We start from the raw sequence: 288,358 nt of genomic DNA, 5'->3' as shown, positions 1-288,358 counted from the left end.
AGTCGTAGGCTTTCCTTTGACCTTCCTTTATGCTGGTGAAACCTATGTTCAACTGTCAGTAATTGTAGCAAAATTCAATTGTGAATGGTGTTCTTACAGATATATAAACTTCTTTTGAAAATAGCATTAGGTGTATGTATTGTATTGTAAGCCATGAATAAATAAATAAATTCGTCACCATGTTTCTTCTGGGTACCAAAAATTGTGTGAGCCAGAGTGCGATTCATGATTGGATGTACTAAGTTTCCTGGTGTGCATTGCAGTTAAAGGAGGTTGTGGTTTCTGTCATATGAACAGTCCTTACTTTGGCCTTTGACAGTGTAAATGTGAAGTAAACAAGAACAGCTGCTATAAAGTAGTAATTGCTATCTTAATCCATTTTCTTGACTTTTTGTGCTGAGGAAGGTTATCTGTGCATGTCTGCTTGTGATCGTTATTTCCTGCTCTCCACTTATGCATCATTCTGGTTACTTCTTACAATGCTGCCCACTGAGCTACTATATGATCTACTGCTCATATTAAATAAGTGCACTAATGTACAGTGAAATAAATTAGTGTTATAGGTTCGGACAAATGTCAGTCCTTTTAAACAACAGCTGCTTCCTAAGACTATATGGCTGAGTTATCATATCAAAACTTAACATGTCAATCATGACATGCATTTGAGTTTGGTTCTCTTTCCAAAGACATTCAAATACTATTTTGGTTTTCTTTGTTATTGCTGATTTTAATATCTGAAATGAAACAACTGTAATGTTGAAAAGATGTCTTATACCAGGTACTAATTCCCTAAATGTTTAGTGTTTGGATCCCAAATTGTACTGTTAGTCACTTTTTCCTTCACACTACAATTCTTTCCTGCACTTGTCAGTTTAATTCTGTTTCTCTTCTTCAGCATGTGAAATGAATGTGTCATGGATAAAATGAATTGTTTAGATTGAAGTGGATAAAGTGAGTTATATAAGCAAAGTATCATTCTCATTGTAGCTGTATAAACGTTTGTGATGTCACAATCCTACATACACCACAGTGAGTTTGATCACAAGGGTAAAACAGACCATTTTAAGGAGTAAGTTCACTTAAACAATCTCTTCAAGGATTGCTTAAATATTGAAATTTGTGGAAAGGAGAAGAGGGAATGAAATGTTAGAAACTGAAGGTAAGTTCTGTGGGTACAATTTGAGGCAGGAGATGTGGTGGCAAAAGACATGGAAAAGGCCCAGGTACTCAGTGCATTCTTCATCTTGGTTTTTATTGGTAAGATCTGGGCTCAGGAGTCCCAGATTCCTGGGACCAGTTAGGAAGCCTGTAGCAAGGAAGACTTGCCCTTGGTGGAAGAGGATCAGGTTATGTGTGTTTCATGCTGGCTCATAGGAAGAGTGTGCTGATGCTGCAATAAGGCAATTCAGAACCATCAAAAGAGACTGTCCCTCAAAGCAATGTTAAAAGGATTAGGAGCACAGATCATGTTCTCCTCTATCTTTGTGGTCAGAGGAAGGGGTTCAGGAAGGAGGAGATAAACTGAACAAGTGAACGCACGGCCAGTGCCATAGTTAAGGTTTTGACTTCTATGATGGATCTGCTTTTTGGAGAGCTACGTCTGTTGGGAGCTGATGGGATTCACCTGACCAAGTGGGTCAAGTACATCTTTGCCAAATAGCTGGCCAGAATGTAATGTATTTTTTTTGCCTCAGTTTTTAATATTAACGATGGATCTTGGGCTGCCTAGTCCTCAGAGTTGGAGGAACAGTGAGCAGTGACTTGCCATTTGTGATTTGCCACCTAAATTGCAAGGAATGAGTTGTATCAGGTGAATGTTCATAAATCCATTGGGCCTGACAGGATTCACCCCAGAGTACTGAAGGAGTTAGAAGAGGTTATAGCTGGACCCCTCTCCAGTAATTACCAAAGGTCTTGGGAATCTGGGGAGGTCCCTGCTGACTGGAAGCTAGCCAGAGTTGTTATTATTTACAAGAAGGGCGTGAGAGGAGACCCAGGAAACTACAGATGTGTTAGTCAAACCTCAGTACCTGCAAAGCCATATAAAGTACAAAGCTATTGTCAGGCACAGTCAACGTGGGTTCATGAAGGGAAAGTCCTCCCTTAGTAGTTTGATCTCATTCTGTGATAAGTGCACCCGCTTAGTGCATGAAGGGAAGGTGGTGGATGTAATCTTTCTGGATGTTAGTAAGGCCATTGATACTGTCGCGCACAGTATTCTTCTGGACAAATATTCCAACTGTGAGATGAACAGGTTCATATTATGCTGGGTGGTGAACTTGCTTGAAGGTAGAGCTGAAGGTTGTAGTGAATGGGGCTACATCTTGCTGGTGGCTGGTCGCCAATGGTGTTGCCCAGGGCACAGTCCTAGGGCCAGTCGTGTTTCTCTCAATGATCTGGATGCTGGAATTGAATGTCTCCTTAGCAAGTTTGTTGATGATACTAACTTGGTACGTGCTGCTGACTCCCTGTAGGGATGAGATGCCTTGCAGAGAGAGATCAAGATAGACTGGAGCACTGGACAATCATCAGTGGCATGAAATTCAACCAGGGTAAATGCCAGATTCTGCACCTGGGATGCAGTAATGCTGGACACATGGAGATGAGTGGCTGGGTAGCAGGTCAGCAGAAAGGGATCTGGGGGTGCTGGTTGACACCAGGCTCAACATTGTGCCGTGGAAGCCAAGAGGGCAAAACACATTTTGGGGTGCATTAAACACAGCATAGCCAGCTGGTCAAAAGAGGTGATTCTCCTGCTATATTTAGCACTGGTTCAGCTTCACCTTGAATATTATGTGCAGTTCCAGGATCAACATTTACAAAAAGGATATTGAGATACACAAACATGTTCAGAGGAGAGCAACAAAGCTGTCAAAAGGACTGGAAGGCATGTCCTATAAGAGAGGCTGAGGACACTTGGGTTATCTAGTCTGAAGGCTAGTGAGGCCAGGAAGTGGCCTCACTGCTCTCTGGAAATTCCTGAGAAGGGGAAGTGGTGCCAGCCTCTGCTCCCTGGTCGCTGATGACAGGATGTGTGTGAATAGCATAGAGCTGCACCAGGGAGGTTCAGACCGGACATTAGGAAAAAAAATATTTACTATGAGGGTGTTCAAACACTGAAACAGGCTTCTTAGCGAGGTGTTTGATGCCCCATGCCTGTCAGTGTTCAATGCCCTCAATAATACACTTTAACTTTTGGTTAGCCCTGAAGTGATCAGACCAGTTGGACTAGATGATTTTTGTAGGTCTTTCCGTTCTCCGTTCCCTTCTCCTCTCCACAATTTTTCTTATTTCAAAATGGTCTTCATAATCTTGAAAACTTAAATATATTTTTTATAAATTGAAACTACTGCTTTGGAGCATACTCTCCAAAACTCCTGCCTAAGTGGTTGATTTTATGTTTATAAAATCCAATAACTGCAGTTGGTGTAACATACTAACTTACGGTTTATTCTGTACCTTCAGATTGATCAGTTCATAAAACATGCAGTGTGCGGATGGGAATATGTATTTTATATTTTAACTGTGCTTTTGATTAATGCCGTTGTTTGTATAGACTTATCACAGAAGCATAATGGCTTTTTGTATATTCTCATTAAAAAGAAATAGATATCTATCTATAGTGTTCACTTTTGCTTAGGATCAGGTTTACTGTTCTGGCACAATACTGGCTAAAGAGAGAGACGTACTGGTAATCTTGACTTTTTCTGTATTTTTTTTTCCTCAGGCTGTTACAACATTCACTTATTCAACTATTCACTTATCAAAGTTTCAGAAAATTGAGGTTTGTTCTGAATGTAACATGATACGATTTAGTCAGTGTTTTCAAAGCTGTTTTGCTATTTGGTTTCAGTTTATTAAAACTGTTCCGTAACAGTTTATCCACTGCTAATAAAAGACAAATATAAGCAAGTAAACAAAGCTATAGCATTCTCTGTAATAGGTTGGTTTTCATGAACCTTAGTCAGTTAAATAATTTTAATCAGTTTTAAAACCTATTGAGCTAAGTCTGATTAAATGCCAGAGTCAGAGGAGAGCACAGTGGTTGCCTGTATAGAAGTTGTGTAGAACAATTCCTTGCTTTTCATTTGCACTCTTTTGATGGGAAAAAAATCACTGAACTTTTCAACATACTTGAGGCTTTGTCACTAGATGTCTTACTGAGTGATCTGCTGCTCAGCACTGAGCTTATTCCTCTTGCCAATTTGATTTAAAATGGGTATCTAAGTGTTACAGATTATATAATTGCTATCAGTGTCTTGTATCCATCTGGGGCTATTTGAGTTTAAATGACAAGATACTTGGGAATTGATTTATCAGTCCTGAACATTAGCCAGAGCATATTTCAATAGGAAGTATCTGTCAAGACTCAATTGTACCAATCAGTAGTGCCAGTCCTAGAAATCTGAGAATAGTCTACTTCATGTGCTGTATGCTGTTTTTTTTTTTGTTTTGTTTTGTTTGTTTTTACTATAGGATCTCAGTATATCAGAGATTTCAGTGTATTTCTTCAGACTTGTGTGTGAGAGAAGTACAGCTGTCTCCATTTCAGAGAAGATTGAAACTCAGGCAGGCTAAGTGACATACTCAAGGTCATGAAAAGAAAGAATGTGGGAAGGATGAATATGGAATTTAAAGATCCCAACTCTTCAGCAAGGATTGTTACTGAATGAACCAGTGCTCTCCTGAACTTTCTAGCCCAAAAGCAAAATAGGAAATGGAATATGTTTACTGGATAAATTTATAATTCCCTTTCTATCCTTAAGCTAGTGAAATACATAAACTTATATGTTCCATTAGATATCTATTATTATTGTGTATATTATTGGAGTCTAGAGCTGAAAAGAAGAGAGACTCTTCTGATGTTAGTTTAGAATTCAGCACTTGGAGATGAATATCATCTCTTCTGTATTACCTACTAGAGGGTTGAGTTCTAAACTCTCTGGAACGTGAATTTCCACAAAGATATGAGAAAAGCAAGTGGGTTAATACACTAGTTGCATTCTAGGTAAAATGGTTAAAATAATCAAAATCTTTGTTACTGAGTTAGGTCTTTATTTTTATTATGCTGCATGCTGCATTCCTTCTGTAATGATCTTGCAGTTTTCTAAATCAGCAGTTCAATTGGAACAAGAAGTGAGCAACCACAGCTGGTCCTAAAATGAAGTCAGCAAGAATAGATGACGTGGTTTCCATTGACTAGAACTTCCAGGATTATCTACAGTTTAGCTACATTGGTAGTGTATTTAGGTCTCTAAAATCATGTGCTCATACATAAATTTCAAAATCTAATATTATTAAAGAGATCTTTGAAATTTATCTCTGTCCTTGATCCTAATGTAGTGTAGGAAGAGCTAAATTTATTCCTTGTCTTCAGTGATACTATTGCTGGAATTGACTTAGCAACATCTTCGTTAGTTGAATTGTCAGAAATAAGTTTCAAATGCATCACCACTGTGGTGGAACATGCAGTGTAGTTTTTCTTGATGTCTAGATAACCAACTTAACAGTGTGATCAAAAGCATTTGAAATATGTGGATATGAACAAGCATGACAGTATTTTTTTTAATTAATCTTCAAACGTATTTCAGTAAGATCAGGTATATCGTGTTTTTAAGTAATTTCTGCATGCTGCCACAAAATAGAATTAAAATAAAACAGACGATCCAAATTAAATAAGCATTTGTCATGTGGCTTCAAGTTATGTTTTGGTAATGTTCTGTCCGTATCAGTATTCATTAGAAGGTGAGAAAGGAATGAGATATTCAGTAGATTTCATACAGACTGCACTTGAAATTATAGACTGCTACATATATGAAGTATTCATAACAGATGGTAGTAATAGAAGAAGCAAGGAGTTTCTAACTTCTTACAACCACATGAGTATAGGGGAGCCTATTCCCAAGTGAAATCTCTCCGTTAGCCTCTTATATTTTTCTGCAGTTGATTTTTGTGGTTTGAGGGAGCATAAGGACTTTTGAGCTTTTATACCATGATAGTTTAGGGATTATTGTCTGAGTAACTGCTTTGCTTCCTATGTGCTACTTATATACTTACATCACTGAGATACTATGAGGGTGGTGATGACGTGCGATTGATATAGTTAGGAAATGTTAAGTTTTATGTTAACATTTTTTTTTTTTCTGCTTTGCTTGAAAACAATTAGACCGCAGTCCTGATTATCTTTTTGGGCTGAACTGGAAAAGTACTATGCCAATGCTAGAACTAGAAGTAAAACTAAAACTATATAACATTCACTGTTTTGTAATGAAAATTTATCAGAAACCCTAGAATTTATGAGTGAGTGCTTTTACTGTAAAGGTAATACAGAGTGCCCTTCTGAAAACTGCTGTACTTACTAAACAAGATGTCTAGATGTCTACACTATGTAGGAAGAATTCTTAAATTGTGTGGTTACTGCATTACAATATACAACCTAACTGCTTTTTCTCACATGGATAAATTGGTACTTCCCTCATTTTTTATCCCTAACCATCTTTTTTGTCAGGCTACTAGATAAAGTGTTACTAAAACTAGATATTTTTTCTGCAAGTATCATTCATGATTTATTTAAAAAAAAAAAAACAAAAAACTTTTTTTGTCTCTTTTCTGCCACCCTGTGGACCTGTTTATTTTATTTCTAGAATGAGTTCTTCCTCTGTTTTTTGAAAAAGAATAGTTATGGGGTTTTTTTTGTTTGTTTGTTTTTCTTACATGGATTGTTCTGCAATTATTTTCTACTTCTTGTTTTTTAAAACTGAAATACAACAAACCTCCTAGCATTTTAAATCTTGGTTAAGCTTTTATGGAAGGCTGGTCAGTCTAACTTCTGTTACTGACCTCATCTCCTATAGTCTTTGGTTTCTGAATTTCTATAAGCAGATCACCAAGAGGAAAAGATGCAATCTGTAATTACCGTTCTTATAATATACACATCAAGATAGCGGAGTATATGTAGTTCAGTTCATTTGGCCAGTTGCTACAAGGACATTGAAGCCCTGGAGCGTGTCCAGAAAAGGGCTACAAAGCTGGCGAAGGGCCTGGAACACAAGTCCTATGAGGAGCAGCTGAGGGAACTGGGGTTGTTTAGTCTGGAGAAGAGGAGGCTCAGCAGAGACGTTATTGCTCTCTACAACTACCTGAAAGGAAGGTGTGGGGAGCTGTGGGTTGGCCTCTTCTTGCAGATGAGTAGCGATAAGACTAGAGGGAATGGCCTCAAGTTGTGCCAGGGGAGGTTTAGGTTGGAAATGAGGAGGCATTCCTTCTCAGAAAGAGTAGTCTGGCACTGGAACGGGTTGCCCTGGGAGGTTATGGAGTCACCATCCCTTGGGGTTTTTAAGGAAAGGTTGTATGTAGCAAGCACTTAGGGACATGGTTTGGTGCGTAATATTGGTAGCAGGGGGATGGTTGGACCAGATGATCTTGGAGGTCTTTTCCAACCTTGATGATTCTATGATTTATAATACTAACCTTTAAAATGTTACTTTAACTTCTTTTAGAACAAACCAAGCAGAAATCTTTGAAAGAGATATGTCTAGATTTTATTTTGGTAAAATTTATGTAACATAGAAATGAATTTGAATGTCTAACTGGAAGTATTCTGTAGTCATAAAATTCTTGGATAAGAAAGAACACTTAAAATTTGCTTGTACTATTTGCCTTCATTTCACCCACTGTGGAATTAAACATTTTAGTCTGTATTCCTCTTACTGAGTGTTTCAGCAAGAATTAATCCAGTCAGTTTGAAATATGTATGTAAATTTAGAAGGCAAAAAAGCTGGAAAAAGTATTTCTTGTTCTGGAATCGAGATGTTGTCCTGCAAAAGCACTGAAGTTTCATTTCACTGTATGATCTAGAGAGACTTTAGACTCTTACATTTGTGTTTGATACAAGGTAACCTGCTCACTATATACAAATGTAGACTAATCTAAATTATATTTAAAAATAATATAATTGTTAATTTTAAATCTTCCTGATATTCTTTTTCCTTTGGACACATCAAGATTTTGATTAACTTTCTCCATTTATGGTGTAAGATTCTTCACATATATGAAGTTTAAAAGCTTTGAATTTGATGTCTAAATATGCATGCCAGTAGAATGATAGTTCACTGTAATCCGTGAGGTTTCTAGACAGTGTTGCTGATGAGCAGGCTGAAAAAACATGTAGAAGTAAATGATGAATTTTGGCAAATCTGTGTCAAGCAAAATACCTTTAGCCAACGTTCCTTGTAATGAGTGCCAGAAAGATTCACTTTATAAATGGAAATCGGGAACTTTCCTGTAATTTTCATTTCTCTGTGCGATGTAAATCTTCATCTGAAGTGAAGGTATCGATGGAAATTGAAAGAATTAAAAAAAAAAAAAAAAAAAAAAACCTTCAGCTAATTTCATAGGAAATACCATCAAATTAAGAAAGTTTAAAAATGGCAGATTGATAGACAAATTGGTCCATTCATTTGCAGTACTGTATTCAGATAATATCCTATATTGACAATTGACTGAATATGACAGGGTCTTGAAAAAGGAAGATTCTTGTTGGGGAAGAAGGGTAATCAATGACTGATTGTGGAAGCATACACAAGGGAAGTTGAAGACAGTTGGGCAGACTTGAAATACAGCATAGAGAATTGAGAAGGAATATTTTGATAAATTATGTGCTATAGATGACAGTGGGAAAGAAATGGGGAACAGTATCAAAACATTCCAGGTAGGAATAGTGGAATAGAATTTCAATACTGTTATATCTTAGATAGATTCTTATAAAATAGAGTCATGTTCAGTTTTTGACAAAAACGTAGGGAAAATAAATAAGGTTTCCCTAAAGCTCTAGATATGGCAGTTTCTGTAGTTCAGCTAGTTAGAAAAATAAGAACAGAATGTACGCTTTTATCATCCATCCATTTCCTCGTCCCCCCTGTCCATTTTTTTCTTATACTTGCCTGAAGAGAAGAGATTGTGATAGAAGGAGACAGTAAAGAACCAAGTCTTAAAAGGTCACATCTTGGGTGAGTGACTTAAAACTTTATAAAAGAAACATTCTACATATAATTCATAGTTCTACAAGACTTCAGGATTCTCTTTGAAGTTTGAATTTAAATATAAATGTTAATATTTACATTTTTGTGAGATTCACAGCCTTTTAAAAATATTGAGCAGTGCGACATGAAGTATAATTTTGCAACAACAATTTTTTGTGACTTTAGATTATGTTCTTGTATACATAGAGTTTCTTTACAACTGTCAAAATTCTACATAAAATAGTGAAATAATGAGTAATTCTCATTGAATGTCACATACATCTTTAAAATAATATAGGGAATGTTTTTTGAAAAATTAAATCCTTAGAGTTTTTATGTCTCGTGCTTTTGTTCACTTTTCTATGTACAGTTATTGTTTTATAATAAAATCTTGCTTTTCAGGAAGGGGAAAAAATGGAATTTAAATGTGACAAATATTTTAGCTTGTCCAAGGCTAATGTTGATTTAAATAGGTCTAGGTCTTCATGGCTGACAGCTGCAGGTAATTAGCTTTTTCTTCCTTAACAAAGAAAGCAAATGGAGCTGCAAGACATTCATTGCCTTTTCTGTCATCATAATAATAATGTATGTATTTAAATTCTGCAGTTTCTTAAATTGATTTAGTGCTAAGCTGCCTACATTACATGTAATGGGAGTGACAAGTAAAAGCTGCAAAGCATATTTGTATTGCAAGAGAAGGAATGATTGACAGTCACATTCCTCTTTACAAGAAAAAGCCATGTTGCAGAACCTAAAAAATTGTCCTAAATGTATAATCCTTAACACTTCAGAACTTAATTTTGAAATGTGATTACCACTTCAGTTGCTTTTAGTATGGATACAACAATGACTAAAATATTTTTTTCAAAAAGGAGTTCTTGTTCAAAATTTGTTGGCATCACCAGCAATGGAAATTAAAGAGAAGAGGTTCTGTATTTTACATTCTGAAATACATTTTAACCCAATTTGAAATAAACCAATTAACTTCACAACTAATCCAAATATGTAATCTGGAAGGCAATGGGATATAAAGTGGTATATCAACGACATACCATTTTGATAGGAAATAATTCAAGATATGTAGTTTTATTTTGTGAAAGATGGTTCTGATTTATATTAACATGTTTTTATAAATTGTATGCTTATCTCTAATGTGTGTCACTTCTATTTGATGAGGAAAGAAGATCCAGAAATGAGCATGTTAATCTAGAGACTTAGTCTGTTCTCTGTTTTGTCCAGAACAAGCTATTTATGCCTAAGTACCCAAAGCCATTTGGGACCGTACTTACTCTTAGCTAATCCTTAGTTAGATCTTTCAAGTATTAGTTTAATTGTTTTTCTCAAAAGTATGTTTTTTTTTTAAAGTTTGTCAATACACTCAACATAAATTCATACTGTGATTTAGCCTCTCACTTAAGTTATTGAATTTGAAACAAAATTACTAGTATTTAAGAGACACGAGTCTTGTCTCACCATCTTTTCTTCCTTCAATGCTTATTCCATGGTTGTTTTTTTTCCCCCTATTTATATTGAGGAAACGATACACAAAATTGACAATAGCTTAGTCAACAAGGAATAAACAAGACTGAATTGAGGGCTAAAATTGTTTATCGTAGATCAGTCAACAAGAATTGTTTTGGAACTCGACTATCAGTGTCTTTCTTAATCTATCCATTTATTTCCCAAATGTTAATCCTTATCATTGTTAGACAATGCAAGAAAGCAAAGCTTAAAACTTATTCAAAAAGCAGATCAAACTTTTAAAACTTTTTTTTTTTTTTTTTCTGTAATGATGGTTATGTTTCTGTGTTCCTGATTACATGATGATAATTTCAGGTGTTGCACCAAAGTAGTTCTATTTCCTTTTGGGGTGGGAAGAGAGGGAAAGGTCCTAAGTCTTCTGATTTTTTTTTGTTGTTGTTGCATGAGATTTACATTATCCAAAAGAATTTCCTAATGAGATTAGATGCAATCCTTTCATTAACTTTCACTTTCCTTGTTTATGTTCTCATTAGTAGTAGTAGTTTCCTTTCTGCCATTTTTTGTTTTATTTATTTATTAGCTATTTTTCTTCTTATTGAATTAAAAATCAGGTGTGGAGATTACTTAAATCTTTCCCAGCATTATTCTTTGTTGTTTTGAAGCTCTCACTATATCATGTTAGAGTGAATTGCAAACTCGGGTGGAGTCTAAGCTTTGAGAAGACTGCGGTCTCCATGAATTACTAGTAGTGAGTGAACATGTTTGAAACTCAATGGTTCAATCAAACCATCTTTTAAGCTATTTTATATTTTATTGTGCTTTTGTTCTTCTTCTCCTAGCTGGAAGAATCTCAATAAAATTAACTTCATGTTGTCTAGTGTAAAAGGCATACTATAGATGATACAGTTGTTCCTTGCCTGTTTCACTAGGTTTGGATCTGCAGCCATCTTTGAATTGAAGGATTATGCATTCGTTAGTAGTTGCCTCGTCCTCCCATTTTCTGGGTCGGCTTTCTGGCTCTGCTAATGTAATGCTCCAAATAATGTACGGCTAATCTTAAACTAATGCACAAAAAAGTTTTTAGTCACTTCATTATCGTAATGATACAGTAATCTTCATGTAAAAGTTAGACTATAATTCTCAGTAACTGTTATGATAAACTGTTAATACACTGTGACTTTGTTGTATATTAACTCCTGAATGAATTTTTCTTTGACATTTATTACAGGATGTGTGATAACAGTAACTATTTAATTTATGATGGCTAGCTAAAGGAAGTATACCTCTATTTACTTGAGGTCAGATTCTGCATCTGCATTTTGTATACTGCTTGTGTACTTCCTGTTCAAGTCACTCATCTTATTTATTAGTTTTTATTTATTTTCTTGCTTAGAAAAACTTAGAAACTTGAGTCTTGCTAAAACAGAAAACAATAAAAACAGTATGACTGTTTTGTAACCTGTGCAATTAATTTAATAGTAATCTGTTGCAAGTCAATGGAAATGTGTTTTTTTTTTTTTTAAAGTGATTGTCATTTAAAAGCAATTTTTTCAGTATCAAGTGACCATAGGAAGTTCTTTGGAAAAGACAGACTGAAATTCTTATCAAACATTAATATGCTGCCTAAAAATTTTCATAATGGTTTATCTCACCCTGCTTTGTTGCCTCTCGTAGCCACCGTTTTGTCATTGCTGACTCGCCAACTTGGTACAGAGCATCCAGGGACCATCTGGAGCTCTTGCAGCTCTTCATGCTTTACCCAAAGCAGAGCAGAACAGGACAAGCTGTACCGCTAGCACCATGCACCATTCTGAAAACCGATAAAAGGACAAGGCCACCGGCGAGGTGGGGAGCAGCACAAGGCCAGGGCTCAACCTGTGCTGGGCGTGGGAGCACCCTGGTCCCATCTGCACAGACTCCGCTTGCCCGAAAGTCCCTCACTCTGGGCTCACACCAACCATTTCCCACCCCTCGTTGCCCCGTGGAGTCACCATTCTGTCAGTGCTGGATCCTCAAAGCAGAGCGGAGCAGGAGGCCCTTCCCCACCACAGGTGCGGGGCCTTGCTACGCTTCGCTCTGTCCACCATTTCATGGCAGGAGGTCGTCGTGTCTGGCAACCTCATAATGCGCATGCTTTCATCCTGCCCTGCAGCTGGCTGCCAGTGCTGATGTCATCAAAGCCGTGTGACCTCAGAGCATTCTCTGGTTGGCTGCCAGTTTCTGTTGGGCCAGAAAGTTGCCACCTGCATAAATGTATATGGGCACTCATACGTATGTATGTTCGTATTAAAACTAGTTATAGAGCACTTCACACATCTGTAGAAATATGTCTGCTTATATTTTGATATACCTCGTATACATATATAGCTTTATAGAAGTATTGTTTATTGCATTACACTATATATATAGTGTAAAGATACATAAAATTAATCTCTCTCCTTAAAAATGCACATAGAAAATGTGCAACACTGTTCATTATAAGGACTAATGAAATTAATTAAACTTTAAAGGTGAATATTAAATTCACTTAAATATATAAATTAAATTCTGAGATAAAGTATGGCTGGGGGCCCCATTCCACAAGTCAAATGAGGAAGTTCTGGCATGTCTGGGGTGGTGGGAGGGACAAGAGGACACAGAGGGTTGTGGTGAGGTTGGAGGGGCACAACCAAGTGAGAGCATCCACAGGGCCGATGGACCTGTCCTAGGAGTCGGTCCATCGGGGGCCCCCATGCATCCTGGGCCATGTGCAAAGAAGAGCCCAGTCCTGGACTAAGAAGCCCTGCTGCTGGCACCAAACTGCCTGCCAGGATGGCCATGCACTACTGCTGATGCAGCTGTGGGGCTTTGCACTGTGCTACGAGACACAGGCATTGCTGTCTGCAGAAGTGGAAATCCAGAACAAAATGCCAACTTTACAAGAATGTGTTGAGGGATGGGGAGGGAGAAGGGGGACGGTAAGGAGAAGCCCCAGTGGGAATCCCTAAAAGGACTGTGCAAAGCAGAAGAACCATCTGATGGGCTCATGAATCAGGAACTCTTCTTCCAGGTAAGTTTCAGAGGAAAGAGTAAGTCCTGATGGGAGCTCCCTTTGCCCAATGCTTAGGGGGAATCTTACAGCTCCTTCTTATACCATGATGTGGTACAGGCTTGTGTTATATGTGTTTCCTTATCCGTAGGTCGATGTCCTTATAGAACGTTCTAAAAAGCTCCAGCTGGCCATCTGAGGAGGCAGAAGAAAGAAGTGTTCCTACCCAGGCCTACAGCAGTGGTAGAACAGAGAGTGGACAGTGGCTTTCAAGGAAATGGAAAAATAACCTGGAACAATTTGACCAGTGACTCACATGCATCATAACCTGTTAATAAAGTCTCTCTGTTCATGAATTAAACCATGGCCAAGTGTTCAATTTCTTATATGTTTGTAGTAATGGCAGGTCAGCAGAAATGTCAGTACTACCTTATCTTTTCAAACTCTTTTACTATGCTGCTGGAGAGGTGGAAAGCTTTGGGGACATAAATCCTGTTTTATCCAGCTGTTGATATGAAGTGAAACCAAGTGGCTATTCGGCTTGTTAACCAAAATGCCTGCAGCTTACACAAGTTTCCATGAAAACACTTTAAAAGAAACAAGGTGATTGTGATATAGAGGAGGTGCGTGCTCAATATCAACAGACTTGGTGGATGTACTGTAGCTTTTGAAACAAGACAGTGGTGTTTATTACAGCTTAAGTACCATGATAGACATATTATCCAAGCATGTCTTTGCTACTGGTTTAAAGGGCAAAATAGGTTCTGATATAACCAGGGCTTTTAAAGCAATTTTTATCAGGTGTTGCGCATGCCAGTAACTACAGACTGATGAGGGAAAGGATTTTTACAGCAGCCTTTAAAGAAGCTGTTACAGCAGTGTAATACTCACCATCTGCTTACAGTAATGAATTAAAAGTCTTCACTACAGAGTATTTTAATGGGATGCTTAAAACTGAGAAGTGGAGATATTTTGGTGTGCAACACTTTTAATTCCATTGATGCATTATCAGTTTATAAGGGGCTATAACCATAGTGTCTACAGACCTATTAGTGCCAGGCCTGTGGATGTGATCCCTTTAAACTCTGTGAGGGTTTGGAAAATCAAATCCTGGGACTCACTTAAAGAATATGCACCTTTGCTTGAAAAGGGAGAGCATATCACAGTGTTTATAACAAAAGCGTTTTGAGAAAGGTTACCAGTAGATTTTCATGAATGGAATTTTCATAGTAGCTGAAACTGGGGGAGCAAGTACCTACCCACCTGTGCAGCTTAATAAGCTATGGTCATAAAACCAGTGAGGGAACATTTTATCCTGAAGAACTTTAAAAGTGAATCTCAGTGAGGACAACATCTATGAAATCATTGCTGTGAAAGTGAAAAGAAAGAAACAGCAGCCCAAGTCCAGGACACGTAGTGATTGGAGTTCAAACTGAGGGAAAATACGGATGGCAGATGTCAGGTTCCACCTTGTGCTACCCAGATTTTTCCCACAAAATATCAGCTGGAACTTCACTATAGACTAGGTGAGCATCGTAGAGCTATCTGTTAAGTAGCAGGTGAGTCTGACAAATACAATAACTGCACAGTAAGAATGACATCAGTGAAGGCATAACCTTTTGAAATTGCCAGGTAAGAAATGGCAGGGTAACAGAAGGCTGTATGTTTTGCAGAAAACCTCTTACTATGATTCTTCCACTAGATCTTCAGGCATGAACTCTCCAGCTATAGTCCTGGCCTATGATCCTGTTGTAAGGAAAACAAAGTGTAAAATTACCTTTATTTATTGTAATGATTTTCATAAATGTATTGTGTAAATAAAGCTGAGAATCCACCTGTAAGGTTGTGTGTGTGTTCTTTAACTATCCCACCACATATTTATTTTTAAATGTAGACAGCAAAGTTTAAAATTTCATGATAACTGATGTATGACAGTAAATATTATAGGGTGAGTTGCTGGGGTTTTAGGTAGCTTTCTCCTAACATTGGTTTGTGTGTTGCTTCTCAGTTCTCATCATTCAACTTTAGTTGTTCCAAGAGAGCCTGGTCTACTGCATTACCCAGGACAAACGATGGGACGTTCACCACAGCCATAGCTTCAGGAAAAACATTCCAGTCTTTAGGTATTTTCCATCTTAAAGAGGCATGCATCTTAAGGGCATCTCAGACTAAACTGGCCACGCTGTCCCCTTGATGAAATCCTTGTATACAAGTCTTCCCTGTTTTCTCAGGAAGAAACATGTCTGTGTTCCTTAGCTTTTGTAGGAGTGCTTGTACATTCCTATACTATAGATGCATATTATCCAACGCTTCCTGAATAATAGGGTCAGGGGCCTCAGGAGTTTCAGGTGGCTTTTCCACTTCTGTCTTGTTGTGTTCTAGAAAAGTGAGTTATTTTCCCCCTTTTCTGATTTCTCTGTTCTGTATTCTCCAAGTGTTTTTGCAGAGCAGCTGTATACACTTTAGCTTTTTTGTATGATGCTGAGTCTGTGTTTTTGAGAATGTCATTTCATCATCCACTGCCTTCCCCAGATACTGGCGGCACTCTACCTTTACTAGATACATCTTAATTTGATCAGAACAAGTAGCCCATCATAGTGTTGGCATTCTCAGAAATAACTTCAGTCTGTCCAACTGAGGACTGGTTTGTTGCTGAAGGTACAGAGGCTAGTAAAATCATAGTAGTATACCTTTCTTGAGGTCTGCTTTGTAATGAAGACAAATAGCATTTGTCTTGCTGCAAGAAGTGCATCTCTGATTATCAGCAGGATCTTCAGTGTGGTTCTGGCTAAGAACTCTGTGAGCATCCCATCTGATTTCATCATAGCAGTCCACTCATGCTCCCACATAGATCTGATGTTAATGTCTATACTCTTCAGGTGGTCCATCTTTTGCTGTGACATGCAATAAAAATGCCCAAAGGTGATCCCTGTCAGAGGGTTCTGGTCATTTTCATAGAAGCACTTGATACAGCCATGAAAAAAAAGAGAAAAAAAAGAAAAAAAAAAAAAAGCTATTCAAAGCTGTTGGCACCCTGTCAATGACTGCATAACAATACAAGTAGACACCTACTTTGTATTCACTGCTTTGCAGTATGTGATTGATTTGAATGTTTTCCTTTTCAGCCATGTAAATAAGACATTGATTTTAGGGAGCTGCATATCTTTTTCCAGCAATTATAGCCTTCTGGAGGGAGAAATGCTACCATGCTATGTTTAAGAAACATAAACTAGTAAGGAGAGGTGAATATAGTATGCCGAGAGGAGTCTATGTAGAGGTGAACATTAATCTCTTCACCTTCCGTTTTCTCATAGAATGCACATATTGCTTGAAGTCATCACCACAGTTTCATTGTTGTGTATTCTACAAGCATACCTTTGCATCCTGTTGGCTACAGTAATAGCATCCTTTTTGCAAGTCAGAAATCTTTTGATTAGCTGTGTACCATGCCAAGAATTGCTATTTCTCCTCAAAACATCATGCTGTCAACCCATAATATTCAAGTTGGAAGAGGGGCTATGTAATTTTGGTTTTAAGCACTGCTGGAAAAAAGGAGGAAATAACATTTGCAGCACTTAATTTCCAAAGCATGGGGAATGCTACTGAGTTTAACAGGCAAAAATTTAGAGAGTCTATGAACTGTATATATTCAAGCTGTTTATCTCTATGCAAGTTTACCACTTTGGGGGATCATTTGTCAGTTTTTTTCTTCATAAGCTGGCTAACAATTAAGTAGCCATCATAGCCTTTGGCATTAGGTGCTAGCAAAATGTACTCCTTAAACTTTATGTCCATAAACAACAAAGTAAATACCACAAAACATATTTCCCCTTCAATCTCCTATTCTCCCTCAGTTTGCTTTTCTGTCCCTTCCTCTTTGTCCCAGGGTGCATCTGGTGCTAACTTCAGAGTCAAAATGTAATCTGGGACATGTGTCCTGGTTTCCTGCATGTATTTCTTATCACAAAAAATTACAGCCCTGTAGTTCTGGATCATGAGCATGAAGTGCTGAATAGCTCTTCATAGCATATTCTAGACTTTAAGGCCTGTGGTTACACTTACGATGCTTCCCATAGAAAAATCAATTTGCTTTTTAATAGCTGGGGCCTTGTACTTCTGTAAACATTCCCCAGTCCTGCGAGGCATTTGTCAGCACAGTTAGGTTATCCTCATACCTGTATTAACTGCACAGTCATCTATAATACTTACAAGTGTGGATGGGATTATAAAGTATAGAATAATGGTCACAAAAGTTTCTTACCCCAAATAGCTTCTTGATGTCCCTTACACCATAATTATATTCATCATTTAAAAACAGAAAACAGATGTATGGAAATCTGAGGCTGTTGTTTGGCCTTTAAATTGTACAACCTTTTCTCTTCTCAAATAGGAGAATAATGCAATATATGTATATTAATATGTAACAGATCCTCAAACAAGAGGATCTTAGCATCATCTTCACGTGCACAGACCACTCTGTTTGTTCTGTAGCTCCTGCAGCACTTGACACTTTTGCAAGTCAAACCAGTAAGTGCTTTGAGACTTCCAGCAAAAAAGATTAATGTCACCATTACTCAGATTGGTTAAACAGTGCAGTTGTTTGCCTGTAATTTTAGAATGGGGGATTGTACTGTGTACCCCGCCCCCAACGGCTTTTATAATAATGATAGCCAAGTAGAAAGTCTCATAGAAACACAGCTTTTACTATTTGAGTGCTAACACAGTCTAAAATTCTTTGTGCATTTATATTGCTTAAATTAATAGTGTGAAAATAAAGGCTTCAGCTTGCTGACAGCATGAAGACAGCTCTGAGCATAATCACAATGTTCAAACGAATAACATAAATGGTCAGAAATTTGCTCTGGACCCCAAACAAATGTTTCATAAATACCTGATCTCATATAACAGTTCTTTATTCTTCTGCAAATCTCCAAGCCCCAAATCTCTAGATCAGTGATGCTCACTGCTGCATGTGGCTTCCATGAATCACTCTGCCACCCTGTCCTCCTCCTGTGCTACATCTGAGGGTGAGGGGAAAGCTGGACTTCTAGACATCCTGTTGAGGCTTGAGAGAGCAACTTGAGTGATGCTCTTCCTGCAGACATCCTCACTCATACTCACTCAACTTTTGTGGGCACAAACTCTTACTCTGCAGTGGGCTGCAGTAATCAGTAAGTCCTTTGCAGGGTACAACCCTGTGACCTAGCATGAGATATTCTCCTACTGCATCAGTAAGTTCAGAAATGTAGTTTGCATGTATAGGACATTTTAGTTTCCATAGCTCATTGCTGATAAACACTTAAGAGTGCTGCAAAATTAATTCAGTTTTCCTAATCAATAGTCTCCTTCTAACAGACCAGCTCATATGTTTACCCTTCTTGCCTATCACTCTACTGCACCTGAAAGTAGGCTTTGTTGTTAGGCTCTGCAACACCCCCTTGCACTTTCTTAAGTAGCTGTTGTTTCTCAAGAGCATGGTTCTGCAGGCTGCATTTAAAATGTAATAGAATATGTGTCCTGTATTCACAGTAACTGTGGTCTAAAAAGAAAGCCATTATCTTCGTATATGCAATTAAGGATAAGGAAACATAGAGCGCCTCATCATGGTATAAGAAGGAGCTGTAAGATTCCCCCTAAGCATTGGGCAAAGGGAGCTCCCATCAGGACTTACTCTTTCTCTCTGAAACTTACCTGGAAGAAGAGTTCCTGATTCATGAGCCCATCAGATGGTTCTTCTGCTTTGCACAGTCCTTTTAGGGATTCCCACTGGGGCTTCTCCTTACCGTCCCCCTTCTCCCTCCCCATCCCTCAACACATTCTTGTAAAGTTGGCATTTTGTTCTGGATTTCCACTTCTGCAGACAGCAATGCCTGTGTCTCGTAGCACAGTGCAAAGCCCCACAGCTGCATCAGCAGTAGTGCATGGCCATCCTGGCAGGCAGTTTGGTGCCAGCAGCAGGGCTTCTTAGTCCAGGACTGGGCTCTTCTTTGCACATGGCCCAGGATGCATGGGGGCCCCCGATGGACCGACTCCTAGGACAGGTCCATCGGCCCTGTGGATGCTCTCACTTGGTTGTGCCCCTCCAACCTCACCACAACCCTCTGTGTCCTCTTGTCCCTCCCACCACCCCAGACATGCCTGTCCTACCATGTTTTGGAGTTGTGCTTCGGCACTGATCGCAGACCCCCAAAGGGGAGTTCGATGGCTGGCTTTTCCTGCCCATGTGAACCCTGCATGTGGTAGTCTGCCTGAAGGTGCAGCATGTATGCTTTTTCAAAGGTAGTTCTTTGCACACTTTGCCACTATGAGCCAAATGGCTGTCATTACAAGAAGTAATTTCACTCATAAAATGTGTATATTTGTAAACCTAGTTGGATTTTCTTATCTTTCTTGTATATTTCTCATTCCGAAATGAGAAATAAAAGTGATACAGTGTGTGAAGTTTGCAAAGTGTACTGGACCTCAACAGGTTGCTGTGCTACAAATGTGAGCATTGTTGCATGTGTTGAATTTCTTCTTTACAACTCAATATAAAAGGTGCAGAGTTAGATTGTATAGGGTGATTTTAGATGGTCACTCTCTCCTGGCATAGTAAACAGTAGCTTTTATGGAATAGGTTATGTTGTGCAGATCTAACTATTCTCTTCTGAGCATGGAATAAAATTATACACACGCACACACACACTCATACCCGTCTAGTTTAGTGTGTTACTTACAGAGCACCAAGTGTGAGACACGTTACTTCTGTCCACACGTAGGATACCAAGTGTGAGGCAAATAATGCTTCTATAAGTGTGTTATACTAGCTTTCATTAAGTTACTATCAATTTCCACATACACTCAGTTCAGAATAGCTAGCATAGTGTCTGTATCATCCTAATATTGAAGCTGCTTCCACATCATTATTAATATTCTGGAGAATGCAGAATAGGAATCTATGTCATATGGTCCTTTTGGTATTGTAAGGTTTGCCACTTACATTTTTTACTAATAACTTTTTACAACATACTTGCTGAATAAAATTTCATGGCTACAGTTGATGGAACTTCATTGTCTATACCCGCTGAATTTTCTTCATTCTCTTTTTGATATTTTTTTTTCTGATCAAAACACCCAGCTTATTGAAACTGCATTTTTCCCTAGATAGTCTTTATTTCAAGATAGCTGATACTGGAAATATTTCTTAAATACAGGAGGGATTCTGTGGTACATACACATTTGCATGTCAGCGGTTTAAATGTGGAAGTGTTCCCATAGCACAGTAATAGCCATGTGGAGGCTGTATCGATGTTCAGTTTAATTCAGTGTTCTGTAGGTAGAAAGGGTTCAGTTCAGAGTATCTGCATTATTTTAGTATTTGTTTAAAGTCAGTAGAAGGCAACTTACAAAATAACTTCATAAATTTGTTTTAGCTTACACTGTGGCACCTCAATACATGTATAACTGTTCCTGTTTATTTTTCCTGTCCAGTAGTTCAGGAACATATTTTTAATATTTCATTATGTATTTTAATACATATAACTTTGTATTGTTTGTTAGCATTTTCACATTCTTTGTAACAGCTGATGTTATTAACAATACACAGAATCACAGAGTGGCTTAGGCTGGAAGGGACCTTAAAGGTCATTTAGCTCCACCCCCACGCCATAGGCAGGGATGCCACCCTCTAGATCAGGTTGGCCAAGGCTCCATCCAGTCTGGCCTTAAACGTTTCCAGGGATGGGGCATGGGTTTATATTTTAAAGTAAAATTTTGGCAAAGCCTAAGAAAAAGACCTTAACTTTGCTATATAAACCTTGGCCTGAAGACTGCAGGCACCTTGTTTCATCTTAATGTCCTGTGTCTGCTTAGGTGATAATTACATTATAATTTCTTTGCATGCACCATCTGTAAATGTAGACCATGTAAATACTGATTTTTTTCGTGTTGTGGCTCAGAAGTAGCCATGTTTCTGATACCAAGAGGGAAAATATAAAATGAATATATATATTTTTTTGCCACAATGCAAAACTACTCTATTTTTAAGGTTTGAGTTAGGTAGGAGTAATGTGCAAGTAGTGTTCCCTAGGGTAGAGAACTTTTCTCCAGGAACTTGATACTTTTGGGAAGGTGGAGAGAAAGGTGGGACAGGAAGGAAGAAAAAAGCACTGATTCTGCTAAACATCACAAAACTATAATAAGGATGTTCCTATGACTTCATTGTTTCTAGAAAATGCATAGCATCTGTCTTTGTAAATAGTTTAAAAGTTAGGAAGAAAATTTCATTGTTTTTTGATAGTCTTTTCTTGTAGTGTGTAATAAAGCATGCAGCTCATCCTAGTGTTCTTGATTTGTGTAATTTGCACTTCAGAAAGAAATTTTGTTTTGCCTGAAGTGTTTAAATACAGTAATTGAAAAAGTAGCAAATATGACTGGCTTCTGTACTGGTTAATAAGCAGCCCTGACATTTCAAATGTGAATAAACCGTTTAGACTTGGCTTATTTGTAAACATATTCATTACGGATCTACAATGGGTACAACAGTAATCAGAGCATGAATCTGTCCATTTTTTAAACTCCCCCAAGTATGGTCACTGTGCTTAAGTAATATATATGGCATCAATTGAACTACTTTTCTTTCTCCTGCCTTTCCAAAACAATTGATGTAATTGTGTCATTTTCCTGATTCACCAAAAATGAAGAATCGCTTGGGAACACACCAGTCTTTAATTGTGGTGGCAGAGTTCAGGGGTTTTGTTTGTTGCTTTGTTTCTTCGTTATTTCTTGGAATTAAAAAGGGAATTCTGTTTGCTTGATATTATTGTAATACAGGGAACTGTTTAGTTTCCCACTTGGAAAATGACAACTAAGGAAATATGGAGCAGAAAACTATTAAGGATTTGGTATGTGGAGAGTATTGTATACTTTGGAATAACACAATGGAACATGGCAAATCAATGTTGAAAACAACAAAAACAAACGCTTAAGCCAAAAATAAATATTGCAATCACTTGGTATTTTGTTCTAGTCTGTATTAGAAACTTAAATTATAATCTAGAGAAATAAAAGAGAGGAAAATCATTGCTTTTCACCAAAAAATTTTAAACAAACAAACAAACAAAACAGTATTCTTCTGGGCATGATCTTGTCACTGTTCTATTTATCAGTTGATCTCAGATACAAAAATGTAAATATAATAGCTGAATTGGTCTATACACTGTGAGAAGTAACACTTCAGCAAACTTGTTTAAAACACATACCTGATTATGTAGTGTCTGTCATTTAGGTGAGTATTCCTTTGCAGTCAAGAAATTCCCCGTACAATGGTAGAGATTTTGCATGCTTTTGTTGAACCTTGGCAGAAGCGCCTGTAATATTTATCTGTATATCCTAAATAAGTGAGTAGCTGTGAGCATTTGTGGCTTTCAGCTAAGTTCTGTTGATTTGCTGGTTACAATTGTCCTCCTAAAGTTACGAAATAAACTACATATTGATTTGTGTTGCAGATAATGTAAGACCTACTTTCTGTTTCTAGGAAGTGAAAGTAGCTTGCTCCCTGAAATAAGGGCAGAATTGGAGATTTGGTGTATTAACTCTATAGGAATAAAACTGATTTTTGTACTGAAAGTCTGTACATGCTGTTTTATACAGTGCAAGTTCCAAATGTCATCAGTGTGTTTGCTCTTTCTATAGGAAAAGAATCAGCATAGTATAACTAGTGTAATTTTTCGAATGTAAAGAAGACTCAAGGGATGAAGCCTTATAGAACAAAAGCTGTGAGAAAAAATGCAGTAGGAATCAGACAGGTGTTGTTTTCACCAAGGACAGCAGGCCTGCTACTGTAATGCTGCAAGGTTTTTAGCAGTGAGTGCACAAATAATTCCCTGTTTCTGTTAGCTGGAGGCAGGAAGATACCATGATATATTCCAAACAAGATGAATGAACAATGTAGTAGTGAACTTCATTATTAATGAGGCAAAGTTGCATGAAGCATACTGAGGGAAGCATACTGTGGAGAAATTTGAGATATCTTTCTGTTTTCCTCTAAGAGCTTTCTTTTCATCTTTTATTTGTGAAGGTGATGTACAGATCCAAACTGTCTTTCTCTCTTCTTCTAACTAGCAAGTATATATTGGAAGTATTCTTACCTTAAAACTAAACTTCTAAACTTTGGTTCAAACTTAAGCTTCCAGTCTACTCATATTAGTTTTATATCCCATTATTCTTTTGGGTATCACACACCACAGTGCAGCAAATGCAGAGAAACTGTTTTCACTCTTACAGTCCAGTAGAATCTGGAGCCAAACTGTCAGTAACCTCTCGTAGTTTGAGTTTGAGTACGTTCTCTCCATAACTGAATGTGCCAGCTGCTGCAGCCAGTTAGTATGGTTTTTCACTTTCTGCATACGGACTTCTTAAATGTAAGTGAAGCTATCTAGGGGAAACTTAAATGTTCCAGATTTTCTGACCGATTATCTCCATTTTGATGCCTAGAAAATAGCAAAATAGCAGTAACTAGACATCGTAATAGCTGGTTAAACTGAATATAGGTTAATGTAACTACTGATCACTACCAATTTTCTGATTTTTACCCCCTCAGTGTTAGATGAGTCAAGAACAGATAAATGAGACATAGAAAGAATGTTGTTAGGATTTTTTAGGTTGGCATGCCTTTTTCAGAGAAAGTATAAGTTGTTTTAGACTTACATTATTAGATCACTGATGTATTTGAGAACTAGTCACTCCAGCATAAACGTCATCTTTAGCATTTAGAAGACGTCCCATTAAAAAACAACCAAAAAAACACAGTACAATACCAAAATGAAGGTCTCCTCCTTGTAGTTTTATTAATTAGTAACTTTGAATTATGGCTCCCTGGCTATCTGTGAAAATTGCTAATACAGTTTTTAGTCTGTGTTAGAGTAACACTTCCTATTCTATCATATCAAGAAATCCTTGAGGGACACTTGAAGAAATAAGGAATATTTTTATGCAATTCATTTTCTTTGGAGTGGACTATACATGTTGAAAATTCCTACTGGGATTTCTTTTTCCTTGGAATCCTAATATTATAAGACTTTTGGAAGGAGGGAAAATTGACTGGAGTGCCATGTAACTTTAAAAAGTCTTGCTTTTTGTCAGTTCTGAAAGGGTAGGAAACAAGGACATGCAAGCATTTCTCCAGTGAGTACTGTTTGCTACAATGACATCAGGAAATTGCTACTTTTTATGACTGAGTGTGTGGGGAGCCTGTCTCAGAGAAACTCTGGTAACCAGAAAATAATCTTGTTTATCACTAAAAATACTTTGGTGTACCTTTTCTGAAGTTATAAAGGTATGTCATGACATTTAGGAGGGAAATAATTTACCTGTGCATCTTTTCTTCAGGAGATTGTGTATTTAGTTCAGAGATGGACAGTTAACCAGAGAAATTGAAGGAAAAAGTATAACCCTAGAATGACTAACAGTACTGGTTAGTAAAGGCTGAGATGGTCTAAGTGCTCTTTGAGCAGACTAATTCTGTAAGCTGGCACATCTCCAACCTGATGTGATTGTTTTTTGTTGTGTTTTTTGTTTTGTTTTGATGTGATTATTTTATGTTACTCAACATCACTGTTTATTTCAAAATTAAATGCAATAAAAATGTATTTTATCGCTTTTTCTCTTATTTCTACTACTAGACGATAGTCCTTGTTTACGTGATAGAAATTTCAGTCACAGAATCACAGCATAATACGGGCTGGATGGGACCTCTGGAGTTTATCTAATCTATCCCATGCTCAAAACCAGGCTAAGTAGACCAGGTTGCTCAGTGCGTGTCCAGTTCAGTTTTGAATACTTCCAAGAATGGGGATTCCGCACTTATATCACCTTTTCCATTATTTGACTACTCTTGTAGTAAAATTGTTTTTTCCTTGTATCTATTTAAAATTTTCTGTATTCCAACTTGTGTTTGTTCCCTCTCATCCTGTCCCTGTGCATCTCTGGTAGTTTTCGAGCTCTGTTACCTCCATACACTCCCATTAGGAAGGAGATGGATAGTGATAAGATTTCTCTGTAGACGTCTCAAGTCTGAATAAATCCTGTTTGGTCAACCTTTCCTCCCACATCAGATTCCCCTGCCCTCTGCCCATCCTTGTGACCCTCAGCTGGAATTAATTGCATCATTTTTCTTTTTGTAGTAGGGAGTCCAAAACTGGACAGACCTTTCCAGAAGTGGTCTCAAGTGTGGAACAGATGCATCTGATGGCTACACCCTTCCTAATACAGTCAAGGTTGCTGTTGGTCTTCTTTGCTTTCCATTTTCTTTATGGAGTAATGATTGTGTCTGAAAATGTAGCAGTATGAAAACTGAAGAGAAAGAGCTTAATCAGAAAAACTTCCATGTATCAATGTTTCACTTAGGCAAGTTAATATCATGCGTAATTACAATTAGCACCACAAATAAAAGATATGAGAAACGTTTTTATGATCTAATCTGAATAACTAGCACATAAAGTGCTGAGGTTTGTACCTTTTAAATTTCTCAGAAATAAATAAGTAGATGTTCCACTGTCAGTCCATTAAACCATTCAGTCCTTACAAATCCTCTTTGAAACATAAAACAGAACTTCCTAAGTATCTGCAGAGACATATGTGCTACTATAGCAAATGCTGTCAAGCCAGGAATAATCATAAGTGGAAGGGAGAAGGATGCTCTCTGCGGATCCATAAAATATATCAGATTATAGCATAAAAACATACAAACCTCCTGGTAAGTAAGATGTCCTAAAACATCAATCTGTGTTGGTTTAAGACACAGAGTTATTCAAAATACTACTTTTTAAAAATTCCTCGAGGATAGGTTTCATCTTTTGGGATTCCAGTCTTTGCGAGTTATTTGGTCAACTGCTTACACCAGAAAGTTGTGGTTTCCTTGAAGTAGTTAAAAATGCATTTCAGTTGTGGCAATTCAAAGGACACATCTACATGATGTACTTCGGACAGCAACGAGCAAGCTATGTAGGTGTTCTGAGCTGACTGCAGCTCCATGGCGAGTTAATTACTCTGCTGTCAAGGAAGAGTTCACATGCCCTGCCAGACTGTTCCAGGTAATTCATGTCTGAGTGTGATCAGTAAAGGAGCTTTGCACTGAAGTAATTCAGTTCACAAAAGTTTGGCTTATTCTGTACCTCACTGAAGATTGTTCAAGTCATAGGTGTACAGTCCCATAAGCATAATGGTTATTGTTGGCTCTGATATCCGCAGTCATTCGTAGGTTTTAGTCTCTGAGGTCAAGAAGGCCAAGCTTCTGGACTCTTGGACAAGGAAACCTAGAGCAAAAGTGAGACTTTTTTCTCTTCTCCAGCTTTCATGAGATGTCACTGGCACTTGAACACCTCTTTGAGGGTCAAGACCAGTCTGGCCCAAAGGCACTATTTACCTTAAGGTGTCACTACATAGATATTGGTCTATTCTGTCTTCTTCAGAAGGACGTTACATGTTTACAAACTGCTTTCCAGTCTTGTTTCCTGTCAGATAGTTGCAGACTATTCCAAGAAAGCAAATAAGACAAAATACTACACTTCCTATTCTAAATCAAATAGTCTAGTCAGGAGTCTGGGTGTAAGTCAGACAAGATATTTTCATTTTTCTGTTTTAAAGGCAACAGTTTTGTGATATGTGTGTGGGCAAGAATAAAACTATGTGTTTCATAAGTGGGCCTCCACACTACAGGAGAAGAAAGCACCAGTGAAAGATAGATCTAGTCCCTTCGTTTTTAACAGGAGAAGGTAATCACTAAATCATCTGCTGTTCTGCAAGACATACATCCTTCTCTCACAAAATGGGAGAAACTGGTGAGATTTTATCCAGTCCATTCAACCTGGAATAGTTTAAATGATTACATAGAATTATCACTGTAGCAAGCCTACAAATATTCCAATATAGAGAGGATTTGGGTTAATTTGCTCATTTGTTTTAGTCCAAATGGCCCTGGGCAATCTGTTCTAGGTGTCCCTGCTTGAGTAGGGGGTTGGACCAGATGGCCTCCAGAGGTCCATTCCATCTTCAGCCATTCTGTGAAAATATCACAGGAAGCATCACAACAGAAAATTTGTAACATGGAGGTAATGCACAGAGAACAGAAACTGTTTCCTGTAAAAACTGGTCATTCTGTTAAGTAGCTGCTCCAATGACTATAATGCTTTACCTGTTTCATTTTATATTTTGATCTACTGAGTGATGAAAACAAGTGTCATTTCCATTTTCATATCAAATTTTCTCCCTTTCTTTCATTAGTATCATGTTTACTTACACTCTCTTTCGACAAAAGGATTGCAGCACATTAGAAAAAAATAACGCAACTCACCTCTGAAGTGAAATCTGAATCTACTTCCAGTATCATATCATCAATACAGAAGTGAGAGGAATGATCTGTTACAGGTGGAGCTCTGCTTTCACTTTCTTCCTCAGAAAACATTGGCTGTTAGGCAAAATATCTCAAGTGGTGATAGTCAGTGCCTGAAGTATTAGATTATGTCCACCCTCCACACCTCCGTGGCCCAGGACAGAATATCATAAAACTACTTTTTGTTAATCTCAACAAAAAACGTTGCAATTTTTTAACCAAAGCAGTGGTAAAAGAGACTCTGGGAGTGTGGGGGTGGGGTGGAGAGAGGATGTCCACTAAGAAAAATGCAAAAGAACTGATAAAGAAGCACTGTATAAGGAATTCTCTCTACTCTACAATACTGATTATAGTCCTGGAAATGTACACAGATGACTAATTCCCTATGTTTGTTCCCCATGCTATGTGCCTTAGTTAGTGTACAAGCACTTCAGAGAGATACCCCAGCATACTAATTTCCCAGGGTTCTGGGTGGTTTCTCCATAATGGTGCCTTGTAGGACTTTTTTGCCTGCAGATGCTTGAGATGACCCTGCTTAAGCCCTGTTTTGTTGATTACACGTTGCCTTTCATTTATATCACGCCAGGCCCTTTGCTTATCAGTCCTGTCCACCAAACCCTTACAGGACTGCTGGTAACCCAGTTGTTCCTGGTTTAAATCTCTTCTTATGGGGTTAGCTATCTGGCTGGCAAAGATTCTTTTCCCCCACTTAGTGAGGTAGATGCCATCTTCCCTAAGTAGATGTTGATCATCGAACAGAGTTCCATGGTCACAGAACCCCAAATGCTGTTGCCAACGCTAGTTCTACAGCCAGTTGTTGATACGCAGTATCAGCGCCCTCTTCCTCACACCCTTTCACATCATTGGCAGGATGAAAGAGAGCATCACCTAGGTTTTCCCACTTAAAGAATCTCCAGTTGAAAAATCAATGCCCGATAATAGAATTAAAATATTTTTTGATAAGTTGTTAGTTTTGTCTCTTGTAGCTGTTGTACTTGATAGTCTCACCACAACAAAAGAAACTCCTCAGGAGTTTTGTTTTGTCCTGTTGTTTGTGAATGTAACCTTCTTGTTGTTGTGTATTGATGTGTAGGCCTGATGTGTAATATTGATATGCTACCCACCAAGGGTAAATACAATTTTGGAGTTTTAACAGGTAAAATTAGTAGGTCGATCAAAATGAGAGTCATGATGTAGTCATTCAGCATACGTGTCCATGTGTTTGTTCTCTGTGATCTGCTGGAAACGTGGAATTTCATTTTGACAATTGATGACATTGCTTTTTGATGTTGTTAATGTTTTTTGGTTTTTGTTTGTTTGTTTTTGGTGGAGTTGTTACCACTTTCATTGGTCCCTTTCATTGTGTGTATTTCCATACTTCCTCTTGCTGTTACTCTGCTATTGTAGGGTTGTACTACTGGAAATTATATGTGAATCCAGAGAATCAGGTTATATACTTTATTCTGTGCCATTCAGTTAACCACTATTCTACCCATATATCCTTGAAAAGCTGAAAAGAGTAATGAAATGCATGTTGCTAACTGAAATATTTAGGAATCAGTCTTTATATCTTCAGTGTTTAGCTGCCTACTTTGGTATCCCTAAGAATCAGGGAGAAGGCAAACGATCAAACAACGTTTAGTAAGAAATTGGTGTTCTGACATGAAAATACGTTAATATCTTAAAATTACTTACAATATTCCTTTTTTTTTTTCACTGTGAATAGCACGTATAAACTGCCTTCTGCTTTACTGCTAATACAAATTAATGTTTCCCTGTAATTCATTCAATATCTCTTGTTTGAAGGCAGTTATTCATAAAATTTATGTTTGCACAAATATTAAGAAAGAATTCTTATCTAAAACTCTAGGGTATTATTAAGTCTTGTTTCAATTTATGCTGTTGTTCAGGAACCAAGCATTCTGTATTACATGTTGAAATTAGATGTTCTAGGAAGCTTTCCTTTATTGTGAAACACATTATGTGGCCAGAAATTCTTAATGAGTATATTGGTGTTTCAACATTATAAATACATAAGATCTGAAGATTAGCTTTTTATTCTGACCATTAAAAGCTTGTCACTATTGTGTAGGATTACAAGATTTTGTTCACTTTACCTTCTGGGATGTTTTATTTAGCCTTCTGGAGGAGAAGAAAGAAATTTCCTGCTGCACTTGAAAGTAAATAACAGACTTTTATTTTCTGCATTAAATTAAAACCTGCTATATCATTTTGTGTAGGCAATAAGGCATATGCAGCTGAACAAAACTTTGTGTACTCTAATAGCTTTAAAAAAAGTCAATTAGTTCAGAGTGAAGCAGTCCAGTAAAAAGATAAACATTAATCGTTAATATGACACATTTTAACAATCTTACTTGATAACTAATTGTTCAAGTTAGGTAGTTTTCAACTATTTAGCCGTGATATTTCAAGTCTAGAAAACAGAAGGATTCCAATTGTGAATTTCAGTGTATTAAAAAATCTCTGGGGAACTTAACAGACAACATGAAATTTTACAGAATATGCAGGAAAAGGTTAATTTTCAGCATAGTAGCTTTGCCTGAGTACTGTCCGCTTGACTGAAGAAATACTAATCTTGTCACGTTCAGCAGCTGGGCTTGGGCAATAACTTTTTCCCACTTGGAGGGGTTAATTAGCCTTCTTTCAGAATGTGCCCTATTTGGTTTACATTCACATGATACAGCAAGCACTGGCTATACAAAGCAAAACCATTAACAGGTGGGTGTGTCCAACTGCTTAATTAGCCAGAATAAAAAGGATCTTTGTCAAACATGGATCTGTTGCTTGTGATACACCTGACTCCCATTAGGCAAGGATGGTGTCTTTTTGCTGTAATATACAGTACTGTACTTACATGTAGCATCAGTGAGAAATGGAGAGACTCCATCTAGATTATCAAAAAGTGTTCATATAACATTGATGCAATGTAAAAGAATTACACTGACTGCCTCACAAACATGTAGTTACAAAAACTAATGGTGAATAGGAAGTTGATAAAAGTTTACTTTCAAACATTACCTGGCATCTGCAAAGGAAAGTCAATCACGTATAATGTGGTATAGTAAGGAATTGCATTTGGGATGAAGACTTAGAGCAGAATGATGAAAAAAAATACTATTGAATAAATCAATACTACATCATTAGGTTTAGTTCTGCTTAGGGAAAACAAACAGCAAAGTTTATGTTCCCCAGCCATGCTGTAACCATCCTCATTTACTTACTGATAAATCAGTCTATAGAGCTACCAATTAGCCTATCAGATTATTAAGAAAAATGTAACTATGATTCTGAGGTAGACAAGCACATCAAATTGAAAGCTTAAATATGGGTCTGTCGCCAAATTGAGAGTGTAAAGACGAAATGGGCTCGGTCACCAAAACACTTTGTTTTGAAACATAGGTGCAGTTTACCCAAGTTACACAGCTTCCCTGCCCTGTGGATGAAATGATGAGGTCTGAAGTTTGGCAGGTCACTGTTGTAGTGCCAGCTGTGTCATGGGTAGTCCTAGGACAGGCCATGTGGTCCTCTGGAGTGTCTGCAGTTCTCCTTGGGGATTCTGTCCCATGTACCCCTGGATCCGCTCTCATATGTCCCTGTAAGATCTCGTATGTGACTTTTTACACTCTCCTATAGGACTGGGCAGAGTACCTGATTCTCGACTACCCCTGTTCAGCATCCCACAGTGCCTATCAGCAGACTGTCAGCTGTCAGTGGTACTTGTGGTCTGCCCATCTCAAGGCTTTTCCACAGTGACTGACGGCTGGCTTGCAAGCAGGGTATCCTCTCTTCTTGTAAGAAAGCTGCTTCCTTTTTCTAAAAGGGCTGGCACTAACGGCAGTCAGGCACACTCCATGACAACTGCCACAAGGACAGGAAGATGTTAGGTTCCTCTCTCAGATTAGAGAACCTCCCTCTAATTGCATTTCATCTTGAATTGCAGATGTAATGATCAAGTACGGTGTGAGACGTGACATAGCAATTAACAGTGTCGGAACGGCTTCTTACCAGTCACAACTCTATTTGACTACAGCAGCACACCTCCTCCCTTTCAGTGATTGACATGTTTGTACACTGTAACCAGGAAACAACATGCAGTCAAGTGAAGCTAAAGGGTGCTATGAAATAATGCCTTTTAATTCTTTTGGACTCTTCACTTTTGCTTCCAGATGGACATGCAGTGCCTTGTATAAGTGTTTGTTGGAACTGGTGGCTTAAAATAACCCTATTAACTGAGCCACGAAACAGACTGGAAGTGCATTTATATAGCAGAGAGATGCTTTAGGAAGTTACTTAACATTAAGCCTTTGATTTCCACGATTCTGTCAGCCTACCAATGTTTTTGCCTGGGTAACATGTAAGAGTGAACTCCAGCTGGCTCATATGAGCTGTTTCTCTTTTTACTTCACTTCTGAAGGATTTTATCAAGTTGAAGGCAATGGGCTGAGACAAAAGTTCATATGATTTATGAGTTAAGGGCTGAGCTTCATCACTAACTGAATAGACATATCCACAGGGTTGTTTTGATACTTTTGGAAAAGTTTAAATTCTTAATTGACTGAAAAGTAGCTTTTACCAGGCAGCACTGTGTCTGCACTACACATTTTTGTCTTCTCTTAATTTTCTATATTTATGCAGGATCCATAATAAGAAAAAAATTGCCCAATGACTTTTACATATGATTATGTGTTGTGGTTTAACCCGGCTGGCAGCTAAACACCACACAGCCGTTCGCTCACCCTCCCCCCTCCCTCTCTGGGATGGGGGAGAGAAACGGGAAAGTGAAGCCTGTGAGTTGAGATAAAGACAGTTTATTAAGACAGGAAAATAATAATAACAATAATAATAATAATAGTGATAATGGTAATAGTATTAACAATAATAATGTGTAAGAAAACAAGTGATGCACAATGCAATTGCTCACCACCCGCTGACCGATGCCCAGCCTATTCCCGAGCAGCCGCCCCCCCACCCCGGCCAGCCACCCCTATATATTGTTTAGCATGACGTCAGATGGTATGGAATACCCCTTTGGCCAGTTTGGGTCAGCTGTCCTGGGTCTGTCCCCTCCCAGCTCCTGCTGCACCCCCAGCCTGCTCGCTGGCAGGACAGAGCAAGAAGCCGAAAAGTCCTTGGCCTGGTGTAAACACTGCTCTGCAACAATTAAAACATCAGCATGTTTTCAGCGCTCTTCTCATCCTAATCCAAAACATAGCACCCTACCAGCTACTATGAGCTACTTAACTCTGTCCTAACTGGAACCAGGACATTATGCAAAACAGGAAAGTTTTTTTTTCTAAATATTTTCAATACAAAAAAAATAGTCGTTGTTAATAGTGACTTTGCTTTTAAAATAGTAAGAATATTTCTTTATCAAAATCTCGTGACTTCAGAAAGTGAAAGATCATCTGTAAATGAATCTGAGATGATCAGAAATGAGATCTGTAAATGAATTAAATGCAAATCAAAGTTCATAGTTTCCTGTAACAGCCAGTTTCATTGCATTCTCCTTTAAGAAGTAGATCTTAGTACAGCCTAGGTTCTTTCTTGTTAGCAGTGACTTGGTGCTGAGCAAGAGATAAGTAAAAATTGAATTGCTCAAATTTAGAAAATGGTTACAGTGTTTAAAAGATAGTGTTAGTGTTTAGTATAAAACTAAAATATTCAATTTATTAGTATTCCATTAGGTATGTTGCCATTATTATGTCATTTGTTACGTTTTGGTAACCCCCAAAAGCACTTGCTATCCCATTGTGCTGTGTCTCTTCACAAGGTATGATAATCAGTGCTATGATTATTATTTCCATTTATAAGTTTATGCATACGTGTATAAAACATAAATTCACATTTTGCCTTTCTTTTCAAAAAATAGTTTTCCGAACCTTTGACTCTGAGCTTATTTAAGATCATACATTTATATTGTGGAGGAGTTTGGTCTAATATCTAAGGCCTTTGTGGCACAATGACTTAAGTTACCTGAAGAAACTTTAAAAATGATTGCATATTAGAAAATAAATAAAATTTTCTTTCAGGACTTTACTACTGGAAGTTGAATGCTCTTGTTAATATTCGACTTAAGGGCAAAACTATTGGTTTTCAGTTAGGATAGACTGATATGTGAAATGTAGCACAGTTCTTTGAGATAAATAACTATTTTGGATTTTATACTGCCTTTTCTTTAGACACAAAGAAAAGTATGAAATTTACTGTTTCACAGTAAGTGTATTTATCCTGAGGACATCCATTTATAATTGGGAATTTAAATCCTAATTTAATTAGGATTTTTAATATTTCAGTCATTGTCTGTGAAGTTTAGTTTTTCATTTCTTTCTGTATCCTAATTTTTGCCAGGCAGGCTTGAAAGAGGTACAGGGTTCAGCCATCATAGTAACTTAGAGCTTATTGATCAATCTTGAACAAGTTTGATCAACAATTTTTCAGCCTTTCTGAATATTGGAAAAGCAGTTAAATCTATTATGCACTATAGACATGGCTCAGTGAAGTTTAAGCCAATAATGTTCCCAGCTGGCAAAGTCCTGCCTGTCTCCTGTCCCTATCCCAAATTTATATGCCTGTTTCCTGCTCTGCATGGACTACATTTGAATGCACAGTCAGTCAGAGGGAGGGGCTGCAAAAACCTGGCTTTAAATCAGCTTAAACTGCTCTGGAACCCAGCCTTGAAAGGAAGATCTGTTATTGCAGCTGGTTCAGTAGTCAAGCAAGGAGAATATTGAATTTTCTGAGGAGCTTCCAAGGTTTATTTGTGCAATAATGAATTCCTCCTACTATGAAATAGTATGCCCCTGAATAGATACATTTTTTATTATGGTTTTGTTTCAGTAAATATTGTAGGTTGTTTTTTGGGGGAGGCTTCTTTGTCTGGGGGAGGTTAAAGTGTACCTTCTTCCCTGCCAGCCATCTGTCCCTGTTCGGTTAAACTAAAAAATTACTTGGTTAGGGCATTGTAAGTATTAGTAGATCTGTAGATTCTTCAAAGAAACCTGGATAGTAACGCTACTCATTTTTGGTGATATTGGTACTTGGGTTGCCAAAATATTCTGTAGCTAAAATAGATTAATACGGATTAAGTAAGGCTTTTAGATAGTGATTGGTTTAGAGATTACTGTTTTGTATTTGTTTACTGTAATTCTTCACAGAAATATACAGCCTTCTGTTTTGAAGGTACCAGGTGAAGAAGAAACTGCCTCATCTAGTTATTATTTTCACTGGTTAATAACCTACTGCATAAAAGATACTGATTAAAAAACAAAACAAAACAGTCTTCTTCCTGGCTTTCAATTACTGTTGATTTGTTTTCCAGTCAATTGTATTGCTATATCTTCTGTGCAAAATTGAGGAACCCTATAGTTCCCAGTATAAATTTCCTGTGAGAGCAAACGACATCCTCAGTTGTCTTTCTGATAAAGTTTTCGTTGTAAAGCATTTTCCTTGTCTCGCAAATCATTTCACTGTATTATATCCAGTTTTCTATTGTTCCCTTTAAAATGTCAGTGTCACAATTGTAGCTGCTTTTCTACTGCATATGTACTTTATGGTTTTAGTGGTAGTATTTCTTCTCAGATTACAACTACAACGGTTGCTTTAATGCTTTCTGCTGAAGGGTATTTGAGTTGCTTTTTCACTGTGACTCGTTAAATGCTTTTCAGAGACTGCTTTCCAGATTACAACCCTTCATTTCGTGAAGTGTTATAAGCTTACCTTTAAACTTTGTATAGAGTTTTTAGTATAATTCAGTACGAAAGAAAATAAAAAGTTTTGAATGATGACCAGTTAAGAGCTTAGAGAAGACTTTACTTGCTGCTGATTTTTGAGTTATTTCTAAAGTAACAAAGTGAGATATCTCTGCATATGTAAATAAAAGATATTTTAAATATAAGTGTGAAAAAAGTAAGATAGAAAGCATTTGCAATAACTCATGCTAGCAGGGGAAAGGTTGCCTTTTAGCTAATACTGAGATTCATATTAGCTGATTTTGATATCCAATTAGGCTAAGTGACAAAACCCCCAAATTAGGGTGCCAAAATAAGTGCCAAAATGAAAAATAATAAATAAATAAATGCACTAACCTTTTAATTTTACTTCTTAATTTTATTCAGAGACCACGATGCAGACATCAGAGACTGGGTCGGATACAGGTTCAACTGTGACTTTACAGACATCTGTGGCTAGCCAAGCAGCAGTGCCCACGCAGGTAGTACAGCAAGTACCAGTTCAGCAACAGGTAGGTGGTGTTAGTTTTGGGAAGAAATAAAAAATCCTGAGGGATAGTTCTTCACAATGTAGTAAAGAACTTGATTTTGTACGGGGCTGCTGAATGAACTGTTTTGCTTTGCTTTAATGATTTTATTTTGCTGGAACTAAAGTAGCCACCTAGAAAGGCAGTCTGTTTTCAAGGTCTGTTCCTTGAACTAGAGTATCTTGACAAGCACCAGCATACATGATTCTAACAGTAGGTTAGAGGTAGGTACTTTAAAGTAGGTACTTTATCTAATAACTTGTAAAAATTTAATTTATATCTCTGAATATTACATTTATTCCTTTGAATCGTGATTAATGAGTATATTTATGATATTGCTGGCTGTATCATTTTTCCTTTAGTTTTGAGTTCCAATTAAGTGCAATATAAATGTTGCAATGTAAAGTGATTAATCTCTAGCCTTGATTCACTGCAGATCTTTATACAACGTCATGAAAGTATTTGTGGTATGACCATACGTAATTCATAATGTGCATTTGCCAGGAAAGTAAAAAGACTTGTAGCAGCCAGCACAGTTTACACCTCTGTTACATGAGATTGTCACTCACTTATGTAGCACCCACAAGCTTTGATTGGTGACTGAAGGAAAAAAGAAAAAGTTGTGAGGTTGAAAAAGGGGACTGAACATGAAAGCAGTAACAACTGTCTAAGATTTTTCCTGTTTACACAGAAATTAGCTGTCTCTGTGACAAGTACTCTAGGTGACAACCGATGTTGGTTTTCATCAAAAACTGACTTCAAAAATCACTAATTTCAAAATCACTAATTTGAGAATTAGACATAACTTATTAAATAGTGTAGTCTGTCTCTGCCAGTGAAATACTGTTCCCTAAATTATTTTTTTGGCATTTTATCAAGTTTAATTCCAGGTGATATATGTTTTCCTGGTGGTATGTGCTTTTGTAACATTTTTCCACACACTCCTACATTTTTCTAACATTTTCTACCTGATGTACAAACTACATTTCAAATGCCTTTCAGTACTATAGCTTCTGCTTGTATGTTCATGTATCTTTTAGGATGCAAGCTTTTTTTTAAAACAAAAATGTTTCAAAGCATTAATATTGGACTTAAAAATGTTATTTAAGTCTTTTGGTGTATTTGCTCAGAATTCACCATTAGTGAATCAATAGTTGTATGAAGTATATTCCTGAGTTCAAACTATTGTACAGCTCTCTCCTAACTTGATGTTGATTAGAATAGAGGTTCTTTAGTAGTGTACTAAGTTTTAATTGATGCTTCAGTGATGCTTCAACTCAGAAAACTCTTTATAGGAGATTTTGTCTGGCTAATTATTTTTTTAAGCACTGTAAAGTACAGGACTTCTTTTTATTTATGAAATATGATCTGGATAACTTGACATGTTTTTATGTTCTCATATGATGACAGATACTTGTTGGACGTAGCTTATTTGATTTATTCTTTGTTACTGCTGTATTTCAGCTTTTTAGATAAAATACTGCAATTTGGTAGTGCTACACAGTTGTTTATTTAAGCAAATATCTTAAATATATGGTGGTCTAATTTACATATGAATTTGATCTATGTGAATACTGATCACTGTGATGGATTGAAGATTGGAAACTGTTTAGTGGCATACAGGATACTTTATAGTATTTTAGTTCTAATCATTGAATTGATTAAGTGTAAGGATGGGATCTTCTATGCATTTCTGTTATATTTTTTTCATAAGAAAATGAACAATGCACATGGCTTTGGTATTTATAAACTTTGGTTGTGTAAAATTGCTGCTTTTCTGCAAACTTGTAGGATGGATTTGGCTCTTTATTTTCCTGCATAATTAACACATTTATCTCTGTCACCTGTTGTTTGTATCTTTTCTGAAGTTATTCCAATTTATCAATATAATACTCATGTCAAAAGGCAGAAGCCAAGGAGTGGATTGTTTTATTGTTTTGGCCTTATTAGGCCTTAATGAGAACTAATTATTATTATTATTATTATTGTTGTTGTTGTTGTTGTTGTTATTATCGTTGTTGTGGTGGTGGGATGCAAGTTTGGAAAACTGCCCTTGATCAGCTGTTACATCTTCTTTAGTACTACTGCTTTCTGAGTTTTCCCTTGCATTCAGTAATCTATCAGTATTTTGGATGATTTTTCCTCATGGTAATATTAGACTATACTTTTCCAATTGCCTCCAACTCTGCCAGTAGGAATCAACATAATGTTTCAGAAAGAAAAGTTAAGTGGATCAACTCAGCCAAGGAAGAGGAGTTTTGCAAAATTTTGCAGGCATTGAATAGGCAACGAGAATGTTAGACCAGTCAATATAGACAGTATTGCAGTGAGTAAAACATGATATGTGGGAGATACTTATTTGTAGAGAAAGAAAATAGATTATAGAATTGAGAAAACATTAGGAATTTTAAAAGATGTGGCTGTATGGTGAGGAGAAAAGGAAGAGTGAAGATGTGAACATGCTATGCCATTGAGAAATGTGATGAAGAATGTGGGTGGGATAGGTACTTTCAGCTGTAAGGTGAGGGGGGAAAAAAAAAAGAACATCAAACACTGAAACAATCATTGTGTAGAGGAAACTGTAGGTGTGATCTGCCCTGAAGAATTCTCTGCGTGTAGGTTGCATTTGCCTAAATATTCGGCATTAGGTATATTCATTAGGAGCAGGTCAATTTGCCTAAAGAAAATCAGGAGAAACAAATGCTAATTTGATTATGCCATTATTTAGATGGGAGATAGAGGCCTTATTATTTTTGCGTGTTCAAAGTTACCAATGTTGAAAGTGTGAGGGAAGGTTTTAGGTGAATACTATATACAATATTCAATTCTTCTTTTTTTTTTTTTTTGTATGGCTTATAAAAGACATACTTGATAATAATGCCAGCTGTATCCACAAAATATGTGAATATTCACATTCATTTTATAGCGTTATATGAATATAATCTACGAAAGCAATAGGGTACTTCTTGAATTTAGCTAATTCTAAGTTACTATAACATGTATTTGTGTATGTACAACAGTTTGGTGTAAGCTGAATCTTTCCTCTTTTCATGTTTATAGTAATTTATTAACACATTTTACTGAATAAGAACATTTTAGATTAATTTTTAATTAATATTAAAGCTGTGCATAATATTTCATTTTTTTCCTGTGAGATCTTTATTTTCAACATTTGCTTTACTGTTTGTACACCATACTTAAATTACATCTCATGCCTGTATGAATTTGGGGTTATTTTCATGGTATCAGTGTTTTTTCATTGCCCACAAAATGTATGCTGTATCTTTCCAAATTAACTTTTTTTGCGCAGAAGAACCAACTGGATTAGTGAAAGGGTGTAATGAAAGCCTTTCTCTTACAGCTGTGTTGTATTGAAGCATCCTGTCTTTTCAGCAAACAACAAAAGAGTGCCCCCTGATACTTTCAACTAAACAAATCCCTAATTTGCATATAGCTAGTATATATAAGGCTTTCATAAAGCTCTGCTGTGGTACTTCAAAACAGAAAGGAAAAAAAAAAAGATACCATTAATGAAAACCTAGAATTCCCTTCTGGTAAAAATTGCAATGGTGGCAGTTATTTATATGCAGCACAGCAACAGTCACTCTTGAGATGGAATAGAGGGGAATGGTGAGGGGACAAACATATACATGTGTAACCCAAAAGCAACAAGGGTAAGACCAAAATGTTGGGAGTATAATTAAACTGTCTTAATAGCCTGAGGAATTTTCTCAGTCTGCTTCCTCAGATAGGGGGGATTTTTCAGTAATGTATCATTGTTTTTTCAACAAGTGCTCTAACACAGAGCAGAAAGTTTCTAAAGATTAAAAATTAACTGCACTTAGTAGTTTATGTTATGCAAAGTAGAAGGATTGGAGAAATAAAACTAAAAATAATCATATAATCTGTTTTACAAAGGTATATCAATGCATCAGAAGTTGAACAAAGCAATTCTTGTAGTCAACATACACCATGGCCATCACCTTTAGAAAGAATTGTTTCATTAAACTGAAGATGCAGAATTCTGGTAATCAAAATTAGTCTCAATGCAAAATCATGTTTAGCATATGAAAAACGTAATCACGAGCTGACATTAAGCACTATATAAATATGAATGTGCTTAGAATATTACAGCATATGCTATTTATATATTGCTTGCCAAAAGTAATCCATACTAATGAAAGTAGAAACATTATTTTTATATATGAGGACAGAAGATGCATATACAACTATTTGGGATAGGCACTGTGAACAATTCTGTGTTCTCTTTTAAATGTGGTTTAAAAATCCTTATATATTTTACTGTATTTTTCTACTCTTTGATTACTAGTGCTTTGAACATCAGCAAATCTCAAATAAGAATTTTCGCTTAAATTTTGCTTTTATGCTTAAAAGTATTTTCTGTATTTCCGTATGCTTTTATTCAATTTCCTTTGTTGACAAACTCTCATAGATATAATACGACTTAGTCCCTCATTTGCTCCTTTGAGATAGTATCATTAACAATATAATTTTCTTTTTGTTTTTTCTTCAACTAGTGATTAAAATTACACATGTATATCAAAATAAGTTTTCATTCTCCTCTTGTTCTCTTGGAACATTTCAGCTGCGTACTTCTAATCCTGTTCCAGTTATTCCAGGCTAGAATCACTGAAGCAAGAGGAATGAATGATCTTCTGTTTGACCCTATTTAACTCATTATTTCCTATGCCAGCCAGTTAATTTTCCGTTTTCTGGCCAGACTATAATAACAATTCCCATGACTAGTTCACCAGTCAACCCCACAAACATAAAATTTGTGAACTTGAGTACTGTTGCTTTGTAATAAATATTTCATTGTGTTTTCTGTTTTCAGCCTTAATCATTTAATTAAATTATTGGGAAGCTTTTTGTGTGTGTGTTGGCTGTTTTTTTGTTTCTTTGTTTTTATGCAAGTAGGCCATTTTGGTTTAGGTATCTGTTGACTGTTCTCTCAGTGATCTTCAGTTTCTGTTCTGCCCCAAAACTAAAGAACATATCTAATGCAATTCCTTAACCTGTTTAATAAAATGTGCAAGGAAAATGATAAATAGAAGACAAAACGATTTTTACAATTTGCATAAAATTTTTTTTTTTTTTCCTTTGGTATTTTGTTTCTTCATAGCTAAATTCTTCTCGAATAATGGTGTGTTCATGGAGAGTGTATGTATGCACTTGATTTCTTCCTGTCCCTGAAGATTAAAGAAAAAATCCACAGGCACTTAAACTAATAAAACTCTAATGAAAACATTTTTCCCAAAATGAAGTAAAATAGGAAATAAAAGTAGAATTTAAAGTATCACATGCCAAAGAGTTTCAGCATGGCAGAATTTTCAAATGCAAGGCCACTCTAAAGGTCACTTATTTGATATTCCTTGTCAGGAAAAATATTTAAAAGCCTTGAGGTAGAGAAAGTCAGAGGTACATACAGTGCAATACAGTGTATTGCAATACAATCAATTTAACTTTAGCAGTACTGAGTTTTGGAGAACCTGAAGCAAAATAACTCTTTTTTGTAATCTGGCTTTATTGAACTTCATTATTAAAATTTAAAAGAAAAATACTTTTATCTACAAAAGAAGATTAGATGTTCTTATTAGCCCTGCACTTTAACCATTCTTAAATGCCAATTTAAAAAATGTTGTTTTATTTGCATAAAGTCATATTTCTGGCAGTACTGCATATTAGGCCCATAGATAATATATGTAAAAATTGGTGAAAATTTGAAACTATTCAATGAAAACTTTCTTTTAAACTTTTTTTTTAATTATTTTTTTGTTCTGTGGAAAATGAAACAGGTGTTTTTTCATTCCAAATCAGAAATTAAATATGTTTTGAAATTTTTCAGTTCCGTGTCTGAGCTTTGATACACGCTATACCACTTCCTTCCTGCAGTATCCTCTCAGATCCATGTTACAGATGTTGCACTGTGCTGAATCCACAGTTTATGAAATCGTTGCAGCCTGCATCCAAGAGTATTATATTCTTATAACAAGACTATAATAGCTTGTATAGAATGGGAACGTGACCTGCATTGACTGACAGGAAGTTTTTAATGTTGCAGTTATATGTATAGTAAGTTCCATTGTAACTGTTTGGAGGTTTTAGGGAAGAAATCAATTCCCTTTATTAATAAAACACAGTGTGTTTTTTTTTTGCTTGTTTGTTTTTGTTTGTTTGTTAGTTTTTTAATAGGGAGTAAGCCATATTCACTGCGTGTGAGCAGGGAATGAAGGATTTTTCAGAGAGATTGGACAGAAGCATGTTGATAATTGCATCATTTCCCCAGTATTTCCACTGGTGTACTACTGGGACAGAAAATGGAACTAATCTGTTACATGGAAGGTGACAAATTACTGCTTTTAAGAACAAAGTCTGTTTTAAAGATGTTTTCTCTCTGTATAGGTTAAGTAGATCAGTTCAGTGCTCTGCTCAACAGTGACTCTTACTCTCCCATTGATTACAGGTCATCATAGAACTACAGTCACCTGAGAAGAAGAAATACTTTTAGAGTCAAGCTTTAAAACTTTTGTAGTCTGTGGCACATATGTTTCACAGTAAAGTACATAAACACTTTATCTTAATAATTAGAAATATCTTTATAGTCTTTTTTTTTTTTTTTTTTTGAAGTGAATAAATCGTATTTCAGGAATTTGTGCCAATGTAGATAGTGACTTACATAGCAAGTCAGAAAAATGTGCCTTTTAATAGATAGTTCAATCATCATATTGTGTCACACCATTGCTATCATGCTAGTAAAGCTGGATTCAAAACACTGTTGCCTTTGTTTTCAGAATTTTAATACCAACCTAAGAAAAGTTTTCTGTGCAAAACCTAGGTTTTCCTTTCACAGTCTGAGGCAGTACTATAAAAGACTAAGAAAATTGTGCTTATTTAAATAAACCTTTAGAATATAGTGGAGTGAAGGTATGACAATGAGGATATTCTCAAAGAGCTCTTAGAGATGATCCATCAAATGTAAGAGATGCAGTTTGATCTGGGATTATGGTGTTTGCTGTTCTTAGGAGCAACTGGATCAAGCTGAATTTGCCTCATAACAAAATATCTGAGAAAAACAGCAGTCATTCACAAGTAGTTTATATTAAATCTATTGAATAAATATGTGCATTGTCACTTTCTTGATTCAGTTCTAGGGTAATATTGTGCTAGTCTAAGAAGTCTCTAAATCCTTTTGCTTCTTTTAGGTTTAGCACCACTGAAATATGGCTTCTCTGGACAATATCATGTAAAAATACGGGTTTCTTAATCTCTACTATTGCAGAAGAAAAAAATTAAGACTGGACAGGAAATTTTCATAACCTTGAACTGCTTCACATAGTATATGAGTCAAAGGAGTAGTCTTGTGACCAGTGATACACTTTTGCAAGGCAGGCATACCTTCTCAGCAATATAGATGAAAATGCCATACTGCTTCTTCTTGTTTAACGCATTGGTATTATAAAAAGTTTTTCTTGGAGTATGTTATAGCTGCTGATATTCTGGAAAGAGGGTGACACAGTGGGGTTCTTGATCCGTAATTGTACCTATGGGTCAAGACATTACTAGAAAAAACTTAAACCACTGTAGTTTAACTCCAGTTGAACAAGATCTAAATCATTTTGTTGTAAACCTATATTTCTAAATTTATTGTAGCACATTTAAGCTGTGTGTTAAAGTACATTAAGAAGTATATTAAGGCTTGTGTTATTCATGGCTAAAATGAAATAAGAAAAGGCATACATGTGGACAAAGGACACTTTCTTCCTTAGTAAATGTAATTTTTCAGTCTTTTTATGACAGCATCCCAATTTTATGGTGTTCTTGTTTTCAGGTGCAACAAGTGCAGACTGTGCAACAGGTACAGCATGTCTACCCAGCCCAGGTTCAGTACGTGGAAGGAAGTGACACGGTCTACACTAATGGAGCTATGTAAGTTGGCAAATGATCAGAATTTGTTTATTAAAATGTGAAGTTGAATGTATATTTTCAGTAAGATTCTATCAACAACTCATTTCAAGTTGGAAAAAAAAAAGGATTAATCAAAGTTTTTACTATTGTCATTTGAAATAGTTTTTGTATGAAAAGCTAAATTCACTATTTATAAAGGTATAATTGTTGCGTGAAAAGAATTCTTGTGATTGTTTTAGCTGGACTTAAATGAAGTTACATGTGTACAGCATAGTGCTCTTTGCAGAAGCACCTTTTAGGTTTATGAGTAAGTTCTATTCATAGGATGTGCTGTGTAACTTTGTGGTAGTGTTATCTTCTCATAGGCCTTCTGTCTTCCTCTCTGCAATCATAGTGGCAAATCCATAAAAAGTTCCAATGGCTGCAGTTATTATTCAGAGGAAGTAATAATGTAATTCATTCCTTTGTTCAATAAAATGATTAAAAAAAAAATCCAAAAGAATGAGGAGAGGCAGAGGAAAGAGAGTAATGCTATCTTCTTTCGCTGCTTCTCTAGCCTCTTTTGTGGCTATTATTGTGCATTTCCTGCTTTTCCCTGAATGTGCTTTTCCAACATCACATTCCTTTCTTCAACACACAAGTTTAGAAACATAGAATGATAAGCTAGGTTTGATGGGACCTCTGGAGGTTATCTAGTCTAATCCATGGCTTGGAGCAGGGCCAGCTCTGAAGTTAGTTTAAAATAAGATCATGTTGCTTGGGAAGGAACTTCCCTGCCTGTCTTTTTCACTTACCTGCCTTTTGCTATTTTTGGTATGTTACTGGGTTGAGGAAGAAATAAAAGTCATTTAGAAAGCTTATTTACTGTTTTTAGTATATGTTGATGCTAATCCAAAAGTGATTCAAAAGAGCAACATAATTTGATTCAGAGACTTCTGATGTTAAGACTAGCAGCCTGCTTTGGTCAATCACTACTGTCATATACTATCTTGTCTGCTTTCTTCTCAATTGTAAATCCTAAACAATATTTTAAATATTCATTAGACTGTCCAGTTATTAAGAATGAGTGTTGACTGGTATCTAGTTTAAGGTATCACAACAACTGAAAGTCACTCATAAGATTGTTAAACTGTAAGCATTTAGGTTTTCCATTTTCTGTGAAGAAAGCTACTTTTCTTTGAACTAATTTAATTGGCTTACATTGTTTTTGAAAATTGAAGACATTTTAGCTGAGGACATTCAGCTGTTGAGATAAAGGAAAACATCCTAATTTTCCTACATGTTAATTAGCTTTTCTTAAAAAGTTCTAGTACTTGAGCACTTTCAACTGGGAATTTAAATCTGAGCAGTGGCATTAGGAATGTGTTTAAACTTTTGTGCAGTTTAAACTTTTTCTGAGTTTCTAGATTACATTTTTTCTAACAAAAAATGTTTTATTCTGTTGAGATGTTAAATTATTGAATGCTATAATCAAATTGTCAAACGATACAACTAATAGCAGTAAGTGAAAGACAAAAAGTCTCTGCTAAGATCTGGACTGGGATCAATTAGGCAGTGGCTGTTAATTTTAGGTAAAGTACTGGTGAAAGGGATTGAGAATGTGGGATTCACATTCTAGAAGACAGAAGGCAGAAAATGATGACAAACAGATCTAACAAAAGTCGAGGATGAGTGGGTGGCTGGGGGAAAAAAAAATTTTAAAGATGTGAATGGATAAATAGCCATGAAAAACTGTTTCCATGCAGGAGACTGCACATTTTTATTTATGCTGCTGTAGTTTTGCTGATATAGCTGCTCACCGTTTCTTCTCTAGCCATTTTACTTTTCTAGACATTGCTTACAGTTTAACAATTATGTGAGTGACTTCAAAAATAGGTAGAAGGAGGAGCTTGCTGGTACAACGTAGCTTGTACTGCTTTAGCAACTAAATGATTTTTATGTGATCAGTATGTTTCCGAAAGTGTAACCGTTTATTTTATATGAAATTAAGATAAACATATTTCAACACTAGCAAGCTTTGAATAAGTTAAGATATCGTGTGGAAATTTTTTTCTAAAGAAAAGTTGATGAGTATTTCTTGTCTCCTAGGTGACAAAGGGTAATTTGAGAACTAATTGTAAATATTATAAGCTGAGCCCTGTAATATTATATACTTTACTTAGCTGAACATCATTGTGTCAGTAAGCATCTTCCCCTGAGAGTAATATACTCTAAGAGGACAAAGAAAATATGTCCTTTATAAAAGTTTTTAAAAAGAATGAATCCACCACATTGCTATTCGTTTTTAAATAGGAGAGTTCAAGACTTCTAGTAGATTCAGTTATGGGTTTGGAGTATTCCATGGTCACTAGCTTCTCTCAGATACACCACATAAAGGTTATTCTCACATGAGCTGTTGGCACATGCATTTTTGGCAGTGTATGAGACGGGTACTACATGACTGCTTACAGTGTTTGAAGAAACCAAAACCAAATGTTACTGACTGCTTAGTATGAACTTTCAGGTTTCCATGTTTTTGTTTTATTGTGTTTCTATATCTGAATCCCTGTGTTAGTTTCTGTAGAATCAGTCAATAGGATATAAAAAATTTCCCTAATCAATAAGAGCATTCTTCTTAGCAAGCGAGCCTAATCCAGATTGTCTCTCCCTCACATAGAAGAAGACTTTGCCAGCGATATGGTTTCTTGTCCAAAATTTTTAGGAACTTTAACCTAGAGATTTTGGCTTCTTCCATGGAGAATAGGGCCACTCTGTGTTTGTATTCAAAATTTTTTAAAGACTGTATCTTGAGAAATTCATTTTCCCTTATACTTTTATACTGCAGATTAAGAATGGAAAAATGTTGTTGATATAAATTAAAGTTATTGAGTATATGTACTACATGTTGGAATGCCATTCATTTGTCAGGAATGGGACCCTAGGTTGCTGTTGGCTAGCTTCCTTCAGAGCATAAAGAATTTTTCTTCTATTTGCTGTTTTTAACATAACTTAAGTTACATGATTTATATAAAATAAAATAAAAAATAGTATCTGTTTCTCCTCTTCTTGTTTTGCCACTAGATTTGCTTATTCAGAGCTCCATCAATGTGGAATTGACATTTGAAAGTTTTTGGAAGTGAATCAAAAGCTCACTACATCCCTAAACAAAGCTGGCATAGACTGTGTTGAGTTCTGCTGTGATAGAAAACACAGGGGCCAGCCTTTCTTTTGCTAAAAATATTTAGGCAAGTGTTCAGATTGCAGTTCATCCTTTTCTATCCATCATACTGAAATCTGTGAAAGACAAGCCTCTTGGATCCTGAAAAATTGATGGAACTGTATTAGATCCAATTTATCTCCTTATTCCTACTTTAGAAGTTGTCACTTTAACTTTCAGAAAATAGAGTTTGGTTTGTAAATGATGTGATTGAGTAGAGTGATCGCTACTTTGTCTTTTTGGTTATTTTCATATGATTATTTATTTGATTTATTTTATGACTATGCTAAATCAAAGTCTTAATTCTAACTCAAAATATATACAGGATATACTGCATAATCTATCAAATCATAGTTCTGCTTTAGCAGTGGAATAAGAAGTCTGCAACCCATAGTGAAGGGTTAAGACATTAATTCAGTATACAGGGATTACTGAAGTAAAAAGTTACAGTATGTCTGATGAATGAGTTGTTATTTATTTTGAAATAAAGAACATGCACACTAACATTGATTTAAGCCCATATATGATAGCAACAAAGGATGCGCTTTGAATATCTAGGAGAAAATAGTTACTGATTCGTTTGATTCTAATGATAGGAAGCTTGTTGGCTTTCACAGTCTGTCAGGTGCAAATGTAGTATTCATATAACACAGTTCTTCCCACGCATTTTATATCATGATTTGTCTACACTTAAACACTATTTGGTTTTATTATAATTGTGGGCATAATGATGATACAAGGGGTGTAACCTGCAGCTTGTCACATACTTTATATAAAATATGAGAATATTTGAATGATGTTATCTACCTTTGTGTCTTGTTAATAACACTTTTGCTTGTCAAGCATGTCACTCTTATCTTAAAGCAAAAATGCATTATTGTGATGTGCAGGTTACCTGGAGTTTTAAAATAGATAGGGAAAGTATATTGTGGTTACACATAGATTAAGAAGCCAAGTGAGGCCCTTTTTCTAGGCATGAAATTTTTTCCTACTCAAACTGTAGTATTTACTAATGTATGCAATCTAATCAATTAATCTAAAACCAGACTTTTTTTTCTGATAATTCTGGTGTGGCAAAGAGGGATTTAATTGCTGGGATTGTCTAAGAATTGATAATGCTGTTGAATCCAAATTGAACTGGTCATTCTTCACCAATTTGTTGTACTACAACGTGTAGATTATGGGTGAAACTAAGAATTTACTATTACTCTAATTGAAGTATAACTGTCTGATCAGAGAATTATGACTGCAGTTAAAATTACTAGCTTCCTAAGTATCTTTCTCGTACTTGCTAGTCTCTTTTTTTCTCTGGTGTTATGCTTACCCTTCCACTACCCCTGTGTATACGATGGCCAATGACTTTCATCTGAGAAAGGGTTAGAGCCAGTTATCACCACCACAGTTGCTATGCCTGGAAAAGTATGATGGAGGCTTTCTACTTACACCGGATCCACTTGCAGCTATTTTATATTTGTTTTCTAGCAGGGTCTACACCTCATTCATTCTTCTGTGATTTCCATTTCTATATTGCATCTTAATTTACTAATCTACTTCATCAATGAAGGTCACCTATTCATTGTTATGGAGCAAATTGCTTACCTTGGATTTTTGTTCTCTGGTTACAAATGCATTACACTCTTATAATGTAGGTTTTAAACTTTGATTTTGGCAATTTAACTTGATTGATGGAAAGAAACAATGATTTACAGTTTAATCAGTTCTTCCATCTCTGGCTGTCTTTAGACCAATTGAGAACTCTTTTGTGGAAGACTTCACTGGGATTTGATCTGTTATTAAAAAGCCTTGAATCAGTATTCTGATTACAGGAGTAGATTTCTTTGTGGGGAGAAAGGAGACAAAACCTCCAGAGGCTGCAGCAATGCATTGGCTGCAATGAGACCTTCTGTTCATATAAGAATCGTGGAGTCATAGAATCATTAAGGTTGGAAAAGACCTCCAAGATCATCTAGTCCAACCATTGCCTTGCCACCAATATTACACACTAAACCATGTCCCTGAGTACTACATACAACCTTTCCTTGAACACCCCCAGGGACGGTGACTCCACCACCTCCCTGGGCAACCTGTTCCATGCCTAACCACTCTTTCTGAGAATAAATCTCTCCTAATTTCCAACCTGAACCTCCCCTGACACAACTTGAGGCCATTCCCTCTAGTCCTATCACTAGTTATCTGCAAGAAGAGGCCGACCCCCAACTCCCCGCACCTTCCTTTCAGGTAGTTGTAGAGAGCAATAAGGACTCCCCTGAGCCTCCTCGTCTCCAGACTAAACAACCCCAGTTCCCTCAGATGCTCCTCATAGGACCTGTGTTCCAGGCCCTTCACCAGCTTCGTAGCCCTTCTCTGGACTCACTCCAGGGCCTCGATGTCTTTCTTGTACTGAGGGGCCCAAAGCTGAACACGGTACCTGAGGTACGGCCTCGCCAGAGCTGAGTACAGGGGGACGATCACCTCCCTTGTCTTCCTGGTTACACTATTCCTAATACAAGCCAGGATGCTGTTGGCGTTCTTGGCTACCTGGGCACACTGCCTGCTCATGTTCAGGTGAGCATCAGTAAGCATCCCCAGATACTTTTCCTCTGCACAGGTTTCCAGCCACTCTGCCCCAAGCCTGTAGTACTGCATGGGGTTGTTGTGGCCAAAATGCAGGATCCAGCACTTAGCCATGTTGAACCTCATCCCACTGTCCTCTGCCCATCGATTCAACCTGTCCAGGTCCCTCTGCAGGGCCTTCTTACCCTCTGGCAGATCGACATTTCCCCTCAACTTGGTGTCATCTGCAAACTTACTGGGGGCGCACTCAATTCCCTCATCCAAATCATCAATAAAGATATTAAAGAGGATGGGCCCCAACACCGACCCCTGGAGAGCACCACTGGTGACCGGTCACCAGCTGGGTTTCACTCCGTTCACCACCACTCTCTGGGCCTGGCTGTCCAGGCAGATTTTAACCCAGCAAAGAGTGTACCTGTCCAAGCCATGGGCTGCCAGCTTCTCCAGGAGAATACTGTGGGAGACCGTGTCAAAGGCCTTGCTGAAGTCTAGGTAGACTCTGTCAACAGCCTTTCCCTCATCTACCAGATGGGTCACCTGGTCATAGAAGGAGATGAGGTTGATCAGGCAGGACTTGCCCTTCATGAACCCACGCTGACTGGGTCTGATCCACCAGCTGTCTTGCACATGCACATTAGATGACTGATTCTGTTCTTTGTAGTTTCCATGAAATTCACCATCAGCTTCAGGACCACAATAATACACTAAAATGTTAAAGAAATTTCAGAATATTGTTCTGATGGGAAATTGACTTTCTTGGCTTTCATACTCAGAGGTTTTCTTCCATATTGCAATACCACAGCATTGATCATAAGTATTAGCTCCTCTCCTTTTAAATAATAATGGCATGTTTATATTGGTACACAGCTGAAATATTTGAAATGTTAATTCTCATCTACTGTTTATTATATTTAATATCCCAGTAAATAATACCATAGTTAATTAAGTACCATTAACTATGATTTCACTACAGATTTCATTACAGAGATGACAGCAAAAAATACTTAGATGCCTGCCTGCTGAGCTATATAAGCAATCCATAAGAAAACCCATTTGAGTATTTTTCAGGTTATTACTAGATTAACAAGATGATTATTACACTACTTTTTTGTTTACAATATAGAATTACAGAAAAATAAAACATTTGACACTGAGTCGTTGCACAGCCACTGTGAAGGGCAGCTAATATTTCAAGTTATACAGTATGAAGGTATACATCTTTAGCTAAAAGACAGTGTGCATTCTATCAGATACTTGGTATTTCTTCATCAGTGCTTGTAATTGATGACAAGAAGTCAATTCCTAATTCCTTATTTTGCAAGTCACGAAAGTTACTGGAATATAATTTAAAATAAAAACCTAATTTAAAACAATCACAAACTGTACTTGAGTTAACTTGTCTGGACTTCTAAAAAGTTCATGGAATAGGAAATTAATCTGGTTTGTGGTTGTTTGTGGTTTTTTTTTTTCTACTAAGATGTAGAGTGATGGAAAAATCCTTCACCAAAGCAAACATTTCCAAGCCAGAAATAAAACTGGCATAATTCAGTAGGTGATGCTTTCTAGGCAAATATAAATATGGGAAAGGTGAGTCTATCTCATCAATTATTTGTTCAAAGAAAATTTGGGGCTATGACCAGTTCATGTAAATACTGAGACATGATGGGGTGGCAGGAGCACAGATTTGTAGTAGTAAATAGGTCAGAGTCTTGGCATATACATAGAACCGAATAATAGATGCAGCTGGGAATAAATGATTTCCCATGTGTGCATGTGCACTCTGAAAACTAAGGGAGAGTGATAGCAAGATTTACTCTTTCTTCAGCATTGTTTTATTTATCTCCTTTATTCAAAGTGTCAGTGTCTTTGTAGAGACAGAAGTGTCTCTAAAAACTAAGCTTAGTAGTATTATTGTCAATGTCTGTAATAAAATTGAGGACATTGCACTTAATTGGTAATGTCAGTGCAAGGGCTTACTGAATTTAGAAATTACTGCTTTCTGTTTTCATTTGCCAGAAGTATACTTTTATTAACAACTTTATAACACAACTCCGTGTGTTTTGTTTCTAGCATTATGTTTTTTGGAAATCATTGTAAAATGTTTGTAAGCAATAAAGTATAATAGATGGTGCCTCAACCTATAGTACTTCACAATCCTAGTCCAACTCATGCTGGTCTCGTTAATTTCCAGTGTGGGATCTGAACATTGGACACATGTTCTTGGATTCTTTAATCTAGATGGAATTCACTCAATGTTTCTAGCTTTGCGTGGCATGCTCTTCATGTAAATATAGTCTAGTTTGCACAACTTCTTGAAATTCTTCAAGTTTTTTAGGAATTCTGATGAACTTTCTAATGTTACATTCTAATAAACACTGAATTTCATAATTTTTCAGTGGATTTAGATTCTGTTTACTACCTTGTATCTCAAGCCCCAGTATATCACCAAGGTATTCTCGTAAAGATCCAGAAGACTTCAGTTACATTGAGGTTATCTAGTCCCTAGAGGATCTTTATATGCAACTGTTGAAGAAAATAAGGCATAGGATGATTGTGACAACCTTTGTAACAAGAAAGAAATGACTACATGATTTATGTCAGATAATTTGAGAACATACTGCATGTTTGTACTACAAGTGCTGTGGAGAGGTAGGATAACTCCCTTATTTCAAATTATCCTTTGCGTGTGTTTAAAGGGTATAACATTGTATTTTTCTCTTTGCATAATTTTGGGTTGAGAGTTCATATTATCGTAAGCATTGAAGTTAAAACCTTTGAGTCACTGCTTTCCAAAACATCATCTCATGCAGTTGGTATAGGATATGCTTTTTTGTTTACAACTGAATTAGTTTGTATTTTGGTTAAGCTAAAAGGCTCTTTGGTAAATTGCAATTATTATTGCATGTAGTAATAACACTTGTATCTGACTTTTAATTACCCTTTTGATCTCTGTTACTAAAGGTTTGCTAATCATCTCCAATAATCATGTGTTTTTAAAGAATCAGCTGTAAACATAGTTGTTAGAACAAAGGCAAGAGTGTGTTTATCTTGGGATCTATCTGGCCTGTTGATCTACCCCAAAGGTTGCTTTTGATCCAGTGATAAGAAGTAGTTATAAGCAGATGTAGGTGTTGTGATACAATCAGTCCTTACTTAGAGACTATGTATGATATACATATCTGAACAAGGTAAAAGCAAACAAGCATTTCCTTTTCCCTCTCCATCTACAGGAAGATTGTGACTTTTTTTGTGAAACGTTGGGCATTCTCTAGCTTTTGCATTGCTCCAAAGAACTGCTTCTTGAATTTACTTACTTCTGCAAGTAGCATATGTGACATCTTGCTCATGTCCTTTGGACAGTCTATTTCCTCTAGCCATAACTATTTTTACTGACAGCAGTGGCTTTGCCTTTCATTCATTTTCTTACTGTGCTAATACCTAGTAGAGTATTTCTTTGCGGGCAGGGAGGTGGGAGTGGGGAGAGGGTGGATTTACAGTGCTCGCTCCTTTCACAAACATTAGGATGAAGTGTTTTTTACCCTGAGCTTCTGCCATTACTAAATGCTGCATATCACTGTTCATGATCTAAATTGTGTGACTCTAAGGCACATGCAACATCAGCTCTGCTAGCAGTTATCTTGTTCATCACAAGGTAAGCAATATCACAATAATACCTTGGCTTGATTAAACAGGTATATCAGTACCTGCATGGTTGCCTAACACATACATAGGCAATTGCAATGCAAACATTAACTGATGTTAGATTTCCAAAAGAAATATTAAAAAATTAACTGCCCACATGAGCATTGTCCCTAAACAGTTTATGTTTGTTCTCAGTAGACTGCAAGGCATGTCTTTTAGGTTAACTTCAAGTTTCATGCACAGATAAAAAAGCTTTTGAAATACTCAAAATAAAAATGAAAATATTTAAGTACGTTAAGGAGAGGTGACAGGAAATAATGCAGTATGAGGCTTATAAAACTTTGAGATTTTAAAAGTAAACTTGTAGTTTCTGTAGGTCTCTGAAGTCTGCAGCCATAGCAGAAGTTCTGACTTTGGTTGTTGATAAGGTGTCAGATGTTCTTCAGTTCTTTAAAAGTAATGGTTTGCTGAAGTTAAAGAAGAAATCATTATCTCAGTTGTTTACTAACTAATTAATCTTCTGTTAAGTTTCCATAATTAAAAAACAGAACAACAAACAGTAAATTTCCATTACCTTTTCTATATTGTGATAAGAAACTAATTCTTATTTAGTTAACTGAAAAAAAAAATACATCTAATTCCTGGACAAGCGTATTAATCACCTACTGACTGTATAAAACAGTGAATGCTGCTTCCTCCTCTTCTTGTACTCTTGGATAAAAGCAACTGAAATTTTTTGTTGAACTTGTTCATTGCGTGTTTTCATATAATTTTGTAGTTCATATGATTATAATAAACAAATTGGAGACTTATGAAGAGATTGGGCACCTCTCATCTTTTTTTTGAATCATACTACTGTTAAAATGTAATTACTTCGAAAGACTGCATCTCAGCATAAGCAAATACAAGTTAATGGGAAACTCTGAAATTCAAAATAGTTTTGTAAATTGACTACAGGCAATACTACAGAATTTTATGTTTAAGCTAGAAAATTAACGGTTAAGTAAACTTAGTTTAAGTTTTTTACCTTTTGACTTTTCTATTGTCATGCTTGCCAAGATACAAATCTTAGCAGTCGGGAAAAAAGATAAAATTTTCAGGCAGACATTTCCAAAATAAGGAATTTGGCTTTGAACTAATGAATGCTACAGAATTAACAATTTTGAAATATGGTGATGATCAAACTCTGTACACAGAAGCAAGTACATATTCAATAACTATAAATTGATTATATAGATTATAATAGATTATGATGATTCAAGATGAGTGGTTAAGAATGTGAAACATATGATAAAAGGTTTCAGTAGCTGAATAGTTTTTTGTGGTAAACTGGTTAATGAGGCATATGTTTCATAGTTAGAAGTGATTTAAACATTTTACTGCTGCACACCTTTAACTTCTTTATGACCTTTTTACAAGTGATAGTTTTGGTTTGGTTTTATTTCTTAAATGCAATTTTTCATCTTAATATTCATTCATGTAAAATTTTAAATTTACCCTGTAAAAATAACTGCACATACTAAAATACCAGTGAGCTCAGAATTTCAAGCTTCAACAAAGGGCTATGAAAAATTCAAAACTGATAATTAACATAAGATTCCTGAATGTTGGCTTTTCTTCGCTGACATTTGTAGGACGTGTTCACAATTTTGCGACATGCACAGTATGAAAAGTGTGTAAGATGACTAACATTCAAAATTTTATGGTAGAATTAAAAAAAAAACATGGAGCTTAATAAATTGCTTTACAATTTATTAATAATTGTATGAGCTCTTTCTGTTTCCTCAATTTTGGTCATACTTCCCTTCTCCATTCCTCTTCAGGTAAGACTAACAAACTTGTCCATAAGATTTGTTGAATACTTGGTTTAATGTTGTCACTGAATTAGTTATTTAGTTCTTTGACGTGATGAAATGTTGTTCTCTGAGGAGGCAGGGATTGTTTGCCAATCTTATTTAATTTGGTTATATCTATTGCACATACATTTCTACAAATACAAAATTTCCCTCAGTTAAATGAACAATACAAATAATTTCTTTTCCTTTTGTTTTCTTTTCTTGAAGCCGATCTACAACTTATCCATACACAGAAACCCAGATGTACAGCCAAAACACTGGGGGAAATTATTTTGATACTCAAGGAAGTTCTGCACAGGTGACAACAGTGGTCTCCTCTCATAGCATGGTGGGCACTGGAGGGATTCAGATGGGTGTCACAGGAGGACAACTCATTAGCAGCTCAGGAGGGACCTATCTGATTGGCAATTCAATGGAAAATTCTGGTCATTCAGTGACTCATACAACACGGACTTCCCCAGCTACAGTAAGTATTTCAGACTGATGTGAAATCTCTGGGACTAGTTTCTTAGTCACTAAGATGTTCTTTCAGGCTGATATAATGTTTGTGATAGAACATACAGCAATATTATGCTAGCAGAGTAAGTACTATACAGTACTTTCTTTGTAATGTAAGAAATAAATGCATGTATAAACAAGATACAGGAGTGAAACCTAAACACAAAGAGACTTTCCCTTGATGGGTTGCAAATATGTACGCCTTCCAGGTTAAATTTTAGCATGCAAGTAATACATGTGAAAACTTTGGGAATGCTCACAAAGTAGTATGTCTGAGCTGAATATTGTAGGGGAATTCAACCAGCCTCATTTAACACTTTTTTTTTTGAAAAAAAGGAAAAGCAATCTTTTTGATTATAATTATGTTAAAATATGTAAATATGTAAATATTATGTAAATATCATAAGTAACTTCCCTGCATTTGTAGTTTTATTTGTTTGTTTGTTTGTTTCTCAATATTAGTGTATGTCTGGTAGCTTATTTCAAAATATTTGCATTTGTTTGTTCAGAATACTACTTCGTTCTTACTCATCCATGACATTTCTTAAACATGTGTTGTGGAAAAAAAACTCATCGTGGAAGTGTCTTACAATGCTATGGGAAGGTGCAAGCTGTTATAATTGTGATAGATACTATTGTGGACTCTTAAACATAAACACAGACCTTTCCCTTAAGAGCTTTCTCAGTTTGTCCTAATTCCTATTAAGAAAATTGCCATAATGAATACTTTTACCTAATTCTTCTGGGTATTTTGACGTGGTTGCAGAGATTTGGAAGTAACGGGGAATAGGACTGGGAGATACAGAGTAAGAAGATTTGAATAATGTCCCCATGGAGATAACAGATGATTAATAATACTGATTTATCAGTAGTCTAAAGGACTATGAAATGAATGGACTTTATATTTAAGAACAAGTGTAACAAATAAAAATCTAGTATTCTTTTAAGTTTTATTTGCAATGATGATGAACGTTTACTACAGCATTGGATAATTTAGATGATCCAATAAAGTGTCTTAAATTTGATTCTTAGCAGTTGGTATAGATAAATGTACAGTTTTTGTACAATCTATAAAGTTATTATTTCGTATAAACTTTGAGACTGCTTTAACTGTGTAGTATTATTTTCTGAGAGTAAAATTTATGAAGACTCATAATGAGTGAATAGCGTACATATCAATAATGTAGCAAGAGCCTTCAGCAGGTAACAGAGAATTTTGTATTTATTTTCTGTGACTAAATGAAAAAGAGTGTTTTCTAACATTTGCCTGCATTTTACATAATTTTAGTAGAAAAAAAAAAGGTATTTCTGAAAAGAGTAACATTCCTCTTTCAGATTTATTTAATTAAATCAATACTTTTTTTTTCTTTTAAAATATTCATTTGGCTTATTTGAAAGATACGTCATGCAATTTTCTACGTGGCTTTATGATTACCAAGCATAGGTAGAACAAGAATATCTTCCTATAGTCAGAAGTAAGGAGGTGGGTCTCTAGACTGAGTAAAATTGGAAAAGTGGTGTTACTTTCAATATTTAAATACTGGTGATATTCCTATGTATTTGTAGTTGATTTAAATTTTTGCACATTTGAATACAAATATTGCCTCTTTTAGAAGTCATGCTAGTCATCTCCTTCAAGTAAGTTCAAACAAGAACATGTGCAGTTTTGTGGTTTACATATCACATTGCAAGTTTAGTTTTCTATCGTGACAACAGAATAAAGACATGAAATGTTTATCTGAATGTGAAATCAAGTGAGGTATAAATGTGTCCAGTAAACACAAATTAAGAGTAGTAGACTTAATTTTAAGTTGGATATGCTAGAATCACTTGAATGATATCAAAACTCTGTTCTACATTTTAAAGGCTAAGAACTGGATTTTATTACCAAATTGAAGTCAGATTTGCCAAATTTAACGAAATCTGAGGTTCGTTCTTTCAACAACACTTTGTCTTCATGTATCAAAAAACAGCCTCTCTTAGTTGCTCTAAATAACTTTCATAGATCAATATCAACTGTTAGGAATATTAATTATACCCATATTTAAATCACAATGATTTAATTATATTTTTAACACTAAAACAGTGTCTTCTGTTTTTTTTAAGGTACTGTTTATTTTGTATACTATAGTTTTGTAAGTAAGACGTAGTGGATTTCTTTCTAATTAAGTGGGACACATTTTAAATGTTATCATTTTAGGCTCTTCATATGTATTGTTCAGCTGAAGTGTTGAAGAATCAGCTGAAACATTAAAGGTTCAACTAAAACTGTAATGTTAAAACACAAAGTCTGTTTAAATTTTACTAGAAGACTTAATTAAACTATGCAAAATAAAGCAATGTAATGTTTTATTTGGATTGCACCTTAGAGACCTAGAGCTCGTTTCACTTGTGATCCTCATTTGATCCTCATCATCATAATATTTTTCATTCTTGCATAGGAAAGTTATTGGAGACATCAAAATAACATGTATGCAAACTGATTTGCTATTATAAATTTCAGTAAAACACTGAAAAATTTGAAGAATTTTCATGTAGAGAAAAAGGATATAGAAATGAATGACAAGTTACTTATTGCCACATGTAAACAAACCAAGCCTTGTTTATTTTTGCCATAGAGTTTTGTTTACATACAAAGTGCATTGTACACTACTACACATACACTAATTCTTTTATGCAGTATTCAATAAAATAGACTCGTAGATTTTTTTTTACTTTAAGTCTGTCTTCACTTTATTTTGTTGTGGCTTAACATAATTATGAGTTCTGTTTGGGGTTTAATAAAAGATGAATATTTGTTCATAATTTCATTCATACTAATTTCTCTAAAACATTTATACAAGAAAGATCTGCTCAAGCTATAGCAGGTGATAACAGTGTTTTTATAGCCAAAATATTAAGATTTGTGCACTTTCTTAACTGTTCCAGCATAAATACAATAGTGGCTTATGTTAGAGTTCATAAAGACAATTTTTTAGCATTTTCTTCTGTCATCTCGATTCCATTGATTTCATTGCTTCTTTCCAGGATATCCTGTGCTCACCTATTAAATTATTTCTCTACTTATTAAAAATATATGTATATTTTTAATAAAGTATAAAGGCCTTCAGATTCTAAGACCTATATCAAATATTAGGGAGATAAACAGCTTTGTAAATTGACCTATTTTGCCAGTCTATGTGGATAGGTCAAAAATAGATTGTGAATGCATTGAACAAGAAGTGATTCACCCTAGCTGGTTGACCATTTGAAATGAGTTTACATGTTTCAACTTGTTTGAAAGGTCTTGGTTAATTGGTAGTTATCCTTAAAGACGGGGCAGGTAGAGTTAAGAGTCTAACTTGAAAATTGAATTTCTATATTAATAATGAAACTTAAATCACCTACAAGTGTCTAAGAGCTATTCTCGTGATTATATATATATATATGTATACATATATATATATATGTAAAATGATCTGATCAACAAATTTCATAATACTATGAGTTTTAAAAATACAGTTTTTAATAGTAAAGGTGTTGCTATGCTTGTCAGCCAGTGAGAGGCTTTTCCCCCACCCCCCATTAGTCTTGTTTTTTTTCAAACAACCTTTAGGACTGTTCTGCAGATACAGTTGTCATTCATCAGTCATCACCAACTATAGGAGGTCTCCACTCATGCTGTTGCAGAAATTTAGACACTTTCAGTGCAGATCTAAATATGCATTAAAATAAAACCAAAATTAATATGGACATGTTGTATCACCACATATTATTTCTGGTAGCAAGTAGAGTGTGCAAAATATGCTCCTGTCCTTAAAGAAGGGATGATACCTACCCAAAACGTGTCATGTAATTAATGGAAGAGAATAACAGATGATATAAGGAAGCCTAGTGTAGACATCATATCCTGATTTTAATAGCTCTACTGAAATTATATTATTGTTTTAAGAACAAAAAGCAACAAATGTTAAAATGTTTCATCTAAGCTGAAGGGGTTATCATTTAGAAAATAGTTGGAGATTAAATTTTATTCATTAATCTCTTTCCCAGTAGAGGAACTCTTTCCACCTCCATTTTTTCAATTTTTCTGATAATTTGTGGCAGAATTGTTATTTATCTGGATCCGTCTTAACAAAAAACAAACCATTTCTGATAAAATAGAAGATGCATAGATTTCTATGCTGCAAAGGAGTATTAGATCATCTGGTCTGATCAGTTACACTGGCAAGATAATTCTATATGTCTTCTTCAACTGAGCACATTAACATGCCTTTTGTGGAAAAGAAAAAAAGAACATCCATTTTCAGATAGAAGACAAATAATATTTTTTTTTCTTTCTTTTAAACGAGTCATAACAATGGTTAGTCACTACCATTGATTAAAAAAAAAACAACAACAACATATGTAGTGTGAATTAACTAGGATGATAATTGGAGGATATGTGGATCCTGTGCCTTTATAAACCCCCTGCTTTGGTTTCTCCTTCAGAACTCTGGAGCATCATGGCTTCTCCTCTATTCCAGAACAGTAGATAGTTTTCAATGTTGCAGCGTGGCCATAATAATTTTTCTTGCTCTGCCCATGTGAGTCCCTTGCTCCAATGCATGTCTTCAAGTGAGGCTGTGCCCTTTCCACAACACAAGGAATATGGGGAAAAGGGACAGTGACCCAACTAAGGTCAGCCATACCTACCCTGTCCTGCATCTCACTTCTTCAGCTACCTATTCTCCTTGTTCTTCTTCTGAGTTAGTCTGGCTTCAGCTTCCATTTGCTGGCTTTGGCTTCAGCTTTCATTCATTGGCTTTTGGTCTGTTTTCTATGTAAAAAGCCTTGTAGCACCTCATAGTTTGTTTCCACTTTCGGCAATCAAATATTTATTCTGGTATTTTTATATCAAAAATGAAGGTGGAGTATTCTTGGAAACAAGATTTATTCCAGTGTAGTATTCCAATTACTGATAAAAGCCACTGCATGAAACACAATGATTTTTTGATACTGCAATGTTCAAAATGGGTATCTCTGAATCCATGAGAAAATTTTCTATTATTTCCTTTTCTTTTATTTGAAAATGCATTAGCTGAATGCAAGATGACATGCCACTAATATTCTTTTAACAGTCATTATCAGTGGTGTGAAGGTATTGCCTTTCTGGAGAACTGGATCTTTCTGATTTAGACTAAATACCTTTTTTGTTCTAAAACAACCAATCTCCCTCTCTGCCTTGACATACGTGCTTTCAGGTTTGGTTTTAACAATAATCAGAACTCAACATCTCAACATTCCTTTTGGCTTCTCACTTTTGATTTTCTTATTTGAGTAACTCCTAAAAATGTGTATGACTTTTCCATGTTTTTCAGAGTTAGGTGGAATGTACATGCTCTGCAGTTCTCACCTAAGCTTGACAAAAGATTTTTTTTTTCTTGAAAGAGTTTGTATCAAATATTGGAGAAATTACCAGAAAGAAAACCAGTTTAGAATCTATTTGAAGCTGTAGATAATAGTGATTACACATAGAAAGAACGGGATGACCTAGGGAGAGAGAGTGGAATTGGTCTCATTGTTTGAGAACCACCATCAAGGAAGATAAACATGGAAAGCAATTTTTCAGTTGTAAATTTAGGAAGGAGAAAGTCATCTGACCTAAACATTTTGGATTTTTACCAACCTATGGCTGTTACGCATGCTTTTCCAGTTATAAATGCCCTGTGTTAATTAGTTGAATCATGAAAAAGTACTGCTTCTTATGCCATTGGTTCTTAGGAAAGTAGTCTTTTGTTTGTTTGATTGATTTTTTTTTTTTTTGTAAGTGGATTTTTGTAAGTGGACTCGATGATCTTGAGGTCTCTTCCAACCTAGAAATCTGTGATACTGTGATACTGTGATTTGGGATAGTTATTTGCTATGTCTATTTTATACACGTCTGAAATTATAATGCATATTATGTTTACCTAGTAATATGTAAATGAACACTAACACATACACTAACAAGAACAGTTAATAACTTCCAAATCAGTCATTCACATAATGACTGAACATTGCAGGTTTATGGATGCATGTACTGGGATCAAACTACTGTATTTGTTAACACCAGGGAAACACCCTTAATCAATAATAACTGTGTCAGAATATAAGGTAATGTTTTCACAGAATCATAGAACCACAGAATTGTAGGGGTTGGAAGGGACCTCGAAAAATCATCGGGTCCAACCCCCCTGCCAAAGCAGGTCCCTTAGAGCAGGCTGCCCAGGTAGGCGTCCAGACAGGCCTTGAATATCTCCAGAGAAGGAGACTCCACAACCTCCCTGGGCAGCCTGTTCCAGTGTTCCGTACAGTCCTCCATTTTAGTTGGCAAACGAAGTAAACTGAGGGTGAAGTCCAAAATGATAGTTTTCATGACTAGCATGCTTTAATTTAGTTCACTCTCAATATTTATGTTACCCTCAATATTTATGTTACTGTAAAAACTGGTTATCATGCAATATTTAGCATGGTTCATTAGGAGTTGTAGTGATAATGATAGTGTACATTTCAGTTATCAGTCGGAACATTTTAATAAATAATACTTTGGTCTTTTTAAGAGAAAAATAGAAGAAATATATGACTGATCAAAATAAATAAATATACACTCAAATAAATGAATGTGTAATTCTTTTTGTCTTTTAACATTTTAGATGCAAATAATGTTAGTTGTGCCTGGAATCTCTCACTGCATATTGCTAGAAATGCAAGGATATCAGTCATCTATTTGTATGTATGCAGTACATAATGTAAATGTTAAAATTATTTTCATATTCTTTCTGCAAAATATCATAATAAAAAAAAAAAACACTACATTACCTATGTAATTGATGTCCATATGTGCTTACATGCTGTTTTGAATAGAAATGAAATTACGAATAAATTAGTGTCTGGAAAATCTGTCTTCAGATTAAACTTATTTTATGCTAAAAACATTGAAGAGGTGAGTGTATAGCTTACATAGGAAGAAGGTTTCTGTTATTAAAGAGAGAGAGATCTGTCAGATAAAGCCAAAAGATAACTTTACTAAAATTTAGACTAAAAATAATGAACAAAATAATTGGTAGTGAGGACAATTTCTGTTGAGAAGCTTGCCCTAGATTATGATGATTACTCAGTTTAAATACAAATATATCTTTCTGAGCTTGATGAATTAAGTAACATGGGGTTAGTAACATGGGGTTGGCCAACAATGGTGAGCTTACGTTATGCAGAAAAAGTGGTCTAGATGATTCTAACAAGGTGAAAATCTTGTTTTAAAATCTGGGGATTTGTAAATATGGATTTATTGTCCTCAATGGTAATAATGGTGAAAGCTACTTTAAAAAGAAACCACAGCCACAAAATTCCCCCAAATGACAACAAAGAAAGTTCTTTATTTGGCTAATTGCATAGCACCACCAAGCATTGAAGAAATATGGCAGTGAGGAATGAATGTGATCTGTAATGCCTCTTTTCGTTGTAATTCTTACTACTTTTTAACAGATTGGTTCTGTAAACAAATGGAACACATTGCAACAACAAAATTAGAGTAATGCAGTGGAATGAGCAGTAGAAAGGAATGAGAAAGAGGACATGTAACTTTAGTGTTGTAGTATAGCTGCAGACTAACCATTGTTAAACAAGTAACCTATGATTCAGCATTAAGATTTGTATGTGTATGCATTCTTTGTTGTTTGATGGTAGAAGGGAAATTCTACAGCTACAGTATAAAGTGAGTTGATCTTACCACGATGGTGTGTTAAACTTGTATTTCTTATCATATTGCATACTTTTAAAATTTGAACATTTCTATGTGATTGAGTACTTTAACCTCCTAGTATTCTCCACTGAAGCAAGAATAAATCAGAATATTAAATTATTGCCATGTCAGAGTATGTTTTCTTACACAATAATAACATATTCTCAAGGCACTTCTATAAAAGTTTTATATATTTAATATTAAGCAGTTATAGGAAAGAAACAATAAATGATTTCTTAAAATTAGTACAGTAAAAATATTGGTCAGTCACCCTGTTAAGAAGAAGGAAGAAGCTAATTTTATATGTGCAGTAAATTCAAATATCAAAGTATTTTTCAGTTTCTGCTATATGGAGAGTTAATTAATCTTGTTACTGATATGTCTAAAATCTTTGGATAGTACTGTGATTTTTGAACTAGGATAGGAAGGGCTCATGAAAAAAGTCTACAGGGAGAATGATATGTGGTTTTAAAAATACAGGTGGCTTTTGTTTTGGCCATTTAATATAGCTATTTAATTATATGCCTTTTCTTATTGCGCATCCTATTGTCTCTGTCATTTTTGATGTTGGTTTTGCTCGGTTAAATTACAGTTAGGTTCTAATTTTATTCTTTAATGCTGTTGTTATGGAACATCAAAAGATCCGTTGATAGTCAAAGAGAAAAGAAGAGGAATGGATGTGAGAGTGTTCATACATTTGCATTTGCAGAATAACTACTGTATATTTAATTAGCGGTGTGATGTTCCTTTCCGTTTAAAAGACAAAATTATTGTGAACAAAGCTTTTTTTCCAAAGGCTAGATCCTGTAGTCCATGTGACTCCTGAGTTTCCATTTACTTTGACAGCTGGGAATATTCAAAGTGTGCTGCTGCAGTAGCCATTTACAGCGATATCCTGTCCCACTGAAGCTAATGACAGAAAACCTGTTGAATTACTTCGGGTTGTTGAGATGTGCTTGTTATTGCAGAAAGTGGAAGTTTTGTTTCAAATTCAGTTGTTTTTTTCAATCTGTACACTGCTGTTCCTGATTTGGAAGGGAAAATATATGGACACCTTTCTTAAAATTCTGCTTAGGTTTTGTTTGTTGTTGATTTGTTTTGTTTTGTTTTATTAGTGATATCTTTGTTCAGTCAGTCATTGTCGCTTTATTTGTTGTTGTTTTTGTTTTGGTTTGGTTTTTTGATGTTTCAAATAATTTCCTGAGCAGGAAGGAAAGTAAAATGGGTGTAGATGCTGTGATCCTATGATACATATGCAAACAGCATGCCTTTCTGACCTCATTGGGGAAGTTTGTGTTCAATGGGACCCTGGAATGAGGCCTTCTAGAACATATGTCCTAGCCAGGAAAAAAAGGAGGCATTTCTGTTGATCTGTAAGCAACCTGTCAAAACTTCTCTGATCAGGCTTTTTTACTATCTTGTCTTGAGTCCTTTTTTTAATGACATCTATTATCAGATTGAAATGGCGATTGAGACACTGCAAAAGTCTGATGGTCTGTCCACTCACAGAAGCTCTCTTCTCAACAGCCATGTAAGTTGTCTCTTCTTCACATACACTCTCTCTTGCTTGTTCTGCATGCTTAGCCTGCTTCTAAATGTTTGTTTTATTTTATTACTACTTTGCAGTCTTAATCTTCCCATTTTAGTTGCTTGTAACCTTATACTACATCTCCCATAGCTTTATTTTGTCAGGTTAAATGTCTTTGTGGTATATAGCAGCATATTATCCGTTTCGAAGGCTCTAAACCTGCATTAACACAAATTAACAAATTCGTTTTGCAGATTATAGTGTAAAAGTCAAGATAATGTTCAAATGATCCTTCATTAGCTAGCTTTTGACATTTTCAAGAAAGTTGCCTACCAAGAACATCTGTGTACTCTGTATTAATTTTGGGGCATGTGAAGGATGAAGAGGCAAACAATATGACTAAATATCTTTTGATTGTTTTTAGATTTTTCTTCATTTATTCTAACTAGACAATTTATCATGAAATGATTTAGGAATTCTAAAGATCCATATGATGACGTGGAAAAAAATGAAAGCAGTGTGTTAGTCTGAAGTACACTCAACTGTCTTTCTCTTTGTTCATACTTTGAGAATCTTAACAGTTAAGAATTTTCCACATAGGAAGCTGGAAGATTTATGTGTAAAAAAACATGGTCTCCAAATATAGTGATAAAACCATTATATGTAACTTCGACGTGAAAAGAATAAGGACCAAAATTAGTTTAAAACTTACTATATAAAATTAATATTGCTTTGTTAGTTCCTAGTCTTTCTTGAAATGCTTTTTTTTCTGTATTTTTATTTTTGTATTTGATATTTTTTCCATGTTGATTAGTTCGTATTCATCTTGCCTCTTTTTTTACTTCTCAGCCTAACTTATGTAGGTTATTCAAATTCCTTTGTTGCTTTACTGTAGAAATTTAAATTTGGTTTGTGGTCTTAATGTAAAAATGTGATGGTATAGCCTGTCACTCAGAAATCAAATTAAAAATGTGCATGTAAGTAGGATTTAGTTTTGGATTTTTTTTTAATGGGTCTGGTAATTTCTTAATGAAAACTAGAATTGTTTTGTTGCTTTGTGCTTAAGTTTTTGTGTGTTTGTGTTCTTGTTTAATTGGTTGGCTGGTTGGGTTTTTTAGTTTGTTTAGAAAATGGCAAAAGTTAATGAGGAAAATCATACTACACAGTTATGAAACAGAAGGACTTTTAGATATTAATCTTCTAGATTTTACTTCTTCTGTAAACATTTTTGATTTTTATGAAAGAATTGCTTTGAAGATAGGACAAGCAAAAATATTAAACTTATTTAAATGTCATTGTTAAAGAGACTGTAACGTTTTTTGCGAAAATGTCAGAAGGTTGTGTTAGCACTTGAATTTATCCACTAGTTGATAAGTTTATGTTTAATCCCGTTACAAAGTCCAGAATTTCTTACAAAACCAAGACTAATTATAAGATAAGGTCCTGTATACCCCTCCCCCCAACTGTATTCCACTCATTCCCAGTTCTCTGGACTATTTACAATGTATTCCTATTAATTTTATGTGCATCCAGCTGTTATAGAAGTGTCATCATGCTCTTCCTTTCTTGACTCTTGACTCTTTCTTGATTCTGTGGAGTGGAAAAAAAACAACTCCTGTATGTATTTTTTTGGCAATCAAATTTTCCTTAGCCTCAGTCATTTTAAAAGAAGTTAGTACAATCTAGATCAGACTTATTGGGCACTTTACCTGTTTTAAAGCAGTGCTTATTGACTTTAAACTCAAGTAAAGGCAATATGGAGAGAATTTAAGTACAGATTTGATCTTTGTGTCTTTAAGCTGTTCTTAATTTTGTCTTCTAATGGTGGTTGGCATTTATTAAAAGAATTGGCTTTAGTAGGTTTTAAAATAGAATTCTAAATTGTACATTTAATTAGTAGTAACTTTCACTTTGCAGGTGATATATTAATTTGTGGGAAATACAAAGTCTTAGGGTTTTCACATTATGATATCTGTATTAGGTTTTCTGGAATTTTTTGACTGAATTAATGTGTGCTTACTTTAGGGAATTTGTCATTTCCTCTTCTTTTCTCTCCTGATTTATTTCTGCATGAGTCTGACTTATTAAATTAATTGGTAGTTTAATGTTCTGTGAATGTTACAGCTCAGTTGGAGTCAGAATCGATTTACCAGGTCTGACTCTGTAAATATTTCATACTTTTAACCATTTTACCCATACGGTATGGTCAACATGATGAATTAAAAAGCTAGAATTCAAACCTGAACAGCTCAGTTTTAGAATTATATTTCTTCTTGTGAGGAAAAAATATAATAATAATTTTAAAAGCTATTAACAGCAGTTTTATAATATTTGTAAACAATTCTCCTTTTAAAATCATATATTAACTGCACTTTTCCTTCCAGGTTATAATCTAATAAATGACTTCAAACCTTTGCTACTGAAGTAAATCCTGGAGCAAAAATTCTTACATTGCACATATCTTTGTGTGGGAGCTGGGGGGTGGGAGTGGGAGGTGTTTGTTTTTGTTCTTGTTTTTGTGTTGGTGGTGGTGGTTTTGGCAGCCAAGATACAGTTGAATAACATATGTTAGAAATTCATATTGTTAATGAAGTGCACTTAAAGTGAATCCTAATAGGTTATAAGCCATCTGGAAGAAAATATCTTTAATAATACACACAGAACTCAATTGGAAAAAAATATGTATATTTTTTGTCCATCAATTTTTCCTTTTGGGGAAAACTAAAGTAAAATAAAATAAGAGTACTTCACATTCCTTATCTGTTCTGATTTAATTATAGATTTAATAATATATGACATGTTATATAATATATATTTGTAATTAATATATATTTAAATTAATATAGCTGTACTCATAGATTTAAAACAAATATTAAAGTTAAAAGATAATTACCTTTGTTTCTAAGCTCAGATAGGCTTATGTCAGGTCATTAGTGAAATTAGCAGCTCAATACACATTGAGCCAAGAGTTTATTTTAACAGTTACATTTTTTCTTCAGCTTTAATATTTTGGTTTAAATAGTTAGGAAAAAAAAGGGAAATAAAATGCAAACAGAAAACAAAATTTGCAAATCATTCAAGTTAAATCTAAAGAAGAATTCCAGAGAACTGAAACCACGGCAAGTGCTGGAGAAAGAAAGGGAAAATATTAGTATGCCAAAAAACTAAAACAGTGGAACTTAAGAATGTCTTCAGCCTCTATTATTTCTAATTTCTTTTCTTGTTGTCCTTTATTGTTAAATCAAGCAGTATTTAATTGTCATTTTTTACTTTTTTTAAAAAAACTTTTTTGTATATTATTGGCAGCTAGAGGTGTTTTATGTTTGTTTGCTGTCTGTAAAGTCCAGTGATGTTAAAGTCTTTTCTTTCATGTTCCCAAAATTACCCACCATTGTTACAAGAAAAGATTCATGTTTTTCCAAGAACCTCATTCTGTTCCTCCTGGAAGTGAAAGTCAAACAGACTATAACTGAGGAGTATTGTACCCCTTAATACTTTCAGTGTTATTATCTAAGTTGCTCTTTGGTTTATATGCAATAGCATTTTTCTTTTTGAATCCAAGAGCAAAAAAAAAATCCTATTCAGTTAAGTATTGTAAAGTTTTTTTTAATAGCATGCAAAGAAAAACGTGCTTTCTAATGCATCAGCTAACTATTGTTAATCCAATGAGTTTATTTGTGCAATTTATATGAATTACCTTCTTGATTTCTGTGAAGTATTAACAGTTTGTCTCCAAACCATAGTTGGTGTGTGGTACTGAACCAAAAATATTTTAAGAAGTAGATACTTACCTGAGATCACAAGTGCAATGAGTTCCACTATTTCTTGGTAATTCTGGAGATCCTAAAGGATTGTGATGTAGCTAGCACTTATGGGATCTCTGTATAAAAATGAAATTATTATTCAATAGACCTGAAGAATGACTTCAAAACTGTCGTACATTAACGTTGTATGATTAAGATAATAATAAAGTAATAATAATAAAGTTTTAGTGAATTAATAATGAATTTACCTTTTTTTCCCCGTTTTATATGTCATATAGCTTCAGTGGCTTTTGGACAATTATGAAACTGCAGAAGGAGTGAGCCTCCCAAGAAGTACCCTTTACAACCATTACTTACGACATTGTCAGGAGCACAAGTTGGATCCGGTCAATGCTGCCTCCTTTGGAAAACTCATACGGTCAATCTTCATGGGATTACGGACACGAAGACTTGGAACTAGGTTTGTGTCAATAAAATTCTGAACTATAATAGAAAATGCAAGCAATAACTGTAACAAACTTGTCTGCTATTCAAGAAAACAAAGAAAAACTGTTTAAACATTACAGTGGTTTTCAACATGTCAGGTCGTGTCTTAATTTCAAACAGTTTTATGATTTTCCAGATGTTATTTTCACTTTTCCTGATTTTGACAGTTAATATATTTACATTTTTATATTTACACTGTGTGTTCTTATCAGCATAAATAAAATACAGTCTGTGTTTGGAAATTACTCAGGATCGTGTTTCTTAATGACTTACAGAAGTTGCATTTATTTTTTGTTGGTTTTTGTGGTAGTTTTGTGTGTGGGTTGTTTTTTTTTTTGATTATTTCTCTTAAGTGTAAAATTCTGGATAATGTTTAAGAGAATGAACTAATTGCCCAAAGGTGGTAAAATGACACCTATGTAAAAAAAACAGGTGTGAAAGCGGAGTCAGGCCTGATTTTGGATATAATTTTCCAGTCTATGTAAACTGTAAAGTAATGTGATATATATGCATAAAACTAGTGTTATTGTTCTTACAATGCTTGTTCTTTCATAAAGGGGCAACTCCAAATATCATTACTATGGGATTCGTGTCAAGCCAGACTCTCCTCTTAATCGACTACAAGAGGACATGCAATATATGGCTATGAGACAACAGCCCATGCAGCAGAAACAGAGGTAAAGTGTGAAATGAAGATGAATACTTATTAATGTTTCTAGTTCATAAAGCCTTATGTTCTCTTATATGGAAAACGCTAATGAGAATTCTGTTCACTTCCTGTCTGTGAATCATAGAATCATAAAATGGTTTGGGTTGGAACAGACTTTAAAGATCATCTAATTCCAACCCCCCTGCCATTGACAGAGACACATTCCACTAGACAAGGTGGAAGCCCCATTGAACTTGGTCATAAATTCTTCCAGGGACGGGTATCCACGGCTTCTGTGGGCAATAGAAAAACAGAAGTTCGCTGTTATTCAGCAGCAGGTACACAGCTGACGTCACTCAAGTCACACATCAGTCAACATAAAAAAAATATTGACCCGGAAATTATAATAAACCTGCAAAAATTAATAATAAAAAGTGAGATGTGATACAACCAGACTCTTTTAAACTATCTTGAGTTCTTTTACGACAATCTGATGAAAAGCATTAAAACCTTGAATTTTAAATGTTAGTGTTTGTTTTTAATATGATATAATTTTATGTATAAGCTGCTTATAACTGGGCTCATGGTTAAGTTCAGTTTGTCATTCATTTCTTTTCCCTGCAAAGAACAAAGATGACCATAATAGTTTGTCTGTAAGTGATTTAAGTATTTTCTCTCAGCATCTATTTTTACTGGGGATCTTCTGAAATCTCAGAAGTATTTGAAAGCAGTGGCACTTTTCTGGGAAGACTGAAGGAGTTTTTTTTTTTTTTTTTTTTTTTGCAAATGTCAAAATGACAACAGAGGCCTATGCTTGTGGTGAAAGAATGTGCAGATATGCATATAGAAAAACCTGTATTGAACAGACATTTTTAGGGGGGAAAATGGAAGTCGGTACACTTCTTTGAAATTACTTTTTCCTTGAATGATGTCACCAGCCTCCCATATTACACTAAAGTGAAATATCTAAGATGCCTGATTTCATGTAGCACATAAGTGGAACAGCAGCATATCAAGCAAGGCATCTTTAGAGCTATTACAGGAAAAAAAAAAAAACACATTTGAGTGAACAGCTAGCTATAGTATACCAAGCATATTTTGTCTTCAAACAGATATCACTTTGATCTGAAATGATTTTACTATCACTTCATGAAGTCGTAAAAGCACTAAATAACATAATCATGGTAACAAATATAGTCTTAACCATCTTGTGCTGAGCATACTACGGATGTATGAGATTTCTTCCAATACAATCATGCAGGAAATTCTTGTTACAAAACTAATTGCAGGATCATATGGTGATAGTTATTTACAAAAGCTCTAAAAAAAGCATGTTTTATCCAATTAAGCTCATTCACTTACAGGTTTCATTCACTCATGCTCAAAATCAAATGCATGCACCAAGATACATGCCACAGTTACCTAACCAGAATTGTTTGTGTGGGACATGGAAGATAAAGGATGCCAGTTATCAAATCATCACCACCTCTTTTGTGTTCTTGATTCGCAATGACAGAGTGATTTTGAAATTGTATTAAATTACTCTTGGGAGTGGGCACTATTTTTCCTTACTATTTGCCTTATTGGTTTGCTTAACACCACCATATATCTTGCATAGTTCTCCTGTCTTCCTTAGCTAGGGATGTTTGGCAGTATTTTCTTAACTCTCTTAACTTTTCTTAATTCTTTAGGTCAGTTTGGCCCCTGACCATACCTGAATGAAATCATGCATATGGCATTGTGTAGCGTTTTGTGCTTATCTTTCCTTTAACCCATGTTTCATGTGTGCACATGTGCACACGCATGCTCCCTTTCATATTCAATTCATACCACACTTAAGCTTTGTTGCAATAATCTGTAAAGATGTTGATTAAGGCTGGAAAGTACAAGGCAGTGAGTAATTATGCTGAAGAAGTTATTACATGGAAGCTACTGTTCTGTAGTAGAAAAGTTGGTGATGCTTTATTTTCAATTGAGGCTAGTGAAAAGACAGAGGAGAACAGGAAAAGTGGAAGCCTCTATCAGCTGTCTTCAACACTGACTACAGAATAAATGCCATTGATTTTATTATTATTATTTTCTTCTTATTAAAAGGAAATACCCCAATATAGTTACTAAGATGAAGTTTCATCTTTTTGCTTAGGAATTTGCATTACTTACCCTTATAAGTAGTGTTGCTTGTGTTCTGTGGCACTCAGAAGCTAGGGTTTTTGGGGAAAAAAGAAATGCTACATACAAAAATGACTTGAATTAAACCTTAACTTAAAACAATTTAAAATTGAATGTGTATTTCTGAAATAAGATTTCTTCCATGTTTACAGAACATACTTAGTATCTAATCTCAAAGTTTGTTATATGTAAATTTTTTTTATCATAATTATCCTACCCTACTGAATTCTAACATAATAAATATGAGGTAGCTGAAGGGTGGAACATTGCAATTTGCATGTTTAGGGTAGCTCCTTCTTTAGCTTTATTAATGTTTTCAATGTTTCTTTTGTCCTTTAAATCCGTGGTAAATTGCAGTCAATATACTTTTTCTGTTTAGTCATACCAATTCTTCCACCTCTATCACCTCTAATTGGATAAACACTTTTAGTCCTTTCTTGCAAAGACTGTAGACTGAATATATGCTACCAATCATTTTCCTTCGTTCCTGCTCTTAATTTGAGGGTCATGCACCTTTTCCATTTGTGTAACTTGGCTATTCCAAAGTACTCCTGTATGGTCATGTTCAGTTTGTTCTGGGCTTGAATTCATGTACTGAGATTTATCAGACATAAATTTCAGATGCAAGGTAATGCTCTTGGTTGCTTAGTCTTGGTTGTGATCAGTGTTAGCTGTGGGAGTACTCTTTCTCTGTTCCAGTAAGAAGAAAAAACAATAACTACCAATCACAGATGCTAACAGTCATATCTTCCAGCTGAGACAGTGGTTTGGAGACAACAACCACAGATCAAGAGACTTAAAGCACCTCTGAACTGGAGTGAAGAATTGCACAGTTAATGACTAGTCTTGGCTGGAAGATAATAGCTAACACCCCGCCTTTCAGCTGGACCTGCTGTATGTCTCAGACTCAGACTTGCAGGCCTGGCTTGCCTCTGTCGTCCTGCTCATAGATATCTTCCAGGGTAGGAATAAACAGGATATTTAAATGGTTATATTATCCATCAGTTCTGGGTCAAATGCAGGCTAACGAATAGTAAATGGAAATCAGAGAAAGATTATTAGGAAGAGATGAAGTAATATCCAACCCAAATATTTTGCTGGGTATACTTGTACAATTTTATGTCTGCTACTAAACGCTTGCGACTTTAAAGTACAATCTTATTACGATATCTTTCCCATAAGCTGTCCTTTTCAGACAGTTGTATCAGAGACTCACTCCCTAAAGTCAAGTTCCATTTTTTTTTATTATTTTATTTTTTATTTTTTTCTCTCTTAGCTCATCATGAGCAGAAACTTGTAGCTTAGGAGGAGGTGAGTTATCTTTATGCTTTACTCTCGGCAAATAGGTATAGACACACTTATCTGTTCCTTACGGCATTCTTCATGTTTCCACTTTTATTTCCATGAGTAAACCTCCAGCTTTCCAGGTTAATTTCAAATATATCTCTCAGTACTTCTGTACACAAGCCGTAGTTCCTTTCATTTATAGGAGCTCCACAGTCAGCTAAGATATTTTTTAATATATACAATAAATATATTGTTTTATACTGTATATTGTAACATTCAACTAACGCATATATTAGTGTTCTAATCAGAACGCATCAATCACTGCTTTCTGTAGATGCTATTTACCCTACGTATTTATTTTATGTAGAAAATAATGTGTATTTTTGTACTGTTCTCTTGCCTGTTTTCTTGTGTTCCCCAAATATACTGTTTAGTCAAACATTACCTTTAAACCAAGCTATCGTGAGTCCAAAGCATCAATTATTTATTAATCTTTTAAAAGAGGGTTTGGATTTATGGACAGTAGAGAAATTACACGTTACAGTGTTTTTGTATTTGAAGATAGAAATCAATGCATCACAGCCCAAAAGTACTGATATCTGTAAATTCATCTAAAATTTTCTTGAGACAGTATCCTAAAATGCTTAATAATAGAACTTACATGATAAACTACTAAACAACTTCCAAATGGAGTACTTCAGAAAACACCCACAGCCTTTCTCTTGATCAAGGACATATCTTTTGTGTATAGTATGGTTGGGTGCTGAGCTGATTGTGGCTTAAGGAATTAGAAGGGTCTGCTTCAGCGTCTAGATTATGTTTATCTCAGCAACCAAGAAGGACTTTTTTAAAAAAGTGCACACATTGAATTTGCATTCTTTAAAATTCTTTACAGTTCTACCTTATTTGATTTCAGACAACCATGCTTTAATTAAAATATTGTCTGCATGTTTTTGAGGGTTTATAATGTTTCACAACAGTGTACTTGGAAGTGTTTTTATTTCCTTTTCCTAGAAAGCAACTGGTATAAACTTGATCTCAATACCAAAAAATTCTAACATCCAAGTATTTCTCAGTTATTTCTTTGTTACCTGCAACTTTTTATGCAATAAATTTTTAAAGTATTTGGCTTTCTTTGATTTTCCTATAGTTAACTCTAGTAAGTGTTGCCTATTGTGTTAAAAACTGTTTGAAATATCTTGTTTTCTGCTAGTTTTAAAAGTTGATTTTTTCCCCCCTACTGGCATTAATGGGAACATTTTATTTGTACACAATACTAAAATGCTTTACCATACTTTACACACTGTTACACATAAGGTCACCACTTTGTTACATACTTGGGTGACAGTGAAATCCTAGTGATAAATCACAATAATAGATTTAAAATGAGAAATGCAAGCATATTCTTATAGCTTAGTTCTATTTGTTTCTACAACACCTACATACTTTTAGCAAGCCAGAAGGTAGAAATTTTTGTTATTAACAAAAAGAGGGAAAGAATATTATAAATTGCATAACAGCAGGGGTTGAATTTTTCAGAAATACATTAGGTTCTAAGACTTAGAGGGAAATCCAAATAGTGGCAACAAGGCAACAGTGCAAGCAAACAACAAATATGCTGAAAACTTAACTGAAAAAGCTGCTGGTTTGTGTCTGTCTTGTGACTTAATCAATCCATTTTGGCTCCTCATAGTTATTTGTTTATTTACTTTATTAATTTATTTTTATTTTTGTTTGCTTCTGGTCCTACAGATTGTTCTTGTCCTGTGTGTGCACTTCACATCAAGCAGACATTTTCTTATTTTTCCCCTTTCTGCCTTATTAATGAATATTAATTGTTTGCTGTACAATAATTTTAGGCAGTATTTATTGGTCTGTTCTGCAGTGGGAGAAGAATTTTCTGTTAATAATGTTTGTTCAGAGTTAGACTGTGGAAGTCAATTAAGTTGTGTTCTAAATAAGGTGCCTAGTGAGACCAGTATATCATTCTGCGTCATTTCTGAATTCCATGTTCTTTCAGTGGTTCAGTTTTTTGGGGGATTTCCATAGCTTTTCACAAATTGAGAAAATCTCTGGTATTAACTATAAACTTTGCTAACTTTTGCTGTGTTTATGTTAACCTATATAAAATTGTGTCCTTTCTGGGTCAAATATCTTAAAAAGTTTTAATATTCATGTAAAGTCAGGTATTATTTTCAAGTCCCAATCTCCTGGCATGGTGTAGTTTAAGAGAAAAGAAAAAGGTGAAAGATTAAATACATTATAGGTTAGTAGGGGGCTAAAATAGGAAAACAAAGTTGAAAGTCTAGATTTTTTTTTTAAATAATAATTTTACCAGCTAAGAAATTCTAACCATTTTTTTCAATGCATCAAAAATAGATAGAATTTAACTAATGGTTTGTGGAGAGCCTTTTCTCATCTAAACTGACGAAGTTCCACCTGTACATAAACAAGAGCAGATCTAAAAATCTTAACTACTGTTTGTGTATGTTTCATCTGATGCTTCTGAAAAGAATATTTTCTTTTTTTCATTCCTTGGTTTAAGTGATTTTCTAATGAAAATGGATAATTCCTGTTACAGGTCCCCTGTCATAGTGCCAGAATTAGGATTTTTGCCTGGCATATTTTCAATAAAGCACAGCAGATTAAGAAGGTGGATAATCCTGATTCTTAGCGCCAAAGGCTTTTTTACTTTTAATTAAAATTTTTTGTTTTGTTTTGTTTTGTTTTGTTTTTCTAACTGAAAAATTCTTAAAGGAGTGTCATTTTTAGTGTTCAAAACATTTTGAATCATGTTTCAAGAGCTGAAGGGTCTGTAAAATAATAAATTTTAAAGAAAGTATTGGAACTGTCTTAGAGGTTTTGAAATACAAATATTTATAGAATTTGGTCTGCCTGGTATTTGCAATTATAATACATAATGAATGAGAAGTTAAGAATTCTTCCTAGATGAATGGCCTGGATTACAGGGAGATTTATCATTGAGAAGAGTTTAGTGCTACCATGATACCATAGATGAAATTTTAGTCTTTTTAAAGTCAATTAAAGCTTCCTTTCTGTCTTGAATAGGCACAGGATTTTACACTGGATGATAACAGAATGTGAAACTTAATATAAATGTCCTAGAGATAGGATAGGTATGGGTGTCTCTCTCTCTCTCTCTTTTTTTTTTTCCCAAGCATTTAACATTCGTGAAGTTATAAAACTTCTTATTAATCAGGCCAAGAGTCTTTCTCTTTGAAAAGGGTACTTTCTCTGTATTTTCTTATTGTATACTTAAATTCCTGTCAAGAATGCCTAGAATACTGAATGGATGCTTTTCATGGGAACTTGCTTTTAAAGTACAGTCTTAGTAGTTACACAGTGCATTGCTATTTTATGTTTACCAGGAACAAAATGAAAGTTCCCAAATGATTAAACTGCTTCTCAAAGTAGTGCATCTAGTATGGAATTTATTTTCACGTTTCTGAAGTTAGCATGGAGTTGAACAGTCTGCACAGTAATTCAAACCTGAGTTAAAACACATCCTGTTCAGCTTTGGTGTTTCACTTATTTTCGTCTCTGCTGGCTACAATTCTGTTTTGAAGTGCAAAGTATGCAACATGGTACCATTAAGAACTGGGACAGAGTAAATTCTCATTTTTTTTGCAAGTCACAGGCAGGATCTTCTGCCTACCAGAATGATGTCTTACAACACTTGACCATCCAATCTAACATTCCCATTTTAATAATTGTGATTTCTATCCTTTATAAAAGATTCTGAGAAATGACTAATGGAGGATTTAGTTTTCCAAGTAGCTTTCTCAGGCCTTCTGTGTTTATAGGATATGTTTGTTGCATTTCAAGATCTTTCAGTTTTGTCCTCAGATAGCAGTGCTGTTTTTCCTAAGATAATAAAAACTTATTTTTATAATACTTATTCATTGGAAGATGTGCCGTTTGGAAAGGGAAATATTTGATTTCTTCTGGTGTAAATTGGCTGGTCTTATGGGTATGCTGTTCCTAAGCTGAATTCAAGAATAAATTGGTATTAGTGCTATAATATCACTTGTATGAATTCTGTTACGCATTGGTAATGTTCTGGGTTCCCTTAGTAATTTGTTTCTTCTGTTATTTACGAAGTAAATAAACTTTGATACATTCTTTTATTACTTTTCCTCAAAATTTTATTCTGAGATGGAGAAATCAGAGTGAACATAGACTGTATGAGCTCATTTATGAAGATGTGAACAGAAGGGTTAATTTCAAACTTGATACTTTTGTAGGTATAAGCCTATGCAGAAAGTGGATGGAGTTGCAGATGGCTTCACAGGAAGTGGTCAACAGACTGGCACGTCTGTTGAACAAACTGTAATTGCCCAAAGTCAACATCATCAACAGTTTTTAGGTATGAAAGCATGTTTTATTCTGCTGTATAAATAAGATGACTTCCACTGCAGATATCAAGTCACATAACTACAGGAATTATTTCTAAAGTTATAATGTCCTCTTCAAAATTTTTACTGACAACAGAACAAAAAGGTACTTAAACTACACTACATGTTTTCTGTTATGAGCTTTATGTAATATTTAATGTGCATCATGTAAGTATGAAAGGAAAAATATGCACATTCTGTGTTTGTGTGGTATATTTAATATTGTATAAATCACAATGCAGTTGCTGTGCAGTTATATGTAGACATGTGTACTGAAATTCCTGTGATGAAAATTGTTCCTTGCATGGTTGTTAAAGTGCATTCTGATGATTAATAATGTGTGTATGTATGTGGGGGTGTATTACAGTTATAGTTTAACCACCCTCTTTTGAAAGTGTACTTTAGTGTTTTAAGTGGAAAGAGACAAACAGTTGCAACTAGAACCTCAAGGTTCATGTTTAAAACTGCAAATTGTGCATTCATTGATCCAGTTAAGCATTTAAATTTCTCAGTAATGAAAACAAATGGTAACTTAGAAATTTGCTTATATAAAAGACTCTATGTTATTGCAGCTGTTGTGCACTTATGTGGTTAGGATTTTCAAGCACTGAATCCTTTGGCCTACTATTGCTATTATTGAAATCATTGAGTACACAAGGATGTTGTTAAAATACTTTGAATTGCCCTTCCCAGATGTGTTTCAATGCAGCAGTTTTCCCTCAGATCAGCTTCTCTCTTGGAAATATTTGTGACAAATACAGAAATCACACATTTCAAACAAAAAATACATTATTGAGTCTACTAAGACCCATCATGCCTGACTACATAGAAACTACGTCAGTTGTACAAGACAAGCTATTCAACAATTAATCTTTTATACATTGACATAAATATTTTTCTTCATCCTGTAATGTCCTGAGCATGTTTGGTTTAACTTTTTCTATTTAAGTGTAGTATGTAATCTACATGGCTTTTATATCTTTAAGAATCATTTTCACAATAGTATTCTCTCATTATGTTGTCATGGAAACAGATGCATCTCGAGTACTTCCAGAGTTTGGAGAAGTTGAAATATCTTCTCTACCAGATGGTACTACCTTTGAGGACATCAAATCACTGCAGAGTCTTTATCGAGAGCACTGTGAGGTATTTCCTATATATATTTTTGAATGGGGCTTTGGTCTAGTGGGAGGTGTCCCTGCCCATGGCAGGGTTGTTGGAACTGGATGATCTTTAAGGACTCTTCCAACCCAAACCACTATATGATTCTGTATGATTCTATGATTATTTGGAGGGTCCCCTTCACAGGGAAAAATATATAAATAAAATTTTCTTCAGAATAAAAATTAGTTGTAGTTGTTTTCAGAATTTTAGAGAAACTAACCTTCACATTGTACATGCAGATCTTTGCTTTAGTCAATAGGAAAATGTAAAAAAAATTAAATCTTAAAGAAACATTGAGAAGTTTAAAACATATTTCATATTGAATAAAAAAATGTATTTTAAAATTATTTTAAATGTGTTTTCAAACCTATCTGAATTATTAAAATGAGTAAAATAGCAGGTTTCCTTTATGTTTGCAGTAGCATTAACAATCTTTTGGGGTTGAATTCCTCTGATGCGTTTATGTAGGCCATGTTCATTTCTGGAGGCTTCCTTGCATGTGCACTTGGTTTTAATGTCAGTGCACACCAGCTTATACTACTGGATAATACATGGATATCAAAGATATTAAAACATTTATTCCTTAAGAAATGTAAAGTTTGCACACGCTTCACAACGTTTTGAAGGAAAAAAAGCCATACCTCTAGTTGGAGTTGGGGTTAGTGAGAAGCTGGGTAGAAGACAAACAGTATTTGCATTTTATTTTCTCAGGCAATACTGGATGTGGTAGTAAATCTTCAGTTCAGCCTGATAGAAAAATTGTGGCAAACTTTCTGGCGCTATTCTCCCTCTACTCCACCTGATGGCACTACCATTAATGAACCAAGGTCAGAAAATATTTTCTCTTTGTTTACTGCTTAATGGAAGTGTAAAATAATAATAATACAAACTATCGTTGGCTTTACCTTCAGAGTAGTAATGTTTCTTCATATACTATTTTTTCAAATTAAATGTATGTTTTCTGTCACTTGTATTAAAGCTGTTTTTATGGCAGATTGCAGACCTGAAATACTTTTGTTTTCCATTTTTAATTTTGGATAGACAACTACAGTAAAGGTGTGTTTTCACAGTATCCTATCCAGTACTTTTAAGACAAAAAGATCATTCATACCTCTGCATAATTTATGGGCTGGGGCAGTTCTGTGAAGGCATTTTTCTAATCCAGTTTCATGTGATACAAGGTCTAAAGTTCTGTTCACTGTAGTTGAGCCATCTATAACTTCTTTATTAAATAATAACTTTTAACACCAGTTGCTGTTTTTATCTTCTGCAAATGCATTTTCATTTATTCATTTGCTGCATTTGTTCACTCCAGCAATCTGAGTGAAATAGAAAGTCGACTTCCAAAAGCAAAGCTGATTACTCTGTGCAAAAATGAGTCTATTCTGAAATGGATGTGTAACTGTGATCATGTGATGTACCAAGCTCTGGTGGAGATTCTCATTCCTGACGTCCTTAGACCTATTCCTAGTAAGTTGAAAACAAAATATTTCGTAAGGATTTTTGTGCATGTGTATATGTAGTGGTGGTGGTCCTGTGGCTCGTGGGGAAGTTTTTGAAATGATTTTCAGGGTTAGAGAACTATTGCGTATCATTTATCCCTAATTCTATTGGTTAGGAGACTTGATGCATGCCTTTATATTTTGAAAGTAACTAAGGATCTTAGAACAGTTGGAAGATCTAGTTCTCAGGATCAAGCTTCCCATGAAAGGTGCTTAGTAGACACACTGTGACCCTGAGACAATGTGAACTGTCCATCAGTCTTTCCACTAAATTCAGTAGTTTTTAATCTAAACATTACAAATTAATGTCTGAAAAAAATGTATGTGAGCTTTGTGAGTTCATTTTTGGACATTTAGTCTTTTGCTCCTTATCAGTGGCTGCTGAAATCAACTTTAATGGCTGTTAAGGCAATGAAGAATTAACTCTGAAATTTTTAGTCCAATTTATTATTCTGACCCAGTATTTTTTCTTTCATTCATCCTGCAAGAAAGAGTCAGTAACCATCTGGCCATTTAACCATTATAAGGAGCACATCTTTCTGTTGAAAGCTAATTTTACCAGAATCCATCATTGCTCCAGCAATGTATTTTTATGGCTATTTTTGGTAGAAAAAAAGGGAAGTTAACTCCTTTATAAAACCTTTATTATTACCTCATTGTGTTAAATAATAAAACGAAATCATATTAGTAACACAGTATAATCCTTGTAAGTCCTAAGTGTTATATCCTTTCCATGAAACAACCAAGTCACTTTACAAAATTGGATTGATATGTTTTAAAAAACTAGGACCTCAAGTAGCTTTGCAGCTAACAAAGCTATTTTTTCATGCTGTAAACACATGTTCCAGTGATAAGCAGTTCATAAAAAGATGTGCAGGTACTGCCTTCTCGAGAAGTTTTATAGACTTTTTGCTTGTCAGTGAAACTAAATTAGGTTTCAGTAAATTATGTATGATAGAAAAGAATTTGGAGCTGGAAATGTGTAAAATCTGAAGGTCAGCTGTTACAAAGGCAGGGTTTTTTTGAAGGAAAAAGTAAAGTCTTGATAGAGATCAACATAATATATCTTTTAATCTGTTTAGCAAAATAGAGGAAAATATTTTCTCAAATTATTGACAACCATTACCTGAACAAATTATTTTGCATTCATTTGTATTTGATGTTTTACTTTTCTATCTAATGAAAATGTAAGTAGCTAGGATATTATTTTAGAGTAATATGGTCTATATCTAGCAAATAAGCGATAAAAAAATTAATTACAACATTTAATTGGTTGAATTAAAATTCTCTCTTCCAACAACAGAGTATTTTCTGAATAAAAAGATGGAGTGGCCATGGAATTTTTAAATGTTTGCATCTGCACAAGGGTTTTTCATTAAACCTGCCTTTCACCTTGCCTTTCACTTGCTTCCTGCCTGGTGGTCTCTAGAAAAGTTCTTATATGATAGCTCTATAGCTTGTGGCCTCTTCCTGCCTTTTTAATAAGATGCACTGGGCATTGCCAATATAAGATTTCAAGAAAATGGATGCAATCATTTAAAATCAATAACTACAAACATCAGGTTGTTTTTGTGCCTTTTTCTTTCTTGCTAGAATTAGCAAGAAAAATATTTTAATAATTGATATTTTAATATTTGATACTTGTATTTTATAAGTATATTTTATGAGCATTTTTATAAGCATATTTTAATAATTGATACTTATTCTGTTTGAAATCCTGTTTTGGGAAAGGATATCGGATTTCTTGGTGCATACACATTTCTAATCCTAGGATAAATTCTTCCCAGCAGATATCTGCCTGTATTTTTTTAATAATCCAGTGATTTTCTGCTCAGAAGTCCATCAATGAACCGAAGACAGCTAATATATTTCCTTGCTTTTATCTTCAGGACCAGCTAACTAAACTGCTTTTTCTAGTCAGCTTTCCTGCAATGATGGTACATACAAGTTCTCTCTTGTATATACCATTATTAAATATTTAAAATATTACTAGTATTTGAACTCTTACTTTTGAGTTAAGGTATTTCCAGCCATTATTGCAAGAGGCAAAGAGGAAGCTCTAAGGTTGTGCTTTATGGTTAACAAAGACCAGAAAGGAGCTGGGTGAAGTAGCAAAATTCAGTATCTTCTGTGGGAAAGAATTCAGGAACGGATTTTGGGAAAGTTTGATCTGTGTGTAGATAAAGGGAATCTAAATGCTTTATCAAAAGCATCAGGTTTATTATTTTCTTCCTGCTTAAATGGAAAGGTATTGACAACAGCTGCTGAAAATGGAAGACAACAGAACTTGGATAGTACTTGAAGTAAACATGATTTTTTAAGTTTATCTTTTTTCATATGTAAATTTCTAGTGGTTTTCTTCCAGAAGAACCTGTATGACTGCTCTGTGTAATACATATTACTGGAGTAGAAAAGAAAAGAGCGTTGAGGAAAAAATTGTTAATTTATTTTTAACCTCTTTGTTAAATTTTTCAGCTGAAATGTTCAGCACTCACAAATTGAATGAAAAATACCTGTGTATAAAATGCCTAACTTCCTTTTCTTAGGAAAAGTCAAATTCTGTCCATCTGAGTCAGGAATAAAATGGATTATTATATAATGTATTTGGCAATAGACTAGAGCTCTTACGTTTTTCTAGCGGTAAATGTTTTTCCCGTATTGTAGAGTTCTTGTGCCTTCACAAGTGACAAATGGTCACTAATATGGTTTCTGTCCATTACCACTACAAATTCAAAGGAATGTGAAAAAGATGTAATGATTTTTCTGTTTGATTGTTTTTTAGTAAATTAACTTGCTAGTAGCAGATTCCATAAATAAAGGGATCATCAGTAGCTCACATGGTAAAAAGAGCATTTCTAAATGACAAGTTCTATCAGCATTCATTTCTTAGTCTACCAGGAAGTATTCAGCCGTATAAACAGAATCCAGTCAATCTGTACTTGGACAGTTTCTTCTCACATGTAGCTGAAATCATTTGAAAGAAAATGTAGTCTTCCTTTTCTATTTATTTTATTTTCCTTTTTTTTGCAGCTGCATTCATTCTCTATTAGTCTTTAGAAACGTAGTTTTTATTTTTGTCTCCTTTTCATCTGTTTGAGTAAATGCAATGATGTCAACAAGCAAGTGGCAGGTAATAGAAAATTAGGTTTTTACTACTCAGGAGATAGGGTTTTCTTTTTTTCCAGGTGCAGTTCCTTGTGTTAAAATGTTTGAAAAATCAAAAGTTATCTTTTGAGTACTGCTGATCACTTCAAGAGCTTCAATATCTCTCAAAATCTCTGTCACCCACTCAGCAGTTCTGTGGATGCTGTAGTGAAGGAAAAAAATGCACATAGATTTCACACCTGTTTGAATAATCTAACCTTCTGTCACTAAAACACACTTTCATGTTTTGCTTATTGATGATATCCTTAAACTCTGCATGTTGGATTTTGTTCTTTAAAACTGAAGTAAACAGCACCGTGATAGTAGTTCTGGCTATATTGAACTTATTTGAGGAAACTGCAGTATTCCAATAATAATTATTTTTCCAGAGTTTTGCTCTCTAGAAGAGGTACTTAAATGAAATGGAAAGCTGAACGTTTGTTATGTAAATTTTCAATGGACAAGAAACAAATGCTGTGATTATTGATGTTGTCGTATAGGAGTGCCCAAAACAATACTGCTTGGTCATCAACTTCTTGAAAGATTAGATGTGGAAGTCAGAACTGATTATTAAACCAAAACTAAAATCACTATTGCATAATCTATATCTGAATGAGGCATTTTGAACCTAGATTGGATTTGTCTTTTGAAAGTAAAAGCAGTGGATCTGCATATTGGGTATATGAGTACTGAGGATGCAAACCATTTCAAAACAGGTACATTTCTTTCTTTTCATTCTGTTTTTATTCTTTCATGTACAGGTGCCTTGACCCAAGCCATTCGCAATTTTGCAAAAAGCCTTGAAGGTTGGCTTTCAAATGCCATGAACAATATTCCACAGAGGATGATACAAACCAAGGTAGGCAAAATTATTGCAGCATTGTTCTTGCAATGGCAAACCCAGTGGGCAGTAGTATCTAAAAGCAATAGCATTTTAACTTTAATGCTGAATTTCATATTTAGCGCTGTGTCAAATGGGAGAAGAAACAATTTAGTTTTGTCAAAGAATTGAAAGGAAGGAATTCCTTAAATTCATTAAAAGTAATTCGATGTTACATTAACATAATTCACATATCAGGGATCATTAATATGGAATATTAAAATTAAGGTAAAGAATCAAAGAATTGATCTGCAGATAGAGAGTACAATATTTAAGAAGAAACTGATTTTTTCATAGGTTGCCGCTGTAAGTGCCTTTGCCCAGACTCTGCGAAGATACACATCTCTTAATCACCTGGCTCAAGCAGCTCGTGCTGTACTTCAAAATACTTCTCAAATCAACCAGATGCTCAACGATCTTAACCGTGTTGATTTTGCCAATGTTCAGGTAAATTTCAGCTTTAAATAATGGGCTATGAAAAACCAAAGTCTTACTTCCTCCAAGATTTTGAACTTTCATGTTATTTGTCATTATTCTATTAAGAATGTGAAGTGATAATGTTTTGCTGATTCCTATATGCACTGATTTAGTTCAAACATGCCAGCTCACACTTTAGGAAAGTGAAGCTGAGAGAGCTGGGCCTGTTTAGCTTGGAGATGAGAAGATGGAGAGGGGATCTTACCAATGTGTACAAATATCTGAAGGCAGGTTGTCAAGAGGATGGAGCTGGACTCTTTTCAGTGGTGCCCAGTGACAGGACAAGAGACAACAGGCACAAACTGAAACACAGGAAGTTCCGGCTGAATATGAAGGGGCACTTCTTTACCGTAAGGGTGACAGAGCACTAGAACAGGTTGGCCAGGGAGGTTGTGGAGTTCCCTTCTTTGGAGATACTCAAAACCTCCCTGGATGCCATCCTGCACAATGTGCTGTAGGTGATCCTGCTTGGCAGGGGGGTTGGACAAGATGATCCCCAAAGGTCCCTCCCAACCTCAACCATTCTGTGATTCTGTGAAAGTGAAAACTTAAAAGCATTGTCTGTTTACATTTACTGTCTTCAAGTGCTTGTATTCTTCCAAATTCTTTGGAAATGTGTCACACATACATTCTTAGAATGGGTATCATGAATGATGTCTTAGTAATAGCATAAATGATACTTTACAATTACATCTAAAATAGTGCAGTGTTTGTCTCTAAAAGTAATTAAATGCACAGCATTGTTTTTAGCAGAGACTGTTTCATTAGTTCAAAGACAATTCCATTAGTATGCTTCATCTAAGTGTCTGTGCGTAAGTGTACAAGATCTCCACAGCAGCTGATTAGATTAGTACTGGTTTCCAGTTAGCTGTAGAATGTAAGTTTATAATTTCATTGCACCTTCAAAAAATGTTTCCCAAATATTTCTGCTCCTATGAGGAAAAGGTTGTTTATTAATTTATTTATTTATTTCCCTTTTGCCCAGCAAAGTGAAATATTCCAGGTTACTGATAGTTCTATGTTTGAATTTTTTCTTTGTGAATAGATATTATTACGTACTCTGTCTTAATAAAAAAGAGTTTACTAGCAACATTTCTATTCTTTTTTGGTTTTAACATATGCTTTTTAATAAATAACGTTTAACATATGTACTTACACTATGCAACAATATATAAACTATAAATGGTGGTATTAGAATAGTTCAGTTGGAAGAGACCTAAAAAGAGCATTCTGTCAAAATAAGAATAGAATAGCATAGAATAGGGGAGTTCAGTAGAGTTCAGTAGAAAGGTACCTACAAAGATAATCTAGTCCTGCTGTGTGACCACTTCAGGGCTAACCAAAAGTTAAAGCATATTACCGAGGGCTTTGTCCAAATGCCTCTCGAACACTGACAGGACCAACCATCAACCACCTCTCTAGGAAGCCTGTTTCAGTGTTTGCTCACCACCACGGTAAAGAAATTTTTCATAATGTCCTGTCTGAACCTCACCTGGCACAGCTATGTGCCATTTCCACGCATCCTGTCATTGGTGACCAGGGAGCAGAGACCAGCACTTCTCCCTCCACTTCCCCTCCTCAGGAAGTTGTAGAGAACAGTGCCTGTTGGCCTTCTTTTCTCCAAACTAGACAACCCAAGTGTCCTCAGCCTCTGCTCAGTACATGCCTTCCAGCCCTTTTACTAGCTTTGTTGCTCTTCTCTGGACACTTTCAAGTAACATAACATACTTTTTATGTTCTGGAGCCAAGAACTGCACACAATATTTGAGGTGAGGCTACACCAATGCTAAATATACTCAGAGAATCACCTCTTTTGACTGCCTATGCTGTGTTTAATGCATGCCAAAATGTGGTTTGCCCTCGTGGCTGCCAGGTCACACTGCTGGCTCATGTTGGGCCTGGTGTCAACCAGCACCCCCAGATCCCTTTCTACTGAGCTGCTACCCAGACACTCGTCTCCATGTGTCCAGCATTACTCCATCCCAGGTGCAGAACCTACCCTTGCAGCATTTACCCTTGTTGAATTTCATGCCAGTGATGATTGCCCAATGCTCCAGTCTATCTTGATCTCTCTGCAATGCCTCTCATCTCTCCAGAGAGTCAACAGCACCTACCAGTTTAGTATCATCAGCAAACTTGCTCAGGAGACATTCAATTCCTGCATCCAGATCATTGATAAAACTGTTGAGCAGGACCAGCCCTAGAACTGAGCCCTGGGGTCACTGGCCACCAGCCAAATGTAGTCCCATTGACTACAATGCTCTGAGCTCTACCTTCAAGCCAGTTCACCCAGCATAGCATGAGCTTGTTCATAGAATCATAGAATATCCCGAGTTGGAAGGGACCCACAAGGATCTTTCTCTCACATTTGGACAATTTGTTCAGTAGAATACTATGAGGAACAGTATCAAAGGCCTTCACTAACATCCAGAAACATCACATCCACCACTTTCACTTCATGCACTAAATGGGTGCACTTATCATAGAAGGAGATCAAATTACTAAAGCAAGACTTTCCCTCCAACATGTGTTGACTGTGCCAATAATAGCTTTGTTCTTTAAATGCCTTTCAGTATGCCACAGAAAAATCTTCTGCATAACTTTTTCAGATTTTTGAGGCTTGACTAACACATCCACAGTTTCCTGGGTCTTCTGTCACGCCCTTCCTGTAAATCAGAATAACTCTGGCTAGCTTCCAGTCAGCAGGGACCTCCCCAGATTCCCAAGACCTTTGGTAATTACTGGAGAGGGGTCCAGCTATAACCTCTTCTAACTCCTTCAGTACTCTGGGGTGAATCCTGTCAGGCCCAATGGATTTATGAACATTCGCCTGATACAACTCATTCCTCGCAATTTAGGTGGCAAATCACAAATGGCAAGTCCCTGCTCACTGCTCCTCAGATCATGCTGCTCCAACTCTGAGGACTAGGCAGCCCAGGATCCATCATTAATATTCAAAAATGAGGCAAAAAATGCATTACATTCCTCTGCCTTTTCCTCATCATAACTTGTTTGGTGACCATCTCCATCAAGCGTCAGTCCAATGTTCTCCTTAGATCTCCTTTTGCTGTTGATGTACTTAAAATGCCTTTTTTGTTGTCCGACACCAGACTGACTTAATGTCAGCTCAAGTTGAGCTTTGGCTTATCTTGTTTTCTCTCTGCAGATGTGAACTGCAGCTCGTAAATCTCTTTGTGAAGCCTGATATTGTTTGCAGAGATCATATCTTTTTCTGCCCTTCTTCCAGGAGAGTTCCCTGCTCAGCCAAGCTAGTCTTCCCCGCTTGCTTGACTTGTGACACAATGGGGCCTTTAAAAGGTGGTTCTTAAAAAGTTCCTGGGCCTTTAAAAGGTGGTTCTTAAAAAGTAACCAGCTCTTGTGGATCCCTAAATGCACACCCCAGACCCTGTATATGGGTCCCATGTATGCGCGCCTGCTGGGTTGTGACCGCAGTGGTATTTCAGAGACGTGGTGGGTTGGCTTCCATTACTGGCATGTTAGGATGGAAGGATAGAGGCTCTTTAGGAAGGACAGGCAGGGAAGGTGAGGAGAGGGCATTGCCCTAGTTGTCAATGAGCAGCTGGAGTGCATGGAGCTCTACCTGGGGATGGATTAGGAGCTGACAGAGAGCTTATGGGTCAGGATTACAGGGAGGGCAGGGGCAGCAGACATTGTAGTGGGAGTGTTCTACTGGCCACCTGATCAGGAACACCAAGCAGATGAGGCCCTCTATAGACAGAAATAAGCAGCGTCACATTATCAACCCTGGTTCTCATTGGGGATTTTTAACTGCTCCAATACCTGTTGGTGGGACAGCACAGCAGTGTGTAGGCAATCGTTCCTGGAATCCGTTGATGACAACTTCCTTCTCCAAATGATAGAGGAGCCGACAAGGAGAGATGCAGTGCTGGATCCTATTCTCACCAAAAAGAATGGGCTGGTGGGGTATGTAAAACTCAAGGGCTGCCTTGGCTGCAGTGATCCATGAAATGGTGCAGTTTTTAATGCAGAGGGCAGCAAGGAGGAAACACAGCAAGCTTGTTATCGTAGACTTTGATAGAGCAGACTTTGCCCTCTTTGGGGATCTGCTTGGTAGAGTACCATGGGACAGAGCCCTGGAGGGAAGAGGAGCCCACAAAAGCTGGTTAATATACAAGGATCACCTCCTCCAAACTCAGGAGCGATGCATCCCAACAAAGAGGAAGTCGGGCAAAAACACCAGGAGGCCTGGATGGATGAACAAGGAGTTCCAGACCAAGCTTTAATAGAAAAAGAATGCCTACAGAAAGTGGAAGCAAGTACAGATAGTCTGGGAGGGATACAGAAACACTGTCCAAGCAGCCAGGTATCAGAGTAGGAAAGCCAAAGCTCTTTTAGAATTAAAACAGGGACATCAAGGGAAAAACAATACCTCAGAGATAAAAGGAAGGTGAGGGAAACTGTGGGCCCTCTCCAGAAGGAAATGGGAAACTTGGTCACTCAGAATATGGAGAAGGCTGAGGTACTTGATGACTTTTTTGCTTGAGTCTTCATTCACAAGAAATCCATACACAAAGCCCAGGTCACAGAAGGGAAAGGCAGGGACTGGAAGAATGACGAAACACCCACTGTAGGAGAAAATCAGGTTATGAGCCAAGAATCATTTCCCTCATTGAGACAGTTGGATCTTGTCAGGCCCCAGCAAATCTTGTGTCTCAAAGACTCCTCTGTGATTATAAAACCCACAATTCTGGTGGGGGCACCAGTCTTGGAGCCAGGCACTGATGACCTGGGCTCATCTGTTTCTTTTCATGTCTCATTACTGGGAGGATTGAGGAAAACACTGCCTGTGCTCCTGAGTCCTTTAGCCATCTTCCAAGGGCCTTTAAATCTCTTGTGATTGACCTCAGACTTCTTGTTACAGCATCATTGATATCTACATGAAAGAGTTGGTGTGGGTAGTGTACTTGACCAAAAATGCAATATATTAATTACAGTAATAACAGTAACATAGACACATAGTCTGTGAATTTTGAGGTGTTAAGCTTGCACGATTGCTATAGTTTAAGGACATGGCTTAAGTGAGTCTTCATTTGTTATGTCTTAGTTTCTGAAGTTTCCTGTTAGTCTCATTTAAACTTGGTAACACTGACTAAATTAAATTGTTCATTATTGCCTGCAGGGTACGTTTCTCCATTTGCTTGCAGTTTACTTCGTGCTTTAGATAATGTGTAATCTATTGCTGCCTATAGTCAGCAAACAAAGCAATCCTTGTTTACATACAAAGTGTTCTTTTATAAGACAATATAACTGAAATTGTCTTTAGGCTTAACTTTGTCATAACAAAAGGAACCTAGCACTTGATTTCTTCTATTTTATTTTATTTTATTTTATTTTATTTTGCTTTATTTTATTTTATTTTATTTTATTTTATTTTATTTTATTTTATTTTATTTTATTTATTTTATTTTATTTTATTATTATTATTATTACATGAAACTCCCATTTAACTATTCTTTCTGATTGGCATGCCTGCGGTCCCAGCAAAAACTGGCAATTCTCAAATATTTCAGTAATAAAATTATGAACAAGGAAAGTAAGAGATGTCTTTTTTTGAAGATTAACGGGGAAAACTACAACATACTTAATGTTTGCTTTTACATGTTGTATTTTCCCCGCCCGCTGTCTTTCAGCAAAACTGTGACATATATAAAAATAAAAACTATTTCTGAGTTTGTGTCATAAGCATTTTTTTTGTCCTTTTCATCCACTGAATTGCTTAACCTTTAAGAATGAATTTCATTCTCTGCTTTGGTTTATGTATTGTTAATTCAAGAGTTGTCATTTGCTATAACAGGAGCAGGCTTCCTGGGTGTGCCAGTGTGATGACAACATGGTTCAGAGGCTAGAAACAGATTTCAAAATGACTCTTCAACAGCAAAGCACTCTGGAGCAGTGGGCTGCCTGGCTTGATAATGTAATGATGCAAGCACTGAAACCATATGAAGGAAGACCCAGCTTTCCTAAAGCAGCGAGGCAATTTCTGTTAAAATGGTCTTTCTACAGGTAGTATTTATTAGAAATCTAAAACATTTTAAGTATTCTTTTATTTGCTGAATAGTTCACTGTAGCAAAGTTGACAGATGTAACATCATACTGACTCACTAAGTCATGAAAAACTTATTTTTTAAAAAAAATTATTGTTCACATCAAACTCAGGGACACTTGTAACTTGGCAGGAACTTAAGTGATACTCATTCTTTTAAAGTCCATGTGAAAATGAATGCAGGTAGAATTTTGTCATGAGTTAGAAAGATAATGTGAAATCTTTAGGTTGAATAACTACAATTATTAGGTCACTATTTTTAATATTATTCATTGAAACACTGGTATCTGTGTTTATTAGGTAAGGAAGACAAAACTTTTTTTAATGTATGGAGAGCTCATTAAGACAAGCATTCTGTGTTAGTTGCTTATTGAAACAGTGTGGTGGTTTTACCCAACTGGGAAGCTAAGCTAAACCACAATTGCTTTCTCACTCACACTCCTCAAAGAGAAAGGGGAGAAAATACAACGAAAAGGGCTCGGGTTGAGATAAGGACAGGGAGATCACTCAACAGTTATTGTCACGGGCAGAACATACTCAGTATAAGAAGATGAATAAAATTTATTGTCTATCACTAACAAACTAGAGCACTGAGAAACAGAAAAACAAAAACATCTTCCCCCATCCACCCTCTCCCACCTCCTCCCCCTGAGCGGCACAGGGGAACGTGGGCTGCGGTCAGTCCCCAGTGCTTTGCCTCCACCACTCCTTCGCATCTGCCCCTGCTCTAGCATAGGTTCCCTCCCATGCCGTCCTTCCCAGCCTGATCCTGTGTGGGTTTCCCACAGGCAGCAGCTCTCATGGGTCCACACCACGGGGTCCATCCCCCAGGAGCAAACTGATCCAGCACGGGTCCCCCACATGTGGGCGGCAGCTCCCCCCGTACCCCCTGCTCCTGCGTGGGCTCCTCTCCACGGGCTGCAGCTCCGGCCCGGGGCCTGCTCCTGCGGGGGCTCTCCATGGGCCGCAGCCTCCTCCAGGCCACATCCACCTGCTCCACCGGGGGCTCCTCCACGGGCTGCAGCGTGGAGATCTGCTCCGTGTGGGACCCGTGGGCTGCAGGGGGACAGCCTGCTCCACCAGGGGCCTCTCCACAGGCCGCAGGGGAACTGCTGCTCTGTGCCTGGAGCACCTCCTCCCCCTCTTTCTGCACTGACCTGGGGGTCTGCAGGGCTGGTTCTCCTCGCTCTTCCAGCTGCTGTTGTACAGCAGGTTTTTTTTTTCCTTTCTTAAATCTGCTGTCCCAGAGGTGCAACCAACATCGCTCATTGGCTCGGCTCTGGCTGGCAGCGGGTCCCTTTTGAGCTGGCTCTTATCTTACATGGGGCAGCTTCTGGATTCTTCTCACAGAGGCCACCCCTGCAGCCCTCCTGCTACCAAACCCTTGGTGTATAAACTCACTACAAACAGTTATCAGAATAAACGTAGTAACCTAGTTATTTGAAAATGACCGTGTCAGCTACTTGTTGAGGATATCAATATCATATATATATATTATATATATATATATATATACAAAGTCTTTTTTTTTTTCTTTCTGTTTTTGAATTTCAAAGTTTTAAAATCCTGACAATTAAAACCTTTGTACTGGGGAGGTGGGCTCAACATACGTTATTTAAGTGTTTGCTTGTTTAAAGTGAAGCAGTTTTCATACAATTTTGTTTCTTTTTTAGTGTGTGTGTTTTTAACAATTTTTTCCTTCAGGTTAGATTTTACGCATAGTCAAGTATTGGTAGTTATGCATATATGAAAACAAAGAAAATGGGAAACAAAACAATCCAGTTATTTTTTAAAATAATGTATCCAACAATACCTTCAGCAAAAGGAGAGAAGCAAATGATGTTTTTTCCTGGACATCTCTTTCTGAAGACACCATAAATCAGATATTTGTGGATGATGTTGCTTTTAGGAATGTTGGTTTTGAGGTGAAAAGTGTGTGTGGATAACTTAAAATGAATATAACATATAACAGAAACGTCTTTTTCTATTTTTGAATAGCTCAATGGTGATTCGAGATTTAACCTTGCGCAGTGCTGCTAGCTTTGGCTCTTTTCATCTGATCCGCTTGCTTTATGATGAATACATGTTTTACTTAGTAGAACATCGTGTTGCTCAGGCAACAGGAGAGACACCTATTGCAGTTATGGGAGAGGTAAGAACATGTAAGAGACTACACTGATGGATTTAGTGATGAATTTGAGTATGTATCTTTGCAAATTTTCTAAACATTTATGTGGAGCTGTAGAAAGTTCTGCAGTGTAAGAATAGATTGGGTTACTATTACATCTACTAATTTGTTGATTGTCAGAGTTCTAAAATCACACTGAATTCTAACAACCAAATCTTTGCTAACAAGCTTACTCCTTTACAAACCTGCACACAGATTCATGTGCCTAAGTCTGGGCACAGTTTGAGAAATGTTTTTCAACATAAAACATTTTTTCAGTTTTTGACAACTGAATGTGTGAAAAATAAAAAACAAAACCAAACCCTGTTGCTTACATGGATCTGTTTACAAGTATTTACACACATTTTAAATTCCAACACAAATGTTAAAACAAGTGAGCTGACTACCCCCACTGACCTGAGAAGGGTGTCTCACTTGCAGTAATTTGGTCTGTATGGTACTGCTTACATTCATGACACCAGTGTCGACATACTTAGAGGTCTGTGACACAGCTGATTTTCATATCTGTGTTTTAAAGATTATAGGCTCAAAAAAAACCACAAAAGTCTCAATTGAGAACCAGTGTTTGATGGCATCTGCAGGGCAAAGTTTATCTCATCCCTCTTTTGTCCAGTACTTCATCTATCTAACCTTTTGAGTGAGATGCATGATTTTTCAAAATAAATTTATATTAAAAGTGCTGGAAAATTGGTATATTTAAAAATATACTCAATGTTTAATGAGATAGCTTTGTTACATTTTTAAATGTGGGAGTCATTGTATCATATTGATTACTGATTACTTCCAAGTTATTTTGTGTGTTGATTTAACATCAGGTGTCATTCTTCCTTCAAGATACACTAATAGTATCACACCATACTATAAATAGATACTATACTTTCAAGAGAAACTGGAAATTTCTTACTTTATTTGTCAAATAATTTCAAACCATATGGCATTATGGCCATATGGCAAATAATTTCAAACCATATGGCATAAGGTTTCAGAAAAACTAAATTATAAAATTTAGTTTTTAAAATTTTAAAAATTAGGCCCACCAGTGATATATTTGCTTAATCTCTGCCTTATATTTGCAAAAAGATACTACAGAACTCTATGGTTTACACATTCTTGTCTTCTTAATAGACATCATATATTTGCGCATACATTCTCGGTGTAGTGTAGAGCCTTAAAAAAAATTTATGCAAATAAGTAACCTAGAACTTTTGGAGGTGAAACAGGCAAGATAGAAGTTGTAAATACTCATTAAGTATGTGCTTTTTACTGTTTTCCTGTGACTGAAATAAAACAAGGAAGTCTAAGACTATAGTCTGACAAACACTAGTGTTACAGCTAAGAAAAACATTCTCATTTTCCACCCGTCCCCTTCTCCCATCTTTGGACACAGGTATTGCCAAAAGTACTGTGGAGTGCTGCAGTTAACTGCAGCCAAATAAAAATGACCTCATGTTTAAAGGTTTTTCTCTTAGGTGAGTTTTGTTGTACGTTTCTGTTGCATGGTTGTGTGAACACTTAATGAACACAGCCAAAATATTGTAAGGATAGGTATGATGATGTGAAAGGGTGGGTACTGGAGTTTGTTCTACTAGCATTCCTTAAATTACTGTCTTACCTTACTGTACTTCTGAAAAAGACTGGTATCATTAATTATTGTTAGAAATTTGTTTATCTAAATAACATACTCTTTTCATTTGTGATTGATTCATGACATTTTGCTTTGCCAATCTCATTATAAGAGTAGGTTAGAAGATTCAGGGAAAGAAAAGAAAGAAGGTTGTACATCTGGTTTGTGAGCAACTTTTTTGAAAAGATATCTTTTTGATATAAGTAAACAGTTGACAGATTCTAAACCTTTTCTCAGCAGTGGCTTTCATCTACCTTGTAAATCTGCAATGCTGTAACTGCTTTTTTTGTAACTTAGTTTTATTCTAGCTTCTCTGGGAAATTTTAAAAAGAGCTTTTTGATAAAATATTGACAATTCAAAATGGATATATGTCATATTTTCTGACCTTATACAACACAGAAGTAGTTCGGTTCAAGTGATAAAGGCCATGATGAAGTCATCTTAAAAAAGAATTATACCATCACCCATTGTAATTTAAGAGGGCTTACTTAGTGACAGTTATCTTAGTAAGTACGAGCCTAGGATGGAATGGAAAACATAATTGATGTGTAATGGATGTGGCTGCAGTCAATACCATGTGTTCGCATGCTAACCTCAAACCAGTGGAGCACAGACCTGCTCCATCACAGATGCTCTAAGTTTATATTTGCATAAGATGGTGTCTAGTTTTTTTTCTGTTTGTTTTGCAGTTTGGTGATTTAAATGCTGTGTCCCCTGGAAATATGGATAAAGGTAAGCATTTTAATCTCTACAGTGTATAATTCTGTATAGAGTCTCCGAGCAAAATAACTTAGATTTTAAAAATGCATATACATAAATACATGTACATACTATGATTTTAAAATGCATGTATATGTTTTGTGGATACATTAATATATGGATACTGCATCATATAATGACTAGAATATTCTAGTTATGTTTCCTAATAAAAATTTATTTTAAAGATGTTTATTTTTTTCACAAGAAACATTCAAATTTTTACCCAGCATTTAGTTGTTTCTGGTAGGACAGAGGAGGGGAACAGCCATGGGAAGAAAGCCGGGAGTATGCTCATGTATCTTTATTACTACTAAGTGAAGATGGCAGGATTACATACAGTTGCTAAATAACTTGTCAGTGAAAAAGATAGGAAGAAAAGAGTTTTTTATAAGGTCTTCATGCCATATTTTGACATATATTTTTATACTGACTGGTTGTATAATTTGATGTCAAGTCACAACCACATTTCACCTCAGTTTCCCTATCTATAAGTAAGAGTAACTACTATTTTAAAAGTTTATCAAGTCTTATAGATGAGAGACATTTTGCAATATGAAGTTAACACTGTTTGTTAGAGATTGTTTTTGAGGTTGCTAGTTGCTCTTTCTTGTTATTGTATCAATAGTGTGTAACTGAAGTGATCAGAACTGGGGTAGTCTGTTAATCTATTTGAAATAATCATTAATGTTTTCCATTAAAATTTTAACTTTTCAGTTTATGAGATTGCTAGTCTTCCCTGTATCTTTGTATTTCAAATATTATTTGCAAAACAAAAGTCCTTGTGTTACATTTTTTTTCCTTTGTGCTACTTTTACGGTTGTTTGTGCAGATGAGGGCAGTGAAGTTGAAAGTGAAATAGATGAAGAGATGGATGAAAATGGAGAGCCACAAGCCAAGAGGGAGAAAACAGAGATAAACCAGGCATTTCAGGTGGGCTGCATGCAGCCTGTGCTTGAGAGTGGAGTACAGCAGAACCTCCTGAACCCAATTCATAACGAGCACATTGTTGCAACTACTCAGACTATCAGACAATGCAGTGCTACTGGAAATACATATACTGCAGTCTAATATGAAACTTTCCCCCCACCATTACATTAGCCCTTTGGGTTTAATATGAAAAAAAAATAAAGAGAGAAAAAGTCTGAAGGTTGACTGTTGTCAAATTTTAACTGTGCTGAACATAATTTTATTGGAGTTATTAAATGGAATGGATGTATGTATTTTGCCAGATCTGTTTAAAAAAAAAAAAAAAGAAAAAAGAAAAAACAACAAAGATTTTTTTGTAAACTGAATCATTTTACATTGGCCACTCAATATGAAGAGTTTTCTTAGAATCAAATGCAAGGAAGATTTTTGCAAAGCTTAATGTTTTTGTCCTCTTATAATAATTTAAAATTTTTCATAGTTTTTTAAATAAAATTAATGTTAATTATTAGTTATGACAATGATTTCATATACATAGGTTTCTAATTAGATGCACTTCTGTGAAATATCAAAAGAACTATTTTCTTTGATTTACACTGGAGGCATACTTATTTGACAGCAGATGTATCAAATTTGTTATAAAAGGTGCTTTTCCTTGGACAACTAAAAGACACTATTTTTAAAAAATTGTGAGCATTCAGGGGGAAATTTTGTAATAATGCTGGAGGATTGGGAAGATATTCTAGTTTCTTTCTGTAAGAAAGAAGCAAGTTTAAATAATGGAATTGTAACAGAATGTGATAATGTGTACGTAATAAACGTACCTAATTATCTGACCATTATATTAACAATGCAAGGTTCCTTTAAAATCAACAGTTCCAGATATTATTTCCTTACCAGTTCCTCTGTTTTGAAGACTACTGATTCTTTATGTGGCACCACTGAACAGGTGCTTTTGGCTGTTGAGTGGTACTGTAGTTGTTAGAAGCTGAAGCTGAAAAAGAAGTGACTTGATTATTATTGTTAATTTTTAAGTGTACGTGCTACTTAAGCTGAACTGGACATACAGGAAAACATTCCGTTTGGATGACTTTCTTCTATTCCAGGTCTTTTCATATTAGTGATTCAATCTGCTGCTCTTAGAAAAGATGATTTATAGAGTGCAAGGAATGTAGCAACCTGCATCATTTTCCTTTCAAAAATATTTCCTTGTTGTTAAAGTGGAATTAAATTTTTACAAAAAAAATTAGATAAGGCAGTGTAACTGGCACACCTCATTTGTACTTATTCCCAATTGTGTAGAATTTGAATAGGTGGCTAGATGGACCATTGCCATTTAAGAATGTACATCAGGGATCATTGTACCTCGGCTATTACATGGTGCCTTAAACAGAACTGAAGCTAAGATTTAGTACTTTTTGTTATTCTTAATTCTTAAATTAATTCAACAAGGTGTGCCTGTCATTTTCAAATTCCCTAAGAAGTAAGGACAGGTTACATAGCCTTCAAAAGAAGAAAATGATTTTTTATTATTAAATGATTTTAATATTCCTCTTAGAATGACAATAAACCTATTTTTTCTCATTTCTAGCTGGATTTCACTTTATTACAAATAAAATTTGCTTGGGAATTTAGAAGGCAAAACTAGCTTTAATACCAACTTCAAATGTCAAAATAGATTGACCATAGTCCCAAGCATGATTATATATTTTTTAGACCCCTGTCTACTTTTAATTTTAAAAAGTAAAAATAAATAAATGAGCAGGTACATAATGCAGTGCATGTTTTCAATGTGTATATTTTGTGGGGTATCAGCCTGATTTTACATTTTAATGGTTAAATCTCATAATGACAGTTTATATAGCCCATACTGATTGACATTAAACAATCAGATTTTTCTTCTTAAACATTTCATTATGCGGACACATGAATTTGCTACACTAAAATAGGGAATTAAATAAGAAACAAAGCCAAAAACTAAAGGAGAGCACAAAAAGATCAACTTTATACAAAAGACTGTGTAAGAAAATTAGGGTTTCATTTATTTTGGTTTATCTACTGTGTCTGTAAAATGACTTTAAAGTAATATATACCAAATGGGAGAATAACGTGAAATGAATAGTGTACTTACAGCAACAGGTTTGTTGCTATAAATTACATATGCTTCAAAGACAGCTACATGTGAACTGAAACGTCCTAACATTATTGTTGTACAAAATTAAATTTAAATTCCTTTACAGAATGGGGAGGTGAACCCATCCTGCTTATTCTGTGTAGGCATAATTCCTAGTTAATGTCAGTAGAAGGCTTTTGCCTCAGGAAAAAGTGAAAGTGAGGCTTATATTCATTATTTCTAAACTCATAAATGCACTGAATCTCGTTATATATTTTGTTCTCACATATATCGCTCAGTGTGTTCTGATTTTTCCTTGGAAATCAGCACATCTGTACCCTTCACCAAAAATGCTAAAACTAAGCTGTGATAAATATTTACTCCCCTTCATTGTGCATTATAAGATGTTTACAATTAAAATAAAGTGACATAATTGAACTTTTTTTTCATTTTCAACTTTTTTTAATTCTGTAGTACTTCTTTCAGTTTTTGTGTTGACAAACCTATAATGTTTTCTTATTATTGTCTTTTATTGGTTTAATATTGTATTTGTTGTTGCTGAGAAAAGAGAATGATTGTAATAGGTAAATCTAGATCGTTAAAACAGGTGGGACCTGAGTATCTTTAATTATTTAGCTCCCCACTCCCATCCAGTTGTTCACTGTTCACTAAGTGCAAAAAACAAACACAAAAAAAAAAAAACCAACCCACAAACGAAAAAATAAAAACTCTGAAAAATGAATACAAAGCTTGAATGCTGCAATGTATTTCATAGCTTCTACGAACAATCAGTTAACAAAGCAAATTAGACCTATGCCAGGTTTAGAAAACTGAATGGCATCTATATTGCCATTCTTATCAATTGATTATTCTGTAGAGTTTTTAAACACTCTTTTCCCCTACCTTTTTACCAGATTTTTAAAAGAACTGAGTTACTGTAAGCTAATTTGTGTAGTTACAAGTTTGGGAGTCTTGTGTTTTGTTTTTACATTTACCGAAATTTGAATTGAACATACTTAGGTAAAACATTTTGCACACTCCTACTATCTTTAATAGTTTTAGTAATGATTATATGACAGAGATATGAATACCTCAGTCCAGATCCTATAATGTGTATCATGCGGTTGCATTGACACACCAGCTCTGAAATCTACTATTAGTGCTCCGGAGAAGTGTAGCATGTATCTACAGGATACACATTATTAGATCTGATAACGATTTATGTGTTTTAACTGATCTTGACATAGAATTGAAAATAATTATTTACAGGCATTTTCTCCATTAGCACAAAAGACACAGTGAACAGTGTGAGGGAATGGGTATTGTTGAAGTACCTTTTCAAAGCACAGGGCCCAATTTTCAAAAGTTTTATATTTATGATAATTTTTGGTACATTTCCATCTTTCTCATGGTAAATCAGTTTTAAAGCTTTTCTTTTTTTATGTTTTCAAATATTTTTTGTGTGTGTTTTACTCATGTACTGTAGCATGCTATAAGCACCTTCTTTTAAAATAAAACTTCCATAAAAATTTGGAAAACAGATTTGAAATCATTTACTTGTAAAATGATGACTTACAGCATTACAGCCTTTAGTTCATAAATAAGAAAATAGATAATGTTCTGGTGTATGGTCATTCAGGAATGTATAGGTCTATATACAAATTTAATTTAAAGCGAGGTATTTTTAAATATCGAAAACACCTCTTTTTTCATTTTTTTCCCCTAAGAGACATGATCTGATATGTCAGTATCACTCGTTGACATCTGCACTGTTTAGAAAAACTTTTATATTAGAGATGCACTGCAATCCGACTTAATTCAGAATGGTTTTACATAATAAAACTAACCATCGTTAGCCATAAATTATCCACTTCCATAAAAGTGGAAGAAAAATTCATTAATAAAGTAAGTATGTTTTGGTACTTATCTGCAACAGTAATTTCAGAGTTTAAAACATTCATTTGAGAGAGCAGCATGAATTTCTGAAAATTGGGCCCTTGTCTCTCTAACAGGACAACCTCTGTGTGTATGGTTTAAAACAAATCAGTAAATGGAATTGTACTATCTCTGCTAATTTGTTTGGTGATCTAAGAGAAACAAATAAAAAAACTGGAATAGGAGCATAAACACACAGTGCTTAGTTCTAGTATTAGAAAATTAATTTAATGTAATGCCTTGCGTTAACCCTTTGAGCATTGTAAGTCACATGATGAGAATAAAGCTTTTTAGATAATTTAATTAGTCCACTGAACATATACTTTGAAATACCTGATAGCATGGTAGACTTTTTTTGTTTGTTTAATTTCTAAAGTAAATACTTGCATACTATATGGGAATGATTTTGTGACAGGAGGTTCAATAGGTTCAGGCAAAATATTCACTGCCATTGATGTGTAATGTCTAATGGAAAACAGTTCTTCAGCTCCCTTGTTTTCATAATTGCATAAATACATAAAGAAAATCAAATGTGTTTCTACAGACATGAAAATGTCTAATTTAAGATGCCTTTAGAAGATGAAGGTTTAGAAAATATATTATATTTAGCCTATTTTGAAAATCTTCTTAGGTAGGTTAGTATTGGAATATTCTGGTACTGTACAAGAGAATCTTTAGGATTAAAAGTAAGATTAGTGAAGAAGAAAAATTTTACAGAATATTTGATATGTTTGCATTAAAATTTTCTGCAGTCTTTTTTGATAAGCAAGAATACAATTATGTTCATATTCCTTTTAACATTCAGCCATTGCAATAATAACTAATGGAAAGATGAAGGTATTCTGTTCAGCTTCATCTATAGGGGTACAATTTGGATGGCCCTTATTGAATGTCAGAATTTTAAAAGCAACCCAGAAACTGCACCAGCTTTTTGACATGTTAAAATGCCCCTTAGTTCTTACAAATACTGCTCGAAAGAGCAAAGGAACAAGTGTAGTAGCAAGTACAGATTCTTTGAAATTAAAGAGAGAAATGCCACCTTACTAAGTGAGAGTACTGTACATTTTCTACTGGTTTCTTGCAGTATCAATCTGTCAGCAAACACTAAATGCAGGTGTACTTATTTAAGTCTAGATGAGGGCAAAAACAAAGGTCTCTTTTAAAGTTATTTAATGCAATTACGTCAGTAGTATAACGCAAGTAAGCTGTAAACATTTTTAGTCAGTTAATGCAAATTCATGCAGAATTAATTATCATAAATGCAATACTCAAAGGGTTTTAATTTAACAACTTTTTTATTCATAATTTAATGTAAATGCTTCTGAGTTTGCATGCCTTGATCATTGCTGCTAGTGATTTTATGTGCCAGTAGACCTGAGTTTAATTTACCAGTTTAACTTGAGAAATAGTAAAAGCCACTTACAAAGTGACTGCCTAATGTTTGTTTGAAGTAAAATATGCCTTAGTTTGAAAATGATCATTTTAACTCGTTTTATTCTGATTTTTTTTCCTTTTCCTTTTGAAAAAATAAATTAACAATTTGGGATTGGAAGCCCTGAGTAGTTAAATATTTGCTAAGAAATGTTCTTCTAGATTGCTCATTAAGGGTGAAATTTACTGTAGAAAAGAAGGCCCAGAACAAGACTATGAGCATCAAATGAGCCTCACTTACATCTAAATTAGAAAAAATATTTTTTTCTATATTCTTAAGCACTTTCTTGATTCAGGTGCAAATGTCTTACAAGAGTTTTCAGTTCTGGATGAATTTTACTCTGAAACAATAAATGTCCTTGTCACAGGAATTTTGGAGGGACAACCTCACATGGATTGGTATTTACCAGGAACTCATTTCAATTATTTTTGACTTGCTGATGTCAGGAAGAGCTTTTTACACAAAGAATACTAAAGGGTTCCCCAAATAAAGTTTCCTTCAATACAATATTAATGTGATTGCTTTGCATTTAAACATTATATCCATCTTAAAGTAACCCAATTAAGCAATTTAAAATGTCAGAAAAATAACACTTCGTACCAAAGCAAGTTGCCCATCTCCATGCATCTTCACTGAAAATTTGGATTTACAGTTAATAACCAATGAGGCTGTTAAAGAAACTTCGAGTGCCTTTCAAAAACTTGGAAAATTGTGCCTGAGGTGGTAAACTTTAATTAGGTTAATTCTAGAGCTACCAATCAGTAATTTTGTCATCACTCAGGGCTTTCTTACCTTCTAGGAAACTTCCATTCTTGCATTTATTTTATACTATATTTTTTTTAAAGTGCCATCATTTAAATTTTCACTTAGTAAGTGGCAGATTACATTATTCAGTCCCACAGCACAGAAACATCATAACACTAGGACATACTCAAACTTTTATTTTCCGGTTGACTGAATATATTATGTAAATGAGGTAAGCAACTTTTTGTAGATTGTATGTGTGAGATAATGTAATGTTCTTTTCCAGTTTTTGGACTACAGTTGAATATACTTTTTAATTATTTAAAAAAGACATCTTTACAGAATAACGTGATGGTTTTTTTGTATAATGTATTTGATTTTGTAAATACGTATTTCCTGATGTGATTTTTGTGAGAAATGCTAAATCTTTTAGTATATCATGTCCTCTCAAAACTGGCAGGAGCTAAATAATAGTTTGTGGGCAATTTGTATTGTGTACTGTACAATAACTGGGGAACTTTTATAATTATAAAAATATATATTAACTTTTAGTGTGTTGTTTAAAAAAATGACTGGAACATACTAAAGACAGTAGGATTTTTCTGAATATTTCAGACTTGAACTCAGGCTAGCTTTTTGTGTTTTTCAAAACAAAATTGTGTCTTGTCTTTTAAAATCAATAAATTTGTTTTCTTGTTACAAACATAACTGTATTGCTTCAGTTTTTATATAGCCAGCTATTTTGGATTGTAATACTGTAGATTTTGAGAGAGAAAATTATTTCTACTTATGAATTCTAAATAAGAACACAAACACTTATTTAGCAGCAACAAAAGTAAGTAATGAACATGTCTCAGACTGTCCATCTACCCAGTAAATACAGATAGTAAAATACTTACTAATTTAAATATCAACAATACTACCCAATTACAGATTTAGCTAGTTAATAGCTGTTAGTGAGGGGGCTTGCAGACTTAAGCCTCCAGGAATTATTGGGTGTTAATTTTCATTGTGACTAGAAACTACTTCTGAAGGGTTTGTTGTAAGTATTCTACAATATACTAATGCACTGAATGTTTTTGCAGTTTCACAAAAAAAATGCAAAGGCTTAATCTTATCAGGTTATTTTTCTCAGGGGTCTCTAGTGTGTGTTCCAGGCATGGTTTCATATAAAATACAAAATGTTATTTTAACTGGGAAGGACCCACCAAGTAATAGGTGACAAAAAATCAAAATGGCTATTGGATACAAAATATAGAACAGGTATTTCTCACAAAATTATAGTAAGGATAGGAAAGCTTTATTATTCTCAGAAAGTTCAGCTGTAAGTTGAACTGTAGGCTCAGTCCTTGTCTCTAATTTCATTTCAAATAAAGTCCATAAGCTTAGTAGAGTACAGGACTGGTTCCTGCAATGCATCCTACCAAACAAGAATACAGATTTTCTACTATAGTGACCAGCCACATACATCTATGTTTACAGAATGCTCCTAATTGGTCTGTTAATGGACACTACGTCTCCATTGCCTAGCTGGTGCCTTGCTGACACTGAAAAGGTCTTGCTCCAGTACACATACAGGAGAAAACAATCTATAGAGGAGTATCTCTCATGCCAACTAATAGCTGATAGAGCCAACAGGCTGTAGTATCATTCAGTTCTTTCCCAGTGATGGTATTACCAGGAAGATCCTGCAGAATTCCACCTCTGCTGTTGCTGATATTAATTAAAGTGTCTTAATTAGTTAACTGAGGGAAGTTTTGTTCAGCATCCTGAAGTGCTACAGTCCAGCACTTAAAGCTTGAACCACAACAGAAATATAGGAGAAATTCTGACAGACTAGGTGCTGTAAGAGGACACTAGTGTAAGGGTTACAAATGAAGATTATTTTTATTATTATTACTTCTGTGAAGTAATTTTCTGCAAGATGTTAATGATACAAAATAAATATGATACATTCTATATCAAGTTATTTAAGTGTATTTAATTTGTCTTATCTAAAGCAGTGGTTTCTATTCTACAAAATGTCATATAGCCTGCAGCTATCCAAGTTGTATCAGTTTAGGTCCATATTAAGGTCTATGCCAAAAGCCACATGAAATTTAAAGTCAGTTATTGTTCCAAAAAGACATCTGACCAAGGCAAGTTAGAATCCTTGATCCATTTTTGGCATGTTGACAGTACACCAGAGAGAGTTTTTATGCTTACTTGATTCTGCTGTTCTGATTTCATTCTAAATTTTGCTAAATCCCATTTTATATGTTCTTATCTAATACCTGTATTAACCTAATCAGTACAATTTTTCCATTAAAAATCTAAAACTACTTGTCCTTGACTACAGCGTGCTGCTGATGGCAGTTTATTCTAAGCAATTTGACAAGTAGGACTGTTCTAAAAAGAATCCCTCTACATATTGATATTTTCCACTGGCATACTGCACGAAAAATCTGCTGCTGCTTTCATTATCAGAGTTTAGGGCAGACATAGTAGGTCAGTGCTTATTTAGTAATTAGTAGTTAGTAAATCAGACATACTTTCAGAGATGTAGCTTGAAGTGGTATAAAAAGAAATGCTGCCTCAAGCTGTTCTCTTTGCAGTTGGATGTAACTCTTGCCCACAGTGGAACCACACTAATGGACAGTGTCCTGACACAGCTCTGGTTTAACCATCTTTGGTCAAACTAAAGTGGTTTGTACTAATGTCTCTGCTGCTGTTGGTTAGAAAGTCCTGACAACCTGCTGAAAGCATGGAAGTGTTCAGGTTCTTTATCTTCTTTAAAGATGTAATGGCAGAAGGATATTTGCAATCCTTGAGGTGTTGAAGCAGAGTTAAGATAGCTACTGGGACTACTGTTGTGAACAGAAATACCCGAATACCGTTTAATATGCACTTTAGAAGGACCATGAACTGGTTCATGAACTGGTTGTTTGCAGAAGTTGCAGTCTGAGGTTATATTGTCTTTCACCAATACTGAAAGACTGTGGAAGCAGCTGAAGAAGCTGTTCTAACAATAAATTGATTGAAGTGATGGACACAAAGACTTGGGTATAAAGCAGCTTGTAGTGCTCAAAGAATTTATGTGTGTTATGGTTTAACTTGGCAGGCAGCTAAGCACCATGCAGCCATTTGCTCACATCCCCTACCTACAGTGGGATGGGGGAGAGCATTGTTGGGGGGGAGGGGGTGAAGTACAAGCTTGTGGGTTGAGGTGAATACAGTTTAATAGGACAGAAAAGGAAGAGAAATAATAATAATAGATACAAACTTACATACATACATACAAAGCGAGTGATGCACAAAGCAATTGCCTACCACCCACTGACAGATGCCCAGCCCATCCCTGAGCTGCAGCCCTCCCCTCCCGCCCATCCTGGCCAGCCACCCCATTTTTATTGTTCAGCATAATGTCATATGGTATGGGATATCCCTATGGGACATCCCTTTGGCCAGTTTGAGTCAGCTGTCCTGGTTCTGTCCCCTCCCAGCTTCTTGTGCACCCCCAGCCTCCTCACTGACAGCACGAGAGCTGAAAAGTCCTCGGCTTTGTGTAAGCACTGCTCAGCAACAACTAAAACATCAGCATGTTAGCAGCATTATTCTCATCCTAAATCCAAAACACAACACCATATCAGATACTAGGAGGAAAATGAACTCTATCTTAGCTGAAACCCTAGCTGAAATGCTTGGGTCCCACACTTTCCAAAATATCCCAATTAATCACTTTTCCTGTATATATACATATACACATATACATAATGTCCATTGAGTTAGTTTGTCAGATGGTGTGTGGTGTTGAATTGTTGCATGCTGAAGCCAGTTCTGATCCCATCACTACTGTGTTTGTGCAGTTCTATCAAAATTCATTTGTCATTATCTAGGTGACTCCTACTGTGATACTATTAATGTGACGTAGCAATCTTATTTGTGATGATGTACAGTATTACACAGCAATTAACATCATACAATTCAAATCATGGGCTATTCTCATACAACATCAGATTCCCGTGAGGTACACATCGGACTTTGCCATTCTTCAGCATTATCCACCAAGTGTACCCAGGTCTTTGAGCAAAGGAAACCCCATGGATGGGTTTGCTTTTGCCTGAGGCAGGAACAGCCCAGACTGCCTTCCCCAGCTTGTTTTTTACAGGCACTACAGGGACTTTATCCCCTTCAACAGTATGTAGCATGTTTGATCGGACAGGTCCAGCATGCTTGGTAGATCCCCTAGTGTTGACTAACCATTTGGCCTCTGCTAAGTGTATATCCCAATGTTTGAATGTCTCAGCACCCATTGCCTTCAGTGTAGTCTTTAACAGTCCATTATATTGCTCATATTACCTGAAGGCTGGTGCATTATAGGGGATATGATATACTCACTCAATACTGTGCTCTTTGGCCCGGGTATCTGTGAGGTTGTTTCAGAAATGAATCATGTTGTCTGATTCAGTTCTTCCCAAGGTGCCATGTCACCATACGACTTGCTTTTCAAGGCCCAGAATAGTGTTCTGGGTGGTGATATGGGGCACAGGATATGTTTCCAGATACCCACTGGTTGTTTCCTCCACGGTAATTACATGGCACTTGCTGTTGCAGGTCAGAGGGAGTGTGATCTAATCAATCTGCCAGGACTCCACATATTTATATTTCAGCCACCATCCTCCATACCAGAGAGGCTTTAACTGCTTGGCTTGCTTGATTGCACCACATTTTTCGCGGTCATGAATAACCTGTGCAATAGTGTCCATGGTCAGGTCCACCCCTCGATCACAAGCCCATCTGTATGTTGCATGTCTTCCTCAGTGGCCTGAGGTGTCATGGGCCCATCAAGCTATAACTAACTCACCCTTATGTTGCCAGTCCAGATCCACCAGAACCACTTCAATTGCAGCAGCCTGATCCACCTGCTGGTTGTTTTGATGTTCTTCAGTAGCCCAACTCGTGGGTACACGAGGGCATACTTTTACAACCAGGTTCTCTGTCTGGGCAGCAATATCTTGCCACAATGCAGCAGCCCAGATGGGTTTGTACCTGTGCTGCCAGTTGCTCTGCTTCCATTGCTGTAACCACCCCCACAGGGCATTTGCCACCATCCATCAGTTAGTTTAGAGATAGAAGACTGGCCACTTTTATCATTCAGTGCTATCTAAAGCCAGCTGGATGGCCTTCACTTCTGCAAATTGTTTCAATTCACCTTCTGCTTCAGCAGTTTCTACAACTTGTTATGTAGGACTCCATACAGCAGCCTTCCACCTCCAATATTTTCGCACAATACGATAGGACTCACCAGTGAACAGGGCATATTGCTTCTCATTTTCTAGTAGCTTGTTATACTGTGGAGCTTCTTCAGCATGTGTCATTGGAATCTGATGACATCTATCCTGCCATTTTATTCCTAAAAACTGGATCTCCTGTGTAGGTCCTTTGACTTGTTTTGTTTTACAGCAAAACCAGCTTTCAGAAGGATTTGGACTACTTTCTTCCCTTTTGTAAAAACTTCTGCTGCCGTGTCACCCCACACAATGATGTCATTGATGTACTGCAGGTGTTCAGGAGCTTCCCCCTGTTCCGCTGCAGTCTGGATCAGTCCATGGCAAATGGTAGGGCTGTGTTTCCACCCCTGGGGCAGTTGATTCCAGGTGTACTGGATGCCCCTCCAAGTGAAAACAAACTGTGGCCTGCAATCTGCTGCCAAAGGGGTTGAGAAAAATTCATTAACGATACCAGTTTTGGCATACCACTTGGCTGCCTTTGACTCCAGTTTGCACTAAAGTCTAGCATGTCCAGCACAGCAGCACTTAACAGTGGTGTAACATCATTCAGGCCATGATAGTCCACTGTTAGTCTCCACTCACCATTAGACCTTTGCACTGTCCATGTGGGACTATTAAAGGTTGAGTGAGTCTTGCTGATCGCTCCTTGGCTCTCCAGTTGATCTTACGGATGCTCCAGTTGAGCTTATGGATGGGAATCAGGGGGTCTCACTTGGTGTGATATTGCCACCAGTGCACAGTTGTGGTAGCGATTGCCACCTGCTGTTCTTCAGCCCTCAGAAGCCCCACATCAGAAGGTCATCTGAGAGACCAGTCAAAGTAGTTAGGTGTTTAATTTTCTCTGTCTCCAGAGCACCTATGCCAAAAGCCCACCAGTACCCTTTTGTGTCCTTGAAATACCCTCTCCTGAGGTTGTCTATGACAAGGATGCACAGAGCCTCTGAGCCAGTCACAATGGGGTGCGTTTGCCACTCATTCCCGGTTAGGCTCATTTCAGCCTCCAATACAGTTAGTTGTTGGGATCCCCCTGTAACTCCAGAAATATAAATGGGTTCTGACCCTTTATAGTTTGATGGCATTATAGTACACTGTGCACTGGTGTCCACTAGAGCCTTATACTTCTGAGGGTCTGATGTGCCAGGACATGGAACCCCTACAGTCCAATAAACCTGACTGTCCCTTTCCTTACTCTGGCTGGAGGCAGGGCCCCTCTAGTACTGGTCAGAGTATTCATTACCATGTCTGGGGGACTGACCACTGGAAGCTGGAGCAGCAATTTTCTCAGGAAAACTCCCTTTTGTGATTGTTTTTCCTTGCAACTCACATATCTGTGCCTCCCATTTTCCATCCCATTTTCTCACGTCCTTTCCATGGTCACACAGGTAAAACTACAGTGTGGCATGTGGTAACCACAATATCCCCCTTCTTGAGTAGAGGGATGCTTACTCCTGATTGATGAGATACTGGTTCATTCAGGTGGGGAGGAAGATATATTTAAGTTAGTGGACCTGTTGGGAAGATTTCTCCAAAGCATTCTCTTTCAGTTGATGGACCTCTTGGGAAAGTTTCTTCATAGTCAAGATGCAGGCCAGTAGGGAAGAAGAGAGACTTTCTTCATACTGCTGGAGTTGGCTGTCCAATTCATGCACCATGAGTTCCTCTCAGTCTTTCCAGATCATTACTGCCAATGAACTGGCATATGATCATGGTGCACTCCATATAAACTTCCATCACATGGGTTGCATGCACTTGACTTCACCTAGATCTTTGGATAGCTGTATGTTGTCTAGGTTATCATAAATCACCTCCAGCATGGCTAGTTCTCTAAGGTACTGGATATACCTCTCTATGGTGGTCCACTTGCATGGGTGACATACATCATCTTCCATTAAAGGATATTTTTACTTCATATCTGACAGAAGTTACCTCCAGAGGCTGAGGACTTGCGCCCCTTTTCCAATTACTTTGTCAATGCCCCCTTCCCTAGAGATGAATCCCAGCTGCCTGGCTTCCCTGACCTCTAATTCCGGCTATTGGCCCTGCTATCCCGGCATTGGAGCAGCCAGGTGATAATGTGCTCATCTAGACAACAGATGAAATCTGTTCACATATCTCATAGCTTACCGTGGGATAGGGATCAGGTAGTTATTGATGATATCTTCATCTTCATCCTCCTGTTCCCATGATGGCTCAGCCACTTCCTAGTAGTCTCATCTTCTTCTTTCCTTGTCTGAATAGGAATTCCTTTCCCTTCTAAACAACTTGACTTTTGCATCCATTTTTTTTTAATCTTGCATATAGGGGCAACTGATACTGGCACAGGTTGGTTCCCTGGCCCAGCCATGGGGCCCATCACAGGGTTGGAGTGGCCTCAGGACCCCTAACAAGGGTTAGAGTTTGACACTAGGAGAGGCAGAATTACTCTGTGAAACATTTTCCTGCTTATTTACTGAACTTCTGTAACTCTTATTCTGGCTCTTGCCTTATATTCCAGCTACAGATGGATTTGCTTTTCTGCATTTAGCAAGCATAACCTTGACTTACTCATATGTATTCAACATTTCATTGCAGTCATGAAGTTGACAGTCCAGAAATCCCCATTCTTTGACCTAGAGGTTAGCTAAGAGGCTGTGGAGTTGGCTTTGGGTATAAGCAATCCTGCTGACTGCCAAAGCCCTAACTTTCCACATGCAGTTTGCTATGCACAAACACCTGATGGTATGTGCAGACTGTCTTATTCCTCCTTTGTAAAGGCGAAGTCAATTTTTTGTACAGGACTATTAATAATTCCTTGACAGAAGAACGGGGGGGGGGGGGGGGGGGGGGGAATGTCTCCTTTTCCTTCTTAGAAAGGTTAATTAAGTCGAGGCAGAGAAACATCATATTGCAGTGACAGAACTTTGTTGTCTTTACAGACAACACATCCAGGTCATTAGTGCAAAGAAACGCTCAGCAGTGTGTGTGCTACTTCACTACGTTTTGTGGATTAAGTGGCTTAGTGGAACAAGTTTCTGTCCATCTGGGAGACAGACCTGTTGACTCAGCCAGTGCAAGTACATTCTCTAACTTTCCAGCCAGCTAGAGACAAGCTAGCCCATGTCATGGTCTGGAGATCTTACTGATGTACTTACTGCAATAATGCCTGGAAAATGAGCCGAAGCCCGTTTAAACTTTCAGCAGTGCTCAGAGCACTTTTCGAGTATTCATTAGTTAAAGTTAAACCTCACCGTGTTTCTTTGATAGAGACGCAAACAAAGCAGAAAAAAAAAAAAAAAAAAAAAAAAAAATATATTTTTCCCCCATACCAGGACTTTAGGAAAAAAAAAAAAATCAGAAAACGTTTTATAGCAAAATAGCGACACCTACTGGTTAATGTTAGGTACACGGTTAAGCTCTTCGAAAATAGAGCTGTAAACATCGAGGTGGGGGGAGGAGAAGCCGAACTGTCCGTGTTTCAGTGCCTCTTCCCCGTAAAATCCTCGCCACAGGCTCTGTCCCAAGGGGCCGGGTGCGAACGTGGAGCCCGACACGAGCCGTGCCGCCTCTCCCCCGTGCCGGGCCCAGGCCGCCCGCCGGCCCCTCACAGGCCCCCGGCTCCCCGCGGTGCGGTGGCGGAGCTGCGGCCGGGAGGTGTCGCTGCCGGACCTCGGGAGCCCGCTGCCGCCTGCGCCCTCAGCCACGGGCCTGGGGAGCGCCCTGAGGGGCGGGGCGGGGCGGGGCGGGGCGAGGCTGCGGGGCAGGTGCCGGGCAGCGCCGGGGGTGTCTCCGCCGCTCGGTGAAGCCTCCTCTGCAGTCTTCTCCTGGGGCTGGTAGAAGGCGGCGGCGGGAGCAGCTTCGCCGGAGTCCGGCTCGTCGGGCAGCGGCTCGTAGCCGAGGTGGTGCGGCGAGGACGATGGCTGCGTCGTCTTCTCAGGAGCAGCGGCCGCTGCGGTGCGGCGTGAAGCTGCTCCTCCTCAGCGACGAGCTGCTGGCGGGGCTGCGCCTCGCCAGCCCCAGCCAGAAAGCCCTGCAGCTGGAGGTGCAGCCGGGAGAGGAGGACGCCCAGCTCACCGTGACAGACGGTTAAGTACCCAGCCGCGCCGCTGCCGCATGCCCCCCGCCGCCTCGGCGGCAAAGGGGGCTCGCGCCTTCGCCGCACGGAGCGGCCTCGCCCTTCCCCTCAGGGCGCTGCCGCCGCCTCCCCTCAGCGCCTCGCGGGTCGGGTGCCGGCGGCGGGGCGTCCCGGGCCGCTAACGGGCGGGCTGCGGCGCCCAGGCTCGCCCCGTGCCGAGCGGTGACGAGGCGGCACTGGCTGGGATGGCAGGGCCGAGCTAGCTTCGTGCTGTCGAGTTCCTGACTTTACCCGGGGGTGGAGTTCGGCTCGAGGGGGTCTGTCCCGCTTGTCTGGAGGACAGGATCTGCCGAGGGAGACGAGGCAAAATAGAGGAGCTGGGTAGGGTGGGAGGGAAAGAAGCCACACTGTAGATGTGTCAACAGAAAAAAAAAAAAAAAAAAAAGGTTTTACTTTTACGCTGCTCTTCCTGCCCGTTTGGCAAACGCGCTGTGAGGGCGGTAGAGTACGGCAGAGCCCTGGGATGCGCAGCGGATGGGGTCCGAAGGGGTGCGGGAGGCAGCGGTTCGCCCTGAAACGGTGGCTGAGCGGGCTCCGTTACCTGTGGGCAGGCTGTTTAAGATGCGCACGGGGCAAACTTAGGAAAAACGGGAAACAGAAAACACAGGAAATACGGGTCATGGCTGCATCCAAAACAATTATTCGTTCAGATTTTGGTCTTTACAGGCTGATAAATGGGCTGACATTGAAACCTAAAACAAACTCTCCCTGATTCTGCACGGTGGGATGACTGGGGAAAAGCAGAAACTGCTGTATCTATAGGAAGTAAATATGCTGTCAACGAGGTGGGTGAATATGAGCTCAGTCCTACACAGGTCTAGACACCCAGCGCTTGTTGGGACTGATTTGTTAAGAGTGAGCGGAGTAACTTCTGACAAGATTGCTGAAATATATGGGTTACAGTCTTGTTTAGGTTTGGGTCAGCCATGTTAAAGGTCGGACTAGATAATCTTAGAGGCCTTTCCCAATATTAAGGATTCTATGATTCCATATGAGTAAACCAGTATATGAACAGTTCAGACTCAACATATACTAGATATGTCGTATACTCAGTGTTTGTGTTATCAGATATTTAACATGCCGTTTAAGAAAGTGTGAATGACAAAAACTAACCACAAGATCTGCTTCTATCTTACATTGTATTAGTTTGATGTAGTTAATGTTGTTGTATTGGTCTTTCACTTCACATATGCTCATTCTTGCATGCAAGTGTATGAAAGACCTGCGGGAAGCCTGGTAACATTGTTACCAGATTTTTTCTTGGAAGGGCTCACATGGAACATAACTGAAAATTCTGAAGATACAGGAGGGATTTTAAAAATATTTATATATTTATTTAACACTTCAGTGTTGCCAGGCATTCACTGAAGACTTGTCTGGTAAATTTTGCGTGAGGGTGCATCTTTGGACATCAGTATATAGTTTTGCTATTCTTGCTAAAAGGGAGGGAATTGCAAACCTGTTCTAAAGTGCAAGCTATTTTCTTTCATCTTCTTCCTTTCATATGAAGATGTTGAAGCTATGCCCTATCAGACCATATGCATAACACAAATCTTTGTAGTGGTATCTGGGAGTTCAGTAACAGTGATTATTGTGACTTTGCGCATTAGATGGGAGAAACAATCTTCAAACACCTAGTTTGAAATACTCTAGTTCTGCCAATGTAGTGTGTTTGTCTAGCTTTAATATCCACTCATCAGAATGATCTTGCTATTGAATTATGTTGGGTTAGCTAGGATGGACAATTTTGCTGTGAAAAGGAAAAATGTTTTCTTACAAAGCTTGAATACAATTGATCTTACTGTGGTGCCTTTACTTAGTGGTGCTAAGATATGGGCTATTTAAGCAATTAAAAAAAGATGGTGCAATTTGAAGGGTTGGCTTTTTTTTTTTTCCCTTCATACTTCACATTGAAGTGATGAGAATTTCTTTTTTTTTCAGGCTTTCTACCTGGATAAGTCTCCCAAAGCTATATATTAGGTGTGTTTGGGAAAAAATAACTTGCTTGTGGCTTTTGTGATTCTTTAAACACATCTGGAAGGGGGATTATTGTTTCCTTTCTGATTATTAAAAGAAAAAAAAAACACAACAGTTCTAGTTTAGGTTACCATCTACTTCATTGGTAAGGGAATATTTGTCATTTGTCTGTAAGGAATTGTGGAGAATGAAGCATGCACTTTAAAATAAAAAGTTGTAAACTGTCTGTAACTTACAGTTCATTGAAAAATTATTCTGTAGAGACATTCTTTAACTGCAGATCTATGATTTCACTCAATCGGAATCACATTCTTATCCGTGTAATAGCATGTAGTTTATCTTAGGCTTTATACTTCTCCTATCACTGCTGTGTTTGTCTGAACCTGTTCTATTACTGTTTATAATGTGATGATGGTAACTGAGTAGAGAGTTACCTCTATACTCAGAAATCAATACAACTACTCTATATCCCCTGGAAGGAGTTGGAAGCTGTAGAATTTCTCCGTAAGTGGAACCACTGGTTGTGACCCTGAGTGATGCAGAAACTCACAGATAAGATGTTGAAACAGGGAAGAATGAAGGATTGTGCTTTATCAGGCAAAGACTTTGTTTCAGCTGTGGGATGGGAGAGAGAAAGAAACTCCACAATGTGTTGTTAATATATGCAGAGTGAGAAGAAGCACTGGATTTTATAAAGTACAGGTACCAAAGGCAGGATGCAAGAACGCTTCTGAATACTGTACAGTGGGCCCAGTGCTGATCTGGAGCTACAAACATTTGAGAGAAGGGTCCATCAGGTTTTCTGGAGAGTTGTCCAGCTCTTTCTTGGACAACTCTCCTCTCCAAGGAGAGCTGGAAACTGATGGCGCTTGTGGAGGAATAGTGTCAGTAAGACAGATGATCACTAGGTACTACTGATTGTCTGAGGTGGTTCATAACATCTGATTTGGGTCTGAAAATGTTGACTGCCAAACTACTCTTGAAATGTTGTCAGCTGCTGCTGAGAGGATGCAGACCTGGTGTTAAAATATTTCTGAGGGTGTTGAACAGAAGAAGTCCTGTTGTCTGTGGCTTTGTGCATTAGTTTGGGAGGATGGGATATAAAAAATGTGGCTTGTAGCAGTTTTATGGAATGCTCATAACAGAATTGCAGAAGTCCTGATATGAATAGATAGAACATCTTGGAAGAAAGGAGAAACTGGTGTCTAGGATGTGCTCCTGAGAGACCAAGAGAAAAAACAGAACTGCAACCTACTTGGATAAAGGGAAGCTTAAGAGCAGATGGCTGAGTGTAGTACAATGCAAATGTAGCAGTGTGGTGGCTTTTCCAAGACTGGGAGACCTCTTGGATTCCTTTTCCTGTGATAATGTTTGGTATGTAAGCAAGTGGTGATCTTAAACTGAGTTAAGTTCTAATTGAAGGCTTCAAACCCAAATTTGGCAGTCTGGAAATTTTTCTTAGCTGTAGCAGCCCTTCCTTAATTATGCCATATTCCTGCTTAGTTGTTCTGAAAAAATACCGGTTAGCTACTGGTTCTCTGAAGTATTCTTCCCCACGTTACCTGACAGTTCTACAGGCAATTAAAACAATGGGCCTTGAATCCTCTTTAAGAACACACTGTTAACTCCTTGGAGCCATGCACTGACTTCTGTTCCTACCATTGAGATATTGTTGTCCTCTTGCAAATGTCAAGGATATAAACACAGATGAGATTTAAGCTTCCAAAGAACAAAACACGTCTACCTCCCTATTAACCTAGCAGAAGTTGATAATACTGTGCTCGGTCATGGTGTTTTTCTGATGAAACAATGTTTAGAGCTATTGAAGCTCAGTATAGGCAATGGTAGCTAACAGTTGCAACTTCCATGTATTTCTGCATAAAAGTCCAAGTTCTGTAGAAGTGCACAGTGTACCAGCTTTTCGTTCAATAACTTGTTTTTCCTCAGGTTACTAAGAAAAACAAATATATGGTATCTTTTTAGGAAACGGTTCATTGCTATGCCTCATAGTTTACAGTGAGGGAGGGAAAGAGAGAAGCTTCTGTGTGCGTGTATGTGATTCAAGGAATAGTTCAAAAAGAAATCAATTCAACAGCAGTCTGGCAAATAACGTAGTTTTCTCTCTAGTTGTGTTCAGAATAAACACAGTGATACCTGAGTAGGCTGCTTTGCAAACTTCCTTTCTGTTCAGCGGACCTGGATAGTAGCTAGATGAAACTGGGAGGGCAGAACTTTCTTTTGAAAAATAAGCAAGCAGTCTTCTTTGAAATTCTGCTTTGTGTGTGTGTGTGTTTTTTTTTTCCCTTACCTTTCATATTTCAGTACCTGCAAAGAGCTTTTTAGTTGTAAATGACAGACATAAAATTTTAAGACTACTTGCTTATGTTGTCATTTGTTTTCAACTGAAAGATTAGGAAGTCTGCAATAAATCTGTGTTTTGTTCTTTATATGTTAGGTGATGTCAGAAAAGAAGAACTTGAACCTTACATAAACTACCGGGTAAATGCTATCCTTTCAAATTTTGTTACAGTGTCTTCACATGTACTTAAGTTTTTAATATTTTTTTTTTAACTATGGCTGATCAGAAACTATGAGCAACTATCAATGGCCATGAATTTTGGAAGAATTAATATAGTAAGTAAAAGCCCCAAAGAAAGTTACATTTTACATTCTTACATTGTTACTCATGTTTAAGATCCATCACATCATCTAAAGAGTTGCCTCTCTGAATTCCAACTTTGGAACTCTAGGAAAAATAACAACCGGTTTTGGTTGAGTTCTTAAGTTTTGTTTTTTTTTTTTTTGAAGTTGTCACATACTCTTCAGGAAGTAATACTATGCCTGAAGAAGCATATGAAAAATCCCAGTCATCAGTGGTGTTCTCCAGGGGTTGGTGTTGGGGCCCATCCTCTTTAATATCTTTATTGATGATTTGGATGAGTGAATTGAGTGCACCCCCAGTAAGTTTGCAGACGACACCAACTGTTGATCTGCAGGAGGGTCAGAAGGCCCTGCAGAGGGACCTGGGCAGGATGGGTCGATGTGCAGGGACCAATGGGATGAGATTCAACATGGCTAAGTGCTGGGTCCTGCACTTTGGTCACAATGCAGTGCTACAGGCTTGGGGGAAAGTGGCTGGAAAGCTGTGCAGAGGCAAAGTATCTGGGGGTGCTTACTGATGCTCACCTGAACATGAGCCAGCAGTGTGCTCAGGTGGCCAAGAAGCCAACAGCATCCTGGCTAGTGTCAGGAATAGTGTAGCCAGCAGGACCAGGGAGGTGATCGTCCCCCTGTACTCAGCTCTGGTGAGGCCGCACCTCGAGTACTGTGTTCAGCTTTGGGCCCCTCACTACAAGAAGGACATCGAGGCCCTGGAATGTGTCCAGAGAAGGGCCATGAAGCTGGTGAAGGGCCTGGAACACAAGTCCTGTGGGGAGGAACTGGGGTTGTTTAGTCTGGAGAAGAGGAGGCTCAGGGGAGACCTTATTGCTCTCTACAACTACCTGAAAAGAAGGTGTGGGGAGCTGGGGGTCAGCCTCTTCTTGCAGAGAAGATGGGATTAGAGGGAATGGCCTCAAGTTGTGCTAGGGGAGGTTTAGGTTGGAAATCAGGAGACATTTCTTCTCAGAAAGAGTAGTCAGGCATTGGAACGAGTTGTTCAGAGAAGTTGTGGAGTCACCGTCCCTTAGGGATGTTTAAGGAAAGGTTGGACATGGCGCTTAGGGACATGGCTTAGTGGGTGACAATGGTAGTAGGGTGATGGTTGGACTAGATGATCTTGGAGGTCTTTTGCAACCTTAATGATTCTATGATGAGATCATCTCCCAGCTACTTCAGCAAACGAACTGCAGACAAGATGGATAGTCAGTAGGGAGTACTGTCTCACAGGATGCGATAGCTGTCGAGAGCCACTGCTGCCTTTTGTCTTAATAAGTACTAATATTATCAGCCATATATTTAGCTTTTATAAAATTACATGAATGGGAAAGTATGCAACATTGATGGACTCAAAGTGAATGTGTTCTATTTGTGCTCTAGAACACAGGTGATAATTAAAACTTTGTAGCTTGGAAAAACTCATCACTGCAAGCTACTCCAGTTCCACCAATTCAGTGGTAACAAAACAGAGATGGTAGTGAGTTTCAGGCACAATTGATCTGGACTGGATATGAACCATTAACCACAAGAGATAAACTCTGCATTCTTTCACTTGGCCCCTGCTTAGTTCCACACATGCAGTACCTTCTAGCTGAATATATTGTGTAATATTCTCCTATCACATACTGAGAACAGTGTTAAATCCTAAAACATTACGAGGCTAGGAAAATGAAATAATTATTATATGAGCTGAAATGCAAAAGTATCAGGATTGGATACCCTAGAAAATGTATTGATAGTGTGAATGGTCATTTATGGTCTGATACTGTACATTCACATGCATTTTACAGTTACTACCAGTATCAGCATCCCCAGTGTGCTGGGAGAGGGCAACCACTGTGAACAGCAGATCTGATGTAGTTTGACATTTCTTTTTCCACCATGAAAATCTTCATTTTTTCTAGTGTGGAAAAATCAGTTGCTAGAGGAAGTTTGAACAGATCACTTAGTTAACATTTTGTACACAAAAGTCATGTACACTCTGACATGGAGATGATATGGAGGCTTTTAGCTGCCCTTTCCCTCTTCTTTCCATATCCATCAGGGAAGAAGCACAGAAGGTTTGGAGGGGTAGGTGGGGGGTGGTAAAGAAAGCACTTAACGTTTCTATAAATTGTCATGGTTATTTTCAGGCCTTTTTTGTTTACTTCTCATTTTCCCTGCCCCTCCTAAGGGGAAATTGCATAAGCAGAATAGTGTATGTGAAGGAATTGTAGTGTTGTTGAATGTGGTATGATTAGAAACAGTAATCCTGTGGTTTTTTTTCTGTTAACTGTTTCATATCATAGTACTAAGTATTCTAGTGGTTAGTTGAGTAGATAAATCCTTAAATTTAAGTTCTAACAGGATCTTTTTGTTATTTCTCCAGTGCAATTTTTTTTCTTCCCTGCAGAAGTTACTTTTTTTTTTTTGAAATATGTAAGTAGTTTGCTAGTCAATATGGTCCGGTTGCATCTGGAAGGAGACGTAGATAAAGCATCAGTTTTGCAGTAGGAGCATGCCTCTCCATTAAAATAAAAAGCACTCATTTTTTTGTATTTGCGTGAATATAGATGTACATATATATATATATACGGAGATGTGTGTTTGTATAAGTAAATAGGTAAGTATATAGAGAGATAGTAAAGACTGAATAAAGAAGTTCAATAACTAACCTGAAAGACTACAGTGGATTCTGGGTAGCTTGTTTGTGGTTGTTGCTGTTGATGTTTTGTTTTTTTTTTAATGTATTTATTATTTGTGTGTGTGTGTTTTGTTTGCTTGCTCTTTTTTTCTTTTACTTTTTTGGTTATGATGATGATGATTATTATTATTATTATTTTGCTTCTCCCTTCTTAACTAATTTTTGTTAGGCTTTTATATTATACTATCACATTGCATGTGCTGTGTATTAAATGTGGTGCTCTGGCTAGGGATGCCTGGGGAATAGGGAAGCCTGATTTCAGTTCTGTGCTCTCCTCTGAAGTGTCTGCCTCAGCGATATAGCTAATCTGTCTGTAAAAATGCAGTGATACAACTTCTTGACCCATCAGTCATGTGGTAAAGCTAAATATTTAAAGTTGTGTGGTGCTTAGAAACTGTGGCAATGAGACCATTTGTAGATGGATTGAAATATCTTTACAGTGGATGATGCTGGTACTGGAAGTGTTAGAGCTTAATTTACTGTAAATAGCATCATCTATAATGATGAGAAGCCACTATATTTGCCCAGGCTTATTACCCTGTCTGTGTGTTTGCCCTCTGAGTCAGTTCTTTTTTATCATGCTGGCAATTTTAAGGTGCAATTTGATGGTCTTTATGCTATTGCTGTTAGTATAGCTTTCTAGAAAAAAAAAATCTGTCACTTTTTCCGACTTCTCTTTAGCCGTCTTGCAAAGGTTTCAAGATATGTATTGAGGAGTTCATAGGATGATTCCAGCTGTTTATGAACTTAAACTTTGAGGAAGGATCTTGAGAATGAGTAAAAAATGTCCAGTCTATGTGCTAGTAAGGTGGCAAGGCTGGAAACTTTTTTTCACAACAATAAATAGTTCTAAACGAACCAGATAAAATTTAAAAGCCTTGCTGAATAAAATACTTTCAGATTGTTACTTTTTCTGCAACTTAATCTGATCTAAATTAGGACTTTGAACATCCAGTGCTCATGTCAAGAAGAGATAGTTTGAATGGAAATAGGTACCATGGAAAATTATACATATTTTCCACAATAATATATTTTGTATGCATTTTTTTCCTCACTACCTAGATAGGCAACATACTTTGGTGAAAATACACTTGTGTATGTGAAAATAAATAAATTTTGTATGTTTGCTTTTAAATGTTTTGCAGTGCTGCTTAGATACTTAAAACAAAACAGAACAGTTCTTTCTTAAGCAGTTCAGAGCCCAACTAGAACACAGAGATTTTAAAAAGTCAGTAGGGAGTAAAGGAGGAGTTCCTTGGTTGTTTTTTTTTTTGTTTGTTTGTTTGTTTTTCCTTTAGATTGCAAAGCTAACAAAGAAGCATGCCTTACCAGACACTCTTTTTTAAATCTGGGAGTCAGCCAGTAAGTGTCACAGTAATCTAGATTGAGTTTAATATATGTCTGCCCTCTGAAATACATATACTTTTCTGAGTTTGTTTTTGAGGAAAGAAGGGAAATTATTCAGGTATTTATGGGGACAGGTTTATTTAGAATCATAGAATCATTGAATGGCTTGGGTTGGAAGGGACCTTAAAGATCGCCCCATTCTAATCCCTGGCCGTGGTGGGGATTACACCTTCCACCAGACCAGGTTGCTCAAAGCCCCATTCAGCCTGGCCTTGAACACTTCCAGGGATGGGACATCCACAGCTTCTATGGGCAACGTGTTTCAGTGCCTCACCACACTCTGAGTAAAAAAAATTTTCCCTATATATTTTCTATACCCACCCTCTTTTAGTTTAAAGCCCTTCCTCCTTGTCCTCTCATTACACTCCCTGACAAAGAGTCCCTCCCCAGCTTTCCTGTAGACTCCCTTTAGGTACTGGAAGGCCACTATAAGGTCTGCCCGGAGCCTTCTCTTCTCCAGGCTGAACAACCCCAGCTCCATCAGCCTGTCTTCACAGGAGAGGTGCTCCAGCCCCTTCATCATCCTTGTGGCCTTCATTTGGGCTCATTCCGATAGTTCCGTGTCTTTCTTGTGCTGGGGGCTCCAGAGCTGAATGCAGTGCTCCAGATGGGGTCTTATAAGAGCAGAGCAAAGGCAGGGAATCACCTTCCTCCACCTGCTGGCAAGGCTTCTTTTGATGCAGCCCAGGATCTGGTTGGCTTTCTGGGCTGCAGGTACACTTGGCTGGCTCATGTCAAACTTCTCATCCACCAGCACCCCCGGGTGCTTCTCATAAGGGCTGCTCTCAATCCATTCTCCACTCAGCCTGTATTTGTGCTTGGGATTGCCCTGAGCCAGGTGCAAGACCTTGCACTTGGATGCAGAACTTTGCACTATTTTGCTCAGTTGAATTGCGTACACAGAGAAGATGTATGGATAGATGCCAAAAGGGTTTCATTCAAAACCTGGTAATACTAGTGGGAAAGTTTTCACTAGTTTCAAGGGAGCCTGCTTCTGCCTGTCTCTTCTCCAACCAAAACCAAGTAAAGGGATCAGTGTATTTATTGTAAAAGCAATGAAATGTCAACTGAAAACTTTGGTCAGGGAGATGTTTTCATAGCTGGCAGAGCTTCTGCACAGCAATGCATTTTAGTGCAGTGGACCTGTACTTCTCTGTCATACAAGAAAAGTCTCTACTGTTTTAGTCCTGTGAACTAAAGATGACCGAACTAGTTTTCTAAAAACACAAAAAGATTTCTATATAGTTGTAGTGTCAAAACTGTACTCTCACAGGTCACCTCTACATGTTTGTATTAGCATAATAGAAGTTCTATTACTGGTGTATTTTGATGGTATTTTCCTATCCCTGTCTTGAATTTTCTGTGGGTGAATTTTCATTTATTTAGTCTCTGGGTAAAACTGACGCTGTGTACATATACATTTAGATCGTAAGTAAGTCCAAGGTAAATTATATTATCCTTTCAATAATCTTACATGCTATCTATAAATTAGTTAAGGTCTCTGCATCTGAAAACACAACATGAACATTTTACATCCTTTTCTGTTCAGCAATATAGTTTTCAGTGAGGCTGACAGAAATTCTTATTCTGCAAAAATCTATACTAGTTATTTAGTCTCTGTGATTTATTTTCATTAAATTCAGTTGGCAGTATTCTTGAAAGTAGCATGGGTGTCATTACCTCTGCATGTGTCCATAGGATCAGGTTCTTTGTAGCCAGAAAACAAATTGCAACTGTTTAGTAATAGACATCTGGAAAGCAAGCCATCTGCACTGAGGTCAGGATGGCCTGATCATTTTGGTGCCAGCTGCTTGTATACCACATTTTTCTGGCAGCTAAAGAGTGTGCACTAGAGAGAGGCATTCCATACATTTCACACAGTCATATGCACAGAATGTTTCAAATATGCAGTGGGCTTTGCTGAATGTGGACCTAATTTAAAGTGTTTTCTAAAACTGTAGCAGAAATGCTGTATTAGCAGCTTAGTTTTCCTAAATGCGTGTCTGCTTGTTTGATTTCCTAATTAGCATGATGTAAATGTGTACAAGGCAGTGCAGGTGCAGGCAATGGTAATAGGTCCAAACAAGTGTGGGAAATATTTAATAGAAAGAAGTTCCAATTATTTGTCCAGATATAGGAATTCTTGAATATTTATTATTAGTTACCATGCTCTGTGTTTAAAACTTGGGAACTCCACCATACGCAGTGACTAAGCCTTTCTGAGTAGAAAGAAATACTATGGTGTCTGCATGAATTTTTGTCAAATCATGCATTAAAAACATTCATGAAGCAAATAAAATATTTATAAAATGGGAAAACTACTTCAAATATATCACATATAATTAAGATGTACTAAGCTAATAAAAAAAGGTATTTCTGCTGTTTTGGAAGCAGCAGCCGAAAATGACTGAAAATTACAGACTACATAGCAGGCTACAGGACACTGAGGTAAGGCAATAAAAATTACTGCTGTCCTGAGGATGTCTGGGTCTTGTTTCTTTCTTCCTTGATACCTCTCACCAGTTCATAAAAAGTTAAAATACTGTCTTGTTTTCTTGTTTAACAAATCGTGTATTGGGCAGTGACTAGTTTCTTAATTTCCCTAATTTTAAATTGTTAGTCATAAACAGAAGATTAGTTTCATTAGATATCCATGGATAAGAGATTCTTAATTTAATGCTCTCCTTCATTTCTTTATCACTATTAAAAGAGGAATTTTCCAGGAAACAACCTTTTTTTTTCCCCTTCTATTATTTATATTTGATAATAATTTGCATTGGCTAATAAATATTTAGGCATTTTAATCTGTTAATTTACTCCTCAGTACAAAATGGAAGAAACTTGATTATCAAGGTGATAAATTAATTGCTGCTGGCATTTTTGGCTGCACTGCACCCATTAATTCTTTTAAAAGTGCTGCTGCTGAGATAATTGTGCTGTACAGTCCAGAGAACACTGTGCTTTTCAATCTATAGTCTTGTTATAATTTAAATACAGATAGTCAAAAGGCATGTATCATTGTAGTTTTTCTTTGATAGTTTTATGGTATTCTTTTTAAATCTTATTTATATAAAAGTGTAGCTGAATTGTAACGATACTCTCAAAATGTATGGACATAAAATAAGGAAAAATTTAAGCAGAAGTGAATATATTTTATTGAAATTAGAAAAGGTGTTGCAATGTGAGGAAAGAAGCCTGGCCTTCTCTTTCTGCAAATCTGGTAACTTTACACCAGGCCCTTCCTCTACAAGAAGTTTTTGTATAAAAAAAGGAGATTCATTGACTCATTAAATTTCAAGCCAAGTAAACACCAGCAGTGTGACACTAGCAGTATGAGGTATTATGAAATGCTATTTTTGACTTTCTTATTCTATGTCCTTCAAAAGTACAAGGAAGTAGCATATACATTACCACTGTATTTGTATGTCTCGCTTGACAGCTCAGTGCTATATTGCTGCCATGTCACTAATCTACAGTGATTTAGCATGGTAGACCATGATTAATACTTTCTAATTTGAAGTTAATGAAACTGCCTGTTTGTAGCAGAACAGTAACTCTTAATACTCTGTTAGAGATACTGGTGTATAATTCATCATTCATTTCTCAGACTGGAAAGACTGAGAAAGTTCAGTGTTATTTAAAAAGTGTTTATAAAAAGTAATTTCTTCGAAGGTCAATATAGTTCAATTAAAGCAATTCTTATATTCTGTCCCTCAAATCACATTCCTGGGGAGGTTATTTTTAGAATACTTGCTTGAGCTCTGAGTGTCTTACAAACTACATCCAAGCCAGTCAGGCTACTGAGTAGTCCTAAACTGTCAGCATTGTGAATCTATGTCACAAAGATTCTTTGCATCTTTCGATGCTGTTTTATTGTCATGTATTAGGCTATTAGGCATTAAATCGTGCAGTTAATATTTAGAGCAGTCATCACCACTGAGATTACAGGCAAAAGGAAGTTGTTGGGTAAGGTGGGTTGAGTATTGGAACAAAAATCAGAGCCCTTGGTTCTAAATATCAACTGGATTAACTTGCTGTCCTCTTCTTTTTTTTTTTTTGTAAAATGAATTATGCTTTTTGAAAATTGAATGTATCAGTGATGCTAGTAATTAGAAGAGGTAACTTGTTCTAGTCTTCGTTGTTATTGCAACATGATACTTAATATTGTTGAGGCTCACAGAATAAATAGGAATACTCTTTTAAAATCAGCACAGATTGTTCTGTGCCACAGTATTCTTTTCACACCACTTGCAATCAGCGACTCTTCATCTGCTTGCAATTACGTGTTTTATTACTTAAGCTGCCTGTGACTGTGCGGGTAAAGGCAGAACTCAGTATTGAGGTTGACTGACTAGACCCTTTACAGGTGCATGTAAAAACTGGCTATGCCTTCAAAGGTCAGGTTACCTATTAACTCAGGAGCGTGTTGCCTGTAGATAACTTCCAGGCTTGAGTGAGTCAGTGTCTTTGGAAGATGCCTTTTGCTGTGTGAGTGTACCGGCTTAGGTATACCGTTCCTGAGGAGTCTTTACATTGCACTTAGATGTGTAGTGTAAACATTTTGTTGGGTTTTGTGTTTTAATGGATGTCATGAGTCAGCCAAAGAAGCAGTGTGATACAGGTGATTAGTAAACAGGCTCATCTGAAGTCCACTATTGGTGAGGTTGTATTTCTTCATTTTGTATTTGCACCAATGGCAAAACAAAACAAACAAACAAACACACACAAGGTAATGTTGAAGGCTGTCTGTGAATTAACTGGAAAATTATCTGGGGGAATAGTCTTCTGCAAATGGAAGGTACCCACCTGTTTTCAAAGTGGGATAGGGTATAGGGAACAAGAACAACAAAAATACAGATGCAAAAAACAAGTAGGTGTAGATAATTGCATTGGAATATCTTTATTCTAAAGCTGATTACTGATAATTATTAAATTAATATAAATACCTTCTTCCTCTTAACCATAATGTTCAGGAAAATCTTAAAGGAAAAATGTTTTGTCATGGAAGGCAGGGCAAATAGAACTGGCAGGGGAATACTAACAAATGCTGTCTTATAATTCCCTGGAAGATCTCTGATGCCTATAAAACATCATTCTGTGAGGTGAATGCTTTTTCTGGTTATTACTTGCTTTAGCTAAATAGCAGTTTGTTTCAAGGAGCATGTACCTGGAAAGTATTTAAAACCACTTTGAGGTAACAAATAGTTCACTTAACATCTTTTATCAGATGAAGGACAGTCTGACATAAAATATTCATCACTCAATTTGTAAGGAATCTATGGATAGATACAGCTACCTACAAGATAAATTTATTTTTCAAGTAAATAGCTATTGCTTAAATATGCTTCCAGCAGGGGTATAAGGGATTTTCATTTCAGTTACTCATGAGCACTATGAAAGTGAAATTATGAAATTAGCAGAGCTTGTTCCTTTGTGTTCTTGTATGTTTGTTTGTTCTTATTTTTTGTTTGTTTTTCTAGTTTTATCCTCACTTCTCTGCCCCATTCCCAGTCTTTATCATATTTCTTCTCAGACTGTCAGAGGAAAATTTTACCAGGGTCTCTTAAAGAGGAGCAAAGGAGGAAGACTTTGGTACATCTAATCATGCTCCTGCTAGTTCGTTGTTGTTGTTCTTATTAATATGCTGTATCAGGAAAATATTTAAAGTAAATTAATCAGCTGAATTTTTGTGTATAGAAATCATTTAGTAATACCAATAAATCACACACAGAATCTTCCTATGTAGAGAAGGATCTTGACACACTGTTGTGAGAAAAGATAATATAGCAATGCTATCTGGCTCTGATTTATCAGATTATTGTTCAGTTTGCATGGAAATCTGTGTGTCTGATGTTTGTTTTCCACTATAAACTCTAGGCTGATAAGATGAGAGATGCCTGGAAAAGGGAGGACGCCACTGGAACGAACGAAACTCTTGTAATCAAAATCTGACCTAATAAAAAGTTCCTTTTCACACCATAAGCCCTGCAAGACTGTTTTCCCTTTCTGTAGACAAAGCAGAAGGAGTCTGAATGAGAGCTCATTCAGACACCTGGGCAGCTGTCTGATCTCTGTGGCAGTGTTCACACAGCCTCCTGCTCCAGCTTCCACGGCACCCTTGGTGTGCTCAGCCCAGCAGAAGGCAGCCTCCCACCTGGTGCTAAGCCACAGAGTGATTGTCTGAGTGGGTATAATAGTAGCATAAAGTGAGAGGGAAAAACAGTGAGAAATCCTCTCTGTTTAGGAGGTTGGAAGCAATGGGCTTTGCGCATTCCTTCTTGTTCATTTCTGATTCCTTAGAGTACTGTTATAGGAGTTGAGAGAGTCCTGATTATTTAACTATCCAAGTGCATAAACTTTGTTTGAGTCCTTTAAGAGAAAAAGATGTGCTATTCTGAAAAGCTAAATTTCTCCACAAACCTTAAGTTAGTGTGTGATTTACTGCTCTGTAAATGTTCCAGAAGCTGGGAAGTGAGGGTCTTTCTCCATATTTTTTCCTCTTGTTTACTACAAAATTGTAGTCCCTGTTACAAATGCTAGCTGGGTATATAGTAAAGTGTACCCCAAGAGTATCCTGAAGTGCTTCCTAATGAGAGAGCTAACACAGGGCTCAGGAGGGAAGTAGTCCTAATTTTTATAATTGGTGCATAGTCCTTGAGAGCCATGCTCCAACCAGAATGGATGTGAAATTATCTTTAAAAGGCAGCTGAGGAAATTGAGTGTATCAAGGAGAATCTCTGTTACCAGTGAGTGGAAAAGCAATGCAATCAGCAATCATAGAATCATTAAGGTTGGAAAAGACCTCCAAGATCATCTAGTCCAACCATCACCCTACTACCATTGTCACCCACTAAGCCATGTCCCTAAGCACCATGTCCAGCCTTTCCTTAAACATCCCTAAGGGACGGTGACTCCACCACTTCCCTGAGCAACCTGTCCCAATGCCTGACTACCCTTTCTGAGAAGAAATGTCTCCTGATTTCCAACCTAAACCTCCCCTAGCACAACTTGAGGCCATTCCCTCTAATCCCATCTTCTCTGCAAGAAGAGGCTGACAGCCAGCTCCCCACACCTTCTTTTCAGGTAGTTGTAGAGAGCAATAAGGTCTCCCCTGAGCCTCCTCTTCCACAGACTAAACAACCCCAGTTCCCTCAGCCGCTCCCCATAGGGCTTGTGTTCCAGGCCCTTCACCAGCTTCATGGCCCTTCTCTGGACACATTCCAGGGCCTCGATGTCCTTCTTGTAGTGAGGGGCCCAAAGCTGAACACAGTACTCGAGGTGTGGCCTCACCAGAGCTGAGTACAGGGGGACGATCACCTCCCTGGTCCTGCTGGCTACACTATTCCTGATCCAAGCCAGGATGCCGTCAGCCTTCTTAGCCACCTGGGCACGCTGCTGGCTCATGTTCAGGTGAGCATCAATCAGTACTCCCAGATCTTTTTCCTCTGCACAGCTTTTGACCAATATCCTTGTCCAGGTTTGTGCAGTAGCTACCTACTAATCCTAGTGAAGCCTTCTTTGGTTGCTGACTAGTGTAGTTCAACAGTGAGCTGTGGTAATCAGTGTGATGCAAAACCAACAAGATGAAATGGCATTGAACCAGCATGCACACACGTGTGTGTGTGTGTGTGCGCATACACAAAGAGTACAATGTGGTGCTTTTCTGTATTTTGTTGCTGTTCTGAAATAACAGCACTGTGCTACCTATCTGTCAAGCTAAAGGAAATTCTGTGCAGATATGTACGTGGCAAATATGTTTTTTATATGTTTTTTAATTTTGTATTGTTGTACTACATAGTTTATGGGCTGACAGGAGGAGAGATCTTAACTTCTGTGTGTTTACACTCTTTTCCCTACAGGCAGGTAAATGTGTGGGGAAAGTCTGCAGGGACTCCAATGAACACTACAAGTTAACAAGCAATTGATTTCACTCTTCCCATTATTTGGGAAAGTTTAGGATGTTGAACATACAAATTCAGAATCAATAAAGTGCGTGTTTATAAGTAAGATAAAGTAGATGTAGTGTAAATACCTTTCTCTTGTGATGATGATGTGCCCCTTGGGTTTGATTTTGAGATTTCTTTGTGGTTAGTTAGGAGAGGTGGGACTGCCAGTCAGCACAGCTGCATAAACCATGTATTTCCAGAAATGGGGATGTAGTGGCAGCTACCTAAGACATCCAGGTGTGAATCCATTTGCATGTAAATGCTCCTGTATTCTTTGAGAGGTGCCACATCATACTATTAGAGTTTCATATTTTTTAATAGTTCTTTCTTTATTGTTTAAAGAGAGTATCTGTTTGTCAGCAAATTTAAGAGTTTAAGTGAAAGAAGACAATTTATGTACTTTTCTTTTTTTGTGTTTCTCTCTTTTTTTTCTCCTCTTGGGATCTGACCTTTCACTCTCTTGTATTCCTGTTTGTGAATGGATTTCTTGTAAACTTCAGTCATTTAGATTCATTGTATGTTGAAATTTTGATGGAGTCACTCCAGGCCATGTCCACTAAGTCTCTTTTGCTTAGACAAAAAGCTTGGTACAAATTTTCTTGTTACTGTTAGTATCTATCAGGTGAAATGATAGTCATGTGCTTTCTTCTAAGCTCCTATTACTGATTTTTGTAAAGCTTTTTGTAGTAATCCACGAGGGGTGTTGTATTGCAGTAGACCGTGACATACCTACAAGAAAATATGCCTGCTAGATATTTAGACTTGGAAACCTTGATTGTCTTTGGGAGGAAATGGTCAGAAACAGCCCTCAAATGGTGGGCAGTCCAAGCTGCAAAAATTGTGAAGGGAAGTGGTATTCGTGACATGGGGTCTTATTTCAAGGAGCTGTGTTGAAGAACAGTATTACTGCTTGGTGTCTGGGGCCAATGTATCACTGTCTGGGTATGAATGATGAACATTGTAGTTTACAATTGATAAACAAGGAAAAAAATCATAATCTAGAAAATAGATTAATTTGTTATTTTTTTTTCTTTTTGGCTGTAAATATGAATTAAATGTGAAATGAATGCATGAGATATCTGTAGAGATTCTGACTTGTATATAATGTTTGTGGCTTTAGGGGTGTCAAGTGACCAGCAAAACTTGTGGTACTCCTCTACTCCAGTGATGCCTTTTGGTATGATTGCAGAGTCATCACTATAACTGTATGTTGGCAAGATAGTCTAGAATAAATATAGAATTGTGACTCATAATGGCAGTATAAGTTATATATATACATATATATTATTATATATATGTATGTATATATACACACCGTAGATGCACATTTCTGGAAGAACATACACTGAAATAGACATCCTAAAATGCTTTAATTTTTAACTGCGTGTTTAGATCAACTCCCGAATGCTTGTTGTTTTTTATTCTCTAAGATTACTGATTTCTCAAACTTCCCAATAACACTCTAGCAAATTCTGTGTTCCTAGGTTTCTTTACCACTATAGGAGCCAAACTCAGACTGCATATTTATTTCATATAGACATCCATGTTTGGGATTCTGTTTAAGTTCAGATCAGCCTCATTTCCAGGCATTATCAGTCTCTCGATAAGGAAGAAGCAGCCTGAAGGCTCTTGGCAGACTTTTGACTACCTTTTCCACCTCTTTGGAAGAGCTACTTTCCCTAGTTTGGCTGACTAGTATCATCTTTGCCCTGAATTAAATATAATCCTTGAATGACTATTCTACAGTTTGACTCCCTTGAGAAAGAGTTAATACACGTTGTGAGATAAAACATTTTCCCTGCTTGGAAGGGTGTTTAAATGATGATTGTACAGTTTGTTTTGGAATAGCTAGCTGTTATCATGGCTACTGAGCAATACTGTACCAACTATGTAAGGATTTGTTTAGTCTGAAATAATCACCATATGGATAACATGCATTTTTGTTCAGTTTAAAGGCAATTCTTCTTCATCTTTCCAATGCAGTAAACTTTAGAAATTTTCATGATGTTCTGTATAGAAGCATCTTCCATGTTGCATGAAATGTACTCTAGGAAGAATACACAAACATTTGTGGTTGAAGATTTTATTATATCTGTGGAATGTTATGAAGCATGACTCATTCCAACGCTGTTTTCTGTGTAGTTTTCTGAATAGCTCTGAATGTCTCTGTGTTTGTACCACACACATGAAATGATGCAGGCACTTATCTTCATTCTTCATGCAAAAGGTCAAGCACCTAAAAAAAATACTGAGGTAAATTAACACATTTCGTTAGTGAAAGGCAAGATCTAAGTTCACTTAATATGCATACCTACATATTTAAGGACTAGTCAAAAGCCTGGTGATATCAGTAGAAGTCTTACAGGAGTACTGCAACAAGTCCATATTTTCAAGTTTTGAAAGCGGATCAACATTATCAATGGCAGCCTTGGCTGTACCAATCATGGAATAACAATTTGAAGATCTGGAGTGGAGATACAAGAGTAGCAGAGGACAGATTATGGATGTCAGAAGAGAGCAGACAGGCTGCTCAGGGAACTGGTAGGTATGATCCCATAGGAAGCGACTCTGAAAGATGAAAGAGCTCAAAAGCTAACAGGTCTTTCAAGACAGCATCCTCCCAGCACTCAAACAGTCCATCCAGATAGGATGAAGAGAAGAACCAGGAGATCAGTTTGGCTATATAGGGAATTCATGACACAGGTGCAGTGTAGAGATGGTGTGTACTGGAAAGCGGGGACAGGCTACACAAAAGCAGTGTAGAAACTTTGTCCAGTCCTGAAGGAATGATACTTGGAAAGACAAAGTTCTGCTGGACTTCAAACTAGCAAGTGATGTCAAGGATAACAAGAGCTTTTGTTGCTGCACTACCATTTAAAAAAAAAAATTAAAAAGTTTCATCCTGCTTCTGAATGGGGTGGTGACTCTGTGATATGAGGCATAGGTGAGACTGAGATACTTAGTCCCTTCTTTATCTCAGTCTTCATTAACAAGCCTTACTTGTCTTCTGTGTCTAGGAGTGGTACTAAGCTGAAAGAAACTACCATAAAGAGGACAGAGTCAGAGGCATCCAATAGAGCTGAAGGAACTGGTTGGTGTCATTGTGAAGGCACTCTGTCATGGAGCTCCAGGAAGGACCTTGAAAAATGGGGAAAGGAACGTTACACCTTTCCTCAGCAAGGGCAGAAAGGATCATCTGAAGACCTTCAGGAAGCTCAGCTTTGCTTTGGTTCTAGGGAGCACAGTGGAACAAGTCATCTTTGAAACCATTTCCAAGTGCATGTGGGAACAGCAGTCTTCATCCTTCATCTGTCTGGTTGCATTCAATGATAAGATGGCTAGATATGTGGATGATGAGAGAATAGTGGATATTGTCTACCTCGAATTCAGCAAGACTTTTGACAGTTTTAAACAGCATCCTTGTACCTAACTTGGGATATTATGGTTATTTGAGTGGATAGCTAGGTGCGTGAAAGAATGGCTGCATCGCTCATTAAAATGAGTGCATTCCAGTATTCCATCTGGAGGCTGGTTACCCATATTACAGAGGTCTATCCTGATACCTTCCCTGTTTATCATGGTTACCATCTACACTTTGTGTTCAATAAGTAATGGCCCTGAAAATTCAGGCATAGGGTTGAGGGTGTCTGAAAATGGGGGAGATACTGACTGGATACAAGTAAAAACACCATACTGCAAGAGTTACAAGGTGCTGAAAGGGGTTGCCCAGAAAAGCCTTGCCATCTCCATCCTTGGAGGTCTTAAAGACCTAGCTGGGTAAAGCACTGTGCAACCCGGTCTGATTTCTCACCTGATTCTGCTTTTAACGCGAGGTTGGACTGGAGCCCTGGTGAGAACCCTTATAGCCTGAATTATGCAGTGATTCTAAGAGTAAGTATTAAGGGTCCACTGGAAGACTTTGAAAGGATGTTTTTCTTGTAGTTGTGAGGTAGAGAAATAATATTAGAAAGCATGTATGTTTGTAGAAGGTCCGTTGCTCCAGCCTATTTAGAAATTGTTAATCAGATCCATATGAATGAATTGAGATACAGGTACAAAGACAATTTTTGTGGGTGTTTATAGACAGTGTGAACCAGAAATGGGTTCATTCACACTGTATTGTTGTATGTATGGAGTGTTTTGCATTTATACTTAACTTGATTGTTTTTTTCAGTACTGATGATTTTAAGTAGCTGATGGAGTATATATAACTCTTTCGAAGGAAGGAAGGTAGTATTGCTGGATATGGGTGAAAGATAAATTTAGGTTTTGGGAAATACAAGAAAATGTGTGATCCAAACAGAACTCTAGAAGACTATATGCTTACCACTTTGCAAATCTATGAAATGTTTTGGCAAACCATAATAAGCCCATATAGTTAGGGAACTATAACACATGGTTTACAAAATGAGGCTAAGGGAGCTGGGTTTTGTTCAGCCCAAGGAATAGAAGGCTAAAAACAAAGGAGCAGCTGGCAAGTAGGGAATAGCATATATATGGGTATATTCATCACCATTATTTGTGGAAGTGGTGAGTGTTATTTCAAGTCTTCTTCCCACTTCCTTTTGGTTAGTCTGTCCCTTGAGTACTACAGGGATTTACAGTGGAAGTAACATTTTAACATTGAGGATAGAGTTGTATAATGGATCAGCTAAAGGATACTTTTAATTTTTAAATACATGAATACATAATGGTTCTTTAGTTGAAGAATTTTCATTACCCAAGTCTGAGACCTGTGCACAAGACTATAGGTGCAAACACTGTAAAAACAGTAGAACGTGAATAAAGCCTTGGAAATTAGTGCTAATGCTAAGGAAAAAGTCCTTAAGCTGTGGAAAAATAGCCAGCTGTGCAACTACGTTTGACCTACTGTAGCAGAAGTACAAAGCCAGTGTTCCTTCAGTTTGCTCTCAAGCCTGAATTGTGGAAGAGGCTACAAATATAACTGCATGTGTAGATATAAGTGTGGCACAGGTGGGACACATCTCTTTTTTACTTTTTTTTTTCCTGATTAAACCTTGCTTGAGATATGGAATGTTATACAATGATCTTTTTATCTGTTCTGTTCACCTATCATTACAGCAAGTGCTGTGAAATGTAAGGCTTCAAAATGTACTGAGTACCTCTGTGGTATCTCCATGTGTCTGTGTATGCCTTCTTGCCCTCTATGGTCTTTCAAGCATTGTTAGCACAATAACATAGTGAGCAGCGCATAGTTAGCTTTCTACTGAACTTTTGTTAATAATTTATTTATCATGTCTCTTGCTTTTTCAAGATGTGTGATTTCTTCCCTTTCGTTCTGGCTGTCCTTCGGTTTTTCTCTTGCACACTTTCTAACGTATTGCAGTATATCACTTTTTTGTGTTGCTGCTAATTCCTGTATTTTTGGTTCTAATTCTCTATTTTGTTTCTGTTTTCCCTTAAACCTTTTATTTTTTGTTTATTTTATTTATTTTATCATTTTTCTCCATAAGGATAAAATGTGCATGGGAGGAACTTAACTCTCTGCAGCAGAGTTGACTAATATGAATTCAAGAATTGTCCAGGGAAATGGAATCTTAGAGCTTTGCTGTTTGAGGGGTGAAGACATGTATAACAAAGACAAATAAAAAGCATAATTTAAAAGCTTTGCCTGGTTTAGCCCATGTCCATAGCTGCTGTGTGCATGGTGTTTGCTGACCTGTTTCAGGTTTCTGGAACTGATAATGTGTATCCTGCTTCATGTGTTCATGCAGTTGCCTCCTGACAGCTGCAGTGCTGATAATAAGACAGTGTGCATGGGCTACTGTACTACTTAAGGAGGGGGATCAGTATCGGAAGCTTAAGGAGCATAGCACACAAGCTTGCCCTCTGATGCTCTGACTCCTAGCTCTAACATACCTGTGTTCTTCGTTTTCAGAAAAATTGCATTATTTTACCTCACTGGTAGGTTTGTTGATAGTTGCCACACATGGGGTGGTATGTAGTGTGTGTTTAAAGAAAAAAGATGGGTTATGTCTTGTTTAGTTGATGTAATTTATTCCTGACTCTTTTCCCTGCCATTTCATGTGCCTGAGCAGCTTCTCTAGAGATTATCAAGAAATGTGCATATGGAATTGTGGAAACAAAACAAGTTGAAATAATGTTCATTTATGACCTTGTTAGGATTGAGGTAAAAAATTAATTTAGGCACTTATCTTTCCTTCTTCTGAGGACAGGGCAACTTCAAGGAAGTATGTATGATAGGTTGGATGAATTTTTTGCAAAGCTGTAGATGACTGGAAAATCAGCTTAAGAAAGAACATTTTACAGAAAATTTATTGCCTCCCAGGTTGTATACTTCAGATACACGTTTATGTATATTGTTAATCAAAAGAGACATCTAGTTCGTTATATGGCTTTGTTTTTAACCACTTAAAGTTTTCTAAAGTATTTTTTTTCCCTTCAGCTGATGGCATCTGTGTGCTTAAATGCTTGGTTAACAGGAACACCGAATACTGTCGTGTGGGAAAAGACTCTTTGTTAATTACACTGGGATGCAAGAGTGTTTTGCTTCGATTCAAGTCACAAGTCGGTAAGTACATCTTGCGTTTATGGCTATCTTCTCTGTCCTGTCATCCTACTGTATTGGTAAAGTTTGCTTTAAAACATGTTGTTGTCTTCTACTACTGTTTTATGCTGGCTATTTAAATATTACATTTTGTTATGATGATTTACACAACTTCATCTGCCTCTGACCCACTGCAACTGTCTCTTTTGGAGTATGGACCATTCCCACGGGGAATATAAGTTTTTTAACAAAGCAACTGCACATTCATTTTCTGAAGAAAAAGCAGATGTAGATAACAGACTCATGTAACTTAAATTAATGAACTGTAATAACTGGTAAATGTAATAATGCTTTATATGAGCAATCTGCCACTTGCTGTCTGACATTCAGATGTTGTCTTACAGATCTGTTCATCTGAATAATTAATTAAAGTACTTTAATATACACCTGCACTTCTTAGGATATTTTGTGAGTAGTGATGGTAAAAAGAAACTCACTGTTACAGAAACATAACTAGTTTAGTAAAATGTTGGCTTTATATTTTTATGGTTCTAAATCACATTTTTTTAATAAATGCAACAACTGCTACTTTCTATTATGTACTATATTCCCGTCTTCTTACTGTCTTTTTCAAAAGCATTCTTAGTTCTTTTGCAAGCAAATTCAAAAGACTGCCTGTGTATTCTGAGTAGTGTGTATGAGTTGCATGGCTGCAACTCATTTTGAAATTGTGTAACTACAGGTAACATACAGCTTCCTCTTTAACAAGAACCAGGAGCTCTTACATAGCAGAACTACATCAGCAGGACTTGTGATTTCCAGAGGAGTCCATTATGGTTATTTCCATTTTATGTTGTGCGGAAACTGAGTCACAGAACAAGTACTTTTGCTATTTGGCAGCTTATTTAAAGATACGTACGTGTTTCGAAGCATCAAAGGCTGAGAATTTTGACATGTATGGGTTTGTGCAATGAGTTCATAGAAACTCGGAATGGTCACACAGACACAATACATGCACTCTTCTGTCTCTCTGTAATAGAAAATGCAGTTTTTAGACTCACCCAATTTTTCAGTTGGGTGCCAAATCTTGGTGGCCTTTAAAGTCCTACCTTTCATCTGTATTCATCAAGAAAAACTTTTCACATTTGCAGTCTCTTAGTTTACAAAACAATATGAATGTAACCAAAGAATGACTGTTAGTGTTGTGCTGCGATGTGTTTTGTTGTTTGTTTTTAATTTGTATATTTGAGAATTACAATTCAGCATTGTGTTTTCACTGAGCTCTTTCTCTTGAGCCTGCAATTTGGTGTTGGCACTTACAGAGTACCATATCATAACTGAAAAGATACTTAAGATTAGGTTGTTCAGCTATTTACTTGGCTTATTGCACAGATAGCTAATAACAAGTAATTAAGGTGGGAGACGGACAAGTTTTTCTCTACTCTTTGGACTACAATCTCTACCATGTCTTACTTACCTATGCAGGTCCTGATTCCAAAAGGCACTGATTGTTTGGGACCCCAAGACAAAAGTAGTTCCTGTTAGTTCTGTCCTCCTCCTTTATAAACAAGTATTTGGAAAAAAAAATAGTTTCTGCACAGTATGGTCTTATTCCTGGGAGGGGTACTTTGAAGATTAAGAGGTAAATTCAATCCCCTCTTTAGCTGTATTCCGTGGTGATTTATATTTAGGTAATTTATATAGCTAAATATCGTGAAATAGATCAGAACAGTATAGATAGTCTCTTAATTTATTATTTCTGATTGGTTGTTAACATGGCAAAATTGAGTGTCAATATTTCTGTCTTGCATGCTGTGTTAAACTGAAAGTCACTGATAGGATGTTTTTTCCCCACATCATAGCAATAGTTTTCTGGTACCTTCTTCTACGTGTTAAGTATATCAGGTAGTCCCTAATCTTGAGAACTGTATCTGCTTTTACAAAGAAGACAAACCTTTAAAGAAGAAGCCAACTTTTTGTTTGTTTGTTTTTAACTGCATACAAGTGCAGGTGTTAGTCTCACTTTTATGAATTTTCAAATGCTTATATGTGTATAGTATATAAATAAAAATGATTTGTAATTCAAAAAACATCTGAAAACTCCTTGTTGGTATGTTAAAAGTGTTAACTATGAAAATGCAGTGTAAAAGCCTTAGGATTTTTAAGTCCGCTGTCATTTAGGAAGGTAGAGGAAGATGACGAGTGAGGAATGAGGGGAGAGGGAAATTAATGCCCTGCTTGTGCCCACACAGAGAATTGCTGTTTGACTTCCATCATAAATCACAGACTGTATCTTCCATTTCCTGCTGAACATATGTTAAACATCTGAGAAGGATCATGCAGGCAATAAATATGAAAGTTAGTAGCCTAAAGGCTTTTTTTTAATTTCCCCCCCAAAACAAAGATCATTTCTCTGTAACAGATCAACCAACCAGTCAGTAACTCATCTGTGGCAGATTTGGTATGTAGCTTTCTACTCCATGGTGGAAATGCCCTGCTTAATTTAGCACAGAATTAGTTCATGAGCATAGGATAAATTGTTCTTTCAGATTTTGGCAGAATGTGGATTCCTTCTCTTTCAAACCTAACTCTGTTCACTAGCCACTTTCACAGTGCATCCAGACGTTAGACATACCAGTACTTTGCAGATGTTTATTTACTAGCAAAACTCATCTTAAAACTTGTCAGCTCTAATTATCTGTGCCACTTACATAGAAGCACGGTTCAGGAAAATAAAAATGGGCTTCTTACAGTTTGCAGTTATTTATAGCATATATTACTTGTAGATATCCACGTACAGAACTGAGATAGAGACATAAAAGTGTATGTCTGTGTATGCATATTAATATATATATAATACATATATTAAAGGTATACATAGTTATTTTGTGTATATAGACTGCACATGCTGTTAGTGTAGTATAATTTAAGCAAAGGAACGTAGTATGTCTTATGATGATTTTTTTTCCCCTCAATTATTATTTCACAGAATGACATATTGATCTATTGAGCTCTGATCCCATTAACCAGACAGTCCTGAAGAAACAAATCTGTAGAACAGAACAATTGGTGCTGAAGACCTGGTATGCAAACTGTACTTATTTGAGAAGGAAGCAGGAATAGAGGGTGTGTATACTTTGAACTAGATCTAGACTAGTCTCATAGACTTAATACGCATTGACTGTTGAAGTTTATTCCTGGAATGCATATTTTGGTTTAATTTCATCCAGAGGGACTCGGCTTAGTGTGACTCCATGACTGCTCAGTCATGCAATGCAAAGCACAGTGAGTAGAGACAACTAATGGATTTACCTGAAGACCAAGTAGTTGGAAGGAAGCTGTTCAGCTGTTTAAATGTAAGAATTTGTACCTAATAATAAGGTTCACGAAGTAAACAACCAAAATGACACCGTGGTTCCTCGCCAGATTCTGTGTGAAGTAGTGACTCTAGTTTTCAGCAAAAGAAAAAAAAGAGTTTGGCTTGCATAAGTCTTATTTTGTTTCAGTCAATTTAAAACACAGTAAAATTCACAAATGTTTTTAATATTGCATCTTGAAACTCGTGCAGAGTTTTACTGCATGAACAATGAGGTGCAACTTTTTAAGAGAACTTTCAACACACAGACTGTAATTGCAACTAGCAGGAATTATGAAATCTAGCATTTGCTAGTCTCAGAGAAGCAGTAGGAGGTTCTACTACTGAAATGACTCCCAGATCAGAAAGGGTTTGATTTTTTTTTTTTTAAGCCATACTGCATGCACAATTGTCATCCTTAACTTATCACCTCTGGGGCAGAGATATTGGTTCTGTGTTACACTTCAGTTTCTGCATTTGTCCACTGTCATATAATGGCTCTAAGCTTTGTAGGTATTTTCTCTGAGTTAAATCATGTATGCATATATCCCAAACACTGGATGGCCTTTGGGAATATGCAGCCATCAGTTTGACCTCTTCAGATTCCAAGGAAATAGGTGTCTGTTAATAATTTTCCAGGTTGTGTTTGGAGTTGAGGACTACGGTGTGCAAGAACAAATACTCATCATGTGATTTTGGAGACTGTTCATCTATCTGTAAATCTGAACAGAGGAGGCTACCAGTGACTGTGCCTGCTGCTGGTATCTATATCCATTAGTCTTGCTGTTCAGACCTTTGGGTTTGCCACTGTCTCAGTCTGTGATTTTCTATGGCGTTGCTTTTCTTCATCCAGTTAAAGGCAGCTATACAAAAGTTCTGTAGTGTTTTGAGCTGACTCACTGTTTTCAAGGTGTAGAATCTAAGGGAAGCTCAAGGCCTGAGCACTTCTGGCACTATTTTCAGTAGTTTGTGTTTCTCCAGACTTTCCTTGAACATTTCTGTGGGAATGTTTTTTAGAATTAGCATTTTAAAATACTTGTTGATTCTGATTCCTGGGAGGACAAATTAAAAGGGATTGGAAAAAAAGATCAATCTCCAGCTTTTTGGCAATTTGTAATACTCTAAAATAGCCACTAATTCTGTGCTACCAGACAGCAAGACATGTCTGTGTCTACCCATTCAACGAGGCTCTCCCTAAGTGTTGCTAGACCTTTCATATACCAAGACTTTCAATACTGTGGCTGTTTACATCTAGTAGACACAAGTAAGCCACCTACATCAACCATATCTGCCTCAATATTTCCATTTCATCCTATTGTACTTTATTAAGCCAAATAATCTTTCTTCATTAAAGCATTCATCTGTCATTAAAGCTTAAGGTGTGTTTTGAGGAAGATTGTTTATATAAAAAATCACATTATTTTGAGGATGAATAAAGTAAAAGATCCAATTCTTAATATGTTTAAAAGTTCCAAAAATATAGTGTTAAGAGTTTTGCAATATGACAATAATTTTTGCAACCTTTATGTAAATCTAACTACAGCTTTAAAACCCATTTGTCTCTCTGTTGCTTAATACAACTCTAATGGTTGTTCTAAAAAAAAGTGAAACATGTAAATTTAGATACTTCATAAAGTCATTTTATGAATTATGAATATTCTTTAGGTAACACTTTTAGTGTGAGACTGACGTGGGGGGAAACTTTTGCATCTGCTAATTCACATTGCTTTAGGCTGTGATTGAAGCTTGAATTAAAGGTACTCCTTTAATATTCTTTTTGATAATAACTGACTGCTCTGTGAATCTGGCATCATTTTTGTTTTAGTTCAAATGTGAATTACTTACTAATGGATGGAATGTTCTGTTAGAAGGAAATTTATTTTAGTTAGAATATTTAGTTTGGAGGTAGTACAGTATTTTGCTTTCTGCTTACCACAGAAAGTGTATGTTACTATTGCTAAAAATGTAAAAGATTTTTGCTTTGGGAAAAGTGTGACTTAGGAAATTAATAATGAGATTTGGAACATGTGGAATCCAGCTTCTGATGCAGCATGACACAATGCCATAAGTCATGTTTCCTGTAAAAATGTACAACTGATTGAGTCCCTTGAGTGCTGACTGAATTTCCAAGCATTGAATTCTAATGTGCTGATGCTTGAAATGATTCCCCGAGTAGTATGTGTGGAACAAACCATTCCCAGTGCAGAAATCAAGACTAATAAAAAAGTTTAAAAGTACACTGCAGAATTTGAATCTTAAAGTAGTATTCCGGTAAGTGACCCAGTCTGCAAATTGTGTTTTAATATTCAGTCACATTCAGAGCAGAATTTTATAATGGTGATTGAAGTATTTGTAAATGAGTTGTTAAAATGAACAGAATCTTATTAGTCCAGTCTGTTCTGTTTATAACTATGAAATGTGTATATTTTGTTAAAAGGTGTGTATCAAAAATCTTTTGAGCAAATGCTGTCAAACAGATGTAAACTCAAGGATTTCTGGAAGCTTTTTTGACTATGTGTGGTGAACATTCCTGGAATTTTACTGAGGTACTTGTAATAGGTGTCACTGTGAATGTCTGAAGTCTCCTTAAAAATGAATAAAAACAAAAAGATGTTCTTCCTTTTTTGGAGATAGTACTCCAACCTTGGACATCTTGGATGGTAATCTAGCCTTGATCAGTTTACTATATTTTTACTTCCCATTTCTATTTTTTCCAAAGCAGGCATTTTATTATTTAGATATTGTTCAACTCTGTTGTTCCAAATGGAAGACTGTGTCCCACTTAATAACAGGAGACAGGTTGACCAATCTTATTGTTTGATGTAGTCTTGTAATGTAGTCTTGTCTGATGTAGTCATGGACTACCATACAGATGAGGGGGGTGATACTGCCATCTATGTCAATGACCAGCTGAAGTGCATGGAACTCTGTCTGCCTGGGGGTGAATGAGGAGCCAGTTGAGAGTTTATGGGTTAGGATTAAAAGGAGGGCAAAGACAGGTAACATTATAGTGTGGGGGTCCGCTACGGGACACCTGACCATGAAGACTGAGTAGATGAGAGCCTCTGAAGACAGGTAGGAGCAGCCTCACATTCACAAGCCTAATGGGGGGTTTCAACCACCTCAATATCTGTTGAAGGGACAACATAATATGGCATAAGCAATCCAAGAGGTTCTGAGAATGCATTGATGATAACTTTCTTCTCCAAGTGACAGAGGAGTCAATGAGGAAAAGTGCTATGCTGGACCTCGTTCATACCAACAAGGAGGAGCTTCTGGGGAATAAGAAACTCAAAGGCATCCTTGCCTGCAGTAACCATGAAATGGTGGAATTCAAGATCCTTAGTACAGCAAGAAGGGCACAATTCAAGTTCACAGCTGTGGACTTTGGCAGAGCAGAATTTGGTCCCTTCAGGTATCTACTTGGTAGATCCTCCCAGTACCATGGGATAAGCCCTGGAGGGAAAAGGAGCCCAAGAGAACTGACTAATGTCCAAGGATCACCTCTTCCAAGCTCAAGAGCAGTGCATAGCAGCAGAGAGGAAGTCAGGCAAAAATGCCAGGAGGCCTCCATGGAGGAACAATGATCTCCTGACCAAGCTTAGATACAAAAACAAAACCTAGAGAGGGTGGAAGCAAGGACAGGTAGCCTGGAAGGAATACAGTGAAATTGTCCATGTAGTGAGGGATCAAGCTAGGAAAGCTAAAGCCCAGAGAGAATTGAATCTGGACAGGGACATCAATGGTATCAAGAAGGTCTTCTGTAAGTACGTCAGTGATAAAAGGAAGACTAGGAAAAATGTGGACCCTCTCTGAAAGGAAACAGGAGACCTGGTTACCCGGAATATGGAGAAGGCTGAGGTACTCAATGACTTTTATGCCTCCATCTTCACCAGGGTATGTTCTAGCCATACAGCCCAAGTCACAGAAGGCAAAGGTAGGGACTGGAAGAACGATGAACCGCTCACTGTAGGGAGAGGATCAGGTCTGAGACCATCTAAGGAACCTGAACATGCACAAGTCCATTGGGCCTGATGAGATGCATCCAAGGATTCTGAGGGAACTGCCAGATGAATTTGATAAGCCACTATCAATCACAGTTGAGAAGTTGTAGCAGTCTGGTGAAGTTCCTGGTGACTGGAAAAGGGGAAACATAACGCCCATTTTTAAAAAGGAAAAAAACGAAGACCCAGGGAACTACAGGCCAGTCATTCTCACCGCTTGCCCAACAAGATCATGGAGCAGATCTTCCTGGAAACTCTGCTAAGGTCTGTAGAAAATAAGGAGATGATTGGTTACAGCCAACATGGCTTCACTAAGGGCAAGTCATGCCTGACAAGTTTGGTGGCCTTCTATGATGTGGTTATGGCATTGGTGGATAGGGGAAGAGCAACTGATTTCATCTACCTGGACTTGTGCAAAGCATTTGACACATGACATCCTTGTCTCCAAATTGGAGAGATGTGGATTTAACAAATGAACCACTAGGTAGATAAACAATTGGCTAGATGGTGCACTCAAAGAATTGTGGTGAATGGCTTGACATTCAGGTAGATACTAGTAACAAATGGTATTCCTCTGGGGTCAGTACTGGGACAGGTGCTGTTTAACATCTTTGTCAGTGACATGGACAGTGGGATCGAATGTATCCTCTGCGAGTTTATCAGCATCACCGAGCTGTGTGGTGTGTTCGACATGCTTGAGGGAAGGGATGCTATCCACAAGGACTTGGACAGGCTTGAGAGGTGGTCATATGTGAACAGCATTCAGTTGAATAAGGCCAAGTGCAAGGTCGTACACCTGGGTTGGGACAATCCTAAACATGAAACAGGCTGAGCAATGAGTGGATAGAGAGCAGCTCTCCAGAGAAGGACTTGAGGGTAGTGGTGGATGAAAAGTTTGACATGAGCCAGCAATTTGTTCTTGCAGCCCAGAAAACCAATCATATCCTGGGCTGCATCAAAAAAAGAACGGCCAGCAGGATGAGGGATTTCCCCTCTACTCTTCTCTCGTGAGACCTACCCTGGAGTACTGTGTTCAGCTCTGGAACCTGCAGCATAAGACATAGACCTGTTAAAGGGGGTTCAGAGGAGGGCCACGAAGATGATCTGAGGATCATCTGGAGCACCTCTAGTGTAAAGAAAGGCTGAGAAAGTTTGGGTTATTCACCTGGAGAAGAGAAGGCTACAGGGATACCTTACACTGACATTCCAATACTTAGAGGAGTCCTACAAGAAAGACTAGGGACAGAATCTTTATCAGGAATTGTAGCGACAGGACAAGGTGGAATGGTTTTAAACTGAAATCAGATTAGTTTATATTAGACATAAGGAAGAAATTCTTCAGTGTGAGGGTGGTGAGGCATTGGAACAGGTTGCCCAGAGAAGTTGTGAATACCCCATCCCTGGAAGTGCTCAAGGCCAGGCTGGATGGGGCTTTGAGCATCCTGGTCTAGAGGGAGATGTCTCTGCCCATGGCAGGGGAGTTGGAACTAGATGATCTTTAAGGCCTCTTGTAAGCCAAACAATTCTATGATTGTATGTTGTGTTTGTTTCCAAACCCATACAAAGTTATGGCTGTATACCTGTCATCAATTGCAGGCCAAATTGACTGCATAATATAGGTACTGCATTTTAGTAGTAGCCTGTAGCACATAGTGCAAAATGTTGTGGGAATAGCACTTCTCTAAAGCGTTTAGCAAAACTCCCTAGATCAGAAAATCAAATGTCTGTTGGTAAATACATTTATTTATTGGTTTATTGAAAGTATCATTGTTTCGGATTGGTGCTCTATGTGGTTTGTGGTTTTGTGTTTGTTTTGTTTGTGTTGTTTGTTGTTGTTGTTGTTTTGTTTTTTATTCCCCACTGGGCTTCTTTTCTCTTATTCTTTGTATGGATTTTTTGTTTTGTTTTGTTCTGTGTTTATTTTCCCTCCATTTCTCCCTCACCAGCCATCCAAGTTTAATGCTAGATCTTTTTGTGTTGTTATGTTTTGCTTTGTTTTGTTTTGCTACTACTCCATTCTCTTCACCCTTTAGACTAGTAATGGAATCCCATCTATTTTGAGCAGATGAGTGAGGTGCACGACTTTAATATCTTGTGGTTTTATATGTGTCTTCTGCCATGAGGATAAGCACTTTGTAAAGAGAAATCGGTACGGAAGTTCTGTTTATGCAGTGTGCAACTATTCAAGTGACAAATTACCAGGAGCAGGGTATGAATATCCCTGTGGAAACTGCTAGAGTTCTGGAGCTTCTTTCATTTTTGAGAAGGGAGCAGAACTCTTTGGGAGGATATTCCTGTTCTCTTTGGTCATGAGAATCAGTTCTAGCTGGCCTTAATTCAGTGTCTACCCAGTGCAGTTTTTAGGCTATCACTATAGTAATATCTGCGGAATAGTTCCAACGAGTTATCAGACTGCACAATTGATTAGTTCAGGTTCAATATCTAACAGCAAATACGAGTTAGCTGAGACGCATATCTAGTCAAAACTTTACACACAAATTCCCCCATTTTTCAGCAAAATACAGCTTTCTGTCAAGGTGAAAATTTTCAGAGGAGTACCTGTTATAAGACATAAATTTTAAAAAACAGGGAAATGAAAACAAATCAAAATCCTAACAAGCTTGGGTTTCAAAGAAAATGTTTAAGAGTTATATTTTTAATGTTCTTTTATGAAGTTATTTGCAGGGGAAACCTTTTCTTTTTTCTAAACAAGATTCTTGCAAAAGCACTTTGGTCTACAAAAGTGGAAGTACTTCTTGCCTTGTCAGTGGCTGGGTGAGAGTTTTGTTTTGAAATCTAATAATGCATTCTTTAAGGTGAGAGGGGGATATACGGAAAAGTGTAAATGAAAAGACAATAAATATTTCTTCTTACCTCTGTAATTGAAAGTCTTGAGCCATTAATATGACACTATTGCAACACATCTGTAAGTCTTGTTAAGTTTTGAGTTTTTTTTCAACCTGCTGGTTGATTTAAGTGATTGGGGTGGTGATAGCACAGGGATTTTGTTTTTCAGTCAGTGAAAATTGTAAGATATTTCTTTGAAGACAGCCAAGACTGTTTAAGAAGAGTTTCTATGTTCTTCTCAGTTTACAGTTTTCCCAGACAATAAAGCTAGTGAAATAGTTTGGAGGTTAGAAAGAAGGCTTAGCATGGCATTAAGAAGTACCTGTGCCCATCCCCCCCAGACAAAAGCACATGAATTTGGATTTTGCAGAAGACCTTTTGTTTTCATGTATAACCCCTGATAACCCCACAAATTTCATGAGTAAGCAGAATCCTGTTTAAAAAATTTATTTATTTTTTTAATATAGATAAGCAGGCAAAAATTCAGGACTGAATAAAAAGTGGTGACATTCTAAGCAGTACACTCAGATTACTAGGCAATACACTCCAATAAAGAAGCATTATAGCCAAGATTGATTTTGTAAAGATGATAGAAGATCTGAAGAGGTTAGCTGATTGTTCCCTGAGATGAGAAAGTCAATTCCCTAGAGCCTCAAAGGAAAAGATTCGCTGAGTGCTAGAAACTTGATGATGAACATAGGACTGAGTATTAACAGCAAATAGCCTTTGTCTGTTCTTGAGAAATACTTTGCTCATTTTTGGTTTTGTATGCTTAACTCCTGGTTTTAAAATAAGTGACCCACCAGTAGTCCAGGCTGTCTGGTTTTGGTGTGGATTCTTTTCTTGTCCGCTTCTACCATTAAAGAAAGAAGAAAATCCAGTTTTCATAAAAGCTAGGGACAGTTCTTCATGTATTTCTCTGTACGACAGATTAAGTTCCCAGATTCTTAGGAAGACCAAAGTTATATTTCATTTTAAGGACCTTAATCAATATGCACATAAAACTATATTTTATATCACAAGCACAATGATCTCTAAGCTAATAAAGAATTTCCTTTATAGAAAAAATAAGAAGATAAAAGCGTAGTGTATTTGTGTGCAGAAGCAAATGGAGAGAAGATAGGCTATTGTAAATAGTTGCTGGATATAAGAAATAGACTTGCTGGATATAAAACAGACTCAAGAGAAATGCTTTGCTTTCTTTTGGGACAGTCTACAAAAGGGAGAAACATAATGTTTGTTGTCTGTGCTAAAGAGAGACAAAATGGTTTGTGTACTTTGTGTCATGTGCAGAGTGCACAATAGCTTACTCCATTTTTTTCTCTATTTAATATACATAATTCTATGTATTTCTTAATATGCAAAAATTTATTATTTGGCAGTTTGCCCTGAGAGTCACATAAATGAATATATATCTGAATTCTCAGAAAATATTTGAAACTGGTAGTAATTCTTATGAAAAATTCTTGGGCAATTTTGGATACCCTAAGTGATTTCCTTTTGAATCCTTTAACTGTTTGCATTCAAAAGCAAAACAAAATCCTAAATTCACATCTGCAACAATAATTCCTTCCTTAAACCTGGTATTTAGCTATTGCTGTTTAGTAAGTAGAAGCAACTAAAAGATTTTTGGTGAGTGCTTTATTTGTAAGTGTTCAGAAGAAAAAGACAATCACTGAACAGATGAAAAGAAGTAAAGAGTAGCAAATTCATGCCAAGAGTGGACTTTTCATGGTATATTTATTCAATCAGCATGGGATCAGAGAAAGATATGAGTATTTCTCGAAGATGAAGTCATTAAGTTTTCATGGATAAGTGATAAAGTTTGTTTTGTTGTTGCTGGTTGTTTTTAGTTTGTTTTTGTTTTGTTTTTCACAAGTGTATTTTTCACTTCTCATACAAAAACAGTAGTTAAGTGAAGTTCTTTTACAGAACTACTTTAACAGTAGTTGAAATTAAGTTCTTTGTTTATCCTCAGATGTTTTTTCTCACAGTGTTAGTCATTAATAAATGTGTAGAATGTGGAGTTTGATTAAAAGTTTGTGAAAAGATTGAGCTGTATTAGATCTAATGCTGTTCCTTCTTTTATTCGTGAATCTTTACTGCCATCTAATAGAGAGGATTTTTAGTATCTATTTTTCTAGAGATAGATGAATTAAATTACACTTTTTTTTCTGTTATAGCTTGTCAGAGCTTTTTGTGGTCTTACAAATACTCTACTATGAAAGCTTTGAGGACATCTGAGGTTCATTATGAAAGATTGTGGAGGAACTTTGCCAGCCTCTTGTTATTTCTTTCTATTTTATGTCTATTATGTTGATATCTCCTCAACTCAGCGAATAGTAATTGTGTAATTTGCCAGCACTTTGGAGAGCTCCAAGTACAAACTTCTTACTTGTATATAGAGGAGTAGTGTACCACAAGCAAGTCATACATTTTTTTTTTCATAGAATCATAAAATAATTCAATTGTAAGAGAGCTTATTTGGTTACCTGGTTAAGTCTCCTTTGCAAAGCAGGTTCCACCCAAGGTTGCTCAGGGCTTTATACAGTTATGTCTTGAAAACTTCCATGGATAAAAAAGTTCACTGCATAATCTCACTGGGTACCTTCTTCCAATTTTTCTCACCCTGCCCTGGTTCTGAAATCAGTTCTTCAGGAGGACACCAAAGATGTTCTTCTGAGTTGCCAAAAAGTCTGTGCAGAGGTATGAAAATAATGGTGAAGTGCAACTTGAAAGGAGACAAGCATGTTGTTGAAACTGTAGCATTATCTGTTACAGTCAGATAGAAGAAAGGAAAAAAAAAAAAGAAAGGATAAGCTTAATATATGGAAAAAATCTCTGCTGTTAGGTGCTTTTCTGGTGCTGTCTCTCTAAGGCAGAGAAATAACAGAATGACTGATTTATTTTAAGCTGTTTCTTGCTTATTGCAGAAGAAAACTGACACTGTAATGTGGGCTTTTCTTCATCTTTTGTCATGATCCAATCACTTACTGTTACATTCTGAACATCATCCTTATATATGTGAGTGAAAAGGGCATGTTGAAAGCATCTGTGCATTTTCACTGTAGTTTACAATTACTTTTGGACCAACTTGAGCAATTTTGAGACCTCATATCACCCGAAATTCAGATGTGTGGCATCTTTTTCCCACTTGAGTCGATATGACAGAAGTTATGAAGTTAGTTAGGACTTTACCTCACCTAGTAATGATCTAGAATAATGCACATAGATGAGCACTCTAGCAGATTTCATCAGTAGGTGGGGTGCTTGTGTTTATAGCAAATTACAGAATAGGTGTATGAGTTTTCTTTTAGAATATTTGCTGCCCTAAGTTTTCTGCTACTGGTGGGTTAAACTTACTTGTTCATAGCAAACTAATGCTGTAATGCTTCTAAGAGCTCTGCCCAGAGAAGCTGTGGATGCCCCATCCTTGGAAGTGTTCAAGGACAGGCTGGATGGGGCTTTGAGCAACCTGTTCTGGTGGAAGGTGTCCCTGCCCAGGGCAGTGGTGTTGGAATTAGATGATCTTTAAGATCCATTCCAACCCAAACCATTCTGTGATTCTATGATTCTGTTGCTCCAGATTTTTGACAAAGTCGTATCGTTACAACTATTAGAATGGTAATAATCTCAACTAGGAAAAATGACCTGACTCTCCAGGAGTGAGCTTAGGAGAGAACTTTGTTATATTAGTCTAGCTTGGAGTTGCCCAAGAACTTCAAGGGGCTGTGCCTTCAATTCATTCAAACTTCTCTGAGGAACTATGGCTATTTGTCATTTTTTCGAAACAACATATGACTACCTCAGAAGTGGAGCTTTTTTCATCCAGTTTTCAAGCCTAAGTGATTCCTAGTTGTGTAAAGAATGGAAGGCTTGGATAAAAATAATAATAGGCTGTGAAACTTTTACCATAGTCTTTGCTGTCTTTATTATACAATTTTACCAAGTATTTAAAATTTTCTATAATGGGTCTTGCCCTACTTGCCTACTTTTTTGACTCAGTAAAGGTAGCTTTGCATTAACTATATTTATGTCAGTTCCTGTAGACATGGGTCTTTGATTTCATTCCCAGATATCCTTACATTGAACTTGTCATGATTTCCAAAGATAAATGGAAAATGACTTGCTATCTTTTGCCTCTTTGCTTTTGGATATACCAGCTTCCTGCACTGGAGAAGGATAAGTGCAACAAAATTTTTGTTTTTCAGATTTCGTAACTTCCTGAAATGATAAGGGAAATCCTTCTTCTTGGCTACTGTTTTGAGAAGTTTACTAACAAGTCATTTCTAATGTTTACTTCAGACCCTTTACTTCAAATGGCTATAATTTGAATTATCAAATTGTTATCGAATTATCTCCAAAGAATTAGAGCAGTTAACAGGTGCATATACTTAAATGCTTCAGGCACTTGTTATTTTTCATTGAAAATCTGTGAACTGTACAGGAGTCTCCTGTCTGATTTAGCAAATTACAAATGGGATATGGCTTGATTTCTCTATCTTCTCTTTTCCTTGTATAAGCAGAAGTTTCCATCTCTGATTTTATTCTCTATTTATAAGATCTACCCTGCCCCCCCACACCCCCACCCCCGGCCCCTGCTCACACCTGCCAGTTTTTCAATATTTTTAGATACTGTCTCTGCTTACTTACTGGCATGTGCTTGTCTTTTGGATGTAAGGAATTACTTTGTTTCAGAGGTTGGTCAGGTATTTTTTTAAGATTGGGACAGGAGCCCTTCTGTTTACTATTTTTTATGTTTTCTGTTTTGTTTTGCTTTGTTTTGTTTTTAGGTCAACTAGAATTTTCCTGTTACTTTGATAATAAGAGAATTGATTTTGTCCACAGAAGCCTAAATGTTATCAATCTGAGCTTTTTTTTTCTTAGACTGCTTCTAAAGGAAGATAAGTGATGCTCAGCCTGGCTTTTTATGCCAATTAAATTTTGAGTGTTTTATTCTAGCTTTTAAATCTCCCAACTCAAATATATGTATTTCATAATAACCCTAGGTGGTTCTCTCTCTCTGGAGACTGGATTAGTATAGTTTAACTGAAATAGTAGGTGGAGTCTCATTTTCACCTACTCCTCTGTTAAGAGTTCACCATTACAATTATTTACAGTAGTTAGCTAACATGAATGAAGAATCCTTGACAATATTGTTGCATTCATCCAGGTACTTCTTAAAAAATTTAGATGCTGATCTTCGCAAAAATTCTTCTCTGTTTAATAAAATTTGAAACTATTTTCTGTGTCTTTAAGAACACCATAAGCCAAATGAAACACTACTCTCAAGTATGACTGAATCTGTTCCTATCTTGTCATTGGATGTTCATCTTAATTTACTATCCTTGTATTTTTTGCTACATTTGTGTCTTTTCTATTTTTCTTTTCCAGAATACAACATACTTTCAAATGTACTGAAGATACGCTGGAACCAAAAGAAGGATACCTCTGCGTTCAGTCAGAGAACAGATGAAGCATCTGCTGCTCAGTATTTTCAGGTAATGAAAGTTTTCAGTGCCGATTTATGAAATCTAAATTGCCATTATTTTCCTGACTTCAGTCACCAGGCCAGTTAGAAAGATTGCTTAGGTTTATTCAGACTGGTCAAGACCTTTGTAATTTAAGTACTGGTAAGACTGATAGAAATGGGATTTATCTGTCTCTCTCTCTCTTTTTTTTTTTCCTCTCCTCCATTCCTTTTAGTTTTATGGCAGTCTGTCTCAACAACAGAATATGATGCAGGATTTTGTGAGGACGGCCACTTACCATAGAGCTATACTGCAAAACCACATAGATTTTAAAGACAAGGTAAGCTCTGTTAAGTCTTAAATGTTGCAGTGTGATTTCTAATTTTGTCATTTTGCTCTTATGTTGTGAGACACAATTTGATTGAAATTGCTAATCGTTCCTCCATTTTTGGTGAAATTTTGTCATTTCTTGTTATGTAGTCTTGATTCTGAGATCAATATTCTCAGTCCTCTCAGCTTTTTTCTTTATGAAGAAGTAGTGCATGACACGTTATTATTCTTACTATCTTTCTCAGAGTCACCATAAATTCTGTGGCATCTGTTTTGAGAATGATTGGCAGGACTTATATATGGTAGTGAAGACAATGCCATACAATTAATTTATACCGCAGAATTCTGACTTTCTAGTTATTCTTTACTGTACTTTTTATAAATCTTGTATTTATTTACTTTTTTTCCTGGGACTACATTTATTCATTGAGCATTGATCTTCACCAAACAATTCATAATGGTGCTTAGGCTCACTCTTTTTTTTTTTTTCCTGGCATTGATGCGATTCATTTTGAATTTGGATGGTATGAGAATAGTTTAGATTTTCCACAAAGTTATATTGATCAGCACTGAGTTGAGTTTATCTTGTATTGACCAATCAGTTACCTTCAGTCCATATCTGTGCTCTTCGTTGACTGAAGTTTGTGTCATCTGCAGATCCTTGTATGACACTGCTCACTTCTCTTAAGAGAATTATTAATAAAAATAAAGAAAAATAGCAAAAAATGTTAGACCACATTGAACATTCTGTAAGCTAATAGGCAGTTTGTAAGCAACAGCTTAGCCACCCAGCAAGATTGTGTTCTAGGTCTCAGAATGTTCTCTGAGATCATGTGAGCTGTTCTTCTGATGTCCAAACAGATTACTGCAAATAAATAAAGATGGTGAGAATGAAGTTAAATTTCTGTATATATATTTTTATCCTGTTGTCATTTCTTGTGTTTTCTCCCTTTCCCTTTCCTTCTCTCATCTTCTAAAAGGAGCCTCTTACTTCAACTCATACCAGCACAAATGGTCTTCTACATCACCAAAATGAGTCTTTAATAACATATAAGCAAGTATTGAACAAAACATTTCCCTCTAAAAGTGTAGCATATTTAGAGCCAAAATGAGGAGAATTGTAAGTATGAAATCTATTTTGATTATTTTAAGATTGTTATGTTTTAGCTATTAACTATTTTTAGTAATAAGTCAAATGATGATTTCTCTTTGCCATGTGACTTAGGCAAAATGTGCTTCTTTAGAAACCATACTTAAATATTTACCTTCTTAGAAACAGATTTCAGTCTCTGTAAGTTCTTTCAGGCCTGAGATAATTCTCCTCTCCTATATAATTCAATAAGGTTAGCAAACTAGTGTTGTGCACAGGGCTGTGCCAGTTTTCTATAGACATCAGAATCAAACCCCAAAGCATGTGGTATTGGATGTTACCAGCTGGGTAAGCAGAGCTATTGTATCATTAATGGATTAAATTTTGTACTGGAACATGGAACTTAGTGTATGATGAAAGAAACAACAGAGAAAAGATTTTATTTGCAATTCACTTCTTGTCAGTTAGGATAGTCACATATTGTAACCCAAAAGGATGATTTTTGTATGCAGGTAATATATCTTAATTTCATTTTTGTGCCTGCAGTAAGGAGTTCAGGCCTTGTGTAGTCTTTGCCTCTGCAGGAAATCTTGCTACTGTACAGCAGTACAGCTTGCTTACTCTTACTCTTGGTTTATTTATTTTCCTAACTGTTGGAGGTGCCTTGGCCTCTGTTCAACATACCTATTAGTAAGACTATTACACACTGGGTGTTGTTGGCCACCCACGTAGAAAATGATCTTTCTTTTTCCTGATTCTGTTGAGAAATGGCAATTTTCAGAGTAAATGTAGCTGAAAAAAACTTGAACTATCTACATTGTGGCAAAAAAACATTCCCAGGAGAACCTGAGAATCCCATTGTGCAGAGACCAGAGTAGGCCAGTTTGGAAATACTGCAGCTACATTTATTTTACATCCAGGAAATGCAGGGCAGACAGAAGTGTTTAATGATGGTGGTGGGGAGATTAAAAAAAGGCAAAAAGTACATAATTATTTTCATACCTTCATTACTGAAAGAAATCTCATTCAATTGCTATTTGACTTACTCTGTTTCCTACCTACTCTGCATTCCCTCCGTGTACTTTTTTTATTTTTTCTTTTTTTTAATTATCTTTTTTTCTTTTTGCCTTCTTCTCTAGATTCTCAGATGGTTTATTACATGGACATTTTTGCTTGTAGTCAAAAGTTCTGTTGATAAGGTATTTTTCTTACTCCAGACTTTTATTTATTTATTTATTTTTCTAAAGAATTATCTTTATGAGAAAATGCAACAGGTAATCTGAGTTGTGCTTGACCCATTGAGAGGGTTCTTGGTGATAAATTTAAACACATTGTGTCTCAGAGGTAAGGCACTATGGGACCAACTGGAAGAGAATTTGTGTTGACTATTTATGTATATTGAATCTTAAAAGAATAAGGAGAACTCATTCAGAATATGATGAGTCTAAGGTTGGATACTTCACATTAATATAGTAGTCCTTACTGACATACGCTCTACATGCTTACCCTTAGAAGGAAACTTCTTAGAACTTTCACTATTTTTGTGAAATAAAACTTTGTCTTGGATTTTGAATAGTTGTATTGCCAAACGAGGGAAATTAAGGTGTTTTACTTAGTTAAAATGAAAAAAAAGGCTTTTAACTAAATTTTACAGTAGCAGCATGTAAAGTTGTTTGAAACTGAATACTAGCCGACACATCTGTATTTCTTCTAAAACAAGTCTAAATTTCAGAGCCTTTTGATTTTTTTTGTCATCTTTTTACAAATAGATTACTTAAAAGCAAAGCAACTTGAATCAGAATATCCTTAGTGATCCTGGAGGAAGGATCACAGAAATTAACCATTCAGATTATGGAAAGGCACGTTTTGATTTTTTGCGTGTATGTATTTTTGTGTTTGTTTGTTGTTTGTTAAAAATGAATATTTTCTTTATATAATCTTTCTGATATCTACAATTACATTTATCATTCAAAATTACTATATATGTGATATTTTTGCTTTTAGTTTTATATGCTTGCCTTCTTACAGTCTTCCTTCCTCAACCCCTACTCCTCACCCCTTTTTTGCAAAAGTCCTTTTCAGGACTTCAATTATGCAAGTACTTAAGTATGCAAGCCTATTACCACATGTGACTACTGCCCATTAAATTCACATTTGGCATGTTATTCATCTGCATAGGCGAAAGCAGGAATAGTACTGAACTGTGTTCAGGAGGGTAAGGTATCCTTTATTCCTGACTACAATTTCTGGTAATTACTGAATTAGCTGCATTCAGATTTCAAAGTAAATACCGAAACACATACAACTACCACCTTTACTCTAAATGTGAATGGCACTATCATGCCCCAGCTACCTATCTTAAAATTCTTACTTCTCTTAAAATTCTACTTTTCTCTTCAGAAATGTGTACGTTAGTACAACATATTGAATTTCACAATATTTCATCTTGATTGCTCTTACAGCTCTGATCTTAGAATCACAGAATTATAGAATGGCTTGGGTTGGAAGGGACCTTAAAGATCATCTAGTTCCAACTGCCCTGCCATGGGCAGGGACATCACCCACCAGATCAGGTTGCTCAAGGTTCATCCAACCTGGTCTTGAACACAGGGATGGGGCATCCACAGCTTCTCTGGGCAGACCGTTACAGTGCCCCACCACCCTATGAGTGAAGTATTTCCTCCTAACTTCTGAATTAAATCTCCCCTCTTTTAGTTTAAAACAATTCCCCCTCATCCTGTCAATATCTGATTGAGCAAAGAGTCACTTTCCATCTCTCCATCTTTTTTTATAAGTCCCCTTCAAGTACTGAAAGTCTGCAGTGAAGTCACACCAGAGCCTTCTCTTGTGTACGGTGATAGAATGCTCTTCCTATGTGAAGCAAGAAAGGCGTTCTGTAGGACATGGCAATGATTGCAGTGATGCCAGTTGGGGAGCAAGGTGTGGTATAGCATCATTGCATTACAGTGCTTTGGTTTGGAAAGGACCCCTGGAGGTCTCTAGTACAAACCTAGTGCTTGAGGTCTGTCTAGTAACATGTTGAATGGATCTGTGAATAGAGATTCCACACACTCTGTGAGCAACCAGTTCAGTCTAAAAAAAAAAAAAACATTCTAGAAAAATATTAAAAATTCTCACTGAGAGCATGAAGTGCACTGTGGAAGAGACATGTTAAATCCTAAGCCAAAGGACACTTTTAGATGTAAAAAAGCCTTTCTAATTAATTGAAAGGAAAGACCCTAGTATAATTAGGAATTAAAAGATAAGGGAAGATCTGTATTTAATAGTTTCTCCAGCAACTAAGAATTACAGACATGTTATTTACTCTTTCTTAAGGAAAAACAAACAAACAAAAAACAGATCTTCATGAAGTGAATCCACAGGAGGATGATGACAACCTTTTCAGAATCTTAAAGGCTGAATATATAGGGCTGTGTTCTGTCTGAAGCCAAAGAAAAAGGAGAGCTTGGCCCAGGAATTTATCTTCCAAAATCAGAAAAGAACAAAGAAGAAAGAGATCATCCAAATAAATAATTAAGTAATCCATGCACTTTAAATTAAGATGCTTTGTAATTACAAAAGACTGAATTTATTTAGAACAATTCAAGTTGCTAAAATAATAAAGTGAAGGCTAAGTCATACATCATAAAAAAGTTTGAAAATTTTCAAACAAAACAAAGAACATAATCATGTTTTTATTGCAGGCTTTCAGGTAGACAAAAAAAAATGTTCAATACTTTTCATCTCTTTCATCTTTCTATATATTCTGTGCTCTAAATGGTCCATATTTTTGATATGGACACAGTTAATTAAAATCCATATTTTTGATATGACACAGTTAATTAAAATACCAGTAATTAGAGTTAAAAAAGTGGGGATCTTAACCCAACAGAATAGTCCTGGCAGGACAGATATAATGAAACTTTTTTCTGATGAAAACAGGTTTTCAGCAAGAATTTCTGTTGTCATTAATGTTAACAGGATCCAGGTATCATTCACCTAATCTCCATCAAAGATTTATTTTATTATTTAAAGAAGAGCAATTTGGCTTTGTTCTATCTCTGACAGTTTGCTTTACTATTAGTAAGGTAAACTCAACTTTAGTCTGCATGAAATAAAACAGTTTCCATTCTACTTACTTTGACCCCATGTGATGTTTTCTGTATATAATTCTATATGGAATGCAAATAAATAAATAAATAAAAAGGTGATTTTTAATTGCTGTGCAATTTGCATTTGTTCAAGAAGAAGGTTTTAATGCAGACAGGAAAAGAAGGAAAATGCAGTACAGCACCTCTATGTATTTTTGGTTATCCAAAGCGGAATCTTTTTCTTCAGATGCAGTCTCCAGACATTTGAATTTTTGAAAACTTTAAGGCATTTCTGTAGCAATTGACATGACATCTTCATATTTTTCTTTCTTTTTATTTTTTTCTTTTATTCTCAAAACATTACGTTTACAGAGTTTTTATGCTTTTTTTCCCCATCTTGAGCAGATAAACCAAAATTTGAATTACAGGATGAAAGAGGCAGAGGGAAGAAAGAGTCAGGACGCGTGCTGTAAAAATATTATATGTAGCTTGAAAAATTTTCAAACCTCCACACTTCACAATTTTTACATACTCACAAAGTAATTACAGAAAATTTTCAGTATACAATGAAGAAAGATGCATTGAACTTATGGAACTTTTCAGAGGTTATTAGATTTGCCAAGATGGTATGATCAGTCTTAACTCTTTCATTCCTATAGAATGAAGAATTCTCAAGAACTGCAACAAAGACCTGGAAATTATTGCTGAAAACTAACAGAGGTTGAAAAGTCCTGTCTTCTATGAAATTTGAGACCATCTTTATGAAGTTTGCATAACTAGGATGAGTCATTTGTGAAAGCTTTTCTGAGAGAGTTATCCAGTAAAGAAACACTCTTCCATTCACAGGACAATATACATTCATCCAGAGAAGGCATACAGTACAGTTATAAGTCAATAAGATATCTAAATTAATAAAAGTAGACAAAAAAAAAAAAGAGAATCATAAATACATAGCTGGTCACTATGACTTAGTTATGTGCATTTCTCATGCAACTTCCTCTACAGTAAACTCATGCATGTGTAGCATGAAATAGAGATGTCTGAAATTTCAATATGAAGAATCAACAGTGGAAATTCTTTGGTGCATAGGTTTGAAACCTCTGTTTTGAGAGAAAGTGGGGGGGGAAAAAAAAAGTTTGGATGAGTTATATTGGAGAAATACAAGGGAGATCTGTCAGTTACCTGGAGAGCAACTAAAGAAACCAACAACCTACTTCTTTCTAACTTTCTTAGAAGTGAGGGCTTTTGTTGAATGCTGTAGCTACCTGTCCAGTAATGACTAAATAGAAGATAAACAAAAAATAAACGTAATCTAACATACAGCACAAGTGTGTGATAGTTGAAACTGGTCTTGCTGAAATTTGAATGATCAATCTAGTCATGAGTCTATAGTTCATTTAATCTTAACGGTCATCCTCTTAAATATGTAAAGTGAGGGGATGCTCTACCTTCTTCTTCCTCATCTCTAGAAGTGCATTAGACATCAGAAGATTCTTGCAAATCCTCCTGCTCCCCAGGGATGCCACAGACATCTTCATCTTCCATCAGCTCTTCTTTAGCTGGCTTCCTGAGAAAAGTAGTACAGGTGTATGAATTTATTTGGACAGGTCACAACACGTAGCACCTCAACATGTGCTCAAGGGCCATGCAACAGTGGATATAATTTGACCTGCATATAGGTTCATTACTCTCCAGTGGACATCTTGTAACTGTATTTGGAACCCTTTTTTAGTCTGATGGCCCATTTCCTTTTTCCATTATAATTCCACAGAAGTGAAATGGATGTAAAAATCAAAGTAATTGGATAAACAAAATGGGAAAAAAAATCAGTAAGCAGAGCAAGTATTTGAACAAAGATATATAATTCAGTTTTATTCAAGATGCTTCCACATCATGGAGTGATTTTTCATTTGAAAATACATAGTTCTGTATTCCTTCAATAATAATTACTGTCACGTCTTCCTTCCCTCTCTGTATTTGGCTTAGGCTCAGTATTCAAGTTTTCCTCCCAAGGAAAGTTTGATAGAAAAACCTATTTCCTCCAAACCATACACATGTAGTTACACCTGAAAGTAGCCTATGGTCTCTTAAAAATATGCTGTTGCTGCTAGAACTCAATCTGCTGTTGCAGATTAAGGGTATTAAGATTCTTCATAAACAATTTTTTTGACTTTTTCATGTCAAATTCATAATAATTTTGGAATAGTGCCAGACTTATTAAATATAATGTACTGCTACAAAAATGTTGTTACTTAAAAGAGGGGTCAGAAAGTGATTTTTAAATACTTCATTTCTTTTGGTGTGCCTTTTGTTTTCAAGGTGGTCCTAGATGTTGGCTCTGGATCAGGAATCCTTTCATTTTTTGCAGTGCAGGCTGGAGCAAGAAAAGTCTATGCAGTTGAAGCCAGTTCAGTGACAAAATATGCAGAGGTAAGTGTTTTATTTGAGGCAAGTGTTAGAATGGTATAGTATGAAAACATTAGAGATCTAGAACTCTGCTTCTAAAAGGCTAATGCCAAAAATTTCATTTTGAGTTTTCTAATAAGTCAGATCTCAGTGGCAACACATCTTGGACAGTAATTTTTGAAGGTGACCTAAATATTATATCAAGTCTGTAAAACATAGCATCACTGGTTTTGTGAAAAACTTGTGTTCATTGTTACAACTGTGATTAAGTTTTTTACTTTCAGAAGCAAAAATCAAAGCGAAACAAAGAAACCAAAAAAAAAAAAAAAAACAGATGTTTCTAAGGGTTCTGTGCAAAAATATCAGGGTGTTTTTTCCTGAGTCTCTTGAACATCCATGTGATCAGGTGGTTGGCTGAGTTTCCTGATAAGCATTACCCTTTTACTCATTCAGCCTTCTTATGAAAAAAAATGTTTTTATGTTCAAAGAAGACATGTCTGTAGAGTGTATTCAGTTTTAAAAGATATTTTTTAGGTATTGCTTTTTACAAAGTATTATAATATCAGTCAAAGTAAGTTAAGCACTGAAAATGGTATAGAAAACTAAACGCCTTAGGAAAAGTTCGGTACCTATAAAGTGCTAATTCTAAATAGCAGCAACAGCAAAAATCTCCATGTCTTTTCTCATTGTTTCTGCTTGTTTAGGTGAACATCAGAACGTGTGGGGAGAGTGAGAGCATTATTGTTACAAATTTTGTTAATGCTGATCACCTCCATCTGAGTTTTTACAATAGCTTGAATGTAGAAGAGGGTGAAAAGTAGTGAAGTGAAGGAATTTTCATCTCACACCTAGAAAAAAGTTGCAGTATCCAGATGTCCATTTTTCTTTTTGCTTTGCTGATCTAGATCATAAATGTCCACGAGCAGGATTGGGAGTCAATAGTTCCTCAAAGCCCACACAAAGTACATGCAGCAGTTCAGTGGAACTTCCTCCCTTATGTCATGATTCAGCAACCCAGCCTTACTCATGGTAAAGGCTAGTGAACACCAATTGTTGATCGTAATACTGTAAAGGAAATGCACTGTTATTGGAATTGAGATAATCTGTTAGATATTAAGGAAGAAAATGTGGATACTAGACATTTTTATTTCTCTCCAGGCAGAAATTTGTAAATTCTATGTATTTTTCATTCCATTTCAAATACAAAACTCTTAATAATCTCCCCATATACATTTTGCATTAATTCATATACTGAATAAAAATATTGTAGCACAACTATCTCTTTGATATTTTTAAGATATGTGTATATACTATTATATATAGAATTCACCTGAGAAATTTCATATGGTCATTTCCTGCTTCCATCTTATTTATGTTGCTGCTTACAAAAGGCTTTATTATTATGTGTTTGTTACTTTTGGAACTGGTTAGGGTGTACTAGCCTGACTTATCTGCTAAATACTAAAAGAAGATTTCTGGTTTTTATTATAATTTGGATAATTACAAAAATTCTACCTAATTAAAAGAATTTTTTTTGGCTATTGTTTGACAACATTAAGCAAAGGTTAATATATGGAAGGTGTCTATCAGAGAGGGAATGGTGGAGAGTGGTTCTTAGTTCATGTAGGATTTTGTAAATAGATGCAATGTTGTCCAGTATCTTTGTTTCATAATAGACAGAAGTTTTATGAAAACATAATAAAAATAGCAAAAGACAGCTTGCTTATCCTAGCAGGTAGTGGGCATTGGCTCACTCAGTGAGTGTATGTTCACTCAGAACTTGGCCCAAGTCAGAAGTCAACAAAATCACTAGTTGTGATAGAGTACATGTTGCATCTGTAGTCCATCAAACCAGGTATGTAACTATATTGCAATATAAATGTGAGTAAAATATATGGCAACTTCTTGATAGAGAAACAGCATGAAACCATTGGCTTTAGGAACTGAATTGCTTTTCTCCTGGGGTGGTTGAAATGCTAAAATGATAAAAACTAGGATTGATAAAGAGAAGTGAAGAACCTTATATAGCTGTAGATCCTTGGGACTACTGGCTAAAGTGTTATTTTTAGTTTGATAATTCATAGCTTTTTGGTTATTTTTCTTCTCCTTTTACTTCCCCAAATGGGACTCAATTTTCATAAGAACTATAATAGATTTCTGTGGTCATAATTTCATGTGAAAACTTGTTCACCCTTATGAACTGTATTGCAGATCAGCTGACCTATTAACATGTAGCATGTTTTAAGAATTTATTTATTTTTTTCAAAAAAGGATGCTTAGCTGGATCAGTCAATTAAATTCCTATACTGCATATTCAGTATTCTATTTGTCATTTCCTCATCTTCCACAATGGGATTTCATTAGTATGGTTTATCAAGTATCTGGATTATAAAATGAACGTTACTTTCCATCCATTTCTTCTCTCATTTCTGTATGGATTTATTGTATTTAACATCTGTTTCAGATATATACTATATAGCAAGCTGAATATGAGATTAATGAGTCTTTTTCATTTTTTTCTATTTTAGTACAAAGCAAGTATTCCAATACAGTGAACTACTGACTGAAGTGAAATTATATTTGAACAGTAAAAATTAATGTTGTAGTACTACTTACTGAGAAAGTTTTGATATTACAATAGGTTCCTCTTTATGGTTAGAGGTTTATTTTGAAAGAATGATATTAAAAAAAAAATTGACAGTGTTAAAAACTTTGTACTGCGAACAGATGTGCAGTGGCAGAACATTTGAAAATTACGTTAGAAGGAAAATGTATAGCAGCTGCTCTATTAGGAAACATACAGGCTGTTGCTTAGGCACTCATTTGTTATAGATATTCGATGAAAAATACTTCATGTCTGCGTCAGTCATTGTTTTGCAATTCATTGGTTTGCAAGTCAATATGCTTGTATTTCTGTGTTGTACCATGGTGTCATTATGTTGTTCAGAAAAGCTAAACAGGCGTGAGTCTCTGCTGTGTTTTTATGTATATATGATCCTCCGGTGACAGGTATTCTACCACATCCCTGGGGAGGTTCTTCCCATGACTGATTGATTGCTGTCAGCGTAAAAAAGTATTTCTTACATCAATACAAAACTTGTCCCAGTGCAACTTGCACTCATTGGTTCTTGTCTTTTCCATGTGGCTCCTTGTGAAGAGTCAGCCTCCATCCTCTTTATAGTTGCCCTGGAATACATACTGGAATACATATTCATATTCTGCTGGGGACTTTTTCAGGGCAAAAAGACCTAACTCCTTCAGTCATTGCTTACAAGGCAGGTTCTTGAACCCTTTGATCATCTTCATGGCCCTCCTTTGGATCCTCTGCAGCCCACCTACATCTTTTTTGAATTGTGGAGACCAGAACTAGACACAGTACTACCGGTGCAGCCTGACAAATGCTGAGTATGATTGAATCTCTAGTAATGACCCTAGAGATGCCCCACAAATGCTTGTCTGTCTGCCATGATATGGGACATAAATAATGCATAGCAGTATATAAGCAGTATATAAGACTGCCACTTACTATGTTGAAATAACCAACACGAGGGAATAGATTTAATTAAAGATAATTAGCCTTGAGCGGACTGAAAGACAAGTCCTGTGAGAATGCCCATTTATGTGTGGATTCAGGCTGCATATAAGACCTATACAGGAGTTTAGACAGGCATTTTGACATGCTCTCAGGACAGCTACTTTTGCAAAGGTTCTGTCTCAGTCACCACAATGTTTGCACCTGTTTGCTGTGTAGTGTTTAGGCGATCTTTGTATGCACCGTGCTGTCTTCTGTGAAACAAACAAACTGCACCTGTTTGTGTTTTCTGTTTTTTAAATTAGTAGGCTTTAACTGCATTTAATTAAGTGGTAAGTTGTGTGCTATCTCATATGGTATGCCAGATGCTGTATGTTGGATTTTATATCGTATGGTGATGATATACACTGAAAAAGTGAAAAGAAAACTGGCTAGATGCTGTTATTGCAAGGGGCAACTGTGTAAAAACCCGAGAGCATAGCAGTTTCCCTGTCAAGGAAGATGTATTTCAGCTGTCCAGCTGAATACAGACATATAAATGCTAGCCATTTCAAATAAACACAGCAATTGCTGCTGAGAATCTGGTGAAATAGTCTTCAGAAACAATGTGATGGAAGTACAAAGCTTCACAAGAAGGCTTCTCCATCACAGAACACGAAGTTCATATTCTTTGGAACTCACAGAGAACAAACATCTTGTTTAGACACTCTTAGATTTCCTCTATATTTAATAGACTTGGCAGTTCAGATAAACTCTAAGATGCAGACCTTGTATTTTAAGTTCTTATATAATTAGGTAATTACTCCTACTGCCTCTGTTAGGAGAGGTCAGAGAATTGACCCGCATGCTCAGATAAGTGCAGCTGCTGCTAAGGTGCAAAATCTGAGCAGGCAGAGAGTACTATAATAGTTCCTGATAGACTAACTCTACAAATTGTCAAATTTCTTTTGCAGCTAACTGTGCTCTTGTCTATGACAGCTGATGATCACAGCCAATTAAAGCCTCTGCCACACTTTTGGTTAGGATTTTGGGTGGGCCATCTGTCAGTCTTGCTGTTAACTCTTGCAAAAATGCACAGAGAATATGTATATCAAATTAACTCTGTATTTCTGTCTGGTTTGTTTCAAGTGTCACACAAAGACATGCTTTTAACATGTATGTTCTCAACAAATTTAGTCCTTCTGAGTCTTCTATTTACAGAGAAATTACTCTGTTTTCTCTGAAAACATGCATCAGCATTCAATATGTTTATAAGTTTAATTACAACAGTATTTTCAAATATGTAGTTTTTAAGCATCCCTAGAAAGTATGTAGCTGCACAATTAGATAAGTAGCCATTTGATTATTTGTATTTCAGTATTAAGGATGCTGCTATGTTATTTACTGTTTTGGCAGAGTTCATACTGCAGCACATGCACAGATCAGTTTTTAAATCTGTGTGAAATGCTTTGATCTGTTTGCTGTCTTTGGGGCTCCTTTGGAAGTCAGACTTTTTTGTTGCTGTTGTTGTTTTCAGAGTTTTATTTTTGTTCCATGAAGAAATTTATAAGTTTTGTTTGGTCTCCAAATACAATAGACTCTTGCTTTTCATTGAAGGTGGATTCCATTGTCAAAATATAAGACATATGATGATATTTCATAGTGTTTGAAGATATTTCTGGGGAAAGTCATATGGAAGACGTCTGAGTTATTCATAGCTTTGTATGATCCATTACATCAATTACCAGGCTTACAGAACAGTTGGGCCTCTTTCTGTGTCTGTTTAATTTGGTGAGAGATCTGCAACATCTAGATATAGATTTGCCTTTTGTGAGGTATACATGTATATATTTACATGCGTATATTGCAAAGATCAATTTTGATCTGGGTTTTGTCAAACAAACCCTTACTGTTTCATAAAAGACTCTGGGAGGTTATTTTTTGGCAATGCTGCAAGGTATTTTATCTCCATCACTGTAATCATGCCATGCTTTCAAAGTTTTCTGAAATTCAGGAGAATCATGAAATAGTGAGGCTCTTGAAAATACGTTCCTTTCAATCATTGACAAAATAAGACACCAGTGGAATTAAATATTGTTTCCTCTTCAATATGTTTTTTTTTCCTCTCACTAAAATATAAAAATTACACTATAAAATATTGAAGCCACATCATTTCTTTTCTTCAAGCACATTCTGCTGACTGTAACTTGATGATTGGAGGAATTTATAAAATACTGTGTAGGAGGTGAAAACATTGTCACCACACCCATTCAGATATAGCTCCTTTCCTTTTGCCACAGATTTGTTAAAGATTCCCCAAGGCACTGAGTAAAAAAGTTCTATTGCCATCACCCTTAGCTTTTCATTAACCAGTCAGTCAAATTGAAATAATGATAATAATAATAATAATAGGTTATATTTATAAAAGAAGTTTCTTTTTAGTGATATTTCTGAAAACAGCATGCTGTCAAGATAAGAAAATCATAAAATAGGATAGAGTAGTTCAGTAGGAAGGGACCTACAAAGGTCATCTAGCCCAACTGCCTGACCACTTCAGGGCTAAACAGAAATTAAAGGGTATTATTGAGGGCATTATCCAAATGCCACTTGAACACTGGCAGGCATGGGGTATTAAACACCGTGCTAGGAAGCTTGTTCCTTTACCCTCATGCTAAAAAAATGTTTCCTAATGTCCAGTTCAAACCTCCCCTGGTAACCTTTGTGCTGTTCCCATGCATCCTGTCATAGGTGACCAGGGAGCAGAGACCAGCACCTCCCTCTCCACTTCCCCTCCTCAGGACGTTACAGACAGCAATGAGGCTGCCTCTCAGCCTCCTTTTCTTCAAACAAGACAATCCAAGTGTCCTCAGCCTCTGCTCAGCACATACCTTCCAGCACAGCTTTTTTGCCCTCTGGATGCTTTCAAGCAATTTAATATCCTTTTTGTGTTGCGGAGGTCAGCACTGCACACAACATTTGAGGTGAGGCTGCACCAATGCTAAATAACGCAGGAGAATCACTTCTTTTGACTGGCTCACCATGCTGTGTTTAATGCACCCAAAAATGTGGTTTGCCCTCCTGGCTATCAGGGCACACTGCAGGCTCATGTTGAGCCTGATGTCGATGAGCACTCCCATATCTTGGGATTACCACACGGCTGACACGAGCAAGTCCAGGAGGTTCATAAAGCACCTAGATGATAACTTCTTGGTGCAGGTGCTAAGGGAGACAACTAGGAAAGGTGCCCTCCTAGATCTGTTGCTGGAGAACAGAGAGGGTCTTGTGGGGGGCGTGGCAATCGGTGGCCATCTCGGTTATAGTGCCCATGAAGTGGTTGAGTTTAAAATTTGTGGTGACAGAAGGAAAACTGCCACCAAAACTTCAGCCCTGGGTATTGGGAAAGCAGACTTCAGGCTGCTCAGGGAACTAACTAGCAAGGTCCTCTGGGAAACTGCTTTTGAAGGTATCGCTGTCCATCAGTGCTGGTCAGTCTTTAAGCACTGCCTCCTAAAAGCACAGGATCAGGCAATTCCAAAATATTGGAAGTCAGGCAGGCGGGGCAAAAGGCCGGCCTGGCTGACCAGGGATCTTCTACTGGAGCTTAGGCGCAAAAAGAAAGTGTACAGCTGCTGGAAGGAGGGTCGGGCAACGTCGAAGGAATACAGAGACACTGTTCGTGTTTGTAGGGAGAAAATTCGTGTGGCTAAAGCCCAACTAGAGTTGAAGCTGGCCAGGTCTGTAGGAGACAATAAAAAAGAGGTTTTTTAGATATGTGAACAGAAAAAGGAGGACCAAAGAAAACATAGGTCCGCTACTTGGTCGGGAAGGTCACCTCACAGACAAGGACATACGCAAAGCAGAGACATTTAATGCTTTCTTTGCCTCCGTCTTCAACACTGATGATGGGCTTCAGGACCCAGGGTGCCCTGAGGGGGAGGACCATGACAGTGGGAATGACAAACTCCCAACCGACCCTGAATGTGTGCAGGATTTGCTGCTCCACCTGGATCCATACAAGTCCATGGGTTGGATGGGTTTCATCCCAGGGTGCTTAGAGAGTTGGCTGACATCATTGCGGGACCTCTCTCAATTATTTTTCAATGGTCTTGGGAATCTGGAGAGGTCCCAGCAGACTGGAAGCTGTCAAATGTTGTGCCAATTTTCAAGAAGGGTAAGAAAGAAGACCCTAGCAATTACAGGCCTGTCAGTCTCTCATCAGTGGCTGGTAAAATTATGGAGAAGATGATCCTTGAAGTTATTGAAGCACACCTGGGGGACAGTGCAGTCATTGGTCCCAGCCAACATGGGTTCACAAGGGGTAGGTCTTGCCTAACAAATTTGATTTCCTTTTGCGACAAGATCACCCATCTAGTCGATCAAGGGAAACCAGCTGATGTGATCTTTTTGGACTTCAGCAAAGCTTTTGACACAGTTTCCCACAGGATCCTACTGGACAAAATGTCCAGCATACACCGAAACAAATACATCATATGATGGGTGAGCAATTGGCTGACAGGCAGGGCTCAAAGGGTTGTGGTAAATGGGGCCGCATCTGGCTGGTGGATGGTCACTAGTGGGGTCCCTCAAGGCTCCATTTTAGGGCCAGTCCTCTTCAATGTTTTTATAAACGATTTGGATGTAGGACTAGAAGGTGTTTCGAGCAAATTTGCTGATGACACTAAACTTGGAGGAGTTGTGGACTCTGTTGAGGGTGGAAAGGCCTTGCAGAGAGATCTGGACAGGTTGGAGAGCTGGGCGATCACCAACCACATGAAGTTTAACAAAAGCAAGTGCCAGGTCCTGCACCTGGGACGGGGCAACCCTGGCTATACGTACAGACTGGGCGATGAGACCCTGGAGAGCAGCCCAGCAGAGAGGAATCTGGAGGTTGTAGTTGACAGCAAGTTGAATATGAGCCAGCAGTGTGCCCTGGCGGCCAGGAGGGCCAGCCGTATCCTGGGGTGCATCAAGCACGGCATCACTAGTCGGTCGAGGGAAGTGATTGTCCCGCTCTACTCTGCGCTGGTGCGGCCTCACCTCGAGTACTGTGTGCAGTTCTGGGCACCACAGTACAAAAAGGATGTAGAACTGTTGGAGAGTGTCCAGAGGAGGGCGACGAAGATGGTGAAGGGCCTAGAGGAGAAGGCATACAAGGAGTGGCTGAGGTCACTGGGCCTGTTCAGCCTGGAAAAGAGGAGGCTGAGGGGAGACCTCATCATGGTCTACAGCTTCCTCATGAAAGGGAGTGGAGGGGAAGACGCTGATCTATTCTCTTTAGTCACCAGTGATAGGACCCATGGGAATGGTGTCAAGCTGAGGCAGGGGAGGTTTAGGCTAGACATCAGGAAGAGATTCTTCACTGAGAGGGTTCTCGCACACTGGAACAGGCTCCCCAGGAAAGTAGTCACTGCACCAAGCCTGTTGGAGTTTAAGAAGCGTTTGGACTGTGCACTTAGTCACATGGTCTGAATTTTTGGGTAGACCTGTGTGATGCCAGGAGTTGGACTCGACGATCCTTATGGGTCCCTTCCAACTCAGGATATTCTATGATTCTATGATCCCTTTCTGCGGAGATAAGATGTGGGCTGCGGGGTTCAGTATAAGAGATGAAAAATTGATGTGTTTAAAAGGCATAGCTGATATTCCTGCCTGAGCAAGTCATACTGGTGATGGCAGAAAAAACTTCTCATGTTTAAAACTTTCAATTCATTAAGGTGCTGCAGAGATTGTATTAATGTACTATTAATAATTCTGTCAAAAGTAAGGTCAGTTCAAACAAGGTCGGAGTTGCTAGAACAAAGCAATAGCTTATAGCTGTTAATTATAGCCTTTTATTTATTTAATCTGTTTTGGACTAATAGTGTGTGGGATTAGAAATTAACACTATTTTCTGTGCTTTTACTATAATGCACTTCTGTTGTATATCTGTTTTAAATTATTTATATTAACCTTTGTAGAATCTTCCTCATGTGGAAAAAGAGATGCATGATATTTGTGGCAGACTGTAGCTCTGAACTACTTAATGCCAATTAATTGATTTTTGCTTCTGTTTCTGTGATAATGAGCTACTACTCATAGTTCATAAATTCTAGTTTCAGAAAAATAACCTGTTTTTTAAACAAAAAATTAGTAATTAAATGCTTAAAACAAATGTTGGAAACAATGAAAAACTAGCTTTTCATTGCCACCATTAACTCTAAACTGCTGTAAAGAAAAAAAAAAAAGAAAAAAAGTAGCTGCCATAAAACAAGTTATCTTCTCCCTGAAATAAACCAATATCTTAATCTAGTCTCTCTCAGATATGCTTGTAAAGAATACTTACTTAAACTTGCATTCACTGGCATCCTGAAAATCGTGGTACACAGACTAGGATTTGGCAGATGCAGGATTGCTTTGCTTCTTCAGAGCACTGTCAGAGCATGTTTGGTAGGACATGGAGAAGAATGTTCTGTGACAAGCAGAGGTTTCTGTTCCCTGAGACTCTCTAGGCAAAACCTTCCTACAGCATTTAAACTCTTCATAAAAAATGCAATTTTTGCCTCTGTTAAGCTTTGGAAGACTGAAAACACAGAGATCTTTAGCTTTCCCAAGACATAGCTCCACTCTGAAGGACAGAATTAGTACTGACAATATTTCTTGGTATTTTGTTTGTTTTTGCTATAACAGGAAAGAGTCCAGCCCCATCCCCTTGACAACCTCCCTTCAGATATTTATATACATTGATGAGGTCTCCCCTCAGTCTTCTCTTTTCCAGGCTGAACAGGCCCAGTTCTCTTAGCCTGTCCTCGTAGGACAGGTGCTCCAGTCCTCTAATCATCTTAGTAGCCATAAGTACCTAATAACAATATTAGTCCTTCTTTCTCTAGTTAAAATGAGGTATAAGTTTCATAGCTGTTACCTAACACCCAGACTGTGTTCGAAAAGGTTTGCTGAAGTAATTATGCACTTGTACTGGTCTTATAGTTATACCAATGCATGCACATCTGTGTGGAAATGATTTCTAGTACTTACTGAATTGTGTATGCTTGGTTTTCCTGGTATCTCTGGACATCAATATGAATTGATAGTTAGGCATTGGAATGTGTTGCTCAGGGAGATGGTGGTGTCACTGTCCATGGGGGTGTTTAAGGAAAGGTTGGATGTGGTGCTTAGGGACATGGTTTAGTGGGTAATATTGGCGGTAGGGGTATGGTTGGACCAGATGATCTTGGAGGTCTTTTCCAACCTTAATGTTTCTATGAATCTCCTATTGTGCTGTTGCAGACGGTAGTTCATTTTAGAGTCTCTCGGTAGACACCTCCCTCTGTTAGAGTAGATTAGTGTGAAATAAGTGATTCTTTATACATTTGTGCCCCCCAAAACCAGATTCTACTCGTAATTGGAACTTGAGGGGTTTAGCTACTTCCCTGTATGTCTGATTACAGCACAGCTAGGTAGGATATACATCTATGTGTAGAGATAAAGAGAGTTTGAAAAGGTATTATTTGCTTTAATAACTTGCTATATTGAACATAAAATTTTAGGTCCATCTCTCCTGTTCATTAAATGTTGTGCTCTGAGGTTCACTATGCAAATGGCAGTGGATGAGTCTCCAGTACCCTGGTTGTAACTACTAGCCATTTGAATGCATTTATGCAAATGTAAAGCTATGCTCCACTTATGTTTAGAAATGACTCACCTCAAACTTTTCAGCTATAGAGTTTCTTCTTCTTTCATAACTGAATAACTTATTCAAGAACAGTTGTGGTTGCTTTTTTATTTGTTTGTTTTTAACAACTTGGAGAAGTCGGAAAATGCTTTCTTTACAATCTTCTGATTGTCATAAAATATCCACTTTCTATTATTATTATTCCTGGTAATTCTCTTTTTCTTGTAGATTTTAATTGCAATTATCTCTTATGTGACTTTTCTTGTAATGATGCTTTCTGATCCTGCACAATACGTTTCTTTGAGTTTGCTCCAGTGAGCAAACTAAATTCTGTTAGTAAAAGGAGTCAACACTTTCTGTGTGTTTTTTGTTTTTTCTCTAGCTGTTGGTGCGTAGTAACAACCTCTCTAACAAGATCACAATCCTGCCAGGAAAAATTGAGGAGATCTCCCTGCCTGAGAGTGTTGATGTGGTAATTTCTGAACCAATGGGTTATATGCTGTTCAATGAAAGGATGTTGGAAAGTTACCTCCATTCCAAGAAATGGCTGAAGTCAAATGGTGAGTGTGTCACCACAGTTACCCCATTGCATATAGAAAGGTAAATAAAAAGTTTCTGAAAGAAAAATCAAAGACCTGCATTATTAGTCCTGGATATTGATAGTCTGGTATTATACTCTGGTTCTAGCTCTACCAATAACATCTAGACAGACCAAGGGAATAAACATAATGATGCAGCTATCGTACTGTGCTGTGACTTCTTGCTGTTTCACAGTGGAAATAGTTTTTGAGTATGTTGGTGTTGCACTGCCAAGTTCTTCCTGTGTGTTAATCTTAACATGAGGTTGTATATTCTACAATTGCATCTCTGTTGCAACATATAACAATAGATGATGGCACACTAACCTCATATGCCACACAGCGGAATGTGGATGAGAGCAGAATGGTCAAATAGGATGAGCTTTTTAGTGGAAAATTATTATATTTTGCTTGGGAAAACTGAAATTCAAATTGTTTTGAAATCCTTTCACTGGGCTTCTCCCAGATACCTTATTCTCATACTCATATCTTACCTTTTCAAAGACATATCAGAGATTCATAGCATTTGGTACTCCTTATTTAATTTCTCCTGTGTTTGGAGGAGTTTTGAAGGGAATCTAGGAGTTCCAGGGCCTCGTGGGAATCTTCTATGTGAGGCAAATCTGAGCATCCATTTGCTGAATGATAAATCCGTGTGAACTGCTGAAAATTAACTATGAAGTCTCTCTTTAAAAGACTTCTTTTGATCTTTCTCAAGTAAAATTATTAGTGCAGAAATTTGTGAAGCATGGAGTGAATCTGTATATCAAGGCAGAGAGCTACTGGTTTTGCTGTTGTTTCAAACTTGCAAATCACATTCAGGTAGTATTTTTCAAAAGTCAGCCACTGATTTTAAGTCTCCTATTTACATTCTTAGGACTCGGTTTCCAAAGAGGGCTTCTGAAAATTGATCTGTAGGCATCTCATTTTCAGCTAAAAATATGAGTGAATGCATATGAAGATTTCCATATTTTCCAAACTTCCCAGTTATTCTCTTGTCCAGTGGGAATGAATCACCTTACATAGTGATTATTAAACTTAATGATTGTCTAAGAAGTGAGCTGAAATCCTGACATTTTGTTTAAGTTGCAAATATTTAGTTATTCCAAACAGTTAAGTTCGTAAAATTTCTGTCCTACATTTTCATCTGCAAACTTGTTAATTTTCTCCCTATGACCAGTTTTAAAAATCTTTTTTGTGAGTGGGTGTTGTTCTTTATTTGAATTCCTGTGGTCTCTTCCTATATGTACTGAATACAGAAAAGCTGTTTCCTTTTCCCTACCCTCCTTTACTTGTCCTTCCCTTCAGGTATTCATCATATTTTGTACCAGGTAAACAAGCAGCTGAAGAAGTATGTTCAAATGTAGTTCACAACAACCACACTTATAGAAGCTATAAGATGCTTAGAATACATTGCAGAATACAAGGGCTTCTATTAAAGCTGCTGGTTAGTCTGAAGCACTGTCCACTTAAAATAATGGAAAATAGTTCCTGTGGTTTTCTGAGCCATTTGAGTTTGAGTTCCCAATAAAAATGAATTCTTGCAAACCGATAGATCAGGATTTAACTCCCTGCTCTGTAAATAATTTGCCACACTGTAAATAAAATTCTCCATTCCTCAATTTCATTAACTGGAGGGGAAAAAGAAAAAAAAAAAAAGAAAAAAAGAGGATATATTTTTATGATTGTAGGATTTTTATTTATGTATAATATTTATTCCTAAGTGCTATGAGTTTCCTGGATAAAGGCTTAAGAGTGACATATACATGACTATCTCAGTCATTAACAGCAGTTCTGATCTCGACAAAAAACATACCCAGCAATTTAGAATCATAGAATAGAATCATGGAATCATTTAGGATGGAAAAGAGCTCTAAGATCATCAAGTCTAACTGTTAACCTAGCACTGTCTAGTCTACCACTAAACCATGTCCCATAGCAACGCATCTGCACGTGATTTAAATACCTCCAGTGACTCAACCACTGCCCTGGGCAGTGTGTTCCAATGTTCACAACCCTTTTAGTGAAGAAATTCTTCCAAATATCCAGCCTAAGCCTCCCCTGGCACAACTTGAGGCCTTTTCCTCTTGTCCTATCATGTGTTCCTCGGGAGGAGAGACCAACCGCCATCTCACTAAAACCTCCTTTGAGTTAGTTGTAGAGAGAGATACGGTTTCCCCTGATACGTATTTCTCTAGGCTAAACAACCCCAGTTCCCTCAGCAACTCCTCAAACGACTTGTGTTCCAGACCCTTCACCACGTTTGTTACCTGTCTTTGGACATGCTCCAGCATGTCCAAAGCTTTCTGTATTGAGGGGACCAAAATAGAATACAGTACTTGAGGTGTGGCCTCACTAGAGCTGAGTACAGGGGGTTATTCAGTTCCCTGGTCATGCTGGTCACACTATTCCGTATGCAAGCCAGGATGCTGTTGGCCTTCTTGGCCAGCTGAGCACACTGCTGGCTCATATTCAGACAGCTATTGACCAATACCCCCAGGTCCCTTTCCTCTAGGAAGCTTTCTAGTCACTCTTTCCCCAGCCTATAGTGCTGCATGGGGTTGTTGCATCCCAGCTGCAGGACCTGTTGCTTGGCCTTGTGGAACTTCATAGAGATGGCCTCAGCCCATTGATCCAGCCTAACCAGACCCCTCTGTAGAGCCTTCCTACCCTCAACCAGATCAACACTATGCCCAACTTGGTGTCGTCTGCAAACTTACTGAGGGTGCACTTGATCCCCTTGTCCAGATCATTGATAAAGATTTTAAAGAGAACTGGCCCCAGTACTCAGCCTTAGGGGACACGACTAGTCACTGTCTTCCAACTGGATTTAACTCCATTCACCACAACTCTTTGGGCCTGGCCACCCAGCCAGTTCTTTACCCAGCAAAGCATACACCCATCCAAGCCATAAGCAGCCAGTTTCTCCAGGAGAATGCTACGAGAAACAGTGTCAAAATCTTTACTAAAGTCTAGGTAGACAACATCCACAGCCTTTCCCTCGTCCACTAAGCATGTTACCTTGTCATAGAGGGAGACCAGGTTAGTCAGGCAGGACCTGACATTCATAAATCCATGCTGACTGGGCCCAATCACCTGGTTGTCCTGTATGTGCCATTTGATGGCACTCAGGATAATCTGCTCCATAACCTTCCCCAGCATAAAAGTCAGACTGACAGGCCTGTAGCTCCCTGGGTCCTCCTTCCAGCCCTTTTTGTAGATGGGCTTCACACTTGCGAGCCTCCAGTCAACTGGGACTTCTCTGAATAGCCAGGACTGCTGATAAATGATGGAAAGTGGCTTGATGAACACTTCTGCCAACTCCCTCAGTACCCTTGGGTGGATCCCATCTGGCCCTATAGAGTTGTGTGCCCTTAATTGATTTAGCAGGTCACCAGTAATTTCCTCTTGGATCATGGGGGCTTCAGTCTGTTACCTGTCCTTATCTTTCAGCTCAGGGGGCTTAGTACATGGAGTACTTTACTGCTAAAGACTGAGGCAAAGAAAGCATTAAATACCTCAGCCTTTTCCTCATCCTTTGTCACTGTGTTTTCTCCCACATCCAATAAAGGATGGAGATTCTCCTTAGTCCTCCTTTTGCTGCTAATGTAATTTTAGAAGCATTTTTATTGTGTTTAATGGCATTAGCTGTACTAACTTCCAGCTGGGCTTTAGCCCTTCTAATTTCTTCCCTGCGTAGCCTCATGACATCTTTGTAGTCCTTGTTAGTGGCCTGCCTCTTCTTCCAAAGGTCATAAACTTTCTTTTTCTTCCTGAGTTCTAGCTAAAGCTCTCTGTTCAGCCAGGCCAATCTTCTTGCTCACCAGCTCACCTTTAGGCAGATGGGAATGGCCTGCTTTTGCACCTTTAAGATTTTCTTCTGGAAGAGTGTCCAGCCTTCCTGGACTCCATTGCCCTTCAGGACTGCCTCCCAAGGGACTTTACAAGCCACCCTCCTAAACAGGCCAAAGTTTGCCCTCTGGAAGTCCAAGGTGGCAATTCTGCTAACGTCCCTCATTACTTTTCCAAGAATTGAAAACTCTATTCATTTGTGATTGCCATGCCTAAGATGGCCTGCAACCTTCACATCACCCACAAGTCCTTCTCTGTTCACAAGCAAGAGGTCCAGCAGAGCTCCTTCCCTACCTGGCTCACTCACCAGCTGTGTCAGGAAGTTATCTTCCACGTACTCCAGGAACCTCCTAGAATGTTTCCCCTCTGCTGTATTGTATTTCCAGCAGACATCTGGTAAGTTGAAGTCCTCCATGAGAACAAGGGCTGGCTATTATAAGACTTTCTCTGAGCCACTTATAGAATATTTTATCTGCCTCTTTATCCTCATTGGGTGGTCTATAACAGACTCCCACTGTGACATCTGCCTTGTTGGCCTTCCCCCTGATTCTTACACATAAAGACTCAACCCTATCGTCCCCATTATTAAGTTCAAGACAATCAAAATACTCCTAACATACAGGGCTACCTCACCACCTCTCCTTCCTAGCGTATCCCTTCCAAAGAGTTTAAAGCCATGCATTGCAGCACTACAGTTATGCAAATCATCCCACCATGTTTCTGTGATGGCAACTATGTCATAATTTTCCTGCTGCACCATGGCTTCTCGCTCCTCCTTTTTGCTGCCCACACTGCATGCATTGGTTTCCACTTCAGTTTGGCTAATGATCCCATCAACTTTTGAGGGGTAGAAACCCTAACTCCTATGTGACCGTTCTTAGGCACTTCTGTGATTTCTAATCCATCAATATGGATTAGAAAAGCTCGTGTCTTTGCTGTTGCCTGTTTCTCCATCACCTACTTCCACAGGGATGGCAGACAGGGGGCCTTGGTAGCACACCATCCCACAACCATTGGCATACTATCCCCAGGCTTATATTTAGTGAGCCTGTTTTTATCCCTTTCCCTGTGGCAATGAACACACGGACTCCAATGCAAGTTTCAAGCAAAGGAAAGGAGTTTTTTTTTATTGTCTCTACCTCTGCTCTTTTATATCCGTCTGGAGATAGCACAATACCATGGAAACCTCCTAGCAACAGAATACAGCCTACATGCACTTTGTTACTTTCTCGCTGCCCAAGGTTAAGCAATCTCACGGTAGCACTTATATGTGCAAAACAGTACAAAAACAGTACTTCGGTGCTTTCCTAAGTTTCTCTTAATTGCCATGTTCCCAGGGCTTTCTGCCTACCAAAGCAATAAGACTTTGGTGGCTGTCCAAGTTCACATATGCCTCTGGCCCTGCATTTCCCCCTTCAAATCTAGTTTAAAGCTTTCAGTGAGCCCTGCTAACTCCTTTTCCCTCTTCGAGACAGGTATACCCTGTCTGTTACAAGTAGGGCTGCTATTGTGTGAAACAACCCATGATCAAAAGACCCAAAGATCTGCTGTTGACACCAGGCTTGGAGCCAGGTATTCACCTGGTGGCTCTTCCTCTTTCTTCCGTCCTCATTCCCTGCAACTGGAGGGTTAGGGGAGAACACTACTTGTGCTCCTGATCCCTTAACCAGTTGTCCCAAGGCCCTGAAGTCTCTCTTGATTGCCCTTGGACTTGTTGGAATTTCATTGCTGTCTACCTGAAAAATCAATAATGGATAATAATCTGAGGGTAGCACCAGGGTAGGAAGGCTTCTCCTCACATCTCTAACCTAGGCCCCATGGAGGCAGCAGACTTCCCTATGAAGTGGGTCGAGTCTGCATGTTAGGCCTCTTGTTTTCTTTGGAAGGGAGTCTGCTATGATAATGACCCATCTGTTTTTCTTTGTGTAAGCTGTTTTGAGGCAGAGCATAAGCCGACAACCTTGATGATGCCTCCAAGCCAGATGAAGCACCATCCTCAATTTAATTTGAGATCAGGTTTGAACTATAATGAAAGTCCCTCACACAAATATTGTATTTATTGAGTAAGCAAAAAAAGCCACTATAATTTCTTTAGAGAACATTGAGAAGGTATTTAATAACTAGCATTTTGCTTCATTTGAAGGGAGCTAAAATATTCAAATAATTAATATAGGACCATAAATTATGAAGACTTTATGAAGTATTGTTTTTTTTGTTTGTTTGTTTGTTTTACATAATGCTTTAACATATTCATATATCAGTAATCCCTATGCTAATAAAACTAAATGTTAAGATACTTGAACTGGTGGTTTTAAGTAGTTAAGACATTCCTATAGAGTTGCCTGTGGGACTATGCCTTGCTACTTTATATTGTCTTTTGTTTACTAGGAATGATGTTTCCAACATTTAGTGAAATTCATTTCGCTCCTTTTTGTGATGAGCAGCTGTACATGGAACACTACTCCAGAGCCAATTTTTGGTAATGATTATTTATGTTATTTTATTTGTTTATCACCCAGGGTTCAGTAGAGGTTAAAAATTCAATCAGTTATTTCATTCAGCCTAAAGGGGTACATAGTATCTGTCAGTATTGGAAGAGAATACTTTTCTATTTTCCTTCATTACTTCTCTGGACTAGAGCCGTACTGTTTATTGTGCAAACCTGGAAGATCTCTCAGGAAGTGCTAGAGCTGGCTGGAAGAAAAAAAAAGAAATTAACTCAATGGAGCATCTACTGTGAGAAATAGTTGTCTGTAAATCAGTTGGTGGTATTTCCTTTGCTGTACCACAGTAGAGTATGCTGTAGATGGTGATTATTTTATTTCTTCAAGTCCCAGCTGTTTGTGCATGGGAACGACTCCTTGGGTGTCATCACAGAGAACAAATACTAACTCCTGTGTCCTGAGCAATTTCCAGTTTGGTAGTTACTTCGTCCACCTGAATTTTTCTTTCAGCTTCAGCTAGCAGTTGCACTCTTTTTGCCTTGAAATGTCCCACTGCAACTCTCCACTGTTGAGCTGTTGCTGTGCTGTATATAGGGGGAAACATTAGCAGTGATATTCTTATGAGGAAAAAATAACATTTCAGCAAAAGTGCAGTTGCTTTCTAAGCATCTCCAGTATTCTGCATTTAATCAGATGAATTATCTGTCAACTACTGCAAGGCTTTCTGAGAAAGGTGGAAAACAGATCACTCAAGTCTTCCCTAGTAACTACTTTCTCTTCACACCAACAATGTTTTTATCATTATTATCACAAGCTGTAGTAATACTTCGTAATTGTGAGAGCAGTCAGGTTGGTATCTAAATCACAAAGTATTGCAGTCTCTCCTTCACCCATCTTTGCAGAAGGATGTCTCTCTTTTTTGATAGATCTTTGTATTACCTCCATTTGATTTTTGATGAGAATGGATCATTTTTTATAGATCTTTGTATTACCTCCCTTTGATTTTTGATGAGAATGGATCAACCAAATTAACCACAGAAGTGTGACACAATTACCTATAGTGATACTCCTTTTATATCAGGTTCTGTTTGATATATTCCTAGTTTGTGCACTCACAATATAATTTATAGCTGTCTTGAAATGTTCCCTATGCAGAGGACTACATTATCAGTCCTTCTATCTGTCCTTCTGTCATCCCATATGGTTGTAGTTTTGGATGGATATATGCCCAGTGAGTGCTCTACAGACCAAAACATTAGTGCTTCTAATTTCTTCAATCAAATGTGGGATCAACATTTTTTGAGTAAGAGTGCAGCAGTTCTGCTTCAGCAGCACTCTAGGACATTCATGTTAAAAAGACTGGGAATCCTGGTAGATCCCAAACTATAAAAGTCTTACTTCAGACAGCACTTCTGGGCTTTCTTGGGTGTTTGAAGTGTACTGTCAGGAACTAGTTATTGACAGGCTGTAATTTTTGTAAGCTGTGAATCGCAGTCTTCAAAATACAGCCTCAATTCATTGTCCAGTTTTGTCACCCAGAACAGAAGACTATTTTTGTCTAATAAATGATTTCTTATCTAGCTAACTGCATATCCCTGTGTCTTAAAGACTGGACGTGTTTCTGGAACCAACTGGATGATAATACTTGCCAAAAGACTGAAAGAAATATCTGGATTTGCAGTTTGAAATTGCCTGTGGTAAAGGCACCAGAACCTTGGAAAAATCTCCAAAGTAATAATGAAAAATCATAGTGTGTGATTTAATGCTAGGTACAGCAGATAGCTTAGCCTGTTTACTGTACAAAGGAAAGGTTACATCTTTCTCTTACTCTTAGAATTATTGTAATTCTTGTAATAGTAATTATGACGTAAGTAGGTTGTTTCTCTTCAGGCCTGTAGTTTGGCTTACTGTTGTGCTTTGGAGTTGTGTTTTAATTTGTATTTACATCATTCTTAGAAGTGTTATAATATATAGTCTACCATAGAAGAGCAGACTGCTACTTTTGTTGTGAAAAATCTTGCCAAGATAGAAAGATACAAAGCATAAATATAAAAGTGGTTAAAAATAACATGCATTTTGTCTGGTTTTCATCAGTGATAAATAAGCAACTCAATTACAAAGCATAAATATACAGCAAGGGGTTACAAATAATGTGCATTTTGTCTGTTTTTCATCAGTAATAAATATGCAACTCAATTACACAGTGCAGCAAACATATGGGTAAGAGTAAAAGATCAGTTGGTGTCAGATGATTTCTGCTGTTGTGCTTATTTGAGTTCCTTCCTTAACGATACTTTCTCAGCTGTAGTCACCTGAGCATCTTCCATTTATGCAACTAGCACAGAACCAGTAATGTAGAATTTATCAGTCTTAAATGGGTGTTGCCAGATTGGTTTAGACTTCCTCATCCACTTTGAAAAAAGTAATGATAGCTTAGGAATTGTATGATGTTTTAACAATGAGAACAGACATTCAAGGTTTCCCTTTTTAGGTGTTTCCGAAGACTCAGAAGAAAGTTTGCCATGGTTTTATGACACTTCCATCACAAGAAATTGATCTCTCTTGCAGTTTCCCCTTTCTATCCCTTTCTATCTATTTGTTTATGTTACCTGGGGTTAAAGATACCTGTTAAAATTTTCAGTGAGTTGATTAGACCCAGGGTCTGGGCTGATTTCTGCAGACATGTATATTTTAATTTCAAAGTTCATACTGGGAGCAGCCTGTACGTATATTAAATGAACATTTGCAAAAATTTGTAAGATAAAAATAGGGTTTTGTTTGTTTGTTTGTTTCCTCTTTTCAGTTGATATACGATGACCTTTATTTTCCCCTTTTATATCAATAAAAAGGAACGGACCTGTAATATAGGCAAACTGAGCACCACTTTTATCTGCATGAGGTCCACCCCCATTTCTGGAATAAATCAAGTTTGCAAAAGTAGTTTAAGACTGCCTCAGTCTAATCCCTGTTCTTTGCTTTGCATGTGCATGGGTTTTTTTGTTTGTTTCTTTTTGTTTGTTTGTTTGTTTGTTTCAGAAATGAAGTGTGAAATGTCTACGTAATGTCCTCTTGAGGGGGTCAGGTCACCTAACTGTGCTGGCTAGAAGGCCTGTATCATAGGGAATGTAAACTGAGGAGGTCTGCTATTTTGTCTCTTGGCAAAATGGAAAAAGGGAAAGATGTGGCCAGCTGTAGTTCACCTGCTGTTTACAGTTACTCTGCCTGGGTCTGGCTGGAGCCCAGAAAACCATTTTTCCACTAAAAATTTAAAAATGTGTTACTGTTTCTAGGTACCAAGAGTGCTTTTATGGGGTCAATTTGTCCAGTCTGCGCAGTGCAGCTGTGGATGAGTATTTCAGACAACCTATTGTGGTAGGTTTGTTTGTCTGGGGGTTACTTTTTACATTTTTCCCTCTCTTATTCCTACCTTATTCTCTCCACAAAATCCTATATGTACCATAGACTCGCTGTTTAACAGAGCTCTGTGGCTGCTGAATAGAGAGCCAGCAACACACTCTGTGAGAACTGTGAACAGAGCTGCTGCCAGAGGTTAACAACTATATGTGATATTCCTGGTTTTGCTGTAAGTAACAGATGTCTAGAGATATGCATGCATTAGGGAACCACAGCATGTGAACACGTCTGTTTTCCTAACATGCAACTAGCTTCCCTCAGTTTTCATTCTCTTAAACAAGTAACTTGACCTTGGATCTTCCCTTCCTTTCTCTGATCCACAAATTAAAGCAAAATGGAAAGCGTCCAAACAAACACATTTCTGCATTATGAAACAACCTTTTAAAATATTTAAATATACTTTCTTCATGGGTAACTTGTATCTAGCCCCTGCCACTCTCTTTCTTTGAGCTCTCTAGCAAAAAAAAAACGAAAACCAAAGCAAAACAGTTACCCCACCACCACAGCCCAGTTTAATGCTTTAGTATAGGCACAATGTAAAGTTCTGCTCTCAGAAATCTGACTGCAGCAAATTTGGGCTGGATTTATGCTAACTAGTTTAAGTAATGATAGAGGTATAGCTGCTGTTGCATGGAGGAATCTGGAAAGACCATCAGACTACAGCTGCCACCTTTTGCACTCTCTTGCTTTTACTATGTGAAATAAGAAAACTCTCTCATTTGTATTCATAGATTTCAGCCATATTTTTGATTATAGCATGGTCATCTCAGTGCTGGTTCTTTGGCTTTCAATTAGAGAATGGAGTAATCTGTAGAATTGAAGTATGTATTTCCATCCCATATGAATTGATGATTGGCTTTTGGCATTTTCTTCCCTTGAAGATCATAAAGTTACGTATCAATAAAAGCCATGTTAAATTGTTTTTTCTTTTAAAAATTCATGTATCTCTTTGGTTTCCTCTTATTCTATAGATATATTTCAATTCTCATTCAGGAGGATGTGATATAAGCATTTATGTTAAGGCTTTGCTTTACTTGTCAAAGTGGTTGTGAACAGTAATGGATTAGGGTTAGTGCATGTGACTGAAGAAAGAAAAATGTAGGGAAGTGTTCCATTTGCTGACTGTCTGCTCTTAACGTGTTTCTAGAAGGCAGTCTGCGTTACTTTTGCTTCCTATACTTCACAATTTAATTTTCAAGTCTTTTCATAGTCTCTTAGTTGGGTTTATCCAACTGTGCAGTGCATAAAAGGACATCAAAATGTGTGCCTTAATAAAATAAAAAATAAGAACAAAAAAATCACAGCATTTTTTAGAAGTTATCAGAGCAATGTGGGGACAGATTTTTGTTTGTTTTTTTTTTTTGTTTCTGGCTTAATAAAACATTCTTTGCTATCAAATAGCTAACATAAGATATCAAGTGTATTAAATCCTGATGATGATGGAGAGTTTTCATATCTAACAGTGTTTTCAGGACCATTAAAAATAAAAATTTAAAAAAAAAAAGAAACATTTAAAATGAGTTTATTGGGTTGAAGTTTGATTTGTGTCTTCTTCCCATTTTGTTTAACAGATAACAAGTATATATGCTGACAAAACTGAATGGTAATACATACTACCTTTTCCTCCTCTCCTCTCTCCCCCATTAGGATACTTTTGACATGAGAATTCTGATGGCCCAGACAGTGAAGTACACCATTAACTTCACAGAAGCTGCCGAGGAAGATTTGCATCGGTTAGCAGACACCAGCAACCTACTCTTTTTTTCCTTTTTGTGATTGGCTTTTGATGGTTAATGATGGGAGACAGAGAAAGTTTTGATTAGCAGTGGGTGTGGAGCAGGGAAGGTGGCATGCCAGGATGGTTAGTACACCTCTAGTAATATACCAGAACATTCGTCTGCAGGATGGTTTGTCTACTGTTAGCAGAGAAGTCTGTGAGCCTGTGAAACAGTAAAGAAGTTTAGAAGATTCTTAATGAAAGGGATAAACTGGACTCTAGAAGTCAGTTTGCTACCAAGCTTTGTCTGTTAGGATACATTAGAATATTTAAATCTGGTGACAAGGTAGTTGTTTTTCCAGCTGGACATCCTAAACGACCTCAAATATTCTGGGTAAGATGGTGTCATCACAAGCCACTTTGAGCTCTTGTGTATCTGTTTGCTGTTGGTTTTGGTTTGTTTGTTTGTGTGTTTTTGGTTTTTGTTTACAACATTTCTTGTGTAAGAGGGGCCAGTTGCACCTCTTTTCTTCCCTCCAGAGATCCTTCAAAACTTTACTTGGAAGGTCTTCTATTTGCACTTACCTACATTCCTTGTGTCCCAGAGTTATAGAGAGAAATTGGTACCTCGTCCTTGGTACCTCAGAGAAATAAAACGTATCTTATGGGAGAACTTGAGGGAGTACCACAAGTACTTGCAAGACATCGTCATCACAGGAAGATATCACAGACTGTCTTTGAAGCTCTGAACTGCTTATTTTTCAACATGACTCCTAACTAATTGCATGGTCTAGTGAGGAAGAGTAATTGTGAGAGGGGGAGACAGCTGGAGATCTGCTTTCCAGTTTCAGCTGGCTAGTGTTGACTTATTTCAGTCATTCTCAGGAGGACTAATATGTTCTACCTGAATGCTAGTTTTATATGTTTCTGCAACAGTGGGTGAGATTTGGGTAAAACTGCATAGCCAGTAATACTTCTTTTGGAAGTGAAAATGTTCCAGCTCTTGCTTGGGTAGCTCAATTTTTAGCTTTTGATTCCAGTAGTAGACTTGTTTGTTAAATTTGTAGTGGAGCATTTTACTGTTCAAAACTAAATCCAAATCCCTCACTGGGAATAAGAATTTTTCCATTGGAAAGACTGAACTGCTGTATTTGTAACATCTTGCAGTGATGTAACAAATGATGCAGTAACACATACGTAGTGACATGTTTGATTCTATGACCAAATAAGGCCAAATCAGTGCCGTTGGTGAGTTCTATTGATATAGAGAAAAAAAACTTTTTTTTTTTAATACATGGAAAATTGAGGCGTAAACTGATTAAGAATGGAAATACATAAATGAATATAGGGTAGGTTTCACTAATATATTTCTGATGGATTTTTGTTTCCATTACTGTTTTTTTTGGAAATCACTTTTGCAGCATTTTGATTTTCGTTTTATTTTTTCCTCCTATAGGGTGGAAATCCCTTTTGTTTTCCAAATGATGCAGTCTGGACTAATACATGGCCTGGCCTTCTGGTTTGATGTGGCATTTGTAGGGTCACTGTGAGTACTTCTTTCATACAATGTGTGCCAGAATTAGTAGTATATCTGTTGCAGAGCTGGTTTATAATGTAATTATCCATGCCCATTGTTATTTTAAAATAATGCCTTCTAGAGGTAACAAGAAATATGGTAACTCTGAGCAGCAAGTCTCAGATGGTAGTGATTTTGTTGAGGGTCAAGATGCATAGGTTTATACTGTTCCACAAGTTACTGTTTCTTCATAATATTATATACTTTTACATTTTACATTTTACGTAAAGAAGCAGCATTCAAATATGAGGTGGATTTTCTTATTTGTGCTGGTCTTGTTTGTGGGCAAAAATGAGAGCTGATTGCAAGTTGCAATTGACAGAATGGAAATGGAGAAAATTTCACCAGGCTTGGGAAAAATTTTCATTGCAGCACCAGGTACTTATTTCAAAGTGGGGACAACTCGTACAGGAAGTAGGGGAAAATTAGCTAAACTTAGGTAGTCAGTATATAGATTTCTGTTAACTATATTTAGCTTTTAGATAAGATTTATTGATTTTCCAGTTATATAGGTCTAGTTTTAGATGAGGTAAATTTTTTTCAAAATATTTTAAAATGCACTTTCATTTATTTGTGTAGATAAATGCCCTTTATTAGCCTTTGAAATAAGGTTTTACAAGAATTCAGAATAGTATATCCATTAAAAGAGAAAAATGATATGGCATTTATATTTATTTTAACAACTGATAGTAAAAGTTTTAATCCCAAAAGAAGCTTTAGAAACTCTACATGATGTAAAACAATAGACAAAATTGCAGACTTACAGGAACTAACTGAAATCCTCAGCTGAGGAGGCCTCAATTTTGCAGTAGAAAATTGATTAAACAGCACCTCTTTCATGTTGCTAGAACTCTAGAAGTTCTTTGCCTTAGCATGTGAAATCTCAGCGGATTAGACTCACAACACTAGGACCTGTGTTATGCTTTTCTATATACCTACAACCCCTTTCAGGAAAATTGTTGTAATATGTTTTCCAAGAGAAAACTAGATACAGAAGCTTTTTGGGCAGTGTTTTTAAGGATAAAACTAGCATTGCAAAGAATTCTATTTCCACGTTCAGGAGCAACCTTTCTTTCCTGTAATTTCTTAGAGAGTAGATTTCTATTAGGAAGAAATCCTTCACTCAGAGGGTGGCGAGGCACTGGAACAGGTTGCCCAGCGAAGCTGTGGATGCCCCCTCCCTGGAACTGTTTAAGGCCACTTTGGATGGGGCTTTGAGCAACCTGGTCCAGTGGAATGTGTCCCTACCCATGTCAGGGGGGCTGGAACTAGATGATCTTTAATTGAAACCTTTTCAACCCAAACCATTCCAAGATTCTACGATCTAAGTGGTGAAATGGGAGAGAAATCAGTATTTCCTGTCCTGGGAGCACAGAAAGAAGAGAGAATAGGAGTCTGAAGAGTCTCTTTTTTAATCTGCATAATTGGTCCCCAGGTCTTGTGTTGATGTGCACAGCATGAGCCAAGAAAGAAATTAAGGCCTAAAGTATCAGTTTCCAGACAAATTCTTCACTATTTCCTCACTACGGAGTGATTCCATAGAATTACTTGCCCCATTGACTGTAATAGAGTTTAAACTTCATTATAAGCAGTTTTGAAAAGCCACATACGTATAATCATTTCTGAAAGAAGATTGGAGAGTCATTCTACATAGTTCCTCTCTTCTGTTTTAGGGTAACTGTTTGGTTGTCAACTGCGCCAACAGAACCTCTCACTCACTGGTATCAGGTACGCTGCCTTCTTCAGACGCCCCTCTTTGCTAAAGAAGGGGAAACTCTCTCAGGCAGTGTCTTGTTTGTTGCAAATAAACGGTAAGTGTAAAAGTTTCCGAAGCAGATTTTGAAGTGTTAGAGACACACAAACAATAACAGTTAATTTTCAGCATGCTTGTACCCATGTTTATTATAAATCCAACTGATAAATCCACGTAAGCACTGTTGGCCTTGCAAGACTCTACTCACCTAAAGGTCTCATGTGTAATGTTCTTTCTCACATAATTCCTCCACAAACACCCATGAAATCCTGCCATCCCTCACAATGCTACCTATAACTTTTGGCAGCTCTCTTATCATGCACAACAGTTTTCTTAGGTCATGTCCAATCATTTTTCGCACCTTTTTTTCAGTTAGTGTAATGTCTAAGTCATCAGCCTAGTTGTTTGCCTGAAGCCCTAATATCCCTCAGCTCCCACCAAGTTCCATGCAGAGATAAGAAGAAGTGGGGTTGATTCCCAATCCACTACATTTTGTAATTCTGAGGAGAAAAAAAAATCCTGTAGACAAGCTGTCCTCTTTAATAGTGCTTTCACATGCTCTTAGTCCTTCCACTGAGGCTAATGACAATGACTGCTTTTGGAAGGGCATATTTCCTCACCAAAGTGCTTCTCTTCTGCTTCTGCTGTCAGTCACATTTGGAAACTCCACTCAAATACTTTGCTTTGGAAATTATTGTCAAGAGACTGGACCACACAAGTTGCAGCCTGGTTTGCTTACGTATATATGTGGGTTTAATAGAAAACAAACCAAAACCTTCTCTATATAGGAAGGTGAATCCCCATCCATGCCTCTGCCCCCCTCCCTCCCCCCCCCCCCCCCCCAAAAAAAAGGGGGGGGGCAGAGGTGAGGAAGGGAGGGGGGTAAAGAAGGAAATACTCAAAGGCTCTTCAGTCATACAAGCAACTAATGCTTTATGTGACATTTGGCAAATGCCAGCATCTGGTTAGGAACTCCTCATGGAGCCAATAACAAATACAGGTCTTCATAGGTTTCTTTCAAAAGTAAATTATTCAGTATTTTAATATACGAAAGAAGCACTGTATGCCACAAAATGATCACACAGCTACTGCTGTAAACATGTCAATATGTAAGGCATATCTACAATTGAGCACAGCTCAGAGACACCTGCACTACTGACCTTGCTAGATTTAGAATGAGCAGTTAAACCAAGTTTTCGCACAGAGCTAAAACCCACTACAAAGCTAATTTGTTTCTAGAATCAAGATATCACCTTTATGTAATTCTGCACTTGCAGTTCTGTGTTAGAGAAGCTTTGGCCGGCTTCAGCCTTTTTGTATGTTCTCCATTGCTCCGTCAGTCCTGTTTACATTTCAGGAATTTGGTTTCTTGGAAAAAGGTATGTGAAGAATATCTTTTCAGATGAAACCTGGGATTATAAAAAGACTGAACCTAATGGTGTTTGGCCAATAAGATATTTTTGATCATGACAATGTACTCAGCTAATGTAGAAATTTATAGTATTTCTGTTTGAGAGAGAGAAAAAGATCTTTCACTACTGAATACCATAATGTAAAATGATAATGTTTTTTCAGATGCAAACACTAAATATCAGTTACGCGTCTTATAAATTATTCTTCTTTAGATATGGTTAAAAAATCATGCCCTGGCACTGATAAATAAATTGTTTGATTGTAACACTAAATGGTAATTATTCAGACAGTGACTACACTGATATTTTTCACACAAGATATTAGAATTTTAACTATAATTTAGTTCCATTATCTCCTTTTTTTTACTTTTATTTCTGATGCAGACAAAGTTATGATATTCAGATTGTGGCTATGGTGGACCAGACAGGATTTAAATCTGGTAATACTCTTGATTTGAAGAATCCATTTTTTAGGTAAGAAATGCTTTTGACTAAAATACAACACTGTATTTAATGAATCAAAGTAGAGTGGATAGGTCTTGTATGACAGAAAGCAAAATACACCTACTATAGAAAAAAAGGTTTTGAACTTGTGATTTATTTAATTTCTACAGGTGTGAGTGTATTTTTGTTTTGTATTAGCAGTAGTTATTTATATCAATCATTATTCTATTTAGGCTGCATAGCAAATAGAAAAAGAACAAATATATTTAAGATCTGTATTGATTTACTGCTGTGACAAAATAGTAGATATGTATTTATTTGAACTAATGTATAAGATTTTAAATCTTTTGCTATTTCCTGTTGTGTGATTTGCATCACTGGGACTCTTAAGGAATCAGCAGTATGCTGCAAAGCACAACGCTAAGTACAGATATCAATACTACTCTTGGACATGAAGGACCTGTCTTTTATATATTAAACATGTGGGGAGGAAAAAAACGCACCTCCTGCAATTTTTTTCTGATAGAGCAGGGATCTTCATCAGAGGTTGCTAAACCACTGTATTTTTTTGGGAAAAACAAACAAACAAACAAACAAAGCTATTAATTACAGATCAAAACAAGTGGGAGGAAAGAACCATAAATTCTTCCAAAAGAAAAAAAAAATGATTTGTGAGAAAAATATTGATCAAATATATAAACATGCCTTATAAAAAAGATTGTTCATTAAATACATGGAATAATTATAAGTGAAATTGTGTACTGGAATTTCCTCAGATTTACCCTGTGACATGGACAGTATCTAGTTTGCTTAGGCTTATGGTTTGCTTAATATAGGTTTCAAATCTAAAAGCTTTTTGTGGGGATGAGAATAAATAAGGTAACCGGTCTTCTAAAATTGCCATACATACTCCGCAGCCATTGCATAGTCATTTTATCGTCTTTGAAAAGTCATTCACAAGTCTACTCATTTAGAAGCAAAAGAAGTTTTTGCTGAGAGCTTTTAATTTACATTAACGGTAGAAATCACTTTCAGTATACTAATACTCGATTGAAAGAGAATGGGGGAAAACAGTGAAGATATATGTTACACAGAATTAAGTTATATGAAGTTGTATTCTAATTGGAAAATTAAATTTAAGAATGTCAGTGTGTGATTTTGTGGTTGCTAGTCAATTAACCATATTCAGTTCAACAGTTCAGACTACTTTTCTTGTATATATTAATTCTTAGAGCGCTTCATTGTGGAATTCTGCTGCAACACACTAACTTTACTTAACAGGTTTCCCCTGTGAGTCTTCATTATAGTTTTGTTTGCTTGTTTGTTTATTGATCCTTCTCCATTTTGTCCCTGTCTTCCCATAGCTGAGTTTTTCAGCTGAAGAGTTGAAAAAGCAGTGACAAAGAAGACTTCCCAAAAGAAAAGTGCTTATTTATAAACATAACTTTAAAAGCATTCATAAGGTTTTAAAAAAATAAAGTATAACCTGTATTTTAGACTAGGACATGCAAAATTGTCACGCATGGTGGGAAATACTTGATTTAGATTTCAGGCGTAAGCTTCCACAAGTTCTTCAAGGGGGAAGGAAGTAAGTAGCGGACACAAACAGCCCAACTCTTTTCTACATCACTGCCTCATAGTATGCCTGATTCAAACACCTATTTCTGTACCATTTTTGGCTCACTTGGAACAACTCCATACTAATTCTATAGCATAAAGCAAAAATAAACTAGAGTAGACTCATTTCTGTAAAGGCAGTGGCCTGCACTGGTATACATGTAAGCAGAAAAAAAGGCACTGCCCTTGTAAAATAAGCTGTTGTGGATTTGGCAGCATTTTACACCCGTTGCAATGCTGCAGATATAGATGAAAAGAGTTACAGTGTGTTTTCAAATTTATATTGTATTAACTAAATACAGTAACAGCACAAGGTTCTATTCCAAGCACACATTTTTATTCCAATGAGACTTCTCTGCCATACATTGGCTGAGTGTTGTGTTTACAATACTTCCAATTTCATGAAAGTCCATATTAAATATTAAAAAGCTGTCCATAGTTTTTTTCTTCAGAGTAAAGTAAGAAAAGCTGTATTAGAATTTATTCACTTTGTTAATTTAGCTAATTCTGTAAGGTGTCAAAGAACTGTGTATATTATATAACTATCTTATTCTTTCATCCATTTTAGGTATGACTAGAACATAGCATAATATAGCATATGAAAACAGAAATGAGATTCTCACCAAGCTGAGCAACCAACAACACTGAAATCTGTCCAGTACCTAGTACATCTACTGGTCTTTGTGTAAAATCAATTGTAACTGTACGTGTATGTAATAATAACAACAATAAAAAAGTGATTAGCATGATAAGGGAATATTGTGGCTCCTGTTTTTTTTTAACTGAAATTTAGCTTGCACTCACGATTATGACTTTTATTACATTTATGACATTTACAACTTTATTCCAGAAGGTTCATTTGATAAAGATCAAAAAGTATTTGTTTGTATTTATTTTAATTTGTTTTATAGCAAGCTGACATTAGTTCATGGTTTTGTTTTTTTTTTTATATTCTTAACAACATGCTAGGTTATTGAACAAAACCTACCTCATGATGATATATATATCAGATCTGCCAGCAGTGTGTTGTGTCCATGCTTTAAACATTCAGCATATATTTCCAGAAATTTCAATGTAAGGTGTTTTTATTCTCATTCACCAGAGTAGCGTTGAATATTTCAATTTTCTCTTTATATATGGGCTTTTTAATTTGTTTCATTTTGAGCCATGAACCAGAAATCATCTTGCATATACTTTGCAAATGTTCTGAGATTCCTCCAAGCATATAGAAGTGTAATAGGACACATCTGTAAATTACTTCAGCGTAGAGTGAAATAAAAAAGTATGATAGAATGTGAGACTTTCATTTTTTTGTATCTCTGTGAGAACTGTTATGGAAATGTATACATAATTTTACTATCACAAACATGACTGCAATGATACCTCTAGCAAAACATAATCACCTGCTAGCCCTTCGCATGCTGTTGCAAGGCTGGTCTGAATGAAAAGCTGCACCAAGGTTGACCCTTCTGTTGAGAAGTAACACACAACATTGATCAAAAGACCTTGTTAGCTAAGGACCCTTGCTGAAAGTAATTAAGAAATGGTTTAGGATTTTTTTTTCTTATTTTTCCAAGACAATAGCCATTTAAAGATAGTTTATTAGATTATCAAAAGTAGTCCCTAAAACTGTGGAACTTGTAAATGCAACATGAACTTCATGGCTAAGACTGTGAAGCCATTGAAATTAGTGTCTGAATGTAATTGTCTCAACTGTCTCAACAGGACATTTCCAGAAGCATTTAATACAGCAGATGACAAGTTTCTTGTATAAAAATGTAATTTGTACAATAAAAAACTTTTTTTTTTTTACACTCATACACATATGAATAGTATTTAATATAGTTTGTTGCATGGAATTATAACAAATTATCATTCTAACCTGTACAAGCTCTGTAATGAGATACCTGAGGCAATACCTGATTATTAGGTTTCTATCCTTTTAAATTGATTCTGTACTGTTTATTGGTTTTATTGTTTTATGACAAAAAGCAACAAATCCATGAATGTCCTAATCCAAATACCAGGCAGCTATAGTTCAGAGTTTTCCAAAAGTTGGCAGGTTTTCCCTCAGCAAATATGACAGGAGTATATGAAATCTGAATTCAGTTTATAGATTTGTAATGCCTCCTGTTGATCTGGATGTCATTAAAAAGCATCTATATATCAAAAGATTTTTGCTTTCTGTGGGCAAAAACTTTACATTGTGAATTACTTGTAACAATCTTTTTTTTTTTTCCCTATCATTTAACATTTTCATGGAATCACAGAATGACAAAATGGTTGAGGTTGGGCGGGACTTGTGGAGATTATCTGCTCCAACCTCCCTGTTAAAGCAGGGCCACCTAGTGCTGCTTGTCCAGGACCATGTCCAAATGACTTTTGAGTATCTCCAGTATCTTCTTTCCTGCCTTGAAGCTTTGGTGATTTTGAGTGTTCAGGAGCTTACCCTTAAGCTGTACAATGCACTGTTTTCAGCTTACAGAACCTTCTGCCTAGAAACATGATAATATATTCTATTCTGTTCTGTTCTGTTCTAAATTCTTCCTGCAGTGCCTAAAAATGGTCCAGACAAGAGGTCCTTGGCACACTGCAAATGGAGAAGCAGAGGTGCAAATAGGTGTGTCTGTGGTGCAGAGTTCTGTGCTGTTATGGCAAAAAAGACTAAAAACAACAACAACAACACCTTTTATATTCTGGAGGAAGTGTGGAGAGAGATAATGATTTGAAAGGCAGTTCAAGGGTGTTGACACATCTTCCAAGGGATCCGAAACCATGTTTGTGATATAAAATTGGAAACCTCATGTTCAAGGGATAATACACAGTTATGCAAGTCAGTCACAATTTTAAAATAATCTGAATGTAAATTTGGCTCTTGAGATCAGGCTCCTGGTAGAGACACGGACTGATAATACTGAATTACACTATTACATATAGTGTACACAAATGGCAAATTCATTTTTCTGAATTTCCATCTTTTGGTTCTTCAATTATTTTTATCTCCATGGAATCAAAACAGCATCTAAAAAAGAGATTAAAAAAATAAATGGACATGAGAACATCCATACTGACTCTGAACATATCCTGGAGACCTGATTAGGTCAATAATTATCATTGACAACTACAGGCTGTTGTAAGGTACCTGAAGAATTTTAAGGGACCAATAATTATTTTGTAAAATAGATGAATGCTTGAATGTGCATTCATCATGACTTTAAATCTCTGGTTGAAACTCAAATGTTTCACTGCTTTTTTCTCTGAGAGGTGTTCATATTATAGCAATCAAGTTGAACATAGCAATGCATTTTCTAATGCCTTAATTGATCTCACGGGTGTTAGTACTTGAAAAGAAACCACCAAAAGAAAAAAAAAAAAAAAGAAAAAAAAAGATAAGTTGAGTGGAGACTTAAACACCTTGTTTGCATCTGTCTTTACTAGCCAGTCCACTTATCCTTGGGGTACTCAGCCTCCCGACCTGGAATTCTGGGACAAGAAGCAGAAGAAACCCCCACAGTTCAGGTGGAAACAGAGACCTGCTGCTCCACCTGGACTGTCACAAGTCCAAGAGAATTGAGTGCACCCTCAGTAAGTTTGCAGATGACACGGAGTTGGGGGGAAGTGTTGATCTGCCAGAGAGTTGGAAGGCCCCACAGAGAGACCTGGACAGGTTGGATTGATGGCAGAGGCCAATGGGATGAGGTTCAACATGGCTAAGTGCCGGGTCCTGCACTTTTGGCCAGAACAACCCCATGCAGCACTACAGGCTTGTGGGAGAGTGGCTGGAAAGCTGTGCAGAGGGAAAGGATCTGAGGGTGCTGGCTGATGCTCACCTGAGCGTGAGCTGGCAGTGTGCCCAGGTGGCCAAGAAGGCCGATGGCATCCTGGCTTGGATCAGGAATGGTGTCGCCAGCAGGACCAGGGAGGTGATCGTCTCCCTGTACTCAGCTCTGGTGAGGCCACACCTCAAGTACTGTGTTCAGCTTTGGGCCCCTCACTACAAGAAAGACATCGAGGCCCTGGGGCGTGTCCAGAGAAGGGCTACGAAGCTGGTGAAGGGCCTGGAACACAAGTCCTGTGAGGAGCGGCTGAGGGAACTGGGGGTGTTTAGTCTGGAGAAAAGGAGGCTCGGGGAGACCTTATTGCTCTCTACAGCTACCTGAAAGGAAGGTGTGGGGAGCTGGGGGTTGGCCTGTTCTCACAGATAACTACTGACAGGACTAGAGGGAATGGCCTCAAGTTGTGTCAGGGGAGGTTCAGGCTGGAAATTAGGAGAAATTTCTTCTCAGAAAGAGCAGTCAGGCATTAGAACAGGTTGCCCAGGGAGGTGGTGGAGTCACCGTCCCTGGGGGAGTTCAAGGAAAGATCGGACGTGGTGCTTAGGGACATGGTTTAGTGGGCGACGGTGGTAGGGGGATGTTTGGACCAGATGATCCCGGAGGTCTTTTCCAACCTTAACGGTTCTGTGACTCTATGCCCTACAGACACTTTTTCAAGCAGTGATGCAAAGCCTTTGGCTGGGCGCAAGCACCCTTGCGTACGCCCCTCGATTTAAACCAAGCTCCAAACTACACTCCTTCTCTTCCCGTTTTCACGTGAATTTGTCGGGCACGGCGTTAACGTCTGAAGCACCGGGCGCACAGTGGCGGAACTCCCCACTGCCAGTCCCCTACCAGGGACTGCCCAGTGCTGCCCCTGACGTAGGGCAAGGGGCCCCCGTGCTGCGCACCACCACCACGCCGGGCGGCGCTTTACGGCTGGTGGCCTCACGCTGTCGCGCGGTGGCGTAAGGCGCGGGCGGCAGCCGGCGGTGCGGGCGGCGTGAGGGGAGCGGCGGGGCCGGCGGTGAGCGGGGGGGAGGCGGGATGGGGGGATCCGGGGCGGGGGGGGGGGGGGGGGGGGGGCGCGGCGGGGCCGGGAGCCGGCTGGGCACGAGCTGGTGCCGCGGCCGGACGAGCACCGGCCGCCCAGGGACGGCTCAGCCTCGTGGCCGCCGCCCCGGGCGCGATCGTGGCCGCGCCGCGCAGGGGGGGGGCTCGGTGCCGGCACCCGGGGGCGGTGCAGGTCGGTCCGGCCGCTAACGCCGCTTCTCGTGTGGTGTGCAGCCGCGTCGCGATGGAAGGTAAAAGGAGGCCGGCCGCGAGGAGCGGGAAGGCACCTCATGGGAAGGCGCTGCACGGAAGGAGGAAGTTCAAGAGAGATAATGGTAAGGAGGCTTCGTCCGTGGGGGGGTGGCTGTGCAGCGGCACGCGTGAGCTTTATGGTAAATCCTGACCAAGCGGAACGGCTGGCCTGGCAGGCAAGGCGGTGTTTTCTGCTTGGGCTTCAGTAGTGCCTTAAACTCCATTTCCCGTCTGATTCTCATAGAGAGGTTGATGTATGTGTGCTGGATGAGCAGACAATGAGGTGCGTTGAAAACTGACTGAATGCCAGGGCGCATAGTGTAGTGGTCAGTGGTGCAAAGTCTAGTTGGAAGCCAGTAATGAGCAGAACACCCCGGGGGTCAATATTGGGTTCAGTCTTGTTTAACATCTTCGCTAATGATCTGAATGGTGGGGCAGAGTGCACCCGCAGCAAGTCTGCAGGTGTCACGAAACTAGGATGGGTGGCAGATACACCAGAGGGCTGTGCTGCCATCCAGAGAAACCTCAGCAGGCTGGAGAGGTGGGCAAGTATTTCCAGCAGATCAAGACAGGCTAGCCTTCCCCTCTGCTCTGGATGGGTGAGGCTGTACCTGGAGTACTGTGTCCGGTGCTGGGCTCCCCAGTACAAGAGAGATATGGGCCTACTGGATAGCATCCAGTGGAGGGCAGCCACCAAGGTGATGAAGGGACTGGAGCACCTCTTCTGTTAGGCCAGACTAAGAGAGCTGGGATTGTTCAGCTTGGAGCAGAGAAGACTCAGGAGGATTTTATCAATGTGTATGAACACCTGAAGGGAGGGTACAAAGAGGATGGAGCGATGCTCTTTTTAGTGGTGCCCAGTGCTAGGACAAGAGACAGCGACCACAAACTGGAACATAGGAAGTTCCATCTAAACATCAGGAAGCACTTTTTCACTCTGCATGGAGCACTGGAAGAGGTTGTCCAGGGTGTCCCTCCTTGGAGGTCTTCAAAAGCAGTCTGATCATGGTTGTGGGCTACTCACTGTAGGCATTACTGCTTGTATATTGGGGGTTGGACAAGACGACCTCCAGAGAGAGGTTCCTTCCAACCTAAACCAGTCTGATTCTGTGTTGCATTCAAAACTATGCTGATCGTAAGGTCGATAAACTGGAAAAAACGAAGCAGAAATTTTTGAAGGAGTTTGGATTGCAAACCCTTCAGCTATATTTGTTTGACCTAAAATATTCGTTGGTTAAAAATTTCACATTGCTTACTTTTTGATTCTGGTCTTTGCTTTCCCACATTAAAAAGCAAGTCTTCATTGAAACTAGGGTATGTGAAGTGCTATGAATTAGGATGGAGAAAATATCCTTCAATACTTGCTCTGTTCTGTTAGTTCTGACATAACTAACAAAATGGTTAGAACTGATGTCAAAACAGCTTTGACCTAAAACTGAACAGGTGATTGTAGGACTGGTGACTTTGATGTCCTTAATTTAAAATAATCCTTTTTATGTCTGGGCTATTATGCTGCAGGCTGGAAAATAATGCCTGGGCAAAATTTCTTGGGAAAACTGGAGGACCCAAGGACTGAAAAACAAAACAAAACAAAAAAAAACCACTGGCTTTGAGAAGCAAGAAAGAATTGTTACTATATGTGTGTTTGGTATTACATATTATAAAGTAGTCTGCTGCTTTTTATAATTGTAATTTGTTATTTTGAACTTTGGGGTGATGTTTTTAACTTTTTTTTTCCCTTTTGTTACTAGATTCGGGTCCTCCAAAGAAATTTCTTAACAAAGGAGATGAGGAGGGAAAGCCTAAATCCACTTCCAAAAAATTTGTGAAAGGAAATTTAAGACCTGGAAGAGCTAGTATCAAACAGTTCAAGAATAAACAGCAATCAGAAAGCCTTGCAAAGAAGAGGAAACTTCAGGATGGGGAAGAAGGAGGTGAGCAGATTTAAGCCTGGACATCAGTGGAAACAAGGATTTGATAAACACATTGTTCATTTAAATCTTTTATCCACACCTTGTTATCGCCTTTCCAAATTGACAAACTCCAAATTTACTTTATGTTTAGCCTTTTCTGTGTAAAAATTTATTTCACCTGATTAAGCCTGAGGCGAAAGTCATGAGAATCAACAGTTAAGAGTTTTCTTGGAAGTCAAAAGTAAAGATGCAATAGCAAATTTAAATAACTGATATGCCATCATAAAGCTGTGATTATTTTAATGACAATATTGTGGCAAGCATGAAAGTGATAGTTTCCACATAACTCTGAAAAATACAGAATTGTTCATAGACTTGTCTTAGAAATGGAATCGTCTCATAAAAGTACTGGCTAAAAATTTGGAATGAAAACATTTGTGAGACAAAGTTGATTATCCTTCTTTATGTTAGTTTGGACCACAGAAAAATATCTAGTCACCTCTTAAAAAAAAAAACTGTTATTTTTTATACACTTTACAGCTTATTTTTGTCTTTATATAGAGAGGCTAATAAATGCCTATCAGTGTTTAAATATATATATTTTTTAACTTTGGTAAATGAGAACTTTTGCTGTCAAGCAAAACTACTGGGATGACTGAACATAAACAGCAACATAAAATGAGAGGTGGAATCTTGCAAGGTGGATTCTGAAGTTCACTTGAAAAATGTTAGTCGTCTGAAGGACAGGTAAAGAGTGTTGGGTGTTCTGGTATAGTGGCTGTTGCACATTTACAGAATGGCTTCGCAGATGGAAAGTGCTAATTGTCTGGAAACGTAATAGCAACAGAATGTTCATATTAAGCTTTTTTAAAAACAAACCGCTTTAAATGTTTTTTATAAGAATAAGCAAAACCTGCCATGTACTGCATGGTGGTGTTGTTATCAAAGCAAAGTATCACTATTACTTTTGGACAAGTGATACAGAAATTCTAAAATACACTTTGTAAAAAGAGAATATGGTTTTTGAACTGTCACAGTAATTAATTAGTTACATGTTTTTGCAAAGATGAAAAAGAACAGTGCTTCAAGGTCCAAAAACTTCAAAGCTGTATCTCTAGTGTTGTTCCGTATAGAAGTGATAGTTAGCACTTGCTTCTGGAAAGCAAAGTAATATATGATGAACTCTTCTGTCAGGATATGAATAGAACTAAAACACTTGAAGTTTTTTTCTTAACTCATTTTTGTGGCACTTTATAGAAAGTTGCCCTAAATGAACTTGCTGTGTGGCAGGGTATAGCTATTGTATAGCAAAACCTGCTGTTTAGAAAAAAATGACTGAATAAAAGGAATAAGCTTGCAAAAAATCTTTAATTTTTTTCCTTTCTCTGAGATTTCGGTTATGTATCTTTAATTTAGGGGTTCCCTTCCATTTGACAGATGAAAGTAGTATATATGTGGACAGAATGAAGAACAAAGGGAAAGTTACCTGGGGCTGTGCAGTCACATGGTGGTAGGTGCATCTAGGGTCAATATTCAAGCTGTGAAGAGGTTTGTGATGCGTCCTTTGACAGAGCTTTGAGGAAAGTCATTGTTTGCCTTGTTCTTCCAGTATTCTAGAAGTGGAAATAACTAGCTTAGCATGCTTATTAACTATTTCTGCTCTCATATTAGCTAGCTGAGAAACTGCTGGCAAAGCTCCTGACTTCTTAGGAACTGAAGTAACAGAGCTATCACAGCTCACTCTGATGAATAATTCCCTTGCTCCACTCTTGTTAATTATAGAAAATATGTTTATTTTTGTCTTCAGGGTCAGATTCTAAGAAGCCTAAATGGAATGACTTCAAAAAGAAAAAAAAGGAATTAAAGCAAAGCAGACAGCTCAGTGATAAAAGTAATTATGACATAATTGTGAAATCAAAGCAAATATGGGAAAGTGTTAGAAGGTAATGATTTTTTTTTTCTTTCATTGTCATAAGTTGCAAAGAGATTATTTCTCCTTTGGTAGTTTTATGAAACCGTATTTCTACAGTGAAACTCTGTGGGTAGATCATAACATTACGTGTAGTTCTGTAGAGGATTCAAGCAAAGTGTGGTGCTCTGTAATGCTAGGAATGTAGAAATGTCTGAATTGGTGTCACTTTTATTTTAGGCTAAAATATTTAAGGATTTGTCTTGTTTTTTGATTTGTGAACCACAGAACATATACTGATTTGATCTGATCTTGCAGTTAGATGTGGAGGTTTATATTATCTCTCTGTGCTAGTGTAATTCTCAGACTGAGGACCCCTGTCAGAAGGAAAAGTTAATTCTAGTATGCTCTAATTGTATGTGCTTTCCAGTTTTGCTTATAAGACACTTAAGAATCAAGTATCTAAGTGACACGAACAACTGTGACTGTAGATTTAAGTTTATAGTCTTCTTAATTGTTATTCAGAAGAAAATTATTTCGAAGTGTGATTATCTGTTTTGGTTTCTAGGCACTGAAACTGCTTAATTATATCTAGTCACAGCTTTAATTAATGTCAGCATAAATGTGGATTAGCAGGTGCTAATTTCATATTGGTTTTTACCATCTTGCTTTTCATTATATAGATAGAACTGAATCATATGTTTCCTTAATTAAGACTGTTTCACTTCTCTGCTTGTAGAAAGAAATGTGATAAGGAGAAGCGGGAAAAGTTGATGAATGAACTACAAAAGCTGCTTCAAGGAAAAATTAAAAATGTAAGAAAAAAATCAATGCCATATAACAAACATCATGTAATGGGTTCAAATTCACAAAAGTTCCTGTTAAGAATAGTGAAGTATAAATGCTATAATATAGTACCAACCTTTTTTTTCTAGAAGCTACAGGGAATGTTATTTTAACCACGTTTAAAAAAACCAAACAAACAAACTAGCAGGGTTGAGAGGCTGCTTCTGCCCCTTAAATTTGAGAACAGTAGTCCTGGGATGCTTTGCCTATCAGCTGGCTATTGTAAGAATGGCTGTTTTGCCAAGCAGATTTAATCTAGTGAAACGATTTTAAATGAATTTTAAAATCAGCCACTCAAACTTTTGGTTAATTACGATTGTTGCTTTGTGGTATTGCTTCACAGAAGTTATTGCCCTGATAATTAACTGTACTAAACAGTCTTTCTGTTAATTCTTGAAATGTGCAAATTCGCAGTGAAATATTGCTGTATTCTAAAGGGATTCTTGGTATTCCAAGTGGAACTGTAGAGTAACACTCACTCAGAAATTCCAAAGAATATGAGAGAAAACAAGATAAAATTTCATGGTTTTCATTCAGTGTTAAATACTTGATGCATTTTACAGTTTTTCTTAATTGTCAGCAACTGCAAGTATTCTCTGTGTGTTGTTTGATAGTACTTCTAAAGCAGTAAAAACACGTAAAACTTAATTTGTTGCAACATGTAATGACAATTATAAGAGTAGTTATTTGTTACATGTGGCATAAAGCTGTATCAGAGATAGAATGCATTAAAATAAATTTTGTACATAATGACATATGAATGACCTAGGATAATGAAATGTATGTGTCCTGCAGCTGGCATTTGCACATGATTCAACTCGAGTGATCCAGTGCTTTATTCAGTACGGTAATGATAAGCAAAGGCAAGAGACATTTGAAGAATTGAAAGGTATTTTTTTATTTTTACTTGTATGTTTGTGCATTGTTGTTAAGGTGCATTAAAACAAGCCAAGTTATTTTCTCTAAAATATTTTTTGCTTTTTGCTGAAATAATAGATCATTTCTAGTGAGCTCTTAATAATTACTTAAATAGTGGCATCTTGTTTTGTAGTGTTAATGTCACGAAAAACAAAAGATAGCTGAATGTGTTTTCCCCTCTTCTAGATAGCCTAGTGGAGTTGAGCAAGTCAAAATATTCCAGAAATATAGTGAAGAAATTTCTTATGTATGGGTGAGTATGAAGTGAGATTGCTTAGCTGTCATGCTTTGTTTCATTTTCACTGTGAATACTCTGGAATTTATAGTGCACCAATGATGATTTAAAACAACAAACAAAAAAATTGTATTTGGAAGCATGTTTATAATCGTAGTGAGACAGGAGTGTATGGTATTTTGCCCAGAGAGTTTGTGGAGTTTCCTCCACAGGAGATACTCAAAACCCGCCTGGATGCCATCTTGCTCTAGGTGATTCTGCTGCGCCTAGGGGGTTGGACTGGGTGATCTTCAGAGGTCCCTTCCAACCTCAGCCATTCTGTGATTCTGTGATTGCTGGTAGTTGTTTTTCTTTTGCAAGCGGTAAAGCTAAAGCTGTACACATAATTGAGGAAAAAGTGACAAAAAAGCTGAGATACATGCTCAAAGTTGATTTTTACCTTACATGTAACAACTGGCTTGTAAAGATGTTCTGTTCTCACTGAAACTTAGTGTTTCAGGGAGTCATCCTTCTGCAGCATTTATCCACTGTTTCTTTTTGTTGTGTCAGAAAGCACACTTAATCGTCCTTCATAATTTCTGCAGATTCTTGCTTTTTGCACCGTGTTTTTGTAAAAGCTATAATGTTGATCCAGATGTATGCACGTTCTGGTTTCTATGCTAATACTTACCACTTAGATAAGCTTCCAGAAATAAAACTAATGCTAGATCACCTCTTCCCTAATGTTTTAACTCTTGGTATCAATCTTTCCCTGTGAAACAGGACAAAACCACAAATTGCAGAAATAATAAAAAGTTTTAAAGGTCATGTGAAAAAAATGCTCCGTCATGCTGAAGCATCTGCTGTAGTGGAATATGCTTATAATGACAAAGCCATTCTGGAGCAGAGACATATGCTGACAGAAGAACTATATGGGAATACTTTCCAGGTTTACAAGGTGACTTCAATACTTTCTAGCCTAAGGTGTTGTGGTATCTAATATGTTGTGTTATTGATACCCTACCTATCTTACCTACTACTTGTGATAAATTTCCCTTCTGTGAGCTGTCCAAATGCATTCTACTTCAGCATAAGTAAATGCTATGCAAGTTGTGCGTTTCCATTACAGGTTGAGTGTTTCAGTTTGAGCTATGTGAAATGTATTACGTTCATGTATGAGCTTGTTCTGCTCATCAAAGACAGTCTAGTATTCTGTAGTTGGAGTTATCATAGTGTCTAGCTTGATGTAGTCATCCTTGCTGAGATAAGATTTAGGATTAATTCCCCTATAATGCTGTAAATGGCTTTTGTGTCAGAACTGCCTTATGCCCCATGAGAACTGAGTGTGGGGAAAATGTGCTTGTATATATGTACAGCATGCTGTTTAAGCTTAATTTTTGGTTTAGTTTTCTTTTTCCGCAGAGACTATTGGACTTGAGTCCAAACTCGTGAAACTATTTAGATGCAGATGCCCAGCAGACAGCAGAAAGATTTTTAAGTGTGGCCTGCTTTGTTTTGACCTTTAGTTCATTTTCCTAGCTGATTTCGTTCCCTGTTACTGGAGGCACAAACAATTCTATTTGCTACAAAGTACAAAACTGTTTTACCCTATTATTAACTACAGCAGAGTGACTTTTGTACCTCACATAAAAAAAAAAAAATCTGGTAAAATTTTATAGGAAATTAATAGCTCATTTCTGAACTGGAAAGCTATTTTTTTTTTTACAGGTTATCTTAAGTTTTATTAAAGCATTTTGCAACACTATAATGCAAAAAGCATATTTTCTGTGTTTATGGACTGTAATTTTTCTGGGAGTATACAGTCTTTGAAATCAAGCATGCAGTCTAAGATTCTACCATTCTAGCATTTGTCTTGAGTGCCTCAAATAATCATACTTTGTGGTATAAACCTTAGACTCAAAATTAGGTGGATTTATATGAAATTATGATGTAATCCTTAAAAGACAAAGAATTTTGTGGAGTTTTGAATTGTGATCCCATTTTCCCCTTCCTGTCTCCAACTTCTCCACTCCCATTCCAGCAGCATACAGAAAATATATAGCAAATAGGAAAAAAAGGAAAACAGTTTTCTTCTAATTATCTGTCTAGTTTGATCTGGTGACGAGTGATAGGACTCGAGGAAATAGCTTGAAGCTGTGACATGGGAGGTTCAGGCTGGATGTGAAGTAAAGGTTCTCCACCCAGAGGGTGATCAGGCACTGGGTCAGGCTCCCCAGGGCAGTGGTCACGGCACCGAGCCTGCTGGAGTTCAAGACGCATTTTGACAACGCTCCCAGACACATGGTCTGATTTTTTTTGGGTGGTCCTTTGGGAGTCCAGGAGTTGGCCTTAATGATCCTTATGGGTCCCTTCCCTCTCAGGATATTCTGTGATTCTACCAGAAATTAGTTCTGTATTCAAAGTATATAGTCATCTACATGCTGTTCTTGGACTGGAATTTCATGGACCTCTGTTAACTTCTTAATTCATTGATGTGTTATTGTGTTGAGCACAGGCATGTATGCATCTTACTGTCCTGCAAGACTCCCTTAAACACACTGCCGATTTCATATATTTTACTTTGTACCTGACAGTCTCATGAAAAGCTGAATGCAATTGCCAGAAAACAGTTGAGTCCATAGAAGTAGCTTTTGTTTGCTAATGACTAATGCTAATGAAGTTTGTGAGAACTTAAGTATATAGCTTCTGACATATTCAAAGTAGATAACACTTTTTATTTAGAATTTTAGTTTTAAAAGCTGATAGTTTTGCAGAAAGTTCATTTTGTTTGTGATATTGTTCATGAATTACTGTTTGACAAGGGACTGAAGAACATAATTTTGTATGAACTCTGATACCTACCGGGAATGATTAAACCTCTGAATGGACATTCGTTTCAGACACCAGTTGTTCCAACGCTGGATAAGGTATTAGAAGCTCAGCCTGAAAAGAGAGAAGCTATCTTGGATGAAATGAAGCAGATTCTTACACCAATGGCACAAAAGTAAGGACAAAAACTAACTCAAGGTGTCAATCTAGCATGTACCTGTTTTACATTATCTGCTTATGTGGAAGAACAGCAGTAATACTGCTGTTCTTTTCACCTGTAACATTGCTGCAGGGGGTAACAAGTAACAATGATTTTGTCAAAATTGCCATAACGAATATCTTAAATCATTATGAGCTCCATTTCTATACAGTAAAATGCCCTACCTGCTGCCACTGCCCGATAGAACTCTGGACAGTGGGGTATGCCTTCTTAATATGCTATTGGACAAGAATCTTGAGTGGTCTTAGGCAAAAATATCTTAAGAGGTTTTAGAATTTTACTTTTGGTAGAATTTTCTATGTAATGCAACTGCTAAACGTCTTATTCAGAGTGACTGTATATTTTCTGCATGCCATACTGAATGACTTTTTTTTTTTTTTGGAAATACAGACGAGGCAGTGTTAGCTTATGTTACAACCATTGCTAATGGGGGACTTTTTCTCATTTTTCCTCTTCCCAAATACAGAGAGGCTGTGATAAAACACTCACTGGTACATAAAGTATTTTTGGACTTTTTCACTTATGCTCTTCCAAAACAAAGATCTGTAAGTATCCTTTGGTTGTTTTTGTTTTCTCTTACCTTTCAATGAAAATGAAATGTTGTTATAAAAGTGTTGTGGCTACAAAGAAATACAGGGGAAATTGCAATTTTTCTTATCTGGTCATCCAGATAAGTGTCTGGGGAGTGCTGTTTTATGGAGACTTACAGTGATCTTTTATACTAAAGCAATAGTGGTGGTGATGTTTGACTTTAAAATAATTAAAGTATAATGCAAAGACTTAATGTGATGGAAAACTAATGTTTTCTCTGGCTGTGCTAAATGTTCCTTTTCAGTAGCTGGAAAATAAGAAGCTTTGTCTCCAGCTTTAATTGTAGTAATTCAGCTTTCAAAGTTTATTAACCTCTTCTAGCCATTTTACAAAATACTTTTGATCAAAGTATAATCTAATCTGTCCTTTCTGTCAGCAGATGAAAGTCTTCTGCCCACAAGCCAAGCATGTGGCTTGTATTGCTATGTCTGTATTAAACTGCGGTTTTAAGCTTACCCCAGCCACCCTTGCAAAAACTAGGCCTAAATTTATCCAAGTAAAGTGACATCTGTATGAGCTAGTATCCTGCCTGGTGTCACCTGTCTCCAAACCCTGTCCAATGTCCTCATTTTGGTTCTGCAGCTCAGGGCCATCTGACTTTAGGCCAAGTGGAGTCTTCTGGACTTGCTGTGTGTCTCACCTATTTTCTGCTAGACTGAGCTCTTTTTCTGTTACAGTTAAGAAAGTCAAAACTAAGAGCAGTGAGGTGTATTATTTGTGGCCTGTTCTACATACATATCTTACCTAATTCAAGGTTCCTGAGCATGGTTTCCTGTAATAATTCCACTCAAGAAGAGTAAGGGCGCAGCTCTTTTCCCTTGCCTGTCTTTTTGTACAGATATGGTAACATTTGAATATTCTTTTTATGAAAAGGATAGGTGGGTTGATTTTTTTCATCTTTGTGCACATGCAACCATTTGGAAACGTCTTTTGTAGACCTGTCCCTTCCTGTGCAATTAGCCAGTGATGCCAATAATGTCGTAATTGAGCAGTTTCTAGAGAGCCAGAAGCAGCTAGGGCTAGAAAGGGAGAAAAATGGAAACTCCATGTCAAGGTATCTATCGGACAATAACAGGAATAGTATTTAGTAACCTAGGTTGTTGTCTTTTTTTTTTTTTTTTTGCCTGATGTTATTTTCAGATGGCTTTGATATTGTCAGAAAAATCTCAAATAATTTTCTTCAGACAGGATCTTCTGTGAAGCTATTTTATCTATTTTATTCGTGATTGCAGTGGTGGTCGTCCTGCCAGTTAGGAGCGCATTTTAGTAAACAAGTCATAGCCTTTTATTCCCTGTTACCTGACACCTGATCACCTCCCCTGTTTCCTCACTGGCTGAGTACTACAGGTTCACAAGCTACTCGATGCTCCTCTATACAATATATGTACTTTTTTTTTTCTTCAACCCTTTAATTTCTCCTTTTTCCCTTTTTTTCCTTTTTTATGTTTTGAGAACTTGTGATCTTTGTTTTACTGTTCCCACACTGCTCATCCTGTTTTTCTCAAGCTTCTACCTTATTTTGGAACAGTGAGGCCTTCTACTGTCCACTTACATACTTAGCATTTCTCCTTGTTATGACTACACCAACTACCTTTGAATACAGAAAATTAGTTCTCTACTGCAAAAACACAACTTAGTTTCTCACAATATGAAAACCAAATTTTGGCTCAATCTTGTCATATCTTATTTACATCTTTTGATATGTAGATGACCTTTTAGTTCTTCATGCTCTCTAGCTGATGCCCGGTATGTATAAATAAATCATATCCCCTCAAAGATCTTTTTCTTGTATTTTTTCTAATAGGACAAGTGACAGGCTTTGATATGCTTTGGATTTCACATGATGTACAGTTTTGGAAGAGGGAAGATTGTGTCATTTACAGTCTTTGGGATTCTTTTTGAGGCCCGTTCTTGTAGGTCAAGCCACTGAGAGCGATTCTATAGGACCATTGATGTTCTCTGTAGTGTCATGAGCAAAAATTCCTTGTAGTTTCTTTCACCTTTTTACTTATCACCTTTTTCTTCATCAGGAAATGATAGAAGCTATAAGAGAGGCTGTCATATACCTGGCACACACTCATGATGGAGCCCGAGTAGCAATGCACTGTTTATGGCATGGTACTCCCAAGGTACTGTTTGGTTCCTTTCTACCCAGCTCTGCTTGAAAATAGTCTGGTCTGAGACTATGTGACTATGACTGCTCATGTAGGTTGAAGGTTTGTAGGTATAGGGTATCAGCTTTTGGAAATACCATAATGTGACCTATCTCTTTGCATAAACAGAAAAACACACCTTATTTCAAAAAATAGAGACTTATAAAAACAGTTTGATTGTTAAAGACAGTAAAACAAATAAAAAAAGGTTGCTAGGGACTGGAGATTAGTAATGTTTCTAAAGAAGACTGAGTAATGATTGTAATATCTAGAAGAACAAACCTGGGGAAATGTTCTGCAGAAAAATACCATGCTAGCAAAGGTGTTTTGTGACAGGTTAGAGTCCTTACTTCTTTAAAGATTCAGGTCATGTTGAATGGGTTTCTTTCCAAGCAATGAGTGCCAAGTGCGTTCTTGTTTCCTAAGGAATGGACAGGATATAGGTGAATATTTTTTTTTTAAGTTGCCCCTTTTTTATGTTCTCGCATTCCTAGAGTGAACATGTGGACATCTCACAGAACAGCCCTGAGACTGACTCTTTCACAATTCAGATTTAGCCATTTATACTGCTGTTTAGGTGTTGATTAATATTACAAATGTTGGACATCGGTAACTTCTGTGCTTTAGGAAGCAAAATGTAGGTTATCTTTTTGAAGGTGTTAATAACAATTCAGTTGTTCAGAATCACTGACGTTATAGGCTCACTCAAGTTTTTCTTTTTGGATAGGACAGAAAAGTCATTGTGAAAACTATGAAGACATATATTGAAAAAATAGCAACGGTGAGTGTTCATTAGTCATTTATTTCATAAATAAAAATTTCTTAAATACCTGATTTAATGCTTAAAGGCTGATTTTAATGTGCTTTGGTAGTAGAAACAACTGTAAGGTCTTAATAAAATGAGGTTTGCAATAGTGATGCTGTACTAGATAGTATGGAATGTATTCAGCTTGATTATTTGGAGACACTAAGAAGCTTCGTTGCAGGCACTACATCTAGTATTCTCTAAAATAGCTGAGTTAATTATAAATCTTTTTTTCTACATTTTTTTCTTCAATTAATGTGTAGGAGAGTTAGTTTATAGGAGAGTCTAAGACAGAAAGAGCAGATATTTTCAAGTCCATCTCTATATTTTGTCTTCATACTGCGCCTTCGTTAATTTATTAGAAATAAAATCTGTATGCAGAAGAACAACAAAAATTAAGATACGCTAGGGATGTCATTGGAAAACTTGTTTAAGCATATTAGTTTTAGAACATGCTCAATACATTTTTAAGTCAGGGGGCTCTAAAATGAATTAATATTGAATTGACGTACAATGGAAGAAGTCTGTAATTATTTTTTTAATGAGAAGTATGATTGGAGACTGAGACACCAACAGAGTAGCTATTCTTCACTCACAGGGTGGTGAGGCACTGGAGCAGGTTGCCCAGAGAAGCTGTGGATGTCCCATCCCTGGTGGTGTTCAAGACCAGGTTGGACAAGGCCCTGGGCAACCTGATCTAGTGAATGGCGTCCCTGCCCACAGCAGGGGGTTTGGAACTAGATGATCTTTAAGGTCCCTTCCAACCCAAGCCATTCTATGATTATGTGTTCCAGCAAGGCAAATCCTGTCATTTCAAATGATTATTATTATACAATTGGATGAGGTTAACGGCTTGCATATGATAAAGCAATGTATCAAGTTATAATGCCTGATGAAATCTTTTTTAAGAGGCTTCTGTTAAACAAACAAACAAACAAGCTCTTGCTTTCAAAGAGCCTAAATGTGAGGTTTTCTGTGACATTCTGTGACAGTGGACAGAATTTGCTTGTAGACTCATGTTGTACCATGTTTGAGACAAACTGTCATAAATGTTGATTGTAAATGAGGTACTGTGTTCATAGAACTCGGCTACATGTTTGTGAAGCTTTCTCATGTCTCATCTTTGCAGGGTGAATTTTCTCATTTGGTCTTGCTGGCAGCATTTGATTGCGTCGATGACACTAAACTTGTGAAACAGTTAATTATATCTGTAAGTAGTTTTTCCTGAAGTACTGTACTAATTAGTGTCTTTGTATTTGTCATTGTACTGGAGGATCAAAGTAGGAATCCATCCACTTGTTACAAATCATTTAATTCCTTTCCAATTTTTATATTTCCTTATATTTGTGTCATTTTTTCTTGTCATAGATGACTCAGCACTTTAATTTATTGAATTCGAATTTAAGCTGGATTCACTGCTTGCTGAAAATTACCCTTTTTGTATATGTTCATTCTAACTAGTGAATGACTTCAGTCTCTTTAATGGAAAATGTCTTTGTCATAAAAGTTTGAGCTCTGCTAGTATTGTGGGGATTGAAGCGATGTAAAACTTTGGAATGAGGAAGTTTCCTTATACATTTTATGGGCAAACATAAAAAAATCAATGATATCCGTGGCTAGAGTGTCATTGTAATGTAAGCTTTTTGTTGTAAAAAAGGTTATTTAACATACTTAGCTCATTTCCAAAAAGTATCTTGGAAAGTAAGATTTCAAGATGAGCTGTTATTATCTTAGAGGAACAAGGCAACATGTCTGACTATACTGTTGTGAGGCATTGCAACCTGTTGCGGAGAGGAGCTATGGTTGCCACATCACTGGAAGTGTTCAAGGCCAGGTTGGATGGGGCTTTGAGCAGCCTGGTCTAGTGGAAGATGCCCCTGCCAATGGCAGGGGGATTGGAAGCAGATGTTCTTTAATGTCTCTTCCAACCCAGAGTTTTCTGTGATTTTACCGTAATATAACATTAGTTTGAACAAGAACAATTAGTTGGAGACTTTTGTCTGGATGCTGAATATGTAGACTCACATTAACTCTCAGAATTTGATACTTGACATAATGTGTTGATAATTAAATGAAAATTGGCATTCTGGATAAAATCCGTGTAATATTTTTATCAGACTTTCAAAATGGATATAGATAGGTGTCTGAAACACAAGAGCACTCTAGCTATTTTGCAGCACCTGCATAAAGTTGCATGATGAACAGTAATGGTAGTATGTTCTAGTCTTCATCTGCTTCCTTCTGGAATGCCCTATTTCCCCACTTTCTTTCAAAAAAATGATTTAATGGTAGTAAGGTATTTCTACGTAGACCATGTTTACATGCAAAAGTTATTGCTTTTAAGTTGGTTTAACTGTAAATGACCATAAAGTTGTCTTTTCACACTGGGAAAAGAGACTTTATAGCACACAATTTTCATGCAGGTAAAATAATTAATGTTGATATATATAGGTTGCAATGTGCTTATAGTCATACTCATGTGATAGCTTTTTTCACAGTACTGATATACATGGGATCACAGAGGTTGGGAGGCAGTGGCAAGGAGGTGTAGATAAGGTGAATGCTCTACATGTGGAGAAGGAGTATGAGAAACCGGTCATGAGGAGGCTTGCCTTGCTTTTGCTTTTGCTTGGAATGTTGTATAGGGGGAATTGGGTTTGTGTATCCTAACATGGAAATTCATCATGAAGTCTGTTCCTCTCCTATGTGTGTAGAAAGATTGAAAGCGTTTCAGTGTGGAGGTGGTTTGTGTTCCTTAGGTATATTAACTGTGATCACAGCTGGCTTTGTTTCCAGAGTCTATTCAACAATGTAACACCTTTGGGCAAGTTCCAAACAAATAAGCCCTGAAAGATCAGGGCATCCTTGTACAAGATCGCTGATGCCTTACTGTGCTATGTTACAAGCACTCAGCTTGCTGGGCACTTATTAGTTAAGATACTGTGTTTGACTTTAGCTCCCAAAGTACCATTTAATTACAGCATCACCTGTGGTTTTCTGCCATCTGAGACCTCCTTATATTATCCCGGGTAATGGAGTGTTTACTGTTCGGTCATGTGACTGCATCAATCTGGACAGAGGAGTAAAGGAGAATAAGAAGGAGTGGCCTTTGCATATACCGAATTAGCCTGTCTGGGCTTATATGAGGCCAAAAATATGAAAAAGGTGTCAAGGAAAAGGAAAAATGTATCAAGTAAGATCAAAACCAGCTCTTCAGATGGGGAAAGAAAACTAGTAACTTGAGGATGAGGTGGAAGCATCAAGAAATCACGTCTTGAAGCACACTCTATGGAATAATCAAAAACTTAATTTTCTTAAAGTTAGACTTCTGAAATACTTTATACATGTTAATCATTCTGTCCATACTAAAAGCTTAATTGAAGGAAAGAAAATAATGAAGATCTGGGGAAGAGAAAAAGCAGTGTTTGTCAAGTCTTTTTTTTTTCTGTTGTTGTTGTATTATAAAACAGATTGCTTATGTGGATTGGCAGAATGGTAGGGAATTCCCATGTAAGAGAGAGTTGTAAGCTCTTAAAAGCCTCAGAGGAAAGTCTTTCCTTATCTCTCAGCTACGCAGAGTCTTAATCCTAGACCAGAGAATAAGTATGTTGTCTTAAACCTTCATATATGATTGGAATTGTAAAATGTGTGTTTGGCACATGTTAGGATTCAGGCAGATTTCAGAGGGAAGGTTGTAAGAATTCTGAGTAAGCATTGCTAGGATAATGTTACCAATGTAACAATACCCGTTGCCATTTATAGTTTCTCCTGGTACTTTCTCACGGCTCTGGTGAGGAAGTTCGGTAATTCTTCAGAATCACAGAATCAGAGGGGGAAATAGAATTTTTGAAGGACTTAACAGAAAATAAAAGCATTTCTTTTTATGCTAGATGGCTGTGCCATAGGTTGATTTCAAAGTCCAGGATTATTTTTCCTTTGTTTTTAAAAATGGTGACATTTGTAGATACACTTCAAGAGGGAATTGATTGTTGCAATAGTCATGAATATCTGGATGGTATTCAGGGTTCTCCAGTGTTACTTGCATAAAAAGAAAATTATTACTCTATGAAAGGGCATTTGTCAAGATGCTGACAAAAATGTGAGTACAAACCTATGGGCTAATGTAGGTGCTTCTGTCCAAATATAACGAAATACTTGTATTAGCAAGAAAATTCCATTATATAATAAGGCATTTCTTCCTTAGCCCTGTCATTGCACAAGGGTGTGATGTACCTACTCTGTAGCTCACAAAATAGTTATTCCTAGCCATCTGCTGGTCTCTGGAGAAAGCCCAGTGTTTTCTTCTAATGCTTAAATAAACTGCAAATAATACTGGTAGTGCTTCTGGCAGAAGTCAGCTTTATTCAGTTATTGAAACTTTTTTGTTATTCTTTGATGTTCTGTGATCAATTTAAGATGGAGTTTTCCTTCCTAAGCACTGTCAACAGTGTGTATGTACTTATGTACAGCCATTTCAAAATCAGCATGGTTTCAGTGATTGATTGTAGGTGATGTGATAGATGATGCTTTGTATGTTTGGTCTGTTGAGGTTATGACTTCTACTCAGGTTATGTCTGTACACCATCTGACATACCAGAATATGTGGTGTTCTTGCTGATACAAGCAAGTACAAAGAATAAATCTTGTTCTTTCAAAGTACTTTTCTTATCAATTACATTAAGACTTGTTTAGCAGATGCATCAAACCTTTAATATTTTTTTCCATTTCTTTCACTTCTGCAAACTTGCTTTTGGATTAGGGGTTTTTTGGATTTAATTTTAGAAGCATGTATGAATCCTATTCACAATATTTAGTTTTCCTAAGCTTTGTGTTTGAAAGACAATCAGTAATTACTGGTAACTCAAAACTTACTTATATTTGTTGCTGTTTGTTTGCTTTTACAGGAAATAAATGCTTCCTTGCCCAGCATTATTAACAACAAACATGGAAAAAAGGTTTTGTTGTACTTGCTAAGTCCTAGAGACCCTGCACATTTTGTTCCAGAAATCATCACACTTCTGCAACAGGGTGATGGAAATGCCTATAGGTAACTGAGATATCAAGTTTAAATTTTTTCTAGAGTCCAGAAGAGTTCATCCAACTTTCCCATGATAAATTTTCTTTATAATATATCTAAGTAATGTAAACGCTTTTATATAATGTGCAAATACTATTAGGTATATTAATCTGAAGTCCTAACTCTTAAACATTTGGTTTGAAGCTTGTGTGTGATGATTGGTGATTATCAGTGTACTGGTGATCAGCAGTTTTCCCCTTTTGTAAAGGGCAAAAAATACAATGTGTTCTTTGTTTAAACTCCTATATCAAATACTGAATAACAGTAAAATTTTAATATGCATTTTGAGTTGCATAAAAGTATATCTTAAAGTCTAGCAATAGAAGTGTAAAATGTTCATTTGAATTCAGTCCCCGATATTGATAATGACAATGAAGCTTATCAGTTTTTGAAGAAGCAGCAACTTTAGATGATTAGTGAACTGTTAAAGCATCTCTCTCAGTAGCTGAGGTAACAGAATGAATAGACAGTATATGGAGGTCAAGTAACTCTTGCTAACGAAATACTCTATGAAGTTTACTGACAGCTTTAAATGCTGTATACTTCCTTATTCTGTGTGTTCTTAAAATGTGTGCAATATTTAATTGTATGTGAAACAGAGGGAAGAATAATGGTTTGTTTTGACTCTTCAGTAATATATAGCTGTCTCAAATAGTATGTGTATTCTGAATTTCTTTTGACTTGATGTGTATGAGGAACAAGTCTACTACAGTAATTTGCTGTCTCTTTCGTTAGCAAGAAGAATACAGAACTCCGCCGCCGTGAACTCCTGGAAGCCATTTCCCCACCTTTGCTAGAATATTTGCAAGAACATTGTCAAGAAGTAGTGATGGACAAAGCTACTTTTGTCTTGGTTGCTGACATTTTAAGAACAGCTGTAGGTGAAATCCAGCCCACATTAGATGCAATTGCTAATTTAGCAGCAGAAGAGCTGGTTCCAGGTGGCCATGATGGGCAGGTAATGTAACAGAGGAAAATTTTGGAATCTATGAAAACATGAAAAGTCTGGATATTCATGTAGAGGCAACAAGACCTTGAGATTCTGCTAAGTAAGCACGAAGTCTTAGCAGTGATAGATGAAACATTAGTGGATGTGGAGCAACAGATACAATTTATATTACTAAAAGTCAGATGTTACAGGGCAGAAAGTAAAATAAATAAATGAACCGGTCATTTTAAATAAGTGTTCAGATGTTTGCATCAGACTTGCTGATATTTGCATAGGTAATGACTAAATGGATAAGTGTGGTGTGGTGGCTTTCCACAAAGGGAAAAGTAGATAAAGCATGCAGAAATAACTATGGAACTACATTTTGTATTGTTATCACTGAATAATTTGTATTTTTCCCCTCTTAAAGCTTCACATTGCAGAACATCCAGCAGGTCATTTAGTACTGAAATGGCTAATAGAGCAAGATGAAAAAATGCGAGAGAGTGGAAAAGAAGGTATGTTTGAAATTCAGCTGTACTTGTTCAAATTTTGACTTTGAAGTGATCAGTTAACTGACCTAAAATAAGATTGCTGCATTTATTTCTTTAAACATACTGATATTTGGAAAATTTAACATACCCTCTAAGATCATTGCTACTATCTTTTTTTTGCTGTTGTGAGTTGTTACATGAACAGAATGCAAAAGATTGTTTGTTTGTTTTTTTTTGTACAAAGCAAGTACTAGTCTGTTTTTGTTCTCTGGGTTTACAGTGTGTTTGGGACTGTGTTCGTTTCTGCGCTTAAAATGTCTTTCTTTGCTCAAATACACAGCAATTTAAAGGATAATTATAGAAAAGGTAAAGCCTTTCTGACAGGAAGACTCGTTTCATTACTGCTTGTAAGCCAAGCTGTAATCCATACTGTGTTCATTAGTGGTGCTGAGTTACTGCCTTATAACTGTTGCTACAATAATTCAGGCACAAAAATAGGACATCTTTGCTATTTTATATCCCAGAAGGTAGAGATTGGGCACAGATGTTCTCATCTTAATTTAGCTTTTTTGAACTCATTTTATTATGTAACTGCAAAATCTTGTTCTGTGAATCACCATATCCTAATAGAGATTACTTTTTTTTCATATGAAAACCTTGAAAAATGGAAATGGGTGGGAGGCATAGTATAATCTGAACTTCTGTTGTGTGTAGGGGGCTTTTTCATTGTGTTAAACCCTTTTTTTCTTAGTGTCCAGCCATCTACTGTTTCCTTTTAAAAATAAGAGGTTGCTGGCCTTTATTAAATGTTTCTTGAAGGAGGCTGTTTTGTTATTACTTTCCCCAAGTGCATGATTGGAAATGTTCAAAGAGGAAGTTTTATCTGACTGTCTTTCAGAAACTAGACTAATTGAGATGACAATAGTTGTGGGGTTTTTTTGTTTGTTTTGTGTTTTTTTTTTCTGCTAGCAATACACAATTCCTTTTTTAAACACAAGTATTTCCCTTTGGTTTCCTTGATTTCGTCTGAAGAGTGTGCCATTCAGAATTGTTGTGAGATTATTGAATTAACATTAAAAAAACAACCAAATCATTATCGCATAGGGAACAGCTGAATAAAAACTGACCTGTTTTTCAGTTGGAATTCTAATCCAAAGTGACAGTGAAAAATAGCTTCAGTGTTTATTGGGAGGCTGAAGATGGGGATTCATTTGGTTACTTCCTGATAAATTTGCTCAGCTTACAAGTTGTAAGAGCTGGTTCCCTGAAGTTCATAGAATCGTAGAATGATTTGGATTGGAAGGGACTTTAAAGTTTCAACCCCCTGCCATGGGCAGGGACACCTTCTACTAGATGAGTTAGCTTAAAGCTCCGTCCAGCCTGGCTTTGAACATTTCCAGGGATGGGATGTCCATTTCAGTTCTTCAAATTCAGCTATGGGCTTGTGGTCAGCTTTGGTTCTTTCTTTTACATACATATTTAGTGTAATGCAAATCAGCTTAGGCTTTCAAAGCTACTGAAGAAGTAGAGCCCTGTAGCACCAGTACAACTGAAAGAGAAATAAAGAGTCAAGTTGGTTTTCATGTGTCACTAAAGGATTTGGTCTGAAGATACCAGAGGGTATGTTGTTTTGTCATGTCAATTTGCACCTTGTACAAATTCTGTTTCTTTGGTTGTAGCTTCAAATGCTTGAAAACAGCATTTTTCAGCAGAGGTGTCTGTGTTAGTAAGTTGCATGTAATTATCTCTTGTGTTGATGTCATTCTTACGAAGTTCTTCCATTGGAGTGGTTGCCTTTTTTGAGATGTGGATAGTCTTTGAAACCATACAAAAGAGAAGCAGCAGATATACTGTTTTATAATAGTAAACTGTCACGGTGTTGTTACTGTCTAATTTTAAGCAATGCTTGGGACTACCATTTGCAGAGGTATCAGTGCATTGAATAGCCAAGTATTTCAAGAGAGCATAACTTTGTGAATACTTGATGGATAAAATCTATTTGATTAAATTGCAGCCACAGATAATTTTTAGTATGTTTTTTTGTATAAGGTTACTGTCTTAATTTTTTCTCCCCCTGCTCCTTTCCCATGCTTTACAGGTTGTTTTGGAAGAACTTTGGTGGAACGTGTTGGTATTGAGAATTTGAAGACCTGGACGAAAGTAAATCGAGGTGCCATTGTTCTTTGTTGGTATGTAAGGTTCATGACTATTTCTGATTAGGTCCCAGTATTAATTTCTTGAACAGCTAAGAGAACATTAGTTGTAATTTCTACCAGCATAATTCTATTTTTTGCTTATGGAATACTGTCTTCCATGCCACTGCTAAGTTTCAAGTGGAATAAAGTACTGGAAAAATTCAAAGCTGAATTTCTACAGGTTGTCCCTTGAGCTCAGGGTTTTGTAGTTCTAGGAAGTAGTTCTGTGTTGGAAGAAATCTTGAGATAAAAAAAAAAAACATTTTTTGATCTTATACGTACCAATGCATGTTTTACCAATGCAAAAGACTTAAAGGAGGACTCCACATATAGCTACATTAAAATAATTAACCCTGAAATACCTGTGACTGGGGTCAGTATGCACAAATACAGTGTTTTTTTTTCCTGTAACTTGCTACTTTGTCTTGATGCATTAATTATGGAGCCTGAGCGTGTTTCATACTGAAGTAGGAAAGTGTTTGGAATAGACGGTGCAAAGGATTATGATGAGCTGATTGGTTTACAACTTGAAAGTTGTAATGATACAACTAGTAAGATCAAAAAGAGTGCACAGGAATCAGACCACTAACATGACAATTTTGTTTTTATCAAATGCCAACAGTTGTATTAACCATTGCTATTTTCACAACAGTTGTATTAACCATTGCTATTTTCACGTGGTAACTAAATGTCAGTGTCAGGTCATAGAAACCCAAGGTTTTGTCTTAAGGCCTAAGTGTGTGGTCTGTGTTCTGGAACTGCTGGGTCAGCATCACACTGCTTGCTCCTCATAAAGACTTCACTGAGCCAAAATCAGCAAACAATGACAACAGACAACATGCTTTTGAAAAATGAAACATCTCCCTTTTTCCACCTCACTTTTCCTCCTAAAGTTACTTTGGGTTCCTTGATGACTGCTTTCCATCTCTGCTTCTTATTACCTTAGGGTTAGGCTACTTTGTTCATTCTCTTTTGCAAGATGAATCAAAAGCTGTTTAACAGAAGGCCTATTTCTGAAATTGGAGTTTAATTCTGACTTGTTTAGTCATTGCCACTCAGATCACTACTGAGAAGAATTGGTAGTAGAAGAGTAGTGGTAATCTGGGTACAAGAAGAGTTTACACAACATCACAGTAGTCATAGATATGGCAGTTAAGATGGTTCTGTTAACAAAAGTAGAATGCTTTTTTTTTTTTTTTTGTATCTTGCAACTACAGTAAATGTATCTAATGCCTATAATCTAATCCTATGCACAGATGTTCAGTAGAGATCTCTTATAAAGGTTTGTGCACTGACAGTGTGTTCATGCTTGGACTTCTTTCTCTAACTTAAGACTGAGGAGATTGATTTAACATGTGCTGTTGCTGGTTTATGTGCTAAGCTATTCTGATTGTCCAGATAATGTTTTGAAGTAAATTAGTGGATTTTTTTTCCATGCATGACGCTTTAATAGCTGTTCAGCTGTCAGTATGACAACAGCTTTTCAATAGCTTTTGAAGACTTTTGGAAAAAACAGGAAACTAATAATTACATATTAGTAGAAGTGAACACAGGAGTGATGTTATTTTATGGAAATGACATAGGAAGGAGGCATGTGATTTTTTTCCTTTCTGATATTATACATGGCACTATAGGGTGGGGATTTGACAAGGGTACTTTGTTACCAGGTAGGGGAGCTTATCTCCTGGTCTGTCAGTTTGAACAATTTTCACCGAAATTGAACCTCATCTATCTGGATGGAGATATAAAAGTAGTGGGGAGTTGTGGTTTATTTGTTGTATTTGTGTGTGTGTGTGTTGGGGGGGTAGCATTCCTTTTTGATTCTAAGTAAATCTGAATCTGTTGAGGTTCTCTTAATGACTCTTTAGGCAGGATGCCCTTTTGTTTAGGTGGCTGAGAACACATAAATATAACTGGCTGTATTTGTTCCATACCATGTGACACCCGTTTAGCTCAGTAACACATGTAATTAGTCCTGTTCTTGTTCAACTGCTTGCATTGAAATGTAGAGAGGTTACCTGAATTGTACAGCAGTGATAAATTTAACTTAGTCGTGTATGTATAATGACTGCAGTTTGTTTCAATAGAATCACTTGAGTTTTTTTAAAACTTCTCATCTAAAAAAAAAAAAGTTATTCTTTTATCACAAAAGAGCTCAGATCCCTCTTACAGAGGTAACTTGCAGATACTGACAGTTCCCCTTGAAACTGTGATTAATTTCTATTGTGTTGTTGGCTTTTGAAAGCCATCTGTTACATGCAGATCTGAAACTCAGGATTACTCAGTCAGTCCATTTGAAGCTTTTGGCTTTCTAGTTGTTTAAGCTCATTCACCAGTTATGTGCAGCTCATTGACTGCAGTCAACTGATTAGTTACCTGGTATCCTCTGAACACTATCCTTTCATTGTCCTAATTGCTTTTAATTTTATAAAAGAATCTGGGACCTGCTTCTGACTTAGTACAAGCGTGCAGTATTAGAAGAGTCCTTAGGTTATGAGAGAGCCCTCTGCAGACATTACAGTCAAGCTTAATGTAAATAAAATGTTTTAAGTACTTGAATTTTATGGATGCTATTCTAGTTATATCTCTACATCTGACCTTTCCTCAGTGTATTGAATTTGCCAATGATATGTTACATCAGGATAGATATGCGAACTGATTTATTCATCTCCGTGTGCAATTTTTGTAACTTGTAGAAGTTACATTTTATATCCACAAAATACATAGATATCTGCTTACCAGATTTTAGAAGAACTTTCAGGAGAATAAAAAAGACTATCATAATCTTTTGGCTGCATTATTAGACATGTAGATGTTCCACATTAAAAATGTGGTGTCTTGAAATACCTGTGGATTCCAGCAGTTTGAAAACAGCTTTACATGTTTTCATACAGCCACTGGCAGATGAAATTCCCTTCTAAAATATCAAAGTGTGGTCCAAAATGGCTTGCTGCCACTTCTGTATGCTTTTCGTACCAGGTAGCAAACCAGGTGAGTCTCTCTAGGTTAATTGCCAATGTATTCAGCACATCTTTTGTCATTACTTTTGACTTTCTTGCTCTTAATGGGTGTACATGACCTACAGAAAAGCTGAAAAAGTACGACTCTGGGCCTGTGTTGAATTCAATTTTAAGGAAGGCCTCTTGATCAAATACTGCTACAGCTAAAAGTAGCATGTAAGTACTTCCATTGTCACTGGAAGCTGTTAGTCATAGAGTTAAATGTAGGAATAAAGTGGCTGAAAATAGTACTGCTGCCCAATGGGCATCACATGCTTTCCTGCCTATTGTGTTGTCATCCTGCACAGGATACAGAGTCATAAGGAGGTAAAATTTAAATCTCTTCTTAAACTATAATAATTTCTGTTTTGTTTTTATTCAGTTCAGCTTGCCATATCTAATGCACAGAATCATAGAATCACAGATTTTCTTCCTTATATCTAATCTAAATCTACCCTATCTTGGTTTAAAGCAATTGCCTCTTGTCCTTGATAAAATATCCCTCTCCAGCTTTCTTGTAGGTCTCCTTTATGTATTGGAGGACTGCTAAAAGCTTGTTTAAAGAGTATGCTAGAAGCAAGTTTTTCAAATAGCTGCAAATTTGTGATCCAGGTGGAAGAATCTTAGGATTTGTAAAGACCAGTAGTATCACACACCCGTCTTGGTACCAGCACATGTGTTACAGTTTGCTTCCAATCTTAGTTTATTTGGATGCCACTGTGACTTTTAATTCTGTTGCACACAATGGCTGCAGAAAACATTAAACTTTTTAAGCAGTGTTCACCCACCATTTAGAATTGGCAAAATAGATGTGCCATTACCTCTATTTTGTATTGTAATACAAGCACATTTCACTACTGCCTGAAAGAAGGGGTGAAGAAGTTACTGCGTAGGTGTATGTGCAAGTGCAGAAACTTTTACTTTTCTAGTAAACTTACTGTGAATTTCCTTGTTTCTGGGGAGCAAGTTATCTAAGAAAGGTGGTTTGTTTTCCAAAAGCAGCATCTTTAAAAACAAAGATGACAACAACAACAAAAAACCTACCAAGACTGGTAAGTTTCTGTAGTCATGTGATAAAGGAAGCACAGAATTAGAATATTAAAAGTACTTCATGTGTATTAGACGTACGTCACTGCATCCAGTTTTAGGACCCCCATTACAAGAAAGGTATCAACAACTGAAGTGAGTTGAATAGTGGCTGACCAGTATAGTCATGGGCTGGAGGCCTTGCCCTGTAAGGTGAAGCTGTGGTGCGGGGCCAGGTCAGCTGGGAGTAGGGGTTGGCTTTTGGGGTACCCAGCAGCAGCCCTGGCACTGGCAGGATGGGATGGAGGAGATGCAGCCAGGCTCTGCACAGTGATGTGTGGTGGGAGGGCAAGAGGCATGGCACAGGCTGAGACACAAGAGTCTTAGGCTAGAGAGGGGAAGCCTTTTCCTACCAGGACAGCCTGGCTGGCTGTAAAGCTGTGGCCCATGCAGGCTGGGGGACTTTACACCCCAGATGAAGCTCTGAGCAGTCCAGCCTGACTTCACGTTTGAACCTGCTTTGAGCAGGAGATAGGACTTGGGCTCTGCAGTTCCTTTGGGTCTGATTTATTCTGTGTTGGTTGTGTTCTTATGTGGTATTTCATGCTTTCAGAAAATTTTACATCTTTGTCTAATAGAAGATAATAGTCTGCCCTGAACTATTTTGTTCTGAAGCATTTAACTGTTTCATAATATGGACAGCTTTTCATATGACCTATGTTCTGACCTTTTTACGTCCCTTTTTTTCCCCTCCTTTTGTAGCCTTCTCCGGAGCACTGATCAAGAAGTGGCAAATGCAGTCAAAAAAGGACTGAAAAAGCTTGTCCCAAAGTTGAAGCTGAACAAAAATGTAAAAGGAATAGAAGCATTACTGGAGAAATTGACTTCCTAGTGTAACTGATCTTTTTAGCTTCGAATGCAACTATGCAATGAACTCCCAGTTGGTAAGATTCTGCTCCGTGTCTAAAAAGCATTTGTAAATTAAATAATTTTTAAAACAAATTGTCTCTTGTACTCCTTGTGCTGTGTGTGGTAAATAGCTGCTCACAAATATTTAAATCTTGAGATTTCAGAGTTTGTGGGAACTTCTGAACATGGAAACAAGAAGTTAAATCTTTCCTGATAACTTGCACAAAGATGTTTTCATTCCTGTTGAAAATCATGTGCGTATTGTATCCTAGTTACCATAGAAATGGAAGCATCTGCTCAGGAGATATTCCTGTATACTGGGCAAATGCACTTGTTTATAGTGACCTTCCCTCTTGTTTTCCTCAAAAACAAATTAGACAAAAAACATTCTGAACCTGTGTGAAGGAGCTAACAAGAATAGAATGAAAATATTGTCTCCAGCGTTTTTCAAACACATTCCAGAAGGGAGAGGATGACTCTCAGTCGACTGTAGTTTGGTTCTCTTTTTCTTCAAGTCTTTCTAGAAAGTACAGACTTTTAAGTCCTGATAAACCAGTGTGAGCATTTTTTAGTGTTGTGGGGTTTTCTTTTCTTTTGTTTGTTTTGGTTTTTAATCTTCCTTGTAACAGGAGAGGGATGAGGAACTTTTTCGCAGGTTGAGGAAGATGATTTTTCTCTATTCTGCTCTGTTGGGACCTCACCTGGGGTGCTGTGTTCAGCTGTGGGCCCCCCAGCACAAGAAGGACATGGACCTGTTGGAGTGAGTCTAGAAGAGGGTCACAAAGATGATTAAAGGGCTGGAGCACCTCTCCTGTGAAGACAGGCTGGGGGAGTTGGAGTTGTTCAGCCTGGAGAAGAGAAGGCTCCAGGGAGACCTTACAGTAAGCGGCCTTCCACTGCCTAAAGGGGGCCTACAGGAAAGCTGGGGAGAGGGACTCTGTCAGGGAGTGTAATGATAGGACAAAGCGGAATGGCTTTAAATTAAAAGAGGGTAGATTTAGTAAAGAATCTCTTCCAAATGTCTTGTCTATGAGGGTGATGAGGCACTGAAACAGGTTGCCCAGAGAAGCTGAGGATGCTCCATCCCTGGAAGTGTTTAAGGCTTGGTTGTATGGGCCTTTGGGGGATCTGGTTTAGTGGGAGGTGTCCCTGCCTCCGGCAGGGGGGTTGGAACTGGATGATTGTTAGGTCCATTCCAACCCAAATCATTCTTAGTTTATTTGTGCATAATATCAAGCAAGTGTTCTAGAAAAATCAAGCCAATACTTTATTTTTCTCTTGCTAAGCAATTTTCTTGGCAAGACATCCATGTAACAACCTGCTGGCATTTAATGTCATGCGTATAGACTGATCCAGAGAGAGAGCAAAATTAATTCAATCCCTGACTGTAGGAGTCACTCTCTACTGTTGCATATCCTGGTAGGATGTGTCTCCTTTACTAGTAGTGGATAGTTAGCCATTATAGAAATATAGCTTCCTCAGCATAAAGAACAGTGCAACTGGTTGGAAGTGGCTAGTGGTTATTGAACTGACATTATGTACAAAGAAATGGGATATAAAGTTCCTACGGATTATTTCTCTAGTACTATAAATAGCATCAGAAGCGGGGGGGGGGGGGGGGGGTTGGATGTCAAATTTAACGTGAGGACATTTAAAATGACTGAGGACCTCAAGGTCTATGAGTATTTTTACTCCTGAACAAAGCTCTTTCTTAGAATCATTTAGGTTGGAAAAGACCCGTAACATCATCAAGTCCAGCCATCACCTAACACTGTCCAGTGTCCACTACTAAACCATGTTCCTAAGAGCCACATCCACACATCTTTTAAATACCTCCAGAGATGGGGACTCCACCACTGAGCAGCCAGTTCCAATGCTTAACCACTCTTTCTGTAAAGAAACCATTTCTGACGTCTAATCTAAACCTATGGTGCAACTCGAGGCAATTACCTTGTGTACTATCATGTGTCAACTGAGAAAGGAGACCAACATCATTCCTAGTTCTTAAGGCATTCCTCATATGCCAAAAACAGTGATGTCAATTTAATTATATGTTCTGGTACTTAAAAGATCTATGTATCTATGCTTCTTCATAAAGCAAATTAGCATGTGCTGGATTTCAAATGTCAGTGCCTAGACACTGAAACACTGCAATGTTTCTGATGCTGTGCGTTGTAGGGACCACTCATTTTGAAGGCATCCAAGACTGTTGGCTATTGTCAGTAGTACTGGCATAAACTTCTGTATTTTCAGTACATTAAATCAGTCTTCTAAATTAAATGACTTTAGTATCAGAGGTAAATGATGATCCACAACTACTTTTACAGTCCATCAGGAACTGCAGTGCTCAGCATCCAGGAAATTCGGATTACCGAGTTTGAGACTCAGACAAGCTTGCATGCTTAGCATGTGGTAAAATATTCTGGTTTCCTAGAGAACACAAAACTTACAGATTCTGTTTACAGATACTGGAATTGTCAAGCATATTTCAAGATGTGTATGTTTAATTATAAATAGTTTATACAAGAAAGAGAAATGCATTGTTTCTTCTCAATAAGAAGTAATCTGTTGCTACTCACCAGTCCCGTGCTTCTTACTGGTCCACCCACTCCAGGGGGAAGATTTTATAGTATAAAAAAAATGACAAGATGCCTGCATAGGCAAATTTTTAAAAGTCATAAACCCAATTTTAATTACTTAATGTTAACCTAATTTAAGTAGTACTTCAGCATTACACTTGAACGTGGTTCCATAGTTTGTTTCTGTTTGCATCTGTTGATTTACTGATACTTTGCTGACTCTGCTTCCTTCTAATTCCACCTAAGCTTTTAAGTAGTGGTGAATACTTAAAGGTTAATCCCAATTAGACCTGATTGCCACTGACATAAAATGTTCATGCTTGTAAACAGACAGCTTCTCCAGGATCAGTTACTGAAGGTTGTAGCTCATTAGTATCTGTAACAGGATTTTCCCCTGTGACAATAAAACATAATTAGCAGCAGATAATGAATTTAAACTGTAGTGAACTGTTTCTAAAGAAGTCTTATTTACTGCGTCATGTCCCACCCCCCCGCCCCAAGAAAAAAAAAAAAAAAAGCAATGTGAAAGAAAAATGCAACAGATTTGTGACTGAATGATTAGTGGTAGAATAAAATTGATATTGGAGGAAAAGTATGATACAGCCATTTCCAGTTTTCAAGTTACTGAGGCAAATAAACTAATGCTTAAAATCTGGAACAGAATTTCCAATTCAGAGAATTAAAGGCCGCAATGAAAGTAAGTCATAACTAAAGATAGTTACCAATAAAAAACAGCAAAAAGCTGTAAGAGAGTATCTTAGGTCACTTAGGTGATTCTGATTTGAAGTTTTGCATGCTTAAATTCCAGTTGCTTTAACTGACAGCTATGTGTAGTAGTTTGGAGTGACTGTCTACTATTTTTTATTACTACTATTTGAGAAATGCATTTTTTTATTAAGTAGACAGTTTAGGTGTATACTAATGATGACACTCTTTTACTACTAGAAGTAGAACTTAAATCAATTATTACTGTCCTCTGAAGAGGCCTCTGAAGACCATCTGGTCCAACCCCCCTGCCAAACAGGATCACCTAGAGCACATTGTGCAGGATGGCATCCAGGTGGGTTTTGAATATCTCCAGACAAGGAGACTCCACAACCTCTCTGACAACCTGTCCCAGTGCTCTGTCACCCCCACAGCAAGGAATTGCCTTCTCATATTCAGCCGGAACCTCCCGTGCTTCAGTTTGTGCCCGTGGCCTCTCCCCCTGTCACTGGGCACAACTGAAAAGAGACTGGCTCCATCCTCTCAACACCCTCCACTCAGATATTTATACACATTCATGAAGTCTCCCCTCAGTCTTCTCTTTTCCAGGCTAAACAGGCCCAGTTCTCTCGGCCTGTCTTCATACAAAAGGTGCTTAAGTCCCCTGATCATCTTAGTAGCTGTCCTCTGGACTCTCACCAGTAACTCCGTGTCTCTCTTGCACTGGGGAGTCCAGAACTGGACACAATACTCTAGGTGTGGCCTCACCAGAGCTGAGCAGAGGAGCAGGATCACCTCCCTTGACCTGCTGGCAACACTCTTCCTAATGCACCCCAGAATACTGTTGGCATTCTTGGCCACCAGGGCACATTGCTGGCTCATGGGTAACTTGTTGTTCACCAGGACTCCCAGGTCCCTCTCTGCAGAGCTGCTCTCCAGCAGGTCAGCGCCCAACCTGTATTGGTGCTTGGGGTTGTTCCTTCCTAGGTGCAGGACCCTGCACTTGCCCTTGTTGAATTTCATGAGGTTCCTGTCAGCCCATCCCTCCAGCATGTCAAGGTCCCTCTGAATGGCAGCACAGCCCTCTGGTTTATCAGCCACTCCTCACAGTTTTGTGTCATCCACAAGCTTGCTGAGGGTGCACTCTATTCCATCATTCAGGTCACTGATGAGAAAGTTGAACAGGACTGGACCCAGTACTGACCCCTGAGGGACACCGCTAGCTATAGTCCTCCAACCAGACTCAGCACTGCTTATCACAACGCTCTGAGCTCTGCCATCCAGCCAGTCCTCAATCCACCTCACTGCCCACTCATCCATCCCACACTTCCTGAGCTTGGCTATGAGGATGTTATGGGAGACAGTGTCAAAAGCCTCACTGAAATCAAGGCAGACAACAGCCGCCGCTCTCCTGTCATCCTCCCAGCTAGTCATTCCATCATAGAAGGCTATTGGGTTGATCAAGCACGATTTCCCTTTGGTGAACCCATGCTGACTACTGATCACCTTCTCCTCCATGTGCTTGGAGATGACCTCCAGGTTGTGTGATTCCATCACTTTTCCAGGGATTATGGAGAGTGGGCTACCAATAACATCAGCCAGCTCCTAAGCGCTCCTACATGTGTCCCATCTGTGCCCATGGATTTGTGGATGTCAAATTTGCCTAAGAGCTCTCTGACCGATCCTCTTTGACCAAGGGAAAGATCTCCTTTCTCCAGACTTCCTCCCTTGTCTCTAGGGTCTGAGATTCCTGAGGGCCGGTTTTGGCGGTGAAGACAAACGAAGAAGGCATTCAGCAACTCTGCTTTCTCTGTATCATTTATCACCAGGGAACCTGCCCCATTCAGCAGCAGGCTGACATTTTCCCCAGTCTTCCTTTTTCTGCTGATATATTTGAAGAAGCCCTTCTTGTTGTCCTTGACCTTCCTTGACAGATTTAATCCCAAATGGGTCTTGGCCTCCCTTGTAGCAGCCCTGCATACTCTGACAGTGTCCCTATGTTCTTCCCAGGTGGCCTGTCTCTTTTTCCACACGCTGTGAACTTCCTTCTTCTGTCTGAGTTTTGTCAGGAGCTCCCTGCTCATCCATGCAGGTCTCCTGCCCCCTTTGCTTGCCTTCTTACTCGTAGGGAAGACTACTCACAGAATGGACTCACTTCCCCACTGTGGAGAACTTGACTGGATGCAGTGCCATTTTTTGCTGGTCTGTTGTATGAAGGCTGAGGGATAGATTGTCTGAAGGACTTGGAAGTAAAAGGACTTTATCAGTGTTCCCTTTTTGTTTTGTCTGAAATGCACTTAGCAAGTACTTATAACTGCTTTAGATTATATAAACTGCTTACATTACTGCCAGCATCTTAACAGAGCTAGTGGTGTTTATTTTTATTGCCAAGAAGAAAGTGGCAGTGCATGTACAGCAAGTAAATGTCTGTGCTACTTGCTTGGAAGAGAACTTCTTCCAGCTTTCTCCTTCCTGCTGATGTCTGCAGCTACAAAGAACAAGAAGTGTTTCACTTTTTCTCTGACTGTCCCCCAACTTACCTTTTCTTCAAAAGCAGAAAAAATGTACAGAGTGATTCTCTATTTTTTTTCTGAGTGCTCTCAGTGTCCTCTTGAGGACTGAGGACAAAGTGGGGGCAACAGAAATTGCAGAATAATAGGAGTAGCTGGAAAAGAAGGGAGAAATGATTTGGGACTGTGTGCACTGTAGTTAGACCCATGAACTGTGACATTTTCTTTCTTACTCCTGCCCATCTCTTTTGTTTTGTTGGGCTGTGGACGTGTCAGAATGGACACAGGGCCACCTCCATGTTGGCATATCACCTGCCACTTAGGGACTTTCTATATAAATGTTCTCACCGTTGCTATGACATTTCTTAAATAAATAAATAAATAAATAATAATAATAATCAGATATTTTTAAAGTTTTTTTTTTTTGTTTTGTTTTGTTTTGTCCTGAGGTTTCTTTCATCTTCAAAACAAACTCACCTAATTGTTACTGCACTAGTCAAGACATGTTTCCTTCTGATTTCTTGGAAAAATCTGTAGCATTCATCAGATGGTCTGCATTTTCAAGTTCAAGATCATTGTTAAAACCAGTCTCTCACTATTGTGTGTGGCATTCTTCACCTACTTTGTGAAAACACAAAAGTTTATGTGCTCTAAACATACTGCTCTTCCAGCACTTCTCCGCATTTTCTGCTTGGGTCTTAAATACTGTATTCTGATAATCATAGAATGGCTTGGGTTGGAAGGGAACTTAAGATCATCTGGTTCCAACTCCCCTGTGCTTTCACTATTTTTTATTCTTGTTTTGTTTTGTCAACCCCCCCCTTGTTTTATTTTCTCTGTCTTTCTTTGAGACCCTAGGCTTTTAGGTTATGCAACCTCTTTCAAGATCTATTATCAGTAAATAATGATTGTAATAACTATCTAATAAGAAAGAGGCATTGCTAGGAAAGATTGCTATTCAAAAATACGTATCTATTGTAGTATGTTCTCCACCTTTTCTCCAATCACTACTGCTGCAAATTTATTCACTGCAAGCTTTCCTTGGTATGTTTTTTTTTTCTTTGAAGTGCATGCAAAGTCCCTAACCCACTTAGCTGTTGTGTCCAATGTACTGCATTTACTGCAGTATTCTGCCAAGTACTGCATTTAGAAGCAGCACTTGGCAGAGGGATTGAGGGAAGGAAAAACCATGAATGTCTGGAAAGTATGCCAGGTACATTGAGTCTTAGTTATCAGCAGCAAATCCTTACATATGTCCAATTTAACATTTTATATCTTTGTGATTTTCCTTTGCATTAGTTATGTATTTAAAGTTTATTTGAGGGCTGTACTAGTTGAAGTGGGTTTGGTCATCTTGTCATCTGCTGTCATTGAAGGTGGTTATAATTGTTGGATTTTTATGCTCTTTCAATCAAAATGCATCTTACAAAATATACTTTACAAAATATAAAATCTTATGGATTCTCTGATTCTTACTGTCTTCCCCACATCAGCTTCTGCCTATCACTGTAGCTTGTCAGTCTGCACTAACTACTGAGGATTGCAACTTTTAGCAGAAAGGGAGAATAGCCATGAAAAATATAATGGAAGGAATCAACAAGAGCTCTGCGTATACAGACATATGTGAAAAAGTGCTAGAAGCATTGAACCAAGAAGTCATTGGAAGGGTTTTCTGTGTTTGAAACAGATAGAAAGAAGATGATGCACTTGTGTGAGGAAAAAAAAAAAAGAAAAAGAAAAAAAGGATTTTCATTTTAAAGATGTAATGATTTGTAAGCATGACTGATAAAACTTTTTTTTTTTTTGAAAAAGATAATAAAGCAATATGATAATTCATTCAATGTGCTGTACTGGTTAAGCTTCTGCTCCTAAAGAGTGGTTAGATGAAGAGGACTGTGTGCCACAAAACCTGTTATTAAGGTATCTTCATGGTGTGGTAATAGTACCAGTTTTTATGGCAGTCAAAACCATCCTTTTTACGGTTGAAATGCTTCCAAAGGCTGTTTTACAAACTGGTGCCACTGTTTTTTCCACGTATGTGTTTTTTCTCTGTTTTTGTTGTTGGTGGTTGTTGATTTTTTTTGTTTGTTTTTGCCTCTGTTTACCTGAAGAGGTAAAATATTTACAGCCAGGTTTGAATTCCAAGTCTTTCAACAGTGGGCAGTGAAAAGAGCAGGTAGTACCAACTTACAGACATCTTTAAGAAATGTCTAAATGATTTATCTTCAAAATAAGGAAAAACAGTTGAACTTGGAATTTTAACATTAAATTGTGTAATATTTTATTAGCCGTAGCCTGGACATGAGGGAGCTCAGTGGGCCTGCCCAAGAACCCATGCTGCTCACCAGCATCCCCTCAGGTCCAGTGATTTCCCTTTAACACATCCTCATCAATGATGGATGTCAATGTAATTTTGTATTTCTTATTTTACACAGCATCATGCCCTAGTTGGAGGACCTTTGCTTTCACAGATGGTGATTCAGCTTCATATTCTGTGCATTGGAGTCTACTTTGCTGCTTGGGTGTTACTGACCAAGTGCACATTGGAACAAGCACTAGAGAAGAACATTTGCTCACAGAGCAAATGCACTATATGTCATAACAGGACATCTCAGATCATTTTTTTTCTTCTGCTTCAGATGCACTTTGAGTGTCTGCCTGTGGTCCTAATTTGTCCTTTAGTCTTCATTAGGTGTACTAAGTTAGAAAATCTGTGCATACATTCTCTGCTCCAAGCAGTGAGGTGCTGCTCAGACTTCACTTGCTGCAACGCTGTTGCTTTCTGACAAGAAAGCATTGGGTCACAATACCTAGCAAACTTTCCCTTCCCTTCCCTTCCCTTCCCTTCCCTTCCCTTCCCTTCCCTTCCCTTCCCTTCCCTTCCCTTCCCTTCCCTTCCCTTCCCTTCCCTTCCCTTCCCTTCCCTTCCCTTCCCTTCCCTTCCCTTCCCTTCCCTTCCCTTCCCTTCCCTTCCCTTCCCTTCCCTTCCCTTCCCTTCCCTTCCTTCCCTTCCCTTCCCTTCCCTTCCCTTCCCTTCCCTTCCCTTCCCTTCCCTTCCCTTCCCTTCCCTTCCCTTCCCTTCCCTTCCCTTCCCTTCCCTTCCCTTCCCTTCCCTTCCCTTCCCTTCCCTTCCCTTCCCTTCCCTTCCCTTCCCTTCCCTTCCCTTCCCTTCCCTTCCCTTCCCTTCCCTTCCCTTCCCTTCCCTTCCCTTCCCTTCCCTTCCCTTCCCTTCCCTTCCCTTCCCTTCCCTTCCCTTCCCTTCCCTTCCCTTCCCTTCCCTTCCCTTCCCTTCCCTTCCCTTCCCTTCCCTTCCCTTCCCCTCCCTTCCCTTCTTTTCCATTCCTTTCCCTTCCCTTTCCAAGACTGTTTGTTTTCATTGTTTGTTTGTTTTTGTTTTAATTGAAATGGTTGTTTTCCTTAAACCAAGCTGATTTTCAGACTATTTTATTAAGGTCAGTATTCTTTTATGTAACTGAGTGCCCTTACTCTGAAGAAGATGCTGTGAGTAGGGACTAAGTGGTATGAATGAAGCCTGAAGCATTGTATCTTTGCAAAGGAAATTGTTGTGTTCATGCTGGACTGAACACTATCACTCCAGATTCTGTAGGGTTTACCAGAACCAGAAACCACAGTTACACATCAAAGTTCCTTTTCAGACAGAAATACAAAGTGTCTAATGTACCCTCTCTTTACAGCGGCTCTGGCATTTGTCAGGCTATTCACTAAAATGAATCAGTTTACAAACCTATTAAAGACTTGTGTGTAGTGTTGTTGAATTAATTTCTATTAGTGAGCTGATAAACGGAGTGTAAGTATTAGTGAGCTAAACAAACAGAGCCCACTTGAACACTAGAGCAGGAGTTAAATGGCAGAGTTACATGGGAGGAAGCCTGGCAGCAGCCAGGACCAAACCTTCCCTTCACAGGGGATCAGATTAATCTCCTGGCTGGCCCAGTGTCATGATCGAACTGCACTCCAAATCTGTGTATAAAATGTCGCTAGTCTCTTTTCTTCCTGACATTCCATAAGGCAGAATGACAACTGCTTGAGACCAGTACTGTGATTGCTTATACTGCCAGTAAAAGTCTCACTATGGATCTAAAATGATTCATACAGCCTGCAATTGAGGTTAACTTTGTCTTGAAATTTCATATTCCCTGGCTATTTTATTTTATTTTTTGGTGTAAGGGATGATGTTTTTGTTTGTTTAAGCTGTTTTAGAAATACGCATACTGAGCATTAACCATGGCCCAGCATCACTCAGATCTGCCTAGAATCAGTTCCCTTTTTGTGCAGTGACCTTCTGGGAGTATTTTTGGTTTTGAAGCTGTCTTTTAGAAATGAAAGAGCTAGGGAAAATCATCTCCAGTGCAATTGATGTGGCATTTTGAAGATTCATTTAGTCCCTAGAGGTGATATTACAGATTTTACAGTTACTCTTTCTTTCTTGTAGGCACTTTCTGACTGCACTCCATGGAGGTCCAGGATTTTAGTGCTCTCTGTGCCTGAAGACACAGCAGAGCAAGCTAACGCAGCAAGTGGTGTATGCACGAGGCGTTTTGGAGGAAAGGGGGGATTCTGCCGTCCTCTAGCCTCCTGGTGGCAGCAGTGAACAATTTTCCATGCAAGGACCTGCACTTTCCCTGCGAGAACCCCCCTGCCTCGTCCTTCCTGGCCCCCATCACAGCAGAACCGCCGTTGCAGCTTGTGAGTGATGAGGGCATTTTCCTGAATTCCAAGTTTCTGTTTTTATTTTTGTACCGATTGTTTATGATAATAAAATACTTGGATGTTAAGGAGTTTGGATGTCAGGCCAATCTGACCCTCAAGAGTTGGCTTGAACTGCCTGAGGAGCGTGGAGTCCTTTTGATGTCAGTGTGGATCCAGCTTATGCCAGGGTTTGATCACGAAGAATTCACTTCAAAGTCTGACCTTCCTTTTGTGGGTGGCCTGTTGCATTTGTCTTCAGCCTGTGCCTTTGCCTTAATATGCAGCCTTTGGTGAGAAAAAAAATGAAAAGTCTAACTTTTCTACTGAGCAAGGCTGTTCTGGCGTGGGGATGGAGAAACTCCTCTGCACAGTTGTTCTCTCTGTGACAGTGCTGGTTGAATTTAACCATGTGTAGCCACGCTGTCTCGGCAGCCAGAGCAGGGTCTCTGCTCCTTTTCCCAGGTGCTAGTAGAAGTGTTTCAAGCAGTTTCTTCTGCCAGAACAGTTGAAGGAAGGAGGGTTGTGTGGGTATTTGGTGACCTGAAGAACTGTTATAAGGGGTAGTGAACGACTCACTTTCAGGTTTGATACTAGTTCATCTGGTCATTGATAGAAGGGGAAATGCTTTTGCTTCTAAATGGAGCAAATCTGGTTCAGAAGCTAGAATGACCATTTAGAGACATTTCACAGAGTAGAAGTAAGCTCTGAGCAATTTTATTTTGAGAACTCTGATAATCTCTGTCTTGGGAACTACCTGGGGAATGCTTTAATTTTTCTCAGCATATTTCCATTAAATTACCTAAGTACATAAAAAGCTAGTACCTCTGACCTTTCTCTTTTTCAATGCAAGATAAAGAGCTAGATTACAGTCAAATGCCGTGTATTTTCTCTACTTCTGAATAAAGAAGTTAATAAAGGTTTTGTAAATAGCAGATAAGCATGAATCAAATATTTTTACATAACATAAAAACAGAACAATCTAAACAGTTAAAGCTACTTTTAAAGCAAGTAGACGTATTTTTTTCCCTCCTAGGTTTATTGATAGTCCTTATTTTTCCCCAGAAATTTTAAAGCTTATTTCATTTATAATCTTAAAATTATACATACTTAAAGACTGAATACTACTGTTTGCCTTAGAAGCCTGGGAATAGCACCAGATGCATATTAATCTATGGCTGTACTCTAGCTACCCCTTTAAGTGCTATCTTTCTGAATGAGAAAAGCAAACAGCTGCTGAATTGCACTGAGAAAGTGATGTTCTTCTAAGACAAGGATTTGTGCAAAAGCTATTCTAATTGGAATTCTTCTCACTGTCTCATGTAGGGACAGACTCCAGACTCCACCATCCCTGCATGCTACTATTTTTTTTTTATTTTTATTTTTTTTACTTCAATAATTCACAGGCCTACAAGAAATAGAAGAAGGAATACTTAGCCGTCTAAAAATGAAGCCAGGCCATCCAGGTAAACAAATTGTTTCTTTGTCTACGAGGGACAACATGTTTGCTAAGTCTGTAGTGAAGCATCATGATAGAACATATTTTCCTTCTCCCTCTGGGACTCATTAATATCTGCAATGAGTTAAAATGGAAGACTTAAGCATGGCCACATTCTGTGAGTTTTCTAATTTATCAGTGTTTTGAGAATCCCCCACTCTGTTTCACCAAAATCTTAGTTATACCAAATTAACATCTCATAAAAAAAGCCCTATCTACTTTAGCTTTGATGGTATTATCCATCTTTGTTGAACCTAAGCATATTTTCCCTTGAAGTGGTTATTTTGAAATCTTTTGATTGTCAAAGCCCTATGGCATTCAAGTAATCAAGATAATCAAGGCTGTCCTGCATTACTTTTGAATGCCATCATGTAGCACTTGGCTATTTCATTTCACAGTAATCTAGGGGCACTTGTGATGCCACTGAAAGTCTTGGTGGCTGTGACAGTAAATTAACTGTGCCCTTCTCAAAAGGAACCATTGTGTCAACACAACAACAAAATGGCAAAAATGCAGTGTTACATTTCAAAACCAGCTGATAAAGATATGCACAGCCCACTGCAGGTAGTGAGGAGTTTGCTCTGTGGGACTATGAACTCCTTCCTTCCTCCGGGCTGGTGGAGCTCCTCTGGCCAGTTTGTATAGTAGGAGCATCAGGTAGGGTGTCTAAGGAGTTGGGCAGGTGGGAGGACCTTGCTAGAAACCACCTACAGAAAACGCTGGTACTGACAGAGCTCGGGCATTCCAGGCAACATCCGGTTGGCATTGTGGTGCCTCAATTTTAGGCATAATCTATACTATTGAATTCACAGACTTAAGGTCAGCACCACTGCAATTAAATGAGGTAAGGTACAAGGCAGAAAGCTGTGTGGGGTAATACAGTAAAGAAAATGATGAATTTTTAATTAAGGAAAACACAAAACTCTAACTTATGGTTTGCTGGAAAATGCCTTACTTCACTAAGAGCCTGTTCCCCTGCTGCATGAGGCAAGGCAAATGATCCAATTATTAGGAAAGAGAAAAACAACAACTCTGAGTCATTTTTTTGCTTCACATTTCATGTGGCAGCTGCCGGAGATCTGTCCTCCAAACTGCACACTTCTACCATGTATCTTGCATCAGCATTAGTCAGAGCTCTTCAAATCAAGTTAGGGCACAGACCAATGAAGAATCTAATCCTGCTCCCCCAGACTGTCACATTTGTATGTTAAATCAGCTCATAAGGGAATCATAAAGCAATCACAAAGACACCAAAGCTGCCGTCAGCAAAATGGTGGGATTGGGTGTTGGAGAGTGGAGTGAGGAAAATGTATTGAGGAAGAAGAGCATGCAGCAGGTTCTAGGCAAGTTGAGCTGCCTAGTGTGTGATGCCTTGGTTCAGAGTACTCAGATGGGATTTAGCACTATTGTTTTCTCCTGAAGGAACAGAAATGTGTCTCCTCCATGTCTAAAAGGTTTTTGGCCTCTAACCATTAGGTTATAGAGTATAACCTAGCTATAGAGTATAACGAGTCCTGCCTTCATGTGGCTGCAAGGTGTGGGAACTGCCTCTTAAGTCCTGCCAGCTCCTTCAGACGGAGAAATTAAATTAAGGTGTCCCTTGTCTTGGAATGTTGGGTGGTCACCAAAGTTTAAGTCCTTTAATGGATCTCATCCGATAGATGTAACCTATTGTCTCAAGCTGCACGTTGAAAATGAAGCACAGTTGTGTTTTTGCATACTTTTTACCTGCTGCCCCATTCAACTGCAACAGGGGTCTAAAAGAGAGGCTTCCTGTGACTTAAGGAAGCCACTGGTCCTATTATTGCTGTGCAGAAGGGCCATGCAAATTCATACCACCCCAGAGCCAAAGTAAAGAAGCTATTCTTGTCAGTGAGTGCTGGGATTGTGCCTGCTGCATTGTGTGCAGTCCAGGACAGCAAACATCTATCACAGTCAACTCTCAGGGCTCAGCTGTGCCTTAAAGACACTGTTTAGCTTTTAACAGAGCTGCTTAGCACACAATGTGCTGACTGTCATTCCTAAAGAACAAAATGACAGCTGGGCTTATGATAAGTTTGTCTGGAGGTAGAGAATGAGATGAGCAACTTGGTTACAGATTACCTTCTCACTATGCAAACGAAAAATGTCCCCATGCTTGACACAATTTGTATGGATGTAGCAAAATCAATGAACTTTTTCACCCTCAGCTGTCCCAGGAGTGAGCTTCACACCATTGTCTCCAGCCTGACTCTGAGATTTGAATATGACAATTTATATTCAGCAGTGCACGGCAGACACAACGTGGAAGTTCAGGAATTTTAAAGAGCATCTCTGCTGTCAGGCTGTTTCACAGGAAGAGTGCTGATGAATAACAATCATGTGACTGTCGCCATTGCTTCTTTTTGTTACCCCGTAGTTTATACTATTTGGATGTGGGTATCAATTAAATAACTTTTCTTTCATATCTGTTGCTCGGGTTCCTATCTTTAAAATCCTAGGACTGCTCTTATGTAAAAAGAATATTCCTGGTATACTGTGAACTAATACAAGAAATGCTGGTCCCATCTAATTTTTTTTTTCTTACTGCTATTTGTTGCGTAGTACTTGGGGTAACATGCAAAAGCCAAGCTGTGCAAGAAGGCTGAGTAATTTCAGGAAATAAGGTACTACTGGAGATGGGTTAAGGTGTCAGAAAAGTGTCATTAATATCTGTATATACCAAAGTATCTTGACTTTAAATTATATTTAAATTTGGCTTCGGACAAGAGCTAATAAGATCCTTTTCATGAAAAATGTTATATTACCTATTACATGTTTCATCTGAGTATTTTTTCAGAACATTTCTCTAACATTTACATCCTGTGACAGGCCTGTTATTTTTCTAACATTTCAATAAGCAGATATATTAAACATAGTAGAATAAATGTAGATTATCACTTAACCCTAGAGAAGGTATTTGTTTAGAAATGTTTTCAAAGCTGATGACATTTATCAACTCAAAATCCAGATTTTTCCGCTAAATCTTGGCATAATATAGATGATTATGGAGGTGGTGGTGGGGAAAATAGTAAAACCAGCATGTTGTTCACCTAGGTGTGAAAATGGAAGTCACTTGCTGGGATGAAAAGTACAATTGGGACACTGAAGGATAATTACCAGTGCAAGTGGAAGCTGAAAGCTCATGGAGTGTAGATGCTGCTAATATTCAGGAAGACATTCTAGGCTGTTTTCCTGGTTTTGAAAGATGATGCAAAACCAATTTCAGCAATGCAGTCAGTATACTATTTGTTTAAGACTACCCTGGCAGCAGTGAAGAGTCTGACCCTTAATGGTGGCAATTTGTTTCCCTTTGGTTTGGTCATTGGTCTTCGACATTGGTCTGATCGGTTTTAAGGGGTCACATCTTTGCGTGGATCTAATTCAGAGTTTCTGGGTGATTTGTCTGAATAATCTCCTTCCAGATAGCTGATGAGCACTTGAGTGCTGCTCTCAGACTAACAAAGCCAAGAAAAAATAAATCTTTTGTTATAATCTGAGCCTTTTTTCTTTTAAAAGTAACTCATTTCAAAACAGATTTCACCATCTAATTTTTGTTACTTTCAGCCTTTTCAGTTTATCTCCAATTAGCTTGACTGATCAATTTTCCCTCTTTTCCTTCAGCTTCCGTGTTCCAACCCAACATCCAAGGCATTGCTTATATCAGTGTTGTGGCAAAGGGCGGGCAGCACTTTCTCCGCAGCATTCAGATATTTTCTTCATGGCTCTCCGTGTGAAGTCCACCTTCCCCCTTTCTTTCTTGAGAGCAGTGTACTCGTAGGCCTTCAGCTTGCTGTAATAGTCTGAGAATTTGTTGTAGAGTATGGAGATGGGCATGCCATTCAGGATTATACCGAACGCGATGCAGAGGAATGCGAACAGGCGGCCAAGGTGAGTTTCTGGACACATGTCTCCGTATCCCACTGTAGAGATGCTGACCTACAAGCGAATCAGCAGTCAGTTTATTAGCTGGGAAGAGACATACAAACGGTTATCTCCTTGTAATCTTTCTAGATTTGCTCAGGGATCAGAGATGATTCAGAAGCTAACATTCTTGCACTTTGCATCACAAAACTGCACTGGCCTTTTTGGATACTGTTAATTTTATGTAAAAGTCCCCAGTTAAAAGAAGTTAATAAATAAATAAATAAATCCCTCTCCTGCAATAAAGAAAGACAACAGTGCAGTGAGGCACCAGTCAGGAAGATTTTTAAAGACTTTGTCCTGCAGAGGGAATTTCCAAATGTTTCCCCACCAGCGGGTGGATTTGCTCAGCTGTGGATAGAGAGGGCAGCACAAATCCAATGACAACTGCAACCCTGCTACCTCATTATGTCACTGGGAACAGGCACCCCTCTGTGTCTAAATCCAGTGTGCTTATGAAAGCCGGTACTTTGTGACTTATTGTGTGTGTTCTATTTTGAGTATTGTGTGTTCTGAGTGTTGAATGTTTATTTTGAGTACCTTTGTTTGTCATATATATACATATGTGAGGTGTGAATGAAAAACATGAAAAACTTCAGCTAATTGTGAAATATATTTCTATAACGTTTGCACTGTTGGAAGATGTGACCCAGCTGTCTGAAGTTTTTTTATAAAATTGCCTTTAATGTTTACATATATACAAGGACCTAATGAAAAAACACATATCTTTCTCAGCTGTCTAGAAATATTTGCTCACAGTATATGCTTGCAGGTATTTGCAAAACTTTTGCTGAATTTTGCTGAATTTTTATTTGAATGTGTTTTGGGGTAGATGAAAATATCTTCTGTGTGCTTGTGAGTGATGGTATTTTATATTCGCAGTTTATATGAACCTGTGAATTTTGCCATCTCATTGTCTACATAGTTCATAAAGGATCTTTTTCCTGAGCCTTCAAGTTTTTCTCTTTTTAAAATAGGTATGTATGAATGAGCTTTGTTTTATACGGCCTCTATACTGTACCAAGCAATGCAAAACTTTCTTTGTAAAATATAGTTTTAAAAATTCCTGGCTGTTTGCTTACATGGATGTTACATATAAATAATGTACTCCCAAACAGTCAGCATGAAATAACTCCTTTTATGTTCTTCCACTCTATGCATCTTGATTGTTTATAATGTTTACATTTAGTAAACATAACTTATATATCTCTGGCAGGTAAAACTTGCAGGTTTCTGCAATCTGGCACTTCCTTGTAATGTTCCTGTGCAAGGGATCTTTTTCAGCCAATGAATTTTACTTATTTATTTATTTATTTCACAGTATCTGAAGAGACTGTTTGTATCTGGTAATATAAAACTTCCACAGAATACAGTACAGGCAGGAGTTTCACTGTAATTCTCTTGTGGCTTTAGCACTGAAATAAGTCTCTGGAAGGTCATGGTGTGCAGCCTGCCATCCTCTAACATGCTAAATAAAATGTTATTTCAAATAGAGAAAGTATTAGGCTACATGAGACAGCACTGGATAAGCATATTTGTAGGATGCACCTGGTGCTTCCTGCGGAATAAAAAGGATTAGTCATTTGGTTTAATGGAAATTAAGTCACTGGATTTGAATGATAATACAGGATAAATATCTCCAAAAATAAATACTGAGATGAGGGCAAGATGTTTATCTCTACCAGCCAGGACAAAACTATTATCCTGTGATAAGGTTCTGTTCCACTGGCACAGTCTTCTACATCACTGTGACAGTTTGGGAGGGAGAGTTGTTCTCTCGGGTGGGTCAGACTGTGGACACTGCTGGATTTTGATGAAATTTGAGTGATCTGTATTTCTTAATTTTTACTTTTAAAGAATGAATAGGCTTTAAAAATTCCTGTGTGCCTCAGAATCACAATGTGCATGCTCCAGCACGTCTTTTGGATACACTCGCTAAGGTAAATAGGCCTTTCTCACATAGTCATGTGGGATTCAGAGGAGTATCTAAATAATCATGGTGTTACCAGTTTGCCGGAGTGATATCTTAAGATTTTTTCATGTATCTTGCATTTTTAGAAATCACTACAAACACATGGGAAACCACCACATTTAATTAGTCACTGCTGAAACAGGGAAGTTGGCCAGGGCCTCCCCAGCTGCTGGCCAGAAGTAGGAATCTTGGACGGGTTGGGGTTGCCATCCTGTGGGCCCCACGCTATGCTGATTGTCCAGCGTGAGTTCTTCTGATTCTTTTCCAGTCCGTTTGCCTTGGTTTCCCTGCCTGGGAAGTGATGGGGATGTAGACATCTACATAGCCAGGTCCAGGGGTCAGAGGTGTCCCTGGAGCCCTGCCATAAAAATGGGTTATGGAGGACAGCATTGGTTGCTGTGAAAGGAAATATACATACCCTGCAAGTGATGGTGGACTAGAACAAGCCTTAGCACAATGCCTTCTGACTTGACTCAGGCTGCTGTAAAGATGCACAGATGCTGCCGCATAAAGAGCTCTTGTTTTCCAGCTCTCTGATGCTGCTGGCTGCAGTACAGGGAGGGATCAGCTTCACTTCTCCCCACAGTCAGCCCCCCCCCCCCCCCCAAAAAAAAAACCAAAAAACACGTTATTGTATAGATGATAATTGGGAAACTGCCATACTTGAGCATCAAGATTATCTGCTAAGCATCTACTTACAGCCTGTGCTTCCTTTTCCCAGCCTCCATTGTCTGCTAGTCCTTATCAATCCAGAGGTGTTTCTTTTGTATTTGTAGCTCACCTTGAAGGATATAACTATCATTTTGGTCAGCCAATAGTCTGAGAAAAATTGGTTAGCATACTGGAAATAGTTGCATGGCCATCTTTGATTGTAAATGCTTCTAAGGTGAACTATGAGTTTGGGATGCTGAACCATTCTGCCAGTACACTGTCAGAGCCAGGAGGATTTTAAGTAAGGTGGAGTACTTTAAACTGTCATGGTTCTGTGTTCCCAGCTAAATCTTCATGCCCCTGCAAGAGGTGAACTAAACAACATGGAAAACATTGCCTGAGAAACATCCCTCCACATAACAGAGTGTAGTACAGATCAGTGATAGTTTAGACCTCAAGGAGATGTGCCCAAATGCCTTGGAGCAGAGACCCCCATGGCAGTCTCTAGAAATGAGGTCATTCTGCCTTCCTTTCTAAGTCTTGTCAGCAGAACCTCAGCCAGTTACCCACACTCCAGTTGCTTGGGAAGGGACTAAAATCACACTCTTTCTAGCAAAGGCTGCAAAAATACTCAAGGTGACATTAACCAGACATTAACCCCCCTTACTACAGACTGATGTGGGGGTTCGAACCAGTGACCTAGATGTAGAAGGCAGCCTATCCCATTATAAGCCCCCTGAGCCATTCCACTTATTTTTGCATTCATTCATCCACTCTGGCGTAATACAAATAACCACCAATGTTTTGTGTGTATATATGTGCAGACATGCATCCTGGAAGTGCCACCTAAGGAGCAGAATGCAATCTCTTGTGTAAAACAACCATTGGTCCGAATGAAATTTAATAACCAGAGCTCTGGGACAGTTTGGACTTTGCAAGTTTGCCTGTCCAGAGTACAGTGAATAGTACATAAACCACGTTTTATCAACTTGCAGTTGTATGATGGGTCACAGTAGATTTTCAAAAAGATCAAGAATGAAAATCCCACATCCAGCTGCAACCAGCTAGCCTGATACACTCTTTTTTTTCTTTGCTTGTTTTGGCAACACTGACAATGGGATTTAACGGAGAAATGCTTTTCATTTCTGTCTCTTTTCCCCCTTCTTCTTTAAAGGGCAAGTACTGCCTGCATTTGGTCAGATGGGAATTTCAACACCGTCTGCCTGATTAAGCCTTGATTAAAGCTTACAACTGAGGTGAATGGGTGCATGCATGTGTGTGCGTGAGTGAGTGCGTATGTCCTGTAAGCTCTGAATTCAGAGCAGATGTTCACTGATCTAGGCCTTCTGTTTTCAAGACCGTCAGCAACTCTAGCAGGGGAGGGGAGAAGAGGGTAAAGGAAGGGTGGTGAGGGAAGGGAGGGTCTCTGGCTACTCAGCAAGGTGAGTTGTGTTTACTTACGGCAGCCCACCACCAAGCATGGGGGATGCTGGTGAAGTTGGTACTAGAGACGTCATGCTCCACTGTGTAGACCATGGCAGAGAAGGCGAAGATGCCCATGGCAATGAAGAGCAAAAGGCAGCCCACCTGCTGGTAGCACTGGCGCAAGGTAAAGCCGAAGGCACGCAGCCCTGTGGAGTGGCGGGCCAGCTTGAGAATGCGGAAGATGCGCATGAGGCGCATGATGCGAAGCACTTGTCCCACTTTGCCCACCCGTCCCACCTTCTCGATATCATGCTCATGCTGGGAGCCCCGGCCCCGGGGCTGGTCGTCATCAGCGAAACATTCGAGCAGCAGCTGCAGGTAGAGGGGCAGGATGGCAATGAGGTCCACAGCATTAAGCGCGCTGCTGGCAAAGCGGCGCAGGTCTGGGGTAGAGACCAAGCGCAGCAGGTACTCCAGGGTGAAGAACGCGATGCACAGGGTCTCGATGTGCTCCAGGACAGGCCGACTCTCCCCACTCTTCCGGTCCACCTGCTGCATCTCTTCCACTGTGTTGAGTGCCAGGGCCACCACGGAGATGAGCACAAAGAAGCTGGAGGCCACCGCCATCACTTTGGCGGTGACAGAGGAGAAGGGCTTCTCCATGAGGTTCCAGAGGCGCCAGCGCTGGGGCCCATAGTAGCGCATGTGGTGGAAAAGCTGCTCATTCTCCTGAGCCTCTGCCTGGGAGCGCAGCTCGCGCTGGACCTTCAGCTGCTCGCTCAGCTCGTCGCGGCGCTCCTCGAAGCAGATGCGGCAGCAGCGGGGTGTGTATTTGAGCCGCACGCCCCAGTAGCTCAACTCCTCCAGGAAGCTGCGTGGGCAAAGCTCGTCCCTCACACGCAGCACCCCCGAGGCGTAAAAGTTGTACACCAGCTGGAAGACGGCTGGGTCACGGTCGAAGAAATACTCGTCCACCTGGGCAGCATAGTCATCGCACAGGCCCAGCTGGCAGCGGCGGTCAGTGGAGGTGGCCAGGCGACCCAGGCGGGTCTTGGGGTAGATGGCCACTGCCTGGTAGGTGAGGCGGTAGCTTTGGCCACCGACATTAATGTTCAGCACGGATGAAGTGGATGCCGTGGCTGGGGCTCCAGAGGAAAAGGCAGGGGAGCAAGGAATGGATGATGAGAGCTTGTTTTCTCCCTCAAATGGGTCTCCGGTTGGCCATTTTCCTTGTTCTTTCTCTTCTTCTTCCTCATCTTCATCGTCCACATAATAGTTGTAATTCCCCTCCGGTCCAAGGAGCAGCAGGGGCTGGGAGCTCAGCCGGGCAGTGGCAGAAAAGCCACTCTGCTTGTCTAAACACATGCCTTCATCGTCCTTCCTCTTGGCGGGCTGTGGAAGGACATTTGCTGCTTCCCTCTCTCTTCCTTTAGCTTTAAGGAAAGGAAACTGCCTCCTCATGTTAAACTGCAACATACTATTTTCCCTTGCCCTTCTCCCTTCTTATCATTCACCTGGTTGACAAATTACCACCAATCCTTTCCGGTACTAAGAAGAATGACAGTCCTGCTCTCTTCTCTCTTCACCTCGGTGATATCAAGCACAGCGACAGTTCTGCATTTTTCCTCCTGCCAGTCACCACTCCAGTTGCTGTGAAAGCTCAGTGTGGGATATAGACACATGAAGACTGCTGTTGACTGTTTTAATCTTGCTGACAGGGAAGATCTGAGTGCTTAGAGAAGGGGATTTAAGGGCTATTATCCTGTTCCAGCCTCATGTCCCTCAGGCTGTGACGTGAATGATTATGGATCCATAAATCTATGAAAAATCAGTAAGGGGGGAAAAAAAACGTAGTTTTATTGCTAATAAAAAACCATACATTTCCCTAATTGAAGTATATAGGGATTAAGAATAATCTGAAAATGAAAACATATGAGGAGCAGAGAGAAGAGAGGGAACATTATAGATTTCTTTCATCTACATCAGTATAGTATGTCTTGGTTTACCTTAATGAAAATAATGAATAACTTATATGCAGATATTTTGTGGGGATTCATTATCATAAGTCTTAAAATATTTTCCAAAGATGAGCAAATAAAAATCATTCCTCTTCATTCATGGTTAGCATATCTGCTGTCTGTCTGGTTGCCGGCACAGGTCTCATGCTTCTCTGGACACAGCTCAAGTGAGAGCGGGCATGTGAAGGGGTTTCTAGCACACTGCTTCACTTCAAACTCTTCTTAAGATGCTGAGAAAGGGAACAGGGTGCAAAGCCACTCCCCCCTCTCTTGTAGGGCATGTTTAGTAGCATAAAGCCATGTAAGGTACCTAGCAGGACAGGATAGATTCTTTCTCCTTGTTTTGGTGGAGGTTTCAACCTCAGCCCTCGGTGAGCTGGCTCAAGCATCTCCAGTAACAATGAGCCTCCTGAAAGCCAGGTTGCTTCCCCTTGATGCTGGAAGCACTTCAGCTGAGCTAGAGCTCCTCTAAAGAAGAGGATACACACAATAAACGTATGGCTCCTTCAGCATACTCTTAGTCCCTGAGTTTTTTTTAACACCAGCTCATTAGCCCTGGTATATACAGGCCGGTGCAGGATGGGATGAGGCACTAGGAAACTCTGAAACTAGAAAGCTCTGGCAACACCTTCACAGGTACAGAAAGCTGCAGTGTGAATGCTTGGAGCAGCCAAAAGCTAGGTTTTGTTTTTACTGCTTCTCAGTCAGAAGAAATTCTTGTTGGAAATCTTGAATAATCAGTGACTGTGTTAGCCATCCAAGCAATCTTTCAAGAGCAATTTTATTAAAACATTGACACAAATTCCAAACTACCCCTAGGAACTGAGGATGAGGGGAAGTATCCTGGTTTCCATCCCTGCTCCTCAAACACTTATGCATCTTACCAAGTAACTCAATATATAAGCAATCCCTAAAATGAAGAAGTCTCTGTCTCAAGGAGTGGCAGCCAGGCTTCCTGTTACATCTTTGGCTATGTTACCTTTGTATTCCTTCCTGCTCAGTATCACAACTTCAACATTCCTGGCTTACCTAACAGCAAGGGGCCTACAAAAGGTTAATTCAAACCAGGTTTCCCATGGTAATGAGTGTCTATCAAAAAGGTTTGGTAGGCCTAGCCTGCACCAGAATCATGGTATGTCCCAAAGTGCTGCTGTGGTTGGACCACAGCCGACAACATGGAACATCTGCCTGTGCACCTGGGCACAGAGACATAATCTGAGCAAATCTGGATCATTATCTTCAGGCCCTGGGAGAAACCAGTGATCTGGAAATAGACCTGTTGCAAGAACTCAGAGATTTCTTATACTTGGGCAGCAGGTGCTCTTAGAAGCTGTTTTGGATTGATGTGATTGAGTTCTGTCCCAGCCTGAGTTCTTGCATACAACACAAAATGATTCTGTTGAAAAAAAAAAGCCACATAAGCAGAAAAAGTCTGTGAGATTATTAGTTTGACTGATATAAATAGTAAAAAGATCAGCTGCTGTTGAGCATATGTTTCTTCAGGGTCTGGTTAGTGTCAGCTATCCAACAGAAAATGTTCTTCTACCATCATATCTCACCTAAATAATATATTTAGAGGTACTGTAGCCATGAAAGTCTGCCCTTTGGAAATAATACATACGCATAGCTTGCCATCTGTAAAACCAAGTGTTGCACAGTGACTGAACCTGTGTATTGCTAAGGGCTTTCCATCTGCAACCCTTTAGCCTGTCTTCTACCTTCAGCTCCCTACCCTTTCACACAAGCTGTCAGGACATTGTACCCCAGCTCTCCTGCGGCAATATCTTTCCTTTGTTGTTCCCAAGCAGGCAAATAATTTTAGTTTGGTGGCATTATGTGAAAAAATCACCTTTGTTGTGAGAATTACTCTTTCTTTTCCACCTTTTCCCTACCTCCTTGTTGTAGCTTTTACATTTACTAGGTCTTGACAAGGACAAGGTCTTGACAAAAGACATCATAACTGAATGTTTGACAGTACCTCTGTTCTCAGACTGCATACTAATGAAGGCTTCTTCAAGTCACACTATTTAAGGCCTGTGTTTCTAGCAATTCATATTTAGGTGCTCTTGGGGGTGTTTTGTTTCATGAATTTTCCACTGCCCATTCTCTTTATCTTTCTCGATGCAATAAAGGTAAGGCCCATGTTTATAGGGATTGTCAGTGCCTTATTACAGACACCCATCTGCTTTGCAGTTTTCTTTGAATATTAAAACGTGCTGTGGTTAGTCCTCTGTTAGCAACCTTAGTACAAATTAATGTACAATGTCAGGGCTGTTTCTTTATCCTAAGCAAACTACTTCAGACATAAGAAAAACACTGGTCTGCAATACTATCATTTTACTACCAAAAATTATTGAATGTTTCTTAATCAAGATTCAAGCTAGAGTATAACCACATTCCTCTTGCCAGACTTCACTGTAGTATTTTGTTTTGCTTTTTGTCAGACTTCCTGGTCTCACCTCTGAGAAGTCTCTGGTAAGGCTCATTGCTCACTACTCAAAAGATATATATATATTTTTTTTCATACCATGAAGCAGCACGAGCTTCAATTCATGACTGCCAAATGCTAGCAGTTTGTACACCTGGTCTAAGACCTCGGACATTGCTACTAACGAAAGCAAGAAAGGTCACTAGCTTCACTTCTCCTCAGGCTAATCACTTTGACCTATCTTTTCTTGAGAAGGAAACTCTCAGGCACCCAATACACTCTGCTCAAGGTTGCCTGCACTGATGAAATAGGTAAAATAAGATTGCTTTATTTATGTTTTTACTATGTTCTTTCAAGTTCTTTCCAGACATGATTCTGAGATGCTAGATTCTCAGCCTAGATAGACAAGAAAATGAAGTGATCAGGTGGGACTTTCTTCACCCCTATTTTCTTCCTTAGCCATCTCATTCAGTGTACTCATAAGTGTTGGTAGTAGGAATTGCATAACATTTTATTTTATGGGTAGTAGAAGAGACATGAAGACAGTAGTAGCAGTCAGTAGCAGTGGAGAGTGCTGTCCAATCAACCAGTCAGTGTTCTGGATACCAGCTTCCTGAGAACACCATTTTCACAATAGGAAGCTTTAGCTGAAATAGAAGAGGGTCATGAGAAGATGAGTCTGTGTAAGCCTTCAACTTAGGCAGTGCTGACTTTTCCCATGGTAAGGGATCATGTAACTACAATGTTTTTACACTGAGCAAATCACCTTCAGAGCTGAATATGCTTGCCTTGTCTTGACTAAATAAATAAATAAATAACGATTTTTAATTAAAATGACCTTGAAGAATTTATATGGCTCTATATGGCCTCACTGCATTAGTTTCAGACTTGAAACAACATGCTCAGCTATCTGTAGGGAATTGCACTGAAAATTACATAAAGATTTGTTTCAAAGTGTCCAGTCAGACTTTTTCAGTAACACCCAGTGACCTCTCAAGCTATGTTGACAGTTTAGAAAATACTTCTACTGGTGATTATTAATAACCTGATAATTATTAATGTCCTATTTGCTATATTAGGGCACTAAAAAAACCATAATGGGGTTGAAGGCAGACTGACTGACTGTAATGTCTGGTTAAACTGTGAGGGGCGACTCAGGCAGTGGGAAAATTACAATTCTGTTCTGTTCTGTTCAGTTCCCCATACCAATTTGTTATAAACAGTGATTGTCAATAAAGAAAAAAAGAAAAAAAAAGGACAGAAAAAAAAAAAAGAAAGCCTGAGCTCACACTATGCCGCAATAACAGATATGTCTAAAGCTGAAGCAACATTTACTCTACCATTCCTCTCCACCCAACTCAGCTGGACTCAGATGCAAGCGACAGTGGGCAAGAGGATCCTTGTTATTCTGTGATTTCAGGTTCTTTGCATCTTACCACCCCTCGCAGACTTTCTCAGCCCTCAAAATGCCATGCGTCTGTTGAAAATAAATAAACAAACAAACAAACAAACAAACAAATAATTCCCTGTTTCTTACTGTATTTCTTTTTTTTTCATGTACCTGGCAACCTTGTTGCTGCAGCTTCCTAGAGGGTGCTTAGAAAGTGCAGAATGAATGGGAAGAGTGAAAGAGTGGGTTAGAGTAGTCAGCACCACCAAGTTGCCCACATCTCTTCCTGCTAACACACTGCAGGAAGCATGTGCCCATGCAATCCCCCAACTCCACCCACTGGTGCTGCCTGCACCACTGGAAAAAGAAAGAGAGGGCAGAGACAGAGGAAGCTGTTGCAGCGAGCCAGCTTCAAGAGTAGGCACCAGGCAGAGAGGGCAAAACATGACCGAGATTAAGCTGGCAGTTTTGTACCTGAGCAGTTAGTCTGTGCCACACAGGGTAACAGCACTGATGTCCAAGGGATGTACCTGATGGGTGAGGAAAAATGCCTAAGCCCAGGGACCCAGGACAAGTTATCTGATCTACCATAGTTGAATGTGTATGCTTAAATGCTCACAGGTATGGAACAAAACAGCTGCAAAATGTGAAGCAAATCTCTCCTTAGTATTTACATTCATATATTTGCCAAAGACTATGAGTGAGATGCAGCCAGTTACTGGTTTCACCTGACATAAGCAACTCTGCTGAGTATTTGTGCCACAGCTTGACTCATCCCCTCCATGTTGTTTCAACTAGAGGCATTCTGGAAGGGGTGCCCTTCTTTCTCACTAGCCTGGAGACTCTTCCTTGCATCCACTTAAAGTGGTTCATGTTTCTCCTTTGCCACTGACTCTTTCTGTTTTCTGCCAGCATCTCCTCCTGTCTACCCAGCCCACCTAAGTCCTTGCCAATATCCTTTTCACATACCTACAATTCCATGACATCTTTTCTGTATTGCAGTGGACTTCTGCTGATTGTTGTTAAGTTACAGCCTTTTTTTTTTTTTTTTAACAAATAAAGACACAATTTTTACTGTATATATTTTCTCAGGGAAATATCTCTGCTGTGATATCCCTTAGCATACTCAAGCAGAAGTACCCACAGGAACACAAGGATGGCTTGTCAGCAACAACATACCAACTGATAACCCTGGATCACGTGCATTAACATCTGTGTGCTAGCTCTTATTAGGTTCTAAGCACATTTGATGTATAATTACAAGGAGTAGTTTATACAGATGGTGTTAAAGAATGACAGAATAAAACTTTTTTTTTTTTTTTTGTAAATACGAGGAATTTTAACTAGCATTGGGTAGGAAGAGCCTGAATCTCTGGACAGAAATAGTAAATGATATTGTAATGGATCGATGCTTGTTCTGTTAAACCTTGAGCCAAACCACGTCTTGTTTGAGGGGTATAATTTGCCTAAGATTTTGCAGTAAGCTGTGAGGAGAAAAGCCAGCAAAACTTCATTTGCTATTTCAAAGAAACCACATGTAACAAGACAAGAAGTAAGGCATGGGAGGCATGTGCAGCCTCATACAGAGAAAGAAAAATCCAGCTTTCCCTGGGTTTTGGCTCTACATTCAATCCTAGGAGCTTTGCCCATGCATTGCTGAGCAACAAATAGAGAACAAGATCCAAGATCCTGTAGTGTTTTGTCCTGATCTGGATCTACAGCAACTTCAGGCATTTGCATAGAGCACCAGCTACATGGAAGATGAAGGTAAAGTCTTCAGAAGATGATATGCAAATGCAGGCTAGCTTCTCTGGAATTCCAAGAGGCAAGCTAGCCTTTGCAAAGGCATGGACAGCAATAAAAGAGCTGAGCTAGTCATTCATGCAGGTGATGGGTCACCTCACACACATATTCAGACACCCACATATCAAGGAGAGAAATATCACAGTGAATCAAAGGTTGCCAAAGACAGGACATATGGACATAAAGAGCTCCAACAGTTAAGAAAAGAAAGCAGGAATTACCACTAAGTAATACCAAGTATCTCCCAAGTTATGCAAGAGTTAGCTATGACCACAGTGAGCAGAACAGAGTTAATATGGAAAACAGGACAGCACATACATTCGGTAGGATGAAAATATACTGCTGACAGGATCATATTCCTCTGGCTTAATGAGTTCATAACTAGTTTTTACAGGTGGTATGCTGAGTAACAAACTAGGATACAAGCAGTAGAGGGATCAGACAGTATTTTCTGTATTGCATATTGCCAGGCTTTCCATGCGCCTTGCTCGCTGCTGCTTGTAGTGGCTCATTCATAAATATTAATGGTTCTTCAGACATGGACAGCTGGTCCCAGCCCTGCACGCAAACATTAAAAAGCACAAAACAGCAGCAGAGAGAACAAATTTTACTTAATGGGTGGGAATGAATATCAGCTGTATGTTGGGAAGCTGGAAATATGCTGGAAGCAGAGACCACACGGTGACACTCACACTCCTCTAAATGTTGGGGGGGGGGGAAGGGGATAGTTGGGGGATGGGGAGTGTACAATTGACAGGCTTGATGTTTTCTCAACATTACACCTTTATGGGAAAAAACACTTTTCCTGGTGACAGAATTCAACTGCCAGTTTTACTTTGAGAATTTTTTTGGACTGCCAAGAGGGAGAAAGTAATGGACACACTCATCAAAACACTTGCACTTCCTTTCTTTCCCAGGAATTTGTTTGTTTTTATTCTTGTTTTGCTGTTTTCTTTTATATGGAAAAAGGACTTTTGACTGGCAGCATCTGTTTTCACTTTTTTTTTTTTGCAAAGACCTTGCACAAGCAATAATACCTCTGTACTAGTGAAAGCCATCTAAACTTCATAAATGATAAAGCCACAAAGTAGAAACCATAGGTGAAAGTGCAATGAGGAATAACAGCCCACAAGTCCACACAGTCATTCCTGGCAACACACTATGCATTCCCTTTTCAGATTTCAGTATTCTGCAGTGGTCTGGACACCCACTTGCCCCATGAAACATAAAGAGTCTCCTGAGTCTCTTTATGTAAGCTGTATTGTCCCAGTTGTCCAGCCAACTGTCCAGCTGTATTGTCCAGCCAACACTTCCTCATTTTCCCTGTTTGCATCACTTCCCTAGCAAAGGCTACTGGCCCAGGTGGTAGTCACAAAATGGCAGTCAGAGTTTATGATGGTCCACGAAGTCAGGATCTTGCAAAAAAAAACAAAGATGAAGTACATGGCTGCATTCAACCTTGGATTCCTGGTGGTGGGCTAATGGTGAGTTGTGCTGGACTCATTTACAGGATGTTTTAATGTGCCATGTGCCATGGCCTCTGGATAACCATTCCTCCTGATTTATGTGTACTCTCACACAGTGTGCTGAGAACTGCTGATCTTTTATATAGACTTCACTGAAACCAGCTAACAGGAAAAAAGACAACTGATTCATGCACTTTACATGCAACAGGACCACACAGACTTGGAAAGGGCTTAATGGAAGCTTTGGATCTGTGAATATTTTTCAGGACCTCTAACAGTTTTCTCCAAGTTCCTTCCTTTGATAAACACACCCATCCAAGTAACTTTCTTTTGTAGTTCCTTCTTCTCCTTTCCTTGGGTGAGACTGCCCCTCCCGAGCCTTTCCTCTCACAGCACTCCAAGTGATGGTAAATTAACACAGCTTACCTGTCTTCTCAACCTCTGCTCACTGCTTTGTACCTGCATTTCCCTCACGTGCAAGTTTCATGCTGTGTTGCACCCCAAATCTGAAAGAAGATCCTGGGATCTGCCAGGTTGGTAGGGGATGAAGATGTATCTCCTCCTCCTCAGTATAATGACAAGCATATCCACAATTCACAGTGGAGATGGAGCACTGTCTTTGAGGAGAGGAGAAGGAGGTGCCATTCTCCTTGGAGTGAATTTTCTGAACCACATTTCTAAGCCCGTAATCCATAGTGGATTTGTGGTGTTGTGAAATTTTGTTTGCTTCATGTGTATGCACATCACACTTCTCCCTGCTGGTCTGGGAATACAGCTGCTTTGCCTCTGCTTTTCTAGCATTTGTTTTATTTCTGGAGCTGGTCCTTGCTTCCTTCTCTGCCCATGATGTACCTGTATCGTACTCCCTTGACCCTGTCTGTCACGCTGCTCCACAGCAGCAGTCCTTGCAATAAAACCATCGCTCTTCAGCCTTGACTCAGATGAATGTTTACCTCACAGAGACTTTGCTATTCAGAGTGCTCGAGGGCTCACCTTTCAAATTCATTATGAGAGTTTAATATGCTCTGTCAGTGTGTAGTTCACTGTGCTCTGTGTTTAGCATACAAATCGAAATGTTTAGCTGCAAAATTATCCTTTTTTATTTTTTTTAATGCACAGGAAATATTGGTTTAAAATGAGCAGACTAGTTCTGGGAATTTTTGAGGAAATTAGATAACTTTGCAGTGGAGGAAAAGATTTTGCTAAAATGCTTCAGTCAGTGCTAACTCGTGACTTCAAATTCCAAGAGATATTTTCATAACACAAGAAGAGTTTTGACTCTACTTATCTACAATGTTGTGTAGCAAAGAACACAACGGTTCAGGGACAGACAAAGCTTTTTGCAGCATGGATTTTAGCCAGATTTTTTGTGTTTGTACACACACATATTTATGCATATGTGTGAAAATCTGTCAACAAGATTGCTGTCCTTATCACAACCATGTGCCATTTGGAAATCACTTTAGTAGAGTGAGCTTGTCATGCATTTCACGAATATAGGGTTGAGTGGTTTAAACAGGTTATTTGCTTTATCTTCTGTTGTTCCAGTCTGCATAGCACTGGTTCGATTTACAGGCTAAACTTTCTGTAGGAGAGGATTTCAGTTTCCAACTCTGTATCCCCCTGTGCAGTGCAATGCAATGACCAAAACTCCTTTTTCTGCAGTGTTCTCAGAAATTGTCATTCCCTCCTCTGTATAGAGAGCTAAAGGAGGCAGAGAAAAGATCTTTTACTGATACTGTCTCTAAAGAAATAATTAATGCACCTTTGAAAATCTTCCTTTGGTTTTGACTTTTGGTAGAAAAGCACTGCTTCCCTTCTGCTCTTCTCACCTCAAAGGCCAGCAAGAGAAAGAAACAGGTAGAGCAGCCCGGCTACAGAAGTTTTTTGAAGGTGACAGAGTTCCAGTTCCTGTTTAACCTAATCACTGCCTTTGTCAAACACTATTTAGAATACCATCCTGAAATTAGTTCTTTTAGAATATACACTATACTCTGCTGTTTTTAAAACTGGTCATGAATCCCCATTTAATGACTTTTTGGATAAAGATATACTGAGAGGTTAAATGCATGATGCTTTATGTGAAACGGGGGTTGCCATGTGAACTGAAACCTCTGCACACTATGTGATTATTGTCAGATTTGTCCAGGAGACTGTATTTAGCAAATATTCTGCAGGAACACAATGTCATGTGTCAGGTGTAGCTACCTGAGATGAGTACCCCTATCTTTTTTCATCAAAGGCTGACATTTGTCTTCCTTGTTCTTTGCATCTGTTTAGAGGCAGAAACCTCCATAGGAGCCGTGCTACAGTGTTCCCTACCACCTTCCTCATGGGCAGCATCCCCAGAGAACTTCCTCTACAACTGCATGCAAAATCCCACGCAGATTCTCCCTGTACTAAAATCAGGCTTCTGACTTCTGCTGAATGAAAATGTCTCAGCCTGCTCCTCTTCCACTTGTCTGTGCTTGGTATTCTACACACCTGTAGGTTCTTTTTTGTGTTGGGTAAAACATTGGTATTGCAATGGCACTGCAGCAGTTTACAGTAACCTATGACCATGCTTAATGCCCTTGAAGCACTGATGTCTTTTTCTCATTCCTACAAGGCAGTGTAGTATTTCATACATGTTGTTAGCATAAAAATTCATGAAAATATTCAGAGGACAGAGAGGAGATCCTTGGGACCTTTTTTTTTTCACTGTGATTTTGCTTCTGTTTTGTTTTTACAAGGAAGCAGTTTATATTGACACCAGGACTGCCTAATATCCTACAACTAGAGCTGCTACCTGTGAAATCAGAGGTAACCTGTTAGCCTGATATATACTGCTGCACAGTGAAAAGGGATCGCAAAAACAAGGAACCCAGACAGCATTAAAAGCACTATCAGCTTCCTTACAGTTTACCTCTGTCGGTAGCCTTAGAAGAACAAAAAGTAGTAATGAAGGGCGATTTACTGCAACACCAATGTGATCAGGAGTGGCTTCAGGAGGACAGAAGAGAGAGATGGTGAGCTTTTGCCTGCTGTCTGCGCAAGTGAGTGGCATGAGCGGTGAGACATGGTTGCCTGCATTAGATGGGCTTCATTCCAGCTCAAGGGGGGTTGCTGCAGGGGGGTTCAAAATGGCAAAGCTGAGTGAGGGTGGCTTAGCACTAAGCTGGGATGAAGGAAGGAAAGAAGGGAAAAGCTTCCCAGAACAAGCTGCCACAGAGTGGCCTGCAGCAGCAAACAGGACGATGACAAACGCAGCTGGGGAATTATGCAGCTTATTCACAAACAGGAGAAATCTGGGAGAAACAAGCCAAACATGACTAACTGATAATAGCTAATCTTGGCAGTGTAGCAGAGTGATTTGCCTAAGTTGTCAGCACCTCTGTTTGAAATCTACGTGAGGAGCTGAAAAGCAAACAAAAAGTGTAATTATGCTCTATGTGAAATTCTTTGATGTGGGTTTCAGTGATGCAAACAGGACCAAGGGCCTGGAGATAATGGCCAGGAAGTCCCTTCCAGTACTATACTTAACTTATGATTATTCAGTCTTTTGTAAGTAGGCAAGAGCTTTCCAGAACATGTGTGTGTGACATTTTTCTGCCTCAAAGACAATACGGTCCAATACATGTTTTTATGTCCCATCTCAGTGATTTCCATAGTATGTGCAAAACAGCTTTCTGAGTAACTTGCTAAAATCCTCCACTAGGAAAAGTGGGTCCTGAAGGACAATCCGCGGTCACCATTCTGCTTCACTAACAGTATCATGCTGTGTCTTACTTCATTAACTGTCCTCTGTACCACATTACATTTAGTTACCATCTGAATTCTCCACTAGCTCATCACTGTAGTTCCTATGTGAATGTATGGCTCATCACCACAAAAGTTGGCACTGCAGGGTCAGGGCATTCAGCCCTAATTATTCAGGCATAATTTAGCTGTGAAAGATGTGGGATGTCATGTTCTAGGTAATTGTAGTGGGAAATAACCATGAAGGAGAAGCGATAGGGAGCTGTGGCTGTGGATCAGAAGGGATGGAGGTAGCAAGGAAAGAAGGAGACATGAGGTAAGCCAACACACACTATTAGGAAAGTGCAGTTGATTTTTATTGTTTTGTGGGAAGACAAGCAGGCAGGGGAAGAGGGAGAGATCATACTGATAATGTGGATCATGATCCACAGGACAGGAGATCTTCTTGGATGAGCAAGGAGCTCCTGGAAGGACTTGAATGGAGGAAGGAAGTATACAGAATGTGGAAAAGGGAACAGGCCACTTGGGAAGAACATAGGGACATTGTCAGTGGATGCAGGTATGTGGCAAGGAAAGCCAAGGCTCATTTGGAATTAAATCTGGCAAGGAAAGTCAAATACAACAAGAGGGTCTTTTTCAAATATATCATTAGCAGAAGGAAGGCTAAGCAAAATGTGGGCCCACTCTTAATGAGGTGCTTGCCCTGGTGATAAATGATACCAAGAAGGCAGTGATACTGAATGCCTTCTTCGTTTCAGTCTTCACCGCCAAAACTAGCCCTCAGGAATCTCTGACTGTGGAGACAAGGGAAGTGATCCTCTTCCTCTGCTCTGCTCTGGTGAGGCCTCACCTGCAGTACTGTGTCCAGTTCTGGGCTCCCCAGTGCAAGAGGGACATGGAGCTACTGGAGTGAGTCCAGAGTAGGACTACAGAGATAATTTGGGCAAGGGAGTATCTCTCATATGAGGACAGGCTGAGAGAGCTGGGTCTTGTTTTGCTTGGAGAAGACTGAGAGGGGATCTTATCAATATATACAAATATCTGAAGGGAAGGTGTCAAGAGGATAGGGCCAGACAATTTTCAGTTGTGCCCAGCGACAGGAGGAGAGGCAATGGGCACAGACTGAAGCACAGGAAATTCTGGCTGAAAATGAGAGGGTATTTCTGTACTGTGAGGGTGACAGAGCACTGGAACAGGTTGCCCAGAGAGGTTGTGGAGTCTCCTTTTTTGGAGATATTCAGAACCTGCCTGGATGCCATCCTGCACAATGTGCTCTAGGTGATCCTGCTTGGCATGGGGGTTGGACCAGATGAACTCCAGAGGTCCCTTCCAACCTCAACCATTCTGTAATATCCGTTCTGTGTGATTCTCTGATACTGAATTGCTCTAAGACTCAGGTGAACGATAAAGAAAGTGTTTAAGCACAGCACTCTTTTCCTTACATTAAGAAATACCCCTGCTTACTGAAAGAAGAAATGATCAATTTTGTGATTCTCTACTATTCCATGGTGTAAAGACAAGGCATTGCGTGCAGGATTTTAGCTCCTCCTGTGTATAGTGTAAGCAAGCATATCACCATGAACACAAATGTATCACCACAAATGGCAGCTCTAATATGTTTGAAATAGAGACCAAAACAAAGGAGAAAGCCTTCCTTGATTTCCCTCTTTCTTAGCTGAAAGCAGTAGGGAAGCCTAGACCTGGTGGCAAGAAGCTGCTCAGATGCTGTGCATCAGGGGCACAACATTGGAAGGCCACAGGCAGCAAAGGGATGATAAGGTTACAGACAAGGGATACTGATGGACTGAAAACTGAGGAACAGGGAAGATGATGCAGAAGCACCAAAACCCATCCTCACTTCAGGCAACAGAAAAAGCAACATGGTTCATGCCATGTGAATTAAGGTTGCAGATTATGGCTAGAGATAAGTGATACAAAAATGGGAGAAAGATTATGGTGAAGCAGTTGTGATCCCTGTAATAAGCAGTACCCACAGCTCAACAGTTGCCTCACATTTGCTGTGACTGGTGGACTTTATAGGCCCAGGAAGAAAATTTAATTTTAAAGGAGGGGAAATGTTTCAGGAGATGGTAGCTCTTTGAGTTCTTATTTTTCCTCATTTATTTTGTGAACACCTTCTCAGAGCTGGCTTCCAGAGCTATTACTCTCTGTCCTGGCACTTCCTCCACATCTCCCCACTGCGCAGAACCAACGAGTTCACACAGAGTCTGCTGGAGGCAGGGCAACACATGGTACTCATAAAGTATCACGGGACAGCCATGCACACACTGGAGGGACATGCTTGACTTCAAATAAAGTATTTTTCTTAGAATTAGATCATCATCTGGCACTGCCCACTGGGGCTCTAGCAGTTCAGATGTTCCTACTACTTTGCCACATGATGAACTTCCTGCTCCTGTCTGTCACCTGACAGTCCTCTACTGAAGCCTGTGATGTCCACCTACAAACAGCAATCTAGCATATGTTGGGGGGGGTGGGGGAGGGGGGGTGGAACATACACTACCCCTTGGTTACACTAGAGAATGGGTGGTTACCTGACCTGGGCACAACTTACAGTGTCCTGGCTTGCCATTTCCCTTGTGTTCGCAGAGCTATGGGCTGCAGTATGTTTTGTTTTGCTATAAGCTACGCTTAAAGTTGAATCTTGAACTTAAATTAGCCCTGCAGTAATGCTTTAGCTTGGGGACAATTTGCACTTTCTATTTTTATTCTTTTTTTCTGACTTTTTTCTCTTCAGGTATGAGCAGTTGAATACCCACCCTAGGCTTGCATAAGTCCAGAGGGACTAAACTGTAATGATTGCAGAAGAGACGTTATAGCCAATTTAGTAAGTGAAGCAGCATATAAGGATCACCATTTACTTGACTGCAGCATAAATTGTAGAAACACACACAAGCACACACACGTAGTATGTTTAGCAACAGATAGTATAAATCAGTCCACTGACATAAGTAATACAAGTATCCAAGTTATAAAGCACTGCTTCCTGGGGAGGTTAGCATGGGAGCAAAGAGCTAATGGATTTAGGTGTTGTGCTAGGTAACAAGGAAAAGCAGAAGGGTTAGACTGCTCCCTTAGACTCTGCTGAATTTTAAGTACATTCGGTCCAGCCTTGATTGGATTTAGGTAAATTAAATACTGCCCCTATTCACCTGTGGTAGCAGGAACAAATCTTTGGCAACCTCAGTCCTTGGTCCAAATAAATGAATGTAAATTAGTCTGATAGTGTGTATACTTGAAGACAACACAGCCTTTGCTGCAGCTGTAACAGTTCATACTGTTGGAGAATCTGGGATGACAGATTTTTATTTTTTTTAAGCTGAACCGATGCCACAAAACTCAGATAAATATATAAGATAAATATTAGTAGATGTTAACATGTCACTGGCAGACAAAACTCTTTTTAGCCTTTTGCCCATGCAAGCTCCCAAGAGAGCTCCACCTTAACGACCCATGATAACAGAAACACCCAGTGAAGGAAGGATTTCAGGATTCAGCATTGCATGCTGTCTCTAGTTTGAAGCCAGTACTATACATTCAGACTGCAGATGCAGCTCCCTGGGAGTTATGGAGGCATAAACAGGGTGAATAGGATCTGATGGCTCATACATGCTAATAATGATGGCTGACAAACCGAGTGTTTTTGTTGTTGTTGTTTTCCCCTGTTGTTGTGACTGGATGCCATGGTGAATGGAAGTATAAATAGGTGGGCAGATTAGATGGGTGGAAACATTTCCTCTTCATAGCTTAAAGTGTCAGTTCAGATGAGTAATTTTCTGTACTTCAGCGCAATGCTTGCACAGCATATTTATACACCCATGAGATCAAAATTTTATTTTTAATGAATTGGAGTTGGTCTCTTGAGGAGGAGCCATACCTTGTGGTTTTCAGAGTATTTCCAGAGATAGCCCCATAATGTCAAAACCCCAATACATTTTAGGTGGGAAAGAGCTCCTAATAAGAGCCATGAAAGAGAAAATCTCCCTCAGAGTAGTTTGGAACTGCAGGGTTTGGGGATTTGCTGACTGAATCTCAGCAAAGTGCTGGATAGAAACACTACACTTGTCATTTTTTATAAGTAATGCCCTAGAGGGAAATTCCATTTATCAGGCCCGTTCACAGGAGAGTTTATGTCCTGTCTAATGAACTGAAAAAATGGATTTGTTTCTGTATTTTAATTTGTTGTGTTAGCTGTAAAGTTAAATTATATTAATTATTTACTGTGTTTCTGAGAGCTGGAGTACCTTAGGTAATTAATCATCCTGGAGTTACTGCTGCTGTTCATGCGATAAACGCAATATTTAGTATGTTGATGAGACCAGACACAGTCTCCCTCCCTGCCTCGGTGAATCCCGTGTGACGGATAAAAAGCAAGACCTTCCATTTTCCCTGGAGCTGAGCAGCATGAGAGAACACAGAGGTAGACGCTGATGGGCTGGAGGCAGGCAGCTCTGGGCACGACTTGGCACAGCCAAGCTGTGGGCAGCTCAGTGGTATGGCTGAGCAAAGGCTGGGTCAGGCTGCTGTGTGTGAGGCTGAGGGTGTGCTGGCACATCAAGCTGAGAAGTTCAGCCTGCTGTTTGCTAACCCTTTCCTCTCAGGTTCCACGGAGAAATTCACTTCTGTGCTGGACCCTGCTAAAAGCCCTGCTCACTGCTGACAACAAACCCCTGTAGCCAAGGTGGTACTGTGCTGGGCTGTTGCTCCTTGCTGCTGGTTTGATGGGGATGGTCTTGCCACTGCCCCTTGCCTGCTGTCATTTCCCATGTGTGTTGTCCCTAGAAATCATCCCCCCGAGGGTGAGGTCCACGCTGCTGCCTTTGTGGTAGAGCAGCTCCATCTTGCCCTGCATGCATGCATGCATGTGTGATGGATGGAGACAGAAAGGGCTGAGGCTTCATGCATGCCCTGACTGATGGTTTGTGCAGGCCTGAGGTAAATCAGCCTAGCATTCACCAAGCAATCTAAATTTGGGGCTAGGTAGCTGACGTGCCATCAAATGGACCATACGGTTTGCATGAAGGAATCCTGAATTTCTTCTTCCAGAGGGTTGGCTACATAGGCAGTGGCTCTCAGCCTGGAGAGGAGCTGACTAGGGTAGTGGAGTAATGACAAAATTGTGCATGGTGCTGTGATGGTGAGTGCGGGATGCTCAGAGATTTTTTCTTGAGTTAAAGACATCAGAGGAAACTGGAGATGTTCTTCTTTGCACAACAGCTTGTAAGGCATTGGCCCCTTGTCCAAAGACTCTGTGGATGCTAAAATTGTAATGGCTCATGAAGGAGACAAGGTCAATTCTTAGAAAAACACATGAAGGGCTGGTTTAAAATTAGACACTGCCTTTGTATGGGGAAGCCCTTGACCTGCCAATCGGTGGAGCCTGGCTGAGTGTTCTGGCAAAGTATCACTGCTTGCTGTCTTTAAATTCTCCCTAGACAACTGCAGATGGCCACTGCCAGGGACCAGGCAATGGGTTAGATGGAGCTCTCATGTGCCCTGGCACAACAGATATTTTCTTCTTGTGTTGTCACCTTGTCCATCTGCTATATCTGTTGTCTCTAATCTGCACAGAGACGGGAAGTTTTGAGGGCAGAAACAGTCTAATTCTTATGTATTTATAAAACCAGGGAGATTTGGGTAAATATTTAGGGTTCCTAGGTATGGCGTGATAAAATAACAATGCTGAGAGCATTGTTGAGAACTAAGTGTTGCAGTGCATGTGTTCTCCTGAAGCTGCTAAAGGTGCAGTGGTGCCAGCTCCATTTCTGCCCTAACGACATTTGAGTGGATAGTATGTTGCAATCCCTTACTCACCAACAGTGTTGTGTGAAGATTTATAAAGACTTAATTTAAAAAGAAAATGGGTCATATTAATCTGTTGAAGAACGATTTTATATCCTACCCAAGTTAAAATTGTCCTAAGGCTGGTAGCTGGCAGCCGCTACTGGTTGTGAAGTGGGAGATAAGGAAACCCCTTTGCCTTTGCCTTTGTCTTTGCCTGGTAAAGCTTATTTACACCTGGGGATTGCTTGCTGGTTGAGAGGGGTGTTTTAGAGGTGCATCTGGAATAAAAACTGTAGAATGTAATTGTGAGACGGGAACTTGTCCTTGTTACAGCATTTTTAACTTGTTGCACTGAGAACACAGAGCTCTCCCAAATGGCTTTAAAACACTTACATGATGAGGTAAAACATCTGCAGGTTTGTAAAACCTAAGCCATGCGGCAGTCCAGAAAAATGAAGCATAATGTGTTGCAATATCCAAGTGTGTCATCTTGTCAATTACTACGTGAACTGTGGATTCAATAGCCAAGATGAAGTACTCTCATAGGAGCTGGCTACCATGAGACTCCAGATGGCCCTTCCTCCTTCTTGCAGCGCATAACCTAAATATGTAACAACTCATTCACCATCATACTGAGTATCTGTTACTACAATGACACTACAAAATGAACTGCTGAAGAAGCAAAAGACAGTTTGGGGACTTCTGCATAATATTCACAACTGAATTTCAGGCTTAAGAACAACAGCAAAAAAAAAAAAAGTGTTTTATTTCAGCATGAATCATGGTATGTAATACATACATTAGGATGTGCCTTCATTGCTCTCTATCTGAAAAATAACTGAAGCCATTTTCTGGGAAAGGAATTTACTCCTGAGCAAAAATCCTGTTCATCAGCCTGCACTCTTGGCATAAAATTGCCTTTATCCACCTAACTCTGTTTAAATTACGGCTTAAGGAGCAAAATGGAATTACAATTTTTTTGACTGATGAGATATTGCAGTAAAGGCACAAGGCAGTTCAAAAAGCATAACTGAAAAAAATGGTGATCAGTGCCTCCCATTGCAGGTGCAAACTTGCCATTTGCATGCTTGAGGGTAAGAGGGAATCAGAAGTGCTTTCAATTCACCGCATTTGATTTCACTTCTGAGAGTAGCAATCTGCTCAGGGACTCGAACTGTGACTGTGGATGTATGTCTGATTTTACTTTTGCATTCATGAAGGGTATGGAGATGAGAACAATGCAATACTCACACCAGCAGTCTACTCACAATATCCTGCTGCAATTATCTGCTTGGCACAGAACTGCAAAGGCAGTAACTCTTGAGGTAAAACATTTCCCAGTCAATCATAACTCATGGCTCCTTGGGCCAAAATATGAATTTCTTCAATTGCAATTTAGAAATAGATGAGTGAATACTGATAGGACATACAGGACATAAGATAACCTGAAGAATCTTTATGGCTAGTATTGTGCTGAGCAATCTCTGGATAAATGGGGAAAAATGAATAAACTGATTGAAGAGAATAAGTTTTCCAGTAAATGCTGATGTATGAGCTGTAGGAGCTCAGCTGACATATTTGCCTCAGCTCTCATGTCCATGGAGAAAGGAATTTTTGGCTGTAAATAGTGTGGCGGAAAGTCTTTGAATGTGTGTATATTTATTTAGCTCCCTCGAGAACTGGATGAGTGTGCACGGTTTGATATTACCAGTCTTTCTTCAGTTGCAGAATCCAAATTTGAATCAACAGTTCCACAGACAAGAAGTTCATACAGGAATTATGGCACACTTTACAACCCTTTTTCTTTCAGGGCAGCTAAATGACTGTGAGTTTCTCAAATCTGGTTTCTGTGAAGTATAAAAATATGAGGACATTAGATCTCATTGATGAACTGGTGAGAACCACACTCTGTAGTAGCCAACATCTCTGTTTTTCCAGGGAGTATATCAGGGTTACTCCATTAAGTTTAATGGACTCAAGCTATTTTACACCACCTGAGGATATGATCCTGGAAACATAGGCTCCAACAGTGTATGGACTACATCGTCCATCGCAGAATCACAGCTGTCTCCAGCTGGCCGAGTGCACCTATTCAGCTCCGTGACACTGTGCAATAAAGCAGAATAAAGCTGGAAATGAAAAGGAACATGAGACCCTCATGGGGCTATATGGTGCAAATATGTTTTCTGAACATTGCATGGAGTTTGGCCAGGATGCCCTGCGATTCAGCCACTGATCTTGATGATAGGGGATAGTAGTTTAAGCAAGTCTTTTTAGGAACTTGATATATTATGCAATGGATCTTGATATATAATGCTAACATAAGGCAACATAGGTACTGGGTTAGTCCATTTGTACATGGTCTTTGAAATCTGGCAGAAATTTAGCATAGAATATAAGAATATTTTTAGAATAAAATGTAAGATATTTTTAAAATACATTATTGCAATTATTCTGCCAGTTATAAGCCTTGAATGAAGGATAACGTTAATTTTCCAGCTGAATGAGACAGTCATTTCTCATTGGACTTTTTGTTCTTGTAGTTTCTTCACGGTTTTCTTACTTATGATTATAATTCAGTAATGTTCATACCCACCAGATGAGAACCAAGGGGTAATGCAAAACTGACATAAATAGCAAGCATTTCTATTGAATTATGACATTTCTGTCCTAGATAGCAAATGTTTCTGGTTCTAGCCCTATAGCTGGACTCCTACTTTAAAGATTAGCAATGCTATCCAGAAGGAGAAACCCTTAAGGGTGTCAGAGGCCTTTGAATAGACCCTGTAAAGATCAGTAGAAGAATTCATACGTTAATAAATTGGAAAATGCTCTTGTTTTGTGTCTTTGCCTTTTTCTATAGAGAACTTCCACTCTGCATGTGGTCCAGAAACCAGAACCTGATAGAGCTGCTGACAGTTTTGTACACATTCCCACCTTCCCAGAACAGCTGGTATCTGCACCTTGGCACATCTGCATTAACAGGAAGTTACTGCCTGGATTGTAGGCATCCTAAGTGGGCAGAAATAGACAAACTGGACATCCTCACCCGTGTTCCTAGCGTTAATTTCATAGAATATGGATGAGATAACCACTGAGAAATTATTAAGGAAATTATTAAAGGTGGGGGGAGGTTCAGGCTGTGGGGAGGAGAGCACTATTTTGTTTCTTTCTCACAGCTCTGCACTTTTATTTATTTGCTTATTTTTAAGGGTTTCTAATATTGGAAGAGTTTTGAAGACTGACATTTCCAAGCAGAAGGAAAAATGTAATGCCAAGAAAGGGGTGCAGAGGGCAGAAGACATTGTGGAGTTTTCTACTAGTCAGTTCTTGGTTTGAGGAGCAAAGAGCTGGAGCAGTTGGCACCTGCAAAACCCAGCTCTTTCAAGGAGAATCTAAAAGAACTTTCAGGCAATGGTGGCAAGGAAGAAAGAAAATATATAAGGAATAATGCAATAAAAATAATCCCTTAAGAAAATTATATGTGGCATACAGTGTCTGTGACCTTACTATATCCCCAGAAAGCTTAACAACAAATCTTATGTTCTTAAGTCTAAGTAACACCAGTAGGTGGGCAGTTCTCAAGAGACAAATCTATTCTAAGCTTCAGAGTCTTCATCAGAAAAGGGAAGAGAGGAGCAAGATGCTCCTTGCTGCACCTGCAGGTAGGAGCCTCAGCTTTAACAGGAGATGACTGTAAGACAATTCCTCAAACAAATACCCTGCTGTTAGCTTACTAACAATTCAGCTTATTAAAATACAGCTACATCCCATATATACATAAATATGGCAAATCACTTACATGATTTTGTTTTGTTACTGTCGGACTGGAACATTTTGTCCTGGAGTTGAAAAATGCTTTTCCAAATTTTGTTTCTGATGCTTCCTCCCATCTGATGGCTGTTTTGTTCCTGTTTCTGCTGTTACCTTTTGACCAAACAGTTCTTTACAGTAGACTAATGTTTCCTGTTCCTATTCATTGGTTAGTACAATGCCACCTTTACAATTATCTTTATAGGTAATGCCACCTTTATAATTACATTTATAATTTATAAATTGCCTATATAGAAGTTTTGGGCTATACTAAAATGTCAGTAACACAACCTCCCTTCAAAATAAAATAAAATAAAATAAAATAATCTTGTATTTAACTTCCCCATTAATATGTGATAGTTATTGTGTTGTCAGCCTGTCCTAACTACCTTATCATTTCACTGTTTACTGCCTTAGAGAGCAGCCCTTCATATTTATAGACTTCAAACATGCCCTACATAAATTCATACACTGGCCACACAGGAGTCAGGAACGTTCAAGTGACAGGGTGTGACTATAACCGATTAAATGCCAATCACTTTTATTGAGCCGACTGAAGTGATTAATGCTGAATTAGATAGGAAAAGTGTCTGTGCTCTGCTTCAAAGAACCCAGGGATATAAATACCTTTTGTATTCAAAGAAATTCCAGTGTGATTTCCCAGCTTGGACTGCTATTTCCTCTGCAGGTGTAGAAGCTTACTTCTAACACTCAACGTTGGAATGGGACTTTGCTGCTGTCTTGCCTTCTCTATGCCTGTCTAAAATGTGAATTTCTGAAGTGAGCTCTCCCAACCAGTAACTGTTTGGACATGTTATTGTGCCTAATTAAAGCATAAAAGGACTGGCAAGATAGGGAAATGAAAGAGGAAAAAGTACATCATGTGTTTTCCTGTTCTCTGTTAGCTGCTTGCAGGAATGGAAAAAGCCACCAACTGCTCAGTGATTAGCCAGTACATCAAACGAACAGATTTTATAGCTCACAGCCCTGTTTTAGGCTGTTACAAAAGTGGGTGTAACCCAATACATGACGTTAGCACCTAGGGTTTTTCACGATTGCTGATGCTCAGGCTCTCACCACTGTTTCCACCAGCTTGCACCACAGTGTGCTGTGCCCAGTCCCCAGATCCACCACTTTAGCAGGCAGCCAGCAGTGCAGGAAGGCACTGGAGATTGCCTCTCCAAAGCTATGTGAGCTGGGTTTCTCTTGCACAGCTTTACAACCATTATTTGTTATTACTTTTACAGAGCAGCAAAAGGCCGAACTCGTAATGGAACATGAAAAGTTCAACAGATGTATAGATAAGGTGGACTGTTTGTCTGATTGATTTTGGCAGGAAAGATTAGGTACTGACTTCAATAGCTATATAAATATGTGGCAGGTTAAACTGCTCAATAACCTTAGAAATAGATTTATACAAATGTTGTATAGTATTCCTTTGCTTCCTCCAACAGGCACAGACTGGGACCTCATACTAACGGTTAACCATAACGTTCATTGGGACCCCAGATGGTCTTGCAGATGGTGTATCCAAAAAGCTGTGATGCAACATCAGAAGCATTTTTATTAGTCAGCCTTTGCACTATGGCAGCACCGAGGAGAAACTCAGCTAAGGGTCTGGGACTTATCGTGCTTTCTTAACATTGATAAACCTTTAACTAGGGAGATATCAACACATTTCAATTTATATGTAAAAAGCTGTAAAATAATGATCTGCAGAGGAGTAGGAGCAGTTTAGAAGACTACCTATAAGGTCCGGAAATCTCTGCTCTATTTCTCTGCTCCAGTATTCACAATGGTCTACAGCGGAGCAAAAGAGATTATGATTCTACAGTAGTTGTTTGGCATTGTGAAAATAAGTTAGTGATCTTCTTTATTTGTCAATGTGCTTCAACACTTCAACATTCATCAGAAGGTGCAGTAACGAGCACTCACAGCAGAGATCCCAGTGGTCTGTCTGCCACAGTCTGTTGGTATTATAGTAGCAAATCACATAACTGGAGCAAAGCAATGAAGATTGTGACAAAGTGAGTCACTTCAGTTTTTAGTTACCACTTGATTTTTATTTTATCAAACTTAAATTCTTTTCTAAGGGAAATGTTTTCATAGATGAAAAATTATAGCCTGCAGAAAACATCTGCAAATAAGTTGATTAATTAAAGGCTAGACTCCATAAAAGCAACTGCTGTGTTGGTCAGGCTGAAGAGGAGTGAATATGGAAAGTGTGGCTGAAAGCCTGGGGGAGAGTAGGAATAGTTCGTAGTGATAATGCATTCTGAAAGGCCTGGACTTTTGTGGACAAACCATGGTTTATCAACAGGAAAAAAAAGTTAGAAGCTCATCATTCTCAGTAACCCCCAAAAACCCTCAATTCATTAAGACACAAACACCTTGAAGGCTGTCCTGGGTGTACAAGCATGTCAGATGTTTTTTTCTCCTGCTGAGTACCCACCAGACAGAAAGACAGAAGACCAAACAGCAACAAAGGTCAGCTTTACTAACTGTAATGAATGTTAGTGTAATGTTAGTGTAATAAGTGTAATGTTCCTTGCCTCTAATTGAAAGAGTCATTGCAGAGGTTTTAAATCACACTGCTTGCACTGTGCTTTCCCTGATAACCCCTGGGAACCTCTGGTCTTCCCTTAGCAGCCGTGGGAGACAGCTGTAGAAGTGCCTTTTGTCTCCCATGCTTATGGGTGAAAATGTTGTGGAGAACCCTAAGCCTCACAGGTGCTCCTGCAGGGAAATCACCCAGGTGGTGGCATCTCCTGCCTTCTCCTCTAGTTTCCACCATGACCTGTAGCTCACCTGAAGTTCTGGCCATGAGTTTTCTCAGACTTGTGGGTTTTATTACCTAGCTGCAGCATAGGTAGTGGTTGACTATCATCTGTGCATGCTTCCTGTGAGTTACCTGAGGCCATTCAGGTCTTGGCCTCAGAGCCAAGTGGTATACCAAGCTCTGAGCCCTTTGCTGCCTCTCTGCAATTTGTTTTGCAAGCCTCAGTAAATAATAAAAAGCCAAGATTTTGTTTCCACCGTTATTGTAAAGGCATCCAGTGAAGTCATCTGAAATTACACTTGTGTGCAATCAGTCAAGGGAATCTATGTTTTACAGCCCTTTGGATGTGACACTGCTGAGTGTGGTGCTAACACAGCTACCACAACCTTCAACACTCCCTTTGGACAGGGCTTTGAGCAACCTGATCTAGTGAAAGATGTCCCTGCCCATGGCAGGGGGGGTGGATGAGGTGATCTGTAAATGTCCCTTCCACCTCTAACCATTCTATGAATTTGTAATTCACTTGTGTCTTTAATGGCATCTATTACTGGTTGTTCAGGAATTGGTCTTTTTCACCAGGTGTCCTAGTTTTTGGGAAATAATAGTGCTGGAAGATTTATGGTTCATGTCAGTGTTCAATAACACGTGCAATCACTGGTTGAGCCATGTTCCAGGTGCTGCTGAAGGGCTGAGGTTCACTGAGACCCCCCCAGAGCATTTGAAATAATGTTGTGTATCCATACTGTGATGAGTCAAAAGTCTAAATGTTCTCTCTATTCTTACCTTGTGATGGGTTTATTTGGTTCTTCCTATCTACAGAGTAGGTAGGTAGATAAAAGAGTATGGACACATGTATTTCAAGTTTAAACCAGGCTTATTTTGGCTGAACACACTAACTAACATACTAACTAACATACATAACTAACTAAACATACTAACTTGTACTTTCAGCTTGGGGCAGTTTTATACACAATCAAAATAAATAGCAACACCAGGGACCACAAAGAGGTTTGCACTGATTGAGCTAAATTGGCACATTTATGTATGTAGAATTCCCCTGTAACCACTCTCCCACCTGATAGGGTACACGCACCCTGCCCTGTGGGGAGAACAGCACAACCCCACCTATCTGGGGTATTCAGCTTTCCACTAGTGTAAAAGTCCATGGAATTTCTGCTTTAGTGTCTTATTCCACATCTCTGAAGTATTTGGGCAGGAAGCTGCCTGGAGAGGCTGTTTTTTTATTCAGCTGTGTGGCACAGCACTTGGCCTCAGTTGTTACCAGTTACAGGAATCAAATCTTAAGTCAGTAAAATCTCAGTTCAGAGACATGACCCCCTTCCAGCTTGTCTGACAAAGGCACATAATCACAAGAGAGTTGTGCTGGTGCAGAACAAGCACTTAGATAAAAACCTACAAGTGGAAGAACAATGGTCCTATTCTAATCAGTTAAAACAACCATTTAATGCCTTTAAAACATATTGTACAATTAAAATAGTTGAAAATGAAGTAAGATTGCCTCCTTACTGCAATTGGAAATTCCTTTGAATTTATTTATTTGAAATAAACAAATGTTTATTTCAGTCTTGGAAAAGAAACCCTATTTATTAATTTCTAAATAGATAAAGTATTTGTGAACACCTGGTCTGTGGTGGAAAAGAAATTGAATGTAGTCTAATAAGGATCTCTCTGAAGCACAATTAAACCTACAGTTTAATACTCAAGTGTAAGAGTTGGTTGTAGAGTGAAATTATTATTATAGGCTGCCCTGTAGCATAAGGTGCAGCCCTGAGCCTGGGAAAAGTCATTAACATGAAAGACAATGGAAATGTTAAACTGGGAAATTATCATCTAGTGATTTTCTTTCCCCTCTTTCTTAAGAAAGAAAGGACATTAATGCAATACAAGAAACAAATTGAAAGAGTCATACTGAGGAAAACCTAGTTACAGCTGATCTAACAAATCTAGTTTACATGCTTGCATAGTTGTCTCCCAATAAATGGAGAATTTAGGATCAATTTTTGAGTATGATATAACCAGTGTGTATGTGTGTGTAGTAGATTTATTTTTTTCATTTAATTTCTTGGACTAATATATGCTAAAAGGTGGTCATAGGCCAGAAAAAAAATTTGCTTCTTTCTTTGTATCTTTATTGGCTTGCCCTCTGACAATATCATATTTCAGTGTCTTCTGCCAGTTGAGTGACAGACCACCTGATTGAGCTTTATCATGTTGCCCTCTCGTGGGTGGACACAACAACATGTCATAAGCAAAGCATTCATGATGTCATAGTTTCAGCCTCTGGTGTACTTATGACACAGAAGATAAAAGCTGTAAAACTGCTATTTATCACTGAAAATTTAATGGTTTTCCTTCTCATACTTATTATTTTTCTTCCATTAAATGGTCGTAGTCCGCTAAATAACAAAAAATAAATTATGTTATTTCCTTAAACCAATTACATGTTCTTCTGTTTCACACGTCTTGATATTTTTTTTTCTTTCTTTTTTTTTTTTTTTATGTTCTCTTTGTTTGTTTTGGGTTTTATTTTATTTTTCTTTCTTTTGGAAACACTGAAACTAACATGGCTCTTTCTGCTTAGTTAGCCAACATATCCTCAAAATACTAGATATAAAGCAGTGCTTCTGAATAAGCCAGAAGATAAAATGTTGCTTCCAATTACTTTTGTCATCCTTTCTTTGTTTATTTATTTAAAGTAACATGGATAATTCTACTCAAGTACTTGAAACTGTAGATGACCACTTCCACTCAGTTTTAGAATGTCACTATTTAAATGTACGTTTTCTTTGCATAACTTCAAGTAACAGAATCCCTTATGCTGTAGAATGGCAGTGAGACACTATATGGTAGCAATAAGTTGCTCAGTCTGTAAAAAACAAAGGGAAACTTCTGTTTTCTTAAAGTTAGATAGAAATTTCTCTCCTGGCTGAGGCATATTCCAGTCTCGGATTGTGACCTTAAAGCTTCACAGGTTTCTTAAGCTCATGTAATTGTGGCAAAGCCCATCAAATCAAGATTAAATTGTTATGCAATAGGCCTTCACTGTATGATAGAAATTTCCCTCTTCTTTTTTCCTGTACAGAGCACTCAACAAGCTACCTGGTAATTAAGTGAAACTGGAACTTTTCACTGTAAAATTTAGCTGATGCATCTTGATAATCTCTTTGTTTCCATTACCATTCAGGCTATCTTGGTCCTGGAGATTATTATTCTGCAAATTGTGTCCTGCTGAATTTAGCAGACTGTTACTTTCGTACTATTACGGTGGCTGTAAAGCTGCTTCTTTGAGGAAAACAGGTTCCAGTCCCAGGATTCGGTATTTTCAGCAGATTTTTAAGGGATGGCTGTACTCCAGACTCCAGGCAAACCCATCAGATGTATAGAATCTCCGACATGGAAAATTGTATTCTTATGCTGTTCCATCAATGTAGTGAAAATGACATCCAACTTTGAAGCAGGATCCGTGCAAAACAAATATTCATAATACATGGTATTTTTTTTAGTGATCTGTGATGTTCCATTTCACCCTTTATCTAGAACAAATAACTTTATTGTGAATTTGTTGAAAACAGGGCAAAATGTTGTGAAAATTTTTGCAATTGTTTTTCATTGTTGCTGTTTCACTGAAAGGATTGTTTAAAATACCATTTTCCACTCATCAGAATGCTACACATAATGTTGTTTGTTATGGCTGGGTACAATCACACACATATCTGAGTGTGCGCCTCTACTTTTTAGGTGCACGAAGTGAATTTTAATTAATTGTAGCTAGGATGGAAATGACAACAATATGACAAAACCTGCAGCTTGTGCTGTAGCAAGTAACCTATTCTTGCTGCAAAATGACTGCCCTCTTCAGAGGCTGGATTATATTCTGTTTTGCCTCTTGTACAATCACTTGGCTGTACACAAAAGCCAGACAAAACGTCGGTCAGGCTTTAGTGCTGTTTGACTGCCGTTTGGCATGCCCATTTAATTACTGCACAAAGTCGACGACAATGCAGATTCAAGCTCCGGGTCCCGTGTTAACTTGATTGCACAACTGGGTCTCCACATTTAAAAACAGTCGAACAAAAGAGCCACCATGGAGTGATTAAGATTTATTTGGGTGCTGGAGCACACAGCTGCTGTGGGGAGGAGGGAGGGAGGCGGCACGCATCCTCAGGGCTCGCCTGTGCTTGGCTCAGGTCCCAGACGCGAGGAAAGGAACTGAGCGACCATACAACCTTTGTGCTCAATACTTCCTAAGGGCCGGCCTGATCCCCCAGCACAGACTGGATCAGTCCCCTGGAAAACACCACTCAGCCCCCAGATTTGTGAAATTCCTCTCCAGAGGGGTCTGTGGCCCCTCTGTGCTGCTAAAGGAGAGCAAAGGGGTAAAAGCTGAGCAAGGAGCGGGCTGTGAGCTTGTCTTTCCTAGCTTTCCACAAAGTTTGATTTCTTCACCAAACAACTTGAATGCTTAACAGTGTTTCCCAAAGTTGAAAAAAAAATCCTCTCACTGCTTTGCTGACATCTTTAACAATACAGGGGTGACCTATCCTACAGCAGAAAGCCGTCTCTTGCTTCCTGCATTACTGATTATCCCATACTGCTCATGTTTGCTAATGACCTAAGGAGCCTGTTGAGAAGGCAGAGTAGCAGAAATTAAAACTGAAAGAGTTATGAGCCCAGTGTTAGCATAGAAGCAAAACATTTAATTGTGACTGTTTTTAACATGACCAATTATAGTGCAAATGTGCCCACAGTGCAGGATCTGATTTAAGATAAGCAGAATGAAAATTATTGTCTTCCCAAATCAGGGAGGCCATTCATATATTCAGATGTATAGCTTTAGCAAACATGAAACAAATTGCTGATTTATTTTTTTTTAATGTCATCAGACTTTTTTTTTTTTGACCAGTTTTTAACAACAGGTTTTATTCAATTGTTCATTTTTAATGCAGCAACAGCTGAGCAGGCTGGCGGAGTGCATACAAATGCTATGCCAGTGTCCTTTGCCGTCAAGACAAAAAAAATAGTATAGTGATGCAAGTTGTATTAATTTGATTTTTACTTGATGTCTTTGGGATGAATGTGCTCATCAGCTCAATACACTTCCTTTTTCTCGCTTTCACCTTACTTGTTTGATAAACTCTGCACTTGTATAGGACAAAGATGTTTTAGTACAGTAATATGGATCACAGTCACAGAAATGTGTTATGATTCTGTTAAATTTAAGAAGAATCTTCGTTTTAATGTTCTTAGTGGCAGAGCCTTATAAAAGTAAGCAGAAGCAGCTGAAGGTCATCCATGCTATCTGCTTAAGGCCTTTGCTCATATTATTATCTTGCTGCTTCTGAAAGTGCACTTGTGCTGAGTATGTTAATACATGACAAATGTGGTAAGCATGTATGAGACTTCTGAGCACCATAAAGCCAGTCCAGATTATTCCTGAACTTCCCATGTAACCTGAGCAGCTTCAGACCTACTGACTGTGGTTCTTATTTGACAGAAAAATTAAGCATGTCTTTATACTCAAAAGCCTTACCTAATCCCGGAGTACATTTACTTTCATTAAGAGCATTATGTTAATTGTACCAAAGAACACTTTCTTTAATGGTTGACATCTGTATTTGGGTCCCTTAGTGTTTTCAAAGAATATCACCGTGTATTGTGGCACAGTACCAGAAAGTCTTGCTGACTGCACTCTAAAAGAAATGAACATCGTAATGATATATTGGTCAGCAACTGAGTAATAAAGGCTGACCTAGTTTGAGAACTGTGAGATATTTAGTTATTTCCCTAAAGAAGCAGGGCACAAAAGGACCTGAATGTCCTGGTGGACTGGCAGGACTCGAGTCAGCAGCATGCACATGGGCTGTGAAGGGCTGCTGAACCTGAATACAGCCAGGATGCCACCTGATGCCATTGTGTGCCCCTCCTGTACTGGCCCCTGAGTACAAGAGTGGGCTAAGAGTAAAAACAGAGCAGGACTTTTCTCAGGACAAAAGGAAAAGAGAAAGCCCTCTCCAGGTGCAAAAAGAAAAATGTGGATTTAACACATCATAGAAAAAAAAAATTACTCTAAATTTTTCAGGATGTGAGAGCTGTAGCCCTGCACCAGGCTACCCCAAGTTTGTGGCAGCTCCATCCCCTGGATGATCAAAACTTTCCCAGACAAGGCCCCGAGCAGCCTGATTTAACTTTGAAACTAGCCCAGCTTTGAGGGTGGATTAGATGACCTCCAGTGAGCTTTCTACGGTTCTGTATTTAAAATCCAGTTAATGACACATTATTTTCTGTTTACATGTCTTGTAACTTTCAAACTTGCTGTTTTTATCTCAGGCTAGTGCAGTACAACTTGCAGAATAAAGACACTTCATTTATGTAGTTGCATAAAAAATCATTTATGTAATTTTGGTTCTCTATCTCCTTAAGCATAGCATGCCTAACGCAAAATATTACAACAGTGAAGTAAATGTTTTTATGATGCACATCAGATACACTACCTACTGGGAAAACCACAGTAGCAGAGCACTAGAAACCATCTCAAGCTTTTGCTAAAATTTGTCTGAGAGGTGATATTGGCCATACTTATACAAAATCTGACTATACATGTGTACTTATATGTATGAGTGTGCACATGCGTACCTCCATACTCTGCTAGAGCCTTACAGGCTCTAGTTAATATTCACCAAGCTCTTGTGACTTGTTACAGGTGGAAAAAGTGATGCATAGAAAAGAGATTTGCCCTAAATGAAATGGGAGACAAATAGCAGAATGAATGGAATATACTTTCCATTTGCTTACCACGAGAGCTATTTAATGGCCTTTCATACGTACCTAGTCCAAAAGCAGCTGTAACTCCTTACGCAGCACAGGGCTGTATTGTCTAGCCATACCTCTAAGGTCCATGAACCATAAACAATCGAACATGATGGACTTGAGCACAGAAACTCTAACGTGCCAGGGGATCCTGTGACAATACCTCTTTGTAGCTAACTGTGTCAGCTCGTATGCTTAAGAAGATAAATTGCTGAGTGAGGCATTTTCTTCTGTTCCAGGCTGAGGATTTCTGTGAATTTTGCACATTTATTTCCCCTTTCAAGAACGTTGTACAGAGTAAATTGGACTGTTTGTTGGTACACTTGTCTGTGTATTTCTTTTAAAAGCAAACTGTAACATCCAAGGAAGTCAAGCCATAAATTTGTCAAGCTGAATAGACATTGATGTAGTTTCCTTTCAATTTGCAGCATATAAAAAACACTAAAATGAATTAAAGCACTGATAATGTATACTCCCTGCTACTGAATTATTATGGCCTTCTTAATCCTCATCATTTTAGTAGCTGAGCTGTGCCAGACTGGTCTTTTGGACTTTCATTCTTATTCAAATGACTGGGACTGGCAATCCTTCTCACCTCTCCTCTCTGTACTTATTGCAGCTCATAAAGTAAAATCTGTACCAAGAGGCATCCCCTGCAAGACAAGTTAATGTGGCAGCTTCACCTCTGACTTTAACTGATTTTATGTTCTTTGTAATCAACTGCTCCAGTATTTCTATTCATTTCTGAAAGTCTTAAATAATACAGGATGTCCTTCTACTTGCTTATTCTTGTTCCTTTGTCTCAAGAGATAGATGAGTCATGGTACACTGAGCTTGGATAGAGCTGGAGCCTTTCTGTATGCCCCAGACTACTGGGGTTTACCATAGTCTGTGTGTGTGGGTCAGAGCCTCATCCTTCAAAGAGCAAAAAGGCTGTCACTGCAGGCAAAATTGAGGCCTTCCAGACTGTGCTTTCTTTTTGGCTGCCTGACCTCTTGCAGAGTGAGCAATGGGATTTTTGCATGCCTTGCTTGTGTTTTTGGGCTTACCCGTGCAATTGTTTCTGATTGCTGTGTATGTGGGTCATGTTCCTTCCTGAGACCTGAGTCAGGACAAAAAAAAATAAAAAAAAATTGAAAGTTTATTTAACTGTATGGAGTGACAAAAGCACAACAAGGAGATAATCCAGACCACCACCTCACAGTGCATTCACCACTTTGTGGTTAGCAAACATGACATGCTCTTCAACACCGGTGAACTCACGTTTGCTCACCCCTCTTTGTTTACCCATCTTGTACACCACTGTCCTACAAGACCTTATTTCAGAGTATCAAGAGTCTTCCAAAAAAAAAAAAAGGGGGGGGGGGGAGTATGGGCAAAGAGGAAGGTGTCACACATCCAGGTGCAACAGAGGCACTGGAATATTCTGTACTGACAGTTTGCTTCCTCGTCCCAGGCCCATGGCTCAGCCCCACCACCTGAGGCAGAATGTGAAGCTTCCCTTCCTCCCTACAGAGAGAACAAAACAGCAGTCTGACACTGTTTTAAAACCTCAGGAAGTGAGATCTGGATTAACCCAAGCGTTAGAATAGCTAAACGTGAGTCCCATATCCCACAGTGGTGGTGAACAACCTTGGACTTACCAAGTATCAGGGTTTCCCTCTTTTATTTTTGAATGTGTACAACTGTGGTTTGCAAAGACCTATAAGAGAAAAACGCCAGTTACAGTGAAGTCTGCAAGTTCCAGACTGACTTACACAGTCATACTGTGATTATTTCAATTCTTTGCAGACCCATTAACATGATTGTTAAGCTCTACATGACTGGGCTGGATGCTTGACTTCCTCCCATTCCAAAACAATTTAAAGGCACATTCATTTTCTCGGTTGTCCCTACAGTGCTGTGTAGAAAAGTGACACATAGTGTTTGCTAAATTAACTAACTGCTATTGAAGTGTCAGACAACGAGGAGAAGAACAAAATAAATATCAGGTCTAATTATTAGTGCTGACTTCTTTCCTAGTGACTTGCAGATGCCCCACTATGGACTGGACCCCTGTAAGTGCTGAACACTAGATGAAAGTGTTGGGATAGTTCCTAGTCAAAGTCATATCAGGGTACACTACGTTCATGCACAGAGTGCTAAACAGCTTCCCGCTAGGGATTCTTCTTGGTCAACAGGGGACCTTTGGGTGGTGTAATACAGCTGTGAATACCTGTTGCTTGCAATTGATCTTTGAATTACCAAAAAAGGTAATAAAATGTTAGTGTTAATCTCTTGGTGACTATTTGTAGCTGGCACCTAGGGTGGTGAAAAAAATTGTCTTTTTTTTTTTCTTCTTCCCCCTCTCAAGTGGATGCGGTGCATCAAATATTGAAACACAGTTCTCATAACACCATTTAAATTAAGCTCTCTCTAAATAAGTGGCTTTACAGATTTTCTTTCTCTGTGTTCACTTAACATAAATTACACCAGCAATGGAGACTGCCAAAGAATAAAAAGGATTATGAAGAGCTAGCTGTTTGTCTGTGGGCAGGTCATTTTATAATCTATCAGCTATTCAGTTCCAAGCAATTGTGCAATTTCTATTACTAAAGCAAGATAATAGATGTTTTACCTGATAGGATCACAACCAATAGCTCAGATATAAATTCAGTGGGGACACACACACCATAATTACTTTGTCCTATTCTTCAATTAAAAAACACAAACTCAGCAACAAAAAAGTGGGTGCTTTTCTTGTTGCTGCTCAATGAAAAAAAAATAACGTTCTCTTCTTCCTGGAAAACCAAAATGACTAAGTTGTTCCTGCATCAATAATTGTACATGTAATTTGAATTTTTGTACTGAGGTTTTAGTAAATGTCATTATTTGAAAAATGTTTGTTATGGTGAACTTCTCATAACACTTGAGGAGCAGACTGAAATTTAGAAATTCACTGTTTTTCCTAGAAAATATTCTCTAAAGGAAGTAAATAAAAAAGGTTCAAGCTTCATTGTTGTGGCCTGCAGACTACAAGAGCTTGAAGTAGTAATATATGTCAAAGTATAAAGTTCTTAAGCTATTCATTTCAGATGAAATTGTAGAATAAAATGATGCCCCTTTTGCTGGCTGAGTCAGCCCTGTGCTGCAGCCCTTCTGCAGAGAGCAAGGCCTCCAGCCCAGAACCATCTTGCTGTTTGCCAAACCTGTCCAGGTTTATCAATGTCCTTCCTTCAGTTGGAGGCTGAAACCCAGATGCTGTACTCAGATCAGGTCTGATGATCACTGAGCAGAGGGGGCTGTCTCTGCCCTCCCCTGCCTCTCTGGTCTATGCCCCACTCACACTGCTCCAGTCACTGCTGTCCCTTGTTGCCTGTCCCCAGCCAGTGTCGCTGCAGGACTCTGCCTTCCCATTGCAGGGCTTGGCCTTTGCCCTTGCTAAATTTCATGGGGTACCTGTCAGCCCACTCCTCCCACCTGCCCAGGTCCTCCAAGATTGCAATTCTGTCCTTGAGTGCACCTAGTGGTTGTGCCCCCCACCAATTTGATGTCTTCTGCAAACCTGATGATCACTTCCTCCATGCCTGATAAGCGTGTTGAACAGGATTCGTTCCAGGATAGATCAGGTAGCAGCCCACTTGTTACCCACCCCCATGTAGGGCACAACCCATTAACTGCATCTCTCATAATCCAAACATCTAAACATTTTTTCCCCCTTCTCTTTGTCCTTCCATCCGGGCTGCAATGTATCACAGTTTGTACACAAGAATATTGTGGAAGACAGTGTAGAAATCCTGATGGAAGGCAGTTCATTAAGGTGTGATCAACCCTTGGTAACTCCATGCAGACTGCTTCCAGAGACCTTTCCCTTCACGTGCCCACCAGCACATGCTGTGTCATATCATGTGATTGAATACATCCCTCAAATTGTATCATACAGATTGATAACAGTATGTAGGCTTGGAGGATAGAACAAGCACAAATTAAAAACTTTTCCTTAACCTCCCCCAACCAAGTTTCTTAGACTTCTATGTCCCCATAAAATGCAGGCTTCTAACTACATGTCCAGTCAAGGCCTCAGAGGATTAAACAATTTCTTAAAGCACCTACTTAATTGCTGATTTCATGAGTTAAAAAACCTCAGTCACAATCTGTTACACAGGTACAAAATCACAGGCTAACTTGCTTGAATTCAAAAGGATAAGTGATAGATGTAATGGACAGATTTTATTTATTTTTTTAATATATTTAAGGACCAAAGAAAGCAACAAGCAATGCAATGCTTTTGCTGCACTTGTATGCAGCTGCAAAAGGGACCTTACAGCCAGCAGCACTGCTCCTGTATGGTTATGGCATTCTCTGTAAAGGATCAGCCCTTCCGAGGACCTTTCAATAATAAATACTTTCCACTGGAGGCAAAGAGCTGCTCAGAATGTTTAAGGTAATCCTCTCAAGTTGCTATCCAACTATTTGAGCTTTAAGCCTATGCACTAACACTACAGTAAAACATGGTTTCATTTCCAAATAATTTGAAATTTGAACTCCAGAAATCATGTTTACGGAAGGTGGGGAAAAAGGACCTGAAAACCACCTAATTTTTCTAGATAGGGCATGTCCACAGAAGAAAAATAAACAAACAAAATAAACCTGCTAAATTCTACTAAATCTTTGTATTTCACAGGCATTTATCTTAAGTTAGTGCTCAGTGTTTTCTATGTTCAAGCAATTTATTATGCACAAAAGAGTAGCTTAGTTACTTTAGGCTTCTGTAATCTGTAGAGCTTGTGGAATGCATTTTTTTCCATAGAATAGGTCTGATATTGAACATTTTCTATTGCTTGGCAAAGGTGTGTACAGCTCCTGACCAGGGCCATGCAAGGGAGAATTAAGACCAGCATCGTTCAACAGGCAGTCTTTATTTTAGATTTTCAACGGCCCAACTGTTTCACAGTCTTCCTCTGTCCTGCTCTTAAGACTTCTTCATTCAGAAGGGGAAATCTGCAAAACCTTTTCAAGAGAGGGGAAAAAAACAGGAAGCCAGGAATGTATTAAGTTGGCTTTTGCACTTCAGCAGAGCAGAACTCTTCAAGCACCTTCTTCCAATATCTGGCAACACCAACCATCGGTGTGAATCAGGTCAAGAGGAAGAGAAGCATGTTTCTTTGCAGACATACTGTGGCAGGTCTACAGCAAGCAGTGGCAGGCTTTCACTTGCACCCAAGGCTACTGAGAGAAGAGCTACTGAGAGAAGAGTACTTCCACAGCTGTAAGCTTCCCCCCCGCCTTATCTGAGGTTTCCCACACAAGTTCTTCCAGCTTGAGTACTTCTCTCTGACCCTTTTCCCTAATCTATGGAGATTCAGCACTCACATAAAAATAGATAGATGCATCTTCACTGTATTTCAGCAAAGATCTGATGGGAAAAAAAAAAGTTAAGTATTCTCATTAAAAATGTAGGCAAATACAAGTTGGCTTGGGAAAAAGCACACACTGCAGCTACCTTCTAGAGGAATGGGGTGGAGAAAGGGAAGAAGTGAAGCACTGAGCAATTTGAATTCCCTGTATGTGCATCTTCCGTCGCTTTTGCTGGCATTGTAGATATTTTACATTATATTGCTCAAAGGCAGATCAAATAGTAGGGAGGAAAGAATGTGGGAGCAGAGGGATGCTATTAAAAGAAATTTGAGTATTTGTAAGGAAAGAAAAAAAAAACAGTTTTAAAGCTAGCTCTGCACTCACATTGGCCAGCAGACACTGAACAGAAGTAAGTAGTAGCCGGAACCAGAGGGCTTTGAATTCAGCCGGGAAAAAAGAATTATGTCATAACCTTGAATACTTCAATAACCAACTGAAGCCATATTTATGCATCTATTGACAGCATGTTCTTTGAGAGGCATACAAAGCCAAGTTACCCATGAAACTTGACCAAAGGGGTTATTAATGTCACATTGCTCTGGGAGCCTGTGAGATTGCAGCTGAGGAGCTCAGGCAAGGATGAGCTCTTAGAATCCATTTAGCAGCCATCAGCACAGCCACAGGCTGCTGCAGACGCAGTGCTCTGTGCAGCTATACCACCTTCATTAGGTGCCAAAAAAGTCACATGACAGAGCAATAAAACAGAGTCAGAGACTTGCAGATGGCAGGAGAAAAAAATTGTTCAAAGATAGTAAGGCATTTGTCTATGCAAGCTGGATCTTTTTTTTTTTTTTTTTTTAAACAGAAAGAATCCCTGACTACTCTCCAAGCCTGCTGTGGAAATAAACAACTTCATAACAGAAAAATGAAGAGAGGTGGGGCAGAAAAACATAAGTGAGATTAAAAGCCAAATGCTATCTATAACTAAGAACAGGCCATTTTATATAAGCCCCTGCTACTGCTTGATATCTCCCACTCCTCCACAGCTGAGCTAGTACAAAAGCTGAAGAATGATAAACAGAATTAGTTCATCAACTTATGAACTTAAGTTTCAGCTTCCACTGAATGCTAACATCAAGAAGAAGTGCCTTTATTGATTATTCTGTCTGCCTTTTGGTATGATACCAGTGACAGCAAGGAACTTTAGCAAGAAAAGGGAGCTGTACATCTTCTGTGAAAAGACTAAAAAGGCAAAGCCTTTTGCCTGCATTTAGCTGCCATGAAAGTTTATAATTAACAAGCTGGCTGAGAATTCTGTTTTAGGCTTTGTCACATTTCAGCACAAGTACTTCAGAGTATCCCAAGCTAGACAGCTAAAAAACAAAAACAAATGAAAAACCAAACCAGTTGAACTCTAACTAGTAACTAATAACCCTTACACATTAGGGTGAAATAAAAAAGTATCACAGAAAATATTAGCAAAATAGAGTATTCTTAACCAGAAACTTCAAAGTTCTCCTTACACTCTGATCTTCACGACTCATTTTAGTCCATGTGCATTCCAGATATAGCAAACATCTAGACACAGACAAGAGTTGCCAGAGATAGCTGGCTAAAGCTCCAACTCCCCCAAGAGTGGTTTGCTTGCTAAATCTGTAGAAGTTGGCAGCTATCCTCATCTGTCAAGAAATACACAGAAGAGCATTAAGAGAGCAGACCCCAGATGTAACTGCAATGAAAACAGACATTAGAACCAAGTCCAGGAACTGATCCAAGTCCTGTCTTGATTTTTATTGTTTCTATTTTAGTGTGAATGATAGAGAATGATTTAACAAGTCATTACTAAAGCATGACCAGAAGATTTTAGCTTCTTCCACAAACCATGGCGGAAGGTTTGAGGCTAAGACAATAAGTAATTTCCCCATCCTGAGGGAGAAGTTAACCATTTTATCAGACCTGCATTAGGGTTAGCTACAGTGAAGTATAGCACCATAGCACCTCCTGGTAGAGCTCACGGGGGTGACAATTCAAGGCCAAGATCCTCAAGCCCAAGACCTAGGAAGCCAAGATCCAGGAAGTAAATTTGGCATTAAGTACACAACTAAGAAGAAGGTGGTCTGAGAAGGTGTTTTGCCTAGCCATTAGTTGGAGACTACTAAACAGTTTTACCACAATCAAAAGCTTCTTATTTTTGACTCCATACCTAATTGCAGAGCAAAATACTTGAACCACAAGACTTGCAAGGTAATTTATTTGCAGTCCTTCTCTATTGCACCAGTGAACTACACTTGTGCAGAGAATAAGAAATGGACTAGGTACTACTGAATTGAGCACTCAAGCAGTATGGTACTAAACTGTTACCAGCAAAATAAATACCACTTTCTTAGAGTCAGAATAGTTGTACAGTTTATTTTTTCCTCTCCTGTTGTCAATGAAGAAAAAGGCTCCAGCACATGACATGATCGGTATCTTTGAGCCACTAAGATGAATTGACCATCCAAGATGGGTTACTTACAAGGTTCTCTAACAGGTTCTAACTTCTGCTTGCATTGTAAATTTAAATCACTCAAGGTACAAGATAGCATGCTGAGAAGAGATCAGCATATCCACGTACTTCATCTGTTGAAGGCAGAGCACCAAAAGCCATGATGCACAAAGGTCAGCCTTACTTACACATCTGGCTCAGTACCTTCCATCCCATACAAAAATCAGACAGTGCCTTCGCTCCCCTGAAGGACAGTACTTCACGGTGATGCACATTACAGAGGACTTCTTGCATTACATATGTAGCAACAGGTGCTTTTTAGCCCTGGGACTCCAGGAGCAGGCTGCTGTGATAAACAACCAAGTCACACTTCTATTCCTTTATGGAAGTATAGCAGCTAAGACCCCACTTGCACTGGGGTTGCCATCAAGAATAAAATTTAAAGTACAAGCTAGCAGTAATGCTGAGTTGTTACAAGTACCTTACACTTCCCTGGCCAACAACACTGACACCTGTCTTCACAATGTGTCATCTCTGTCAATACTACTTCTTAACCACACAAATGTAATTGAGGATTGACAGTGACTGAAAATACTACCTCAAGAGTCCAGCTGGACACCTATGAAGCAAGATGCATTCAGTCCAGAACTCTGCAGACTATTAGTCTTGAGTACAAGCCTCAGTCACCTGGCAGGTCAGCATTATCTTAACAGTCTGGGGTACTACTGAAATAACTTCAGACAGTATTTTATGCTGTGGCTGGCAGCAGGGTAGCCCACTAAAACTTCCAACTTAGGAGATACTCATTTCAGTGAAAGAAGAATAATGGAAACTTTAACTGTTTGGGATTTTTTTTATTCTTACTTTTTCCCCTCCTTTGCATTTAGGATTTACAGTGATTTCTCAAAGAGCATTCATACCTGTCAAGCTCTGAGACAGACAAGATTGTTTCAGTCATACATACAAAATTACTTATGCTTACAAATTTTTGGCAATCATAGTAACCCGTTTTTTCCTATTGCCATTGCCCCCACCATTGAAAAAGACAGTGTACAATAATTTACATTTGAAGTATTTCAAAGTGCTTGATAGTGATTTTCCAGGAATAATATTTACAAGTGGCATATACACATATGTACAGCTGTTACAATATAGCACAAGTTGTGGCTGGAATATGGCTTTCTATGGAAAGTGCTTTGTATTTGGCCAGTGGTGTTACTGACTGACCAATTCAAGGGTACTGATAAAACAGTAGCCACTAAAAGCTGAATTGTTGTGGACAGGTATTTACAGAGTTGGTTGTTAAGCTGTATAAAACAGCTATTTACATAAGTGTTCTGTACGTAGAGAAAGTATCTTCATTCTTCCAAGAACGGAGGAAGTCTTTCAGCCACAAACCTGTTTATCATCCCCATAAGTGTAAAACACAAGTAAACTAAAAGTGATTGCTGATCCAGTGCTCACGCCATATCGTCATCTGTGCTTACAACAGATATCTGTAAAAAGATAATTACAAGTTAGCTACAATTTTACCAATAAAGAATACAAAACAATGCTAGGATCTAGTTCTTCAGGTTAGTGACCATATTCAGCTCTGGATTACTCCATCCCAGTCATAGGGTAGCAGTTACCTACTATAATTTTAATCAAACATCATTTTAATCAAGATTAAAGTGATGTGCTCTTAGCTGATTGAGCCCAGTAGTTTGACTGTAGCCAGTAGCAGAGACCTCTCCCAAGTTCTAGTCAGATAGAACCTGGCAAGTCTTTGCTGTGTCTACTCTGATGACTAGCCTGGAGCTCAGGCACATCAACAGGCTTGCTTACCGCAGGGTAGGTGTGTCCTACTGAACCACTGTGTCTTCCAATATCAATAGTGAGGTCCTCTTCTGTAGTCTTCAGATAGACAGGATTATCAAAATTCATGCTTTTCATGTTCTTGTGCTGCCAGTTACGCCACATGAAGTAGCCAGCCACCGCAGCCATCACCAGCAATACTTTAGGGAGAGAAACAGAAATACAGAGCAGTGTCAAGTTAAACTCCTGAACAAGAGTGGCTTATCCCATCACAAGAGTCCCCAATAGCCAGCGCATGCTGTACTCACAGATGGGAAGAACAGCCCAAGCTCCTGATGTTCCTCTGGCTGCAGCTACTTCAGACACTGTACCACTGATGTTGAACCCTGTGTGAAAATTTGTAGAGTAGTGAGATGGCTTGCTGACAGATTTTTATCAGATGGCTTACTAAGACACTAAGCCCAAAAGGTGGGCTAACATTAACATGTCTGCAAGAAACTGCTAAGAGGTTTCATCTTATCTTAGCAGAAAGCTTTTATTACTTGCCTTCTTTGAGCACTCCTGGGATTTCATGGAACCCACAGGTTCCATAATACCATGAGCTAATTACGTTTCACTCTTCAGCTGTTGTAGTTCTACTATATACATGAACTGTCCTATATTCTCTACTTGCATGCAAAGGAGAAAACTTTCAAGTAAGCTAGTGGGTCAGTTTGCATTTCACCTCTCTAGTGTTTAGCAGTCTGAGTTATTGGGACCAGTACCTCCAGGAACTAGTCCAACAGTTGGAGATTTTTCTGTTCTGCTGGTATCTTTAGCCTCAGTGTAAGCCACAGTAGTTCCAGTACCTGAAACTAATTATAGATCAAGAACCCAGTTAATCTGGAAGTTCTGCAATGGCTTAGTTATGACAGCCATGGCAGTGAATGTTTAGCAGATGGCAGAATGGTCATGCAGCTTGTTAGCTTTATCAGAAACACTGACATTAGTTACTTCACTATGTACACGTTCTGCTGAAGGTGTTGATCAAAAATAATCCCAAGAACCAGAGTAGACAGTTATTTCAGGTATAAGCTCTAGGTATGTAAAGTCATTAAAACCGTAAGCCACCCCACCCCCTCACTTCAGGTTCTCTGTATAAGAATTAGTTCCACAGACTTGCTAATCAAGTACTTTAATACATATAATAACATTTTAGAGAAGCTACTATCCTCAGACAGCAGAAGATCACATCCTCTTATTCACTGCTCTGACTGTGGCAGTCAGAGTCAACATGCAATATATTAAGTGGCACCTTGAAGCTCCTAGTTCCACTAGACTGGACAAACAAGCCTGCCATATAGCCAGTGCTCAGGATAGTAGCAGCAGTATGTTTCTTTGGACATGGAAGTGATGTACACATCCTTCCCTAGTCAGCAAGATTAGCCTATCAGCTTTTCAATATATTTATACGCTGTAGAGCAGTGTTAGTTTATACCCCTTATTTTATAAGAAAGCAGCTAGGCATGTTTTGTGTGCGTGCTTGCTGTCTGCAGAAAGCCATTGGGTGATGATGATGATGCAGAAGCCAAGCATGGACTTTGAACAGCACCTACGGATTTGAAGAGCCAGCTTAAGGCATGCCAAAAGATCTCCAAGATAAATTACATCAGATTAACTCATGCAAAGCTGTCAGCTTGTACTGTCATGTTTGTTTCTTACAGATTCAGTACCCCTCCTTCTTCCTCACCATCCACCCTAGAAAAAAAGTTTAGGTTACTATACCTGCACATCTCAGACCATCTTCCTGCAAGAAGTATCCAGCAGGACATGCACAGGTATACTTTGGAGAGTGTTCATTTATCTGAGGAGCAGGCAGGCACAGGTAGCTACAGCCTCCATTTGCCATATTCTCTTCACACCAGTTTCTGCCTGTTGGCACAAGTTGATTTTAAGCAATTAACAGAAGTGAGCCTTCATGCTCCAGAGGTACAGCATATTTTTTTGTTCAGGAATCACTCTAGAGTTGTTTGCCTCTGCAGGTTATATGTTTGTGCCAGCTCTGCCCAAACAAGAACAATTGCAACTAAGCCTTCTCTCAAACTGTGAGAGGTAGAAGCTCAAGTAGGGGTGCCTAGGCTGGAAGCTTCCAGCACTTCAGTGAAACAGACAGCAATACAGGGAAAGGATATCATTTGCCAGCACCCAGGCAGAGAAAGCTTTATGAAAAGTATACAGTGACAGAACAAACTCATAGCTACCTGAAGGCTGAACAAGTTCATGGTAAATGATGATGTCCTGTGCGTCATTGAGGTTGTTTACTAGGGTAACCAATTCAGATCCAGTAAATTTGTTGGCACCATAGACGGCTTCATTCTCTCCATCAATCCAGTACACACGGTCCTAGAAAACAGTCATTGTATCCCAGTCACTCTGTGTTACTATTACCACCGTAACTGCTAGCCGCACACTAGCAAGAAGAGGAGCTCTGACAAGTACTACAGCAAGTCATTCTTACCTCAAATATTGTTAGAGCAAGAGGATGAGGAAGGAACATATGAGACTTCAGCACAAGTCTACGATCCTGGCCATTCAGGTCTATGCTTGACAGCATATGTAATTTAGAATCAAGCCAGTATAGTCGGCTTTTTACAAGATCTAGAAGAAAAAAAGACACATTTACTGTCTACACAGACAGGACCTCCAAAGTCCCCGCAAAGGCTGAAACACCTGCAGGTACAAGAATAGTTGCTGTTTTGCCATAGTTTCTAAATATATGGGTATACACATTAGATTGCTGCAGTGCTGCCTAAGTGACCTGTACCTTGACTAGAATACAGAACAGTACAAGGAAGGTTACTATTTCAGCATCTGATGGGTGCTGTGCCTGTTGCAGTGTCTCCAGGCACGTAGGAACTTCCCAATCTCAAAAGCTGAAAATAGTTCCCTGAAGGATGACCTTGGCTTTTGTAGCAAACAGACTTCTAAAGCTCCAGAATACCTCTGGCACAGTGACAAGTTCAACATACCTAGAGCAATTCCATTAGGCCATTGGATTTCTGTTGTCACAAGCTGCTGTCTGTCAAATCCATTCATTCCTGCTTTTTCAATTTTTGCTGGCTCACCCCAGTCTGACCAGTACATAAAGCTGTGAAGCAGAATTTATGTTGTATAATGCACTATAGTATTGTGTAGTATCACTCTTAATTATGACCATTTGCTAACAAGTAGTTAGACAAAGGCTGCCTAAGTCAATTATCAGGACAGAGTACTAGCAGGTCTGTTCTTTCTAAAGAACCAGGACAAAGACTTACCCAGAAAGAGGATCTACAGCAATAGAAGCTGGCTCTCTCAGCTCAGAGAGAAACAAAACTTTTCTTTTTGTGCCATCTAGGCTAGCCACTGAAATGGTCTTTGCAGATGAGTCAGTCCAGTAGATGTTCTTATAAACCCAGTCAACAGCAATTCCTGCAGGGCTGTGTATGTTGTCCAGGATTCTGATGTGTTTTCCAACTTTATCACGGGTATCGATGGAGGCACTGGAAGACAAGAGTTACTTGCTTTCACACCTTCCTCTACAGACACTATTTGACATGCCTCAAATAGTGCATATAGCTCTTGGGCAGGCTATCTACAGAGATGTACTTGTGACTTTCCATGAAGTATCTTTGGTTCATTTGTAGCAGCAGTTACAAAGAAGTGCAATAAGCACACAACATGCTAGTTACACGAACTTGCCCTAAAGACTTGAGTGCAGATGATACATCAGGAATCTAATTCTCTAGAAGAGCATCCTGAACAGAATGCAGGATGATTAGAGAAGCATTTTAATTCTAGATTTAGAGGCTGAGTCCACTTACCTGAAGATTGCTTTTTGGCTAAAGTCAGCCCAATAAAGCTTTTGCTCAGCAATATCAGCATCTAGAGCTACAGTGTTTCTTAGTTGCTCTACTAGCTGAATGTACTCTTTCCTCTCAAGACCAATCTTCCTGATATCCCGGCGGTTGGTGAAAATTAGACATGGCTCTTTCCCTGTGAAAGAGTGAAAAGATTTATCTATATCTCTAGACATATAGCCTCAGACTGTTCTTTTATGACAAGATTTAAGTGTCACCAGATTTAGTATTTGCCATTCCACACTTGCTAATAGATGCTGACAGACATCTTAGCTGTACCCTACCTCATCCTTTTCTCCCTCCACAACTTCATGGGGAGGGTCTTCCTGCCCAGGGAGCAGATGGAAACAGTTTGTCAGGTTGACATGGTAGCCTTAAATGCTGTGTCATAGCATCATAAGAAGATGTTAAAAGTGTCCAGGTCTGTACAATTTGTATTAGGATCAGCACAACTATTGTTGTAACCACAGTGGCATAAAACATACACCACTTGGTATCTCACTTTAAAGTGGCTTTCAGGCTTAGGGATATAGAAATCTTATACTTACCCACAGCTTTGCATACTCCTGTAGCAAGATCCATCTGATAGCCACGGCTACATTCACATTTGTAGCCACCTTTCAGGTTGATACAGATTTGACTACAGATACCGGGGTTCTGGCATTCATCAATATCTGTAAAGACAACAATTTCATTTGTTCTCATCCCCAGTAACATTGGTAGGTTCCATATTATCCACAAGATACTTGCCTCCACAGGTTCTCCTGTCTACAAGCTCAAACCCAGCTGGACAGTCACATTCATAGCCAATAATGAAATCTCTGCAGATGTGGGAGCATCCACCATTGTTCACCAAACATTCATTTACGTCTAGAAGAGAAGAAGTGGCCAATTCTTAGATGGCATACATACATAGTCTTGAAGTCTTAGTCATGGAGTGCTTTAGCAGATACCCATCCATTTTCTCAGGATGTCTGCCACATCTGCTAAACCCTGCTAAACCACACAGGTGCTTCAAGTCATTTGCAGAATATCTACTCAAGATCATATTTGCTCAGCTATCAACATGTTGCTTGCATTACAAGTGGGCAGCAGCAGATCAAGACTGAGGCTCCTAGACACTTCAGAGTTTAGTGGCCTCAGGTACTTTCTGGTCATAGACTAGCCATCCCATGAGTCAGTTTGGCTAGGATAAAGCTAGCCTATTAACTGGGTTGCTTGCTACGAAGGAAATGCAGATGGGCATTCCAGTCCAACATCTGACAGCTCAGAACCTGTAACCAACGTGTCTAGTGGTCAGCACTGCATAATGAGTTTGTCCACTTACTGCATTCCTTCAGGGGCTCATCACTCCAGTCCTTGCAGTCTCTCTGCTGGTTACACACTTTATTGATATCTATGCATTCTCCACTTCTGCACTTGAATTTGCCAGGTCCAGAGCACTGAATAACTGATAATGAAGACAATGAGGAAGACCACTGGCTTCAGAAATTCCATGAAGTCTTTATTCTTGTTTAGGTCCAACTTACCATTGTTACAGTTCGCTTCATCAGTGCCATCCAGACAGTCTCTCACACCATTGCACTGCCTACTCCCATGGACACAGTTCCCATCTTCACATCTGAACTGGTCTGGTCTGCAGGTCCTAGAAGCTAAGGACATAGCCATTACAGAGTTAGACCCCCAAAGTCTGTCAGAACAGAGGCCAAAGAACACCTCCTAAAGAAGAGCAACCAAGCTAACTTACGGCAATTAATTTCATCACTTCCATCCTTGCAATCAGGATCTCCATCACACCGCCACTTCTTGTGGATACATTCACCTGAGCCACACTGCATCTCACTTGCAGAACACTTCACCGGAGGTGCAGGCTGGCGGCCACACTGCTCCAAAGATTCATCTGAGTGGTCAGAGCAGTCAGCATCATCATCACACACCCAGCTGATAGGGATGCAGGTAGAGCTCTTGCACTGGAACTCATGAACACCACAGGTAGGAGGTGCACACTCCAGCTCATCACTGCCATCACTGCAGTCATCTTGACCATTGCAGACAAAGCTTTTGGAAATACATTGCCCACTGCTGCATGTGAACTCTGCTGCACTACAAGTCACATTACCTGGAGTAACAGGAGTGAAAAATATTAGCAGATTATCACAAAAGACAACTTTTGAATGGTGTTTTGCTTTGCAGGCTCTTTGCTCCATCAGCTGTGATCTGACAGTAGGTCAACATCATGTTGAATGCTCTAGAAGAACCCAACTGACCACCTGCAGGATGCTTGTGATACATACAGACCATCTTCCTTGTCTTAAATGCCTGAGTGAGAGTTCTGAGCCACTGAGTGAAAGTAACCTCCTCCTGAAGCAGACAGGCTGTTCTGCTTCAGAGTGCTAGCCTTTGGGAAAACAGGCTCAGACCCTGTGAACCAGAGACAGAAGGTAAGAGAATTGCTAACTCTGGAGTACAGTCTAAGGTTTAGGTAGCCAGATGGTCAGCATGCACTGTAGTTTGAAATTGAAGTGTTTTGTGCTGGTCCCCAGGACAGCAGTGGCCCATTTACCTGGGCCACTGGGGATAAACAGAACAAGATATTGCACCAGTTGATCCTGTGGCATTAAGAACATCCACACAACTTATGCCA

At 38.2% G+C, this 288,358-nt stretch overlaps 5 protein-coding genes and 2 long non-coding RNA genes across 14 annotated transcripts in view; 4 read left to right on the top strand and 3 right to left on the bottom strand.

Moving 5' to 3' along the window:
* LOC136788897 (uncharacterized) overlaps positions 1-12,632 on the bottom strand; it is a 17,009-nt gene extending 4,377 nt beyond the window's left edge. Inside the window, exons 1-3 of one of the 2 annotated variants that reach the window (XR_010827449.1) lie at positions 12,494-12,632; positions 12,155-12,312; positions 8,214-8,319 (exon numbers count right to left, since the gene is read on the bottom strand). This is a non-coding gene — a long non-coding RNA (uncharacterized lncRNA). Of the gene's footprint in view, positions 1-8,150; positions 8,320-12,154; positions 12,313-12,493 lie in introns of those variants that run through there. The other variant, XR_010827448.1, reaches the window with a different exon arrangement.
* The window catches only part of RFX3 (regulatory factor X3), a 128,349-nt gene extending 24,765 nt beyond the window's left edge, over positions 1-103,584 (top strand). The window contains exons 1-18 of one of the 4 annotated variants that reach the window (XM_066987640.1): positions 23,828-23,930; positions 25,692-25,784; positions 36,034-36,158; positions 44,023-44,120; positions 55,575-55,833; positions 65,063-65,137; positions 69,177-69,358; positions 69,942-70,061; positions 77,755-77,876; positions 78,938-79,050; positions 79,780-79,895; positions 80,384-80,538; positions 84,476-84,573; positions 84,892-85,041; positions 90,908-91,116; positions 93,155-93,308; positions 95,659-95,701; positions 96,558-103,584. In XM_066987640.1, the coding sequence (XP_066843741.1) occupies positions 36,042-36,158; positions 44,023-44,120; positions 55,575-55,833; positions 65,063-65,137; positions 69,177-69,358; positions 69,942-70,061; positions 77,755-77,876; positions 78,938-79,050; positions 79,780-79,895; positions 80,384-80,538; positions 84,476-84,573; positions 84,892-85,041; positions 90,908-91,116; positions 93,155-93,308; positions 95,659-95,701; positions 96,558-96,796 (2,250 nt within the window). In that variant the 5' untranslated portion in view covers positions 23,828-23,930; positions 25,692-25,784; positions 36,034-36,041 and the 3' untranslated portion in view covers positions 96,797-103,584. Of the gene's footprint in view, positions 1-23,824; positions 23,931-25,691; positions 25,785-36,033; positions 36,159-44,022; positions 44,121-55,574; positions 55,834-65,062; positions 65,138-69,176; positions 69,359-69,941; positions 70,062-77,754; positions 77,877-78,937; positions 79,051-79,779; positions 79,896-80,383; positions 80,539-84,475; positions 84,574-84,891; positions 85,042-90,907; positions 91,117-93,154; positions 93,309-95,658; positions 95,702-96,557 lie in introns of those variants that run through there. The other 3 variants (XM_013198848.3, XM_066987641.1, XM_013198850.3) reach the window with 3 other exon arrangements.
* Positions 103,585-111,866: 8,282 nt separating this feature from the next.
* On the top strand, positions 111,867-189,774 carry LOC106047387 (histone-arginine methyltransferase CARM1). Of its 2 annotated transcripts, XM_048050976.2 has the most exons (13): positions 111,868-112,207; positions 135,356-135,481; positions 151,058-151,164; positions 151,370-151,474; positions 158,965-159,075; positions 170,593-170,770; positions 177,029-177,119; positions 180,375-180,456; positions 182,146-182,231; positions 183,672-183,761; positions 185,465-185,602; positions 187,341-187,430; positions 189,586-189,774. In XM_048050976.2, exons 1-13 carry the CDS (start codon positions 112,039-112,041, stop codon positions 189,593-189,595), a joined length of 1,383 nt encoding a protein of 460 aa, XP_047906933.1. In that variant the 5' UTR covers positions 111,868-112,038; the 3' UTR covers positions 189,596-189,774. The 2 variants fall into 2 exon arrangements, with proteins under 2 accessions (XP_047906934.1, XP_047906933.1); XM_048050977.2 differs by lacking the exon at positions 189,586-189,774 and having other exon boundaries at positions 111,867-112,207; positions 187,341-187,434.
* Positions 189,775-192,449: 2,675 nt separating this feature from the next.
* Positions 192,450-220,256, top strand: PUM3 (pumilio RNA binding family member 3). Of its 2 annotated transcripts, none has more exons than XM_013198854.3 (18): positions 192,450-192,602; positions 194,120-194,220; positions 195,889-196,071; positions 197,858-197,993; positions 198,699-198,774; positions 199,601-199,694; positions 199,910-199,976; positions 200,721-200,895; positions 202,838-202,941; positions 203,453-203,531; positions 205,608-205,706; positions 206,458-206,511; positions 207,665-207,745; positions 211,440-211,582; positions 212,348-212,570; positions 212,971-213,058; positions 215,133-215,223; positions 220,017-220,256. In XM_013198854.3, exons 2-18 carry the CDS (start codon positions 194,130-194,132, stop codon positions 220,144-220,146), a joined length of 1,914 nt encoding a protein of 637 aa, XP_013054308.1. In that variant the 5' UTR covers positions 192,450-192,602; positions 194,120-194,129; the 3' UTR covers positions 220,147-220,256. The 2 variants fall into 2 exon arrangements, with proteins under 2 accessions (XP_013054308.1, XP_066843839.1); XM_066987738.1 differs by lacking the exon at positions 192,450-192,602 and adding an exon at positions 193,016-193,859.
* Positions 220,257-230,269: 10,013 nt separating this feature from the next.
* Positions 230,270-235,549, top strand: LOC125180503 (uncharacterized). The gene is made up of 3 exons (XR_007159077.2): positions 230,270-230,664; positions 232,071-232,130; positions 234,352-235,549. It is a non-coding gene; the product is annotated as an uncharacterized lncRNA (long non-coding RNA).
* A 294-nt stretch (positions 235,550-235,843) lies between these two features.
* On the bottom strand, positions 235,844-241,632 carry KCNV2 (potassium voltage-gated channel modifier subfamily V member 2). The gene is made up of 2 exons (XM_013198845.3): positions 240,189-241,632; positions 235,844-236,119 (listed from the first exon to the last, which is right to left on the bottom strand). The coding sequence occupies exons 1-2, from the start codon at positions 241,626-241,628 to the stop codon at positions 235,844-235,846; spliced, it is 1,716 nt and encodes a 571-aa protein (XP_013054299.1). The 5' UTR covers positions 241,629-241,632.
* Positions 241,633-280,881: 39,249 nt separating this feature from the next.
* The window catches only part of VLDLR (very low density lipoprotein receptor), a 15,024-nt gene continuing 7,547 nt past the window's right edge, over positions 280,882-288,358 (bottom strand). Inside the window, exons 5-19 of one of the 2 annotated variants that reach the window (XM_066987997.1) lie at positions 287,462-287,833; positions 287,244-287,366; positions 287,042-287,164; positions 286,465-286,584; positions 286,263-286,388; positions 285,679-285,850; positions 285,133-285,357; positions 284,848-284,966; positions 284,337-284,476; positions 284,080-284,221; positions 283,604-283,750; positions 282,604-282,693; positions 282,148-282,225; positions 281,870-282,039; positions 280,882-281,538 (exon numbers count right to left, since the gene is read on the bottom strand). In XM_066987997.1, the coding sequence (XP_066844098.1) occupies positions 281,503-281,538; positions 281,870-282,039; positions 282,148-282,225; positions 282,604-282,693; positions 283,604-283,750; positions 284,080-284,221; positions 284,337-284,476; positions 284,848-284,966; positions 285,133-285,357; positions 285,679-285,850; positions 286,263-286,388; positions 286,465-286,584; positions 287,042-287,164; positions 287,244-287,366; positions 287,462-287,833 (2,183 nt within the window). In that variant the 3' untranslated portion in view covers positions 280,882-281,502. The remainder of the gene's footprint in view (positions 281,539-281,869; positions 282,040-282,147; positions 282,226-282,603; positions 282,694-283,603; positions 283,751-284,079; positions 284,222-284,336; positions 284,477-284,847; positions 284,967-285,132; positions 285,358-285,678; positions 285,851-286,262; positions 286,389-286,464; positions 286,585-287,041; positions 287,165-287,243; positions 287,367-287,461; positions 287,834-288,358) is intronic. The other variant, XM_066987998.1, reaches the window with a different exon arrangement.

The sequence above is a fragment of the Anser cygnoides genome, chromosome Z (genome assembly GCF_040182565.1).
Source record: "Anser cygnoides isolate HZ-2024a breed goose chromosome Z, Taihu_goose_T2T_genome, whole genome shotgun sequence".
Lineage (NCBI taxonomy): Eukaryota > Metazoa > Chordata > Aves > Anseriformes > Anatidae > Anser > Anser cygnoides.
Note: the sequence above shows the minus strand (reverse complement) of the source record. Positions and strands in the feature narration are given on the sequence as shown.

Coding starts and splice junctions, on each gene's coding strand:
- PUM3 (XM_013198854.3), top strand. CDS start 194,130: ATGGAAGGTAAAAGGAGGCCGGCCGCGAGGAGCGGGAAGGCACCTCAT. Junction 197,994..198,698: donor ATATGGGAAAGTGTTAGAAG/GTAATGATTTTT, acceptor CTCTGCTTGTAG/AAAGAAATGTGATAAGGAGA. Junction 203,532..205,607: donor CTCTTCCAAAACAAAGATCT/GTAAGTATCCTT, acceptor TTTCTTCATCAG/GAAATGATAGAAGCTATAAG.
- KCNV2 (XM_013198845.3), bottom strand. CDS start 241,628: ATGTTGCAGTTTAACATGAGGAGGCAGTTTCCTTTCCTTAAAGCTAAA. Junction 236,120..240,188: donor ATGCTTGGTGGTGGGCTGCC/GTAAGTAAACAC, acceptor ATTCGCTTGTAG/GTCAGCATCTCTACAGTGGG.
- LOC106047387 (XM_048050976.2), top strand. CDS start 112,039: ATGGCTGCGTCGTCTTCTCAGGAGCAGCGGCCGCTGCGGTGCGGCGTG. Junction 135,482..151,057: donor TCGATTCAAGTCACAAGTCG/GTAAGTACATCT, acceptor TTTCTTTTCCAG/AATACAACATACTTTCAAAT. Junction 183,762..185,464: donor GTGGCATTTGTAGGGTCACT/GTGAGTACTTCT, acceptor CTTCTGTTTTAG/GGTAACTGTTTGGTTGTCAA.